This window comes from Gouania willdenowi, chromosome 3 (assembly GCF_900634775.1).
Source record: "Gouania willdenowi chromosome 3, fGouWil2.1, whole genome shotgun sequence".
NCBI lineage: Eukaryota > Metazoa > Chordata > Actinopteri > Blenniiformes > Gobiesocidae > Gouania > Gouania willdenowi.
Window position 1 is genome coordinate 41,733,229 of NC_041046.1, and position 243,793 is coordinate 41,977,021.

The 243,793-nt window shown below is 38.7% G+C and overlaps 7 protein-coding genes and 1 long non-coding RNA gene across 20 annotated transcripts; 4 read left to right on the forward strand and 4 right to left on the reverse strand.

The window, feature by feature from the left end:
* Window positions 1-4,728: 4,728 nt before the first annotated feature.
* On the reverse strand, window positions 4,729-9,545 carry psma4 (proteasome 20S subunit alpha 4). Of its 2 annotated transcripts, none has more exons than XM_028442892.1 (9): window positions 9,493-9,545; window positions 9,107-9,132; window positions 8,970-9,012; window positions 7,449-7,611; window positions 7,205-7,282; window positions 6,968-7,056; window positions 6,235-6,365; window positions 5,067-5,190; window positions 4,729-4,964 (listed from the first exon to the last, which is right to left on the reverse strand). In XM_028442892.1, exons 2-9 carry the CDS (start codon window positions 9,107-9,109, stop codon window positions 4,810-4,812), a joined length of 786 nt encoding a protein of 261 aa, XP_028298693.1. In that variant the 5' UTR covers window positions 9,110-9,132; window positions 9,493-9,545; the 3' UTR covers window positions 4,729-4,809. The 2 variants fall into 2 exon arrangements, with proteins under 2 accessions (XP_028298693.1, XP_028298688.1); XM_028442887.1 differs by having other exon boundaries at window positions 9,443-9,539.
* An 828-nt stretch (window positions 9,546-10,373) lies between these two features.
* LOC114460948 (solute carrier family 25 member 44-like) lies at window positions 10,374-15,827 on the forward strand. Its single transcript, XM_028442846.1, has 4 exons — window positions 10,374-10,720; window positions 12,387-13,041; window positions 13,687-13,814; window positions 14,872-15,827. Exons 1-4 carry the CDS (start codon window positions 10,712-10,714, stop codon window positions 15,061-15,063), a joined length of 984 nt encoding a protein of 327 aa, XP_028298647.1. The 5' UTR covers window positions 10,374-10,711; the 3' UTR covers window positions 15,064-15,827.
* Window positions 15,828-21,211: 5,384 nt separating this feature from the next.
* LOC114461002 (cellular retinoic acid-binding protein 1) lies at window positions 21,212-29,610 on the forward strand. Its single transcript, XM_028442902.1, has 4 exons — window positions 21,212-21,352; window positions 22,823-23,001; window positions 24,608-24,721; window positions 28,517-29,610. Exons 1-4 carry the CDS (start codon window positions 21,283-21,285, stop codon window positions 28,565-28,567), a joined length of 414 nt encoding a protein of 137 aa, XP_028298703.1. The 5' UTR covers window positions 21,212-21,282; the 3' UTR covers window positions 28,568-29,610.
* Window positions 29,611-31,099: 1,489 nt separating this feature from the next.
* Window positions 31,100-56,737, reverse strand: LOC114460685 (paired amphipathic helix protein Sin3a-like). The gene is made up of 21 exons (XM_028442609.1): window positions 56,526-56,737; window positions 53,727-53,943; window positions 52,766-52,945; window positions 52,550-52,656; window positions 49,916-50,312; window positions 49,577-49,828; window positions 48,537-48,689; window positions 48,288-48,443; window positions 47,270-47,356; window positions 47,036-47,154; window positions 46,729-46,954; window positions 46,522-46,638; window positions 44,476-44,714; window positions 44,217-44,400; window positions 41,853-42,468; window positions 40,360-40,529; window positions 39,201-39,374; window positions 39,040-39,132; window positions 36,318-36,412; window positions 33,002-33,191; window positions 31,100-31,318 (listed from the first exon to the last, which is right to left on the reverse strand). Exons 2-21 carry the CDS (start codon window positions 53,919-53,921, stop codon window positions 31,100-31,102), a joined length of 3,969 nt encoding a protein of 1,322 aa, XP_028298410.1. The 5' UTR covers window positions 53,922-53,943; window positions 56,526-56,737.
* Window positions 56,738-57,998: 1,261 nt separating this feature from the next.
* On the forward strand, window positions 57,999-78,751 carry LOC114460919 (USP6 N-terminal-like protein). 2 transcript variants are annotated; one of them, XM_028442796.1, is made up of 14 exons: window positions 57,999-58,189; window positions 63,759-63,832; window positions 66,522-66,607; window positions 67,626-67,665; window positions 67,735-67,815; window positions 68,619-68,726; window positions 68,902-69,011; window positions 70,990-71,038; window positions 71,136-71,256; window positions 72,458-72,552; window positions 72,633-72,698; window positions 74,210-74,309; window positions 74,606-74,758; window positions 77,204-78,751. In XM_028442796.1, exons 2-14 carry the CDS (start codon window positions 63,767-63,769, stop codon window positions 77,773-77,775), a joined length of 1,647 nt encoding a protein of 548 aa, XP_028298597.1. In that variant the 5' UTR covers window positions 57,999-58,189; window positions 63,759-63,766; the 3' UTR covers window positions 77,776-78,751. The 2 variants fall into 2 exon arrangements, with proteins under 2 accessions (XP_028298597.1, XP_028298606.1); XM_028442805.1 differs by lacking the exon at window positions 63,759-63,832.
* Window positions 78,752-83,596: 4,845 nt separating this feature from the next.
* On the forward strand, window positions 83,597-100,897 carry LOC114460777 (ankyrin repeat and BTB/POZ domain-containing protein 2-like). The gene is made up of 17 exons (XM_028442669.1): window positions 83,597-84,522; window positions 90,545-90,685; window positions 90,998-91,205; window positions 91,273-91,425; window positions 91,500-91,665; window positions 92,838-92,927; window positions 93,007-93,108; window positions 94,230-94,326; window positions 94,409-94,544; window positions 95,695-95,924; window positions 96,003-96,181; window positions 96,839-96,944; window positions 97,019-97,121; window positions 97,185-97,254; window positions 97,330-97,398; window positions 98,692-98,805; window positions 100,640-100,897. Exons 1-17 carry the CDS (start codon window positions 83,676-83,678, stop codon window positions 100,895-100,897), a joined length of 3,069 nt encoding a protein of 1,022 aa, XP_028298470.1. The 5' UTR covers window positions 83,597-83,675.
* LOC114461070 (uncharacterized) lies at window positions 85,156-89,310 on the reverse strand. Its single transcript, XR_003673792.1, has 3 exons — window positions 89,264-89,310; window positions 88,543-88,601; window positions 85,156-85,338 (listed from the first exon to the last, which is right to left on the reverse strand). It is a non-coding gene; the product is annotated as an uncharacterized LOC114461070 (long non-coding RNA).
* A 5,125-nt stretch (window positions 100,898-106,022) lies between the features above and the next one.
* LOC114460786 (serine/threonine-protein kinase BRSK2-like) lies at window positions 106,023-243,591 on the reverse strand. Of its 11 annotated transcripts, none has more exons than XM_028442712.1 (21): window positions 243,196-243,591; window positions 166,880-166,974; window positions 145,695-145,780; window positions 141,414-141,554; window positions 141,211-141,327; window positions 138,104-138,137; window positions 137,013-137,081; window positions 133,488-133,634; window positions 131,597-131,628; window positions 131,277-131,441; window positions 130,989-131,086; window positions 130,466-130,616; window positions 128,822-128,881; window positions 124,277-124,337; window positions 117,238-117,445; window positions 116,046-116,094; window positions 115,166-115,289; window positions 114,790-114,970; window positions 112,946-113,038; window positions 110,695-110,736; window positions 106,023-107,978 (listed from the first exon to the last, which is right to left on the reverse strand). In XM_028442712.1, the coding sequence occupies exons 1-21, from the start codon at window positions 243,287-243,289 to the stop codon at window positions 107,746-107,748; spliced, it is 2,280 nt and encodes a 759-aa protein (XP_028298513.1). In that variant the 5' UTR covers window positions 243,290-243,591; the 3' UTR covers window positions 106,023-107,745. The 11 variants fall into 11 exon arrangements, with proteins under 11 accessions (XP_028298513.1, XP_028298482.1, XP_028298508.1 ...); XM_028442681.1 differs by having other exon boundaries at window positions 117,238-117,895; XM_028442707.1 differs by having other exon boundaries at window positions 130,466-130,619.
* Between the last annotated feature and the right edge of the window lie 202 nt (window positions 243,592-243,793).

Here is a 243,793-nt window from a genome sequence, read left to right on the forward strand (position 1 = left end):
CTGAGGTGTTAGCCAACAGCAAAGGCCCCGCCCCTGATGGACCTGCTGCCAGAGGAAGACGTGGCTGAAAGTCTTCAGATCAGTGACGGATGTGAGATCAAGGGGTTTCAAAATGGCAGAAAGGCTGGCGTTATGTTTAGCTTTGTAAGCTAACGCAAGTGTTTCCCTCTGGGAGGCCGAGAGACGGGAAGATAACTTCATGGTGGGGGTGAGGAAGGGGGGGACACGTCCTCCTCCTCCTCCTCCTCCTTCTTCATCCTGTCCACTTGAGCTGCTTAAACTCGTCTCCTTTAGCTCCTCCCCCTCCACGGCGAGGAGGATAAAATACTGCCGTCACCTTGTTTGGATAAGTTAATGCTGCGATGTCAGCCCTCGATCCTGATGTATACCACCTGCCTTGGCCTCCAGCTGACCTCGCACTCCGGCTCCCACTGCAGAGACATTCCAGTGCTTTTCTGGTGCTGTGTTTACACTCCAACAGATTGCCCTGCTCTCCCTATCAGCCTATAATCACAGCCTGACTGTTGCTGGCCATGCCATATCATTCTGAAACACTACATAGAAGAAAAGCCTGAAGAGGGATGACGTTCGCAAAAGCTCAGAGCGAGAAGCCAAGCCTCTTTTCCGCCGTAGTTATTTTTATTAGATTTAGTGAAACATGGAAGTGGAGATCAGTAGATATCTCTGTTTTCAGGCTCAGGAGAGAAGCCTGTGAGGCCAAGATCCTCCCACTCAACACTGTACGAGCTCATGTGAACACCATGACCTCACTACGTCCACTCTTTAAATGAAATGATGTTCTTAAGACCATATAAGACTGAAAATGAAGGACTGATAAAGTCATTTTGAAAACTGGCCAAGAGTTACATAAACCAAATATGTCAGTTTAAAGTGGGCTGATCTCATGGTAAAACAGCAGTTTATGTTATTCAGTCTTTAAACAGCTGAATTATTGTTTATTCCTTTCCCAAATATTCTTGTGTTCATTGGGTTTGATTAACAATGTATGGAAGACTTATTTGTTACGTCATACGATTTATGTCACTAGCTGGGTTTCATTACAGATTTTCGCAAAATAAAAGTCATATTTCTAAATGGCGACAAAATGTAATTGCGCTTTGAACGTTGTTTTGGGGAGGAGACTCGCAACTCCCGTGAAATCTCATCCCGCGAGAGTTTGCTGCTGAAAGATGGAAGCTCCAAACCTCGTTATAACACTCCGTATTCGTTTGTTATTTCACGTCTAATGTGACAGTAATAATCTTTAAGTACAACGCTAAAAAATGTCTGAGTCTCCTCTTCTGTTTAGACGTACCGTATCATGTTTGCTTGAAGAGAAGTGGTCATGTGACCAGGTACGTCACGTTCTGTGACGTGCATGTTTTTCCATGGCGCTTTTGCGACACATTTCAATATTGAAACGTCTGAAATTCCTCCTCATGGAAACATAAAACTTTTTAGCGATATTTCAGTGTTTTTTCAAAATTCAGGTGTTTCCGTTACGTTTTTATTACGATATTTAGATTTTGCGCATTTTCAAGGGTAATGGAAACACAGCTACTGACCGTGACGCAGAGATGTTTGCTTCACCTGCAGAGCTTTGTCAATAAAGTTTTTTCTGTGTGCGCGCCACCGACTGTAAAAAACATGGACGGGACAAGCCATCGTGGAAGTGAAGCTGTTATTTTTAGAGCTCCCCCTGCTGACTGGCTGCAGTATAGGTCATAAACCCCGCCTCCTCAATGTTAACGGATGGGATGTGGGTCAAACTGTAAAGTTAAAGTACTCGTCACATATTTTTTTCCAGACCTAAACTCTGCTGTGATCATTAGTCATTATCACCCTACATTGTGTTCAAGTGCTCATTTTTAACTGAAGTTTGTTTTAAATAAGTTATTTGAGGTTAAAATACGGGATTTGACGTCATATATTACAATGATTGACAGCCGATGATTGCGCTGTACGCTAAATGGGCAGGGCGTGTAACCAGGGCTCCTCCTGCAGGACCCTACTGCGCAGACTCTGGCTCCAAATGACGTCAAAGATGGCAGCGCCCATAAGCGCCGTATTTTGGCTTCAAGAACGTTGAGTGGGAACAGCTACAGTGCACACCCACTGGTGCGTGCACAAGTGTTTGTGTACGAGTGTTTGTGTGTGCGCGCACACGCAAGGGTGTAGGTTTGATTTTGACACTGGTGGGGATATATAATCCCAATATACACTCCTATCAGACCTTCAATCCAATTAGCCCAACATCTACTGCCTTGCTCTTATGCAGACAGGCACCATCATATTTTTAAAGTTTTTAATTACACACTTTATATGTTGTGTAAAAACAAATTTACATTTGAATTACGGCACATCACAGTTGTTATCAGTGTTGGGAAAGTTACTTTCAAAATGTAATCTGTTACAGATTACATGCCCAAAAATGTAATCTGTAACGCAATCCCTTACATGACTTAATCTGAGTAACATATTCTGATTACTTGGATTACTTCCACATTACATTGAATTGTTAAAGTGTGGAAATGCAGCCGTCATCGAGAAGAATAAAGAAAACTATTATAAATACATCCTCTATAGGTGCTGATGGTGATATTACACTTCACAGTAATAACTCATACACATAATAATCATCTGTTTAAATGTAATGTGTTAAGTCTACAAAGTCAAAGTACTGTCTTTAATAAAACTGTGTGTATGTGTTGATTATGTATCTGAAAACATCCTCTGTATAACTAGTTATTATTAGTTTAAATACTAGTGAGATGTTCACTCTGTGAGAGACGAGCAGCTGATCTCTGCTGAACATCAAAGTATCTCCTCAGGATTAATCAAAAGAAGAAAATCACAATGAAAACAAACCAATGAGCTCTGGAATCAATGTGTGGCATTTTCAAGCATCGCTCTATAAAAGCAAGGAATCTCTGTGTGTGTGTGTGTGTGTGTGTGCTTCTCAATCATCTCTGTGGCTCAGGATCAGACTGAGCTGAGAGTTTCAACGCGGCTGCTGCTTGGTTCAAGGGTGTGTGACGTCGATTTCATTTGGACTGCAATGATAGCATTAATAAACTATTTCATAAATGTTGCATTGTCTACCGGAGCCACCGTAGCCACATGTGCCCCGGAGCCAATCACTGGTTTTAACATATTTTTTGTTTGGTTTTTGATTGTCAATGTTTTTTTTAATTAACAATTAAAAACAGTCACGTATTTAAATGTGTACTATTAAAATATTTAACAGACATCGTGAGGTCGGTTTACATTCAAATATCACGTCCTAGCAGCTCTGTCGGAAGGATTGCGAGTGAAGGAAATGAAGAAAGATCTGAAAAGATTAAATCCGTGAAAAGATTAGGTAGTGACAATCCGTCCCCTCTGGACCACCAGCTTGTTAGACAAAAGCTTTGGTCCAATAAAAGTAATGTGATCTACCAAAAGCAGGAAGAAGAAGAGAACACGGTTCTGGGAGATTTGACGACATCACAGGAACATCTTTTATTTTCTGCTTAACCTTGTCGTGTTTCGCGTGCTGAAGAACAGCTGGTTCCAGTCCAGTGGTGACCACCTACATCGTGTGTGTGTGTGACTAACCATTACTGAGCATTAGAATCACATAAATCAGCTGTCATGTTTATGTTTTTCTGTTCAGATTTAAGCACAAACTCCTACATTTTTATGTTAAGGTTTCATTTATTCAGACAACTTTTACCCTTTGATTGTGTCCATTGCTTTTTGTGTTATTTTGTGCACTTTTGTGATTTTTTTTTAAGCATTTTGGAGTCATTTTGTGTATTTTTGTATGTTTTTCGATTCGTTTTAAGCATTTTATATGTTTCTTATTTGTATTTTTGTGTGTTTACTTTTTGTGGAGATTCACACAAAATTAGATCAAGGTTTGTTGGTCTGCTCTTTAGACACAGGATGGAGTTTAGGGGAACCAAGAACAAATAATGGGGCACAAGTGATAAGATAAAGGTGTAGATCCTTGATCACAATTCATGAGAATTGAACACTATGGATGACCACACAATATGACATATTTTGGGATGTGATTACCAAACAAGCTTTGTGAGTCTTTTAGATAAAATATAAAAATAAATTATGTCAAATTAGATTAAAATAAAAGAACAAGTCTAATAATTTGTTGAATACACGTGTAACTAATAATTGAACTTAAGGCTCTGAAGTGTAAAACCAAGAAATGAAAAATAAAAAAACAAATCTCTGTCGCCATCATGTGGGCAAAGGACCACATTGCAACATCTGGAGGAGGGAGGAGACAACAACCTGAGATCACTTTAGTTTTGTCCACTAAATATTTTCATCATAGTTTTTAAGTGGCTAACAAGACTGACTAATTTAAAAATATACATGTTATAAACTATATTAAAATATAGTAATATTTTCGTCAGCTGATGAAAAAAGAAACTTTAATTTCATCAAATGGGACAAAAACCAATGAATAATTAATTGTAACATTAATAACATCCAATAACGGGTTGATTAATTGGATTTGAATCTTTAAAAAAATGTGTATTTCAGTCGACTATATCTGTAGCATATTTAGTCAACTAAAACCTTTGTGTCATTTAGTTGGTTAAAATTAGACTAACTGATGATTAAAACAGAAATACATTTACACACACAGTGAGACACCAGAACTTTCCTCTGGATTAAATTGAAACATTTCATTTCACCATAAAAATCAAACTCAGTCGTGTGTCATTGGGCTCCAAATATTTTAATGTAAAAGACAAGACAAAGTATAGTGGATACAGGTGGAAAACGCAGCGATTCTTGTGTTTATTTGTCCTTCTCCTTCTGCTCCTTCTCCTTCTTCTCTTTCTCTGCTTTGGCCTCCTCAGCCTCATGACGTTTGATCAGCTCCTCCACCTCCTTCTGCTTCAGAACTTTGATTTTAGTCTTCCCGTCTTCTCGTGTCAGAGTGGCAATTTCCACTAAAGCAAAAAAAAAAAAAAAACCAGGAGTTAGTGTTGAGTGAAAAATTCTACGACAGTTCTATCCATGACATGAACCCCTCAGATAAAAACAATAACTACCTTTCTCTGCTGACAGTTTGCTCACATCCATAGTTTTGTTGAGGACTTTAACAGCCAGAGCCAGAGCAGAGGACAGAGTCATCTCTCCCTCTTTGTAGTCCTGCTTCAGCATGGACACTGCAGCCTGAGGACAACACGTCAACACGTCCACGTTAGGGTTGGCCATGGAGCGGACCCGGGACTCACTTTACCATTCTCCCAGAATTGTTCACATTTTCAAATTTCGATTCCTAATTTGGATACCCAGTCCACCGAAACACCAACGAAGAAGAATCCACCTGAAGCTTTTTAGTTACCACGTAACTCTGCTGCCCGCGCCCACCCCCTCTGCACCAATGGGTCAAGGGCCAACCCTGCTCCCTTCTGGTGAGTCCGGGTCTCACCCTCTTCCTCCTGCAGACGGCTGCTCCGTGGAGCAGTCAGCCTCCCCGTCAAGCAACACATCTGGCGGCCCACTCCAAGGGTCACGACGGTCTTGCAGCGGGCGTGCTTGTAAATTATGTGCCAGGCTCGGTTTGTCGTCGGTCGCTGGGAACCGAAACCTCACTCTGTGCCCGCAGTCTCAGAATTTTCAAGACTGGAAAATAAGTTTTTTCAGATTCCATAACTTTTCCAGGAACTTCATGACTACGTGGACCCTGATTATTATGATTATTATTAATAACCATAACTGTTTCTGATATTATACTCTACCTGCTGCTAATCAGGACTGGGTTGTACAAGTTGTTCCTTATCATATGTTTGATATTTTGCATCAGGGAAACTAAGGAACCGGTTTAAATACCTGCAGCTTCACACACTCACGATGTGGAAATGTGTTTCCATGAGGTTTTCAAAAAGTATAGTAAAAATATAATTTTTACAATAAAAAAAAATTATATTCAATTTCATAGATCTAATATTTATATACTAGTTGAAAACACCATCCAGAAATACCTGTGGTTAGCAGCTCATTTAAAACAATGTAAAACTTTTGTGACCATGCCTCTTTAAAGAATCAGAATCAAGAGTCGCTCAAATTCAAACGATTCCCAACCCTACGCAGGATTACCAAAAACGCAGAATGTGTTCCCACTGGAAATGATTAAAAACAGAACACAGGCAGCCTTTTGATGTAAACATGTTGATGGAAAACGTCCAATCACAGCTAACGACGGGTTAAACTCACAGCGCTGTTGTTTCCGATGCAGGTCGCCTTCCAGCCTCCGTAGTTGCCGCTGGGGTCGCTCTGATACAACTGGAAGCCGTAGTGTTTGTCCCAGCCCATGTAGAGCAGAGACACACCAAACGGCCTCTTCCCTACACACAGCAACACAAGCAACAGTTAAACGAAGCACACATTTAGAACTAAAGCAGTTTTTGAGCCATTTTGTGTGTTTTTGAAGTCATTTTATGTCAGATTGTGTATTTCTCCTGTAGTTTTATGTATTTTTCTTGTTGTTTTGTGTGTTTGTGAAGTCATTTAGTGTATTTTTCTGTGAGCTTGTGTCTTTTTCCTATAGTTTTATGTATTTTTCTTGTTGTTTTGTGTGTTTTTGAAGTCATTTTGTGTATTTTTCTGTGAGCTTGTGTCTTTTTCCTATAGTTTTATGTATTTTTCCTGTTGTTTTGTGTGTTTTTGAAGTCATTTTGTGTATTTTTCTGTGAGCTTGTGTCTTTTTTCTATAGTTTTATGTAATTTTGCTGTTGTTTTGTGTGTTTTTGAAGTCATTTTGTGTAATTCTCTGTCATTTTGTGTATTTTTCTGTCAAATTAAACCATGCGTGTGTTGTCTGATCTAATGCGTGTTGACTAGTAGATATGCAGTAAAAACATCACCAAACTCTTCCACTGTTCCAAACTCTCAGCTGCAGCTGATATTAAAATGTTTACATGTGAGAGGTGACATGAGTGTCTCTTACCTCCAAACTGTGTGTAGGCCTGCTTAATGTCACACAGAGCTGTGACCAGCTGCTCACAGGGAATGGGCTCCTGGTACTGCAGTAAAAACCTGAGGACCAATCCCACACAAATCAAAATAACATCAGGAAATGTTGTTACAAATGTTTATAAATCAAAACTTTGTGTAACATCTGAATAAGAAGCTGTTGGAGCAAATATAAATAACTAATAATAAATATTCAGTGTGTGAAGCTCACCTCTGTGCAATTAGACGCAGTTCATTGGTGAGAACATTAGCATCTGATGTGATACCTGCTACACTGCACGCCATGTCCCTGAAATACATCAACACACAATATTAGACACACAATAATAGACACATATGACAAAATGATTCCACAAATCAATGGAATGCACGTCTGTGGCCCCCACTGTGATCAACACCTGCTTTTATCCCAGGTCTAACCCGGGTACAGGGGATGGATGGGTTTGCGCACTCACTCATTAAGTTTGTAGATTTTCTCGGAGAAGAAAACCTCGTCGAGCAGTTTGTGGATGTTGCGTCTTTCTGCTGCTAGGAGTACGCCGTCATTGGCCAAGATTCCCAAACACGTTCCAGCGTGACCGATTGCCTCCATGGCGTATTCCACCTGATAGAGACGTCCTGTAATCAATAGGAAAATCCATCTTTAGCCTAAAACGGGGGTGTCAAACTCATCTACTTTGGTTAGTTGCAGATTTTAAGTGCGAAAACAGGGAATTTCAACATTAATGTTCCCTAGTTTGCACTTCCACATATAAATCACATTTAAATTATCCAAGCAATAAGTGACATTTCATTATCAGTCCATGCTGGCAAAATGTATGTAGTTTGATTGAATGTGGATTTTTGAAAGGCTGAGATATTTATAATTATTACAATTTACACAATGGTTCATGTTTCAAGTTATTTTTTGTATTTTAAATAATCTTTCATCATGATTTTAAAAGCATTGATGCTTCTTTTTTGTGTGTTTTAAATAACTTATGTTACGTGATTCCCTTTGACTGCTTTGTTTGCCTAAAATGTGCTACATATTGTTGCCAATAAAAAAATAAAGTGTCTATAGTTCCGGAACCGGACCTCAGGCAAACCTGACTGTAGTTCCGGCACTTCCTGTGTGCATGCGAAGTTCCGTCATGAACCGAGTGGCTTAAGGCACGAGACTCAAGGATTTTTCCTTCTGCTCATGTGGTTCCGAATCCCACTTCTGACTTATTTTTTCTCCCTTCATTTTAACATATTTAACACAGTAAATTTCACCTTTAAAAATACATGTACCAAGAAAAAACAACAGCAACATTTTAGGGTATTTCCTGGGTTCGGGTTAGGGCTAAAATAAAACTGACGGAACTAAAGCTAGAAAAACACGAGTCCGGCAGTGACGGAGCTACTGGTTCTGGCTTACTGTGGACACATGCACACAGGAATTGCCTGAACTGTAGTCAGGTATGTCTGAGATCCGGATCCGGACCAATAGCAACAACCATAAAAAATTTGAAAAGACATCCACGTTTTAGAGATAATCCGTTGTGTCTGAAACTCTCTAAAGAGGCAGAATGTAATTTTCAACTCAGAAATTCTGACTTCCAAGTTGTCTGGAACACGGTATCATATTCACAATTACCAGGTGATATAAAAACTGATTTATTAAGCTTGCAAAGTCTCAAATAAATGATGATGTTATATGACATATTTAATTGCCGTTTTATTTACTATTATTAAAGCAAAAGTGTATAAGATTTAGATTACTTATAATATCTAATTTATTATCCATACCATGTCATTTTTATTGAATATATTTTAAGTTTTAATTTTGTATTATCATTATTATTATCATCTGCATTTTTTTTTTTTTTTTTAACCTCCTTGGTTTACTGAGCTTTTATTAATTTGTTTTGTTTTATCCAACAACTTTTAAAATGAGTTTTTATTGAGCTCGGTCCTTTGTGTGGAGCTAGAATTGAAGTGAAACAACTTGCCTTCAGGGGAGAATATGGTCGTTCTTGAATCATATCTTCGAGACTGAAATAAACAGTTAAAAGATTTTAAACAAAACAAACAGGAAACAAATAAGCACATGTATGTATATTCCATTTAAAGTTAAATCGTTACTAACCATATTGACGGGACGCTGGAAATACCCTAAAAAAACAAGTTATCAATGTTAAAAAGCAGCAGAACAACAGTATAAAAAACAGCTCAAAGTGAACTGTTAAACTAAAGCACTAATGCAGAATAATAACATTATTTATAATGAGTAAGACTGTAAAGCTACTCGATAATTCTCCAGCTAACAGCTAACGCTGAGGCAGAATGAATCAGCATGCTAGCTATAGCTAGTTCATAATAAACAATGAGTACCAACTGGACCAAAACCAACTGGAGCTGTAATTTATGAACGTGTTAAAAAAAAAACACAGCATAGAATTTTAAAGATAGTGTAAATAATTACCGGGATAACAAGTGTAGAAGTTAGCACACTTTAGCCGAGCAGAGACTCACTTTCTGTTTGACGTTGATTCAGTGTAAAGAGAAACTGGAGCAATACTCAGTGGTGCCACCTAACGGTAGGAGGACAAAACTACCAAACATTCTAATTAAAAATGTATCTAAAAGATGCAAAAACATCACCTTAAATTAATAGTATACAATAAAAATATTTAAAAAAAATTTTTTTAAACACAAAACATGAAATACAAAATACAAAACATAAAGCATAAAACACAAAATAGAAAAACTAAAATAGAAAACAGCAATATCACAACTACGAGATAACCTGTTTTGCAAAACAAGAACAAAAAAATAAAATTAAAAGTAAAGTCAAAATAAAATGGGAGCGTCATACTCCTTGCAGAGGGTACATATAGCCCTGTTTATGCTCACATGGTCAATAATCTCAGGAACCAACAAGGATTTCTTCTTGAAAAAACTATTTCATATTTTAAAGGAAAGTTTTCTCTAAAAAATATCTACAAAAATAATAGTGGATTCTAGTTCATATCAAAATTCTTTTCACACGTTTTCCTCTTTGCAAAATCATTCTGCTGTGTCGAAAACATTACAATGCTGGACCAGTTTGATGATAAGATGTTTTCGTTTTGCTAACTTAATTTTTTTCCAGGCTAAACAAGGTCCTATATCTGATTGGTTTTGTTCCAAATTGTATTTATTTTACTTCCAATGAAAACGGTATTACATTTTTGACGCATATCATATAACAAAATTTGCCGAACGCTGCCATAACGCTCTCTTCTGTGATATTTCTAATTAGTATTCGTTTTAAATGGTGATCTACTTCCGGTTGTTTTGCCGGAAGCAACTGTGGAGGTTAGATAATGGTAAAAAAAAAAAAAAAAAAAAAAAAACTTCGCTGTTTTATTTAGCAAAAAATAATTTTTAGAGTTACTTTAAAATGATCACTTTATTACTTTCACTTGTTCTGACATTATTTGATTTCTAGAGTTTGAACATTAGGTCAGAGCTGGTCACAACATTTAAAGAGTAAAAGAAGAAAAACTAAGCGGTGATTGGCTGTTTTGGCAGCATGTCGTTTGAATGGGAACAGGAAGTGAATTAGCAGCTAGCTGACTAGCTTAGAGCGGGCAAACTCCATATTTATGGCTCTTAATGTCATTTAACTCAGTGTGCTATACTAATTATTTTAACCAACTGGGGTGGAATCATAAGAAGACACAGATAATGGTGTTAAAATAAACTTCTAATGGATAAGGTGAGTGATTTAAATTCGTTGTTGACATCAGAAGCTAACAAAGTCGTGCTAACAACACTGGTCCAGCTGTTGTAACCCTGGTCAAACCCAAGCATTGGACACGGTTTAATAGTCTCTGTTTTCTACAACATTATTTCAGTGTTCACACTACATCGATCCCAGTCAACAGTCCGACTGTAATTGAAATATTTAGCATTTAAAGCGGTTTTAAAACAATGTCCTCTTTATCAGGGGTCACACATGTTGGATGGAGCTCGGCTTGTGCTTACGTCACCAGATTATTTGAGCATTGTCACATTGTTTGGAAATCAGAAGTTGTAGAGATAAATTATTTATGTACTTTATTCGCTGCTGTTGTACAGTAAGCGATTACCAAAGAAATTCAAAGTGGATCTGTAGTTTCTGAAATATTATCAGCAGGTGTTTACAAAGAAACCTTTGTTCTTTTATCACATGTACAGTCCGAGCAAAAGCAGGTCATCGAGTAACTGCTTGTTACAAAACACCATGAAAAGTGTACTTTATAATAAGATGGCCAGTAAATATGTGGAGGTTGTGATAGGAGTCTTTATTTTTTGCAATGAAAAAATAAATAGTTTTCAATTAAACTTCACTTCATTCATTAAAAAAAAAAAAAAAAAAAAATACTTAAATCAAAAACATGTTTTCAATCAAGTAATAACTCACTTAACAAAAAAACAAATAAACTTTTCAACTAGAAAAAAAAATGTTTTCAAATTGAAGCTGCAACAATGAATCGATGAAATCAAATTTAAAAAAACTCAACTGTTAAAAGCACTGGCAATGAATTTTATCATCGATTTGTTGCGTTGTGCGATTTTTGTGTCACTGGCTGTGTTTGTGTATGCGCACAGTGTCTTTGTGGGCCTATACTACAAAGCTAGATTTCCTCTTATCTTATCTTCCAGGATTTAATCAGTGTGTGCTGGACTATGAAGCTGGCTATCGTCTTACGGAGCTAAATCACCATGGTAACTACGGGTGTCCCGCTCCGATATTGATATCGGATATTGGTTTCATATCAGCCAGAAAACGAATATCTGAATCTATCGGACTGCATCTACAATCTCCGATATATATTATATTGCTATTATTAAACTGTAGAATACTGTAGATCTTTTGTTGAAAATTAAAATGTATGTAACCAATTGGTTAATAATAAATGGGTCAGTTTTTCCTCAAACCTACTGTTGCCTACTATTGTTCTGTTTGAGTAACATCACTTGATCAAGATGATTCGTGCTGATATGGTATTGATATCTGCCAACACTCAAGGCTGCAATATCGGTATTGTTTCAGAATGAAAAAGTTGTATCGGGACATCCCTAATGGTAACTTAAGCTGAACGACTAAACTGGTCGGAACCAGGTTTTGTTCTGAGCTTCTTTCTGCACAACATCCTGGTGGTAGATGAGACAACCTTGACGGCTGGCTTTAGGAGCTAAATCAGACAGATCTGATTTTTTTAAATGTGACTGTTATGCCCCCTCTAGGATGTTACATCAAAAGTCTTAAGGGCCGCAACATAAAAGACGGCAAACATCAAAGTATTTATTTACAAAAACTGTTCTTAAATGTAGCAACATAATCAAAAATAACTCAATGAAACAAAGTGATTTTCTGTCATATTTCTTTTTTCGTGCAGAATGCAGAGTCATCCACAGCTGACAAAATGCAGCAGAAACGAAACATCCAGATCATCGAGTGGGAGGACCTGGACAAGAGGAAGTTCTACTCCTTCGGGGTGTTTATGACCATGAGCATCCGAGCCACCGTCTATCCGGCCACGCTGATCCGCACACGGCTGCAGGTGCAGAAAGGGAAGTCGCTCTACGGCGGCACCTTCGACGCCTTCTTTAAGATCCTGCGTGCGGAAGGCGTGCGAGGCCTGTACCGTGGCTTTATGGTCAACACCTTCACCCTGATCTCAGGCCAGGCGTACATCACTACATACGAGCTGGTGAGGAAGTACGTGTCGCAGTATTCAGACGACAACAGTGTGAAGTCGTTGGTGGCGGGCGGCTCCGCCTCTTTGGTCGCTCAGAGCATCACCGTTCCCATCGACGTGGTGTCACAGCAGCTGATGATGCAGGGGGCGGGGCAGCACCTTACGCGCTTCCGCCTCGACGTCCAATCAGAGAGCGGGAAGCAGAAGAAGGTGTTCGGCCAAACCAGGAACATTATGGCTCAGATATTTGCTGCTGATGGCTTCAGAGGATTCTACAGAGGATACATAGCGTCTTTACTCACCTACATCCCAAACAGCGCCGTCTGGTGGCCTTTTTACCACTTTTATGCAGGTAGGTGCTGAAAAAACCTGAACTGAATAATAGTTAACGACACACAAGTATAACTGTATAATATCGATCAACCATAAAACCTTTTTTCCTGCAAAGAAACAAAACTTTAGTTATTTCTTTAGTATTTTTCTCAAACAAAGAACATAAATCAACCAATAAAATGAACAAATTACACAGTTGTATCAAGTGAATTAAAAAAAAGATGCAGATTTTCAGAAAAAAGAACATCATTTGAAACACTATTAATTCTGCCAACAGATGGCAGCGCAGTGACATGTTTAAAAAAATCCCTGAAATCTATTAAATGACCAAAACCAAACCAAGTTTCTTTGCAAATTTTGCCTAAAATGTTAAAGCTTCTGGTGATGACAATTATTTTATCAGATAAATCTATATTGTAGGCCTCGTAGATCAATAATAAATCAAAGATCATTTGCTAAAAACAGATGTTAAAGGTTGAAATTGCTGCATGAAAGTTAGTTATTAACTCTACTGTAAACACAGTTTAACATTGTCAGAAGAGTTTCGTGCAATGCATTGTGGGATATGGAGTCTTTAAAATGGGTGCATGGAGATTAAAGATGTATCAAGATTTCATAAGCAGTAAGTTAGATTGAACTAAATGTTCCATGTGGTTGTTTACAGAGCAGCTCTCTAACCTGGCCCCCAGTGACTGTCCTCATCTACTCCTACAAGCCATGGCTGGACCTCTGGCCGCTGCCACGGCCTCTACGGTCACCAACCCTATGGATGTCGTCAGAGCCCGAGTGCAGGTAACCATCGTCTACTGCAGTGGTTCTCAACCTTTTCAGCCCACAACATTTTTCCAGAGATCGGGGACCCCCACTGTAGCTGAAGGTGGTTGAACACAGACATCAACATTGAAGAACAGTCATGTGGAGACAGGACCATCTATAAGGGGGAATAAAGGGGGGAGATTTTTGGGGTTAATCCATAAAGTCAGTAAAATGATGGTCCATTGTTCTATGAATCTGTGATAACCACATTTATTTATTCATCTGAATAATATCCACTGTTATCCAGGAAGTTTATTATTATTTGCACCATAGTATATAGTCATCTTAAAGATGTAAATCCTTGTTTTAATCAGAAATAAAATGGGTTAAAACTGACCAAAAATGGTTGAGAAGGTAAATTAAAGTTCAATTTAGAGTGGGCAAAAACAGACAGAAAAGGGTTCAAAGTGTAAATATTTGAACAATTAGTTTAAACTGGCAATACTGGGCGTGAGAAATTGTGAATGTGGTTAAATTGGCCAAAATAAGCATGAAATATGGTGAAAAGAGGTTAAAAGTGACAATATTGGGGCAACATATGTAACGTTAGGTGGTGGAAAGGGTTTATAAGTGCCAAAAATATTTTGAAAGTGGAAAAATGTGCAGAAAAGGCCTTGAAATTTGATGAAGTAATATAAATCGGAGTAATGTAGCAAAAATACATTAAAATGAGCATAAATGATGAAAAAAAGGAAAGTTTCGTGTAGTTTCAAAAAAAGTGTAAAAAAAAAACAAAAAACAAAAATTGGCTCAAATTGTTCAAAATTATTTAATTTAGTTTGTTAAGGTATCTAGAGACCCCCTCCCAGTTTCTCGTGACTCCAAATGGGGTCCCAACCCCAAGGCTGAGAACCCCATGTCTTCTGTACATCTTATATTTACTGTAAAAATGAAGCAAACTGTGTTTTTTTCAAACTGCAAACAAATATTTTATGCCTCAAGCTTTGAATCAAATAATAAATAATGTGAGATTATTTATGATTTTAAATTTGTTCAAACAGTCTCATTGTTTATTCTGTTTGTTTTTCTTCAGGTGGAGGGAAAGACCTCAGTGACGGAGACGTTCAGGCAGCTGATCAGAGAGGAGGGCGTGTGGGGACTGACCAAAGGACTGTCTGCACGCATTATCTCGTCCACGCCCACCGCCATCGTCATGGTGGTGGGCTACGAGTCGCTAAAGAAGCTGAGCCTCAGACCGGAGCTGGTGGACTCGAGGCATTGGTAGAAAACCATCTCTGGACCACGTTTGTGTAAACAAACACCAAACAACACCACGCTGGATGAAATAAAACCAACCTGCTGGGAGGGAACACAACAGAACAACGTCGGTTACTTGAAGTAAAGACACGACACGATTGAAACTCCTGAGAAGAGTTAAAAACACGTCGGTGGGTGACTGAAGGGTCTGTGCTCTAATGACGCCCAATAGGTTTTCAACCTAGGGTCAGGTGACATAAAGAGTCCATCCCATGGTTTTATCTTTCCAGGCCAAACCTTTTGATGCAGTATAAACGTCACCTGTGGAAACGTGTGTATTTAAAAACTGATTAACGACGAGTGTCCAGTGAATCCTGTGAAAAAGCAGAAATAAACACTTTAATGAGTTGTAATGTTTGAGTGCAATATTGTAAAGAATTCAAACTGTGAGTGGACACTATTTTTAGGGGAGTTCATTTGATCTAATTTATTGTTCAGTGTTGAAGGTTTTTGGGGATTTAATGGGATTTAAACTGCTGATTAATCTACAATCAAATCATATTTTACGAAGTCCCAACATGAAATTTTATGTTTTATTTTTGAATATTGCTGATTTTAATTTAATATGAATAAGAGATGGAACTAACTGCCTATTCAGGATGGATCAACACTAAAAACAACATCTCCGGGTCCATCAATGCTCCTTTGTTGTAATTCTGAACCTGTTTATCGTCTTGTGCTGCTGTGTTTCAGCTTTTCTGCTCAATTAAAACCTCACAAGTGCTCAACAAATCCTGTGGTTTGTTTTTCCCCGTTTGGATTTTGTCTTTAAACTGAAAAATATGTTAAGGTTTCATTTATTCACACAAATGTTTCTCAGGAAATTTACTTTGATCTTGTTCTTTTATTTTGAAGGAAATGTATTAACACAGGAAACTGCTGTTTTTCCCCACACAGCTATCAGTTAAAATACTTTTAATTAGGTTAAATTTGACCTGATTTGATTTAATTAATTCAAACAGAATTGCCCATGTTTCTACACCATGTGTGTGGTTGGATCATCTCCACTACACAAACAGGAAATCATCATGAAAATCACACCTGTGTCAGGGGCCATATTACATCTGGATTACACATTTCTCACAATTTTTGTCACAAAAAATGTGGGTGTCAAGACATTGTGACTTACTGTTTGTTATTAATGGGGATGGTCATACTATTCAAGCCTTTAAAGGAATCCTCTACTGTTTTTACAAGTTTGGTCTAAAATATTTTAAACATACTTAGCCGAACTTAAGCAAGCAATCCTTAACCTTTCCTGATTATTTAGAGCATATGTGTTAAACTCAAATCCAGCGTTTTTGTATCATCCAATCAGCCCGCAAGAGAAAGCCAATTTATATTTTTTGTCAGTTTGGCTAAATGAAACTCAACATTTGCAGGGGCTCACAGATTTCCCGGTGCTTATATCACGTGTTACTTGTATTTTTACTGAAAAAACATTTTTTTTTAACAATATCCTTTAATTTGTCTCATTATTACTTAACATTTCCTTGTTGAAAATGTTTAAAGGAAGCAGCTTGGCAGCCATTTTATTACTGCCCTGATGAAGGCCTGTTAGGCTGGAACATGTTGACATGTTATTTTAAGATTAAATAGCCCTAATGGAATAAAAGCTTTTTAACAACAGTCCCTCTGAGACCCTGTTGCGACTGTCATTTATTTATAACTTATTGTCTGGATATTGTCGGTATAAGTGCAAACAATGGCACAATTTTGCTAAAATTAGTTTTCCTGCATAAAATCTGTGGCCCACTTGAAATCAAACTGCTCCGTATTCGGCCCCTGAAGTTTGAAACCCCTGATTTAGAGCAACCAAAAGCAGCGCAGGTTGTCATTGTGAACTAAAAAGCTGCTAAATGATCTAAAAAGCAGGCTGAATGTTTCACTCCAATAGAAAACAATGGGATGTTTACAGGCAGTGGGGCCGTGTGACATCATCAATCATGTGATTTCAAGATGGAGGAACACAGGCTCTAAAACTGTAAAGTAGTCCCATTTTTAAATGGCATAAATCTTCTATTGGTACATTTCAAAGATTTTAGGCCACATTTGTAAACGTGGAGTGAATGATCATCACTGATCCAGATGACTGATAATATCTGGAAAAGAGGAGAGTCGTAGCTTGGCGGAGGGTTTTTTTTTTTTTCCTCTCGTTAACATTAGTTTAAATTTATTATTTAGAGAACAATCCAGTAAATATTGCACATTCCTCCGCTGCCCTCGGGGAGTTCACTCCATTTGAGGGAAAGCTGTGATTGTGTTGCCGGGGGCGTAAATGTGCTTCCTTGATGTGTTGGTAACCACGGGGCGTCCATAGATCTCAACAAAGGTGACGGCGTGACATCAGAGGTCATATCTCAGCCAGTCTGTTGCGTAACGCGGTGGCGGTGTGTACAGAGAGGAAAGATCCATTTTTCTAAAAGGTCATCAGTGTGTTGTTACAGTGAGCTTTTCTTCCAGCTTCAAGAAGGAAAAAGTGTTTTTTGGTCTCATTGTGTCTGAAAAAGTGGCGTTAAATAACGTCTGTTCTGTTTAAAGCAAAGTGATGGTGGCTGTATACGCACTACTTTCACATCCTCTAACCCAGGGGTTCTCAACTGTGGGGTCGCAAGACACTGGTAGGGGGTCGTCAGATGCCTTCAACAAAATAAGAATACTTTTTGGAACATTTTGAGCTCATTTTTGCTTATTTTTACTCTTTTTCTGCAACTCCACCAAACTTGCCATATTTTAACTTATTTTCATCACTTTTTCTTGCCATATTTGTTACATTACTCCTATTTCTGACACTTAAATGCCTTTTCTGCACAATTTTTCTACTTTCAAGACATTTTCAGCACTTATAAAAACTTTCCACCACTTTTACCACCTAATATCACATATGTTGACCCACGACTTTTAACATCTTTTCACCATATTTCATGCTTATTTATTTTTTTTACCAATTTAAAGGTGCAGTTCGCGAATTTCAGATCCCCCTCCCTCCACGCTGCTCTCTTGTCCTGCCTCCAAACTTTCCAAAGTCCCTCCCTCAGAGGAGCTATAAGCTAACGTTAGCCCGACAGCGACAACACAGTAATATCACATGCACTGCTAAAAGCATATTACTGCAGCGCATCTCTCTCAATGTGCACACACCTCAGCAGCAACAACACAGTGTCACTTACAGCAGCTTATACTGAGGCTGCTGCGCGCACATGAACACATACACCACAGAGTTCTAGTGTAACCATTACAAATCAAACATAATGTAAATCAAGCAGCAGTAATTACCTTTCAAGCAGAAAAGTCACCAATTCTATCTTCTACTCCTCCAGACCATACACTGTAAAAAAGATGGCGCTCTAGCTCCGGGGAAGGGGCGGGGCCTGTGAGCAACAGCTGTCAGACAGCCCATCACACAACCCAGGCTCTGATTGGTTCTTTTTGCTCGGTGCATTCTGGCAATCTGCCAAAAGCTCCAGGAGCAGCAGGGGGCGGGGCTCAATGAGCCTGTTTTTTTCCCACAAACTACTAGTTTGATGTAAAGCTGTCCTTATATAGTGACAGCTTTAGCAAATATGACAAAATATTACTTTTATAAGAGTTGCAGACTGCACCTTTAACCACATTCAGGATTTGTCAAGCCCATTTTTTTTATCATTTTAAACTAATTGTTCCTACTTTTTTCTGCCACTTTTAAGCCAATATTGACACTTTGAACACTTTTTACCACTTTTTCTGTTTTTTTGCCCACCGTAATTTGCAACTTTTAACCATTTTCTGTGGTTTTCAAAATCCCATTTCACCATTTTTTGGTCACTTTTAACCTATTTTATTCCTGATTAAAACAAGGATTTCCATCTTTTAGATGACTATATACTATGGAGCAAATAATACTCAGAGTTGGAAGGAAGTGGAACCCACCCGTGGTGCACCACACAGACACAGCGAGCAGTGAAAGAAACGTGGGGCCTTGTTGGATGTGACGCTTCCTGCTGTGATGACAGAGTGCTCCCTGCTCTGCTCCGTACATTAATTATCAAGCTGTATCTGGGAGGCACTTTGTCAAAGAGATGGATGAGGGGCTGTCAGGGGGGGGACAAATGGGCCACAGCCGGGGTGAGGTGGGGGGGTCCCCTCATTCTTAAGGGATGTAACGCTGGTAACTGTGTGTGAGAGTGTGTTGAAAGATGGAAGAGATCATCACGGGAATCACACAAGCCCATGGTGTTCAATGAGGTTTCTCAGCATTAGCATTAGCATTAGCAGCCCATTCAAGATCAAGATACATTATCACAAACACCGCATTAGACACCACTTTAATCCATGCTAAAGCTAGCGCAACCCACTTAGAATCAGACAATACAATGTACTTGACAAATAGTTTACCTCAGACATTAACTGGCAGCCTGGGGGCCACATGATGCGGCCCTCGGACTAATTATAATGTGTGGCCACTAAAGTAAACACACAAATCTACTCTCAAAAACACACAAAATGACCACAAAAACATGCAAAATGATATAAGAATACTAAAAAAAACCCCACAAGAACAGGACCAATTTTGTGTGGCCACCAAAGTAAATGCACAAATTGACACCAAAAAATACACAAAATTACAGAAAAATACACAAAATGGCAAAAAACAACAAAATACAGGTCGACAAAAGCACACAGAATGACTCCAAAAACGACTTAAAAAAACAACCGCAAAAACACACAAAACCACATAAAACACACTCAAAATGACAGAAAAATAGTCAAAAACACACAAAATGATCATAAAAACAAGCCCTGTTGTTAACACTTTAAGTTTTATACATAAGGCTGACATTACACTGTCATCATCATGAATAAGGTGTCATGAAGGCTGTCATTAAGTGTCGCTCGCTAAACTGTGACACCTTTTGAGCTATGTTGGCATTTTTTGGGTTAGGTGGAGGGATCTAGTGGAGTTATGAGGTAGGATTAGAGTTAAGGTTAGGGGTTAGGGTAACAAAAGACACCTTATTTATGGTAATGGAAGATAATGAAAACGTAATGTCAGCATAATGTATAAAACTTCAAGTAAAGTGTTACCCCACTTTGTAACAACAGTAATTTATCCATAACTTCATCCATTCGTTCATAATCAAGGTTGTGATACTTGAGTAAACAACCACCAGTGTCATAGACTAGTTAGACTCACCAAGCAAATGAATAACTTAGCAACTAACCATCTACAAACCATCAAACCATCCAACCAACCAACCAACCATTTGTAAACCAAGACACAAACTAACCAACAGAAACCAGGAAACTAAACAAACAAGTTAGCACTTTGTCACCTAACTGTAGTTTAATCTCCTCTACCAGTGAAGGTCAACACTAACTAAGCCAGGGTTCTCAACCTTGGGGTCAGGACCCCAATTGGGGTCGCAAGACACAGTGAAGGGGTCACCAGATGCCTTCAACAAACTAAGAATAACTATATATATATATATTAATACATTTTTGTTACATTACTCCCATTTCTGATACTTTTCCATCACATTTTAATGCCTTTTCTGCACATTTTTTCCACTTTCAAGACATTTCCAGCACTTAAAAACCCTTTCCACCACTTTTCCACCTAATGTCACATATGTCGACCCATTATTGTAAATTTTAACCTCTTTTCACCATATGCTTAGTTTTGCCAATTTAACCACATTCACCATTTGAGTTTAAATTCATTTCTGTCCATCTTTGCCCACTCTAATTTCCAACTTTTAACCAATTTCTGTAGTTTTTAAAATCCCATTTCATCACATTTTCCATCATCTTTGTTCAGTTTTTACCCATTTCATGTCTGTGTTGTTCAACCACCTTCAGGTACAGTGGGGGTCCCAGGTCTATGGCACCTGTATTATGGGGGTCGTGGGCTGAAAAAGTTGAGAACCTCTGAACTAAGCTAAACAAAGCTACGATGCTGAAGATCTTCAGTGATGACCTAACAGTCATTAACAACATGTGTGAGGGTGTGTGTGAGTGTGTGTTGATGGGTAAATATGTGTGTGTGCTTGGAGGCAGAGGTCGAAGGGGGTTTGGTCTTCAGTGTGGGATCATTACACACTGGGAGGAGACGAGGGGGGGTCAGGGATGGAGGGAGAGTGAGTCTGAGAGAGGAGACAGACGACAGGAGGCGTCGGCCGACTCACACTCAAACATCTAAAGGCGCAAAATGACAACTTTTTCAGGAACCTGGAAAATGAAAAGCAGCGAGAATTTTGACGAGCTGCTCAAAGCTTTGGGTGAGACTTTTTTAAAAATCATTTTCCATAAAATGGGATTTTAACACATGAGCAGTAGATTCATCATTACACATAAATCCAGCTTTTTATTTGGAATGCATGCAAACAAAAACAAGAAAAAAACTGAAATCCAGCAGAGACAAAAAAATCTGCAAACAATTTGTTTTCTTCCTTTTTTTCTTTCTTGTTTTTTCCTCCTTTCTTTTTTATTTCCCATCTCAGCATTTGATTGGTTACTTTAATTAAAAACAGGGTCTGGGTTCCCGGCATTTGTCTTAAAGATTAATGTGAAACTGGTTTTTATTATCAGCATTAGAGAATAGTTTAGGGATGAAGAGAAAAGCAATGGTAGGAAACTCTGCCTTCAGTCACGGGATAACATTGTTGGTTTGGTTCTCTAGGAGTTTTTAAATAATTATCATTTTCACCAAGGTAGTCATATTTTCATCGGCGTTTATTGATTTGTTTGTCTTTTAGACAGATTATGTCAAGTACTAAATCACATCTGGATTGCAAATTTCATTGTGATTTCTCTAAAAAATGGTGCATGGTGTCCATACATTTGGACCTATAGGTCCAAGTCTTTAAAGCAGGGGTTTCCAACCTTTTTTGGATCGTGACCTTATTTTGATAAAGAATTTCTGGGAATCCTAAAGACATTTTTTCTTCTTTTAGAAGTAGTTTTTGATCATGTTTGTTATACTGTATTACCAACACAGAGTTGCCAATATTAGTTAAAAGTTGTGCCAGTTCAGACATTTTAATACTGCATTTTATTATCATTATTATTATTAATAAGTAGATTTATATTTGACAAAGTGAAAGTATAGAATCCAGTTGGTTAAGATTGTGTTTTACTGTAAAAGATTAATCATTTAAAAATGTTACAAAATACATTTTTGATCAGTAATTTTTTTCATCATTTATGTATTAATAGACATTTCAAGTGACCCCCTTTAACCTGCAGACGACCCCACATGGGGTCCCGACCCCTTGGTTGAAAAACACTGCTTTAAAGTGATGATATTAGCGTGATGACTGATCCAGATAACTGACAATATCTGTAAAAGATGAGATTTGGCGTTTGGTGGAGATTTGCACGCTCTTAATTTTTAATTTATTTCATATTTCATCCTATTTCATTTTTGTTTTAGATTACCTCATAGATGTTGCACAGATAAATATAATTCCCTCTGTTGAAATGCATCAATAAAATTGAAGAAAACTTCTGACTGATAAATGTCACTGCATGCGATCACTAATGGCATCGTAGAATGTAAGCACGCATCCAAAATCATCCCAACATTCCACGCTCTCATCACCTCCACTGCTCCCTCCATAACTGGAACATCTGCTGATAACCATCTCACTCATAGCTGCTGGGGGTGGGGGGTCTGCAGTCGTGACACTATTAATGAACTTAAAAAGCAGCACATGTTTCTCCAATGAAGACACGTGTTTGATTCCTAGGGGTGAACGCCATGTTGAGGAAGGTGGCGGGGGCAGCTGCGTCCAAACCGCACGTTGAGATCAGACAGAACGGAGAACATTTCTACATAAAGACGTCCACCACGGTCCGAACCACTGAGATCAACTTCTGCATCGGAGAAGAGTTCAACGAGGAGACGGTGGACGGGAGGAAGTGTAAGGTAACGCTAGAACACCCGCCATAACAATATGTTCAATATTAGCTTCTGTTGCTATAAGATAGACGTCCAACTTAAGTAAGAGCCGAACGGGTCTAATCTGATCTGATTTGTTTAGGTCGGTTCTTAAATTGGAACTTTTTGAAGTTGGCTTCAGCATCGATTTTTGACCTTTTTTCCAAACACCCAGACATGGGTGTCGGACTGAAGGGGAGGGGGTAAAGAGTATTGACTCCACAGGGCCCAAGGCAGGGGCGTGGCTCAGAAGTCTGTTTTATATATACGTGTACGAAAATGCATTTACATTTCATTTTATGTTACAGTATCTATATTGGAGTATAAATGGCCCTGCAGTAAAGCTGGTTGTTACAAACAATTCTTCATGCTGCATCAGGGCCCTAGCTAGCTACCACCCCTTTTAAAACAGTGCAAATGGTACTAAGATCCTCATGTGCTTCTGCTGCAGCAGCTAGTCTTGAACTGTGGATGTGAGCGGGGGATAGACAGCAGCAGGAAACCATGTCTTTCCTTCAGAAGAGGAAAACCAAGTTGCAAAGAAAGAGAGAAAGAAAGAGAGAGAGAGAGAGAGAGAGAGAGAGAGAGAGAGAGAGAAAGAAAGAAAGAAAGAGAGAGAAAGAAAGAAAGAGAGAAAGAGAGAGAGAGAGAGAGAGAAAGAAAGAGAAAGAAAGAGAGAGAGAGAGAGAAAGAGAGAGAGAGAGAGAAAGAAAGAGGGAAAGAAAGAGAGAGAGAAAGAAAGAAAAAGAGAGAGAGAAAGAAAGAAAGAGAGAGAGAGAGAGAGAGAAAGAAAGAAAGAAAGGCGTTCATATAGGCTCCGCCCCTTCCCTCACAGTGTGCCACTACGAGCCAGCTGGTGGTGCTCGGGCCTAGTAATAATAATAAATAAAATGAAAAATGAATCCAACTAATGTGATGGAGCAATTACAAAATACTGATAAGAACTGAAAAGAACATTAATTACAAAAAGTGGGCGTGTCGATACCTTGCAATGCGACTTCTGTCTGAACTGCCAGCTTGGACATACAAAATAATATTTCTTAAAAAAAATCCTAAATATTTCCTAATGCCTTTAATCTGATCATGTCTCCTGCAGTGGAAAACACATGTATCCCACCTTTGTGATGCTCATACCATTGATGATAGCTCTTGTTATAAAATCAATACATATCGTTGCACAAGCAGAATTAACATGATATTTACGTCATTTAATATATCTTTCTCTGCTCATTTGATGTACCCCATACTCCAGGATGAGAAAAGTGACGTTTTATTCCGTCTAGTCTGAACCACAGTGTCGTCCTTGCCAAACATACCCAAACCATTATGAGTTTCCATTTGGTTTGGTTGCTTCTAAAGCATGCTAGACCATGTGAGTGTCGGATAAAACAAAGATCAGTAGTGCTGGTGTTACTGCCAATGGTCATAATATTGTCAGATTGATAGTTGGAGCTGGAAAAAAAGCCGATTGGTAAAGTATGGAGAGACGGTGATGATTTAAAGGTGGTTAACCTGTTAAAAAGCCTGTAACACTCAGAGATAAACTGTGCTCACATCCATCAAACTGAAGATCTGCTCTTTTTTTTTTTTTTAGAGTTTGGCCACCTGGGAAACAGACACCAAGATTTACTGCAAACAGACTCTTCTGAACGGGAACGGACCCAAAACCTTCTGGAGCCGAGAACTCAGAGGGGATGAGCTCATATTGGTGAGAATATCTTTATTACCCAATAAAGCTGACGCGCGGCGGAGTTTGCATGTTCTCACATGCATGTGGCGGTTTTCTGTGCCTTCTATAGAATTCAGTTCTATAGAAATCAAGTTCTCTGTATAAATAACAGAGTGAGCAGGGATTTGTGTGTACAAGTCCCCAGTTTGTATTCATTTATTTTTCATTGAATTAATTTTCTCTCGTGTAATGTGTTTTTGTCATTTTTGTGCATTTTGCTTCAGTTTTGTGTGTGTTTGTTTTTATTTTCTGCTAGTGTCTATTTCTTTTTGGAACTCATTTATTTCATTTTGAAAGAGATTTAAACTGAACCGCGACACACCTGAAATATACTTGAAAATATCTGGACCACGTTGGTCAGGACGAATGGGAAGAGTTCATGAAATCCATGGCTGCTTAAACTCAAATCTATTATTTTATCAATTTAATAACAGTTTGATATTAAACTCTGAGCAGGAAAGGAAGCAGATGGTCAAAGTGATACGGACACTAGTGAAAATATCAAATGAATTGTGTGTACAGACGGGAATCCATCTGTGAGTGATCACATTAGATCACAAAGAAAAGTGATCCATTAGGTGTTTGTATGAGAATAACAAGAGAAATTTATTTTCCATTTCACTGAATATCTGGATTTTATCCATCAAAGGAGAACATTAACACTCCACATTACGTGATGGTGCATCCATCAAACACTTTCTGGCCTCCAGAATGTTTCAAGACTCAGTCAAACAAAGCGTTTGTTCACCCCAGTTAACATCTGTGCTGGAGCGGTGGCCAGATGGGCCAGGAAGTATGAATACGGTTAAATATTGACGGAGAAAACGAGTCATTCCTGCAGAGCCGAGTCATCGGCGGGGGGAGAAGAACCACCCAGAGAGGCTGAAGGAGGCTTTGAACAGACAAAATGTGGTTTGAGTCAGGACGAGGGTGTGCGTTTTTCTTCCCACTGATAAAAACGTAACGTGAGAGGTATGAGGGGAACACGTCACCGGACAAATATGTGACGACTTTTCAAAGAAAGTTTGAATCTGATGGCGGTGAGCGGCGCGGGGTCAGACGGGCTCACCAATATCCTTCTACATATTAGAGATTAAAGGTCACACTGACATAGACCACTGAAGGTCACCTCAGGGGTCAGAGGTCAGAGATGTACAGACTGGAATAGGTTTTAATGCACAGGACTGAGTTTGTGTAGGATCATTAGGGGATCAGGCCTCGCATCGAGCCACTTGCTGCACGCCATGTTCTCCCGTGTCTAAATTAATATAATTATTATTAATCATCTTCCACCAAAACTTTGGTGCGTAACTTGATATCATTTCCACACATTAAAACTATCCTTTTCTATTTATTATGGATTTCTGATGGCGTTGTTCAATGGTTACTATCTGATAGGACTGGAGCAGGTGGCACTGTGTGTGTGTGTGCGCGTGCGTGTGTGTGTGTGTGTGTGTCCTGTGGTCTGTAATGGGCCTCATTGATCCCACTATGTGGGGTGGACCCTGGTACCAGATGGACTCGTCCTGGCTTCATTTATCACAGCTCAGCGCCATCGCCCCACATAATGATGATGATGATGTGTGGAGGTGATTGTGACACCCCAGGGACTGTATGCTGGGCCACGCCCACTTTTAACCTGAGGCACCGCGTGCATGTGTGTGTGTGTGTAGCATCAGTTTACATCGGGTGTGTTTTTCAGCCAATAATAAACAACCAGGAGTGAATTATAACAGCAAAGCATCAAATGTAGTGAAATTATAAAAATACAGATGTTATTGTACAAGCAGATGTTAGACACTCATAAAGGACTAATTACCTCCACCAAGGAGGTTATAATAAGTGGTTGTTATCGGATTTTGACAACATTTTAACTAAAGAGAGACCTTATACGATGGAAGACTTCATTACATTTTGCAGGGGATCCAGATCAATAAATTGATTCCGGATCAGTTTTTTAATTTTTTTTTTAAATCTTTTTCTGCCATTTTTGGCAAGATTTCCTGAAGTTTCGGTCATGATTGGACATTTAATCATGATTTTTTTAAGATAAAATGAAGGTGTCCATACATATGGACTATACGTACGGTTAGTCATTGGGATATATATTTCTTCCAAGCCTTTAAATTGTTATTGATCATGATACCATGATCAGGATCAATGATCCAGATAACTGGCAATATCTGGAAAAAAGGAGGTTTGGCTCATGTTTTATTAGTAAAATGCACGTAAAAAGTTTGGTTTTCAAACTAAGATTTCCATCTGGGCTATTATTGCATTAATTTAGGTTATTTTTCAGATGTATTTTATTAAGTTCATGAATATCCTTTTGTTAAGATTAAAATTTGATGTAAACCACCGGTTAATATGAAAAAGGTATTGTTCTCTGAGTAATATCACTTTATCAAGCCTTTTCTAATATCCCACACTATAAAATAAGTAATAAAAGTATGTACAGTATGTATAGTGCTGACATGGGATTGGATCAATATCGGTTTTGTATCAGAAGGGAAAAAGTTTGATCGTGACACCTCTAATTGTAAAGTGAGATAAAGAGCAGTTTGAATGTATTACAGTATAAAATAATGTATTAAAAAAGACAACATAAACATGGTGTTTAGTGTATTTTGGTGCTGAGAGTAGGTTTTTTTATTTTAATAATGCTGTAATATTATCTCAGTGTAAATGTGGCAGACCAATTGTTTAATATTTGTAATTTTAGTAAGGGGCAGGCAAGATATTAAGTTCTCTTCTCCCTGCTCATTTCTGGACATGGAACGTAACGAAGTTCAACTTTCATTATGAAAATAAATTGTGATCCTGACCATGACAGAATGAAAATAAAATGAGGCAAGACCAGTATTCACAAGGTGAATACGTATTTGGCAAAAATTACAACCTGTATCTGGATTTGTTGACAAGTTTGTTCTTTTTATTAATTAAATTCAAAGTAATAACGCAGGAAAAAACAGAAAACTGACCTTGACCTTGAGTGAAGGTCAATGGTACCAGTCTGAGCACTGTATCTCAATTTGTGGCCAAGTTTTGTTCACTTTTCTGAGGAGTTATTGACCTTCAATATGACCTTGGACAGAAGGTCAAGGTCATACATTGAAAGGAAATGTCGGTAAATGGTACCAGTGGCCAAGTTATTGGGGAAAAACCTTTTTTTTTGTGATGTAATGAACTTTGACCCCTGCCAATCTTGTTACTGGTAGGTCGTACAGCTTCAGTCCAATCTAATTAAATATTCCACTTGAGATGAGCTTTTCATAAATGTAAGCATCAAACTTGTACGATAAATATTAGCAGAGATATGGAACATTTTGTTTTCGGACACTTGATACGACCTTGATCGACTGCACATTCTTGTCATTGACCATATGAGATGACATACGTGTCATTAGTGCTGCATTAATAGTCTAGGAGGAGTTCCACGACAAAGGAGTTGCAGAAGAAAAATAATAAGAACTCTTATGAGAACATTGTATTTGGCCATTTTCAAATGCCAAATACAATAAATGAAATTAAATATGTTACTATAACCATAATTATGAATTGCAAGTTTGCTTTTGTCTCTTTTTCTTTCACCTTAGGCACGAAATAACAATATAATTGAAATAATTTCAGGATTCCTAAATGCCACAACACTGTTAATACAAATGTAATTGTAATTGAAAATCGTAATTGACTGATGTAAGCACACTACACACACAAAATATCCTTTCATAAAAGCTTTTGTTGTACTCACTTTTCTTCTTCTTCTCATTTCAGATCTTTGGCGCCGATGACGTGCTGTGCACACGAGTCTACCTCCGAGGATAGCACAAGATCCTGTTTGCTCTCTGGAACGCCACTTCCACTCGTGCTTTAGCGTTACAAACATTTCATTAGATCTTCAATCATCGTCTCTCTGGAAAAACCCATTTCATCTGATTTCTCTTCATATTTATCCAGGCAGACGTACGATAAACTTACTAAAATCTGTTGCACGCCGTACATTTTAGGACATCCTCACGTCTCAGGTATTAGGAAAACCTCTGTCATTTATTATTAGACCAAAAACAAAGTCATGACTCAGCAAAACCTCCGTCAGATGGAAAGATCTCACTCAAACCAAACCCAGACAAATGAAACAGCCTCAGGCTTCACAATAAAAGTCAGATTCAACGTCCTCATGCCGTAAAACACAACATTAAGTATATTAACGTATTGTTTGTTTAATAAATGCATAGGTATGAAACGACATAGTTTAACTCGTCTCTGAAGCGGGACACATATTGATGACGTCATGTGTATTTATGGTTTCTTTAAAATACAACATCGTGTTTTACAGCCTGAGTCCATAGTGTCTGATGACTTTTATTTCGAAGCCTGAGACCTTTTCATTTGACGGCGTTTGGTTTGGCTGAGGTTTTGCTGAGTCATGAGTCAGTTTGGTTTGACAAAAGACAGAAGTTTTTCTGATACCTCACTATGAGACCTGATGAGGTCCGAAAATGTAGACCGTACAATTGGCTGACACCAATCTCTCCATCTTTTATAACAAAACAAATCCACCATAAAATAAAAGTGACGGAGCGAGTGTGTGACTAATCCAAGGTTTTAATGTCAAACACCAAACTAACACTAATCATGTACAACATCATAAAAGCCAAGAGGAGACACGTTAAAGGGGAAGTTACAAACTCATGTCCTTATGTACAATGTTTATATTCAACACAGCAGGAGCCACTGAATTCATCTCACCTGAAAAACTCATCAAATGAAAAAGGTCAGGCCCACGTTTAGCAACTTCACACATAAAAACAGCCGTTAGGAGGTGATTGGTTTACATCCCTCTGCTAAAAAAAAAAAAAAAGGTAAGACAAACACAAAGAAATATTTAAACTATTCGTTAAGGTTTCATTTATTCAGAAACTTTTTTCAGGAAATTTACTTTGATCTATAGACATGTTTCGACTGCCAACTGTCAGTCTTCCTCAGAGGCGTCCACTGATTGCTTTGATGTGTCACTATGAGTTCTTTCTGGGCATGGCCAACCTCAGGGTTTGTATATTTTTCACAATTTTGTGTCTTGTATCTTTAAATATTATGTGCAGTTGTGTGTTTGTGTATTTTTGTAGTACATTTGTGTATTATCCTGTTGTTTTGTACATATTTGGCATAATTATGTTGTTGACTTTTGTTCTGTGCATTTTCAGAGTCATTTTGTTAATTTTTGTGGTGTTTTTGTGTATCGTGGTTATTTTTTATTGTATTTTATCAATTATCTCTTGTTTTATCATTTTTGTGTTTTTTGCATCTTTGTTATTTTATGCATGTTTTTTTACTATTCATTTTGAGTATTTTTGTCATGATTTGATGCACTAGTCATTACTGTGCATTTTTCTGTAGTTTTAAGCGTCTTTGTTGTTATTTTATGTATTTTGTGCAAGTGTCTCTACCATCACGTCCAGAGAGAACTCATAGGGACACATCAAAGCAATCAGTAGATGCCTGTGAGGAAGACTGACCATGTCAAGAGACCAAATACATTTCCTGAACAAATGAAACCTTAACATATTTTTAAAAAGACGACAAAAATGAATTTGATGGAATTAAATATTTAAACTGAGGCTAAAAACTCTTGCTTCGTTTCAGAAATTACTGCTTGGCTACATTTAAACCAAGAGGGACGAGTGGGGAAAACTTCAAAATAAAATACGAGCGACATTTTAACTACATACAGACTTTTTAAGGAGGACACTTTCAAACAAAAATGTCTGTTTAACATAATTTGGTTAACTTTAAACTTTCGCATCTGCTGAATAAAATTCCCTGCAACGTCTGATTAAAGATGGATGATTGTGTGTGTGTGTGTGTGTGTGTGTGAATATATAATACACATCTAATCAATCTAAACACAGAGCACGTCGTATTTACACAAACTGTCCAGGGGAAAATCATATATTATTGTAACGGAATAAGATGCTGGAAACCTCTGATGGCCACTGGAGATTTTTTTTCAAACATCCTGAGAACATTCCTGCATTTTACGATCAGAAAACATTCATCGGTCACACCTCTAGTTTACAGCAGGAGGAAAAGGGGCGGGGCTCAGTCAAAGGCTCGACTTTATCTACACATAAAACAAGAGTTCTTGCTTTGTTTTCTTCAATTTTCGGAAAATCCTCTTTTGCTAAAAAAAAAAAAAACCAAACAAACACGGAACACGGAGCTTTGTATTCACAGCATGTGGAGAGATGTTTTAGTTTTAAGGGGAAAAGTTCCTAAATATTTCCTAAAATATGGAAGAAATCCTCCCTCGTCGTGCAAAAATGTACCAACGAGTCCAGAACGCCACAGGTCCCCACCCTACACTGTCCTGTACTTCACCCTGTACTTGTTGACGTTCAGGTAGTGGAGGACCTCGGGGCTCCGGGTGGTGGTGCAGGGCAGGAGGCCCTCGGCCCTGTCTCCCATCAGCCACCTGGTGCTGTCGGCGGCCATGCTGCTGGTCACGTGCTCCTCGGCCCAGGAGTCCACGAAGGCCTGGAAGCGTTTGTGCAGGCGTTGGTTCACCTGCTGGTGGGACTGGAGGACACACAAAAAGCTCCAGTCACTAAAGAAACACACACTTAAAAAAAGAAATGAAAATGGAAAGCAGAATCTGCCGGGGTAGAAGTTAAGACTGCAGAGAACTTAGATGAACCTGCTGATGATTAAAACACATGTAGAATATCTACAGTACTTAATTAAAAACAAAGTAACAGTTTGCACTCATTCTGCTGGAGTAAATATTTATTTCATATTTATATGAGTTTCTGTTTTTGTGACGTATAAAAAGGTCAAGATTAACACAGAACTGTTGTGCGTTACCAAAAGGTAAAATACACAAAAGACAACAAAAATAATCAAAATTGATCCAAAAATACACAAGATAACTACAAAAATATACAAAACAGCAACAACACACCCACCCCCAATCTCCTCTTTTCCACATATTGTCAGTTATTTGGTGGCTGTGGATCCGTAGGGGGATCCGTGGTGCGCCACTTGGACACAGGCTGGGGTCTGATGATTAAATACCCGAAACACCTTATGACCCCGGGTTCATCACTGATGACGTGTCCAAATATCATCGTGAGGTGTATTTGAGTTCGATCAGTGATCCTGATCATGGTTCCATGATTATTGACACTTTAAATGCTTGGAACTAATGTTACCCCATTAATAATCATATACGGGGTCCAAACGTATGGACACGATGGAATGCTCAAACCCATTCGGATGAAAGTGGGTGGAGTTATTTAGGAACCAACAGGACACGACTGGTCAATAACAACAGAAATAACTTCGTTTTTTTATTTCGTCAATGATGACGGACAGGGATCAATTTTATTTTCAAACTGATCCAGAATCAGTATATTGATCCAGATCCCATCCAAAATGTATCGGAATCTTTCATGGTGTAAGGCAGTGTTTTTCAACCTTGGGGTTGTGACCCCATGTGGGGTCCCCCAAAATGTCTAGTAATAGGTAAAAAACTAAATTACTGATTAAAATTACTTTTTTAATTAAAAAAAAAATTATCACACAGTAACGAACAACTTTAACTCTTTACCTAAACTTTCTCCAATATGAATCTACTTCAAATTAAATGCATATCTGAGGACGCGCATTATAAAATAATGCTAAAACACTAAAAGCGCCGTCCATCTGTGTGTGTTTAATTCAGAATTAAATTTGCATCAGGAATTAAGTGTTTACAAGGTCAGTTTAAAGAGGATTTAACTTTTATTCTGAATTAAAGAGGAAGTAAAGCTACTTAACCTCCCACTTTTCTATAAACACATACTTTCTACGGGCACTGCACAAATTATTCTTAATGCTCTCTTTTGTGATTTGTTTAATGGATCTATATATGTTTTACATGTATCATTCTAATCAATAAAACTTCAGGTTTTTATACTAAAGAAGTAAAATACATCCACAGTTATTAGAAAGATTAAATTAAACAATGAATATACTACAAATGGTACACAAAGTGAAAACAGAAAAACACAAAATAACATTACATTATGAAAAACAGCAACACAAACATACACAAAAATGACTTGAAAAATACACAAAAACACACACAAACAAAAAGAATATACAAAACAAAAAAGCCCTAAAGACAATTAAAAAGCAGATTTTGAGTCTAAATGTCAAAGGATTCATTTAAAAACCCAACTTCAGGTTAGATTAGAATAGAAACGTTAATGTTCTACTCACACGGTGAGCTCTGGTGAGCGCTGTGTGTCTGTACATGTAATCCTCAGACTTGCACACATAAACCATCTTGTAGGAGTTCAGTTTGAACCTGCACTGCATCTTCAGCTCACTGCTGCCCTCTGGAGGCTTCTCCGAGTCCTGCTGCAGCTTCTCCCAGCCACGCTGGCACTTCCCAATCTTTCTCAGATTCCTGAAAACCAGAGAAAGATGGAGAGCCATGAATCACAGCGAGTGGCTCTCACACACACATTAATAACACTGTTGCACATTTAAAAAAAATAAATAAAAATAAAAATCATACAAGCTTGTAATTACATTTCAGTAAATTTATCAAGTGTTGGAAAGTGTAAGCTCTGCTGAGTGAGCAAATCTGAGGAGAGTTTGATCAGATTTGAGAGGCCTGTCCCTTTAAAAAGTTGATATTATTATAAACCCATGCATTGAAACTCACCGAGGAACAGGGGTTAAATGGTGATTTGGGAGGAAAAGTGGCTCTAAAAAGAGCAGCAGAAACAAATTGTGTTCAGTGTGCGTCTTTTCTTCCATTTCACAGCCACAACATTCACATATTAAATGTCTGGCAGAAAAAATAAATAATAAAACCATTGGATCCCGACTTTGTGCAGGTAATTAAAATAAAAGCATTAAGCCCACAGGAAGAGAAGGTTTTAAATGTGTACTTACCACAGAGGGAACGGGGAGAGCGAGGACTGAAGCCATGAAGCATTTTTTTTTTTTTTTTGCATTCAGGCTCCACTTTAAAGACATGACAGTGAGGCCAATTAGAGGCGAGAACTGTTAGAGACAAACACTAGAAAGTAGCCGCCCAATCAGAGCCCACGATACTTCGATGTGCACACACACACATAACCAACCAGTGTTCTGATCATGGGATGAGAACCCAGCATGGATTTACTGCTGATTACAACGTTTAATGAGCTCTAGCAGGGTTGGGGGCAATTAGAATTGGAATTCATCATTAATTACAATTATGACACATTTAACCTCCATCACGTTTGACCGATTTCGACATTTAAGAACTAAAAACTTCTGGCTTCAACTTGTAACTTCAGCTGTTCAATCATTTAACCTTTAAAATATTCATATTTTATTCAGAGGCTTCATTGGCTAGGCTAATATTAGGTTAGTGCTAATGCTGGGCAAATGCTAAGCTATTGCTAGGATAATGCTATTGCTAGGCTAATATTAAGCTAGTGCTAATTCTGGGTCAATGCTAAGCTATTGCTAGGTTAATGCTACTGCTAGGCTATTATTAAGCTAGTGCTAATGCTGGGGAAATGCTAAGCTATTGCTAGGTTAATGGTATTGCTAGGCTAATATTAAGATAGTGTTAATGCTGGGCAAATGCTAAGCTATTGCTAGGTTAATGATATTGCTAGGCTAATATTGAGCAAGTGCTAAGCTAATACTGAGCAAATGCTGAGCTATTGCTAGGTTAATACTTAGTTAATGCTAGGCCAATGCTATCTAATGCTAATACCAAGTTAATGCTAGCAAATGCTAATACTAATGCCAGGCTAATGTTAATGCAATCAAATGCTAATATAGAATGTTAGACTAATTTTAAGTGAGTTAATGCTAGCTAGTGCTAATGTTAGGCTAATGCAGAAAAAGAAACTAAAGAAAAAAAAGGAATAAAATGAATTGGAAAATAAATAAATAATAATATAAAAAATAGGGATGGTACAATTTTACAGAGTAACACCTGTGAATGTAACTTACTGGTGTTTTGTACAAAGAGTTTATAGATACATTTCAACTCTTGTCCCGAGTTGGGTTTGACAGAAAAAAGGCTTGGATTCCCACACCAAAAATATTAAAATCTATATTTTCCTGAATAAGGAAGGCTTACAAGTTAACCAAGACATGAAAAAATAATTAAGAGAAAATTTTTTTGTGTATTTTCTTCATTTTGATTTAAGACATGGGTCAAAACTGACCCGTTTATCATAAGAGATGCTAACAGAAAGCTAACACAAGAGGAAGGTTACGTTTTTGTAATTCAGAACGTAATTGTAATTGACTTTCAGGGGATTAAAAATAATCATAAGTTAATTTTAATATGGGAAAAATGCCATTTACTGAACATGAATAATTGAAAACATAATTGTAACTGAAAAATGTAATTGACCCCAACCCTGAGGTCTAGTGTGGCAGATCGTTGTTGATGAGGGCGGGAAAATAAGAATAATAGATGTGTGATCTCACTGATGATTATTAATTATTAATAAATCAGGAGCGTGGAAGATGAGCAAAGACAAGCAAAAGGTTTTTGGATCGTGGAACGCGGTGAGGAAATAAAAACTGAACATGTCCACACAGAGCGACAGACAGGCCTCTAAGCTCTCATTAAAAAGAAATACACTAACATGTGAGCACACACACATTTTATTTACACATTTCTCTGTACAACTGTTAGGATAATATTGTTCAAAAGGAGAAAAAAACTTTTGTGCACCGATCTATCAAACCCGAGGAGACGTGAACAGAAAGGCGCCGCTGAGGCGTTCACAAACACAACACTGAGCAGAAGAACAGACATTTGGAACATTTACAGTAGCAAACAGTGATTAAGTCACATATAGGATCTTAATATTGAATACAAGCACAAACAATGATAAGCTTAGGAAAGAAAAAAAAAAAGTAGGATTTTCTCTATTTCATCTATTAAAGATCCTGTGTAGAAGCTGCTAAACTCAGACATAAAAACCTAAAACAGAAGAGAATTTTTCTGTCTGTACATTTGACCGTTAAACGATTTTTTATTTTTTTTCCCCACAATCCTGTTGTAAATACCATGTAAAGAGAAAAAAAAATCCAATGGATGATTTTAAGTCTTTGTCCAAGTTGTAAAATGCAAAAATCTCACAATCGAGCTGAAGGCATCTTAAAAAAAAAAAAAAAAAGGAGAAAATGATTTCATAAATAAAATTTCCATTTAAAAAAAATAAAAGGTTGGTTAAAAAGATGAGCAAGTAAAGTGCCACGTTTGAGGTCAACAACTGAAAAAGGTAGATAGTCGACAGCCAATGAGCTTTGTTAACAGACGGGAGCCTTCAGGCGCCGCGTCGTGTGCTTCGCTCTCGTCTCCTATTCGTCACCGACCACAAGGCACGGAGGCCCCGCCCACAAGTGTTAACGGAAGCTTTCTATAAAAGTCAGGCTCTGGAAGTGAGTCGTGCTTGTCGGCAGCAGTGAAGCAGAGTGAAGCTGCTCCTCTGACTGAAGCCTAAAGTGTTCACACGTGGGATGGTGGGGGGAGGGGGGGTGTTTAAGGACACGGCTGGAGCCTCACCTGGGGAGGAACACGGGCTTCTGGGTCAGGTGCTCACGCAGCTCTGGAGAGGTGGAGTCCGAGTTCAGGTACCTGCCCATGTAGTCAGACCACCGCTGTGGAGGAAAACAGAAAAAACGCTGAGTCACACACTCTAGCTACTGTACCAATGTCTCACAAATGCATAACAAAATTATTCATTTTTTTCAGACGAACAAAATAATAACGATTTAAAAACAAACAACTGAATTCAACGGGGTGTGCCATTACATAATGGCCACGGTGACATGATGTTTTTTAATTCGGAATGAGTTATTCTGAATTAAATCCTAAATGTGTTCTGCTTCGTGTTTACATGGAAATAGTAATTCCCGAATTGAGGTTTACATGGAAAACCGGTTTATTCGGCTTTATCCAATTCCGCTTTTTGTCTGAGGGTTGAAGCCGTTCCGTTTGCTGATCTCCATGTGAGTAATAAGTCCGTGTGTGTCCGTGTGAAAGTCTGCATGTTTATGCTTCTGTCCATCCGTTCATTATATTCATGTCTTTTAAGGCTCCTATTAAATAGTGTCGGCTCTAGTCCGTCTAGTCGTCACCAGCGCGTCATCGCCACAAGTCACGCAAGCATAGAACGACCACAATTAACTTAAAGCGGAATTAAGTAAGTTAAGTGTTTACAAGAAAGAGGAATTATTTAATTCAGAATTAAAATCGGAATAAACCAGCCACCTAATTCGGAATTAAGTTTAAATCGGAATTAAATTAGCATTAGGAATCAAGTGTTTACAAGAACAGCCTTTAAGCAACACTTGGCTCTCCTCCTCTGAATCAAAACCATTCAAGAATTGAAATCTTCTAAATAAATTTGCTTAAGATGTTTGAAATTTTAAATTGTCATCTGATCAAACTTTCTCTGTGGTCATTTAAAAATTCTATCAAAAACCTTCTTCCAAACAATTGTTGCTTTTTGTTTTTTGCTCGACTTATGGGCCTGTAGCACAAATCTGGATAACATTATCCTGATATCTCTCCGTTAGTCAAGCTTATTTATATAGTTCCTTGCATATAGAAGAGCTTTACACAATACAAACATAGTAGCACGAGCACACTATAAAATTAGATTTAAAAAATGAGGAAGAATCAAAACAATATCAATCAATAAAACAGGATAATATCAGATTAAATAGTGTGAGTATTTAATTAAACAAAGTGTAGAATAAAAATGTCTTTAACCTTAATTTAAAAGTGCTTGGTTAGCTTCACCTAACCAAACACACTGTCAGAGATCAGCTGTACAATGAAGCTGGATATGAACACATTCTCTTAACCCAAGTGATTTCAGCCAGGCTACGTGAGCGCTCACATGACAGGGGTGGAGATTGCAGCGTCTGACCAATCACAAACAGGTCACAATTGAGGAATAACTATTTAAAAATATGAAGAATAAAAATCCCTAATTCAGACCAAAAACAACACTGTTGCTGCAGAAAGAGCAGGAAGGAAAAATGCGGGAATTGAGTGTTAATGCTTAAATTAATGCTTTAATGAATCGTTTTTATTTAGTGTTTAGTAACAGCCTCTGGTCTATAAAAAGAAACTTCAAACTCAAACATGAAGCTGCTTAATAATGATTTCTAAATGGTTTCTGGACATCTACAAGACTGATGTGAAATGTAGTGAAGCGGAAAATAGTAAACATTTAAATGAAAAAACCCTTATTAAAACTTTTATGTATTAAAGAAATTCCCTTTGGCATTAATAAAGTAACTATTCATTTAAATTTTGTCCATCACTGCTAAGCTTTAATAAAAGTGACCTTTTATTAACTCATTGAGTGCCATTGACATCTATAGACGTCGAGCTGAAACGTCTATAGACACCAATTGTGTTTTTTGGCTGGGGTTGCTAGGAGACAGTGTGACGAAGCTCTCCGGTGAATATCAAACTTGAACAATGATGTAGTGACCAACTGGTGACATGTAGGTGGCAGCAACGCACCTTTGGATGAGAGATCACCCGTGATGGACAGAGCTCAGAGTGAGAAAAAAGGAGTTTATGAGACAGAAAATGGCACTACAGGAGTTGATGCTGAAGTTTCCATCAGCTCACACTCGACCAGAGCATGTGTGGAACCTGAGTGGAATATTGAGAGTGTGGCGATGGTGAGATAAAACGATCAAAAAAACGGGACATGCGGTGACACTCGGCATGTCTGGGAGGAAGAGGAAGTTGCGTGTGTGGAGAATGACGGAGGAGAGACTTGGACGAATGCCAAAATACAGTAAGAAAACCATTCAACTCTGATCCAGATAGCAAAATAATAATAATTTTGCCATCAAAAGCCTGGACTCAGTGTTGTTTTTGCAGTTTTATAGAAGGAAACCAATGTTGAGGTGTCCTTAAAGCAAAAAAATTGCTTCAAAGTCACTAAGATTTTTTCAGAAAAAGCCATTTTTCTCAGCTTTTTGTCACAAACTGGCGATTTGTGTGAAACTTGCCTCTATTCAAGGGCAAATTACAGAAAAACGAAACAAGCTAGAAACAAAATGTTTTTTTTAATGAAATTAGAGACTTTAATCTTTCAAAATGTGGCGTCAGAATTCAGAAGGTCATAGTACAAAATATTCTGTGGGTCTTTAAAATGGCTAGTACTGAATGAGTTAAAGGAATCCCTCAAATCTGTTCTTCAATGTGTGTAGACCTATTTACTATTAAGAGTTACATGTGTAACCTGGTGACTTACATCTGCGTCCGCTGGCTCATCAGAGTTCTCTTCTTCTGTGTCCAACAGCTCCATAGTCAGACTGACAGATCCTTGATTCTTTAGAAACATCAACTGAAAGAAAAAGCAGGAGAAACCATGTGAGCCATGCGCATCAGTGACTTTTAGTGAGTGTTTGGTACCTTAAAGCAGTTCTCATCAGGCAGTTGCTGCTCCGCTTTACGCTGATAGGCTCCCTCTGCGGTGGACCTGGATGACTGTGTGGACAGAGCCCCCCCTGTGGCTTTATTGGCACATTCACTGAGGTACGTGTCGGTCACACGGACGCACACTTCATCTGAGACCAGGTACTGGAGCTGAGCCATAAAGAACGTGTTAATTATCATGATTCAGTCACATTTAAAGGGTACCTGTAGTGAATCAAAACATGGTGTATAGTAAATTAGTGTTAGCAGATAAACTACACTTACAAGGTAAACAGACGTATTACGCCTCTACCTCCCACAATGCAACATTTTTTTTAAAGCGACAGGTCGTGCCGATCAACGAACATGCGTCATATCCTGACCAAAATGGCACCTCTCCCTATTTTATCCCCCAAGGTATAAAATAATTCTAAAAAGTCCATTTAATTTGTTTTTTTAGTGGCGGGACTCAATAAAAAAAAAATTAATTAATCTCAATTAATCTAAATGAATCAAACCATTTTTCCAATTTAAATGGATTTTGGTATATGACTGAATCAATGAAAACAATGAATGAGCTTAAACAACAAAATAGTGTTTATTATTTCCAACATAACGTGCAATATGAATATAGAATATTATGATTGCATTTGTTTACAAAGCACAAACTTAAATATAACTAAGCTCTATTCATGCTTTTCAGGATTTTTGGTAAATTTTCTAAAACAAAAAAAACAACAGCACTTAGTCCAGAACATTCCCAAGAAGTGGAAACTGAACAGTGTAAAATAGTTAGACTATAGAATTTAGTTTGAAATAGTCTTTCTACATAGCAGTTGATAAGTTGGGTAAGACGATACTATCTGTAGCAGCGCTTCTAGCCCCGCCCACATCCTCTACCACTGAGAGTAGTCAACAGTCCACTAAAATTATTTATTAAAAAATGAAAGAAAAATAAATATTCTGCATTTTTTTTTGTAATTAATTAATCGTAATTAACGCATTAAAATCTCCGCCCTAGTTTTTTTCTATTTTTTATTAAGTGCACATATTTAGTTGACTGGTAATACATTAAGCACATTTGTTCTATACATTTCCACTACAGGTTCCCTTTAAAGACAAGCACAGCTAGGAACATAGTCACCGACATACAGACCTGGCGGACGATGCTTTGAATGAGTTTGTCCATGGAGAAGGCAACGTAGGCGTGGATAGTAAACATCTCTCTCAGAGAGTCCTCGTAATGAACCGGCTCCATGTTCCCGTCTAGAAGGTTACGAACCATCTCCAGAAACACGGAGTAGTAGTCCTCCACATCCACGTCCACTGCAGACAAGTCACACAGCATGAGTCACGTTGTTTTTCAAATATGTCACAATAAATGTTAACAGGGCTGTAACGATTCCTTTTAGCGACGATTTGATTCGAATCATGATTGGTTGTTGTTACCGATTCAATTCAAGGATGATATGAAATAATTCAGTACGATTCAATCCGAAAAGACTCAGTGACTAGAAATCGATTCAGTAATTTTTATATATTATTTTATTTAAAAATAATAATTCAACTAGTGTGAGTGAAATAAAACCCTGGATACTGGACAGTGCAGGTGAGGATAAACATTTCATGGCAAATGTATTCTGAAACTGAATCTCCCCTCAGGGACAAATAAAGTTCACATTTTATTTGAATTAAGTCCAACCAACACTACAATTTAAATTAACAGAATGTTAACTTTTTGCTCTCATTTCAACATAAAATAATATAATATTAATAACAAAAATGAAGTGCAATCAAGATCTGCAGGGTTCTCGCAAGCGCTGTTGAGCGTAGGGGTCCCCGACGTTGTACATTTGCTCCTCGACGGAGCGATTGCATCCACTACGTTCAGGAAGGATTTTTGTTTTTTTTCTTTTTTTAATTGGTAAAGTCGTAATAATTGTTGCATTTTCGTCGAGTTGAAACGTGTTCGGGCTTAAAGAGACATCGAGTTCATTCTGATCGGATGGGTTCAGGCCACGTTCTCTAGTGCTGGGTCTTTTTTCGGCCAGATTACTGTGAGTGTGTGTGTGTGTTTGTGTGTGTCCATGCACCACGTGATCCACCTATGCTGTGACGAATTGCTGGTGAGAACCCTGATCTCTTCAGGTAAAATGAGCAGTGGTTAAACCTGATATTTTTAACTTGATGGTAAACTTGAGGCTTCTTTATAGCTAATCCTAACAAGCTAACGCTACATGTGCTGCTGCTGCAGTGAATGCTTCCACATGGTGGACAGAGTGAGCGGCTCGTTTAGAATATCTCGGTCTGTGTTAAAGCCCAGGTGTTTGCACATACTGGACCCAAAGGTGGTTCCATCAATTTCTTGCTCACTGGCTTCTCTGTTTTGTTTGTTGTCTGCTGGCGTGTGGCGATGGTTATTAAAAGTGATTTTAAAACACATTCATATCAAGTCTGTTGTGCTTAAATCCAATGCGTTATTTCCTTGTATCAATACAATTATTTGATCACCTTTTAAAACGATTAGTGTCATCCAAAAAAACAACTTGCCGATGTAGCTGGATCGTAGGAATATAAATCAATTCATTGATTGAATGGATGAGTTGTTACAACTTTAAGTGCGACAGATGGTAAAGCATCTTTACTTACTCGGTTCTCTCATCTTCAGCTGAATGGCAGGATTTTCACTTTTCTCCTTCTTAAGTCCCAACACTTCTCTCTCCCAGTCTCGCTCTCGTCCGTCCTCCTCGATCTGTTTCTCAGCCTGGCCGTAGATGCACAGCAGTCGGGAGCAGAGGATGTAGTGGAGGCGGAAGAACACGTACCAGTTATTGTTGACGTAGAACAGGTTGTAGGCGTCGTCCATGCTGCGCAGCTTCTGAGCCCCCGTGCTGCTGAACATCAGCTTGGACTTGGTGGGACTGGTGCTGCTGCCGCCCCCCGGCAGACCGTTGTGCTTCTTGGGATCGTCTCGTTTCATCGCCAACTCTTCATCCTCCTCCTCCTCCTCTTCTTCTTCTTCATCGTCGTCTTCCTCCACGTCGGAGAGCTCCCCTCGCCGTGAGAACAGCAAGTCAGGGACGAAGTGGTGGATGATCTGTTTGATCTTGTTCTTCTCTTCTTTCTGAATGCCCACCTGCCTTTTCACGTGGTGGATGATGAGAGCGGCGGCGTCCTCCAGGATTTGGTTGTCGTTGTACACGAGGGTCATGTGAGGGCCTTTGGTGGGCGGAGCCACAGTTTCATCCGATACTCGCTCCTGGCGCTGCAGGACGGAAAGCAACACATGACATTTATTTTGAAAGCATAAAAATAACTCCAAATATATTCAAATTCCAATGAAACATCTGTGATAGTTTTAGTCGCATTTTAATTAGTGAGGAGGACAAGTGAGTACAATGGCATCCTCACTATTGTTTTCCTTTTTTATCTTCCTCCAATTGCTCTAACTTGTCCCACAGATTTTAACCAATTTGGCAGTGATCAAAATGTGCGAAAAGTTCATTCTATAATGCTTTCGACTTTTCAAAATTATTCCACATTTTTCCATCCACTTCAGCTGAGTTTGTGATGTCACACATTGTAACGGTTACCCTGGCAGTGGTAACCAACTTAATGTAATAAAGGATTCTCAAATTAAACTATATATTAATTATAAAATGAGCAATACAAACAATAATACAATTAATGCATGAGTTTAATAAATAATGACAGCTTAAACAATCCAAGCTGGTGCCTTTTCACAACATTTGCTCTCTCTAGAAAATAAACTTTTCCACATTTAATGGAGTTTAACAATAGCAATATATATAATATCAGGTGCTTTTTTCTTTATTACTTTTGCACAACAGTAAAAGAATGTGTTCAAGGAAAGGTTCATTTAACTTTAATTTTCTTCTGCCTGAAAAATGTACTTTTATTAACTTTACCATTTCGTCAAACTGACGTTCGGTAAGGAGAGGCTAGCTGCTAGGCTAACAGTGTCTAACACATTTCATTTTCACCTGTACCTAACCCAACATTCTGTACTGAAACTGTTCATTATGAATACCTGTACAGTCCTTAGAGCCCACAGGTCCAGCTACAGTTTGTGACTAAATACAAACATACAAAAAAATAAATAAATAATAAAAAAATAAAAAATCGCGATATAATCGATTTTTTTTTTCACACCCCTACTAAACACTATTGATCTTGTTGTGCTCCTGCTTGTCTAAATGGTATGTGACACGATCACTTGATTGGTTTGTAATTTGCACACATCGTCAATAAACCGACGACGAAACAAAAAATCCTACATTTTAATCCTGTCTTTTCAACAAAAACAAATCTACCTGTCATTATGTTTTTATAATTAATTTATTTTCAGCTCGTCTTAGTCACAAAAAAAGACATTAACATATAATGTCGTTATTTTTGTTGAAAATATCAACACTGGAGTCGATAGAACATTGTATCCAATAAAAACAAAGGAGAACCTAAAGACTCCTACATCAATCTAAAAACTAAGATCTTTATCTGCGCTACCATTTTAATGTTGTTCTTGGTAATATTAGAAAATATACAATATCCATGTATAAAACTTTGCATGGTTTTGAAAACATGAATAGCATTAATTCGACTAACTTCAAACAAGAACATGTTAGAAACTCAGGGTGCACCATTCATTGCAATTGCGAAAATCTTCACAATATTACAAAAATGTAATTTTCTAACAACAAAGGCTGGGAATTGACTGATCACATGACCTGCGAGTGAGTGGACTCTCGCTGACACTGAAGAACAGTAAAGAACCTTCTAAAAAACATTTGTTTGATTCTGATTTATTGCTTGTGTTCGTTGAAAAGTACATAAGGACCTTAAAAAAAAAAAATATAATCGCAATATTGAAGGAAAAAAAAAAAAAAAATCACAAATCGATTACTTTCCCAAATCGTTCAGCCTTAGTAGTTTTCCTTCGTTTCACATTTTTAAAACATTTGTAAATGTTTGCTGAATAAAATATTCACTCACGTCATCGTACAGCATCTCAATTTCGTTGACCAGCGTTTTTGAACGCAACACTTTGGTGTCATTCTGTTTGAAGTTTACGCCTTGGTGGTCGAGAGACTTCAGGTAATATTTCTCGTTCTGCTCTCTCCAGATCTTGTTGAATCCTCTCTGGGCTTCTCTCCACTCTTCATCCTTTGTTTTCAATCTGAAAACAACACAGCGTTTATCGTACTCAATCCTACTAGGAACAAACAAAAGAGCGTAAAGACCACAATGCTACCTTTTCAGGACGATGGGGATGCACACGGCTGGGTTCTTCTTCAAACCATCAATGATGTCGTTAGCTTTGTCCCCGTATATCCTCTGCAGGGCTTTTCTATGGATGACCTCCGAGGAGCCGCCCAACGTGTTGTCCAGTTTGAAGCGAAGCTGCTCCTCGGCCGACAGACGAGAAATCCTGCGCTGAACCGTCTCCAGCGCTCGTATCGTGGCCAGGTTTGCCTCCAGCACAACATCCAGCTGAGAACAGCAACAGTCAGTGAAGAAGGTACTGAGTCTGACCAATTCTTATTGTTTCCCACTTTTTTTTTTTTTTTTTTAAATCAGATAAAGGCAGTATAGATGATAAATAAACCAAAGATCAATTACTGTAGTTGGAAAAAGATGTCAAAAGTTGAAATTGCTGCTTGAAAGTTTGTTTTCATCTCCACAGTAACACCTTCTTACTGACATTGTCAGGGCAGTTTTTGGGTGTTGCATTGTGGGATGTGGAGTCCCGTCGGAAGATGCACAGAAGCGTGATTTCATGTGTTTTTTGACACATATTTTGTTCCCAGTAGGGTTGTCACCAAATTTTCAACTTGACACTTGGTCAGGAAATTATTCAGTACTCGATACCGTCCTCCTCTCACAGCCCTCGGTGAGAAGGTGGAAATGTGCAGCGCTGTGGGGGTGGAGCTGCTGTGAGTGGGTGGGTCTTAGCTACTTTAGGAGGAACGCCCTCGTGGCACTCGACAAAAACCTGCGGTTGTATGTAACCCGCATTCAGAGGTGGCAAAAGTACTATTCTTCAGTACTCAAGTAAAAGTATAGATACTTCAATGAAAAAAGTATTGAAGTTCCTCCCTTAAATGTACTTAAGTAAAAATAAGTAAAAAGTATAGCAACTGTTCCTTCAATAATAAGACATGGTTTTTTAAGAACTTGTAGAAAACTGGTAAATTGAAATAAATTAAATCCGTTACCCTTTACGAACACCTGGAGAATTTAGCACTGATAACAGATCAAATGTGTAATTAAATGTCTCAAAAAAAGAAAATGCAAACGCTTAATTAAACCCAGAGCAGCTTTGTGTTTAACATTTTTAAAAACTTGAAAATGTTAACCATAAAACTAAAGGATCTTTTTCATTTAGCCTCAAGAGAATCATGTTCTCCAGGTTTCTGGAATGGAGACGTGCCGTTTTTGGTCTGAAAATAAGTCGTGCTGAGCTGAAAAGCCTTTCACAAGCAGCTTCGTGGTTGTTGTTTTGCGTCTTTTTTACGTTGTGACGTCATCTTCAAAGGTCTTAAAAGTAACAAGCTCATTTTAAAAATGTATGGCATAGAAAGTACAGATATTTGTTTAAAAAATAATGAGGAAAAAGTAAAAAGTCACCAAAAAAAAAATATACTCAGGTAGTTTTTTTTCTGGTATCTGTACTTTACTTAAGTACAGCAACAAAGTAACTGTACTTCGTTACCTCTGCCTGCATTAGTACAGGTGCATTATTTTGGCGGGTCCACTTCCTGTCTGTATTTACCATTTCCTTTAAAGTCATGTAATTGACATCTTCACCCGTCTCTGCTGTAGCTGTAGCGTGTTGTTGACCAACAAAACACTTTTGGACCATCATATTTTGCTTCCATACACGTTTACCATCGGGCACTTTAACTCACAATAATAATAATAACAATAATAATAATAACAATAGTAATAATAATAATAATAATAATAATAAACTCTTGTGCAAAAACAAATTATGATAAAAGTTTCTGGTAATCCGAGATAAGTTTGAGAAATGTATGTTTTTGGAAACAAACAATAAATCACAGTAAGAATAGTGTATTTACAGCAAAGACCCAAACAATATTTTGAGCAGTGATTTCAATCCTTACATTATTTTTTTTCCAAGCAATTGATCTACGAGCCCTACACACCGTCTGTATCTGATTAAAAAAAAATCTCCAGCAACTATAAGATTTTCTGTTAATAACACATTTTTTGGGATTACTCTGGTAATAAACAATAACACCAATTATTAAAGAGTCTTTTCTTTTTTCTTTACCTCAAAGCGCTCGTCCTCACATCTGTAAATGTGCTCCTCATACAAAGTCTTCTTTGAGGTGACAAACGTGGAATCTTCAGACCACGATGGAAACGAAACCCATGTGTCGTTTAAAACCTGCAAATAAACAAGTCAGGTCACATTAATTATCAGCAGATCATTTCTACTGCTCATACGTAATAACACATTAAAAAGCCGATATCTCACCTCTCTGCACAGCGGCGTTCTTCCTGAGCACTTGGGCTGCTGGTAGCTCTTAGGAAGCGCTCTGTAGCTGGAGCCGAGCCTTTTGCAGGAGGAGTAGTCGATCTCCATAGCGATGCCTTCTGTGGCGCGCTCCTTGGGCAGTCGCTCTGCGTGGATGAACTCCCCGTGGCTGGACTCACGGTAGCCTAGGAAGTTTTTAAACCAGGTAAAAAGTTCTGGAAATTTCCTGTGACCAAGAAAGACGGAATTAATGTTAGACAAGGGGGGTTAAAAACCACAAACCAAGTTAATTCTGATCTAATCTTACCCAAGGAATGGGATGACCAACTGGACCAGCTCAGTGCGTGAAATGATCTCCTGGTTGTAAACGTGCATACATCGCAGGAAGTTCTCATAGGCCTCAGAGCTACGAAGAGCTTTCCTCACCTGCTCATGGATTCAGAGATTTCAGACAAAAAACATGATTGAATAATCCAAACGTTACAATCTCTGATCAAAGAGTGAGCACGGACTCTGAAGACCAGAGACAGAAGACACCGACCTTCTCAAAGAACATGGTTTCAGTGCTGGTGCTGTGTTTGCTCATCTCACTCATGCCGTGCTCCTTCCCCAACATTTTTGGCTTCTTCTAAAACAACAACAAAAATAAGAGAGACACGTATAATATGTAGGATTGATGAGTTGTAAAAAATTCAAAGACACATTGCAAATTAAATCAACAACATAATCTTATCTCATAAAAACACCTGGAAAAAGTTCTATAGTTGTTCTTGTAGCATCTTGTTCAATAATGTTTTAGGTTATACAAGTCAATGTATATTTATCTATCTTTTAGTATATTTTTCTGTCGTTTTGTATATTTTTCTGCCATTTTGTAATTATTTTTGTATATCCCCATTAGTCAATACCAAAAGGAAATAACTACTTTACTTTTCCTGGGGTTATAAGAGGTTCTAAGACAAAACACACATAAAAATCAAACATTAAACAATGATTCAAAAAAAATGAAACCTACCAATAGCAAACAGTATTTACAGAATGGTGAATAATGATAAGTCCACTAAAACCACAAACATTTCCCATTAATGATCTGGTTGTTCTGTAACATAGTCTACTATTTTACTTGTAATGACTGGTGACAAAATGTTCCATATTTTTACTACATAACAATGCATTGTTTTGCATTAGTTTCAGAGGTAGGAAGATAAAAATGATCATGTGATGCATTCCTGCTGTTAAAGTCATGTCTATCCAACTGTAATTTATATAATTATTTGATGTGTTTAAAGACACTATTGGACAGTAATCCATGTGAGCAATAACTAATGTTTGAACAATTTTAGAGATGCTTTGTTGTGGTAAAAACTTCTAATAACTGTCATTGAGTAATATTAGACATAAAATATTAATCTTCTAAACAGTATAAACCAAAATGAAGCCTTTCTGTGCTCGCTACTGCCATCATTGGTTAGGAAAGATTATCTAATTTCTCTGTTACATTAATGAAAGAAACCTCAACATGAAAAAATGAAATTAAAATAAAAGATTGAAGCGTGTACCTTGACAGGTGCCGTCCCTCCCATTCCAGCAGGTCTCTTCAGGGGGAGCCCGTTCTGGTTCAGTCTCTGTTTGTTGTTCAGTAACGGTCTCTTCACAGTGCCGCCGTGGTCGTTACGCACAGAGTCGGCTCGATCGGGCGGAGTCTTACACAGCAACTAAACAACACATTCATAACAGTTATTTTAATTTTATTATTTACAGGATGCAGAGAAGATACTGAGAGCAGAGAATAGATCACACAGACTCACCATGGAGCTGTTAGCATCAGGCAAAAACTGTCCAAACTCTGACAGCAGGTCCTCCTGGTTCTTGAAGAGCCTCGCCACCTGAGTGTAAACCTCCTGTTCAGTCAGTGATGGGGTGTAGTTACCTCCAGCCTCTTTAGCATTTCTTTGTTCCTTCTGGGAACAAAAACAACAAATAAAATAGCGCTTACTAGTAGGAATGTCACAAAGTTTCATGTCACAAAATTTCACGACATTAAAAAAGGCAAAATAAAATTCAAAGGTGCACAAACAAAATCAAGTAAAAAAAAAAAGTTTCAGGAACACAAAGGGGCACGATGACATTTGACCATCTTGCTTGCCGTAGCAGCTTACTCACTACAGTGTTTACCAGGTGGAGAACAACGGAAAACAATGCTGTGGTACTGAAAGAATGTTAGAGCCCGAAATGTAACAAGACCCACATTTTTTATGTATTAACTGGTCAATAATGGAACAAAAGCCCTTTAATCCATAAATAATTGACTCACTCTATGATGTAATAAAATTATTACACTATTTGGGGAAAAATATTTTGTCTGCCCCACAACGTAATAACAAATGCAAAAAGGCTCAGCACTTTTTTTACATTATTGACCAGTTGTTACATTTTGAGTTTTATTACATTTTTATAACAATTTGGGTCATTGTTACATATCGGGCACTAACAAGTAAGCTAAGGCAGACCCCAAGACTAAAGCTTTCAAAACTTACGTTTGAGAAATTAGATGTAATAATTAAAAAAAAATAGTTAAATTGGTAAATTTGTCCCCAACTTTCGTACTCAAATTGTTTTTCATCAAAGTTTTGTTACACATTTGTTACTGCTCATTGGGATTTTCCCCCATTTTTCTATATTGTATCTTGAGTATTTTGTATCGTTAGCCCGATATCATATTGTTAAGTGACTATTTCGTTACACCCCTACTCCACCTGCCTGATGTTCTCTTTATTAATACATTTAAAAAAACCCAACGATAAATTCTACAAATGCTGAAACCATTTAACAGTTGGTTTCTTCTCACCTGGTATGTGTGAAGGATCTCCAAGAAGGACTTGTAGATGTCTGGCTGTCCCTGGAAGCGGTTCTTGATCTTGTTGACGTAGTTTATTGCGTGGTTGAACTCCACCGGTTGGTTGCTCTGCACGGGGGGTCCGCTAGACGGCATGCTGCTGACGGGCGTGTGTGACTGAGCCGAGGGAGAGCGTGGGGAGGCGTAGGAAGGGATGGAGGGGTTGGGCTGGCTGGTCGGCGTGTGGGCCGGAGACTGAACCGGCTGTTGAGAATTACATCAGGGACACAACTTAATTACATGTCATTACATGAATGTAGTTTCTACAAATACAAAGAATGTGAACGTTACCTTGCTGGCTTTATTTGGAGCAGGTTGTGAAGGGGTAAGGGGGCTGGAGGTGGTGGCGGAGGCTGCTGTTGCTGCTGATATGGTGGTGGCTGATGCAGCAGCAACAGCGTTGGTAGTGGTGGGGGTGGGGGTGGTGTTTGTGGCAGGCTGTGGTAAAGTCGGATGCTGGCTCAGGCTCACAGGCTGGCTGGGGGGTCCAGTGATGGGGAGGTTCTGGACTGAAATACCATGAGGAGTGATGTAGTGGATCTGACCTGGTGTGGTCACGTTAACCAAGTCGTCGGTTTGGACCTCGATCTTATATCCTGGAGGCAGGAAGGTGTTGAAGCCCATGATGAGGTCGGGGTGGCCTTTGAACAGCTGCGACACACGGTTGATCACCCCTGGGGTGTCTATGCTGTAGGAATGGAAGGAAAAACTGATTCTTAGCACAAGATCACTTATCTGTCATTAATAATTAGTAGTAAAAATCTATAAATCAAAGTTACTGCATTACTCCTCTTTATAGCTCACTGTGCTCTTTATACTGCCCCCTTGTGGGCGAAGGTTTAATAAGGCTAGCTTACTTAAAGGTACAGTCTGCAACTATTATAAAAGTTACTTTTTGTCATCTTTGCTAAAGCTGTCACTAAGTAAGGACAGCTTTACATCAAACTAGTAGTTTGTGTGAAAAAACAGACTCATTGAGCCCCGTCCCCTGCTGATCCTGCTGCCTTTGGCAGATTGCCAGAATGCACAGCGACCGAGCAAAAAGAACCAATCAGAGCCAGGATTGTGTTTGATGGGATGTCTGACAGCTGTTGCTCACAGTCCCCACCCCTTTCCCAGAGCTAGAGTGCAGAAAGGGATCTGAAAGTCGCGGACTGCACCTTTAAAGAGTAACTAAACCTGCTGAATACATACGTATTTGGGTATTAAGTAGTGCTGTTGATGAATCCTTGTTCCACTCTTCAAATTTGAGTAAAGGTATTTTAATTTTGCAACGGAATAAATGCATTGTCACAGCCCACTCAAACATCTATTACCAGCGCTATCAGGCGGGTTTAGCAGTTTCTACATACCAACGGGCTGCGTGCTCCTGACGACGGTCCAAAGTACTATGGTCAAAGTAACTAGTGCAGCGCCCGTAGTCCCACAGTTAGACGTTAATGTAAGGATGCTCAATTAATCAAAAATTTGATTACGATTTTGATTACTATACTCAACGCTTACAAAAATATCATAATCGAGAAAAAACGACAATAAAAACAAAACAAAAACTTTTTTTTTACATGTTTTATTCGCTAAAAAAAAACAAATCCACTATTTCGGACATCTACAAATAATAAAGTTTGGAACACATTGTCAGTACTAACTTAGTTGTTTAATCCACGCACATGCATGCTCCTCCCCTCCACCCAGCCCCTCTCAAAGCCAAAGCTAGCCTGCAGGCCAACATGAGAAAAGTTGTTGCTAGTGGTCATGAAACATGGCAGGAAAAACGCAGCAAAAACGCTTGGTAAAAAGTGGCAAGTCAAATTCTCTTATATGGGAACATTTTGGGTAATAATTTGCAGTTTGGCCCTGAGTAGTGTCTGCTTCACATCATCTTTGTGTGTGCCTGTGGTTGTAGTGGCACAAATCAGCTTATGAACTCACAGCGCTATGGGCTGCCTGAGTGGGTGTGTCTTACTGCTACGGCAGTAACGCCCATAATCAAGACATTTTTTGAATTTCTCTCCTAGTGGCAGGTCAGCAGTAAGCAGGGGTTTAGTTACTCTTTAAGCTCCAAGTTGCCTATAACGACTGCATGAGGATACTGTTTAAAAAGCCTTGTTGAACCTGTGCAAGAGACTTACTTTGTAATGCAAGTGTGAACACTTTTCATTCAGGATCTTATTAGAAACTTGATGTATAATTATATCTGTCGATTGAGGAATTCTCAGAATTCCATCATCCAGCTGTTGACCAACCCATGTCTAAACTCTGTTACCAGTCATCATTGTGGAGACACTGGTATAGTTTGTCTTTTATAATATCCATTTTATACGTATGCTTTTATCCTATGAATACTAATTGTGTCTATGTTTTTAAAATGAACTTCTGAGTCTTAAATAACAATATTTCAAAAAAAGATCAAACACTCCCATTATATCCAATTGTACAATACTCGACTTGCTTCAAACTCCGACTATTTACAAATGTCTGTCTTTTTTTAGAGCTTTCCACTTATGGAACAAATTGCCTAGGGACCTGAAAGACATATTTAAAAATGCTTTAAAAATCATATCTTTACCAATCTTAATGTATATATCATGTATTTCTGTAAATGTATTTGTTGGTGTAATGAAAATGTGTCCTGACACACCTTTTTATGTAATGTTTCGGTATCTTTTTAACTGTCTTAATTTTTTTCTGTTCTTGCATGTACGAGAATCTTTTTTTTTTTTATGAAGTTAGTAACCTTAATAAGCTAATGGAGATCCAATGAACAAATAAACAACTACCGACAGGTTCAGTAGAAAAACACTGATCACCCCTTTAACATTGCACTTGTAATTAGACACAGGTGCTCATAATGTTACAGGTGTGTGGTGCCGTGTAGCTGTAACCATGTGGAGGAAAGTGGAATAGAAAAAAAAAAAATCAACGTACCTCTGTGATTTAAACTCTTTCATAATATCAAGGAAATCATTGTAAACTTGGGGTTGGTTTCCAAACTGAAGCTTCACTTGATCCAGGTAGGACAGGGCATCTTCAACCTATGGTGTCAGAAACAAATCAATAGAAGCTCAGAAATACAAACTCAAAAGTAGTAGCAGTGGTTGAATGCGTGTGCTTTAGACATCATCAGAGGAAGTTTTTTTTTACCTTGAGACGTTGAAACTGTTGCTGTCCTTGGGTTGATGTCAGCGGAGTGGCTGGATGAACGTGACCCTGGACGACTGCAGGTCCTGGGGCCTGGACTGTCAGGTTATGCACATGGGGACCAACGTGAGGTGCTGTGTTGTTGTGTCCGTGTCCACCTGAGCTCTGTGGCATCGTGGAAACCTTAAGGGAAAAAAATCAACTTCATTTTACAGAAAAGGACAATGGGAAGAGGACGTCACGTTCAAAGGACTTCCGATTTTCCATTTTAAATTACCTTCAAGTGTTTACATATTTCTGCATCACTTTTTGCTTTTCTGTTTAGTTTCATCATCTTTCTGTTTAGATGACTTTACTGTCTCTTAGATTCAACTACTGATATTAGTTTTACACTTTTACATATGTACTTCAGAGAACTAACATAAATGAGATTGCTACGCCAAGTAAAATACCATGGAATTAAGCCTAGGAAATATATTGAGATTTAAGATATATCGAGTTTTCTATTTAGGCGATCTATTTTTATTTCATAGCTTATTTTGAATTAAAATACTTATCTTATGAGTTGCTGCTTTCACTACTTCTCAGAACAGCATGAAAAGCACAGTTAGATGGATTGCAGAGTGCATCCTAACTACAGATCTCACTCATAGGTGCCGTCCCTTATTAAAGACAAAAAAACAAAAGTGGCAATAAATGTGCCTGTGTGGCATTCTCATCAGCAAATTTAACATAAAGTTGTCTTTGTAGTTAGAATTTAAAATATATGGATTTTTTATTGTACATTGCCATTTTGAAAACTAAGCAAATAAGTGTGTATTCTGATTCTTCCTCACGTTTTTACATGATCACAGAAAATCAGAGGCCCTGCATTAAGCGTTAGAATCCTTTTAGAATGATTGGTTAAGAGTGAGTTCCAGGATCACATGTAGGAAAGAGTCAATCTCCATATAACGAGTCATACCTGGTAGCCCTGGGGCAGAGAATACTGGATTCCAGTTGAAGGCTGCATGTTGTCTGTGGCTGCCTTTATCACAGTGGGGGCCGGGGCCAGAGCCCGCTGCTGAAAACTTTCTGCGATGCTCTGAACCAGAGGAAGCCGTGTCTGCTGTGGCTGAAGCGTTAATATTGGTTCCTGGTCCTCCGCACGTCTCTTCATTATACCCACATACTCAAACAGGCTGGAGGACAGAAAACAAAGATGAACAAAAGTGGGAGTTAAGTTAAAGTTTCAAGCAAATTTCAAAGATGTACAACCTTTTTTAGAAACAACAACAAAAAAAAAAAGAGTGTACTTTGCCTGTTTTTTTCACCAAATATTTTTAAAGCTGCTATCCCTGATGATCTTATTTCATAAAACAATTGTGCAGCCTCGTACAGCAATGAATCGAACACAATTTATTCAAAAAACAAAGGAAAAAGGTTGAAATTACAGCTTGATAATTCGTTTTCAACTCCACTGTAAACACTTTGTTCATTGAAATTTTCCTGCACTGCATTCTGGGATGTGGAGTTGCAGAGAGGGGTGCATAGAGCCCCTCTTTTTGTAGTATATGATGTATTGATCTATGAGGCATAAACTATGATTTTTATTTAATAAAAAAATATGGTGGTTAGCAGCTTTAAAAAGTCAAATCCCATCGTCAATAAAACAAAGAAGAGAAAATAAATTCACAAGTGTTATTTCACGCGTGCAGTGGCCCCGGTAGTTTGCAGACGGTCCCTTACTCATTCACTGTCCTCCACCTCCAGCACCGACAGCTCTTCTGAAACCATCTCTGTTTGCACTCTCGGGGTCTTTTTTAAATACATTTTGCACCAAAAGACAAACGAGAACGCCCGTTTTTGTCGAGTTGGGTCGCAAAAAACCTTTACATGTTAACCAGATGAGGTTTAGAGTGCAGCTATAGACGCCTGGGGAAGGGAAGCCCTGCCTCGTACCCTCCCCCTCTCTCCGCTCAGCCCACCACTGACCGCTTCCATTAGCCCGGTTGCCATCTTCCACTCGGTGCTTAGGCTGTAGAGGGGTGAGCCCTAACCTTCAGCTTGTGTCACCGTAAACGCTCACTATTAAAGCATCATCTCGGGTGTTTAACGGCCTCACACCGACTAAATCAGGTTTAAATTTGAATCTTTGCGGTGGTTAGCTTATCCTCGGTGTCGGTTTTTGGCTTCAGCGCTGCTTAAAAAGCACATCAGCTTGCTAACGGGAAATGCTAGCGCTGCATTCAAGTTGATCAACTAAGTAACATTTACGACTCACAATCCTATTGTAGTATCACTAGTCATGTGTCTAGTGTATTTTTATTTTACACGTACGGGACATGTTAAAACAGTAAATATATCCGGTTAGCCCGCGTTAGCACTAGCCTCTGTCAAATCGGGTGTTCTTTTCTGGACGCACTGAAGTGCGCCTCTCAATCGTCATTTGAACTACAGCTGACACACACATAGCATAGCTCACAAGTGACTTACATTTAACAAGGCAAGGTTGATTTATCATATTTATTAACAAAGTTATTCACCTTGAGTTGAAAGGAAAGGAAAATCGCATAGACAGAACCTGCTGTCATATGTTGAGGGCAATATTAAATTCCAGCATTCATTTATTGAGGTTATTTATTTTATTTGCAGCAGAAAATTGGAGCTAATATACAAAATGTAAAAACTACATTAACAATACAAAAACATTGGCATAAAAAAATGCTAAATTACAATATTTATTTAAACCACTTTTAAAAACATCTGTGACAAAAGCGAGTCATAATGGAAAGACTTCAATATTGTTGTAGCTCTAGAATTTGGGGTCAGTGCTGGGGGGCTGTATGGGTCCACACGGGTATAAGCAGTCTTATAATTCTCAAAATGTGGAATACGAGTGTTAAATATAAACATTTACGTTCAATTTATTTTATTTCGACATAAACGGTGAAAAATGATGTGGACGGGTGTATATGTAATCAATTTCTTGCTTTGTTTTGCTTGTATTAAAAAAAGTTTGCAAATATATCTATGTTGGTGTGGATATATATATCGTTCTTAATATTCGTATCGCTAATAAAGTTACGCCAGAATACGGCCATGGTTCTTGGGTAGAGTCACGTGTTGGTTCCATGTTCCGGTTCACCCTCACTAACCAGGGACCAACTTCCGGCTGCTTCGACGTCTTTCACCATTAACGGTGGCCGTGGTTAAACTATCGCCGCAGTTCAACATCCTCGAAATAAAGCCTTCACGTACATTTTCAATTTATTTTGGGTCTTTTGACGAAATGCGTGTATTTTATGCCCCATTATACAACTGTAGTTAGTTAAAGTCGGGACCAGTACATCACATACTAATAGTAAACCGTATCTGAATGGACTGGAAGACGATAACACATTATGAATGATTTCACGATAAACTCATCGTGCTCAACTTCAGACGGTAGAATATATCCTGGTATCTGTTGAAATGGTCATCAGGTGAAGAAAATTTGAAGCTACAAATGAGAGACTGACTTTAGCGTCTTTGAGGGAGCTAACAACTAGCATCAGCCACCAATCCAAATGCACATTACCGCGATCGCATTAGCTCAACAGATAGAGATATACGAGAGAAATCCGTTAAAGTCACAATAGAACACACTAGCACTGTGAGCATCGTGCGTGATCCGCTGAGCAAGGTTAAACTGCGGCTAAATGACTGCTAAGTTAGCACAACAACCAACCCCCATCGTTTACTGCGTCTCTCATGCTAGCCGGCTAACGCCAGTGTAACTTACCTCCGGTAGCGGTCTCCAGCTACAGCTGGACTCACGGACGAAGGACCTCCACCGGCTCACCGATACTCGTCTATGCGCCTGGCGACGACGGAGAACAAACGTAGGGAAGGCAGTGAAGTGTGGCGATGTAAAATACGGGTTAACCGCGGCGGATACGTCGCTAATAACAGTGTCTGTATGGAGCGGTCCTTCTGAGCAAAGGGGCGTGGCTATCAAGGAAACGGAACATTCTCCACCCACCGCGAGCGCTGATTGGCCATCGCCTTCACAATGAAAACACCGCTCCTTGGTTCTAGAGCAGAGAAGTGTAAATACATCATCAACAACATTTGACCAGTAATGATACATAAAAATAACTATGGGTTTTACTGGAGTCACTTTGTTTATTTTTCTTTCATTATGTCTATTATTCTTTCTTTTTGTGATTTTGGAGTCATTTGTATATCTTTCTCTTATTTGGGGTATTTTTGTTGTAGTTTTGTGTTTTTGGAGTACTTTTGTGGATTTGGCTTGTGATTTTGTTTGATGTGAGACTGTCAATTTGCATGTTTTTGTGTGTGTATGTTCTGAGTGTGTGTACCCTTTGTGTGTGTACTGTATGTGTGTACGTGTACTGTGTATGTGTGTAGTGTGTGTGCTGACTGTACTGTGTATAGTGTGTGCTGTGTGTGTACTGACTGTACCAGGTGTGTGTGTGTACTGACTGTACTGTGTGTAGTGTGTACTGTGTGTGTACTGACTGTACCAGGTGTGTGTGTGTACTGACTGTACTGTGTGTGTGTGTGTGTGTGTACTGTGTGTGTACTGACTGTACCAGGTGTGTGTGTGTGTACTGACTGTACTGTGTGTGTGTGTGTACTGACTTTACTGTGTGTGTACTGTGTGTACTGTGTGTGTACTGACTGTACTGTGTGTGTGTGTGTGTACTGACTGTACTGTGTGTGTGTGTGTACTGACTTTACTGTGTGTGTACTGTGTGTGTGTGTGTGTACTGACTGTACTGTGTGTGTGTGTGTACTGACTGTACTGTGTGTGTGTGTGTGTGTACTGACTGTACTGTGTGTGTGTGTGTACTGACTGTACTGTGTGTGTGTGTGTGTGTGTGTGTGTGTACTGACTGTACTGTGTGTGTGTGTGTGTGTGTGTGTGTGTGTACTGACTGTACTGTGTGTGTGTACTGACTGTACTGTGTGTGTGTGTGTACTGACTGTACTGTGTGTGTGTGTACTGACTGTACTGTGTGTGTGTGTGTGTGTGTGTGTGTGTGTGTGTGTGTGTACTGACTGTACTGTGTGTGTGTGTGTGTATCTCATATATCCAGCAGAGGGCAGTCCTGTTCGGGTCGGGGCTTCTCATTGGTCCAGGTCCCGTTGGTACCGGAGCTTCTGTATCTTTAAGTCCAGGCTTGTGACGCTCGTGCTGGGACTGAGCGCTGCCACGCTGCTGCGCATGCTCAGTGCGGTGGACCCTGACCGGAGCGCCTCTGTCCCACTGTGTGTTTGCGCGTGCGCGTGTGTATGTGCGTGCGTGTGTGCGCTGACGGCAGCCGATGGAGTGAAGCGCAGACCATTGTTACCATCCCGGTGGTGTTTGTTCTGTTACCGGAGGATGAACCGGGGCCGTGTTAGAGCACGGCCAGCACAGCGATACACCGGAGAACCACGGTAAGCACCATATGTACAACATTTATATTTATTTTATGTTTTTAAAAAAAAAAAAAAAAAAAAAATCTCTTTATAATAAACATGATGTCGCGTGAAGCCTGGGCGCTCTGTCCAATCAGGGCTCAGTCTGCCGGAGGCTGCGGGGATGTTTACACTCGATGTATCACCGTGTAACGATCGATGGATCGGACCCGCACCGTCAGTGCGTAAATGTGTAGGATAGGTTATTTTCTAGCACTGGTGTGGCCTGCAGTGGGACCACAGCATCCAGTCACTGGGATGTAAAAAACAGTGAAAACACGGAGGAATAAAAGCATCTCTGTGTCCTGTAGCTTTAAAAACAGAGTGAAATCCCTCAATAAAAGCCTTAGCTTTGGAAAACACAACACACGTGACATTTATTATTTAACCCTAAAGTAAGTCATGTTATGTAGGTCTAATTTCATGCTAGAGCAGCTCTGAGTGAGGAGCCATGGACTGCACGAGAGCACTAATGGTGTGCTGGGGTATCTGCAACGACACATTTTGGTGATGTGGTCCAAAGAGTTAAAGCAGGGGGTACTCAAACAGGATTTGGGGCAACGAGACACTGGGAATGGGTCGCCCGATGTCATAAAAAAAACCTTTTTGAACACCACACTTGCCATATTTGAACCTATTTACCTTTTAATGCATTATTCCTACATTACTCCCATTTCTGGCACTTCTCCATCAAATTCCAAAGCCTTTTCTGCACATTTTTTTCCCACTTTCAAGACATTTTCAGCACTTATAAACCCTTTACACCACTTTTTCCACCTATTGTCACATATGTTGACCCATTATTGTCATTTTTAACCTCTTTTCATCATATTCATGCTTTTTTCATGCTTTTTTTTTTTTTTCCAATTTAACCATATTCACGATTTGTCATGTACTGTAACTGTTCCAATATTGACATTTTGAACCCTTTTTACCACTTTTTCTTTCCACTCTAATTTGCAACTTTTAACCACATCTGTGGTTCTATGTCACTTTTAACCCATTTTATTTCTGATTAAAACAAGGATTTCCATCTTTAAGATGACTCTATACTATGGCACACATAAAAATAATAAACTTCATGGATAACAGTGGATATTATTCAGATGAATAAATAAATGTGGTTATCACAGATTCATAGAACAATGGATCATCATTTTTCTGACTTTATGGATGGACCCCAAAAATCTCTCCCCTTTATTCCCCCTTATAGATGACCATGTCTCCACATGACTGTTCTAGAATGTTCATGTTTGTGTTCAACCACCTTCAATGCTCTGCAGTCAGTTCAAACTAAAGGCGATTACCCGATTATGACAGAACTCTCTTTAGCAAATAGAAAGGAGGTGAAAACGCTCTTTAAGACGACATTTTGTCAAATAATTTGATCATTTTAATGTAGATCTGAGACAAGATGTTAAACAACAAGCTAATCTGAAGTAATCATTTGTGGGAAATTAAGCTTGTGGGCTTGGTTCTTATTCTTATGATGAAATCAAATTAAAACATAATCCATTTTTGTTTCGGGGATTTAAACTAAGACTGAATCCAAATCTGCTGTCATTTACTCTCCCAGTTTGGGCCTCCACCCTTTATACTGGGACACCAGCCAGAAGTGGTGTGTTATTTAGTGCGCTGACCACACGCCGCCACAGCCCGTGTGTGCTTCAGCAGCTCATTTTTAAAGCTTCTGTAAAGCATCAACGTAAACTGCAACGAACCGCTGTGATTGTCGTTTCAACTGTTTCCAATCGTTTCCACTGAGCACCAAACAGTCCCTGTCATGACTGGGAGTTTTTTAGAGCTGTTTAGAGCTTTTTAGAGCTTTTTAGAGCTTTTTAAAGCTTTTTTAGAGCTTTTTAGAGCTTTTTAAGAGCTTTTTAGGGCTGTTTAGAGCTTTTTTAGAGCTGTTCAGCACTCCAGCTCAAGCTAAAAGTGTCATTAGATGATTGCATTGAGTTTAAAGGAAACTGGAGGCAGTCATAAAGGAGGAGGAGGTGTCGTTTTAAGGTCAGGCTGAGTTCAGATTCAGCTACGGGACGTGAACCCATCTGTTAATGTAAATTATTTAAAATAAAAAAAAAACTATTTTAAATCCTCACCAACAGACATTTGTTCTTTTCTTTTAAAATTAGCGACTGTTTCTCTTCTGCATCTGCAGCATTAGGCCTTTTATAAATATCTGTATATTTAAGTTTAGAATGTCTAATAAACTGCCACAGATCATAGAAATGTCTGGAAAACTAAAACTTTCCAAGCAGTTTTCATTCAATTGTCATTCTTTACGTAATTTGATTAATTTTGGACATTTTTCTGGGTTTTTTTTGGTAATGTTTTTGTGTATTTTCTTTTCTTTTTGGATATTTTCCTGTATTTTTGGAGTTATTTTGTGTGTTTTTGTTGTGATTTTGTTGTCAATATATAATATATATATATAAGTGTTTTCTTATCATTTCTTATCATTTCGGAGTCATTTTGCATATTTTTGTATTGATTTTGTGTGTTTTTAGAGTGAATTTTTCTTTCCTTTTGTGCTTTTGGAATAATTTAAATATTAACTATTTTTTGTATTTTTATTGTGGTTTTGTTTGTTTTTAAAGTCATTTTGTACGTTTTGTTGTCATTCTATATGTAATTGGATTACTTTTGTTTATTTTTCTGAGGTTTTTTGGAGGATTTTTGTTGAGTTTTTTTGCATTTTCCTTTATTTTTGTATATTTTCCTGTATTTCTTGAGTCATTTTGTGTATTTTTCTCCTGATTTTGTTTACTTTTAGAGTAATTGAGTGTATTTCTCTCTCATTTTGAATGTTTTTCGAGTCACTATGTATATTTTGTTGTGGTTTTGTGCATTTTCGGAATCATTTTGTGTAATTTTTATTCTTTGATTTTGTGCTTTTGAAGTCATTTGTATATCTTTCCCTCATTTTATGAATATTTTGTGCATTTTTGTTGTGGTTTGGGGTGAATATGTTAATTTTTTCTATCGTTTTGGGAGTTTTTTGAGTCATTTTGTTAATTAATTAATAATAAAGCAACAGCATCTTTGTGTCTGTGCTTCCTTTGTTCGTGCTTTAGGAATAACACACTTTCCCTGCTTAATCCGCCTTTGTAGATATTTCTAATCCAGAAGGTTTGCATGTCGTGTATGTATGTTGTCCAGATTAGCTCTGGGGGGGTTGGGTGGGGGGGTGGGTGTCATTGGTACAGATCTGCACTGAGGAGGCCGATTAAGCAGCTGCTTTGTTTGGGCTCGATTTGGCTGCAGGGTTGAAGTCTCCAGCTGGGACTGAGGCTCGGTTTTATAAAAGACACCAAACTGGCTCAGATACATGTTATAATATTATTCCCCCCCCCCCCCTCCCCCAATGCAATTCTATAATGTTCATGTCAACCGTGCACGATTAGGCTTTTATCTAAAGTTAGGTGGAATCTATAGAAGCTGTGTGATGAGCAAGCGACCTGTGCATGATCTGCATCACACAAGGGCAACATGTCCACATAGCTAACTAATCCCTGGGTCTAGTTTTGTTAAGCCCCCAAATGTAAACAAACAAAATGACAGATAAAAACACACAAAAAACTGTAAAAATGGAAGAAAAAAAAATCCAGATTTACAGAAAAACCCACATAAGAACAATAAATAAAATACACAAAACCACAACAAAAATGCACAAAACAACACAAATATATGAAATGAATCATAAAAAAATAAATAAATAAATGGGATGAAAATATACAAATAAATCAACAAAAATACATAAAAGGTCAACAAAATAACATTAATTGACAAAATTGAAGTTCATCAAATGAATCATAAAATGCACACAAACAACAACAAAAACACAATAAATGGGGCGGAAATATACAAAGAAAGCAACAAAAATACAATAAAAGTCAACATAAATACATACAGATAATCCAAAAGCAACCACAAAAAACACAATAAATGGAATGAAAATATTGAAAAAACTCAACAGAAATACATAAAATGTCAACAAAACAACATACATATACAAAATTGACTCTTTAAACACACAAAACAACTGAAAAAAAAATCACACACAAATAAATAAAAATACAACATAAATACGTAACATTAATCCATAAACAATCACAAAAAACAACAATAACACAATAAATGGGATAAGATATACAAAAAAAACAACAAAAATACATTAAAAGTCAACATAAATACACACATTTGAATCCAAAAACACATAAAATACAAAAAATACACAAAACCGTTATATAAACACACAAAAATGGCACTAAAAATCCACAAAACCTTTTCTGTTCTTTCCTGTATTAATGCTCAGATTGGTCATTATTATATTATGAATGTTGATAATGTGACCCTCGGCTCAGATAAAATCACCTCTGATCTACTTTATTTGTGCTCTATGTGACCCTGCTCTATAATAGAATGAATGGAGTGCTCAATAATGTAGCAGTGGAGCACAACACTTGTGTTCTGATGCTTTATCTAACAAAGCAGGAATGAAGTCACTCATTAGGTCCATTCCACCCCCTCTGTTACTAAAACAGTGTCTCCTGTGTTTGCATAGAGGAACAGATTTTCATCAGAATATAATCAAAGTTACTGATGTAATAACTCAGATATGATGTGTTACAGTTTATCACAGTCAACCATCTTCTAAAGCATCGGTTGGTTAATGTTATGACACCAAGAAACTGATCCTATCTGACGTTTTCAACATAATAGAAAAATAGAAGATAAGAATAGAATACACCTTTATTGAAAACAATAAAGGGAAGAACAAATGTTTTGTGAGTTTTTCTGGTCATTTTGTGTATTTTTCTCTCATTTTGTGTCATTTAGTTGTTATCTTTTTGTCTTTTGTGTGTATTTTTTGTCTAATTTTGTGTAATTGAGTGTATTTCTGTTGTCGTGTTGTATTTTTGGAGTCATTGTTGGTGGATATTTGTTGTAATTTAGTAATTTTGAAGACATTTTTTAGTGTATTTGCGTTTTTATGTCATAATTTTGTAAATTTCTCATTTTCTAATTTTCTTTCACTTTGTGTTTTTTGTCATTGTGTAGTGTATTTTTCTTTAATTTCGAATGTATTTTCATATCAGCATTTAGAATAATGACCAATGTGAGCATTTATATAGAGTGATGATTTGTTTTTGTTGTATTTCGTACGATTTTTTTTTATTGTCATTTTGTGTTTTTGGAGTCGTTTTTGTGTCATTTGGTGATTTTGGATATATTTTTTCTGTATATTTGTTGTGATTTTTGTGTGTTTATGTTGTCATTTTGTAATTTTCTTGTTTTTTGAGTCATTATGTGGTATTTTCGGTGTTTTTGGAGTCTTGTGTATTTTTCTGTAATTCTGTATGTATTTTGAAGTCATTTTTGCGTTTTCTTTCTGGAGCGAGGGCCACATGTGGCCCCTGGTTTGTTCTATTCTATACCTTCCTATCTGATTCAGGCTGACTGGAGATTTTTCCCACACTGTGCTGCCCAGTGACCAGCAGAGCTCCCAGTAACTGACAAGTGTCCTTATCTTTGTTGTCTGCAGATTTTGACATGAAGAAGGACATTGAGACTCTGATAGCAGAGGAACGGGCTGATATACTGTTGAAATATGCTACGGTAGGTGTTAGTTTTCCCTTTAATTCAAATTATCTAAGGATCTACTACTTTTCTTTAGATGTAAATATAATAATAAAGTTATAACAGCGTTTTCAGTGTTATAAATATAAATAATTCTATATAATACTGCCTGTTCTATACTATCTGTGTGTCGGATAAACCATCTGTTTGTTACAAAGTGTTGTTTTATAAATCGGAGGAGGACGAGAGTGTGGCTACGCTTGTGTGTGTGTGTGTGTGAAACGTGGGTGGATGTGTGTGCGCTGCCAAAGAGCCGTAACAACAACATGTTGTGTAACGATAAATTTGTGGCCTCTTTCTGAGGCAACTGGACAGTGATGATGATCATAATTCACGTCAGAAATGTCTTTGGACCCATTTATGTCAACTTATAGCCTCAAACACATGTGGGCGTCGCCATTTTGGAGATTTCAGTCAATCAGCATTCACCTGTCATGTTCTCGTCACATCAGGACGTGTTTCCACTCCCATAGAGAGTCTATGACACGTGTCCAATTCAAGGCATTCAATTCAAAACATGAATCATTGTGTAAACGACAAAATCATTCAGTTGTAGAAATCTCGCTCGTCCAAATCTACAAATTCATTGAAACCAAAGTATTTGTCAGAGCTCACAGTTCTCACTGTGTTTATATCACATGATGGCAGTCATTTTCCATCTCAAATTCTTTAAATAACTCAAATTATTTTCCAAAATCCTGCAATTTTCCTCAAATTACTCCACAAATGTCTCTAAATATAATATGGATTGGTAAATAAATAAAACATTTTGTGATTTTCTTGTTTTATATATATTTATTTTCTATTTACTGGTATTTGTTATCAGTGTATTTTTGTTTTTGTTTTGTGTATTTTTCTGTCATTTTGTGTATTTTTGCTGTCGTTTTGTATCTTTTTCTGTCATTTTGTGTATTTTTGTTGTCGTTTTGTATCTTTTTCTGTCATTTTGTGTATTTTTGTTGTCGTTTTGTGTATTTTTGTTCTTGTTTTGTATATTTTTCTATGGTTTTCTGTATTTTTCCTGTCATTTTGTGTATTTTAATTCTCGTTTTGTATGTTTTTCTGTCATCTTCCATATTTTATGTCACTTTGTGTATTTTTGGAGGCGTCCTGTCTTTATTTGGCATCATTTCGCACATTTACACTACGCTAAAAAAAAACTGGGGGCAGCATGTGGCCCATGTCTGGGGGGTTTTGCACAAAACCAGGATAGGGGATAAAGCCTGGAAAAATCAGCTATCTTGGATAAACTTAACCTTAAGTCGGTTGAAAGCCGGCCAAGTTCATCCAGGACAAGTAACCATGGTGATTTAGCCTCTACAGCTAACCTGTAATCATGGTGATTTAGCCTCTACAGCTAACTTTGTTCTTTCCTATGTTAATGCTCAGGTTGTTCAATATTCTGAACGTTAACATGAATGTTGATAAAGTGAACTTCAGATCAGCTGCTGTCACGTGTTTGCATGTGAAACCAATGAAAGTCCAGTTTGATGCACTGGTTTCCTGAATGCTGTGTTGCAATGGAACCAAAGGAGAGCGTGTGGTGAATTCAGGTTAAATTAACTCAGGTTTGGACATCTCTGCTGGAACACTGTGTGTCCTGGAAACTATTTTTAGTCTTCTCACTTTCATGAGGGTGACGTCGCTCCCGGCTCTACAAACCATGAAACTGTGCACGTTTACCCCCCCTCTCCTCCTCCAGCCCAGGATGCTGATTGGTTGCTTCCCAGACCTGCAGCCAACCAGACAGCAGTGATGGTATTGACAGAGAGCTCTGTGATTGGCTGTGGGAGGATTAGTTCTCCCTCTATGTTATGTCAACATTGTTAGAAAGCTACTGGAATGGAATTTCCATGATGTAAAGTGAAGGATTTTTACTGTTTCTACAGCATTTTACACATAAATACACCTGCCTTCATTTACATCAGACATGGGCAACTGGTGGCCCGCAGGCTGCATTTGGCCCTCAACCTATTTTTTACGGCCCCAAGACGAACACACAAATCGACTTCAACAACACGCAAAGTAACCGAAAAATATACATAAGTGCAGAAAAATCTGAGCAAATGTCTCCAAAATGATACAAAACAACAACTAAAACAAACACAATTAGAGAAAAATATACATAATGACTCCAAAATCAGACAAAACAACCAAAACACATAAAATGACTCGAAAAATGCACAAAATTATTCCAAAACTGGACAAAAATACTCAAAACGACAGAAAAATCAGACAAAACAATGACAAAAACACATTAGATAACAGCAAAATACACAAAATGATTCCAAAAACATACAAAACAACAACTAAAACAAACAAATGGTGGAAATATATACTCTATGATTCCAAAAACACACAAACTAACAACTAAAACACACAAAATGATGGAAAAATATACAAACTGATTCCAAAAAGGCACTAAACAACACCCAAAACAAGCAAAATGACAGACAAATGTGCAAAATTAATAAGAAAGAAACACAACATGACAACAAAAACAGATACAATAACACAATACACAAAATGCTAAGATTGGTCTTTATTCTAAATTCTTATTCTACATGAATGTTGATCATGTGACCCTCGGATCAGTCGATCACAGTTTTGTGGCCCCCGTGATGACACTGTGTTGATTTGTCTAACGTTGTGTTTTTTCTGTGTGCAGGGCAGACAGGGTGGAGTGGAGATCAACCCCTGGGAGGATGGAGAATACAGCCTCTACAAAGTCATCGACCGCTTCGGCTTCCTGCAGTAAGTCTGTCCCACGCCTCGGAAATTAAAACAAATACTGGAAATGATTACGAATATTTGCCTTCTTCATTAGAGAGAAACTCAGGTCTGTACTAAATGATTACACTCTAGATTACGGACACTCATAGTGTGTGGATGAGTCATGAATCACTATAGAGATGAAAGCATGGGCAACTTTTATCACTGGATCATAGTTTGTGATTAGTGATTATCAAAATAAATGTCAGCATTTTGAAAAATTACCAATCTGAACATCAATAAGAACAAAGGTTTCTTTTTTCTCATTTTTATTTTGACATTTTATCAGTTTTTGTTGTAATTTTGTGTGTGTGTGTGTGTGTGTTTTTTTTAAAGTCATTCTATGTATTATTTTAGTGCTTTTGGATATATTTTGTGTGTTTTTGTTGTTTCGTGTGATTTTGAAATCATTTTTGAAAGTTTCTGATGTAGTTTTATGATTTTGGGAGTCATTCTGTGTATCTTGTAGTTATTTTACACATTTTTGGATACATTTTGTACATTTTTTGTATATTTTAGTTGGGTGTGACTTTAAAACTCATTTTGTGTGTTTTTTGGAGTCTTTCTGTATGTTTTTATTGGATACATTTTGTGTATTTGGTTAGTGTGATTTGAAGATGATTTTGCCTGTTTCTGTTGTCGTTTTGTGATTTTTTGAGTCATTCTGTGTATCTTTTTAGTTGTTTTGTGCATTGTATTGTTTTTTTTTGTATTTTTTTGTCATTTTGTGTGTTTCAAATGTGATTTTGTATGTTTCAGAAATCATTTTTTGTGTTTTTGTTCTCCTTCTGCCCATTTTTCGAAGCCTTTTGTCTAATTTTGATGTACTTTTGTGTATTTTTCTCTGATTTTTGTGTTTTTTCTTGGAGTCATTTTCTGTATTTGTTATTGGAGCCACACAATATTAGCCGCACGCTGTCGTCTGACGTCTCTGATAAAAACGCTTTAATAAAAGCAGCTAATTTCTGTTCCAAATGTGTTTCTCCGTGTCTTTGCTCAGTGAGGTGGAGCTGCCAGCACCGACTGTGCACGAGGAAAAGGTAAAGCTGGTCACTCATTTCTAAACTGAAGCCTGTGTGTTTATTTATCAAGTGCGTTCACTTCCACAGCGGAAGCAGCTGGAGATCGAGCGAGTTGAGAAGTGGCTGAAGATGGTGAAGAAGTGGGAAAAATACAAGAACAGTGACCGGGTGGGTGACACCAACCAGTTTAGAGTTTAGATAAAAATGGATTAAGTTTAAATGTCCCACATCATGCTATTTTTGACCCACCTCTATTTGTTCTAAGAACTCTAAAAACATAGTATTTGAGGTTTATTTTCCTAAACTCATCTGTTTTCCAGAGTTTTAGCCTCTGAAAACTCACTTTCTGACCAACTCTACACAAACAGGCTGATTTGTGGCCTACTTATGCATATTCATGAGTGGGCGTGTCTATAGACAGGACAATGACTTCCTCCTCCCCACACAGTGACGTAGGGCCAGAGGACGGCCCACCCTACCACCCACCCACTCCGTAGCTGTGCTCATGCTGCTTTATAAACACGAGACAGAGCGTGGGGGCGGGGCGTTCACCGGTACATACGTAGACTGTAGAAAATACATACATAGCACTGAGCGAAGGACGCTGAAATGCTCACCTTTGTGGGCGTGTCTATTTACAAGTCAATAACGGCAGAGAGCTTCCTGGAGGCGTGGCTTCTCCAGCTCAGTGCTGCGTCAAATTCGTCATCAAAGTGGGAACGCGTCATCAAATTGTAGCGAGGTGTTTGGGTTCACCCTGTAGTAAGAAAGGAGCAAATCACCCTCTAACTAACGATTGAGGGAATCAATGAAAAAAACACTTTGGGCCTGTGTATGAAGCCCTAATAGCACTTTATCATGTTTAAAGCACAGAAAAGTCCATTTAGCGTAACATGGGCCCTTTATGAGTGCTGCTTTCTCTCCCTTTGCTGCAGTCTATGGTACACGTATCTATGTTTTTTCACCCTCAGATGGTGAAACGGGTGTATAAAGGAATCCCTCTGCAGCTCAGAGGAAGAGCCTGGGCTCTCATGCTGGATGTGGAGAGGATGAAGAAGGAGAATCAGGGCAAATACGAGGTGATTATATGACCCAGGTCTTCTATTATTGACAAATAAACCTTATAATTCATTTACTTCCCCTTCATTTGACAAGTAAAAAAGGAAAAATAGAAAAGATTCACATTTCCTTTGTCATCTATAGATAATGTTCTAGGGCAACCATTAATTCTCGTCTTCCCTTTTTTTTCCTCAGAAAATGAAAGATCAGGCCAAACTGTGTTCATCGGAGATCAAACAGATCGACCTGGACATCAACAGGACGTTTAGAAAACACATCATGTTCATGGATCGCTTTGGAGTGAAGTGGGTTTCTCCGTCACATAACTTCACAAACACAAAAATACACAAAATGATTCCAAAACCGCACAAAACAACAACTAAAACAATCAGTTACCTCACAAACACACAAAATGACAGAAAAATATACAAAATAATTCCCAAAACACACAAAACAATAACTAAAACAATCAAAAACTATTCCAAAACCACACAAAATATACAAAATAATTCCAAAAACACACAAAACAATAACTAAAACAATCAAAATTACCTTACGAACACACAAAATGACAGAAAAAATATACAAAATGATTCCAAAACCACACAAAACAATTAAAATATACAAAATGACTATGTTTTCTTAAATCCAGAGGGTGGACAGAAAATGTGATATATGCCTATCTTCATAGAAACCCACAGTTTAGACAGTGTCAAAAGTAACACTAACAAGGGGCTCAATAAAGAACAAAATAAGTCATTTAGAAGCTGCAGATGCAATAAAAAAAGCACTTTAAACGCACACTTGTGGAGGTTTGATGAGGTTAAAGACATCCAATGGTTGCCATGGTAACGTAAACTTCCCGTTTCAACTGGATGACTCGTAACTAAGCACTTAAACGTCACCTTGAAATGACATTTCCCCATAGACTCTCTGTGGGAGCGAGGGTGAGTATACCTTATGCGTAAAAGCTGATTGGCTGAAATCTCCAAAATGGTGACGCCCACATTTAAAGGGTTATTACGTGTCAGTGCCTGACTTGAGCCTGAACTCTGAGCTGGACGGGCTATGGCGTTGCTATGGAAACCTGATTCCTCAGCAGTGATGTCACTGACTGTTTGACAGACCACATGTGGGACAGAGCAGCAGTGGAAAGTCAGCGCTCTACAGAAATGAAGCAATGACCACGACGAGTGTTCTTTCTCCATGGTTACGCTCCGTTGGGATTTAAAGGGACATTCCCACCGTGTATTGACTGTGTTGCAAATATTTCAAAAAAGCAGAGTGACAGGTTTCCTGTAACTTTGGTTCATTTATGACAACAACAGTTTACAAAGTGTGCCTAAAGTAGTGCTTCTCAAGGTGCGGGGCGCGCCCCCCTGGTGGGGAATGGAGACATGACAGGTGTGGCGCGACAAACAGGAGGACATTTTTATTTTCCTGCCAATCTCCTGAAAAACCTTTCTTCATTAACAATAAAGATTGTTAACACTGAATAAAACACCGACACACAAAGAAAGTGATAATGAGAAGCTTAAAAATGAAAAGAGCATTAAATATGAATCTGCATTAGAACTAAGTGTAACGTGGAACTAAAGTGCAAACATTTTGCAGAATTTCCTGTTTTGTTTTCTGAAACTTTTTGGCACCGATTGCAAACAATGTTTCATGATTTCCTGTATTTTTTTGACTGCTGCACTTTTACATTTTGTTTTTTTAATGCAGTTTATTTTAGCTTTTGATTTAATTATGAAACATGTAACTTGCGTTATGAAACATGATGTTACTGGTTCCCTCTTCGTTCATTTCATTCTTGCACCAAATGTTCTTTTTAGTTTTCTACTACACTTTTAAATGTGTGTTTTTTTTAATTAGTTTAATTTAGTTTTTGATTTATTATGAAATATGATGTTACTTGTTCCCTGTTAGTTCCATAAATTTGAAAAAGTGTTTATTATGGCCAAGAGCATGCTCAGTAACTCTAAATGACACTGCAGTGATAGATGATGTGTTAGCAGCAGGAATAATAATGGAAATGTGTTTTTTTTTTCTGCTTTTGTTTTGTCTCTTTTCTCATTTCCTGTGCTTTTCAATAACTTCCCCTCGTGATTATTTTCCCTGTCTGTCACATTTATCCTCTGGTCCTCTCTTCATTTATTCCTTCTTTTTTCACTTGTTTGATTTTTTGTGGACTTTACATTTTCTTCTCCTTTTCTCCTCATCCTGTTTTGTCTTTATAACATAACATCTTCCTCATCTACTCTTTGTCTTTCCTCTCCTCAGACAACAGTCCCTGTTTAACGTCCTCTCTGCGTATTCAGTCTACAACACGGTAAGGGTCCCATCGCTATAAAAGACCACGTTAGTTAACTATGTTTAAATTGTGATGATTCAGCACCATGAATGGGTTGAATCTGAACTGTGTGCAGGAGGTGAGCTACTGTCAGGGCATGAGTCAGCTGGCTGCTCTGCTGCTGATGTACATGAACGAGGAGGACGCGTTCTGGGCCCTGTCTCAGCTGCTGACCAATCAGAAGCACGGCATGCACGGTGAGACGTGACCCACGGCTCAGAGACGGGCAGCGTTTATCACAGGAAACTGGGATTATCTGATCCAGGGGCCACATTATCAATATTTACTGATCTGAGTGTTAATACAGGAAGGAACGTTTGTTGTTGATTAGTAGAGTCATTATGTTCTAGTGTTCTCTTTGTGTCTTTTGTTGTGGAATTGTGCGTTTTTGAAGTTATTTTCTGTGTAACGTGGAACTAAAGTGCAAGAATTTCCTGTTTTGTTTTCTGAAGCTTTTTGCCACATATTGCAAACAAAGTTTCATGATTTCCTGTATTTTTTGACTGCCGCACTTTTACATTTGTTTTTTTTTTTTTTAAATTCAGGTGATTAGTTTATTTTAGCTTTTGTTTTATTTATGAAACATGTAACTTGCGTTATGAAACATGATGTTACTGGTTCCCTCTTCATTCATTTCATTCTTGCACCAAATGTTCTTAGTTTTCTACTACACTTTTAAATATGTTCTTTTGTTGTTGTTGCAGTAATTAGTTTAATTTAGTTTTTGATTTATTATGAAATATGATGTTACTTGTTCCCATTTTGTATATTTTTCAGTCGTTTTTTAAACGTTTGTTGTTGATTATGAGAGTCATTATGTTCTCGGGTTCTTTTGTTGTCGAATTGTGTGTTTTTGAAGTCATTTTCTGTATTTCTGTTTTGTTTTGTATATTTTTCTGTTATCTCTTATTTGTGTTGTTGTTTTGTCTCTCAGTTGTCATTGCGTGCATTTTTCTGGTATTCCAGGAATTTTTGTTGTCATTTTTTTCGAGTCATTGTGTGTTTTTGTTTTTGTTATCATGTTGTGTGTTCTTGTCATTTTCCATTTCTGTCGTTTACTACATTTTTGTTGTCGATTAGTTATTAGTTAGTTAGTTTTATTTTGTGTGTTTTCTTTTTGAAGTCATTTTCTGTATTTTTGTTATGGACATTTGTTGGCATTTTAAGTCATATTATGTAACTTTGTTGGCATTTTGTGTGTTTTTAGGAGTCCTTTTGTGTATTTTCTTTTATATTTTTTGTATCTTAGTTGTTACTTTGCTGTTGTTTGGTTTTTTAAAAAAAAAAGTTTTGAATGAGTTTGTTTTGGGTGCTGCCAGTTGCTCACGTCAGCGCAAAGTGTTTAAAGAACTCAATCACAGGCTGGTGGGAATTAAACAGGATTCTCTCTTTTTTAAGGCTTTTTTGTTCCTGGCTTTCCTAAACTTCAGCGCTTCCAGACGCATCACGACCAGATCATTTCCAAACTCATACCTAAGCTAAAGAAACATCTGGTGAGTTTTTGTTCACACAGCTGCAGCTGAACGGGATGCTGAATGGATTATTTCCTGATTGTCTCTTTGTTTCCTTACAGGACAGAGAGCAGATGTCTGCAGGCATCTACAGCACCAAGTGGTTCCTCCAGTGTTTCATTGACAGGGTGAGGACTCATCATCATTCCTCTCCTTCCACCTAATTCAGACATAGGCAACTGGTGGCACAGGGACCACGAGTGGCCCTTGGTCTAATTTTGCACTGCACCAAAATGAAATGCAAAAAATTACTAATAATCCATGATATGAAAGAAAATAGACAACGTTTACTCCAAAGACACACAAGACGACAACAAAAATACAGAAAATTACTGGAACAAAAAATGACAAATACACAAAATACTTGAAAAAACATTTAAATCACAAAGAAACAACAATAATTGACTCTAAAAACACACAAACAAACAACAAAAAAACACTAAATGACTACAATAATCCTTGATTTGACAGAAAATAGACAACGTTTACTCAAGACGACTACAAAAATACAGAAAATTATACAAAACAACAATAAAGCTCTCAAAAATGTCTCCAAAAACTACAAAATCATAAAGAAACAACAATAATTCACTCTAAAAACACACAAAATGAGAAAAATATATAAACAACAAAGAAAAAACCCACAAAAGGACTCCAACGTTACAATTAAATTACACAAATTCACTCCAAAAACACACACGACTACAGGAATACACAATAATAACAAAACTATACAAAACAACCCTTTCTTCTTTCCTGTAATAATGTTGGTCATTATTCTACTCTGATAACACTTTCCATCTCTGTCCTATATCTTGATGTTTCCCATTGAGCATGAGCTGAATTTAACAAACAACTAAATATGAAGAAATAACAAGAAATTTGGATGAAATCTGATCAACAATTTCTCCTGATTAAAAACATTCTCCAGAAAACAAAAAACTGCCCTCATGTGAACGTGATCCCTTCCCACAGCGCCCAGGCAGCGTGCCCGTCACGTCTGACCAACAGGAAGTTTGTTTTTTGTTCTCGCCACCACCAGACTTCCTAAAGTTTGAACAGAAACAAGCGCTTAAGAAGATGAATGAACGAGAATAAAAACCGCAACACTTTTTTATTCATTTTGATCTAGATTTTAACTACAACTGCTTTACTGTAGAAGAAGAGAGTAGAAAATCATTTTCAAGAATGAATCTTGAACTTTTTGACAGTTTAAGCTGGTTTGCTGTCACATATGCAAGACAAAACCTCCTGTACGATGAAGCTTTTTATTTGCAAAGCCGTGAAATCATGAACAAACATAAATGAAATATAAGTAAACTCAGAGTTCCTAAACGGGATGGCTGCAGCACACGTCTTGGTGATTTGCAGAGGTTTGAGACATTGCATTAGTAGCTGTCTTGCTAAGCTGTTATTAGCCTCCTTCGTTCCATGCCCACAATCCTGTGGTGTTGGTCTGGCAGTGAGGGGCCGCTGTCAGCACTTCTCCATCCTGCTGAGCTGAGCTGAGGGGCCGGGGGCCTCTGAGGTCTGGGACTCCACCAAACAAACCTCCCCGACTCCAGCAGGATGGAGAGTGTGCAGATACGTCAATGCGCTGACATCCACAATCTGACCGTTTATGTTTCCCCCCGTGTAGACGCCGTTCACCTTGACCCTTCGCTTGTGGGACATCTTCATCCTGGAGGGGGACAAACTCCTCACGGCCATGGCCTACACCGTGTTGAAGATGCACAAGAGTAAGAAATGACTCCATAGACACTCCACTTTTACTCCAGCATCTAGTAATAAGGGGTTTTCCATGCCAAAGCAGAATTGTGGGAAAGTTGAAAACTTGTGGTTTCAATCCATCAAGTAAGAAAATGTGGTCGCAGAACATTTGTAAGCAAGAATTCTATAGTAGAAGAAGAACGTCCCATTAGGACAGACAGAAGTAGACAATGGTTATCAGAAGAAACACGGCATGTGATACACATTGTGTCTTTGTGTGTGTGTGTGTGTGTGTGTGTGTGTGTGTGTGTGTGCCGTCTCGCAGAGCGGATGCTGAAGATGTCCCTGGAGGAGTTGCGTGAGTTCCTGCAGGAGCGCATCGCTCAGACCTTCTCCTGCAGTGATGACCTGGTCGTGGAGCAGTTGCAGGCCAACATGGCCGAGCTGAGGAAGATGAAGCTGGACCTTCCTCCACCAGGTACGGTAATGCCACGTGTTAAAAAGTCAAGGAAAAGTTCATTAATCCTGAGACAAGCTGAAGGACGGATGAAAAGACAAGTGTTTCGGTCCTGGAGAGCTACTGTCCTGTGTGTCTTAGATGTCTTTCTAGCTCCACAGAAAGCTTGATAATGAGCTACTTTTTACAATCAGCTGTGGTGGAACAGGGGAGCATCTAAAACGTGCAGGATCCCTGATAAATAGTTTGGGATGTTTAAAGGTTTGTTGGTGAAAAATGGCAGAAATGCTTCTGTCAAACTTTGCCTAAAGCAGCTGTGGCTACAGCAGAATGACTGGTGTTCGTTTCGAATCCAAATCACAACCCCCAATTAGAAAAGTGGACAAAATCCTGGTAAATTTTTTCCTGTTTATTAAATGTCAACATGTATGAAATACTGTTTGTGTTATTATTAGGGGCCAGAGATCCTAATCTGCTGCTGCTTCTTCTGAGGAAATCCTATTCCCCATGCGCGACAATCACCACATTTAGCACAAAAGTCCACTTTCATCCCAGATTGCATCATCTGCAAAATCAGGCCAATAATCCTAAAGGTGGCGCTACAGCAAGCCTCTAAAAATCAAAATTTTGAAAATTCACAACAAATCAACCACATGTGCTACAGATTTGCAACTTTCGCCAAAATGTAGCTCCACTACTGAAGTAACTTTTTTTTTTTGTACATTTAAACCTTTTGCAAATTATCAAGTCCATCACTCTGTTTTTATCAAAAAATTTAAATTTATCAAACCTCCCACAATTATTGCTCGATTGATATCAAACTTGCTACGTCACATCCTCAGGCTGTCCTACACAAACCATCCACACAGATTTTAGATTAATTAAAAACTGAGCCTACAGTGGATCAAAAATGTTTGTCTATTAATGGTAAACATATACTTGCAAATTCTTGCTATAAATACTTTGATTGTTCATTAAAAAAAACACTTTGGTGTCATCGTAGATGATGTTTGAAAAACATCAGGATTTTATCTAAAAAATGTAATTTTTCTCAGCATTTTGAATTTTGCTTCCATGCGAATGATTGGAATCATTTCTAAACATTGGTTTTCCACTTATCGAGCCAATAAATCATTGTTAGAAACAAATTACCAACATTTCCAAGCTGTTTAGGCGCAATGTGTGTATTTTTGTCCTAATAACTTTAAACGCTGCTGTCACATTTCGCCTAAAATAACCTAAAATTTTACAGATGAAGCTGGAATTTTGTCCATTTCTTTCATGAAGGTGTTTTGGTATTTTGTCCTGTTACTTATTGGTCTGTCAGTTAAACCAGTATCTGCCTCAGGATACAGGATCCTTCTTTCCTAAGTCTCCCAGTTTCCCTCACACTCTATAACATCAGGAACGTGTTGTTCCGTCAGTCCTTGGTTTCCTTTCTGCTCGTCCTCAGTCGATCCTTCTGAACTTGATAGTTCCAGTGAGTGGTGGGAGTTAAAAAGCAGATACCGATCTGTGCGTGTGTTGGTTTCCTGTAAACCTCAACGCCTCATATCTCCATCTCCAGTCCAAAAAGAACACACTGTTTCCACTGATTTTGACTTGATATATCCGTATGGTTTATCCCTCCAAGTAATCTGTTTTGTTGGAGGTGCATTATAATAAATCTCAGGGATACAGTGAGGAATAAACCTCGGACTGGTCACCAGTTCATCACATCACTCTGACTGTCAGAGGCAGCCTCACTAGTCAAAGAGCCACCCAAAGTCTTAATCTTATCATTTATTATATATTTATCATTTTGAAAGCCTGAGGCTTACAGATTTTCAGACTTCATTAACTGAAATAATTAAAAATGTATTTCAGTAAAACTAAACTAAAAAATAAAAACAATTCTGAGGAACATTTTGAAGCTAAACACTGAGATTCAAACTGACTGCTAAAGTTCACACTGATTCAATGCAGAAAAAGTCTTAACATGTATGTGGGTGTCTTATTTTGAAAATCTACCAAGCAGCTGCCCACACACGTGCACACACGTCTGTATATGATCTACTGTATATGTATATGTAAATGTTTATTGCTTATTTTTATTCTTTTCTCATTTATTGTTTTTAAATGACTGAATTTGTCCTTTTAATTATTAAATTCTTGTCTTACCTTGTCTTGTCTCGTCTTGTCTCTCTGTATCTTGCCATGTCTTGTTGTATCATGTCTTGTCTTGTTTCATCTCGTCTTGTGGGGTGGGGCCTTGTCATTTCTTTTTGTGTGGTGTTGTGTCTTATCTTGTCGCGCCTCGCCTCGTATTGTCGCGCATTGCCGTGACTTGTCTTGTCGTGTGGTGTCTTGTCTTGTCTTGCCTCCCTGCCTCGTCTTGTATTGTCTCGCTTTGTCCTGTCTTGTCTTGCCTTGCCGTGTGGTGTCTTGTCTTTTCGTGTGGTGTCTTGTCGTGTCCTTCTGTTTCAGGAAAGCCTGATGAGTTTCCTCGTAAGCCACTCGGCCAGGAGCTGCCGGTCCTCCTGAGTCCTGTCCCGCCCTCCAGTAGAAAGCCTTCCTCTGCCAGCGGGTTGCCCCGAGCGTCCATAAACCTTAACATCATGTCCAATCAGTCGGACGTCATCTCCCCTGACCAAAGCCCTTCCAAGGATTCCAAGTACCTGGATGCTGCAGACGAAGCCCCTCTGCCTTCTCCGGACCCTGTTATCATCCACAGCCAGGCACTGCTGACCCCTGACGGCTCACCACTGATGGGGCCACCTCCGTATCGGTCCCCAGAGACGGAGCATTCGTCTGCGGACCTGACGGACACGGGTACTGAAGACACTTGGGATCAACCCTCCCATCAGCTGGTGCGGACTTTATCAGCACCCATAGCTCAGGTGGCTGCACCGGTGTCGGGTGTGACCCAGTCTGAGAGCCTGTTGGCGGTGGAGGCGACCGAGGACCGGAACGTGTCTCGACTGCTGGAGCAGGCAGACGCTCTGTCGTCCAACACCAGCAAGAAACCAAGCTCTGCTCAGGCTGCCACAGATTCATGATTGACACAAGCTCAACGCAAGTCAAGGCCAAAGGTTTGAGGAGAACTCTTCCAAAGTGGATCAGTCCGATTGAAAGTGTCGAGCAATAATTGCTTCTAAGTCTCTAAAATCACCTTGGATTCATCATATTTCAACTTCAGTAGAAGCCAATGGAAGGCATTCCTCCTGGGCAAGAGGAGAATATGGAAACCTACCACAGTAATGCAGAGAACTTGATTTAGTCCTGATCATCGAGTCCTGCAAATGAAAGAAAACAGTCAAAGGTTGGAGAAAAAGTTCAGTTTTTCATATACTTCATTAAAGACTGACACATTTTTCGTATTCCGTGCAAAAAGCCTGTTTATACTAGGCTTTACACCGATCTGATGGCTACAGTATATTGGATCGGCCGATTATTTCCATCATGCAGTTATTGTGATTGGCTGTAATGTCTTAATTCCGATCAATGACGTCATTGTCGCGATTAAGCTTTCTGTAGATGCTCCCATTGCATTGTTTTATCCGCCTCACCGGCCCACATCACCGAGATGTTGGCTCTACGTGACACAGCTCTACAGTATTTCACTCATATCTGGCAGTCAGAGCGATGAGCCAGGTGTTAAAGATTAAGTGGTGGCCATTTTAACTGACGACCGACTTCCGTTTGCATTAGCTGCAGCAACTAGCTACGCTAACGGAAGTCGGTACGGAATTGCTGCAGCTACCTCCGCTATGCACCCGTGAAGAGGAAAATTGCCTACTCTTCCTTTCCCTCACAGTCCCAAGGATGCATCTATAGCAGGGGTCACCAGCCTTTCTGAAACAGTGAGCTACTTCATAGGTACTGCATAGTCCGGAGTAATGCCAGTTAGAAAAGCACTTTTTAAATACTACCTTTTCACAGTTTCACCTTAATTAGAGGGTAAGATAGCAGTAGTAAATAATTCCAGCAAGTGCTTTTTGACTTCTTTTTGAATATTGTTAAGGTTTCTTTTATTTAGACGACTGTTTTTCAGGAAATGTACTTTGATCTCCTGACATGTTTCGACTGTCAACTGCCAGTCTTCTTCAGAGGCGTCTGCTGATCGCTCTGATGTTTCCATGACTTCTGCATAATAATTCCAGCAAGTTCTTTTTGTCTTCTTTTTTAATAACATGTTAAGGTTTCATTTATTGACTTCTGTTTTTCACATCAAAGTGAATAGCAGATGCCTCTGAAGAAGACTGGCAGTTGAAAGTCAAAATATGTCAGGAGATCAAAGTAAATTTCCTGGAAAAACAGTTGTCTGAATACATGAAACCATAACATATAAAAGGTAGGAAATGTTGAGGTTTCAACATGAAACACTTTATTTCTCCTAATTTATGCAATGTTTAATTTTCATTAAATTTTTACAGAAAATCCACCTAACATTTTTTAGAAATATATTTTAATATTATATATAACATAACACTGACCATACATTAGATCTGCAACAGCTAAAAACATTTGTCACAATGTTTCAGTGAAAATAAAAATGTAAAGATGGTTAATTTAATACTACAACTTTATCAGCCGTATTTAACTCTACTAAATACTAACTACATCTCTTCTGTATTTATCTTTGTGAATTTGAATCCTGGAAAGTAAATCAGATTTATTTGGATCTCATTGGTGACTAGAGCTCCTGAGGGGCCCTCACGTGGTCCATGCGGGCTACCTGGTGCCCGCGAGCACCGTGTTGTGACCCCTGATCTATAGGTACCAAAACATGGTACTGTTTCATTTTACGTAAATTGGTACAGGTAGTACGAAGGAATTAGATTGATACCTAAAAAAGTACTAAATTTGGTACCTATCCCTGCTCATATGATCTGATTGCTTATCTAAATTTTTTAAAGTCACTGATCGTTATCGGCCAAAAAATCCTGATGGTGTAAAGCCTAGTTTGTACAGTGAGTTTGTTGACCTGCTACTCCAACACGTGTTAAGGCGGGGATACACTGTGCGATTTTTTTTAATCGTTGTACTCAGCTCCAGCTCAAACTGTGCGACTCATGTGCAGAGCCCGAATGTGCGCAGCTCACGATTCATGTTCTCACACTGTACGGACCGACACTCTGACACAATCTGACTGCTCACACTGTACGTTCATACACGACACGTCAGCGTCTTGTTTACGGAAATGCAACGTACAAATTAGAAGAAGAAGAAGAACTCTGAAGCGCCGCCATTAAAACACATGAAGAAGAAGAACTTGGAAGTATAGAGACACTTGCAAATCTCAGCAAAAAGAGCTTTAAAAAAAAAAAGAGACAGCGATGTGATGAACCAGGAACTGATTGGACAGATGTGAGCAGTACAGTCCGTCTATTCTACAGGTGTTCATGCATGTGCAGTGTAAGGGTTTGTGGCACTGCTTCAACAGTGATACCCTCACGAGGAACGACTGGATTTCAAATATGTTTGATTTCCTTACAACCATACGATTGCTGATCGGGAGCTGGTCGTGAGGTGTTAATGGCTTCTCGTGACCCCATGTATACTGCATGATGCACGACACACGATTTAGCAGAGACCTGGCCCGATCCAAAAAACAGACGCACGGGTCAAAACTCGGCTCAAAATGGGCCAAAAATCACACAGTGTATGTCTGCCTTTAGAGGGAATCACCTTGAATGTCCGTTAGGGCAGAGGATGTGTCGCCCTTTACAAAAAACCACAACAAACACAAACCAAGACTTTTTTTGTCGTTCTTTTAATAATCAGGAATCGTCTGCACAGCCTTTTGTAAAGTGTTTGCCAGCAGCGTTACAGCTGTGTATTTTTTTCTATGGATTGTCTCGATGCCTTATCAGAGGGACTTCATCTCCTCTGCTCGGGCTGAACCTGAACCTGCCAAGTGGGACTGAACAGACTGTTAACGTGGTGAGCGGGCTCACTCTTATGATTGTACCTGTTCAAACCTCTCGGGTGTTTTCTTTTCGTCGCTCAGTTATTTATTGTTCTGAAAAAGCCATCTTTTCTACCCAGCTCCTGCAAATAAGTTTAAAAAAAGACTGTTTTATTCTTGCATACACAGGAGTGAAGTGAAGACATTATGAGTGTGTGTGTGTGTGTGTGTTAGACTGTACAGCTTTGTAGAGCCAGTATCAGGAACAAAGAGGTAGAAGTTTAGACTCTCTGTACGTAGAGATGATGAAACACTGACATCTGGTGGTCAGATTAGGTAAGACAGTCTCGAAGCTCTACATTAGCCAAGACTAGGAAAGTTCTAGAGAATTTTATTTAAAATTTTTTAAAAAAATCAAGTTTTCTCACATCTTGCAAATCAGCACTCATTTATTTTTCAGTATTATTGTGTTTGAATTACATTTCAAAGCTGTTTCCTCCTCTTTCTGTTGTCAGGTGAGCTCTGCTTGTTGTGGAACGCTTACTGGGAATTAAAATAATACAAGTTTTTATCTTTAATGACTGTCTGTCTATTGTTGTTGATCGATTATGAAATTAATTTGTTACAGCAGTAACAGAATAAAAAAATAAATAAGAAAAAGCAAAGATACACGTTACGAAAAAGAAAAATATACACTGAGTACCAAGTAAATATACGTATATACATAGATAAATATGTGGCGAGTGAAGGTCTTGCATAAAATAATAGATGTAAAATTATTTCTTCAAAAATAAATATTTTCCTGCCTGCCAAAGGATCCAATTTGGACTGCAGAATTAAAATTTACATTAAAAACATTATTGTCGAGGCGAACTCATTTTTAACTCAGATGCAACATTCAACAACGTCAAATTGACCAAACCTAATTAATCCAAGCATTTAAAAAAAAAAAAAGAAATAAGAATTTTATCACAATTGTGCCTTTGTTAACTTTAATCAATGTAAATGACTTCCTAAATATAAAATAATATTCTCTACTTGAAAACAAAACAGTGATGCACAAACATCTAAAACATTACTATACAGGGTGTTACTTCATAATTCCTGTTTTCCCAGTATGTTCTCTTTCAAACAAGTTCGAATGAACTACGGCCGGACCCGTGGAACGTCTCCGCGCCAAAAAGCACGTACCACGTTCCCGAGAATTCAGTCAAATTACTCGGTTCTACCGAGTAAAAAAAAATGGGGCCCCCTGGCAACCCCCTGGCACATATGGAGTAATGGGCCCCATTCATATATTGGTATGTGTCAATGATAAACAAGAAAATGACTTTCATGGAAATTGCTGAAAAAAGCGGGGTGGGCCTCCTGGCCCCTAATCAAATTGTGTGAGGCATAATCGTAAGATACGTTGAAATACCTTTGAAGCGTTATATCACACGACTATGTTTCCATAAATTTGGAAATTACCGAAAATGGGGACTCCAAAAAAAGGACTCCGAGCATCTCATCATATTCATTCATAGAGTATTCATCCCAAACTGCATTCTGATCTAACGAGAACTAACAGAAGAGTAGTCATTTGAAAAATGGGGCCCCCGGGCACCCCCGTGACACGTATGGGGTAATGGGCCCCATTTATATATTGGTATTTACCACCAACCATCGTAATATTTGACTGGCAAATAAATGACAAATCGACTTTCGTGTTTTTTTTCTTTGGAAAATCTAATCGAAAATCGGGCTCCGAACGTTGATGCGTACACATCCATAAATTATACCTACTAGATTTCAGCCTGATCCGTTCATGAATAACAGAAGAGTAGCGATTTTAACTAGTGTACACAACAACAACAACAACAAGAACAAAGTGAGTTGTGTTTTGAGTCCAGTAGTGCGGCCTGAATAGCAACCTTAGATGCCTTAGATTGAGTCACAAATGGTCCGCAGGCCTCAACTGACACACACGTGCATTAGTTAATGGTAAACTAGCACATAGCTCAGCTCTAAATCAGGCTTATATAATTAGAGATGCACCAAAATGAAAATTCTTGGCAGAAACTGACAATGAGGAAACCAGGGCCAAAAAACAATGAGTACTAACCTCACTAAAAGTAAAACATTGTAATTGTATAGATTATTATTTAATGCTATAAAAAATAAATCAATTAGAAATGTGAAAATATTTATTTAGCACTGACATTCCAACAATGCACAATATAAAATAAATATAATGAAATGTTTAACTGTTAATCCAATGCTTGTCTATTGAACTGCTTCTGACACAAAATCTCCACTTTCTAATTTATCTTCTTCCAGGGCCAAAGCACAATAATCCAGTGGAGGACCAAACCTGCCAAAATTAAAATTGAATGAATAAATAAATAAACGTGAAAAATGAAAAGAAAAAGTAAATTTTAGATTGAAATACAAATAAATAAACATAAGTGGGGTAAAAATACAAAAGTTAAATTATAAACACATCATTAAATATTAAATAAATAAATGCAAAAATTTAAAATGAAATATTGAATTGAATATTGGAAAAAAATAAATAATTATATATATATATATATATATATACTTTTCTTCACATAATCATTTATTTTATACGTGCAAAAATATTTTTACATTTGTTTTATTTTTTACTTTTATTCTTCATATTATTTATATTTAATCTTGGCAGGTTTGGTCTTCTGTATAATTCAACTATTTTGTTTAGAACAAATATAGTTTAAGCAATATTGTTCCCTGGTTAATCATTAATAGAAGTTCATTACTACATACAGTTCAGTTCACAGATAATCATCATATGAGGGGAAGCCAAACCTACTGGTACTTTGTGTCCATGCGGGGGCGCTGATTGGTTGTCTGAGCTCTTGCTGTGATTGGTCCACTGTGCGTAAAAACCTGCTCGTCTCCAAAGTGCGCTCAGTGTGTCTGAGGCTCACAGCCAAACATCAGCAGTAGTTTGGTTTTGAATGGACTTCAGCACCAGCGGGTTTTTGTAGTGCGTAAAAGTGACTTTAAAACCATCTCATCCTCAACATGTCGAGCCGTTCTTTGGTCAACGCTCTGGAGGACCTGAGTCTGGACTCTGGGTACATGGCCGGACACCCCCGCCGGTCCCTCAGCCTGTCCTCCTCCAGCAGGTCCGGGCACTCTCTGACCCAGACCAGCACTCCGTACCGGGGACCCGGGTCCCTGTGCAGCAGGAACGGGAGCTGGGACACGGTGAGCGCACCGCAGGAGGAGATCCTGTCCAAGTGTCCGTGTCTCCCGGAGCTGGAGGACTACCCGTGGACCGAGCACGAGCTGCTGGAGGTCGTTCGTAAAGTCACGGGCTCGGACGCGTCGCTGACCCCGGACGCCATCCAGCAGCTGTCGGTCCTGCTGAGGCGCGCTCTGGTGCGCATCTCCCGGGAGGCGCAGCGGCTGAGCGCTCTCCACAGGCGGTGCACGCGCCTAGAGGTGCAGAGCGCCGTCAGGCTCGTGCTGAGCTGGAGTCTGTCCGAGCGGTGCGTGTCCTCCGCGGTGAGGGCGGTGTCCCTGCACTGCATGAGCTCCGGGGACAGCGTGCGGCAACGGGCCAAGTCCGAGCTGTGCGCGCTCACGCTCTCCGTGGGCCGCTTCTTCAGGTGGATGGTGGACGCACGGGTTTCGGTGCGCGTCCACGAGTACGCAGCGGTGTGTCTGGCCGCGTGCATGGAGAGTTTAGCGGAGGAGGTGATCGGTCGGGGGCTGCAGGCGGAGGGGGACGGAGAGGGGAGGCCGGGCTGGGACTCCTGTCCCCCGGTGACCGCGGAACGGCTGCAGGGAGCCGTGAACAGTGACCCGGAGCTCTGGGGTCTCCTGCAGGTCTACGAGCATCTCATCTGTGGCAAAAACGCCAACGGTAAGTCCATCATCCGACACTTTTATCAGTAGAAAAAACTTTTTATGTTGGACTAAAACAATCAGGGCCTTTCACCCATGGTGCACTCAGAGTGTCCTGTGTCTGAATAATCCAGCATTCCTCTATTTTTTTCTCCATCATTTATGGATTTAGGTTATTATTTAAAGAAAAACTGCAGAAAATGTGAGTTTTTGCCTCTGTATGAGGGCTTTCACCTACGTCACGTTCTGGGCAGTAACCCGGATGCGCGGCCATATTGGAGGCACTCAGAGGTAAACACTCCAACAGTATCCATCTGCAACCCCGGAGCGGAAGCCCCTGATGGGACACAAGCCTCTGGCTGGGTGGATGTGCCCCTCACGTGACAGCGGAAGCTATTTTTTAATGCGACAAACCTCAAATTTAGCCAGGAAGTGGAGGAGGTAGAGGTTAGGAAAAAAAGAAAGGCAAAGTTGCCAGAACAGTGGATAGGGTTACTGGTATTCTGTCACATCCGCCCAGCCAGAGGCTTGTGTCCCGTCAGGGGCTGCAGCTGGATACTACTCAAACACTGCAATGGATAAATGTCCGAAACCACAGAAAAGCTCCTCAAAATGCGTTCTAGATGCACAGGCATACAGGGAAGGACTCGGTCACGGTATTTGGAAAAGTTAGGGTTTATTGGTGGTGCAGATCCATACGAGTCGACTCTCTCATCTGGGATCAATGACGACCCGTATAGTCTTCCGTCTATTGCGTATCCTGATATGGTCAGCCACCTGGTTTTAACCCTAACCCAATCTGGGTCATCCTTTAGATAAAGGTCAGAACTTTTACCTGGAAAACAATGAGAAATACAGCACATTTTATCTCCACATTTTAACAACTGTGTTGCTACTGCAGCAGGCTATTAAATGCGATATTAAGTCAATAATACCACATGCTTTATATGCTTGATATCAATTATATTATTAACGACACACTAGAAAATTAGTTAAAAGCCGCTGCTATTACGACTTCCGGTTTGATGACGCGTCGTGAAAACCCTCTATTAGTTTATTCAATGTGTGTTTCCCTGGATTGTTATTTTATGGACAAATCCTAATTATGTTCTATATTACAGACATACTAGACTGTAATAGCAATCTAGCAGCATATTATAGGATAGTATAGATTGCAGCCCCTAAAACCAATACAATAAATGAAACTGATACACACAAAATTCAGGAAAAAAACACACATTTCAACAGAAACACATAAAAATGAAAGAAAACCCCACAAAATGTGTCCAAAAACACAAAACAACCAGAAAAACCCACAAAATTAAAGAAAAACACACAAAACAACAGCAAAGATGCACAAAATGTCAAACAGAAACAAAAAGAATGACAGAAAACATACAAAACGACAACATAAACACACAAAATAAAAGAAAATTTCAAGGTTTCAGCTCCTGTTAATGAACTGGGTGATGTGGGTGGATACGTGTTGTTACCCTCTGATCTGCTCGTGAACACAAAGGAACTCTCACACATGCTTGATGAGGCCCAAAGGACCCAACGACCACGCAGCGACAGTCACACACTATAGAGTATTAGGGATGTCCCGATACAACTTTTTCACTTCCGATATGAAACCGATATTGCAGCCTTGAGTGTTGGCCGATACCGATATTCATTTGATATCAGCACGAATCATACATACTTTTATGACTTATTTTGTAGTGTGGAATGTTAGAAAAGGTTTGATCATGTGATGTTACTCAGAGAACAATAGTCAGCAACAGTAGGGATGAGAAAAACTGACCCTTTCATTATTAACCAATTGGTTACATACATTTTAACCTTCAACATAATATCTACAGTATTCTATAATTGAATACATATAATATAATATAATATACAGTATATCGGAGATTTTAGATGCAGTCCGATAAAATCCGATATTTGTTTTCTGGATGATATCGGACCGATATCCGATATCAATATCGGTTCGGGACACCCCTACAAATAAGAAACATACCTATCAAACAAATACAGCAAGTTTTACACATACAAAGAAACATTTAATGAATTACAAAAAATATCCTCTGAGTTATTTATCCTCTATCTATCTTTTATTTATCCCTAATCGTTTATACTTATCATTATTATTATTATTATGGTTTCTGGCTTGTTTCTTTCTTTTTTTTTCCGCACACCAACTACCAAGTCAAATTCCTTGTGCTGTCTTAAAACTGTACTTGGCAAATAAAACATTTCTGATGTCTGAAACATTCCATGAATTACAAAAGATATCCTTTGAGTACAAAAAAATGTAATTCGACAACAAAAAACTGTCACGTGACTTTTGACACAAATTTTGCCGAATCACACATAGATGTCAGAAAACGTTTTCAGAAATGTCTCGTTTCGTACTCGAAAGTTATTTTTTTTCTAATTGAAGACATTCCGTTTCTTTGCATGTGTAAAACATGCCGTATTTGTTTGATGGATGCGTTTCTTTTTTGCAAAACCACATAATTAAAAAAAAAATTCAGAGAAAGTGTGTGGTTCGCAAATACAAAACATCATTAAAAAACGAATGCATTTGGTTTTGCAAATAAAAAATCGACCTATCAAACAAATACAGCATGTTTTAAACATACAAGGAAACATTCCGTGAATTACAAAATATATCCTTTGACTACAGAGGAAATAAAATTCTACAACAAAAAACTGTCATCTGACTTTTGACACAAATTTTGCAGAATCACACACATGTCAGAAAACTTTCTAAGAAATGTCTTGTTTTATACTCGAAGGCTTTTTTTTCTAAATAATTGAACACATTACATTTCTTTGTATATTTAAAACATGCTGTATTTGTTTGATAGGTGCGTTTCTTATTTGCAAAACCACATGATTTGACCAAAAAAATCAGAGAAAGCCCAGAGAAAATAAATATTGCAGAATGGATTATTTCTTACACTCTCAGTATCTAATTAGCACATTGCAGGTATGAGTGCTTTAATTATCAGCACAAAAAGGATTAAAAGCTGGTTAAAATGTGATCAAATGTGAACACGAGGTGTTTTTCTGCACCTTCAGGCTGGGTTCTGACTCCCCTGAGGTGACCCTGCTGCACACATTTGGCCCTCAGTGCTCCTGTTGTCCCCTCTAAACACACGCAGCATTATGCAGCGCTGCAGAAAAGCCCTGTTGTGCCCCACACACACACACACACACACACACACAGTGGAGCCTCTCTCTGAGGGGACGCAGGGGGTTGTTGAGCCTTGTTTTCACTCAGCCACAGGTACAGGTCACAGGAAATGATTTAATCACTCATCATCATCCTGTTCGTAAGCAGCTCACTGTTGAAGGTGTGTGTGTGTGTGTGTGTCCCTTACACAGGTAAGGGATTAGAAACACAGTGGTTTGTGCTTTGTTCAACTCAGACTGGTCTCCTGTTGTAAAACCATGAATAGTTGCCTGTGCTCCTTATTCATAAACACTGCAGGGAAATCACTACAAATTATCAGCCACGGCTCCTAAAAGCAAGACGTCTTTATTCCACTGCCAGAGAACGACTTTCCACATGTTTCAGCTCCATAATCAGCCTTTTGTTGACCTCCAATCCATCAAACATTCAGCCAAATTTAGGTGAATATAATTTTTTTTCTCACATGAATGTTTAATTGTTAATCATTGACAACCATTGTAAACTAATAATTAATTAATGTTGTAATGTAGACGTTTCATCACTCAACCTTTTTAATCCAATCAGTCCTTTAAACATTCATGAATAATCCAACAATCGTGTGATGGCAGTGATTTAATCAAGCAGCGTAAAAAGCATGATTAATGTAGAAGTCGGTCTGATTAAAAAGGTGAAGCAGGAAACAACGGACAGTGAAGGAATGAAAAGGGTTGGAATTATTTTTGAAATTCAGGAGGTAAATTAAAAGCTTCGTTAACATCAAGATTTGGATTTCGAGTAAAAACAGTAACATTAAAAACATTTATTACTTATATTCTGGGATTTTAATGGACAAAGTACCTTTAAAAATAGGTATAATATACCAACCATGTTGTACCTCATGTTTACCACTATGCAACCTGCAACAATATCAAAATGTCACGGTACAATTACATCACAGTAGTAAGGCCACAGTACGTTAGTATTATTATGGTAATGTCAAAAAACAAAACAAAAGATGACTCAGGAAAAATGCCACAATATAAGGATAAACACACATGCTCAAATGAAAAAAAAGCCTGATTTTGTTGCAGTTTTTACAAAAAACATGCAGTAAAAGTTGTGCCATTATTCATATTATTAGGTGACTTTATTGTGTGCCATTGTTTTGGATAAACTGGTCAATTTGAAGAAGAAAAAAACTATTTGCCTTTGATTTATTTCATAACAATAAAGTTAAGGGCACGGATTCACAACAATTTTACAAGATATCATTCATTTCCCTCATCTTTAAAGGTTTACGTATTTTAAACAAAAAAAAAAAAATCCTAAAATGAATAAAAGGTTCTTTTGCACTGATTTGTAAGTGTGTGTGTGTGTGTGTGTGTGTGCGTGGAGCTACCACCAGGGGGCGCAAGCACCAATGCTACTGATATTAGCCACTGCTACCGTTTTGAACCGTACCTGTCGTGAACTTTAGTTACAAACTCTATCAAAGATCATATATATTAGTCGAGGTTTATTCATCTTATTTTATTTAAAAGTCTTTCTAGAGCAGCAGGAGATCACAACATAGACTGACCTAGTAGAAGGTTTCTGCTGGGCTCCCCCTCCGTGCTTCCTGACAACACTTCCTGTACTGCGCGCAAGGGGTTCTGGGAAATGTAGTTTGGTTCTCAGATCGGCTCACTCTACAGCGCCAGAAAAAAAACTACACAGGTGGGAGTACTCGGAGTTCCTGTTTGATACAGTCACAGGAAATAGATATCATATATAAAGACCTTTATTATGATATCTATGGTCACATGCACCAGCATTTTGAAACTAACAAACCGCGGTGTTTACAATACCGTTACATTCTTAAATACCTAAACTGAAAAAAAAAAATATTTATTGATAAATAATTAGAGGTGGAAAGAGTCACAAAAATGTATTTAAAAAAAAAAGGATGAAAGAAGAAAACGTGTCAATTAAAAATACTCAAACTCAATGTTTCAATGTAGAATATACAACTTGGACAGATAAGGACAGAACAACAACAACACAACAAATATCTATAATATGTACAGTGAGTGTGCAGATATGAATATCAAAATAAATATATATATATATATATATAAAATATAATTACTGTAACGTTGCTTAAAATGAACTCAATTACAAGAAAAAGGACTGTTAAATAATACTTTAGTCAAACTACTGTTTAATTTTGGATCTCTTAATGCATCAACATTAGGATACATACACACATCCTCTGTTTAAAATATCTTCACACATATACACTGAAATACAGAATTAATAGACACTTTCATATTGTTTTGTGAGATTCTATAATGTGCTTCCTTCACAGTTTGGCACAAAACCAGTTGAGGTGTCACAGCTTAAGTGAGCGGTTTAGAATGGAGTGTGTGTGCTTTTGTGTGAATGACAGCACGGAGGTTTCTTTGTGTTGCAGACCATCCGTTTCCATTATGTAAAGCTCACAGTCAGCAAATGTCTGCCTGCAATGGACATAATGGTTGGTGGATCCCAACATGAGCCTGCTTTCACAGGCCAGCTGATGACTGCCAGTGATTTCAAATGTAACAATATTAAAAACACAGAAAATTACTTCAAAAATACACAAAATGACAACAACGATGCACAAAACAACAGAAACGCACAAAATGACATAAAAAAACAACAAAATGACAGAAAAACGCTCCAGTCTGTTGTTCTTTCCTGTATTAAGACTGTGATATTAATCAGACAATAACATTTTTATGGCCCCCCACTGTGATAAAAGTTGCATACTTTCCTGTTCCAACAGAAATCAAACCTTACTGTGTTTGTTAATATTGTGTGTGTGTGTTTTGTGTGGTAGGTGAGCTCTCACTGCCGGCCAGCATCAGTCCGTACACGGGGAAGCAGACGGAGAGCAGGGAGGACTCGTACATTCAGCTGGAGCTGAGGACGCTGGAGCAGGCGCTGCTCGCCACCTCAGTGGGCAGCATCACAGAGCTCAGTGAGTGTGTGTGTGTGCTTTCATAAATAAAATACAGCACAAGTGTCAAAGTAAAGGTCAGGGGGCCCACATGTGACCCATTAGAGCATCAATGCACAAACTGACAACAGAAACACACAAAAAATACACAAATTAACAACAAAAACACACAAATGACACAAATACACAAAATTATAGCAAAAATAAAAACACACAAAAATGCACTAAATGATAAAAAAAATACACAAATTGACTCAAAAACACACAAAACACAGTAAATGACAGAAAAAAGAGTTACATGTCGTTCTATTACTAGTTGTTCTATGTGTGCAGGTGATCTTGTTTCCCGTGCAATGCACCACATGCAGCGTCTGTGTAGCTCCGCCTCCTCTCCGAGCCGCGTCCTCCCAGCCAATCAGCAGTCCGTATCCTGGGCGCCGGATGCCCTCCGCACCCTCTACTACTTCCTGTCCAGCCCACAGATGGAGTCCATGGAGGACCCCAGCCTGGAGCCCCCCACTATAACTCTGAGTAGAGAGAGGTAATTGCATGTTCTCCTGCTGGAATCTTCCCTCCTGTCCTTTGGTCCCACTCTGACGTTCTTCCAGGCCCTTCCTCCTCCTTCCTCCCCTCATGGAGTGGATCCGCGTCGCAGTGATTCACGCCCAACACCGCCGCAGCTTATTGGTGGACACTGATGATGTCAGACAGGCGGCCCGGCAGCTCCTCCCTGGACTGGACTGTGAGCCCAGGCAACTGAGGTGAGGTTTCACCCACAGGATGCCAAGGAGATGTGGAGGTTGTGGTTCTTCTCATCATGTTCTTCTCCTTAAAGGTGGGAGAGATGCTCCCAGTCCATCAGGGGTCTGGATGCCCACTCTGCAGTGGCCAAGTTCCAGTTGGATCTGGGCTTCAGGATGCTGTGGAGTGGACGGGCTGACCTCGTCCATCAGGCCACGGATCTACTGGGACCTGAAGGAGTGAACACCATGGATGACCAGGTACCAGTAACACTCTGACCCAGTCATTACAAGAAACTGGTTTTGGATCATTTCATGTCATTTTAACACATTTTTAGGACATCCCACGTACTTTGATCTAAAAAAGAATTCTGACTTTTTTTTTACCTATTGTTCCTCAATAATTCAGCAGACACACTGTAAAGTTTTTGTTTGATTGGATGGTGTATGTGTAGATTTTCCTACGTCCTTGTTTTTCTTCCATTTTCAGCTTCCAATATCTCAGGAACTCTATCATATAGGAAACTGAAATGTGGTGTAGTAATACAGCTCCACCTACTCTCTCAGAATATACACAAATATCTGCTATACTTTCTATCTGGTGGACATAACAACCCCCCAAAATTGGAAAAGAGTTTGTCGGGGTTTGGGTCTGAAACATGTTTGGGCCTTCAGTAAACAACTCATCTCCCAGTAATTTGATCAGCTTTGAGCTATGAACATAGACTATTCACATCACTAATGATTAGTCACATATATGCATTGGTTGTTGGGTGATAAATACTTTTTTACTATATTAATTGGCCCATAACTGCATGTGAGAATATAAGAAAAAAAATCTGATCTGTTTTAATTTATAGATGACTCTTTATTGGGTTATAAAACTATTTTCATTAGTGATGTCAACAGTCTATGTACATAGCTCTCAGCTGATCATATTATAGGGAGCTGAGGTACTGTATAATGATAAGTTCTTTACTCCAAACATGTTCCAGACCCAAAACCTGATAAACTTTTTTCCAGTTTTGAGGAGCTGTCATGTATAGCAGATATAAAGTATAGCAGATGTTTTTTTTGCATGTTCTGAGAGAGTAGGTGGAGCTGTATTACTATACAAAATTTTAGTTTCCTATGTGGCGTAGTTCCTGAGATATTGGAAGCTGAAGATGGAAGAAAAATAAGGACGCACGAAAATCGACACCTAACCCCCTCTCACTAAAGTGTCCATATCTCAAAAAGTTTCATCCAATTGATCTAAAAATTTACAGCGTGTCTATTAAATAATAGTGGAACAATTGGTAAAAAAATCTGAATTATTTGAGACTGAAGTGTATGGACCATTTGTGAAATTACATGGAATGACCCCTTTGAAAAACTACATCTACATCTACTAATGTCTAGATTTTAACCATTATTTGGCCGACACTCTTTAGGGAATGACAGCTCTGATGTACGCGTCAGCAGCAGGAGATGAAGCACTGGTGCAGATGCTGGTTGAAGCTGGAGCTCAGCTGAACCTGCAGGTAAAACCAGTAAACCATTACCCACAATCCCTCCTGGTATATCACATCAGAGCTGATGGTGTTCCGTGTTTGTTTCCAGGTTCCAGGTTCCTCCCTCAGACACCCGTCTGTACACCCAGGCAGCAGGCGCTGGGTGGCCCTCACCTTTGCAGTGCTGCACAGTCACCTGTCTGTGGCTCAGGTGAGCCCCCCCCCCCCCCCCCCCTCCACTAAACATCTTTATTTATTAGCACTACTATGGGTGATCAGGCTCTGGGCCAGACATAGACAGCTCGGCCTGAGGGCCACATGTGGCACTCTGTGTGATATTGTTCAGCCCCTAAATGACTGAAAAAAAAATACGTAGACAAAAGGACAATGGAAATAAAATAAATAAATACACAAAATGACAAGGAAAATATAAGAAATAACAGAGAAATTTCAAAATTATGCACAAACACCAAAGAGGACAACAAAAATAAACTAACAACAGAAATACACAAAATTAACCAAAAGTTGCACAAGATGACTAAAAATACACAACAATCACAAAAACAAATGACAAACAAAATGACAAGGAAAATACTAAAAATACACAGAAATAACAGAGGAATTTACAAAATGACAACAAAAATGTATAAAATGACAACAGAAGTACACAAAATGACTAAAAAACATACAGATGTACACACAAAAACACCCAGAAGGACAACACAAACAACACAAAATATATAAAATGGCAAAAAAAAATACACAAAATAAACCAAAAGTTGTACAAAATGACAAAAAAAAATTCCCCCAAAAAAACACACAAGCCGACAACAGAAATAACAGAAAAGTAAATAAAATACAAAAATGACTCAAAAATATAGAAGAACACCTTAGAGGACAACACAAACAACACAAAATTATATTAAATGGCAACAGAAATACACAAAATAAACCAAACGTTGCACAAGACGAATAAAAATACGCAAAATGATGATGAAAATGCACAAATTTTCCCCTAAAAAAACACACAAGCTGACAACAGATAGAAAAGAAAAGTAAATAAAACACAAAAATGACTCAAAAACATACAAAACAACAACAAAGACACACAAACTTTTTGTTGTTTCCTGTGTTAATGCTCACATTGATCATGTCTGACATGAATGTTGATAATGTGGCCCTCAGATCAAATACAGTCACATTTATGTGGCCCCCACTGTGATCTCTGGTATGAACTGATGGTACAAGAGTTTCAAAAGCACTAAAAAATACAGTATGTGTTGGGAGAACATGCACACTCCACACAGCCTGTGTGTGTTTACATGTTGACAGTTGCTTCTGGAGGCTGGAGCAGACGTGGAGGGTGGGGCGTTACTGGGGGGTCAGGAGAGCTCAGCGGAGACACCTCTACAGCTAGCGGCAGCAGCAGGTATGCTAACGCTAAGTGGCTAACCACAAACACTCCTCTGATAAAAGGAGAAGATGATTAATCGTGTGAGGGTCTGATTCAGGTCACTACGACATGGTGTGCCTGCTGCTGGCTCACGGAGCAGACCCTCTGCTCAGAGTGCATCATGGGAGTTCTCTGACATCACCTCTGTATGAAGACATGAACTGTTTCAGCTACGCAGCAGCACACGGACACAGGTGACTCCTGATTGGCTCATTTCACACCTTGTCCCGCCCCTTCACACTAATTTAACATTTCTGGAAAGTAGAGACTGGTTAGAGAAACTGATCCACAACCATTGTCGAGGGCTGGGATTCTCAACCTTGGGGTCAGGACCCCATTTGGGGTCACGAGACACTGGGAGAGTGTCACCTTCAAGAAACTAAGAATGTTTTGAACAATTTGAGACAATTTTTGCTTATTTTTACCCGTTTTTCTGCAACTACACCAAACTTGCCACATTTTAACCTATTTTCATCACTTTTTCTTGCCATATTTTTGCTCCTTTTAATGCATTTTTGCTACATTACTCCCATTTCTGCTACTTCTTCATCAAATTCCAATGCCTTTTCTGCACATTTTTTCCACTTTAAAGACATTTTCAGCACTTATAAACCCTTTCCACCACTTTTCCACCTAATGTCACATATGTTGACCCATTATTGTCACTTTTAACCTCTTTTCACCATATTTTATGTTTATTTTTTGCCAATTTAACCACATTCACAATTTGTCATGCACATTATTTGCCAGTTTAAACTAACTGTTAATTACATTACCCAAAATCAACTCCCCCTCCCTCCATTTCTGGAGGGAGGGGGAGTTGATTTTGGCCACTCTATTCTTTGGTTTTTAAAATCCAATTTCACCACCTTTTCCATTCTTTTTGGTCACATTTAATCAACAGGTTTAGAACAACTGCATTAAATGATCTAAAGTAACCTTTTTTTTATCCCATGTACCCTTTAGTTAATGTTATACATTGTTTATTTGTGTCAACAGGTTAATCTGAACCTTTTTTCTATGTCTGGTCCAATATTAACCTCAAATTTATTTATAAAAAAAAATCTATTTTGGACGTTTTGGCCATTTTACATTTTGAAGTTAATTTTTTAATGTATTTTAAAGAGACGTGCCACATTTTATTATTGATGCATGGGGAAAAGTCTGTGTGCATGTAATCATTTGTCCAGTAATGTTAGAAATCAATTGACAAAGGTTAATAAAAGTACCCCTGGTTGGAACCCACTGCTTTAAAGGGTTAAAAAAGTGGATTTCAATCAAAATTGTTCCAACAAACAAACAAACAAACAAACAGGTTGTAATTGATTCCCTTGATTTGTGCAGGAATGTGCTGAGGAGACTTCTACTGCAGCCTCAGCACAGGACGGAGGACATCCTCTCTCTGGAGGAGATCCTCGCTGAGGGAGTGGAAGAAGTCCGAGCCCCTCCACCCTCAGACCCCCAAAGCTCCGCCCCCAGGCTGTGTAAAGCCAGGATGAAGGCTCTGCAGCAGGCGGCGTACTACAGCGCTGAACACGGGTACCTGGACGTCACCATGGAGCTGAGGGACATGGGTGAGGGAACATCACGATGTCCTACATCGCTGCTCTGAGCTCATGTCTGACCACGTCTGTCCCTCTCCTCTGGTCCAGGTGTTCCCTGGAGGCTGCACATCTGGATGGAGTCTCTCCGTAGAGCCAAACGGCTGTGCAGGGATGACATCATCGTCTCCCTCCTGGAGGAGTTCAGCTCCATCAGGACAGAAGACTACAGTCCAGACCTGCTCTCCTCAGGCGTTCCACTCATGTTCAGCATGTTGGAGAGCAGCAAGGTGCAGCTCACTCACGTCATCCATCAATTAGCAACTAATACAACAAATTATTGATCAACATTGGTTGAGCTGTGACCCAAACATAAGAAAAACCTTCAAATCCTTCTTAGATTCACATTATGAGAAAGTGAAGCCAAATCAAACAGAAGTTTAGCTTCAAAGCAAAATATAACGATTATGGAGAGAGAAGTGTTTGTTTACCTTTGGAGAATATGAAAAGTTCATCTTAACACAAAAACACACTCCAAACTTCAAAATTGGATTAAACAGTGACAAAAATACAAGAAAAGAGGAAAAAAAAAATACACAACATAACTTCAAAAATGGCCCAAAAAAAAACAAGAAACACAAAAATACCAAAAAATTATCTAAAAAATTCACAAAACAACAACAAAAACAGACAAAAGACAAAAACACACAAAGCGTCATCGAATAATTTGCAAAATAGCGACAAAACTGGTTCAAAACATTTACTCAATTACTTCAGAAAAACTGAAAAAAAAGACAAAAACACAATACTCTAAACAAACAAAACACACAAAAACAACTAGAATATAGATTAAAGAACAAAAGGTGTGTTTCATCTTAGGAACCAGAGTTGGTTCACAGATGATGATGATGATGATGAGTCCTGTGTCTCATGTTGTGTCTCTACAGGACTACGTGGTGCTGAAGCGTCTGGCGTCCCTGTTCTCCCACTGTTACGGGGGCTCTCCTGTCCCTCCCGTCCCCCCCCTGGACGTCTCTCTGTCAAAGCATCTCGGTGAGAACGTCCTCCATCTTCATCATTTACTGTTTCACTCAGACACAGCATCACGTGACCTTTCCTCTGTGCAGATGTTCACTTCCTGAACAACCAGGTGATGTCTGACGTGACCTTCGTGGTGGAGGGGCGACAGTTCTACGCTCACCGGGTGCTGCTGATGTCGGCGTCTGAGAGGTACCACCTCAGTTTACTTCATTAATGTGTAAAAGGACCTGATGGTGATTTTAATCCCTGCAGGTTTCGACACATGCTCACTGACTCTAACGACGTCATCCACATCAGTCACATGACCTACAGCACCTTCCAGGTAGGAAACAGAACACATCACAGTACAGCTCTCTGATTGGCTCTCAGATGATGATGAAGGCTTTCCTTGCTGCAGGTGATGATGAAGTCTCTGTACTGTGGAGGAACCCAAGGCTTGAACGTCTCCTACTCTGAGGCTGTGAAGGTAAACTGGCTCCTCTAGATCAGTGGTTCTCAACCTTTTCAACCCCCAAAATAAAGGTCCCATAGAGCGGGGACCCCCACTGTAGCTGAAGGTGGTTGAACACAGACATGAACATTGAAGAACAGTCATATGGAGACAGGACCATCTATAAGGGGGAATAAAGGGGAGAGATTTTCGGGGTCCATCCATAAAGTCAGTAAAATGATGGTCCATTGTTCTATGAATCTGTGAAAACCACATTTATTTATTCATCTGAATAATATCCACTGTTATCCAGGAAGTTTAGTATTATTATTTGTGCCATAGTATATTTTCATCTTAAAGATGTAAATCCTAGTTTTAATCAGAAATAAAATAGGTTAAAGATTTTAAAAACCACAGAAATTGGTTAAAAGTTGCAAATTAGAGATGGACAGACAATGTGGTAAAAAGGTTTCAATGTGTCTATATATATATATATATATATATATATATATATATATATATGAATGTGGTGAAATTGGCAAAAAAATAAGCAGGACATATTGTTAAAGAAGTTGAAAGTGGTTAAAATGTTTTTATTTGTTTTACTTTGTCTCCACATGCTGTCGAAGGTCAACATCTTTTTAAGACAGAAATGCATGTTTTGTTATTGCAATTACATAAATGAATTTATTTTATTGCATAATTGTGACCATCACCAGCCCTCTACACTTTAATAAAGTGTAAGAAACACTTTATTAAAGGGAGAATATAAAAAGAGAGGGCAGTGTTACACCTAGGCAAGGGGGAAGGGAACAGGGAAGAGGGAGTCAGGGTAGGAAATGGAAGGGGTGGAGAAGAGTTAACTGTTTGCAGGTGAGAGTGAAATGTGATGTTATAGTTGTGCATATTGTACTTATTGTTGCTCTGTAATCAGTTCAGCCAGTTTGGTGACAAGTGTGGAGAAATTGAAAGTGACAATAATGGGTCAACATATGTGACATTAGGTGGAAAAGTGGTGGAAAGGGTTTATAATGTCTTTAAAGTGGAAAAATGTGCAAAAAAGCCATTGAAATTTAATGGAAAAGTTGCAGAAATAATGTAACAAAAATGCATTAAAAGGAACAAAAATATGACAAGAGAAAGTGATGAAAACAGGTTAAAATGTGGCAAGTTTGGTGTCGTAAAAATAAGCAAAAATGGGCTGAAATTGTTTCTTGAAGGCATCTGGCGACCAATTCCCTGTGTCTCGTGACCTCATAGGTTGAGAACCACTGCTGTAACGGATTTGTTCTGTGCATTCACGCGTCGTCTCTGTCTTGTGTTTGGTAGCTTCTTCCTGCTGCAGCGTTCTTCCAGCTCAGAGGCCTACAGAGAAGCTGTGAGGTGACGCTATCCCAGAACCTGAACCTGGACAACGCAGTCAGCCTCTACCAGACCTCCACGGTACCATTCATTCACTTCATTCACTCATCAGATGAGGCCAAGGCTACGTTCACACCCTTCAGTCCTGGAGTGTTTGGGTCGGAGTGAACACAGATAAAGTCTAGAGTGAAGAGTTTCATATCATGAATGAAACGTCTGTCGATGACTTATTAACGTTAATATTGTGGGATGAAAATAAGAGCACAAAGGAGGCAGTTGGTGAGGGAAGAGGGTAACAGTGTAAATATTTTAGTGCTGTCAAGACATTAAAAAATTGTGTGATTAATTAATCATGCTCTGTAAATAATTAATCTAATTAATCTCTTTTTAATCACACCTCAAAATTGCATTACATTATTGTGGCTTTATAAAGTCATTTATTGTTTGGTTTTAACAGATGCAGGCGTAGCAGTTTACATAATAATATATTAGAAATATAATAGAAAATACAGATGAAATAAAACGTCACATGTAGTGCTATAAGTTAGCACATCAGAAACCGTAAAAACACTTTTCTGACACTGAACTTGTTGCTTTTTCTGTCATTCAGATAATAATATTTATCCAGTGAGTTCCTTCATTTGTCAGTCACAGCGTGCAGCACGAGTGTCTATGCTAGCTGTCCGTGTTAGCGGTCCATGCTAGCTGCTACATGTTTAGCATTGAGGTGTTACTGAAGGCTGCAAAGCTCCGGTGTTTTCACACAACTTGGCTTTAGTTTTCTATCCAGTGTTTTTAAAAGCCAAAATTAACGCAAACGAAGCTGAGCAGCTCGGCAGTCTGTGCATCAGTATTATGGGTATACCGGGAACTCTTGAAATAAAAGGTTCCGCGCAATTTGGAGTGCTAAAAAAAAGCGAATAACGCGTTAAAGTGACAGCCCTAAAATATTTACAGCAAATTTTGACTTGGGATCACAGTCCTCAGCCTCCTCAGTAACGTCTATTCAGGAACAATGCAGTTTTTGTCCTGCAGGACTGTGGACCAGCTCTACACCCTCAGCAGGTTCTTGAGGGTTCATGGGAGTTTGCCCAACCAGTCCACATGTGCTTTGTGGACTAGGAGAAGGCATTCGACCGTGTCACTATGGGACTCCTGTGGGGGGTTCTCAGGGAGTTTAGGATATCGGACCCCCTGATACGAGCCGTCCGTTCCCTGTACGACCGGTCTCAGAGCTTGGTCTAGATGGCCACCAGTAAGTCAAACTCATTTCCAGTGAGGGTTGGACTCCGCCAGGGATGCCCTTTGTCACAGATTCTGTTCAGAACTTTTCTGGACAGAATTTCTAGGCATAGCCTGGGCGTTGTGGGGGTCCGGTACCCTCAGGATTGGGTCATTGTGTTTTGCAGATGATGTGGTCCTGTTGGCTCCCTCACAATGTGACCTTCCGCTCTCACTGGATCGGTTCTCAGCTGAGTGTGAAGCTGCTACATGTTTAGCTTTGAGGTGGTAGCGGAGGCTGGAATAGCTCCATTGATCATCAAGATCTTTCTTGTACAATTTTCACTCATCTGGGCTTTTGTTTTCCATTCTGTGTTTTTATTTAAACTAAAATTAACGCCCACGACGCACAACTCTCGGGTTCTCCTGTTTCTTGTGTTGTGGTCTGTGCATCAGTATTATGGGTACACCGGGAACTCGTAAAATGAGAATGGTTCATCGCTGTTTGGAGTGAGAGAAATAATGATTAACTTTATTTATTTTTTGTGCGTTATTTGTCTGTCATTAATTAATCGCAATTAATGCATTAAAGTCCCAGCACTAAAATATAGATATTGTGACATTTTTGTCAAACATTTAATTTATTTCAGTTTCCTTCTCCTGAATTTCTCTCTGTGTGTGTTTTTCGGTGTAGGAGCACAAAGCAGCAGAACTTTGTCGGTTCTGTGAAGGCTTCTTCCTACAGAACATGGATCGTCTCCTGGACAGGGACGACTTTCACCGACTGCTGCTGGGAGGAGCCTCTCAGGAGCTGCTCTGCTCCCCGTCTGACACCCGCTCAGAACTGGAGCTGGACCTGGACCACGTCCAGGACGCTCCGGTCCTTCTGAGGGACCTGGAGGTGGCTCTGATCCATAGACTCTACAGACTTCACTCTGCATGTTGGGGATAGAAACCCCCGAGTCACTGCCTGTGTAGGAGCCAGAGCCACACTTTACATGTTAAGTTTTTATATTTATTCAGTTTTTCTAACTCTGATCAATTGTGTCTTATCTGGTCATTTCTACATGATTGTTACAGTTTCCCACAAATTCCTTTTATTATGTAAACGTCTAAGGCAACATTACAGGTTATACTTACAAGGATTTATTTATATGTACTTTTATACCAGATTATAAATAAAACAATAAACATAAATGAAACCAATCGTTCCTCAACATGTGAAGTATGTGCAGCTGAAAGTCAAATATGTGATGGTAGAATTAAACAGGTTTAGATTTCAAAGAGTCAATGATGTCAAAATTGTGCTTTTTAAAGAAAAGAATGATCTCACCTGAAGGTTTTACATAAAATATTGACATATTTGAATAAATTCAGATCCAATCTACATTAGTGACCCACATTCTACCAACACTGGAAGGCCAGGATAAAAAAGCAAAGGTTTCCAACATATGGCATGCTGACTCGGCAGGTGAAGCAGTTAAATAAAAATAATAAAATAAAATCCTCTAATAGGGATTTAATCCTAAATGTCGAAGACAAAATTTGCAGAAGAGGAAAGGAGGCGCTTGTGGCTAGCAAAGCTAAACCAGGATCTACGAGGCAAAATCTGGACAACATCCTAATATTACAACAACACATCATCAGTAGAATAAAAACTACTGTAGCCTGCAGTGGTGAGTAGTGCAAAAAGATGAAGTAAACATAAGATTATCTTTTAACGAGTGTGCGTAGATGTACATTTAAATTAAATAACATACGTACATGTACATTCACAGTTACTATTTAGTTCCAGGTTTATTTCACAGCAACAGGTCTGACACTGTTTGACTGTTTAGTGTTCATTAGAGCGATAGCCTGGGGTAAGAAACTGTTCTTATGATGGGTTGTTTTGGCGTTAATATGAATTATATTATTATCATCTCACTAGAAAATTAGCTAAGAGCTACTGCAAACAACAATTTTGACAAAAAATTGGCCGAACAAATTCGGATGTTGTCGAAATTTTTGCCTCGTAGATCCTGGTTTAGCTTTGCTAGCCACAAGCGCCTCCTTTCCTCTGATAACTTGTGAGATTGTTCTCCCTGATTTGTTATGATTTTTGGCAGTCTATAAAAATCCAAATGTGTCTGACTGTTTGACCGATTGGTGCAGCCAAAAACACTGTCTGTGTGCTGTTTGTAGACCTCTACTGCTTTATCTCCAAAATGGCGACTTCCGGGTTGATGGCAATGGATGACATGAAAACCCTCCATATGGTGGCGCAACAAGGCAAACGAGGGTCCTAGTACCTAGCTTGTGCCCTCCTGTTGCCCTGCGCGCTACCATTGATTCGCTGATCGGTATGTGTGCGATTTGCCTCATTCTTAATGTTTTTTTTACTTTTTCTTGGCCTTAACGACAGACCCATAATGATTCCCCGTTTTAGTATCGCTCTATACTGACAAATGGTGGTGATTGTCAGCCTCCTAAACCTGAGCCCCCACTGCAGCTGGTAGACAGATACTACGACTAATATGCATGCTAACGTTAGCTTAGTGGTAGCACAGGACGGAGGCTCCGTTAGCGGGGGAAGACGGAAGACCGCCAGCCCCTGAGACAGTAACGGTTAAGACCCGAGGTTTAGACTTTGTTACGGTAGCTTTGGCTTCCTTCACCGAAGCCGGCACTCGGCTCCCACTCGGCCGCCACCCCGTGACCATCGGCTTCGGCTCTTGGTGACGTCATCGACTAGCATGCACATAAAGTCGACTTTTAAAATTATGAAATCGTTCAACCCCCAGTAGCAAGCAACTCAATTACAGTAACGTTCCTTTCACTCTGGGAATAAAAAGAGGAAAAATAGCAGTACACTGTTCCAAAAAAATGACAAACAAGCACTCCAAAGTCAACAGCTTTATTTCCTTTTATCACTGAAGTTGTTCACAGTAACATCACAAGGGAATACATTGTCAGTGGTAATCCTGCTCAGTGGTCCATTCTGTGTGCTCTGGATTCCCGCAAATAAAGAAGAAGAGAGGAAGGCGAAGGATGAAAGGTATTGCTTTTAGTTTTTCCCTCTGATAACTGGACAGCCAATGGCGCTCATAACCATCGACATCATCCCTCTCTGAGAGAACGAGTGAGGAGGATGCATTGCAACGGTTACTGTGTGCTGCACAGTAAAGGAGGAAGAGGACGGCAAAGGGGGGAAAAAAATGACATCAGAAAACGAACAAAAACCTCCGAGGCAAACGAAAGCAAAAGCACGGAAAGAACTTAGAAAAAAGTGGAGAGAAAAAGGGAACGAGGAGAACAATTTCAACGACGACATGCAAAGAAAAGACAAATGTTGAACATGCAAACAACTGTACGAGGTCAAAGCTAAGAGGAGGAATCCATTTTGTTTTGTTTTTTTTTTTCATTTTTGTGTGTGTATGTTTTTTTAAATAGAAGCTTGTCAGTAAACTTGAGTTTATTTACACGATGGATGTTTGGTGAGGGAAAGGAGGCGGAGTCATCAAAAGACTCTCAAAGAGGCTACGTCTACATTCTGAAATCACGGCAAAGTCATTTCTCCAGAAATTCTACTTAACAAGGTTTTCCGTCATCATCATCAAAAAAAATGGAGGAATCAAACGACTCATTTCTCAGTGATCAAATAACTTAGGCATGATAAAAATACTCTTAAATAATCTGACATTTAAGAAACATTCGGCATTTTCCCATATAAATAAGAGAATAAGTTAAAAAACAAAAAAGTACAAAAATATTCACAGCAGTTCAAGTTTGTCTGAAATGTACAGATGATTTTAAAGCAAAAAAACTGAAAATTACAACAAAAAAATACCATGTGAAAATGAACCCAGAGGTTTTGGTCACAAGTGCAGAATGAGAAAAACAAGCATTAGCTCGGTCACACCAGAAGCTCAAACTATCATCATTAACATTATACAAACCAGGTCGTTAAGCGTGGATCATGTTCAACCTTGGGGTCGTGACCCCATGAGGGTTCGCATGAATTGATCAAAATAAATACTGATTAATTATTGAATTCTTATTACCATTAAACTAATGAAATGCACTATAAAAATAACTGAGCTGGTGCGATTTGTCACTAATACTGGTTACTACCTGGCTACTCTGTATTTGTAACACAGTAGAAGAACAATTATGATCAAAAACCAACTCTAGAAAAACAAGAATATTGTGATATAACGAAATGGGGGTCACGATCCAGAAAAAGGCTTGGATGAACAGATTCCCCCCTTTATCATTCAAACCCATTCTTTGTGCTTTTTAATGTTGCTACAGTATAATAAACTCTATACACAATAGCTGGAGGATAGTGAATGGTGAGGTTAAACAGTAACTAGATCCTCAAGGTTTTGGCTTGATTATGGGCGTGGCTCCTTGAGCAGTTAAGACACGCCCAGTCTATACTATAAAGTCTCCAAAAAAACAATCAATGCTATGCTAACGTGCTACTCAATACTCACTTTACCTTTCTTGCCACAGATCGCAGAGTCCACAGGTGGTAGCTTTAATAGGAAGGGCGGAGCCAATAGTGCTGGTTTGTGACATATTAAGCCACCCAAACGTCACAAACCACCATTATCAGCCAATAGCAAAATTTGACAGTAATGGCTGAGTTTCAACCCATAGAGGGCAGTTAAAATGAAATACTTGAACTGGAATCAATCAATAACATGACTTCATACCAAATAATTTTGTTTTCAGCAGAAAAAAGTGGTTTAGGGTTTAGTTACTCTTTAATGACCTCTTTTGACAGAGAGTCATTGTGTGGAATTGTGTTCTGTTGCATGTCAGTGAAATTAAATCTTTCAAATGTTTTTATAAGGACACTCCACTGTTATTACAAATGTGGCCTAAAACTTTTGAAATGTTCTTATTAGACGATCTATGCCGAAAAAAAAAAAAAGAGACATTATTTTGCACCATATTGGTTTTATTACCTTTTAAAAATGGGACTAGTTTACCATTTGAGAGCCTGTGCGCCGCCATGTTGAAATGATGTCACTGATGACACAAATTGCCCTTTTAGTCCATTGAGTTCTATAGGAGTAAAGCATTCACTTATTGTTTACCGAAATTTTATAAACAAAATCCGTGAGCTGAAAAAATCTGACCACAGGGGGCGACAGTTCCAACTCTGCAGTCTCATAGACGGCATGAAGAAGAGAAGAAGAGCAATAAATCTGGACTTAAACCATTAAACCAAACCTTCAACCATTTCTGACAAGAACACTGGTTCTTTGCAGCAGACAGATTTTACTTGGGTCAGCATTAATGAGCAGCAGTGGTTGTCTGTATTTACATGTAGGAGCTCTTCTTCGCCCCCTATGGTCACAGATTTTTTTGGGTCATGGATTTAGTTTATCAAATTTTGGTAAACAAGAGACTTTTTAACTGTTACTGATTTTTAGAGCAACCCAAAGCAGCACAAGTTGTTATTCTGACTGAAAAAGCTGCTAAATGATCCTAAATGCTTCACCTTTGCGTCATCAATGACATCATTTCAACATGGCGGCGCACAGGCTGTCAAACGGTAAACGAAAATGGTGCAAAATAATGTCTTTTTTTTCAGCATAGATTTTCTAATAAGGACATTTCAAAGGTTTTAGGCCACATTTGTAAAAAAAGTGGAGAATCCCTTTGAAGAATTCAATATTTTTGTTTATTTGCCCATTGAAATAACTAAGGATGATATTATTAGTGATGCAAATACAGATGACGTGATTAAGTCAATAAAACGTAATTTTGCTCATATTTTTCTTTTATTTAACTATTATTGTCAAACAGACATTGTTATTTTACAACCCAACTGCCACACATTGATCAATCAAATCCAAATATTTGAGGCTACAATTGTATGTTTGCAGTTTGGGGGCGTGTTTTAATATAATTTTATATACTTTATTGATCTGAGAAATTCACTAACCATCCCTGGGGAACAGTTGGCAGCCATTTTGTGGGAGCTGTTCGGGGTTAAGGGACAGTGATGTGGCCCAGGAACCCTCTGATTACATGGCCAGCATCCTTAACCACTAGGCCACCACTCTATCAGTATTGTTGTGTGACCATTGAGTATAAACCCTGTTCTCCCTTATTTGTTAAGATGAACTGTTAAAAAAAGGCACGACAAAAATCATACAACCAGAAACTTCCATCCATCCATTTTCAGACCCACGGACCATCGGTTTTTTTATTTCTTCAAATAATGATGCTAAACACCTACTTTCCTAATGTGATAGTCAGATATTATTATTTTAAAAGTTAAATAATAAACCCCTGCGCCCCGTGACTCTAAAAAGAGCCAGTAGGTTGGGAAATTAATGGATTAATAAAATAATTAACATAACTTTTCTACGCAACTCTTGACTAAAACCCCATGATTGCGCAACCTTGCTGCAGTTGTATTCATTTTAATATTCTTGCTAATATTATTGGCAGCAATTTTACCCAACTCCCTTATGTCAGATGTGATAATCATTGGTGTAAATGTGATCATTTGCAATCAATGGGGATTTGAAATAATAAATCACAGGGTAAAAGATCTGACTTTTCCTTCTACGGACAATACAGAGCAGGGGTCCCCAATCCTGGTCCTCAAGGGCCACTATCCAGCATGTTTTAGATGTTTCGCTCTTCTAACACACCTGATTCAAATGATTGACTCATCATCAAGCTCTGCAGAAGGCTAATAACGATCCTGGTCATTTCTAGAGTTTCCAATTACCACATGAAAAGGAACCAAGTCTTCACCACCAGGGTTTGAACCCAGTCTTGCTGATGTGAATCCAGAAAATGGGAAGAAAATATCATTACCATACGCTTCTGTAAAACTGTGGGAAACGAATGGGGCTAGGGTCGTGAACCACGTTGAGCTGCTGGTGTGAGCGGCACATGCACAGGAAACACAAAACCCCAAAACATGGTGACATGTGCCAACAAAATGTCCACAACTACACGTTTTTGTACACACAAAGGGCGTTATTCAGTCTGTACAACAGAATAGATTCATTCATTAATAAAGTAATCACCACCTTCCTCATCTCCGCCCTTTCATTCTCCTTCCTTTTGTTGTACTTTCAACCACAACTCAAAGGAAAAACCATCCAACCTTCATTCGTCTGTTGGTTTATCTGCTTTCTTCCATCGCGTCGTTACATCCCGCAGACGTCGAGGAGCGTGTGTGTGTTTTTAATTAATCGTGGAGAGATGGAAGAAAAAGGAAGAAGGAGGGGATACATGTGTGCGTGGATTGACAGACATCACTGTCTTAAGGCGTTTTTCTTTTTTTTTTTCTCTTGTTACATCCTGTCCTCGATGTCTCGTGTGTTTCTGTCAGTTATTTGGCAACTACTGAACTCTACTGATGCTCTAGATGGGAATCGAAGTGGAAGGACGTGAGGAAGGGGATAAAAGAAGAATGGAGACGAGGGTCGTCAGTCTCTGTAGGCCAGCGATGGATGAGACGTGGCGGTCGGTTCTCAGAGGTACCGCCGAGGTTAATAGTTATTATGGATGATTCCTGGTGGCAGAGACAAGTCAAGCCGTCACACACAGATTCACCGACAGATCCCCCGAGGACACAGCGAGGGACTCGTGCCGCGGCCTGGACCACAAAAGCTACATTTGCTACTTGCAGTAAAAAATACTGAGGGTTTAAACTGAGAGAGCCTTAACGGTGACACAGTGTGAGATGTGGAGGCAAAGAGTTAATCTGTCCTAACTCGTCTGGCCTTTAAACACCTGAATACTGCTTTTTGTTTCTACTCATGCAAAAGCTACCGCTCCTTAAGGTGTTTCTTGTGTCCTGTTGCCGGCGGCCGTCTTTGTTTTGTCTTTGCCGGGGGGACATTTGGAGTCATTGGGGTGGACGGGCTGGTGGGGCTTGGTGCCGGGGGCATGCTTGGTGGGGGAGCTAGGCGTGGCGGGGGCACCGGTCGAGGGGTGGTGGGATGCTTGGAGGTTCTTGTCGTCTGAAAAAAGCTGTTTAATTACGTCAAAGAAGTTACTCAACGGGCTGCCTACACAGACGGGAAGAAAAGAAACACAGAGAGAAAGAGAACAGACAACAGATGAGCAATGGCCTGGAGAGGAACAGACAGGAAGTGATGGAGGGATGAGCGGAGGGGCGGAGCTAGAGAAAAGGAGACTCATCATTGGTGCGTCAGAGTCTCACTTTCTCCTGCAAGATGGAGGTTCAACGGGAAGCTCTGGAAGACATCTCAGGTCCTACTTGGATGGAAATTAGCTTTTAGCTAAATCTGGTGTATTTATAACTTGAACTGTACATTAATACCCACTGTCCCACACAAAATAATAAATAAATAAAGAAACCTTCAGCCAGATTCAGACCTATTTGAAGCAAAAACTAAATCCCCAATTTATTTGTATTCTGGATTGGTTTTCTGTCCAAGACCTAAAGAGCCTTTGATTTTTCGTGATCGCGAAAAACTGATGGAGATTACAGAATTCACTTCCTGAAAAGTAATTGAAAATATTGATATTATAAATATTTTCCTGTGGTGGGAAAATAATATATTCACCGACATTTATGTATTTAGGTACACAGGATTATGTCAAAAGTACTTAACGATTTCACCAAAGATAGACCGAAAGCCATTCCATTTGGAGGGCATTCAGATCAATAAACTGATTCCATACGGTATCTCTTGTCATTGACAAAATTTTAAAAATGTATATCTTGATTGGCAATTGGCCGATCTTTAAGACTCAATTTTGCTGGGTTGGTTCCTAAATTACCCAACAGAGTTTAATCTGGATTGGATCCGGATTGTGCTGAAAAATCAAGTGTGCCCGTTCATTTGGATCTATTGTACTGAATATAGCCTCACATGAATGTTTTGGAAAAATAATCCACATTCACATAGAATTTATTTTGGTAAACGAGTGGTCAGAGAGACAGAAATGTCATTTCTCGTGCAAAATATGGAGCAATATGACAGAGTTCACCTTTTGAAACGGAAAAAAGCCATTGACTAAACCCTCACTGACATGTTTTTGGACAATATCACATATTTACACCATGTTTTTCTCCTAAAACAGGTGCTCTAATGTCTAGCACGCGCAAGTGTAGCAAACGGCTGAACATTAAATATGGCGCAAAATCTTGCGTACCTTTTTCAACGCATACTTAACTCCTGTATTATCATGTTTAAGCCTGTAAAGAAATAAATAATAGACTGTAATAACATCTAATGGAAACACTTGACTTCAAACAACGTAGAAATTGTTAAACTCCAAAACATAATTGGGAAAACTGTGAAACGAAAAATCGGAGGCTCTAATTATCTTGATTTGCTTCTTCCAAAGTTTCCGTTCCGTCTCCATCGCATCGACATCCATCACAACAGCATCCATTGGTTAAGACATTGGTCAATGCATTAATAGCAATCAACACTGAGTTAAACATGCAACAGTACATACATTATTACAGTAACCTGTCGCTGGCCATGGGCTAGTTTTCAAACAGTGAAACCTTTAGTGGGGGGGGGGACGGGGGACAGAGGTGTGGTGTTGTGCTTGTTAAATATCTGAGGACTTACCATCGCTTCTCACAGGTGTGTTTTAGTGCGGGAATGTGTAGTTTCAACAAGATTAAAATATGGAAAGCTTCAGACAAGGAAAGGATCATTAATCAGGGTTGAACACCACCATGCTAATGGAGTCACATGACGGAAATCCACCTTAAAAAGCCATTTTATATTCAAAAAGACTCACAAAACGCAACAGAACTCAGATCCTGCTACGTTTCAAATATTTGATCTATTACTTATAAGAACAAGGTACGGCAGTGTATTGCTTTCACTTTGAAAAAAAAAATAATTTTTTTCTGAATAATACATTTTTTTGGTTTTTAGTCTGGGACACTCTGATGGTCTATCCTTCTATCCTATCCTGTTTGTCCTTCTGTTCACTAAGTTTTATCTTCCAACTGTCGCTAAATGCTTCTTCATGTGGATCTTGTTGGGTTTTTTCTTTCTTTCTATTGACTTCATATTTTGTTCAGTGCTTTGAGATGACTTTGTTGTATTTTGCGCTGTATAAATAAAGATGAATTGAATTGAAAATTGAATTTTCTGACATTTTTTCCTGTTTTTCTGAGTAATTTTCTCTGTTTTTCAGAGAACTATCTCCAAGTGTCTTAAAAGTAATTTTAAAAAATTTGATTAAACTCTCAATAAAGAAATACATGTCTCTGTTGTTTTAAATGACCTCTAAGCTCGGAAAAAAAAGAGTCCAATAAACAGAAAAAAATTAGCATAAAAACAGAAAAAAAATTGACAAAAAAGCAGAAGAAAAAGAAAATTAGTCCAAGAGACATGAAACGATTTGCTTCATGTTTCTTGGACGAAAAGCAAAAACAAAATATAAAAAAAAAATACTGTGTATTTTGCAAAACACTTCCGTAACAAGGAGATTCAAAAAATATTTCTAATTATTTACATTTTAACTTTACACTAAACATGTTATCATTTAATTTTCAGGCTAATTTAGAATTTTCCCCCTTCTTTTACATTTGAATGACTTTTTAAGACAAATGTGTGTGACGCACACACACGCACGCACGCACGCACGCGCACACACACACGTGTTAGTGCAGCTGGGGTGTGTTGGAGGTGACAGTTTTCAACCATGTGTGTGAGCCAGTGTGTGTTAAAAGCCACAGTTACAGTGTGTGTGTGTGTTCACTTTAGTCCTGGTGGCTCTGGGTCTTACCACGTTTGGACGGTTTAAAAGAGGCAGCGTGCAGAGAACCATCTGAGAGCAGAGGACAGTGGAAGAAAAACACACCCGTTCTACGCAAAAGCCAAAATACACACTCACTGTAGTCACATGGACGTGATGCTGCCTTTACGTTATTTAAATATTGTTTATTTTTTGTATTAAAAAAAAAAAAAATCATTAGTCAAGCATTGAATAAGCCTATTTTTCTTTCCTTTTCTATATTTTAAAAGATATTTCATTTGATTCTGTTAAAAAATATTCATCTGAGATACTTGTGTTTTGCTCCAAAAACTAAATCAATTAATTTTAAAATGACCTTTGTATGTTTGTTAATATTGCGGTTGCCATTGTTTGCTATGGGAACATTGTTATGCTTGTGTTGTTAAAAAAAAAAAAAAAAAAAAATGGAATAGATGAATAAATATATTCATGTCACCTTTAGGTACTACATACATTTTCAGATAATTTTTATCATTTTACTTCATATATTTTTTTCTAATTCATTTCCTACCTCCTGTGTGGGATCTGAAAACAAGTTCATACCAGATGAATAATAAATTATAAAGTCTATAATCTTCCACAGCCTTAATGAACCTCAATAATCAACCATTTATTTCAGTTAAACTATAAAAAATAGAAAGAATTCTGATGAACAAAACACTGAAACTAAAATTGGTAAAGTTAACCCTGAAAATGAAAATATATGCGGGTCTCTTATTTTGAAAATCTTCCTGTTAGCTGCTTATGGACACACAAACGCACACTTACGCATTGATACACGTCTGTGCAGCAGTTTGAAGTTTCAGAATCTTACACACAAACACACGCACACGCGCACACACACACATACACAGTTTGGTGTCACAGTGCATGCTTTCTCACACAGAACCATCAACACACACAGGTCACAACATCCAATGAAAAACTGTGTGTGTGTGTGTGTGTGTGTGTGTGTGTGTGTGTGTGTGTGTGTGTGTGTGTTTCATTCAGCATGCAGGACATTCAGTCCAGAGGCGTCAGAGTGAAGCTGTGAATGAGAGGCAGGGTGGTGTCATGGAGAGGCAGAGACAGAGCAGCATGACAGAGATGTGTGTCAGCGCCACATCTGCACCGTGCACATCTGCACGTGCTGCTGCAGGACGTGGTGGTGGGCAAACGGTGCCTGATAACACTTCCCATCTGTGGCAGTGCTCGCTTTACGGTTCGTTTAGATTTTAATACGAAGGTAGATTTCTTTCTTTATTATTTTTAAAAAAAAAAGTTGCTTCAATTAAAACATATTTTTAATACAAATAAAAAAACACAAAAACTGTTTTAATAAAAAAAAAACATTTCCAATAAAAAAACATCAAATGAAAAACGTTTACAATGAAAAATAGTTGAAATAAAAAATAATAATTTGATTGAAAAAATATTTTTAGTCAAAAAAAAAAACGGTTTCAATCAAAAATGTTTTCAATTAAAAAACTTTATTTAAATCAAAAACCTTTTTTATTTAGAAGAAATTACTTCAATAAAAAAACACAGTGAAACTCATGATTAAAAATGTGCTTTCTAAGGAAAATATTTTTTTAATGAAGCAACTCATTCTGATTGAATAATAAAGCCACAGATCTACCTCCATACTTTAACAACAGCTGTGAGGTTGTGTAGTTTCTGGGCTCCGCCACCAGAGGGAACTGTTATCAAGGATAAAAACAGCATCAACACTAAGAAACAAAACAGAGGAGAACAGCTTGGAGAACACAGTCACTCTCTGGTTTCTTCCATATTTTTCCTACATAGATATAGGCAGCCCTTAAATATCCAATCAGGTCGGAGAAGACGAGGGAATTATGGGATGTTGTGTTTCTCTCTGAAACCTTGAAAGCTTCGTAGCCCTGAGGGATGTTTCTGCTTCTGCTGGTGAACATGTGTACGGTGGTGCAGACAGCCATTAGGACCAGTGTGTGTGTGTGTGTGTGTGTGTGTGTGTGTGTGTGTGTGTGTGTGTGTGTGTGTGTGTGTGTGTGTGTGTGTGTGTGTGTGTGTGTGTGTGTGTGTGTGTGTGAGACATGCACGTGGAGATGCTGCTGTGAGCTGAAAGCAGTGAACTGAGCCGAGCTGAGCCGAGCGGGTCCGAGCCGAGGTGGGTCGCGTCTGTGCCGAGAAGCCGGACGGGGAGCAGGGGAGGCTGTGAGGACGTGGGCGAGGAAGAGGAAGAGGAAGAGGAAGTGGACTGGGTGGCGATGGACTGACTTACCAGAAATCTGCGGCTGGATGCCAGGTTGGTCGTTGGAGCTCAGCAACTGGGCCTGAATGGTTTCCACCACACGCTTAAAACGCCGACTGGGACCTGATGGAGAAGCAGCAGAGTGGGACTATAGCTGTGTTTTCATCACCCTTGGAAATGCGTAAAATCTAAATAGCGTAATAAAAACTGGTAATGGAAACACCTGAATTTAAAAAAAACACTCAAATATCGCAAAAAAAGTGTTTACGCTTCCATGAGGAGATTTTTCAGACATTTCGATATTGAAATGTGTCACAAAAGCTCAATGGAAACACTTTTTCCACAAATACACAACACAGAACGTGACGTACCTGGTCACATGACCACTTTTCTCTGAGATAACATGACGTGGTACGTGTGGACAGAAGAGGAGACCCAGACATTTCTTAGTGTTACACTTAAAAATTATTACTGCCACATTAGACGTGAAACAACAAATGAATACAATCCAATTTATTTATAAAGCACTATTAAAACAACTCAGTTGACCAAAGTCCTGTACAACAGGCCAATAAAAATACAATTATAAATACAACAGTACAGTGACGTCACAGAGTACTAATGAAACAGTAAAAGTCACCTTAAATACTGGTTAAACACCAAAGAGAACATGTGTGTCTTAAGGTATGATTTAAAAACAGGAAGTGAGTGAGCCTGTCTAATGTACAGAGGAAGATCCTTCCACAGTTTGGGACCAACGACAGAAAACATGATCATGTTTTTGTGAGTCCGTTAGAAGACGCGCTGCAGCGTTCTGAACCAGCTGCAGGCGCGTGAGCGAGGACTGACTGATGCCGGTGTACAGAGCGTTACAATAGTCCAGCCATGTCAAAAGCATGGATCAGTAGTTCAAAATTATGCTTTGAAAGTGAGGACTTTTTCTTTGCCAGTTGCTTCAGATGGAGAAAACTCATCTTCACCACAGAACTGATTTTTTTGTCAAATACATTTCATTTTTTTTTTATCCATTTTCATTTTAAGGTTTGAAACAGTGGGCTTGATAAAATGTGACAACGATTCTAGGTTGTACCAGAATTACTCGGTCCAACTAGGAGGATTTCCGTCTTTTTATCATTGAAGTGCAAAACGTTCAAAGTGCAATTATACTTTGCTGACATTTAGAAATGTCGCTTTTTTTGCAAAAATCTGTAAATGGAAACATTTGGTGTCTGTGGAGGAGACCCCAGAGAGGCTGCGCGCCTGCGCCCCCCAGCAGCTGGATATCCCATCCCCCTCTCCTCCCTGATTCTGATACAGCCTCCCAGGTACCTCTATGCAAACAGCTTTTAATTTGAAATTAAGGCTTTAAATCTGAAAAGGCAGCTTTTAATTTGAAATGATAGTGTTTAATTTAAAATAAAGGCTTTTATTACCTCAGCCAAGTGCGAAGCGCAGAGCAGAAGGTTATGTTTTACCCTGCATTTATATGTCTGTTTGTTAGACAACTTGAAAAGTTATGAATGGATTTGGATGATATTTTCAGGACATGTTGATAAGGAACAGGTGATAACATTTTGATGATGTTTTGGATGACCAAAAATGAGAAAATAACTAAAAGATAGGAAAATAGGAGCTGTGCCTGAGCCTGCTCCTTTAAGAGTGGTGGCTTATGGGTAATGTAGTAGTGGAAGGGAAGTGCACTGTGTGTATGTCCCACTGAGTGCTCTAGTTTTGAAATGGCAACTTTAAATTTAAAATAAAGGCTTTTAATTTGAAAAGGTAGCTTTTTATTTGAATAGGCAGCTTTTAATTTGAAATAAAGGCTTTTGATTTTAGGTTAAAGTTCCAGGCTTTAATGTGTTGCCTGTGCCTACCTGAGAGCAGGGTGAAGGTGACGGAGTAGATTCCGTTCTCCTTGGTGGCGCTGGTGCTTTCAGTGTAGGTGATGTCTACCTGGAACTTGACGGGCTTCTGGAAAACCGTGGGTCCAGCTGTAGACTTGTACTCAGCTCGAAAACTGGTCTGAGAGATGACGCTGTGGCTCAAACTGGGAATCTGTGGGGATGCGGGTAGAGGTTTAGAGGTGAGAGTGGGAAACATTTGGTCTGTGAGGAGACAAAACAACAATCAACTGCTTCAAATATAGCTGAGCACATTTACTGTATTATAATAAAGAAAAACCAATAAATGTGTTTTTTTTTTCCTCTAACTGGACGACGACAACGACATGACGGAGGAGGTGACACTCACGGAGAGGAAGGCGTGGACGATGTCGGCCTTTATGGAGCTGAGTGGTTTGTCTCTGATCACGATGAAGATCTGCTCCTCCTTCTCCAGGTTGATGAAGTTTCCAAACCAGGACTTTTTAGCCAATCTGTGGAGACGCAGAAACCAACCAGTTAGTGATATTTCATTATATAATTCTCTCTTGGTCAGTTCTGGTCAGATTACCCTAAGCAGGTAACGGTTCTGGTAATGAAAACTGTCTTCATTACAGTTTTCCCAAAAGTATTCGAAAATATACAATTCTTAATATAATGTACATAATATACAACAATTTTAAGTGTCATAAAACACAGTGACTGTAAGTAATTGCGTTTCAGTCATGTGACCCAGTGGCTTAGTGGTTAGCACGTTCGCCTCACAGCAGGGTCCTGGGTCCAGGCCCCGGGGTGGACAATTGGGTCTGTCCTATGAGAAGTTTGCATGTTCTCCCCGTGCCTGTGTGGGTTTCCTTCGGGTACTCTCTAACTTACCCATAGGAGTGAATGTGTGTGTGAGTGGTTGTGTGTCTGTGTGCTGCAATGCGATGGACTGGTGCCCCATCCAGGGTGTACCCCCACCTAGCGCCCAGTGTGAGCCGGAAATAGGCACCGGCAGACCCCCGTGACCCCGAAATAGGACAAAGCGGGTCTGAAAATGGTTGGATGGATGGAGTCATGTCCAACCATTGTCTTCCAGCCTTTAGGTTGGTTCTTCTTCTGTTGTGAAATTCTTCTTTACAATGTCAATGGTGAAGCAACGCTGCGATTTTTAGATTTTTTAGGATAAAACTCATGAAAGAGTCGTGAAAAGAACTGTAAGTGACGACTAAAGTGACTATTGTGGGTTGTGTTGTAGTGTTACTCACTCTGGAGACGAGTCAGGGGTGAGACTCGACATGTCCTCCTGCGTGGGAACTGTGGACAGAAGCAGGCGTCAAAGGTTCAAAGAGTAAATCAATGCTCATTAAAATGCACAGATGAGTTCATTTTTTTCTTCTGTAAATTGAGTGAGGTTCGGTTAAGTCCTCAGGGATTTAAAATGCAGCATTAAGAAAATGATCATGGCTAAAAATAGGATGAATCGGTCACTTTCCCTCCTGCTGTAATGAGGTAGTTATCTTTTATAAGATGCTCAGGATAAGAAGCTAAACACAGTCATTACGGCTCACGGGTGATTTGCATGTTTTCCCCTGAGCTGCAGCAGTTCAACACATAAACAGTCTGTGCTGAATCGATTACCATGCAGATTATTATAGATCTCATAAATCTGATCTGACTCACTCACAGAGGTGTAAAGAGTACTGATGTATCCTACTCAAGTAGAAGTACTGTTACTTAATTGAAATTGTACTCAAGTACAAGTACACGTAAATCAAACATAAAATACTCTAGCAGATACTTTAACCCTCCACGTTTATTTTTGGTAATAAATCTTGCCACGTTCCCTTGCATACAGTAAACATCTCATGTATAACCAGAGAGGAAAGTAATGGATTACAAGTACTCACGTTACTGTAATTGAGTTGATTTATGGATACTTGTCAGTAATTTTACTTGTACTTAAGTATGTTTTAAAAGAAGTAAAGAAATTCGATACATTTCTACACCCAACCATTACTGAGTAAACTATTACTATTATTATTTTTTAAATGTTCAACAGACATTGTGAAACTACAAAAAAATGAAATAACAATTCTTTTTTAAATGAATAAACACCAATTATTTCAATTCAAAATAAAAATAAATTGATCTGGCTCTAAGTATAGATACATTTATGAACTCTAAAACTGAGAAAATATTTATAATCTGTTTTCCAGGATTATTTTATTTTATTTATTTATTTTTTTATTTCTCTCTGAGTTTTGTTGTGAGAAAGATGAACACAGGCGTCTATTTACTTTATTATTGTATCTGTAAATGATGTTGTACCATATGCCACCCTTTGTAAACTTTGTGTGATTGTTCAAACAAAAACATGGAAAAATAAAGAATAAAAAAACTCATTTACAGTAACGTGAAAACTTGTAATCCATTACTTTCACCTCTGCAGGCTCGTACCTTGCATTTTCCGGCGGTGGAAGCGCGGCGAGCCCAGGAAGCTGTTCTTGATGGAGTTGAGGCGCGTCCTCCAGGGCATGCCCCCGATGGAGGGGCTGGGGGGCGGCGTCGGGCTGGGAGTGCCGGCTGGACTGTGCTTGGGCGTGTGCACCGGGGTGCCTTTGGGGGTGGGGAGAGGGCTCCCCCTGGGGGAAGGGTGGGGGGTCACCTGCGTAATGGGGACACATTTGCCATTGTGATCAGGGTGGAGGTGGTGGCGGCGGAGGGGCGACATGGGGGGCACCGGGGAGAGGGGGATGGACAGTTTGAGGGGCACAGTGAGGGGTGGGTGACGCCTGACCCGCGGGCTGTTGGGGAGGCACGGGGCCAGGGGCTGGCAGGGCGTGGACGGCTCAGATTTGGGGGCACTGGGGGTCTGGGCCATGTTGGGGAGGGGGTTGGACCTGGTGCTCTGGAGGGGCTTCTCAGACACTCTGGGCTTAGCGGGGAGGGTCTGAGTGCGGGGGTGCATGAGGGGGGACCCCATCTTTGGATGGTAGGAGTTAGGAGTCCTGGGCCCCACCCCATTAAGACGGACCTCCAGGGAGTGGGTGGGGCTACAGTTGGGGGACTGACACAGGTCTGGGGATTGGGGCGGGATGAAAAAGCGCCGAACCGGCTGTAACCGGTCATGCACCGTTTACGTGACGGCAGCCAATGAGAAAGCCAGAATAACAGCATGTCCCAATAAAAGTTCATTCAAGTTTAAAAAAAAAGTCAGCAACAAAAACCCACAGCAGGAAACAAAAGAGCGGAGCGTGGCAGATGGGTGGTGGGGGGTGTGGGGGGTGGAGCAGGCAGGCAGAGGAAGAAGAACAGAACATGCCATTAGCAGAGTGATCAGCCAATCAGGACGCAGCAGTGGAGCGTTCATCACACGTCAACAGGGATGCACCGAGATACACTCGTCTCTCCCTCTAACGCACGGGTGTCAAACTCATTTTAGTTCAGGGGCCAAATACGGACCAGTTTAATCTCAAGTGGGACACAGATTTCACACAGGAAAACCAGTAATTTCAACATAATGTACCTTAGTTTGCACTTCCACGTTTAATTGATATAGAAAGTATGTAAGGAACCTACAATATTCAAGCAATAAACACAATTTCTTGATTTTGTGCCAATTTTTTTATTCAATCTGGGTAAATTTTGTGGAATAATTTAAAGGAAATTGAAAGATGTAGAGTTCTTTTAACAATTTAGGATGAAAAATAACTGCCATCATGTGATTAATTTACCTATTTCCTTGCTAAAGTATGAGGGAATGTTTTTAAAAAATAAATAAATAAATCATTAGTGTTGAGTTACAATTGTTCACAATGTTTAAAGGGCTGTAAACTGTTTTAGCTGCTAAACATTGGCTGTGATAAATAGAAATGCTAATTTACATGAATTTTAAACCAAAAAAAAAATGATTTGAATTTGACAGCAGGTTCCATTTGTCCTTTTGACATTAAAAGCCATTCCTCGGATAGGATTCTTCATAATAAACATCCCATACATCGGTGCATCCCTCATTCCCAGCGTGTGTGTGTGTGTGTGTGTGTGAGACAGAGCTTGAAAGCTAACAGGTTTAGCTTCACCCTCCACCCTGGAGAGCAGCCGACTCAGCGTGCATGCCCAGTGCAGACGCATGATGCTGTGGGATGAATGAGCAGATCGGTGAGGGGGGGTGGGGTGGGGGTTCAGGTTGAAGCAGTGAGAGACCACAGCTGAACCAACTGTTCTGGTGTCACACACTTAAAACAGGGACCAAACCAGCAGCACTGGAATCTGCCCATTACAAACCATTAGAATGTCACACTGACCATGTTTCTCACTAGAACTTGTCCCCCAGGGCTCTGTGTTTGGTCCTCTCCTCTTCACCATCTACCTCCTCCCCCTCGGTCAAATCATTCGTGGTCATGGTCTCCATTTTCACTGTTACGCCGACGACGTCCAATTATACATCTCCACCAAGTCTATCACCCATGAAACCCACTCCACACTTTCAAACTGTCTTTCTGATATCAAAACACGGCTCCAAGAAAACTTCCTGATCTTAAACAGTAACAAATCAGACATACTCCTCATTGGTCCAAACTCCCTCACCCAAACAGCCTCTGACTTTCACCTCACCATTGATAACTCTACCCTGTGTCCCGCCTCTCAGTGCCGTAACCTTGGTATCATTTTTGATAATAACCTTTCCTTCGACCAACACATCAAACAAATCATGAAAACCGCTTTTTTTCACCTCAAACACATTTCTCGTCTCCGTCCTTCACTTTCCTTCCCCTCCGCTGAAACTCTAATTCACGCCTTTATCACATCCCGCCTTGACTACTGCAATAGCATCCTCTTTGGTACAACCTCCACACTGCTAAATAAACTCCAATACATCCAAAACACAGCTGCCCGCCTCCTCACCCACACCCGCTCCCCTGACCACATACATCCAAACCAGTGGCGGCTGCTGGTCTTTCATGCAGGGGAAGCTTATTTTCTGCCTACTTCAGAAAATGTATCTGTTTATTTAAATGTGAATTCTAGTAGAATTCACATTTTGTTGTCAACAACTATTTGTAGATTATCACACACGCACACGCGCACACGCACGCACGCGCGTAGCTGCTGCGCGCTGGAGTGTGAGTGTTTGGTCAAAAGTCTCACAACACAAGCAGTAACAGTCTCCACAAACACCAAAAACAGACACTAGGTTTGTCAGAAGTTAATTCGCTATGAGAGGATCAGCAAAGTCTCCGTGTCAACACAGAGCAACGGACTGAAATATTTGAAAAACCCGCCTGTGTGCTTACAACGTCATACTCTCTGATTGGCTCATTTCGCTGTCAATCAAAATTGAATTAGCCTGAGACAGATCATCCAATCATCATCCATTATTCCAGCGTCCGGAACAGACAGATCCAGCCCACTGCTCCATAGACCTCCTGTGAAGCCCGGCGTCCGATGGGCGGGACTAAGTGCATCATAACCGGGCATTTATCCAATGAGCGTCTAGTTTGACTGCAGTGGATCAACCCCTAAATCTTCTCCCATTGAAGTCAATTGAAGCTGAACTTCACCACTGTTTATTAACACTGTGACGCTGCGGTAATGAATGAAGAACGTCACGCTGTCACTGTCAGTTTCCTGTTATAAGAAGCTGATTCTGAACTAAACATACATGTGTTCTGTCATATATTTAGTCAATGAAATGTACACACAACACTACATATTTGACCACTGATTTTAGGGGAAGCTGAGGTTCCCTTGTAGTCTTAAAGCATCCGCCACTGATCCAAACCCTAACCCTCCAAAACCTCCACTGGCTCCCCGTTCCTCAGAATTCACACTCCTCCTTCTCACGTATAAAGCCCTTAATAATCAGGCCCCTCCTACCTCACAGATCTGCTCCACCCCTACACTCCCTCCCACAGCCTCCGCTCCTCAGAGAGATGAAAACCTCCTCACTGTCCCCAGGACCAAGCACAGAACCTGGGGGGACAGAGCTTTCTCTGTAGCTGCCCCCACCCTATGGAATTCCTGACCAAGCCACATCCGCAACTGCACTGACCTCCATCCTTCAAATCACTTCTCAAAACTCACCTGTTTTATTCAGCTTTTAATGTTTAAACCACCCACTCACTTCTTTTCTCTGTCATATTCTCTTCTATCAATGCTCTTGTTTTTTTATGCTGTAAAGTGTCTTTGAGTGTCTCAAAAAGTGCTTTTAAATAAAACATATTATTATTATTATTATTATTAATCGACTGACAGACTTTCAAAGGCTAAATGCTACTTTGTCACTGACCTGCAGTGTTTTATACCTCAGGCTGTAAATATCATACTAACGTACTACACACTACAAACTCAATAAGTATATACTGTCTACTATATACTATAAGTATGGTTAGGATGATGAGCGTTAGCACTGATGTATCCTTCCAAGTTTCCAAAGATGCATTTGGAATCTACACCAACAAAAACCTGAATCACACTGAGGCTAAATATCCATTGTGCTACTGACTAAACTTCCTGTTAACTTCAAAATAAGAGCCCTATTTACAAAAGCATTAAAAAAACTAATGGAAGACAAGAAGAGATGCTTTTGTTTTGAAAAGCGAATGTTTGATTTTTAGCTTGAAGCTGGTCTCAGGACCATTTTACATCCCAGTCCTAATGCATCATTGGACGGTTGCGTATGATTCATCATCCTAATCATACTTATAGTATATAGTAGACAGTATCTAATCATTTTGTTTGTAGTGTGACATTTCAAACACAGCCTAAGTTTGTTGTTTGTTTCATTTGGACTGTAGATTTATATTCCTGCGTTTGGCAGATTATGAGAGTGTAGATTGCAACATTTTAAACATAGATCTGAATACTAAAACATTCTGACAAAAATATGCTCGTTACATTTGTTTTTTTTGTTGTTTGGGTCACATTTATGACAAAAAATACACACCTAGTCCAAACACTAAAAACAAGGCATTTTAAAACTAAAACAATGAATGTTTTTAAATTTGCATCGAGTGGGAAGTTTCATAAAATTAGAAAAAAAAAATAGAAATAATATTAATTTTGAAGAAAACACCTGTGAATTTTGCTTTATCTTCAATGAAAAGTCTGACTTGAAAGAAGTTTTTTCTGCGTTGGTCACATAACGCGACATTTGTCCTACTTTAGTTCAGTTTGGTCAGATTTCTTCGTCCATTTTTGTTCCACTTTTAATAAATACTTCAAATTCTAGTTTCTTTCTCTCCTCTACTATCCAGCCTTTGTAATAAAGTCGTGGGGGGGCTGTAACAAGCATGGAGAGCAGAAGGTAATGAGCTGTAAAGAAGAAGGAAACATTGCCTTTCATACTTATTATTATAATAAAAGAGCTTCATTGTTGTCTTACTTTGCAAAACTGTTTGGTGTGCAGTAAAGCTTTGCTAAGGGTTGTAAATGTGTCTGACTGCAGACAGTGATGCAGCACACCATGCTTCGCCTCGCAACTAAATCTCCGCAGCAGCAGTTTGTATTTTTTCCACTGAGAGGAACGGATTGATCCGTTCGCTGAATTTGCAGCTGCATGAGAATCTGTTAAAGATGCACATTATTCATCTGAGTGCTTGTCCAGCGATGGATCCGGTCTCTCTTCATCTACGACTAACCATAATGCAGTTCACAGCGAGGTCCAAACCGTGACCTTAATGGGAGGATGAGCAGCACCTTGTGATTCAGCATGAAAGGCTCAGACTGTAGAAGTGTGTGGAACAGTAGGGAAGAGCTTAGAACCATTGTTTTACACTAATGAGGTGTGGAGTGCAGTGGATAATCTGAACTAATGGGTGTTGACTTCTACTGATGGAGACAGAAGGTTAGCAGCGTGATACAACCTCAGACCACAGCCCTTAGTTTCTCCACCAAAAAGCCCTCAAACATCTTTCAAAGAGTGATAAAACACAGGCGTCTACGCTGGAGATTCCAAAAAATGCCTTGATTGTGGGCGGGGCTCTTGGAGCATTTAAGACACGCCTAGTCTATACGATAAAATCTCCAAAGAACAATCTATGCTATGCTAACTACCTCAATATTCCTCTCTATTAACAATTCTCTCAGTCCAACCAACTTGTCCACATGTGCTAGTTTTTATAAGAGGGGGCGGGGCTAACAGTGATGAAAGCTGCCACCAAAACAAACATTTTTGTGGACATACCAGCCTGTCATTGCCCGATCCCATTAGATCTCTGAAGCTAAGCAGGTCTGGGTCTGGTTAGTAGATGGATGGAGACCACTGAGAATTCCAGGTGCCACAGTGGGGGGTAGTAACCCCAGTGGTATCTGTCATTGTGTCCTTGGGCAAGGCACTTCACCCACATTGCCTAGTATGAATGTAGTGTGTGAGTGAGCGTTGGGTCAACACCGAACGCAACTTCAGTGACTATAGTTGCTTAAATTCCCCGTGATGAGTCCTTTTGCTCGCTTCGTCTACCCCAGTGACGTGGGATTGACGTGGAGAGAAACTCATTGCATGCCGCGACACAGCGTCACTCCAAGTTGCTTAAAAAGTTTAACATTTTCAACTTTGAGTCACTGGAATCGCACAAGGTCGTATGACGCTGCGTCATTTACATTGATTTTGAATGTAATCTAGTCACGTCTGGTGTAAAGGCTCCTTTTATCTCAACCCATAGAAACATTTGATTGTAATAGCTGCGTTTCAAGCCATAGAGGGCAGTCACCAAATTGAAATACTTGGACTGTAATGTCAAGACTTGGACTAGGATCAATTACCAACATGACTTCATACCAAATACATTAGTTTTAGTGATTTTGGACTTTATATACTCTGTTTTTTAGAGACGAGGACCACTTGTCTGGGTCTCGGTGGGGGTGAGGATACGGGACCACGTCCCAACACTGACTCATGGAGAATTGTTGGGTTTTTTTTTCAGTAAAACTTGTTATATTTGAAGCTTTATAAACAAAGGAAAATCGAATTGAATTTACCAACGTAACAGATTAAATCAGAATGTTTGACAATAAAAGTATTTTTTTTTTTTTTTTTAAGTAAAAGGTCCTTAAAGCGTACAGTTCAAAGTCCAAACACATCAGGCGGTTTACCAGATAAATCACATTATAGAAGAAATTTAAATCAATATATTCAGGTGCTTTTTAAAGAAAGTAACCTTGGTCTGACTGTGACACAACCTGACACGTTAACACATCCGTGCAGCCAGGTAAACACACGTCCTAGAGATAGTCCCACACGTCAAAATTCACAGGCTCCTGTCATTAATTTGGTCTCATTTAAAACGTTCAGGCTAATAATAACTTTACTGTGACAGATGGAGTGATGGTTTTTCCATCAGCTCATCTGTTCATCACACAGTCTGTGATGAAGCAGCTGATGAAGATCTGAAGGGAATGGATCCCTGTGTGCGTGTTAAAGCATACCAGCAAAGCCAGCCAGCCAGCCACCAAGGTGCATTGTGGGTAGTGAGAGCAGAAAGGTGACAGAACTTACCCTGGGACTGCTGAGGGGGCTGGTGGACAGACCGGACGACGCTCCGCTAATGGACCGAGATCTAAAAACAAAACGAGTTCCAGTTATAAAGGCTGTGAGACACATGATTAAAAAGTAGCCAATCACACGGAAGCGCACAGTCATGAAGAATGCCCTTCATTTGTTTGAGAATTAACTCTTTGTTGCTTTAATTCAACAAAAACATTTATTAGAGCATAAATTAAAGCATTTTTAAAATTAACACGAGTCTCTTATTTTGAAAATCTGCCTGTAGCTGCTTGCACATGCACACACAAACACACACAGATGTGCGTTGGTAGAATCTACAGCTGTTTGTAGTTTAGTCTATGCCTGTAAAGCAGTGGTTCTCAACCTTTTTCTTGTCGTGACCCCATTTTTATTTCACAAATTTCTGGTGACCTCAGAGACTTTTTCTTCCTCTAAATTCAATTTTCATACTGATTTTTATTTGAACTAGATTTATATTTGAGAAAGTGAAAGTATAGAAAACAGTTGTTAGAGAATGTATACGTGGTGTTTTATTTGGAAAAAGCTTTTTCTGCCTCTTCCTACTCTGTGTATCTATTTCTATGATATTATCACTATTGATTTTTGTATTATTGTGTATATATCCTATTCAAATTACTGGTGTTTTTCTATTTTTATTTGTTTTTCTTTTATTCTATTTTTTTAGGGGCTTAGCGGGAAACTTGGGGACGTTATTTTGTTATGTACACGTTCAGGCACATAATGACAAATAAAAATCCTTAAATTATTGAATTATGTATTGTTTTTTTTATCTGTGCAAAACAAAACAAAAAAAACATTAAAAAAATTGAATTTTAATCAGTCATTTTTAATATTTTATTTTTACTAGACATTCCACAATCCCAAGGTTGAAAAACCTGATGTAGAGTCTCACACACACACACACGCACACACGCGCGGCGAGTCAAACATTAACTGCAAAATTCATTAGCGCTGCTTCTCTTTTCTTCTCTTCACCAGCTTTTTCATTTTTCATTTACGTGTCATTAACTTTTCATATCTTCCTCTTCTTCTTCTTTCCCGTTTTTGCCCAAAAGTCATTAAGTATGCAAACACACGCACACGCACACTTACGCACGCACACTTTTTTTTCCACAGCAGTACTTGTGAAGCTTCTCATGCAGATTCTTTGACCTGATGGTATTCGTTTTGTGGGGGAAAAAAAAAATATTAATCATTAAAATAATATAGACACTGTTATGACGTCTCACTCCTAATCTTTGAGAAGAAATGTGTGAGGTCAGGCACCGATGTTGGATAAAAAGGTTTTTAAACGATCGCCACATCCAACTCACTCATAAAGAACTGTATCGACTTTCTTTTGTGTTTTTTCCCACAAATTTGTGAGCATGAAATTGTCTAAAAAGGACTAAATAACATTGTTCTTCACACAGGTAATTATTAACTGCATCAAGTCCTCATTAACTCAAGAAAACCTATTTGCATTCTTATGGCTGAGAATATTGGACCCCACTAAACGAGTAAAAACAAGGCACGCACACACACACACACACACACACACACACACACACACACACACACACACACACACACACACACACACACACACACACACACACACACACACACACACACACACACACACACACACACACACACACACACACACACACACACACACACACAGAATAGACCCATTTGCCTTTGACTCTGCGATGGTGGAGAACTGATGGAATCTTTGAGGACTTTGGGGCTTAATTGCCTGTAGACAATTTGACTTTGTTGGAATGGAAAATTGAAAACAGTAAATCATAGTTAAACGCGTGTGAAGAGCACGCACACGCACATTTTCAGCGTGCACGTTAAATGACGATGTGTCCCAGCGGTGTTGTCTTCACACGGGACAGTGAGTTTACATCTAATGTTCCTTTGGGTGAAAATGCTGCCGTTATTTTCTATACCTACAGTAATCGTTACCTGTGAAACTGTAGTGTCCCTACTGTTTTTCTGTATTTCTATTATACAGTCATTTGATGTACTTTTGTAAATATTTTACAGTCATTTTGTATATTTTTTATGTCATTTTGTTTTTTAACTTGGGTGGAATTGTTAGGGATTTTTGCGGTAAAAATGCTGTGTTTTTTCTTGTAGTTTTGTATGTTCTCGCCGTCATTTTGTGCATTTTGGTAAAAATGATGCCATTATTTTCTATCCCTACAGTAACTGTCACCTGCTGGTTGATTTTGCTGTTTTTTTTGGAGTTTTTTTTATAGATTTTGTTTTGCTGTATGTTGTGTATTTTTCTTGTAGTTTTCTATGTTTTTGCAATCATTTTGTGCATTTTTCTCTCAATTTATGTTTTTTGAAACGGTTGGAATTGTTGGGAGTGTTTTTTGGGTGAAAATGTTGCCGTTATTTTCCATCCCTATACAGTAACCGTCACCTGCTGCTGTTGGAAAAGGGAAACTGTAGCTTCACTGAATGTACAGTGATTATGAAATGTCCAGCCAGGGAACAAGTTTTTTGGGTATTATTACTGTCATTTTGCATATTTCTGCAGTTTTTTTGTGCATTTCTATTGATAATTTGAGTAATTTGTTTTGTGTATTTTTCTGCTTTTGTGGACTTTTATAGGTATTTTAGTCATTTTGTGTATATTTGCTGTTTTTTTCTGTAGTTTTGTTTATATTTTGGAGTAATTTTGTGTATTTTTGCTGTTTTTTTTTTTAATAGATATTTTAGTCATTTTGTGTATATTTGCTGTTTTTTCTGTAGTTTTGTAGTTATTTTGTGTATTTTTGCTGTTTTTTGTGTACTTTCACAGATATTTTAGTGATTTTGTGTATTTTTGCTTTAATTTTATGTTTTTTTTGACTCTGGTGAAATTGTTTTTTTTGCCAATATTTTCAGTCCCTGCAGTCACCATCACCTGCTACTGTACGTACACTGAATGTACAGTAATAATGAAACATATAATTTTACGTACGTTTGTGAATGGCGTGAGAACGCTCAGCCAGAAAACAAGTTTTTTTGTAACGAAAGCCCAACAAAACATGTTCCATCGTCAGACAAATCCTCAATTAGCTTTTCAGTGTGCCCCTCGTTTCCATCTTCTGTTTGTGCTCCATCTGCATAGCCGCTTATTAAATTATGCTAATCTCTGTACATGCTGTAATTCCCAAGAGTCTTCCTCTCCTCTCTCAGCCACACACGGGGAGGCAGGAAATCATACACGAGTGCGAACACACCCCAAAACCTTTAACGCACGCAGTGAAACGTGACGTGTCGGCTTCACACGTGAGACGATCTAAAAACAAACTTAAGTGGGAGAAAGAAGAACGCGCTCCGACTGCTTCTCACAGACAGACGAGGACAAGTTCTCACGCCCTGGGCGTCCTGAGAGTGGCTGTTGGTGCTGATAATTGATGCTCACTGGGACACATTGATGGGATGCTGCACATGGGGCAGGAACATGGAACGTTCTACATTTAAGGCGGGTCTCGTCTCTCTGGGCTCTGACAACCTGCTACGAACCATTCAGATGCATACAACAGAAGTACTGAATAAATAAACTGAGTACATAAATAAACTACAAAGATTGAAGCAGAAAAAGTCATTTTTCCAAGAATAAAGAATGGGTTGAATGTGTTCATGTGTTTATTGTTGTTCCTCTGCTGCTGTAAAGTAGATCTAAAGCAGACACTGGAAACTGTTATCACATGATCAGAGTTCATTTGAGCCTTTAGAATATTGACCAATCAGAGCTATAATCCAGGAAAGGACAAAGAGTTTTATCTGTTTTTGTTTTGTGTCATTTTCAGTATCATTGTTGTCATTTTGTGAATTTTTCGTTGTCCATTTGTATGTTCTTGCACTCATTTTGTCTATGTTTTGGTCATTTTGTGTATTTTTCTTATAGTTTTGTATATTTCTGGAGTCATTTAATGTGTTTTGTTTCTGTAGCTAGTTGGAGTCATTTTTTGTATTTTCGTTGTTGAGTCATTTTGTGTACCTTTCTGTAAGATCTTGTATTGTTTCATGTCATTTTGTATCTTCTTTGAGTCATTTTGTGCATTTTTTTGGTCACTTTGTTAATTTTTGCTCTTTTGTGTGGATTTTTGTAGAAATTTTGAGTGTTTTTGGAGTCATTTTGTGTATTCTCTGTCATTTTTTGTTGTTAATTATTTTTTTTTATCAATTTGTGTAATTTTCTGTCATAGTGTGCATGTTTTTTGGGAAAACTGCACAAAATTAGACTCAATATTTCCCCCATTGGGATGAAAAAACCCATATCAGGCTTTGGAATGTGAGGATAAAATTGTAATTCTTCAACTGCATGTTCTTCTGTACCTGCTTATCCTGTACAGGGTTTCAGGGATGCTCAAGCCTCTAAATATTTATCCAATAATGTTTAGTTAAAATCCTCAGTGATGAATGAGTGAGCTCACAGAACATGACAATGACAGTAGAAATGGAGACGAATGGTCAGAATTGAACAAAGTGACACACGGTTATCATTTATGGAGCGATCAATACCTTTCCTCCTTGCTGCAGTTAGCGTTTGTGATATCCAAGCTTTTACTGAACACAGATTTGCTAAAAAAAAGGGCAGAAAAGAACAAAAAAAAAAACAAACAGAAATACAGTCACGTAAGGAAGAATCCAATGTATGCATGCAACAACAACGACAACAGGACAACTCAAACACTGTCAAATTAAAATAAAAACAACAACAACAAAGTCACCATGGCAACCAGAGGAACAAACATGCGTAGGACAAAAACTAAGAAAAGGTCCTTATCGTGTGTTTTTCATCTTTAGTCGACCTGAATATTTGACTCATTTGATCGTTATTAAATGTAATTTGTCTATTTTTGCTGTTATTACAGTCATTAAATCAGCTCCAGGAGGATAAAAACGATGCTTAAATGACCATGTTCACTATTAGTGTGTGTTTACCCTCTTTTAGTTTCTAATGGTTTGGTTTTTACTGCAGTGAAAGTAGGAGGACGGAGTGACAGAAAAAATAATTAATGGATCTGGATTTTCATTTTTTCTTTTAATAATTTGTTTCAGAAATGTTAAAGCTATTGCATTTAACACAATAGAAACACACAGAAGGGAAAGAAGGCAAAAAGTAACGAATGGTAAATGGAAAAAATTAATAAAATCCTTTTATTGTCTATATAAAAATTACCCTTTATTAATAAATCAATGTAAAAAAAAAACATCTATTTTTTTTCTATATATACATTCATATAAATATAACCAATGTAGTGAGTCACTCAACACATCTAGTTCAATATTTATATTTTATTAATTAAATACACATTTCATTTTTATTAGTCTTATTATTACAATTATTGTATTTTTTTATTTTAATCAGATCAAATAAAACAATATAGCAATCGATTTTTTAAACATACATTAATAGAATAAATTAAAATTCAATTCGTAGGTCCCTTAACAAATCCAGTTCAATACTTAAATTGTAATAATAAATTATGTATTAACTATGTATTTAATTTTCATTATTATTATTATTATTATTATTATTATTATTATTATTATTATTGCCATTGTATCTTATTTTATTTTAATCAGATCAAATAAATCTACATAAATAATTACATAATTTTTTTATATCCATAATTTCTATACATAGATTAAATAAAAATATAATTATAATATATTATAATATAATATGTAGTAAGTCACTCACTTACTCGATGCAGTTCAATACACTTTATTATTATTACTGTTTTTATTTTAATCATTGATTCTGTCGGTGAATCAGATTAAATAATAAATTACTGAGCACAAAACCATCCAGATAAATATCAATGATTCATGATTCAGTTCTAATATCGTTCATTAACCAACCAGCTCTAGTTTTAAATGTTAAATAAACCACATGAAATGTAACTACAGTGAGAAGTTCTGAGGACATCTGAGAAAGTGAAGCCCACAAACATACAGTATACTGTATTTAGGCACAGTTCAAAGTAGCAAACGAGCATTAAAGGGATGGGGTTCTTTAGGAGGTGATGAAGAGGAGCATTAAAGGGATGGGGTTCTTTAGGAGGTGATGAAGAGGAGCAGCTCACTAAACTATATGATTAAACATCAGTGATAATCCATGGGGACCTGCACATGACCCCCCCCCTCGTGGTCTCTTACCTCTGACCATGGCCGGCCATGTCCAGGGCTCGTCTCACAGGTACGGGCGACCCCCCCTCAGTCACACTCAGCACCTCCATGGACTTCCTCTCAGGCCTCCGCTTACAGTGACGACTCAGCATGGGGGAGTCCACGCGCTTCCTGGGGGGGTCTGCTGACAGCATGACAGGAGGAGAAGAAGAAGGTTTTCATCTGACAGCTTTGTCAAGATAAAGGATGAAATGAAATGTCGCTATGGAAACAATAAATGTGATATCGACTATACATCAAACAAAATCACAGAAAAATACACATATTTACTATAAAAACCCACAAGGTAACCAACTACAAATATACACAAAAAACCCTGAAAAATTTACTATATCACACAAACTGACCATTAAGATACACATAAATAACTCCAGAAACACAAAATGACAACAAATATATACAAAGTAATTCTAAAAACACACAAAACAGCAACAAAAACAAACAAGCTTTCTCTTTATTACCGTTTATATTATGATTATGGTTTTTAATGTACCAATCTCTTTGCGTGGGGGCAGGTTCTGGTCCTCCTGACTCGGGTAACGTTCCTTACGGTCCAGCAGCAGGAAGTAGATCATCTTTTCCTGGTTATCGCTGGAATGAGAAGAAAAGCTAACGCTGTGAGCTGCGTGTGTGTCCACTGTTTAAGAGGCGGACAGAAGTACGTTTAATCGACACAGGGACACATTAAATAGAAGAATTCATCAAAGTGACAATATTCTTCTGCTCTCGTCCTCTTTCAATCTGCTTCCTCTGCAGCTTTTTATCATGGCTTCTCACTTACTCGTCAGACAGCAGGTCTTTGGTGAGCTTGTCCTTGTCTCTGAAGCAGCCCAGGGAGTGCATGCTCTCCAGGACGTCAGGGTCGATGTCCTCCACCACTCCCAGTAGTCTGATGGAAACCTTCCTGGGAACGGGCTGCTCAGGTTCAGGCTCGTTCTTTCCAGCTCTGAAACACCCAACACAGGCTCCGTCAGAGACTCTGATGAAAACTAACTGTGTCATTGTCATTTGAGCAGAAACTAATAAATAATTAATATTTAAAGAACCTTTCAGTGGTTATTCAGAGACCATACTGTATGGAATAAGGTCAAAAGTACTTACAAATACCACGTGTGCTTCTGGATCTGCTCCAACTGCAACGACAAGAACAACAGGTTTATATGACAAAGGAAATCCTCTTTAAAAGTCCACTTTTGACTTTAAGATCAAAAATAAAAATAAAAATAAATAAATCATTCCTGTGGCCAAATGTACTAATACGTATGCACAACAAGAGGCATACGTCCTTTTTAGGTCCAGATTCCAGATGTTTCAAAAGGAAAATGTTTCACACCATTTTCAGAGATATTGATGCATTTGGCTCCTCTTAGTGGTGATGCTGGGAAACTGATATCTATCTATCTATTCATCTATCCATCTATCCATCTATCTATTCATCTATCTATCTATCTATTCATCTATCCATCTATCTATTCATCTATCTATCTATCCATCTATCTATCTATCTATCTATTCATCTATCTATTTATTCATCTATTCATCTATCTATCTATCTATCTATCTATCTATCCATCTATCTATCTATCTATCTATCTATCTATCCATCTATCTATCTATCCATCTATCTATCTATCCATCTATCTATCTATTCATCTATCTATCTATCCATCTATCTATCTATCCATCTATTTATCCATCTATCTATCCATCTATCTATCTATCTATCTATCTATCTATCTATCTATCTATCCATCCATCTATCTATCTATCCATCTATCTATCCATCTATCTATCTATCCATCTATTTATCCATCTATCTATCCATCTATCTATTCATCTATCTATCCATCTATCTATCCATCTATTCATCTATCTATTCATCTCTCTATCTATTCATCTCTCTATCTATTCATCTATCTATTTATTCATCTATCTATCTATCTATTCATCTCTCTATCTATTTATTCATCTATCTATCCATCTATCTATCTATCTATCTATCCATCTATTCATCTATCTATTTATTCATCTATCTATTCATCTATCTATCTATCTATCTATCCATCTATTCATCTATCTATTCATCTATCTATCTATCTATTCATCTATCTATTTATTCATCTATCCATCTATCTATTCATCTATCTATCTATCCATCCATCTCTTTTAATACTGAAAATACACAACAACAACTTTAGTAAATTGAATCTAAAAACCCATACGACAACTAGAAATGTACAGAAAATTACTAAAAATAGACAAAAAAACAATTAAAATACACATAATTGACTCCAGAAATAAAAAATAACAACAAAAATACAAAAATGTACTTTAAAAACCCACAAGACAACAAGATATATACAGAAAAACACCTGAATAAAATACAGAACCACACGGAAAATGCACAGAACGTCAATTAGAACACACGTAAACAACTCTTTGTTGTTTTCTGTGTTAATGCTCAGATCAGTCATTATTCTAAATGCTGACATGAATGTTAATAATGTAACTATTACATTTTTATAATAGATCTGCGATAGAGGAAGATTATGACTCATTATTTTGAGGTTTGCTGAGTCAGCATTAAACCACGGTTTCAAACTAAATGAAATAAAAGAATAACGTGGAGTAAATGAAGTCACTTCTTATAATCAGACATGTTGACACGCTCCTTTTTAAAATGTGGTCATTCGTCAACGTATGGATAAGAATGGAGGCGGGGTTTATTAGCAGGTGTAACTTGATCATTCAACAGACAGAACAAGCAGCAGGAAGTAGACATGAGCTCATCCATCCTCAAATCTCTCTATTTCCAGCTGAAGCACGTCTCAGGCCTGAGATGAAACTAACGTGTGCAGAGCAGAGTAGCTGGAGGGCCAATCACGGAGCAAACAGGCTAAATTTAGCCGTCCCTCAGGGCATGAGGCAGCTAAATGCAGAACGAGGAGGTGTGTGTGTGTGATGATGATGATGCTGGAGGAGTCTGACCCACCGTCAGACGTTTTCCGGCGTCCACCTCAATCATTCCTTTCAGGAGGTTCTGACAGTCGGGCGGGATGAAATGAGGCATGTGGAAAACTCCCAGCTTCACCTTCTCCAGGAGGTTCCTCAGGTTGTCGTCGTCAAAAGGCAGAGCGCCCTGAGGGACGACACGGGAAATATGTGCACAAATCAGCAACAAAAAAACTATTTATCATCGACCCAACGACGTCTACGTAACAGAACAGATTCTAATACCAACAGAAAGAAAAAGCTTTTAGAATCACTGGAAAATGGTTGAGTAAAATACCAACAAACTGAATTATAGATAACTTAGTCCGTCCAAAATATACACATTCAATGAAACTCAGTTTTCCCATATTTATATCACACGTTGGCAGCCATGTTTAATCTCAAATTGTGGAAATAACTTTTAATTCTTCAAAAAAACTGCAGCTTTTCACAAATTATTCCACAAAATAATTAAAAATTTGTCAAAAAAATCAAGGAAATACAAGTGAAGACTGATATTTGTCACTTGTTCCATACATTACATCATCATTTACATGTGGAAGTGCAAACAAGGACACAAATTAGAGCAAATAAATGTTTTCCTTTTCTGGTTCAGAAACAACAAGTAATCACAGTAAGAATGAAAATAAAAACACTTTTTAAAGCAACTTTTTCATTCTTTTCACTCTTCTATGGGACTCAAAGTCCCACAATGCAATGCAAAAACTTTTCTAATAATGTCAATACCAATTTTAACCATTTACATCTTTTTTTTGAGCAAATGATCTTTAATTTATTGATCGATGTGGCCTACACTGTGATAAAAACAAGTATCTTCCTGAGTGACTTTAATATTTCTAATATTTTTATCCTACAATTTATTTTATACGTGTTTGCTGCGTCATTCGACTGCTGATTGGTCGGAGTCAGCCAGATAAGTTTGGTTGTATTCTTTTGTACAGTGACAATTTATATGAAATGTGCTTCTTTCATTAAATCGAAATAAAAACAATTTGTTATTTCTAGGGCTGGGAATTTAATGGGTTAATTGCAATAATTCAAATACAAAAAAAAAAAATAAATAAATAACAGGCAAAAAAAAAAAAAAAATGCAGTTAAATCACACGGAACCTTTCTCATTTCACAAGTTCCCAGTATACCCATAATACTGATGCACAGACTACAAGAGGGCGAACCCGAGGAGAAGTATGGTGGGCGTTAATTTAAAAAAAAAAAAAAAAAAACACTGGATGAAAAACAAAATCCCAGTTGTGTGAAAATTGTGTAAGAAACAGTTTGCTGATCTTACAATTCTTTATTCATATTACACATTATGTCAGCACTCAGTGATGAAAATAATAAACACCATTTTGTTGTTTAAGCTCATTTATTTTCATTGATTCAGTCAAATACCAAAATCCATTTCAATTGGAAAAACATTGCTTCTTGTGTGAAATATTGTTAAATGATTAATTGAGATTAATCGAGATTATTAATTACAAAGTTTCTAATTCATTAGATACATTTCTTTAATCCCACCACTTTATTTCATGACACAGACTTGGTTTCATGGGGAAATGTGAATCTCAGCTCAGATTGTTCATTTTAACACATGATAAAAATATGAATTATCTGTATTTATAGACCAGTCTGAGATTGGTGGAAAATAAAACAGACCAAAGCTGTTGATCACCGACACACAACCTGTGATGATGACATTAGTAACGAGAGTCAGCGATAATGGAGCGCTAGCATCCATCCATCCATCATCCATCCATCATCCATCCAGCTGGGCCGTGACGCATTGACTGATACCACAGAAGAAGAGCAGGACGAGGCCAGATGGCCACTGACATCAGGAGAGTAATCAACTCAGCCTGAGAGCAAAGATTAATGTGTGTGTGACGACCAGACAGTTTAGGATTTATCGAGAAAAAACAAAAAAAAACACAAGTTGATTCATAAACTGTCACAGCCTGACACGGTCACATTATTACTGTATACACCACCTGCTTAGAAGCAGGGGTGTGAAAAAAAATAGATTTAACAATTTTTTGGGTGCCAATTTTAAATCGATTTTTTTATTTAAAAAATATATTTTTCTAATTCTTTTTTTTTTTTTTTTAATTTAAAAAATGTTTTTTTTTTTAATTTCAAATGTTTTTTTTTTAATTTCAAATGTTTTTTTTAAATTAAAATGTATTTTTTTTTAAATTTTAATTTTTTTTTTTTTTAATTTAAAGGTAGGGTTGGGGATTTTCGAAAGCTGGCATGGTTTTGAATGTAGCTTTCCGGTTGGCTCCGCCTTCATCCTCCTCCCCCCTCCCCTCTGTGCTCCAGCCTTCACTCACCCTCATCGTTTGTATTGTGTAGGAACTGTGTCGTCACGTCTCATTCAGCAGTAAGTAAACACTAAACTTTCTCATTATATATAAAATGTGACTAAAAACTCTGCTTTTAGTGTGGGCTTGTGCACGCGAGGTTTTGAGAACGAGCAGGGAGACAGAGAGACGTGATTGGGTAAAAAAACGGTTTGTTTTTTTCCATTGGTTGAAGTTATTACATATTTACAGCTGCTACACATGATGGATTTTCTTAGTAGCACATAAGATCTTAATTCCTGTCAGGACATTAAGACAATTTCAACCAAAAACGCAAAAAGTGTATCTGGAGAAAATCGCCTACCCTAGCTCTAAATTATTATTATTTTTTTAGATTTAATCAATATTTTTGTGTATTTGTGCAATATTTCAGTGGTGGTTCCAATGCTTTCAATGTGTTGCAATGATTATTTAATGCACTTGATTTTATGATGGTAGTGTGTAATACCTGCAATATTTATGTATGCACAGACATTTTATTTTCATATAATCTGTTCATATCAGTGTTTAAACTGATACAATAGGATAAATTATATATTTTTCTTATTTTTGTACATAATAAGTAACTCAGGGTGATTTATCCTTAATGTTCTCACTTACAGTTGTTACAATGCCATCATTATGTTGTCATGGTTACTTTGAGACTTCTACACAGTAGTTTCAGTGAAAAGAAACTTTGTTGCAGTTTATTTTATGATGGCAGTGTGTAACACTTCATTTTCTGTTTTTTTTCAGTGAAAATGTGCAAAAACACTAATAATAGATAATAAATAGGATGTTTTGAAGCAAATGGTTTTGACTCAATTTGTCCTCTGAATGATCAGCAACTTGATTTTTCATCTCTACGTTTAATTTTGATATTAACTGGGTAGAATATTACGATATATCGCGATAGTACCGTATCGTGACCCAAGTATTGCGATACGTGTCGTATTGCAACATCCTTGCCAATACTCACCCCTACTTAGAAAGAAGTGACATAAAAAAGTGAAATATTCACATTGAGTGGAGTGGGACGCAGTGATGCTTTTAAGTCAAGAGTGAAGTGAGTGAAGTGTGTGTGTGTGTGTGTGTGTGTGTGTGTGTGTGTGTGTGTGTGTGTGCGTGTGCGTGTGTTTTTGTCTTGGTACGCCGGCCTCACTCACCACTAAAAGTGCAAACAGGATGACTCCGCAGCTCCAGGCGTCGGCTTTCCTCCCGTCATATTTCTCGCCCTGACACACACACGCACGCACACACACACACACACACACGCACGCACACACACACACAGTAAATCACAGTGACTGTTGACAACAACTCTCTCCCAAAAATGTCTCATTAAAACACTGGAAGCCTTTTAATTGCCAAAAATGTGCCTTTATTTACTGAAACATGTGTATTAGTCAACAATTCCCAAATTGTCATTTTAAATATTAGTTTTTTAATGACTTCACCAAATCTCCACAAAATCTTGTTTGCATAAAAATGCCTAAAACATGATGTGATTGATGTGTGTGCAGCTGCAGAACTGAACACAGGAAAATATAAATAACTTAAAAAAAAACATAGATAATTCCATAATAAAACAGACAACTCAACTCAAATTTTCCTGAAAACAATGATACATAAAATAATGGAAAAAGTGCAGTTTTTATATCCATTTTATTTACATGCACAAAGCTCTTCCTCTCTTCTTCATGCCGTCTACAAAACAGCAGAGGTTTACATCAACTTTTTAAACTTTTTTACTGATTTTTAGAGCAACCCAAAGCAGCACAGGTTGTTATTTTGACTGAAAAAGCTGCTAAATGATCCTGAATGCTTCACTTTCTATAGAAGTCATTGGATTAAAAGGGTTGAGTTACATCATCAATGACATCATTTCAACATGGCGGCGCACAAGCTCTTAAACGGTAAAGTAGTCTCATTTTTAAAAGTTAATAAAATGAATATGGTGTTTTGTTAGGCATAGATCTACTAATAAGGACATTTCAAAGGTTTTAGGCCATATTTGTAAAGAAAAAAAAAAAAAGTGAAGGATCCCTTTAAAGAACTGGATTTGGCTTTTCCTTTAAAAATATGTTTAGTTGAATGAAAAGTGAAGCTGGGGGAGGTTTTGTGTCTTTTTAAAAGCTGTGGAATAACTTCTGCTTCAGATCAGAGCACAGTAATAACAACAGAAAGGCATGATTACGGAGATAGTGTGTGTGTGTGCGTGTGGTGTCACTGTGAATGGACGTGGTCCAGCACTTACCCTGATCACCTCTGGGCAGGCGTAGTGTGGAGATCTGCAGAGGAAGTAAAGTAGAGCTTTAAACGCACGCACGCACGCGCGTGCGCCCACACGCGCCCACACACACACGCGCCCACACACACACACACACCACACACACACACACACACACACACACACACACACACACACACACACACACACACACACACACACACACACACACACACACACACACACACACACACACACACACACACCCACACACCCACACACAAACACACACAGCCTGATGGGTAGAATGAGAAACAACATCAAATGGCCTCGATCCAAGCTCATCTGGTTGGATAACATCCGACAGCATCCGACGCTGCTCCACAGATTAATGAATGAATATAGGACAGTGTGTAGTGATGTACCCAATAACACACTATGTGAGACCAGAATGAACTGTGCACGAGTAAATGAAAAGTAATTTAGTTATATTATAGTCCTGTATAGGATTTTAAAGTGTTTCTATTTTTAATTGCATCATAATAATCATGCAAACCGATGCCCGATGAAGCCCATTTTATGAATTATCATGTGGTGAAATCCTGATAATTCAAAATAAAAACAGTCACACTGCTAAAACAGTAGCAGCAATTTACAACAAAACAATAATCCAAATTTGAAATTTATTACTCAAAAAGGCCGTTATAAAAATATTCAGAAGTATATATATATATATATTTAAAAAAATCTAATTTAGATATCATTAGTTTGTAAATTGTTTTTTGCTTGCGACCCACTGAAAATCGGTCTATGACCCAATTTTGGGTCCCAAGCCACAAGCTGAGAAAACTCTGTTTGCACAAAAAGTATTAAAAGTGTTTTATTTATTACCCAGCAGCAATATTTCAGCAAATAAGTCATTTATGCTGTTTATTATTCCCTATTATTAAAAACTGGCTGAGATATCTTACATTTTAAACATTATGGTATTTTTAACACACTCTTCCTACTGTAAATGCATACGTCCGCAACGCTTTCTGCTCCAGAAACTTCAATTTATTACCAATATTTGCCTTTTATTATTATTTTAAGCTCCCTCTACTCAGACACTGTCCTGCATATGGACCATGATGCATCTTTCCTCTTATTAAATGTGAGTTCTTTGACTTTCCCCACATTATTCAAAGCTGGTTTTTGAACGTTCAGTTCATCGTGATGTTCAGTGGCTGCTTCAGTTCATTCATTTTGCTGTAGGGGGGGCTGTCAGTCATATTCTACCCCCTGACACCCACTTTCACTGGACACACGTGTGCGACTGACTGAAAAATCCACGCATAAAGCGTAACTCGGGAAAAAAATAGCGTCCTATATGCCGCAAAATACAGTATATGTAACACTTTTAGCACAACCAAAATAGTTGATTGCTTACTTTCTCTATTTCTTTTCTACTTCTTTTTCTGACCCTTCCTTAGGGCGGGCTGGTGACGGTCACAATTACGCAATGAAATAATTGTATTTATTTCATTGTAATAGTAAAACAAAAACAAAAAACAGGCTCATGTGCAGCTCTGATGACATTTTCTACACATTTTATTGCAGTAAACGCACAAAATGACAGAGAAATACACAAAATAACAGCAAAAATACACAAAATGACTCAGTAGTCACCACCCTTTGGTTGATCCCTGTATGTTTTCCAACCTAAGCCATAAAAAGTAGCCACAGAAATGTAAAAGCATCTCAAAGTGCAGCAAAGTTAGAGTTGTGATTCCTTTCTCTCTCTCTCTCTCTCTCTCTATATATATATATATATATATATCTCTCTCTCTCTCTCTCTATATATCTCTCTATCTCCGTCTTCTGATTGATCGACTGATTGCACAAATGCAAAGATTGAAGATTCATCAGAGGAAATGAAGCAAAGACCGCAACTCATCCAAACTCCCAGAGTAAACACTCTCTCCGTCTTCTCCTGCGACGCACTTCATTATGCTAATGTATGTGAAACCGAGCGTTGTGAACTAGTCAAACACAGCCGTGTCAAAACACACTAAGTGCAATCTAATTACAGCAGAGCCAGCACTGGGTTTTTTCCATGCTCGGGGCGGCATGTGCGATTAACGATTTCCATTACGGGAGGATGATAGGATGCTTCGACTTACAGCACGTGAGCCACGTTTAGAGGATCCTTGAAAGGAAACTCGAGCATGAAGGAGTTGCAGTGATCAGAGGGACAGATCCCTGCAGGTTGCTGTTCAATGTTAGCTTCATCAATGACTCACTGGGCATGCGTTATACTGAGTTTACACCAACTTTGTGCATTAAAAACGTCTAACGCATGCAGGTATGATTAGTGCAGAACCACATGTGAAAAGAAAATGAAAATATGTTATTTTTGGGTTTTGTTTGACTTTAAAGACACATCTGATCTCTATGCAACATGTGGACACACTTTCTTTAAACCACACGTGCCAAATATAGTATATAGTGATCTTAAAGATGTCAAACCTAGTTTTAACCAGGAATAAAATGGGTTAAAAGTGACCAAAAATGGTAGAAAGGTGGTGAAATGGGATTTTAAAAACTGCAGAAAAAGTAGTAAAAAAGGTTCAAAGTGTCAATATTGGCTTAAAAGTGGCAGGATAAAGTAGGAACAATTTGTTTAAACGCGCAAATAATGGCAATAACAAGTTTTGAATGTGGTTAAAAAAATAAGGATGGAATATGGTGAAAAGAGGTGAAAGTGACAATAATGGGTCAGCATATGCAACATTAGGTGGAAAAGTGGTAGAAAGGGTTTATTAAGTGCTGAACATGTCTTGAAAGTGAAAAAAAAATGTTGAAATTTGATGGAGAAGTGTCAGAAAGGGGCGTAATGTAGCAAAAATGCATTGAAAGGAGCAAAAATATGGCAAGAAAAAGTTAAAATTTGGCACTTTTTGCAAAATTGTACCCACAAATATAGCCCTTTATAACACTAAAGAGTACAGAGTATGTACACCTCTTTGTACAACACATACTCATTTGGCCATAATTGAGAACTCTACTTAAGCTCCTCCCACTATATGAATACATAGTTCCGACGGGCACTGTACCAGTCACTGTAAAAGCTCCAGGACGATAAAGTCACTCACCCACAGCTGGTTTCCAGCAGGCTGTCCCCGACCTGCAGAGACGCCATCCCAAAGTCTGCTATCCTGATGTTGTTCTTCTCGTCTAACAATAAGTTCTCAGGCTTCAGATCTCTGTGGCTGCAGAACGAGAGGCAAACAAAGACAGAATCAGAACAGGAACCAGACTCTAAACTGTGTCTGTTATAGAGGACCAGGCTTCAAACCATATGGAGTGACTATGGCAGAAGTCCAGAGCTGAGATAATCTGTCTGAAGAACTTTCTGGCCTCTTTGGGCGTTAGTCGGCCTTTTTTCACCAGGTAGTCAAACAGCTCTCCACCGGACACGTGTTCTAACACCAGGTACCTGCACAGGAGAAAACGTCAGCGTCAGCAAAGCACCAGTGATACAGTCGTCCTGTTCAGTGCCTGTTGAATATTTAACCTTGTCTATAAATAAGGCATGACACATTTACAGTATTTGTACAGTGCATTTCATACACAAGGCCATTCAATGTGCTTTACATGATTAAAAAGTGCAAGAGAGTTTTGTAATTCACAATAAAAACAAAAACATTAAACAGAAATGATGCAATAAATATTCGGCCACCGACAATGGCCTCAAAGTGCATTTTAGTTTTTCGGCCAAAACTCTTTTATCACCGAAACAACGCAGCCAAAAACAGAATGTTGTGATGAAAGCATTTCATTTTTCCATCTTTCAGTCAGTTAAAAGCCTGTTAATGTACACATGAAATATTTAGTATTTTATTTGGTTTTATACTGTGCATTGTTGGAATGTCAGTATAAATAATTACATTTTTTAATTGATTTTTTCTTTTCTTGCTATTGCAATGTTTTAATTTTAGTGAGGTTAGTACATAATTATAGCCGTAAATGAAATGGTACTAATAATTGACATGATTAATTTCAGTTTTCGTCCTATGTTTCCCCATTTTTGGTTTTAGGTTTCGGCCAAGAATTCTCATTTCGGTGAATCCAGTTGTAAATCTAGTGCATGTCAACTTCAGCATGTTATAGTCAGCTTTAATCATATTAAAAATAATTATCTATCAACAATATCAACTAAAAGCAATAATACAAACATTAAATCGACAATAAAATTATTAAAAACCGCCCTCTGAGTCAAAAGCAGAAGACAAAGTAGTGCCTTTAAAGGTCCTATATCATGCTAAATCAACTTTTTTGATCTTTTAACCTTGTTAAAATGTTAATTTCTGATCAAAAACACCCCCAAAGTATTATTGGACTTCCTTTCTGCATCTCTGATCAATCCTCACTACTCCTGCTCTCTGAGCTACTGCTCTGCCCTCTTCTGAAAAACGAGCGGTCAGACTTTTGTGACATCACTACAGTCTGAACCGCCCCCTACAGGAAGTGCCTGCTGCCGGTGTAAGTACCAAATGCATGTGTATCCAACTGCAGCCATGAGTATAGTACAAGCAACGCCCTCTACAAACCACGCCCACGCAAGCAATTTTTCAATGCGCTGAGCCGTTCCATTTTTAGTATCCGCCTCGTATCTCCTTTGACTTGATCTGACGTGTTTGTGACACAATGTGATAAAACGGTTGGACAAAACAAATGATTATCACCTTAAATGCACTATTTCTGTAGTTAATAGAGATGAGGAGGAGAAGAAAGTCACTTAGCAGCTTAACACTGGTGTTTGAAGTAGTAGCAGCAGCAGCTGAAGCACTCACATAGCATGAAGCACTGAGACAGACTCACAATCACAATAGCCGCTTAAATAGCCATGTGTTTTACTGTAATGTGCAGTTTTTGGCTGAAAACAATAACAATAGTGTGTGGATAGCACAAAGAAAATCGCCTTGGTGAACACTGATCTTCCTCGCAATAGCGAGGCATGAAGTCAGCGTTGACAGACACGCCCACTCATGAATATGCATAAGTAGGCCCCCAAACAGCCTGTTTTTAGAACTGCTCAGAAAATCACTTTTCAGAGGCTAAAACTCTGCACAACAGGTGAGTTTGGGAAAATAAACCTCAAATACTATGTTGTTGGGGTTCTGAGAACAAATGGAGATGGGTGAAAAATAGCATAATATAGAACCTTTAATTAAGATTTATAGATGTTAACATTGACAGTTTGCTCCACTTCTTTGCAGCATAACAACTAAAAGCTTCCATGCTTCCTCAGCTCTTTTAGCGATGATAAAAAGATGAGTTACAGTTAGTGTGCGTGGAGGGACTGATTGAATAGCTGGGCCTGTGAATGCTCACTGATTAAACAGATTCATCACAGCGCTGCCACGTTTCCAAACTAAAAGAGACATTGATGGAAACACTAAAGTCATGACTTTAACAGGATCTCAGTGTGAGGCGTTGAAGTAGTGACTGATGGGGGTGTGTGTGACCCACAGAAAAAACCCCGGTCCATGTGGGTTTGGGGTGTTCCAGGCCCGTGTTACGTTCATTTGTCTCGTGAGCGTGTTTGATCCCGTTTGTCGAGCTCCGTTCTCGCCCCCGCGCCGTGATTTATGAGCAGATTAAAGCACCCGCTCGAGCGTTTACCTGTCGCAGCCTTTCTAAATTAGAAACCCGTTCTGCTGGTGATTTGTGAGCGTCAGGAACGTCCACGACAAAACTGTTTTGCATCCACGACGATGGCGCGTCCATCCGTTCCCGTCCGACGACTTTAGGGAAACAAATTCCAGCTGCTCAGTTTGACGGAGGAGCCTTGATCAATTATTGAGAGTGCATTAAGCCGTTGCCACTGGAGCACAGCATGGCCCACACAGGAGATTAATGGGAACAATAAAACAGGGATATACACGAGAGCAGCAGTGGTCACACGGGGCAGGAGGGAAGTGACAGCTTTAGGACCATCCTCGAGATCAAAGTCAACGTGGTTGTTTAACAGCAGAAAGGAACTCAGGTCAATAGATATTGACCTGTTTCAATGTTATCCTCCGTCTTTATTCACACAGAGGTGGTAGAGTCCGTCCCAGCCCACGCAAAGTCAAAGACAACTCAAGTCCTTTCATTTGGATTAACACAGTTTATTTTTTACTGCTTAATATCTATCTACAATCATGGAAAATCAACCAAAATCATAGAATTTATCTCCTAAAATAAGCAAGCCATTAAACACTGACTATAGTATATTTTTACCAATTGTTCTGTGATTATTCAATATACATACGGCCAATTTTGAGTTTGTTCGGCTGAATACTTTTTGAGATTTGGACTATTTAGTGACGGGCAATTTTGTGTCAATTTTTGCTTGTCCTTGTTTTTCTTCCATTTACAGCTTCCAATATCTCAGTAAATACATCACATAGGAAACTGAGAGTTGGTAAAGTAATTAAGCTCCACCTACTCTCTCAGAATATATAAAAATATCTGCTATACATCATATCTGGTGGACATGCCAACTCATTAAATGTGGAAAAAAGTGTGTTTAGGTTTCGGGCTGGAACACGTTTCTGCCTACAGTAAACTTTTTTTTCACCTCTCTTTTGGCTCCACCCCCTCCTCCTTCCCAGCAGATTGTGGCAAGAAGCGAGCCGTGAGGGCAGCGCCATCCTGTGGCTGACCTGCGAACTACCCATCCTAAGACCCATCCCGTATGCTAACGTGCTGTTGTATTGAATGTTGAATGTTGTTTGTTGGTTTTCGTTGCAATGTTTGCTGAAGAGTTTTTTCATGATCCCAAACTCCGCCCCTCTCTACAAGGGCCCAGTTTGGTTTTTGCCTTTTTTACCTCTTCTTCTTACCCATTGTTTCATATTTCTCATCTAAGAAATGCTGCTCTTGTGGCAGCTCCCCAGTACTCCCGTACCTGTCCCCCATGTTATATGTTATTGTCTTTCATGTTTCTTGGTCGAGATGTAACTGAAACTGAATTGCCCCTCGGGAACAAATAAAGTTTTCTGAATCTGAATCTGGCTCCTTGTCCAGGGTGTACCCCCGCCTGGATGTATGGATGATAAAAAAGTGCTTTGTAGTGGAGGCAGGTGATATTTTTATCCAGCTATCTTGTCGACTCTCGTTGACAGATTTACTAAAAACTAAACAAAACTAAAACAAACACTAAAACTAAATTAAAACTCATCATTTTGGGGAAAACATTTTGTAACTAATAAAAAACCACCAAATCTGCTCTAAAAACTAACTAACTTAAAAAAATACAATGTCACAACTAAATAAGACCTAAAACTAATGGAAAAATTCAAAACTATTACAGTATAACCCTGCACTGGTAGAGAGAAAGGACTACAGTCATAGGTTGTATTTTTTCCCACTAATGTGGGATCTATTCAGACATAATACAAATACTGGAACTAGTGACCACGGGGCCCCACATGTGACCTTCTGCACCTTTTTACCACCTTTATTTTTTAGCGGAGAAAAAAGAAAACCTGGATTTTTATTTTTTTTTATAAAATATAAGTAATATATCTACTTTAATGTTGTTTTTGACAGTTTTCAGAGTAATGTGAGAGCAGAAGGTTAGACTTACAGGTATTTCTTATTTTCGTAGACGTCGTGCAGCTTTAAAACGTGGGGATGCTCTATGAGTTTCAAAATGGCTATCTCCCTCTCCACCTGCAGGACAAACAGAGAAAACACACGATCAGTCACAACATTTATCCTTGGTCTCATACTGACACAAAACCTACAAACTGTGCACAATGGTAGGACACAAACCTCTAACTGTGAGGCTGCAGTGAGACCCAGCAGTTTGATGTTAATCTCATTTTAATGTAACATCAGGACCAGAGATGCAGCCTGGGCAGCAAACAGCATGTACTGTAGGTGTTGAACTGTATTAATCTCAACGAGTAGCCCCTGCAGTGCTCTCTGCTGTGTGTCATACAAACATTAACACGCTTAACCTCTGTTACGCCAACATACCCATAGTTTCAACACAAATAAGATGTGGCATCCAGCGTCACATCTGGATATGGGAAATATGAAAGAAATCAAGCTCCTGCAGTGAAGACCAATAGGAACAGTTTGTTCTGTCATGAACTTACTGGACAAGAAAAAAAGTCAAATAAAATCATTTCTGACCCAAAAAAGCACCCAATCATTCTATTTCTGTGCATGCTAACATGATTTCTGCATTATTATTGTGCTGCGAGACACGATTATCTTACAAACTGTTATGATTGGAAGTTATTTAATGCAATTACATCTTATTTGAATGTTTCATTCAGGTTTAGGGTTAAGCTGATGAATCCCATTGACATACTTAGGTTTGCAACTCGTTCCTAGCAGCTCAGCACTAATTGTGCCGTGCAGCACAAAAATAAATAGCACGATTATGTTTTGTGCCAAGTACGTGAAAAATACTCGTTCCCAACCAGGGGTACGCATACCCCGAGGGGTACGTGAGCACATTGCAGGGGGTACATGGAAAAATTAGGAATTTATTTCCAAGATAATAAAAAACATTCTCAGTCCTTCAATAAAATGGTACGTGTGCACTATGACTTATTTTTTAAAGTAAAAATGCCTGTTTAAAGGGGACATATTCAAAGAAGCTCATACAGTATTAATAATACAAATGTTTACAATAATATTATTTCTTATATTTGGCATTTTTATCGCCTTGAAGGCAACATCATTTTATGTTTAATTTGAGTTAAATAAGAAGATAATGCCTGAATATTAATTGTTCAATTTAAGAAGATGAAATAAAATGACTTGTGTTAAATATTCAGTTGTTATGTTCTACTTTTGGAGAATAGTGACCACATATGATTGAGGGGGTACTCATGGTATGACAAAAAGGCTCAAGGGGTACACAAGACAAGAAAGGTTGGGAACCACTGCTCTAGAGTATGAAAAATATGAGGAAATTGTGTTACCTTATCTTTCTTTCATTTCTAGCTTCCAATATCTCAGGAACTACATCACATAGGAAACTGAGATTAGGTATAGTAATACAGCTCCACCTACTCTCTCAGAATATATATATTATAAATAAATATCTGCTACTGGTTTGTTTTGTGCCTTCAGTAAACTTTTTTCCAATTTTGAGGAGCTGACATGTCCACCAGATAGTATGTATAGCAGATATTTTTGTATATTCTGAGAGAGTAGGTGGAGCTGTATTAATATACCAAATTTCACTTTTTAATGTAATGTAATGATTGACATATTGGAAGCTGAAAATGAAAGAAAAATAAGGAATCGACACATACCCCCCCCTCACTAAATTGTCCATATCTCAAAAAGTATTCATGCGATAAAACTAAAAGTTCTCAGTGTAACTATAAAATTATTAAGAAATAATTGGTCTAAATCACAGAATTTTTTGACATGTAGGTAGAATAAAAGATTCCATGTTTGGATGTGTGATGATGGATAGTGCTTCTCATTTGAAGGACAGTATTATTATCTCACAGCGTTTAATGTGTAGGGGAATCCTTGTGTATGGTGGAATATCCCTGACTTAATGCTGCTGGCGGCAGCTCTCAGACGACGCGTGGACGGTTGTTTTACTTAATCTGCCTCACGATGTGACAGCGAGCAGCAGGACGACTGCTTCCTAGCAGCTGTCTCCACTCAGACATGAGGCTTACGCTCACTGTGCATGTCACAGTCCAAACCGGATTACACAACAAAAGCACGGGAGAATGCGTGGCGCGTCATCCAAGTGTCTGCAGGAAGGGATTTAAACAGGCCGGAGAACAACAAGTTAAAGTCATACATAATGTATAGGCTGACGTGGAACGAGCAGAGGACGGGGATTTCAACAAACCAGGACATTCAAGTGTTTGGGGATGTCGTGGTGGTGTGTTTCCTGGTTCTTCTTAGTCAGCAGAGATTATGTAGAGTTTACCTATTCCTGTGTCCGTTTATTCTTTTCCATTTGCTTTCCGTTTCATCGGATTTCCCAAATTAGACGTCATTGCTAGGTTTTAAAATCACCCAAATTCTTAATATGATCATTTGCATTAACTATTGTCATTAATTTCATATTTCTCTGCTGTATTTGCACCAAATGCATGCACTTTACGTGTCATATTTTGCATGAAGATTGATATTTTGTTCATTTTTCCCACTAGTTTACAGTGAAAAGTTGCATGAAATGAAAACGCATTATATTGTCCAAAACATGCACACATGGGGGTATATTCCCTATTATATGGCAATTCTTCTTGATTTTGTAAAAATACTTTAAAAAAGCAAAATTAACAATACGACTGTCTGCTTCAGTAAATGAATTTTGTTCATTTCCGTCCATTTGAGCCCCTAACAGATAATAAGACATACTTATTGGTGGATTCCACACTTCAAAGCACTTATTCACAGTATATATACAGAATACTATCTAGTAGGCATGTGGAGAGAGTTTTATTTCAAATCTGGTAAGTGTGGCTTTAAATACTAAAATTGAAAAGTCATTTAACAGATTTTTGTTGGCTTTCTGGATGAAATTTTGAGTCATTTTTGTAATTTTTGCTCTAATTTTGTGTCTTTTTGGTGGTGTTTTCTATATTTTCTATTTAATTTTTTGAAACATTTGAAGTCGTCTTGTGTGTTTTTGGAGCACAAATGACACGTCTGAGTTCAGACCTTTGTACTGTTTGTGCAGAGAAACTAAAAGTCAGAATAAACATCTTACATTTCTATCCCTCTGCAGGTGATTACTAAGTGTTTCTGGCTCTCAGAGACTCTATGCCTGTTGAATCGACATTAGTTTGTGATCAATGTTGCATTGGTGTTATGTTTGTTTACTGGATCGATGAGTAAAGCACTGATGGAGTCCGTGGGAACCTGCGCCACATGGTAGGTCCTATTGATTTCAGATTGTCCTCCTGCTGTTTTAACCATCGCTGTTGTTGGTTGCATGTTGATCATCACTCTCCATTTATTTGTCTGATGTCACGTCACAGATTGCGGAAACGAGAGTTACATTATTTATTTGTTTTGTCTCAATCAAAATGTTCACCCGTCACAGATGGACGCTGGAAGAGAATCGATCATTTCTTGTTGCTCCGATTCCACGTTTCACATTTCTTAGAGATGGATCCAATCAAGGATCACAGTTAGGAAGAAAGAAACAAACCCTGAACATATCGACCTGCTCTGCCATTAGGAGCCACATTCGGATTGGACGAACCATCTTAGTCACAGAACTAGCAGGTATTTTAGAAAGCAGTTTTATATCCTGTTTGTGACGGTCAGATAATACAAACGCTACAACCATAAAACTCTGGACATTTGTGAGTGATGATTATTCTAAATATAAACAACTTTATTTTAATCTAAGTCTACGTTTTTGTGTGGAAGCTAGAGAACCTGGAGAAAAACCACAAAACATCACGCAAAGAAACTCAACACAACGGCTATTAGCTTAGGATACGCTTTAGTGCTAAATAAAGAACCCACGACTGTGATGTGGAGGTGTTTCACGCTGTAAACCATGTGGTCCCCAATCATTTCAACTGGACCGTATAAAAAACAAAAATAATAGTTTTAATTTTATTTCTTCCGGTCATTTTATTTTGAAATACTGTCATTTCCATTTTCACGTTCACATCTCCTTTACTGGACTACGGAGCCTCAAACATGACATGGTAAAAAAAAAAAAAAAAGTGATCGTGGCCCCGACATACTAATAATAACATATTAATAGCGTTCCCTATGGGTTAGCATGGCTAGTTGCTATAGCAACGGAAGATGCAGTCAAGAGGACCAGGGTGCTGAGCTACTGTTGTGTTGCCTTTATCTATGTTGTGCAACCGTTAGGTGTTAAATGTGAGTGTGTGTGTTTGTGTGTGTAGATCTGTGTGTACAGATGCATCACATGCATACATCGGACTTTTCGGTGGCAAACTTGACTCACCGCAAGCTGTTGTAAACAGGAAGCTACGCATTTTTGTTTTTTATAATTTACAATCTGTCTCGTTAAAAAAAAGAGAAATAACCACTGAATTAACCAATACGCCAATGGGGCAGTTGTAGAAATATGTCAATTATAAGATACAATAAAAGCAGATTTGATAACAGGCAAAAACACGTGACTCATGTTTACAACAGTCTGAGATGTGATGAGTTTACTTAAAAACTACTAATTTGTGGCCACAAACTCAAAGCACAACGATTAGTCGACATTGTCGATGAATCAATAACAGATTAGTCACCGACATATGTAATTGTCGACAATTATCGGTTGCGTCATCATCGTCTTTTTCGAGCTGTGGACGAAGCTGAACATAGATTTTCATGAGGAGTGGCTCATCTAACCTTCAATATATCTGTGCTCAGAGCTATATGCACATTACGGACGTGACTGGTAAGAGATATACTGTATCATCATAAAACATTCCCACTGGTAAGAATATGTCATCCCACGGTGGAAATGATAAATTCCCATGCCGGAAATTAGCGAGGGCCACTTTATATTAAACAGTAAAAACATTATTGGAGTTATTTTTGCTTTCCATGTGTTTTTTTTTTTATTTAATTTTTTTTTATTTTTAGAAAATAATTTCATTATAAATGAGGAAATAAATGAATTGCATACACTAACACTAATAGAGTGACACACATATATTTTATAAAATATCAGCCCATGAAGAATATTTTTTTAATGTGTAAATGTTATTATTGAAGCAGATTTTAGTGATAATGTATTTAATTTTATTATTTTGTGTTTGTAACCAAACTGTTCACACTTTACATTGGGATTGTTTATTTATTTATTTATTTATTTATTATTGTTTTTATTTGACGTAAATTTGCTCCAAGCCAAATTTAAAAGATTGTGGCAACATAGAGCAAATCATTGTAGAATTTATCATCCGATTAGTCAATTAATCGTTTCAATAATTGATGACTAGTCAACTATTAAAATAGTCGTTAGTTGCAGCCCTAACAAACTAGTGTTTGGTGTCCAAGAATGATGTAATGTTTACTTTCCCTTTTAAAACCAACCAGTTTAATGTTGCCAAAAAGTCCAGGACAGAGATTTTAATACCTCATCATCACACCTACTGTATTCTAATATAAATACATGCAAAGAGATAAATGAGATACTTTTTATTTTTGTTTTCTAAATTGCTTCTAATGAGTGGAATAATACTCTACCATCTGCAGAGGACGTAAAAGCATCATTGATCATTGCACACATTAGCTTCATACACACTTTGTGCTCTACACGTCAACACACCCTCATCATAGAGATGGATGGATGCTCGACTCGTCATCCTGTTCCCATCCTATCAGATGGAATGGCGTGCGTTGTCTCCATGGTTCACACACGGTGGAGCGTGGCAGAGGCTAATTATACTCATGTACAAGGTAAACAGACGCTGACATTTATTAAGCTCCATTATGACCCATATGGTTTTTTAATGTGTGGTGATAAAGTGTGTAGGCATGCTGGGGGTGTGTGGGGGGGGATCTAGCCTGATTCCTGTCTTCTCCTCAACCACCAACATCTTCCCGCTCACCTCAATTATCTCTACCTCGTCCTCGCTGCTGGGGAGAATTAGCAGGAACGTCTCCAGCTTTGTTCGTCGTCATTAAAAAAGCATTAACTCGCAAGACTTGATCAACTCAGGTCACGCATTGTGCGGACTACAACAGACGAACAGTGTGCTCGTTGGATTACATTAGCCATTAATGCTAATCCTTTATTATTAAAATACATATTCATGCACTCAACCACATCTTTTTTTTTTTTTTTTTTTTTTAAATCTGGAGCGATAACAGACCGTGTTTGTTAGAAAGTGGAAATGTGTGTAAAGAGTTCACTTTTAATCAGTAACACATTATTTTCCATCTGACAGAGAGATTAACACTCAACAGCACTGGATTTGTTAAAGTTTCTGGATAAAAGCTTAAGACGTCTTGGTGAAAGTGTCTCAGTGCGATACAAATAGAGCAGTTTACACTTGCTTTGTAGACTCAAAAGAGTCAGCATGAATAGAAACAGTGTCAGTAACAGAGCAGCTTGTTTTAGATCAGGGGTGTCAAAACTCATTTTAGTTCAGGGGCCAAATATGGAGCAGTTTGATCTCAAGTGGGCCACAGATTTTATGCGGGAAAACAAATAATTTCCACATCATTGTTCCCTAGTTTACGCTTCTTCATTTACATGAAATACAAAATATGTAAGAAACGAACAATATCCAAGCAATAAGTGACAGATATCAACCCCAACAGGATCTTCAGTTTACATTTTCTACAGTTTGTGACCAATTTCTATTTCATTAAGGGATATTATGTCATAATTAAAGGAAAATTCAAGATTTTAATTTCGTTTTTTTCATTGATTCCCTCAATCGTTAGTTAGAGGGTGATTTGCTCCTTTCTTACAAACACCTCGCTACAATTTGATGACGCGTTCCCACTTTGATGACGAATTTGACGCGGCACTGAGCTGGAGAAGCCACGCCTCCAGGAAGCTCTCTGCCGTTATTGACATGTAAACAGACACGCCCACAAAGGTGAGCATTTCAGCATCCTTCGCTCAGTGCTATGTATGTATTTTCTACAGTCTACGTATGTACCGGTGAACGCCCCGCCCCCACGCTCTGTCTCGTTTTTATTAAGCAGCATGAGCTCAGCTACGGAGTGGGTGGGAGGAGGAAATCTGGCCCTACGTCACCGTGCAGGGAGGAGCAAAATCAGTGTCCCGTCTATAGACAACGCCCACTCATGAATATGCATAAGTAGGCCACAAATCAGCCTGTTTGTAGAGTTGGTTAGAAAGTGACTTTTCAGAAGCTAAAACTCTGGAAAACAGGCGAGTTTAGGAAATAAACCTCAATACAATGTTTTTAGAGTTCTTAGAACAAATGGAAATAGCATGATATGAGATATTTAACATTAAAAATGACTGTAATCGTACGATATAAGCACAGTGAAAACTGTGAGTCCCTACAAATATTGCTGAGTTTCATTTACACAATGATTCATGTTTTCTGTCATTTTTACTTTCTTCTAAAGCGCCTTTTGCCAACTACTAAATGGTCCAATAATATCACGTGAACACAAAACCAATATTAACCTAAATGTTTAATAAACAGCGTTAAATAAACAAGGATAATGGTCTATTAGGGAGAGGATCCATCTCTCACTCTAAGTGAGAGCCTGACATGTTTCAGCACCAAGGACAGCGCTAAGCCAACACTCATTTAGCCACTTTTATCACAAAGGTCACTAAACTTTCACGACACAAAATCCCTCAAATACAAAATATGTACAAACGTTTACACCCATAAATCCTCCAATGAATCAGCCGCACAGCAGAAAATGAAAATAAAACATGTGCTTATCTTTTTATTTGTCCAAAACAGCCAAAAAAAGCTTAGCGTCACCTATTGGCTGAAAGACGCTCTTTAAAGTCTGTTTTTAAGCCATTTTCTACCTTGTTCTGGAAGGATCCGTTCCAAATTAAGACCTGGTTTAATTGTATGTGTTTGTTGACAGTAAATAAATAATGTGAGTTCTCAGAGCTCGTAAAGCCATAGTCGTCTTCCCCCCGTCAAACATGTTCAAACCTGGTTATTCCATCCACACACACCTGGCCCTCCTCACTGCTCCATGTCTGCATATGAGCCACAACGCTGCCCTTCCATCATAATGGAAACAATGAGTGATAACACACATTTTAAAGAATATCATTTTGTGAATAAGTGAAATGAAACAATATTTAGTGAATCCTGAATAGATTTATTTCTATAGTCTATAATCATTTCCTGTCACTCCAACCTGGTGTGGGACCAACACTAATCCTTGTATTTTCAGTTCATGTTTTAATCATGATCATTTCTATCATTATTTTGTGTGTTTTTGGTATAATTTAAATTATTCTCTCTAAATGTGTGTTTTTTGGTTGTTTCTCTGTTATTTCTGAGTATTTTGTAGTGATTTTGTGTATTTTTCTCTCATTTAGTGTGTTTTTGTTGTAGTTTTTTTGTGTTTTTGGTGTCATTTTGTGTACTTTATTGTTGTTTGTCTGTTTTTATTAGTCTGTATATTTTCTCTTATTTTGTGTGTTTTTGTCATTTTGTGAGTTGCTGGTAATATTTAGTATGATTATCATTTTTAATTCAAATTAAACATTATAAAACCCTGTATTTGTTAATTTTCCTCTCTCTCTCTCTTACAAGTACCCCCTGTAGTGACATCACGTACCCCCATTTGAGAAACATTGCTACACACTACAAATTCAATGAGTATATACTGTCTACTATACAGGTAAACTATAAGTATGATTACTTCCCACTGAAGTATACTTCCGAGTTTCCCAAGATGCATTGGGAACCTACAAGGATAAAAACCTGAATCACACTGAGGCTAAAGATTCTCCATCTTTGAAAGTTCTGGAAACATTTGAAATGAGAAAATGACCAAGTAGAATATCAACATGTGCTCATTTGATCATAAAACTCACAGAAACACATTTCATGCTGATTTTCAGAGACCCTCCATTGTGCTACTGACAAAACTTCCTGTTAACGTCAAAATAAGAGCCCTATTCACAAAAAAAAAACTAATGGAAGACGAGAAGAGATGCTTTTGTTTTGAAAAGAGGATGTTTGATTTTTAGCTTAAAGCCGGACCCAGGACCATTTTACGTTCTGCTCGCAGTGCATCATGGGACGGTTGAGTATGACTAGTGTACTATACTATCTAATGTGAATGCACTACATACTCATTTTGATGTCAGACTTAGTGTGAGTAAACGTTAGAATCACATTTAGAACATAGTCCAAGTCTACCTTCACTGGTGGTTCATGACTGAGACAACTGGGACAGGACCCTCATGTCTCACCACTTAGAGGTTTAAACTAATTGAGTTCTTTAAAGAGCTTGGGGGTGTTGTGTTATAAGTTGACAATCTGAAGAAAGTGTGGAGGAAAGTCTGAAGTTCAGATTTATAAGTAAAGTGGAAACCAAGTGTGACGGGAGGCAGCGGGAGGAGATCGATGGCCACCTCTGAGCTGCCATAGGGATTGTGATTCAGACGTCAGTGACTCTATTTCATCACACGTCTTTGAAACACAGACAGACTGAGTGAGTGAGTGACTCACTCACTGCAGCAGGAAATAAACACACGCAAGCTGACAACCATCCTCTAATTTGTCATCCTGGGTCCGAGCTCGTGCAAACACAGCAGTCAACATTTTTACACATGCAGCTAAACCTGGAGATGCCCCATCACCATGACGATATGCAGCATATAGTGGTAGATAATGATGAGGTGACTCCATCTGACAACATGAAACTAAAGGGTGACACTTTCTCACATTACCAAGGGATGACAGCTGTCTGCACTGCACAGATGTGCGAAGTGGGCGGCTGATGTGCGCTATTTGTCACTTTCACTTGAATGAAAGGTCATAAATCACATGATATTAATTATTAAAACTAAGAAGAAATTAAAAACACTTTACATTAAGAATAACATAAGGTCCGATGTCCTGAACAAGGACACATACAGGCACATCTGACAACTTTTATCACAGCGGGAGCAACAATATTATTATCAACATTCACTATTTAGAATAATGACCAATCCGAGCGTTAATACTGTTTTTCTTCTCATTCCGTGTATTTTTTAGGGGGATTTGATTGAAGCGACGCACAAAAATAGGCCGACCTCCACATGTGGTTGACAGGCCAACAATTTCCCATGAGTGTCTTAGGCTATGTTCACACTGCATGTCAATTACCAGTTTTTTTTGTCCACATGTGACATGTGAACAGTACAATTCAGATTTTTTTCAAATACGACACAGGCCACTTTCATATGTGGATATAAAAGTGATACGTATCTGAGAGCCAGGTTACATTCTATTCAACTTTTACATCTAAATGTGATAACGTTATAAATCTTCTCCCAGATTTCATCATAAATTTTGTCACAGATTTACTCGCTGAGACAGTTTTTATCCTCTTTCAGTAAACAAGTCACTTACATCAACACCTTTAACTTTTCCTGATTATTTAGAGCAACAAATAGCAGCACAAATTGTCATTTTGACTGAAAACATATTAAATGATTAAAAATCAGGCTGAATGTTTCACTCTAATAGAAAACAATGGGATGTTTACAGAAAGTGGGGCCGTGTGACATCATCAATCACGTGATTTCAAGATGGAGGAACACAGGCTATAAAAAGGTAAAGTAGTATCATTTTAAAAAGGCAATTAAATGAGTATGGTGCATAATAATGCATTTTGTTAGGCATTGATCTTGTAAAATATTATATTTCAAAGATTTTAGGCCAAACTTGTAAAAACATTAGAGGATCCCTTTAAGACTTGCAGTGTGAACGTAGCCTTAAGATGTATTTACAGCGAACGCGACTTCAGCAACTCTGGCAACTAGATTACATTCAAAAACAATGTAAATGATGTGACGTCAAGCAACTTCCCTTCAAGTGATGCGACTCACGCGATTCCAGCGACTCAATCACGCAATCTGAGTCGCTGGAAGTCACTGAAAGTTGAACATTTTGAACTTTTCAAGTGAGTTTGAGTGACGCAGTATCGTGACATCCAATCAGCAATGACTTTCTCCCCACGTCACTTACGGAATAATTTGAGCAATGAAGCGAGCAAAAAAAAAAGCACAACTATGTTCAAGCGACTTAAAACGGGCGATTTAAACAACTGCAATCTCTGAAGTTGTGTTTGGAGTAAATGCACCTTCAGAATCAATCTGCCAACCTTAGCTGATGACCCCCATCTGTGCAGCAGATGTAATTGCAATTAATTACAAGTGCAATAATTGTAGAGGACAGGATAGGTCGCTCCGCTTTATAAGTCAATTCCTCAACTTAATATGAAGAATAAGACACAGCTCTACCTCTGGAAATGCTGTGGTTTTCACTGCAGTAACTTCTGGTTGCACATGAACATCTCAAAAGGACCTCAGTGGAGGAATTGTATTTGATTTACAACTTTAACAGCAATCACTGGCTACTGAAGCATCACAAACCCTGGCCTGGAGTAAAAGATTCCTCTGACTCCCTCTGTACTACCGTCTAATGTCAACACCACAGCACACTTTAGCTCCACCTAATGAAATACAGCAGCGTGGCAGCTCAGCGCCTCCACATCTCTGTTTAATTGAAACATGATACAGAGGCTGAGGGGCACGAGGACCGATAAATTGGAACAACCCCTCACTAATCAAACCGCCATCTGTTGCTAGGAAGTCTGTGAGATCCAGAGAGATTCATCTCGCCATCAAATCACAGGCGTCGCCTCAAGCCGCCGCGGTATGTTGTTTTGACAGAAGAGACAGAACATCAAGGCATTTTATGAAGCAACACAAATTCATTCAACATGAGTGCACGTCTGTGACAGAGTGATAAAAAGGGGGGGGGGATATGGAAGATAATGCAAGGAAAGGAAAAGAAAGCAGAAGTGGTCGGTTTCATGAGTGAGTAAAGGTGAAAATACAGATTGGAATATAGTTTGATTTGGTTCAGTTTGGTGTCAAACTGACAGGAGAACCCCGTCTATTACAGAGATGATTGTTTCTGATGTACAGTAACTCAGATGGTACAGCACTAAAAAGCAGAAGAACAGGGTGAAGGTGAAGCATGTCAGTGGCTCACTTCTCATCAGCACGTTGTTCCTGCAGACAGTGCTCAGGGAAAACTTTGCCTGAGCGCTCTTATTTTTTTAAATTGGCTTTTAAGGTTTTATGGTGTTTTTGTTTAACTAAACTTGAGCTGCAGCGCTTCAGCTGTCAGAGATGTGAATTCCATTACACTCGCTCTCCAAAACGTAAAAGTTTTGTTGCGTTTTGTCTCTCCGTTTACACGGCAAAGGCGTTTTGATGCTTGCAAACGGACTTGAGAGTGGATGTTTCTTTAAAACGCTTCTCTCTCCGTCTCCGTGTAAACAGGGAAACAACACTTTCTGTGTCACGAGCACGTGTTCACTGAGGCAGCAGAATGTGCATCACACAATTGAACTGAATTTCTGTTGATTTACTTCACCATCACTTGGATTAGTGCAGACGTACTCCTACTGGGAGCTTTAGATGTTTGTCTAAACCCGGGGTTGGGCTTAACTTTCTAAGTTTTTAACAGAGACTCTGGTCAGACTCGGCTCGGTCAATGAATGTTCAGGTGTTTTGATTAGTGTTAGAAAGATGCTGAAAAGGTGAATAGATGTTTGTCCTCTGGTACATGCATAAATTATGTAAAAAAATGCATAAATGACACATGAAGCTGCTTGTCATGATTAGAGCTGAATGCAGAACAAGTGTTTATTAAATAAAGCTGAGTTATTAAAGAAACTTGAGTCAGATCATTCGACGTGGATCACATGGATCTGAATAGTGTCGAGCAGCAATGGGTTCAGGCTTAAAGAGAGATCGGCTTTATTTGGGTTGGAACAGGTTCGGGTCTAACTTTGTAGATCTGTTTTAAGCTCTAATCTTACTTGTGTTCAGAGGAAGTGTCTCTGCACATGCCCTTATTTTGGTTCATTGCAAAATTACACCGCCACCTATTGGCCTGGCATGTATGCTACATCGTTTTTGATGCTTCCAACTAACGATCTCATGTAAACAGAATGCAGAACGTTTTGGAAACAAAAACAGGAAACAGAAGCAAAACGTGGCGTAAACAGAGCGAGAATCAGGCCAAAGCTAAAGTTCTAGAATTCCATTGCATGATCCACTCTTGACTTCCTTTCCGTGTTCACACAAAGCCCGAACGAGCCATTCAAACACTCTCGTATTCTCCAGTTTCAACTCTCATCGTCTCTCAGGTACTTTCCTTTCACAGCGGTGACATCACTGCCTCTTCACCCGACACAATACATTAATGGACCATGTGACGCAGGGTGGATTGAGGTCAGCGGTGAATCATGGGAAAAGGTCAAAGGTTCTCCTCTGCTGCAGATTGCAATCAGTGTCCTTTCACTCATGTGACGCTTGCTCTGCTACAGCTCCGTCAAACCAGAGGTGTGAACGCATCCAGAAATAGAAACCATACAGACAACTTACATGTTCATCTGCTTTTCTGTACCTGCCTATCCTGCTCTAGTGGAGCTTATCTAAGCTGATTCAGGGCACAGGGTACAGGTGACACCCTGAAGGGGTAACCAGTCCATCACAGCTGCACTAATTGCATCATTGACCTTGTTCCAATCTTATTTTACTGTAAAACATTGAACAATACCAGTGAAACAACACAAACGTGTTGTTTTAACTGCACATGAGGTAGTTATCGCAAATAAAAAAGTTTTGAGCATTGCTGTCCAAAATACTGAATTATATCACTTCCTTTAGATTTTCATTTTTCACATTTTAAAAACAAACACTTCAGACCTGTTTACAGCTCTTTGCCAAAAAGAAAGTGCACAGCAGTATTTTGGTTTTAAAAATAAAGAAAGGTTTGAGGAAGATGATAGAATAATAATCTACAGGACAAAATGTCTTAAACCATAAATAAAGTGTCCTGGGTTTTAATTTTCCTTTAAAACCCAGGACACTGGGTTTTAAAGGAAACCAGCTTTTTGGATATTTTAATCTACTTGTAACTTGTAACAGCTGACAGGATAAAAGCTTCTAAAAGTCAAACATTCAATAAAAAAATGAAGTGAAATGATTAATTCTGAATTAAAAAACATAATGTAACCATTGTCAGTTACAAAACAAGCTAATGGCTAACACTAATGGCGTAGCATTACTGACACGCACATTTGACTGAACATTTATTGTGATGACAATCGAAAACTCATTTATTTGTTCTTTTTATTCATAAACATGTTGTTTTTCCTCTTACGTGGCATCATCACTTTATGGATCCTTTATTGCCTCACTGCTTATATCACTAAATATTTATTTACATGATCATTATCTTTTATCGTGTTTGTTACTGTCTTTTTAATGCCCTGTTTTTTTTTATCCGAGCCTCATCTCCAGTCGTTTGTCGCCTAATTTTGACTTTTATTCTTTAACACTTCTTCTGCTGATCGCCATCATTCACACGCACACGCACACGCACACACACACACAAGGCTCAGATGTCCACACAAATGATATTAATACCAATATTTCCATGGATAAGGAAACCTAATAAGTTAACCAAGAGATGAGAAAGAAATTAAATGATGGATAATGTATTTCATGTATTTTACAGCTGATTTAAGAAATGGGTCCAAACTGACCAGTTATAAGTGGTGCTAACAGGAAGCTAACACATGTTTTATGGGCTTATTGATTAAAGGCTCAGTAATTGTAATTAATCAAAACATAACTTTGAGAATTAAATAGTAATTGACTTTCAGGAGGAAGATAATATTTGTAATTTTAATTGTAATTGGGAAAAAAATGCCAGTCACCGTAATCATATTTGAGTCATAATTGAACAAGGATAATTGAAGATGTAATTGTAATTGAAAAATGTAATTCTGAGATGAACCGTGAACGCTGTTTGAACCGTGGATGGATGGATGAATGGATGGATGCGTTCTAACAAGATAATGAACCTTTGAGATAAGAGAGTGATGAAGAGCTGCTATTTGTCAGGTGTTATCTGTGACAAACAGAAGACACACACGCACACGCACACACACACACACACACGCACACACACACACACACACACACACACACACACACACACACACACACACACACACACACACTATTGACACTATTAACACAGCCAGCCAAACGTTACAGGGATGAATTGAATCCGGTCAGGCATGAGGAGACCTCCTTGAAACACACGCACACGCACACACACACACGCACACGCGCACGCACACACACACACACACGCACACACACACTTCCATCTCACTGGGATTAAGTGTTTCTGACCCTGTTTCTGAGCTACACTCAGCTTAGCCGTTTGCCATGCGCCGTGAAGAGAAGAAGAAAGAAAATCCAAACACATTGATTAATATACTTCACAAACCCAGAAGTCTGGAGTTCTCACACAAAGCAGAATATAACTTTATCACGGCAGCTCCACGCACTGCACAGGCAGTTGAAAATAACAAAGATTATGTTTGACAAAGACTCTGGGTGAGAATCCTCCACCTACTGTATGTCCACATGTAGCCGTCTCTACAATAAGCCTTTACACACTCTAGAACTGCACATGCAAGAGGTATAAAAACATAAACAAGCTTGTTCACTGTTGATATTTCCAACCAAATAGCGTTTGTAATTTTATTCTATTAATATTACATATATTTAGACTCGAGGGGGGACCAGGGAGTTCCACTGACGCCACTTTTATCCGAGCACTTTTAAAAACCGATGGGAGCAGCTCAGCAGCAGTGTGGAAGTAAGGGCAGTCCCCTTGCTTCCACACAGGTGACCCCTGGTGCACGAAAACACCGACTACCTGGCTCTCCATCCAGTGGGTGGATTAGCATTCTACTCAGGAATGATGCACATATCTGAGCACTTCTGTAAAACTGATGAGAGAAAGCGACAGACCTCTGCTTCCACACTCCTTCTCCCAAGCTTTAACTTATTATTATGTTTTATTTTTTTCTGTATTTACATTTATTATTGTTGGTTTCTTTTTCTGACTCATGTAGTTGTTTTAACAACTGTAAAGTGTTTTTGACTTTTTGAAAAGCGTTTATAAATAAAAATGTATCATTATTATTGATGGGACAAGTGAGAGGTCCACCATTCATTAACCAGTACCATGATTATTTTTATTAAGCTATTTTTTTAACTAAATTTACAAATTTGAAGGAAGTGCACACAATGGACAGGCTGATACGTGAAACAGCAGTGTTTAGCTGATTGATCACGGTTTAAAAACACTCCTATGGTCAACTTAGTCCATACACAGGGTGAGTTGTGTCACAAGACCTTCTTTTTGGACACGCTATACTTTCCAAACACTCATTCTGTTTGTTTGGACGGATGCACAACATCCTGAAATATATGCAGATATATTAGTGACAAAACTATGATAACCTTGACCTAATGACCCTAAATATGAAACATAACGTGCCCACACTTGAAAACCCACGGCCTGACATTTAAAAAAAATCCACAAAATATTAACTGTCACGAAAATAATCTAAGCACTTCAGTGAATTTATAGTTGGAAATGGTTCATTTATTACATTTATAATAACGGTAGGCGAATAAAACATTATTAGATATGATTACTCACCTGTTTATGCATATCATTTTATTGCAAAATAGTTTCAGTGACAAACACAAAAATAAAAAATGTTGCCACTAATCAATCACCTTACAGCAAGTTATCAATGGTCTGCCTCCTTTCCTTCTTTAAAAACAATCCATGACAAAGATTTTCTCAAAATCCTCAAAAACGCTGTTTTTTCACCAAAAGAAATGTCTTCATTAACTAGAATCTCCATTTAGTACCAATGTTTTGATGCATGAATTGTTGCTGGGTTATGAATTCAGATTAGTCCATGATATCAGTCCCTGATAAAATTTTTTTTTTTTTTTAAATGCCATTTTTCCACCAAAAACGCAGCTTTTTCACCAAAAATTGATCCACTAGAATTTTCCCCCCCATTAGTACCAATGTTTTGGTGTGAGAATGGTTGGTGGGTGTGGCATTAAAAGACCTACGCCACTCTAGTCACACAAACAGACAACGAACAATGAACAATACCAACTGATCTTAGCCCACTCTCCTTTACTGGGTGAAATGGTGTTTCCATCCTGAGAGTAGTTTATAGTACATTATGTAGATAGAAAAAGGAATGAAAAGAATCCTGTAACAACTCTGGCCAATCCCTGCCTGGCATGTCCACCAGATAAGATGTGCAGCAGATATTTTAGTATATTCTGAGCTTTATTAAAATACCAAATTTCAGTTTCCTATGTGATGTAGTTCCTGAGATATTAGAAGCTGAAAATGGAAGAAAGATAAGGACGAGCGAAAATCGACAGATACCCCCCCACTAAATTGACCATTCCTCAAAAAGTATTAATCTGATCAAACTAAATATTTACAGTGTGTCTATTGAATTATTGAGAAACAACTGGTAAAAAATCCACATTTTTTTGACACCAAAGTGCGTGGGATGTCCTGAAAATGTGTTGAAACGACCCCAATGTCTGGGATAGTTATTGAAAGTTAAAATGTCTTTTCTCATCCACCTCTGCGTAAGCAAGAGTCTCTGAAAACAAGCAGAGAAAAAAGCACAGATTTTACGATTGACATGAGGCTGTCGGGCAGGGTGACAACGTGTCTCGAGTGAGGGGCTGAACTCTGAGGTGGCAGGAGAAATGTCAGTCTGCTTATCTGTAATCACACACACACACACGATGCTTGTAGCACCACAAACGAGGACGGACACTTGTTTGTGAAACGCTGTGCATGTCAGCACATTGACAAAGCCACTGACAGTTGGGTTAAGGGTGCGAAACCCAAGCAGGAAGAGACACGCAGCGGTCTGTGAATCCCCTACATTTCATCCTCTTCCTACATCAGGAGTGTATTAAGCACAATATTTGTATTCGTTTACTGAAAATGTTAATAGTACGTTCAAAGAAAATGTCATTTAATTGCAGGTATGAAGTGGAATTGTGCAAAAAAAAAAATGGCCACATAATCAACATACAGTACATGTCAGCATTTATTAATGATAAATCTGAGCATTAACACAGGAAAGAACAAAGGGTTTCTGTGTGTCTTTGTAATTAGGGCCCAAGCACAACTATGCATAGGACCCTATTGTATTTATTATTACTAGCACAGTGCTCGTCGGAGTTATAGATTCATATTGACATTAACAGGAGTTCCACAGTGAAGATGGGAAAATAAATAGGATATATATATACTGTGTATATATGTATATATATATATATATATTTTTTTTTTTTTCTTTTGGCAGCCAGAACTTCACCAAAATGTAATCAGCTGTTTCTCGTCCCATTATCAATATTTCCTGAAAATTTCATCAAAATCTGTTATCGTGTACAGTTAGCAGACAGTGTCACACTGCATTAGCTTAGCATTAGCATAGAATAGAACACTGATGAACTCACTGTTGATGACATCAGCAACATATTTTTCTCTCATTTTGTGCATTTTTGTTGTCGTGTCAACTTGTGTGTTTTGGGAGTAATTTTGTGCAAATTCTATATTTGGAGTCATTTTCTTAATGTATTTTTTGTCATTTTGTGTGTTTTTTTTTTTTTGGTCATTTCTTGCGTTTACCTTGGGGGGGGCTGCACAAAATACACTTAAGCTGGTCACAAAAGAGATATCTTGTGTTTGACGTCTTTTGTCGGGAAGGAGGAAAATCCTCTGGGGAATTAAGATATGATGGGATTATAGACATTGAAGCACATGTGTCAAACTCAAGGCCCAGGGGCCACATCTGGCCCTTTAGACCATCGACTTGGGCCCGCAGGAGAAAGTAAAAAAAAAAGACAGGAAAACACATTAATTATTGTGTAAATGACCAAATAATTCAGCTGTGGATATCTCAGCCCTTCTAAATACACACATTCAGTGAAACCCAACAATATTTGGAAGAACGCAATTTTCCCATGGATGACTGTAGTGATTTTAAATCTCAATTTGTTTCACATAATTACCCCCAAATTAAATGAATGGCCTTACATTAGTATCATTTACACGTCGAAGTGCCAACTCGGTGACATTATTGGTGAAATTTGCCATTTTCTCGCCAAAAAACTTGCGGCCCACTTAAAATGAAATGACTTTATATTTGGCTCCTGAACTAAAATGAATTTGACACCCCTGTATTAGAGAGATTGTGTCTCAGCTCCTTTTGAACCATGTGTTTTGATCAGTGGAGAAAAGAATAGGCAACAATTGTGTTATGGCTACGTGAACATTTGAGACAAAATAAATGTTAATCTAAAGAAAGATGTGGCCTGTGTGGATTTAGCTTCATCCAGTGGCACACGGCGTAGGAGGAGAGCAGAGCAGCAGCTGTGATAATAAGAGTGACAAAGAGCTGTAGCCCGTCCTCTGTGCGAGCACACACACACACACACACACACACACACACACACACACACACACACACCTGAGCCATGCTCAGGTGTGTGTGTGTGTGTGTGTGTGTGTGGGTGAAACAGTCGCTAACGGTGGTTCCTGCTTCACATTCAGCGCTCCTGTCTGCTGGTGAGTGGGAAGCAACACAAACACACCTGTCCGCAATCCTGCATTTTATTCCACCATAAGTCCAGTAGAGAATTAATACATTATGAATTGATTACATTCATGGTGAAATAACATTTCAATCTGACATTTTAATCCTTAGTTTGGTGTCATTCAAGGTCATTTGACTTTAAGGCATTATTCTAAAGAAGAACATTATGACTGATATATTTTCATATTGGACGTGTGTAAAGGGGAGGGGCTATAGAGGTAGTTCGCTACATTTTCAGCCCACGACCCCAAAAATAAAGGTTCCAGAGAGCAGGGACCCCCACTGTAGCCTAAGGTGATTGAACACAGACATGAACATTGAAGAACAGTCATGAGACGAGACCATCTATAAGTGGGAATAAAGGGGAGAGATTTTTGGGGTCAATCTGTAAAGTCAGTAAAATGATGGTCCATTGTTCTATGAATCTGTGATAACTACATTTATTTATTCATCTGAATAATATCCACTGTTATCCAGGAAGTTTAGTATTATTTGCGCCCTACTATATAGAAATCTTAAATATTTAAATACTTGTTTTAATAAGAAAGAAAAAATGGGATAAAAGTGACCAAAAATGGTTCAAATAGGATTTTAAAAACCACAGAATTTGGTTAAAAGTTCAGATTATAGTGGCCAAAAAACGGACAGAAAAAGAGGTAACAAGGGTTCAAAGTGTTAATATTGGAACAATTAGTTTAAACTGGCAAATAATGGCCATGACAAATGGTGAATGTGGTTAAATTAGCAAAAATAGGCATGAAATATGGTAAAAAGAGATTAAAAGTAATAATAATGGCTCAGCATATGTGACATTAGATGGAAAAGTGGTGGAAAGGGTTTATAAGTGCTGAAAATGTCTTGAAAGTGAAAAAAATGTGCAAGAAAGGCACTGATATTTGATGAAGAAGTGGCAGAATTGGGAGTAATGTAGCAAAAATACATTAAAAAGAGCAAAAAGATGGCAATAAAAAGTGATGAGAATAGGTTAAAATATGGCAAGTTTGGTGTAGTTGCAGAAAAATGGTAAAAATAAGTATAGATGGGCCTAACTTGTAAAAAAAAATAAATAAATAATAATAATAATCTTAGTTTCTTTAAGGCATCTGGCTCCCAGTGACTCCTGACCCCAAGGTTGAGAACTCCTGGGCTATAGGATGGAGAAAGTGGTAAAAATCTCACTGGATCATTATATTATCATACGTGCATTGTTAATGCTAACAGCCCGACTACAAACCACAATGCATCACATTTTCAATAGTAACTGGTTGATCAGCCACACACAGCTGCACAGTTTATGAGCCTGTCACACACACACACACACACAAACCATCACTGTCTGTCCTGCTGAACTAAATACTCACTAGAGCAACAAATGTGCATTAATCCACTGCCCAGTTCACCTTCTCTCCATCCATGGGAGATGTTTAAGAGGATCTACAGTAAAAATCTTTTACACAATCTCTGTTCCACCCATAAAATAATCATGAGCAGCATAATGTATGAATCTTCCTCTGATAACATGATAATGGTGCTCCAGTGTAGAGAAGATCGTGGTCTTACCTTCATGAGAACGGACTCGCTGAGCTTTTCCCTGTTGACAATCTTTACGGCGACTTTCTGACACGTGACACAGTGGACGCCCAGCTTCACCAGACCTGAAAGACACCAGAAGAAGAAAGAAAACACACTCAGAAGAAGTCACTCATTCTAAGCCTGAGTAGGAACTTTCCATCTGCTCTGATGGCACAAGAACAAAGGCTCTGATTCATGATGGAAATCAAAGACGAGGCTTGGAGCTGCAGTCACAGGCCGAGTGGGACTCCATATACACTATCTAATCCACCTTAACCAGTGGAGTGAGGGATGAAACTCCTTTTCAAAGGAGGACAGACAGACTTAACAAAGAGGAAATGAGACGCATGATGTCCTTTTGCTGTTGACCTTTGAAACTAAAATGTATTTTTAGCTTTTCCTCATTCCTACTGCAGTAAAAATAAGTGATTCCAATCTGAATATGTTTAATGAATATGATGATGTAACAGAAGGAATCTGACATCATGACGTTTTGTTCATAAATTTAGTTTAGGCAATACATCAGCTTTCACTCCTGTAAGATTCAGTCTTTTTCTGTGGTGTTTGCATGTTCTCCCTTGTTTTCTGCCATTACTCTGGCTTCTACTGGGTCCTTTCTACTGGTACTGGAAGAAAAAACAAAGTTTTTTCAAATGGTATGTATTTCATTTCCAGTTGTCTTATTTTGAAAAAAAACCCTTTTCTGTATTCAGACACATATTCAGAAATAAAATGGGTTAAAAGTGACTGAAAATAATGGAAAATGTAGTGAAATGGGATTTTAAAAACCACAGAAATAGTTAAAAACCAAATAGTCAAAAACGGATCTTGACACACCGTGAATGCGGATAAATTGGCAAAATAAGCATGAAATGTGGTGAAAAGACGTTCAAAGGGTTTCTAAGGGTCAAAAATGTCTTGCCAAAAAGGCATTGATATTTGATGGAGAAGTGGCAGAAATGGGAGTAATGTAGCAAAAATGCACTTAAGGAGCAAAAATATGGCAAGAAAAGGTGATGAAAATAGGTTAAAATATGGCAAGTTTGGTGTAGCTGCAGAATTTTTTTTTAAATAAGCAAAAATGGGTTCAAATTGCTCCAAAAAATATTTCTAGTTTCTTGAAGGCATCTGGCGACACCCTCGTAGTGTCTTGGGACACCAAATGAGGTCCTAACCCCGAGGTTGAGAACCCCTGTTCTACAGTATTGTTTGGTTTGTTGTGTGAGACGATAAAGGCCTAAAACCACAATTTTTCTGCCTGTATTCGACCTCCTACTTTCCCACACCAGAGTTTTCATGTGGATTGTAAAAGAGGTGAATATAGGAACTTCCCAGAGACAAAGATTTGCTGTTGACGTATAAAACACTCAGGGAGTCCCGCCTCTCTTCTTTCATTGTGTACCTTTCAGCGCAGAAAATGTCAACAAGCAAAGCTCCATCTTATTACTGCCAGGATGGCTTCATTCATCTCTATCAAGGCTCCGGCTCACAGGAGTGCATTTTACTTTGGAGCGAACACGCTGGAAATGCCACTGCGCATATGCACTTCTTCATTACCCCACGCTGCTCCTGCTGCTGCTGCTGTGTGTATATTTCACTGAAGATGAGCGTCTCGTTTTCTGAAAGGTGATTTCCCAGCGGGGGCGCGTGAGTAAACAAGCAACGCAATATGGTGAGGGGGTGTCGGGACCAATATGGCAGCCTGGGGGCTCTTTTATGTCACCAGTTAGAAGGGAAATGGCATCGGGATCGAAAAATGCCACCTAGTATTGATCTTGTTGTCAGAGAGTCTGGAGGACGATGTAACGGCGTCCAATAACTCAGAGCTGAGAGGCTCTGAGAAGGCAGCTGAGTTTGGACCTTACATGTTGTTGTGCAGGCATGTTAATGCTAACGCTAACATTTCCTAAGGTTTACCAAGCATTTAAAATACTTACATTTCTTTGAATTCTGCACAGGGACAAAATATTACTATTTTGTCATATGGTAAGATGCTGTATGGGAGGCAGTGGTGCATGTGTAGAGTACACGTTAGACCAGACAACGGGAACTGAAAGCCCAGCGGTCACAAATTTGCTCTAAATATGAAAATATATCAAATTATTTTGTTTTTTTCGCTTGGAAAAACTTTGAACACTGAAAACTTTGTCGATTTAACTTTTCTCTTTTGCTTCCGTTTCAACATCTGTCCCTGTTAAGATGACTTTAGTTGCCGTTAAACTTCCTGAAATCATACTGGATGGTGGATTAGTGGTTAGCACTGCGTCACAGCGAGAAGGTCCTGGGTTCAAGCCCTGGGGTGGACACTTGGGTCCTTTATGTGTGGAGTTTACATGTTCTCCCCGTTTCTTCCAGGCACAATCCAAAAACATGACTGTTAGGTTGACTGGAGTCTCTATAATCACCCATAGGACTGAATGTGGTGGTTGTCTTTGTGTCTGTGTGGAGCCTGCGATGGACCGGTGCTCTGTCCAGGGTGTACCCCCACCCTGCTCCCCTTCAGGGTGGTGGGGGTCTGCTGATGCTTATCTCTAGTTTTCTTTATGCTCTAGGTGGGGCTACAGCCTGGACAGGGTGGCAGTGGATCGTATTCAACATAAATATTGACCTTTTCTATGGTTGAATCACAATAATCTCCACAAAAGCGGAAGATCTACAGGACAGGATTAAGTGGATCTCCTCCTGTTCCTCTCCAAGGACACAAGAAGTTTTCTGCTTCTCTTTGTATTCACTGCAACTCACTTCATCGGGCGACTGTGCGTGAATTAGCGAGATCTCCTGAGCCCTTGCTGCAATAGATACGCATCACAGACGGAGGAGGCGGGGATTGAAGGAGCATATTCATGTTTTTCTTAACCACATCCCTCTCTCTGAGCTTTCTTCTGCTTCCTGCTCGTGTCCTGTTTTGTTCTCTTTATGATTCCATGACTAGTGCCATGATGAGATTAATTCAATTTGAATTCCTCTTTCTTAAACTGTCGGCGTTCATATTGTTATGGCTGAAAATAAACTCCTCTAACATGAATAAAAATAAGTTACAACATTACAAACGTTTCTGGATCCTCACGTCGTCTCGGGAGAGGAAAGTTTGGACTACAGCGTAAAATGAAGCCTGTGAGAAGGGTGATTTCTGCAAATGACACCAATGAGGCCACATTACACACAGATTACGGCGCAGTAATGTTTCTACACGCAGCTCCTCAGAGAGAACACAGAGGTGTTTAAATTGCGTGTTATGGCTCCATTGGTCCAGTGGGAGTCGTTTATATGACCGATGGCCAATGAAAACACATCTGTGCTCGTCTAATCTTCTGCTCACTTTTTGTCTTTCTCATAATCAGCCCTCTGACACTTCACTGAGATGTTGGCTGTCCCTTCTGACTGTTTGTGCTTTTGTTGGCATCCACAGTGAAAACCGTTAAAGCACTAATGACAGACTTTATTTTTTACCGTGTAACTCCATTATTACCAACAATAAAAAGCCTGAAATGAGTTTCTTTGTCACAGCCTGGGGTCGTTAGGCTGTTTTGTGCTGTTTTTCATGCTTAGGTTCTAACTTATTGGTCATCTATGTTTGAAACGGCACATTCCATACTATACACTACAAACTGAATGAGTACATACTGACTACGGTACTATATACAGTACCATTAGTATGATGACCAATGATTTTATTTTACTTATTTATTTATTTCGTTCGTGTAAATGACAACTTAAAATACAAATTAAATTAACACCAAGAAATAACAACGTAACAGTATCTTGCATCTTTAAATTATTACGCATCTTATTTTACATAAAAATAAGTAGTAATTAGTATAAACTTATCTCGTCCTACTCCTTAAGTTTTTTCTAGATTTCCTAACTAGAGCTTTAACAAACAAAAGTATAAAAAACAAAACATAATGTGAATAAACAATCAATGTAATGTAATACTCAGTTTTTTTTTTACATTAACCAAACCTTTACAAATAATGTACCATATACTGCAACTTTTTACTCTAAATGACAAGCGAGCACCTTGTGGTAATTATTTATGAACATACCTCTAAAGAATTATTTCTTTATGCTTCTTTTTAAACAGAATTATGCTCAGAATTATTTAAATTCAGTACTCAGTCTGTTCCACAGTTGAACTCCACAGATGGTGATAGATTTCTATTGTTGTACAAACACTTTTTTTATTTCATTTCCCTCTTAAATTATAATCTCCCTCTATTTCATGAAAAATTTCCTGAATATTTTAGTAACATATATAGTTCCTTGCTTTATATAACAACCAAGTCAAAAATTTTAGAATTTTGAATTTAAAAAAACAAACAACTCCAAAAGCAACATTATGAACAATTCTGATTGATCTTTTCTGCAGAATGAAAAGCGGTTGAAGTAAAGTTTTTTTGTTTTGTTCAGATTTAGTGATAATTTATTTATTTAATTTATTTTACTGACTTCCGATTCAACGACAACCAAAAGTTGCTGCAGATTTTCTCGAGAACAAAAAAAATTTTTGTATCATCAGCAAATTAAATACATTTAACTAAACTAGTAACTTTACAAATATCACTAACATACAACATAAATAAATTTGGAACCATGATGACGTTCCTACTGAAGTATACTTCCAAGTTTCCCAAAATGCATTTGGAACCTACGGCAAAAACATGAATCACACTGAAGCTAAATATCTGTTTAGTGAAAGTTCTGAAAACATTTTAAATGACAAAGTGACCAAGTAAAATATCAACATGTGCTCATTTCATCTATAAAACTCATGGAAACACATTTCATGCTGACCTTTCAGAGATTGTAGGAGACCCTCCACCATTGTGCTACTGGCAAAACTTCCGGTTAACTTCAAAACAAAAGCCCTATTTACAAAAGTGTTAAAAAACTAATGGAAGACAAGACGCAAGTCCCTCCTCCCATCTTTCATAAGAGGGGCGGGGCCAACAGTGCTAGCTTGTGATGGACGATGGTCCAAATGACGTTATAGAATCTCGTTCACAGCCAATAGCAAAATTAAATTTTAATAGCCGGCGTTCAACCCTTAGAGTGCAGTCACTGACTGACTTTACACAAAATACACCCACCAAATTCAAACACTTCGACTAAAATGTCAGGAGTTGGACCAGGATCAATCAACAACACTACTTTATACCCAAATACAAATGTATTCAGCAGAAAAAAAGTGGTTTAGGGGTTTAATTACTCTCAGTTTTTATATACCATTGAGTTGAAAAGGTCATATCCAGAGTAAGTATGTAACGTTCACGTTATGTTCTGAGGGTTAGCGATGATACTCGTAGCTCACATGTCACAGGAATGGATCAGGTGTCAGTCAATCTGTTGTGTTTTCACACAGTGCACAATAACAATAACATGTTGTTATTACATGTAACACATGGTGTGAGACTCTAATAAAATCTGTCAGACTCTAGTAACAGTTTGACACTGACAGCTTGTGTCAGACGCTGCCTTTGAAAGGAGACAAGTCTTCTGCCTTCGCTAAAGTGTGTGTGTGTGTGTGTGTGTGTGTGTGTGTGTGTAAAAATCATATTCTTCTCTACATCAAATGAAAAGAGTAAGGTGCAGCATGCGTTGAAGACCACAGGGCTTAGATTAAGTCAGCCTACATCATAATATTTGTGTTTTATAAAGCCTGGATTATTTTACAGGAGTGATGCTGCGTTCACAACGGATGCATCACGAAATGTCCGTAAATTCAGATTACATACAAAGTCAATAGATATATGCGTCCCAGATGCAAAATCTTTCCTGTGAGGCGGTGCGGTCCGATCCGCACGTCAAGTGCGTTGGCCGTACGAGTGTGCTCCGGATTTTCCGCATGTCCGCATATCCACACAAGTTGAAAATGTTGAACTCCTGCGACTGTTTCACATGACAAAAGCCAATCAGAGTCTTTGTTGACGATGGTAAATGGTAAATGGACTTGATTTTATATAGCGCTTTATCACCACACTGAAACAGTCTCAAAGCGCTTTACATACCAGCTCATTCACCCAATCACTCTCACATTCACACACCAGTGGGACAGGACTGCCACGCAAGGCGCTAGTCGACTACTGGGAGCAACTTAGGGTTCAGTGTCTTGCCCAAGGACACTTCGACACATAGTCAGGTACTGGGATCGAACCCCCAACCTCTCGATCAGAAGACGACCCACTACCACCTGAGCCACGGACGATGACGTCAGGCCGCCAACACGGACACCGGTCTGTTGACCCATTCGACCATAGAATAGAAGCTGTGTGTGACCACCTGGAACTGTATGACACAGCCTTTATAACCGGGGCCGGACTAGGAAGGATTTGGCGTGGAGGAGAATCACACCGGCTTTTTTCACTGGTGGTTTATGTTCATGAGAGGAGAAAAAGGAGCACAGCTCCTCGCTTCAGCAGGCAGTGAAACTCACAGAGTTGGATGTGTCGCTGGTGGGCGGGGCTTCGCTTCAGACGTGCATATGAAGCAAATGGGGACATTTTTTGATCCTGCGGACCCTGCGGCATTTTTCATGCTGCAGATGCGTCTGGTGCCAGAAGACACATAAGGCTCTTTGCATCACCACAGAACACATGAATGAATGAATGAATGAATTTATTTATTTTTGGATTTGAAAGCGACCGATACGCTAGGTATTATCAGCTGACTAATGTCTCTCCTGTCAGCGTCACATCAGATCCACACAGAAACGTGTTCACAGAATGATCCTGCTTTTATTGGACGGGTTGTTTTCCAAGAGAACTGAAAGGTCAGGAGGCGGGACTTTACTACTCACTCAGATTTGAACCACATCTTAACCTGGTCCTGACCAGGTGAGGTGTTCAGCCTAAGTTACCCACATTAACCCTGGTAAGAAGTTAACCAGTGTCGTAGTACAGCACACACCAAATAAATCCTGGAAGTTAGCGCGATAAGATAAGATAATCCAGCTTTGTAGTACAGGCCTTTAATGATAAGATGCATTTAAATAAAGAAACAAATGTTTTGGTTTTTTTTTTTAATAAAAAAGGCTTCGGTGGAGAGAAAATTCATAATTTTTTTTGATTGGCTGATATCTCCAAAAGGGCAAAACCAACATGCATATAAAATGATATAAAATCTTGTGTGTTTGAGGCTAAACGTTGATATTGAAAGACATTTTCACAAAAAGCAACAGCTAAACAAAGACAGAAAAGAGTCGCTCCAAACCAGTCGGGAAATTAAATCAATGTCCGAATGGTGGAAGCCACAACCGACCCAACAACTGACTCATTGATTTCCCTCAGCCCCCCACCCACCCTCAGCTGAAACAGATCAATAATCCCCACGTCTTCTGACCACAGCTGGGGCTGGTTTCTGCTCCTAATGGTTCATTCCCATCTAGCCTTCAATGGTTCCTCCCAAAGTCCCAATTAGAATTCCACCATGAATCTAATCTCACACCAAGTGTGAAGACTCACACGCCAAATCAAAAAAGAGGTGAATAATTGGTTTACACCGAAAGTCGACTTTAGATCCCAGAGGGTGCAGCTGGTGAGAATTATCCAATCAGAGAGCAGCAAATATTCTTCCACACGAGACCTCTGGGACGGGTCTAAAAACATGCATTGTTGGTAATAAAGCTGCTCTGTTGCTGTGTGTATTTCACATTGAGATGTAAAAATACTTGAATCAACTTGTCTAATCTTATCTGAGAACTTGTTTTAAAAATACTGTAAAAATGAAGTCACTGATTGGACGAGGAGGATCACATGGTTGTACACTGATGCAGTGCAACCTTGGGGTCGCGAGACACAGAGAAAAGGTTGTTATATTTAGACTTTTTCTGCAACTACACCAAACAGAATATTTCAACCTATTTTCATCACTTTTTTTTCATATTTTTGCTCCTTTTAATGCATTTTTACTACATTACTCCCATTTCTGCCACTTCATCAAATTTCAATGCCTTTTCTGCACATTATTTCTATTTTCAAGACATTTTTGGCACTCATAAACCCTTTCCACCACTTTTTAACCTAATGTCACATATGTTGAACCATTATTGTCATTTTTAACCTCTTTTCACCATATTTCATGCTTATTTTTACCAATTAATGATTTGTCATGCCCATTATTTGCCAGTTCAAACTAATTCTTCCTATATTGACACTTTTAAACCTTTATACCACTTTTTCTGTCCGTTTTTTGGCCACTCTAATTCATACCTGTCAAGTATCCCGTTTTGACCGCGAAACTCCCGTATTTCACCCCTCTTTCCCGCCATCTTCCCGTATTAGTATTTTCCCGTAAATATCCCGTATTTTAATGTAATAATGATTTAAAGGTGCCTTACTAAACTGAACGTTGTCAATAGCCTCGTGAGAACTTCCACCTGAAATGGCCTGAGTGTCAGCTCCTGTGAGATTAGTGCCGACAGCGGCAACAAACCCGAAAGCAACTCACAACAGAGATGATGAATGAAGATGTTCCGGCAAAAAAAACAAAGAACTGGTGTAAATACGTTGTAAAATGTGACAGAGAGTTTATCTTCCTAAAGAGCAGCAGGATGAGACACAGTGACACCTTCTGTTAGATTAATAACTGAGATTTTAACGTCGACCACAGCTGAAGGAACCACGTAAGTCAGTGATATATGGAGATTCAAGATGTATCAAGTTTTCTATTTTGGCGATATAGAAAACTATAATATTTCATATATCAATATATATATATATAAATAGCTTATGTATCAAAATATTAGTTTTAGGAGTCACTGCTTTTACTTCTCAGAACATCATGTAAAGCTCAGTTAAATGATTAATGAGTGACACATATTGATCAGCTGTTTGTTAATAAATGAGCCTGTGTAGCATTTAGCATCAACAAATTTAACCCAGGATTGTTTTTCTGGTCAGACTTTATTTAATAAAATTATCTAGATTTATATCGTATATCATCATTTTGAGATATGAGTTTTGGTCCATATCGTCCAGCCCTAGTAGGAATGTTCACAGCATTTCAATGTCAACAAAGACCAAAGACCTACCAGATTCTAATCACATAATTGTATTTAGTAAGTGGTTGACAAGTGGCTATTTTAGATTTCCTGTACACCTATATTAAAATATAAGGGATACTGGACCTTGGTTGGGCGGGTGGAATGGATCGTAGTGGGCGTTAGAAAATTTCCCTTATTTCAAACATGACAGGTATGATCTAATTTGCAACCAATTTCTGTGGATCACATTTCACAACCTTTTCCACCATTTTTGGTCACTTTTAACCGATTTTATTTCTGATTAAAACAAGGATTTACATCTTTAAGATGACTTATTTATATTATATATTTATATACTATGGCACAGATAAAAACAAACTTCCTGGATAACAGTGGACATAATTCAGATGAATAAATAAATAAATGTAGTTATCACAGATTCATAGAACAATGGACCATCATTTTACTGACTTTATGGATGAACCCCAAAAATCTCTCCCCTTTATTCCCCCTTATAGATGACCATGTCTCCACATGACTGTTCTTCATGTCTGTGTTCAACCTTCAGCTACAGTGGGGGTCCCTGGAGGGTCTTGGGCTAAAAAGGTTGAGAACCACTGCACGAAGGGTGTTTGTAATATTAATAATATTAAACATTAAAAACAAAGTTAATTACACAATTTCTTTGGACCTTGTCTAACTTCTTTGGACATTTTATTGTGTTATTGTAGCTTTATTGGGAGTAGCAGCCGGTAATTAAACTGACCACAGGCGCTGTCTGCGAGCATGGCTAAATGAATTAGCACGAGGCACTAATAGGGTCACATTATTGGCATTATTGATAAATGTGCACACTCTGGCTTTTATATTCATTAAACGCAGCCAAAAAAACGTCTGCGAGATAACGCTAATGAACTTATCACCTATTTTTAAATAGCCGAGTCACTTCTCATCCATTCTGGCTTTCCATGTTTAAACAGATCCATGGACTATCATGTTAAACAGGAAAGGCTGACAGCTCCCAGACTCCCTTTTGTTCTGCTTGAGCAAACTGAACATTGAACGATTATCTCCACAACCATCAGCTACAGCTACAGGTACAAATAAAAGACTTGTTGGTTTGTTTCTGCTGCAATTAATTTGTGAAAGCCCTAAAATAAACGTCCACCATTGTTTTTTCACAACTTTCTATCTCCACATCCCATAATGCAATGGAGGAAATAGCAATAAAATATGCGTTTACAGTAAAGATGATCAAAATTAACAAGCAAATTATCTCAGTGTCAACAAATTACAAAAGGTACAAGGAATGGATGATGAGTGTCAGATTTATGACCAATCACAATTCTGCTTAGACGACGTGTTGAGAACAAGAAACAAGGATAACTGACATTTGGTTCTCCCTATAATATAAGAGAACAGTGTTTACTGTTACTGTAAAAGCATGTGAAAGTCTTGATATGTTTCAAAATCAAAAGCTTGTGAGGAAACGTTAAACCACGACCTCTTCCTGTGGCCCAGTGACAACCTTTCCATGTCCTGGTAATGGTCTGCGGCTCAGTGGTTGGGACAGAATCAATGAACTGAAAATAACAGAGCGCAATTTATAAGAGTCACAGAGAGTTGTCTGGATCAAAACCTCATTCTTACGGTCCACGTTGTGATGAAGCCAAAACAAAGTCTAGTTTACAGATGTGGCTTTTTGTCCCTGTCAGAGTAATAACTGCCATGTAGGAAGTAGTCCCAATAGTCTCCCCTATCTTCTTTCCTAGCCACTTTTCCTTAACCCCCGGAAGTGTTAAAGTGTCGGTCATTATAAGGAGCATTCCAATTCTCTAAACACTAAGGTAAGGAAGCTCAATGCATCCTTTATGACCTCATTTAGCCTAGAAAACACTGATGCATCCTTTACCAATGGAAACCAGATAGTGCTGACCCACAATTCCTTGTGGTGACAAAATGTAAAGGGACTGAGCTCGTCCGAGCCTTCACAAAAACTCACAAAGACTGAAAAGGATGCAGATTATGTAAATTACCAATGCAATAATCAGTGTTGGGAGTTAACGCATTACAAAAGTAATGCAATTACAGAAATGTATTCCTTTTTGCTGTAACGCAGTAATGTAATGCATTACTAATAATATTACTACAGGTAACAACAGGTAATATTAAACCCATTACAAATCTCAGTAACGCGCATTACAACGCATTTTAACCTGTGAAACCATGTGAAAAACAGCACCAGTAACTTGAAGAAACACCTGGACTGGTTCCACACTGAAACTAAGTTGACAGAGAGAGAAAGAACGCAGAGGACTAAAGTGCGGAAAAGAGTCAGACAAATTAGCAGAAATGAAGTTTCTCTCGGTCTGCCGTGCTACTTGAACCAGGTACGGCTGAGACTGAGGCTCACACAGATCAAATTCCTGCTCTTAAATGTGCGGTGTCGAAGTTTTTGGTTTAGAAGTGCTTTTTGTAGAGACATTCACAGTAGAAATGCTGCTAACTGGCAGCTAAAAACAATAGCAGAGCTGGCCGGAGCCACCGCCGCCGTCATCAATTTGACTGGTGGTCATGTTATCTCGTGACTGGTTTGTATCGAATATAATTCAATATAACTGACATAAAACAGAGCACTCTGTATCAGAGACATTTTTATTCACATTATGTTTTACTCAACATAATTCATATTTGTGAGTGGAAGGTGAGTGTGAGCCTGGTAGCCTCTTTTCTTTGATTTACATTCAAATCTTGTGATTTTTGAGATTATATCAGCGAAGTGTTTAATTTTTTTAAATTTGTAGGTTTTTCACCACAGCAGACGTCACTATTCGTCGCGGCCATCGGATTATTATGTCACCTAGTGAAAGTGCGTCTCATTGCCAAAACAAATGTGATGGCCTTTCCCCTTACTCTCTTAGGAAGTCTCCTAACACCTTTCCTTAACCCTCTGATGTCATCCACAGGGTTAAGTTAAAGTGGATAGGAAAGGAGATAGGAGGGAATATTAGGACACAGCCTTAGCTTTAGAAAACCCTGAGACGCAGAGAAGATTGCAGGCAGGAAGTTTCCGGAATAGTTGCTGAAAAAGGCAGAAACTTCCTCCCGTGACAAGTGTCATGAGAAACACCAAAGACCTGTCAGTTTCTCCCTCTCTGTGTGAGATGAATGTGTGTGGACACTCAGATACCACCTGACTGTCAGCGTGGCTCCGTGAGTAAAATGTTAAATATGTTAGCTGTTGAATCCAAATGTCCCTGTAGTCACCCCGAGACAACAGAGCATCATAGATATTTCATCGAGAACAATACGCACTGAGACAAGCAATTATAGGATGCAAAATAGGAGCAGCAGATTCAGCAGTAAGTCAGTGAAACAGAAGAAAAGTATCTGCATTCAGACATATTTACGCTACCAGCCAAAGTTTGTAAGAGCCCACAACCCTCAAAATAAAAGTACCAGACTCTTTCCACCACTTTTCCCACCAATGTCACATATGTTGACCCATTATTGACACTTTGAACCCTTTTTACTAGGCTTTACAAGATCAGGATTACTGGACCGATCATATAAAGTCGGGTTGTTTGTTTGTTTGTTTGTTTGTTTTTTAAATAACGACCAAATTCCTTTTGTACTACCTGATACAGATTCAAGGAAAATCAAACGGTACCATGTTTCGGGACTTAAACACAGCCTTGTGACTGTGAAGGAGTGGAAGAGTTGACTATTTCCATGCAGGACCTGAACACAACATTGCACGCAAAAGAGTGTCATGGCTCCGCTTTTAAAATTGCAATGCAGACAGAGCACTTGCAGGTGTAAATGTGAGCTAAACCATTTCATTTAGTCCCTGAACAGCAGCTGTGTCGACTACAAGAGATCTGTAGAGGTAGACCACTGTGGAACTATATGAAGCCTGCATCAGCATTAGCATTAGCGGAGCAAACACATATTTCCTGACTGTGTCATCACAATACACACTGTTGCTTATAGTCCGTATTCACAGCGGAGGTGGGGCGCATACACATACAGTACGCTTATGTGTCCACCACCACCCTGACATGGACAGAAGTCTATGGTATGAAAATGAACGCATCACTCTGCTCTATAAACAAAACCAGCGGGCACCCACATACACACACACACACACATACAGACACTAACAGCAGACGCTGCCCCCACTTTCAGAGCCAGTAGACTGGTGCATACGTTTTCAGCTTTGGTCACAAATGTGACTGAAATAAAGCCGTGTCACGCAAAGCAAACAACTCTTCGGTGTAAATGAGATGATAAAACAATGTAATGGGAGCGTCTACAGAAAGCTTCATCACAACAATGACGTCATTGATCGGATCGGCGAAATAAGACATTACAGATGATCACATTAATTGCAAAATATCGGCCGATCAGATCGTTGTAAAGCCTACTTTTGACCACTTCTTCTGTCTGTTTTTGGCCACTATAATTGGTCACTTTTAACCAATTTCTGAGGTTTTTAAAATCAAATTTCACCAACTTTTCCACCACTTTTTTACCAATTTTATTTCTGATTAAAACAAGGAGTTACATCTTTAAAACGACTATACACGATGGCACAAATAATAATAGAGAGCCATGGACGACTTCTGTGTGTGTGTGTGTGTATTTTAATTGTGACTGTAACTAGAATAAACCACATTGAAATGATACTACTCTTGTCATCTTTCCTCAGAGATGTTCAATTAAAAGATCTGGGAAGAAGGTAAAAAAAAACCTTTAAAAAACTCAACCGCCGAGCAATGTTTGGCACTTTTTATACCAGAGATTTGCAGGATTCTATTCATGGAATAAGATGTGATCTCAAAGATGATGACTGCTGAGATCATATGAAAATGAATGTTATTTACATTCCTTCTCAGTGCTTTTAATGTTACGCTATTTCTCAGTGGTAACATCTGTGTGAACAACATTACACACGTGGTTGTACACACAGTATAAATGTGCTGCAGTGATGACACACAGCAGCTCTTTGCATAATTAAACCCAGCACAGAGTTTTGACTCAGACCATTGAGTCAGGTCAAAACAAACTGGGCTCGTGGAGCAGCAAACGCTGGGGGGTGTTTTCCTCTGTCTGTCAGTCTGACGCTTTGGCAGCAGAAGAAGTGTTTTCAGTTCTGGAGGCGCTGAGGGCTCTCAGACCTGCCGCCCACACACTGATCAGCTACTGGGAGAAAACCACTAAGTTTAGCTGGGAAACACATTTACACATCTACATGTCTGATGGGTGAGGAGGATGAGCTCATCCAAGCAGGTTTGGTGGAAATAGGCCTCAGTGAAAGACTGGACTCCATCCCTGTGGGTACTGTCAGTAAATGATAGATCAGAGATGGACAACTTCTATCTCACAATTATCAACATTCAAGTCAGCCTTTAGAATAATCATCAATCTGAGCATTAATGGAAGCTTGAAAACACACATTCTGTGTGTTTTTAAATTCATGTTGTAGATTTTCTTGACAATATGGCAAATTTTTGTGTGTTTTTCAAGTCATTATGTGTGGTTTGTTATATTTTTTTCCCGTTCTTGTTGTCATTTTTAAGTGCATTAAAAAAAATCGAAACTTAAATTTGTCAAAATCGCCCAGCCCAAAGCTGAGTCAGCTGCTTTAAACACTCACCAGAGCTGTTACGTCGTTTCTTGTCAAATTCTCCACTACTTATTACAGAAAATCGTCCATTTAAGGTGATAGTCCACTGATTTGTCCAACCACTGCATTGCATTGGGTCACAAACACGTCAGATCATGTCAAAGGAGATACGAGGTGATATAACGGGTACTAAAAATGGAACTGCTTCGGGTACTACACTATTGCTGCCCACTGCTCCTCAGGGATAAATGCAGTGTTTCTTTTACCTGTGAGGTAGTTTGAGAGGGAGGAGCTCACATTGTTATAAGGAAGGAGGAGCAAGTATTGTCAGGAGGAGGAGTTTCCACTGGGTGACGTCGAAATTCAACTCGCCTGTTAGGAGCTGAGTTTTTAGAAAATGTGGAATAACAAGGGAGGGAGGAAACACAACTTTTTCAACTTTGACTAACTAAATGAGGCTAAAGATTTGTATATCACTGTAGCAAAACCATTATAAAGTGAATTGGACGCTGGTTGGCCCAGTGTCCACTAGGGATGGGCGATATTGACAAAAAAAATGTATCCCGATAATTGCTAGTATTTATCACAATAACGATAAAAATCACGATGAATAAAAACTATAGATAAAAAAATAAATGAAAAAATTCACAACTTAGTGTAAACAGGTTCCTTACAAACACAAAAAAATGTTAATACACGAGACACATTTAAAAAGACTATAATAACTGCTGACTCAATGAGTTCATGAGCTGATATTTTATGGAATATATTTGTGCATGTGGATCACTAGTGTAATTCATTTATTTCCTCATTTGAAATAAATTTATTTTCTAAAAAAAAAAAAAAAGTTCATGAAAAGCACAAATAACTATTAGTGTTTTTACTGTTGCTGAATCTTATTTCATTTATCTGATAATGACTTACATAAAGATATGGTTAATAAATATTTCTCTGATTTCCTATAATTAAACCAGATCAAGCAGATGATTTAATCATTCAGTATATTTAGGTGTAATGTTTTAAACTCCACAAACACTTTTCTGTCAAAGAGAGAGAACCTGTCTAGAGCTGATATATGTAAACAATGACTGTGAGCCTGATGGTTGCTGTGATTTCTCCAGTTCTGCTGATCCCTTTGATTCCAGGTTCCTTTGATCTGACTGATAACGTGACTCAGAAGTCCTCATGGCTCTCTAACATTGATAAACTGCTGCTTCTCTTTGACCACTGAGCTGTTCTACCATTGTGCGAGCGCACACGCACACACGTCACAGGCTGCTGACTGAGTCTAATGAGATTACATAGACACAATGTGGCCAGGACATTGATTTCATGGCATGAATTAAGCATCGCTCACGGTTCAGTCGTCCACCAAGTGGTTCCAGACCAATGGAGAAATATTGAATTTGAACAGTGGTGGAAACGTGTCTTTATTAAAATGATGTTTGAGGTGAATAAGCAGAACCATGTACAGAACAATTTGGTCATTTCTGCACACGGTGACAGAAGCTAGTGGGTGAGTTGTTTCTTATGAAGTCAAATCTGTAAAACCTAGAAATATTTAGTGTCTAATCAAGCAACTTTTTTTAGATTTCTACTGATAAACAAACCTGTGGTGGTTTTAAACTTCCATTAGAGAAGAGACGCTTCTTTTATCACGGCGAGAGCCACAAAAATGTGATTGTATCTGATCATCACAATAGTTATGTTTACATGAGAGCTTTAATCCCCCTTTAATTCAGATTGAAAATTAAATCCTCTTTAAAAAGATTAAAAATCACCTTTTAAACACATAATTACGAATGAAAATGGCCATTCCGTGGTTGGTTTATTCTGATTTTAATTCTGTAAACCTCAATTTAGAATTACTAATTCTATGTAAATGGAAGCAGAATACGAATGATAATTCTGAATAATTACTTGTGAATTAAAAAACATCATGTAACCGTGGCCAATATGTCAAGATTCATATCAGCATTTAGAATAATGACCAATCTGATCATTAATACAGGAAAGAACAAAGGTTTCGTCTACTTTAGCCATTATTTTAAGCATGTTTTAATCATTCCATGTGTTTTTCTTTGTGGTTTTTTGTATTTTTTGGAGTCATTTTGTGTATTTCGTACTCACCATAACTCCATCTTTTTGTCCCTCACCATCTTCATTGAATGCTGTCTTTTATCTATTATCTTTTTATCCTACTTGTATTTTTCCTGTTTTTATCTTGTTCCGTACAGTCTCCCATGGGTGACCTGAAAGACGCTTTTAAACTGAATGTATTATTATTATTATTATTATTATTATTTTTGTTAACACTTTTTAGGACGCACTTCTTGTAACATTTATTTTGGCGGTCCCACAAAGCTTCTTTACACCCTGATTTCTATTCAGCAGCATTATAGGGCTGCACGATTATGGCCAAAATGATAATCACAATTATTTTGATTATCGTGACTATTATTTTGATCAATACTGTAATCACAATATTGATCACAATTAAAATCACAATTATTTATCATATTGGAGAAAAATCTGGTTGTATCGCACTACCTTTAAACAAACAATATGTACAGTTTACAGTGCAAAATTAAGTTATAATAAAAATAAATAAATAAATAAAAAACAATTACCCCAAGAATTTAAAATGTACCAAAGGTTAACTAAATAAATACATTATTACAGAGTGCAGAGCTTGTATTTTAAATGTAAATATTGCCCACGATTAGATCAGGTTAATTTAATCGTCATAACAGAAATCGTGATCACAATTAAATTTTGATTTAATTGCGCAGCACTACAGCATTACAACACAATAATACACACTATCACATGCACACACAGGAGCTCTTACCTGTTTTCAAGTCAGCGTTTTAAGGGCGGGGATCGGCCGTCCAATCATCATTGAGCGTGAGGAGAGAGAGAAAGCAGAGAAGAAGAGACCAGCTGTTAAAAAAAATGTAAAAAAAATCTACCAGGCAACAGATGATGGTGACGTCTAACAGCCAATCAGCTCGCTGCTGTGGATACATTCAGATAGTTTCTGCGTTTCAACCTAAAGTCACACACACGTCTACACACACTGAGTATTTAAATAATCTAAATACATCTGTGTCAAGGTTAGACTCCCCTCCTTCATCATCACTTCTTCTTCTGTGGTAATGAGGTGATTAGGAAGCTTGCACTTCTTCCTCGTTGAGCAGAAGAAGAGGGGGAGGAGAGGAAGACGAGGGAGGCTAAGAAAGCAGGTCAAGCCTCGAGAGGCAGAAGAAGAGACGGAGAGTCAAGTATGTCATGTAGTATTCAGACTCAAACGCAGGACGAGGCGACGATCGATCGTGTGTGTGTGAACATGTCTCACTACAACAGTTTGGCACAGACAGTTTATTAAGGATTATTCTGAGCTCCAAAAAGCAGGAAAACCTCTCAACACTTAAAGTATCTACAATAGAGCACACATCAAGCACTCAAGAAATGAGGTTTTGAAAAAAACTTACAAAACAACAACAAAATGAAACAAAAAAAACACACAAAACAACTTCAAAAATGAAAAACATTACCTCAAAGAGAAAAAAAAAAACAAATATACACAAAATGGCTCTGAAAACACAGTAAATAAGCACAAAATTACAGAAATGTCACTTTCAAAACACATAATACAACTTCAAAATGACACAAAATAACAGAAACAACAAAGTATAAATACAAATTGACTACCAAATACACAAAGTGACTTCACAATTATAAAACTTTATTTAAAAAGACACAAAACAACAAAAGAAAAACACAAAAAAACAATGATTATACACAAAATGACTAAAACACACAATAAACTGAAAATTACAGAAAATGAAAACAAAATACAGAAAAGAACAGGTATTTCTTAAAAAAAAAACAACAACAACAAATATACACAAAATAATTTCAAAAACATACAAATTGACATTGCTTCAGAAAGACATAAAACAACAAAAAATACTAAACAACAAATGTACAAAAATGTCTATATAAGAACACAAAACAACAGAAACAACAAATCATACATACAAATTGACAACAAATACACAACAAAACAACAAATGTATAAAAACATTATATATAACATTACTTTAAAAGTACACAAAACAAATAACTCCAAAAACTCACAAAAAAGGAGAGATAATTACCCAAAATGACAACATACACACTTACATGGTTTGATCCGAGTTAGGAAATCAAAACTACACTAAACTAAATTTGTCAACGCACAACAAAAATACAACAACTTTGTCAACATTATTGGCCAATTTTACATATTTACCCTCTTTACACTTGATTAAAATCACCAAATTAATCCCAAAATGCTCCAAATTGTATCTTGAATGTCTGATTTTGATATAAAAAAATAAAATCAAACACATACAAAACTCTTTGACAGTCAGTTATTGAATCACTATCAATAGTAGTATTTAAAAGATAATAAACATGATCCCATTGTCTTTTACTTTCAGTCTTTATCGTGGCTGCAGCCGTTTAGAGCTCAAGAACTTCCTTCAAAGAGTCAAACAGGTGCACTGCAAAGTCGTCAAAACGTCTCATTTCCTGGTTCAACAAGTGCAAATAGTGATGAACCCAGAGAGAGAGAGAACAAGGGAGACTTAAACCAATCTGAGAAGATGAGAAAAGAAAAGCTTCTCGTCCTCATTTGTCCACATGATGAAAGAAGAACAAAGAGGGAGCGGAGCCACTTCTGACTGCACACAAAACTAAGGCTGATGCAGAGAATCTTTCAATCCGATGACGAAATCCTCCCCCAGACCAAAGCCCGACCCACCTCGACCTAGCCAAACGCAGAGCGTGAAACGCTAGCATCCGCTGAATGTGAAAACGGATCAAAGAGACACGTCGCTAATGGTCTGACTGATCAAGGGTTCAAAGATCGACGCTTCTTAACATTCACGTCCAGTGTTAAAGCTTAAAGCCCTCGTTCACAGGTTACGCTGGAGCTCATCAAAATCAGGAATTTTAAATTCAATTCTCAGCAGTTCAAATGTTAACTCAACGTTAAGTCTTCACTGAAAATACAGAATAAAGTAATCGTTAGATGCAACATGCAGCCTTGTTGGACAAATACTGCACATTAAGTCAAAGGATGAATTACTGGACGGCAAAAAGTATGTTAACCTATTTTAAAATGCCTTAATTCTAAAAAATAAAAATTACTTTAATATCACATTCACACACAGCTCATCCTCCTGGGTGTGTTCATGGAAAAGGGATGAAAAAAGTTGAAATTGCCCTTTGAAAGTTTATTTCATCTCCACTAGGGATGCACCGAAATGAAAATTTGAGGCCGAAGCTGAATAAAACATAAACGCTTGCAGTCGTTAAGTTTTTCACTATTTTTTTAAATAGTGCATAAATAGCCTAGAATAAATTTTAAGACTTTTTTTTTTTAAAAAAGAAAGTAAATGTTTATTGAATATTCTGACATTTTTTAGTTATTCCAGTAGCCTTTGCTTTTGAAAAAAAGTTTTTCATTTATTTTAGGCCTCCAAATAAAACAAAACATGCATTCCAAAAAATGCATTAAACAGGGAGGAATGATGAAAAAATCACAGTCTAATGGTTTTTATACAGTGACATATATACTTTAGCCTCATTCAGAGGAATAAAGTGTAAAAAGTTCTGTTTCCTTCCTTGTTATTCCACATTTTGTAAAAAGTCAGCTTTAAACGGGACAGTTGGATTTTGCCCACGTTGGCAGGTGACGTCACCTAACACGCCTCCTAGAATGTGAGCTCCTCCCTTTCCAACTATCTAATAGCTAAAACAACACTACCAAATATGTAAATACAAACTACACAACTTTTTCTGCTGCCGATCGTGTTGGGAGTCACTGCTTGGAGCCACGGACCCATTGTTTACACACATCAGCTGTTAGCACTCCGTGCTCATGCTACACCAGCCTACGCAGCGAGATCCGGTGTAGTGTAAGGAGGAAACGATGGGGATGTTTACTGATTCATAGCTCACAGCGTTTCCAACATTTACGCGGTGACGGAGAGCGGTAAGGAGAGAGTCTGGCTGTGTTTGTGTGAGGAAAGGAGGATCCTTTAACTCACTAAACCGAAGGCCGAATGTGGCTTTTTTTGCAATATTCGGCCGAATATATTCGGTGGCCAAATATTCGGTGCATCTCTAAACTCCACCTTAAACACTGTTAGTTGACATTATTAGAAAAGTTTAGTGCACTGCATTGTGGGAAGTGGAGTCCTGTAAACACATCCATAGAAGTGTTCTTACTTCATTCTTGTGTTGCTTCGCCAAACAGGGATGACAGTGACTGGCTTGACATCATTTTTGTTCCATTTTGTACCCGGTATTCTCCATGACATCAGAATGAAGTAAAAACAATTCTATGCACCCGTCTCTGCAACTCCACAACCCACAATGCAGTGCGTGAAAATTTTACGACTATGTCAATAAACAATGGAACTAAAAATAAACTTTTGAGAAACAATTTCAACCTTTTACATTAGTAAAATCATACACAACAAATGATCCTCAATGTATTGATCTATGAGGCCGACACTAGCTGTGTTTCCACTACAGTTTCTTGCAAAATAAAAGCTATATTTTTAAAAATTTGACAAAGTATAATTGCGCTTTAAACGTGTTTCTATTGAAGGTTGTTTTGGAGTCTAGTAACTCTGGTGAAATCTCATCCCATGAGACTTCTCTGCAGGAAGATGGATGCTCAGAACCTCCTCATAAAACTCTGTGTTGTTTTCATAAAATTCCTTTGTTGTTTCACGTCTAATGTGGCAGTAATAATTTTTAAGTATAATGCTAAGAATTGTCTCTCTCTCTTCTTCTGTTTACACGGATTGCACCGTGTTTTCGCGAAGAGAAGTGGTCATGTGACCAGGTACGTCACGTCCTGTGACGTGTAATTGCGGAAATAGTGTTTCCATGGAGCTTTTGTGATACATTTCAAAATTGAAACAAAAATGTAAAATCCAGCAGGTTTTCCATGTCACTCTACTATAATATAACTCATAAAGGGGCTCTGATTTTCTGTGATGAGGGAAAAACTAAATTCACTTCCTTGAACGTAAGTGCTAAAATGGTTATTTTTCATAATTATTTTTATTATTTTAAAACAAAATCTAGTAAAAATGGCTTTCTTCCAAGCACATTTTTCCTGTAAAGGGGGAAAAGAAGCGGAAATGTCAAATATTGCGCAAAATATGAATTAGCTTACCTCATATGTTATAATAATAATAATAATGTGAATAGTTCAACTCTCGCCAACATGTTTTGGGACAATATCACACATTTATATACAAATTTTCCACAAATTAAACCGGAGGCGTAATGTGTAGCAACTTTAGCAAAAGAACAGATGTAAAAATCTTGCGCATATTCTCGAATGATTTCAAATATAGCAGAAAAATATGAAATTAATAACAATCTTTAACTCAATTAACTAATAATAATGAAACGAGTCTGGGACGATTTCGGGATGTTAAAAGCCAGTATCGACATCTGACGAGGAATTAAGGTGGAAACTGAAACAGAATTCAGGACATTTTTAAACGTAACATTTGAGTCTTTTACTCGTTGTTTTGGATTGGTTTCTACCACTGCCCACATTTACAGCGTCACTAACCAGAATGTGTGTGTAAACATTCATCCAAAGAGCATGTTTCCCGTCTCCTGCTTAGAACTCAACCAAGATAAATGAGTTTATGATTTCCACTTGAACCCCTTTGACCCCCCGTGGTGGTTTTTATTTGCTGATGTGACTCCCGCTGGTTTCCTCCTGTTTTTTTTAGGGGAGTGTTTGGAACGACTCCCTGTCCTGTAATTATTTCCACCAGTGTTTGACAGCCCATTACATTTCATGTGTTAGCTTTGCTGAGTCGGCAGCGCAGCCACTACTACACCCAAAAATTAAACATGCTGCCGTATTTTTCTCCGACACGCGGCTCCCAACATGTGTGAGCAAATTATATGAGGATGAATTATCGCAAAGGTAAAGAGAGGAAGAAGAAAGGGGGGGGGGGGGGGGGGGGGGGGGGGTGCAGCAAATTATAAAATACCACAGAGGGAGAAGATTAATTCATTCATTCAATGGACATAATTCACTTCCTGGAAAGTACATGGCACAATTATTTTTAATAATATTTCAAATTATTATTGTTTTTTAAACAAAATCAAGCAAAAATGAAATATGACACTAAATATTTGGGAGGGGAATTGAATATAAAGACCGTCTCTAGATTTGCGCCAACCAACCACGATGTGTGTAACATCTACAACTACAAAAGTACTCAGAGAGCGCAGTCCTCCACCAAGCAGCTCAAGCTCAGCTAACACGCTCCAACATTGAGCTGTGTTACCATGACTACCTATTAACATTGAGCTGCTGACTCTGAGATAACCTATGATGGGAAAATTAATGGGATATATATATACAGCAGCTAGCGTAGCAGAATGGCTAGCGTAGCAGAGCGGCTAGCATAGCAGAGCGGCTAGTATAGCAGAGCTGCAACGACTAATAAATCCATTGAATCTGAGGCTGTACATCCTCTAACAAAGGGGTTCTCAACCTTGGTCAAGAGACACTGGGATGGGGTCACCAGATGCCTTTATTTTTGCTTATTTTTACCCTTTTTCTGCAACTACACAAAACTCGCCATATTTAAACCTATTTTCATCACTTTTTCTTGCCACATTTTTGCTCCTTTTAATGCATTTTTTCTACATTACTCCCATTTCTGACACTTCTCCATCACATTTCAATGCCTTTTCTGCACATTTTGTCCACTTTCAAGACATGTTCAGCACTTATAAACCCTTTCCACCAATTTTTCCACCTAATGTTACTTATGTTGACCCATTATTGTCACTTTTAACCTCTTTTCACCATATTTCATGCTTTTTATTATCGCCAATTTAACCACATTAGCAAGTAAGTAAGTAAGTCATTTTTTATTTATAAAGTGCTTTTCGCAGATAAAAATCACAAAGTGCTGTACAGAACAGAGGATAAGTTAAAACAACAGGAGCAACATCATAAAAGGATAATAAAACAAAGGTGAATTTACAACAGGAGCAACATCATAAAAGGATAATAAAAGTTTTTAAAAAAATCCACTGAACCAAAATCTTTTCTGAAAAGCGAAGTCTTCAAGTAATTCTTAAAAGAGTGGGACTGGTGGAGGTCATTACAGAGTCTGGGGGCCACAGCCTGGAACGCCAGGTCTCCCCAGGTTTTAAAATGAGTTTTTGGGATCTTTAGCAGACCCTGGCCTTAAGACCAAAGGGTGCGCCCTGAAGTGTAGGGGCACAACAAGTCAGTGATGCATTGAGGGGCCTGAAAGTCAGGACTAAAATTTTAAACTTTGCAAAATTTGACCAGTAGCCAATGAAGACAAGATAGAATGGTGGTAATGTGGGATGTTCTGGGAGGACCAGTCAAAAGTCTGGCAGCAGCATTCTGTATGATCTGGAGTCTGTTTAAAACAGAATTTTTGATATTTTTCATGTGATAAAAACTGTTTTTGGTCATTTGACGACAGTGACCCTCCAAAGACATTGACTGATCAAACACAACCCCAAGGTTTCTGAGGCTGGGTTTCACAGATGAGCCCAGAGCACCAAGGGAGGTCCTGATCAGGGGAATCTTTTTATCGGGAGCAATGATCAGAGTTTCTGCTTTGTTAGAGTTTATCTGAAGATAATTGGACAACAACCAGTTTTTGAGCAAATATACACATTCCACGAACTCAGATAAAAAAATGAAACTTGGAGTCATTGAAGGAGCAATACAACTGAATATCATCTGCATAGAAATGATAAAACACATTTTCAAAACTACTGATCAAATGACCTAGAGGCATCAGGTAAATAAAAACAAAACTATGAAGGTAGATATGTTGCAAAATGTGAGCGCTTGTAGAATGTGATGTGAGCTTGTGTATAAAAAATCCACACATGTGAAATAAATTTAATATCACTTTACTCAGTTCACAACCGGTTACAACTTCTCCAATCTACCGCTACAGAAACACAAACTACTTTTCTCGTGTGAATCTGCGCTGCTTGAGTTTTGCAACACATTTTGCGAGACGTCTGGAGCAAAACTGATTCATGCTCGTAGAAATGGCCCCTCCCCTCCCTGCTCCCTATAGAACCTTTATTTTAGGGGCCGTGGGCTGAAAAGGTTGAGAACCACTGCTCTAATGATGCTAATGGGAAAATGATGATCTGTGTGTTCGACCCAAAAGTATAGTGAGAATAACTTCAAACACAAAGTCTGAGAGAAATATTCAACCCTGCAGTGAAAGCTCAGCGTCTCCACCTGGAGCTGCATAATTAGCCTCTGGGTGTGATGTCACCTTCCTCAGCTTTCGGCTTCGTCTGGCTCCAAGCCAACACACACACACACACACACAAAGCTCATCCTCATCACTTCCTGTGCAAACTAATTTCCAACCCGAATTCGACCTGACTCGACTCGCCTGTCAGACTTTGCACCCACTGACAAGCCCTGGACCACTTCCTCCTAGAAGCCTGGGAATAACTAATATAGAACACACACACACACACACATAGATGATGATAGTTAGCGCTAATGGGCACTCCGCTTCAGGCTCTGCTGGAGGCGGCTGCAGCCATCCACTAGTCTCCTCAGCTGTTTTATCCATGTACAACATGTATAGTGCAGCGGAAGCTCTTTGATCATCGTTGTCGTCACTGTTTCCATATTCAGACAGGAAAAGTGAGTCAGAAAACCTATGGCAGCGGAACGGGAAAGTCTATCAAGTTGCCAAAATATGTCATTAAAACAGGATTGTGTGCAAGTCATGGCTTCAGTGCTACTTGAGCGTATCTCTAATGCTGCGTTCACACCAGACGCGGCGCGATGTTTGCGCGGCTACATTATAAACAAAGTCAATGGGATAGATGGGGTAGAGCTGAATTCTTCTCCTGTTGGTCGTGCGGGTTGATTCGCCGCAAATTGACATTCGTCATTTGCTGAAGTTGAAAATATTGAACTCCAGCGAATGTTTCGTGTGACGCACAAGCGCGAAAGCCAATCACAGTCCTTGTTGTCAATAGCTGGATTTCCATTACAGATTTTTGCAAAATAAAAGTGATATTTCTAAATGTTAACAAAGTATAATTGCACTTTGAACGTGTTCCCATTGAAGGCTGTTTTGGGCAGGAGCCTCGCAACTCCCGTGAAATCTCATCCCGCTAGACTTTGCCGCAGGAAGCCAGACGCTCAAAACTTCCTTATAACATTCTGTATTCCTTTGTTGTTTCATGAAAAATGTGGCAGTAATAATTTTTAAGTATAACACTAAGAAATGTCCTGGTCTCTCATGTTTTCTCAGAGAGAAGTGGTCATGTGACCAGGTACGTCACTTTCTGTGACGTGTATTTGCGCTTTTATGACACATTTTAATATTGAAACATCTGAAAAAGCTCCTCATGAAAGCGCAAAACTTTTTAGCAATATTTGAGTGTTTTTTTTTTCGAAATTCAGGTGTTTCCATTACCGGTTATTATTGCACTATTTAGATTTTGCCTTCCATTCCAAGGGTTACACTAAATTTTCATTGATAGATTAATTATTAAGACAAAAACATCAAGTGTTGTAATTAAGAAAAGTCCATTTCTCGTCATTCTTCTTCTTTCCTCTAACAAGCCACACCCCCTCGCATCAGATTCCTTGTTTTCCGCTGATGTTTGACTATGTTGCATTGGCCTGGATCTACATAAGCTGCTCTGTATGTTTCCTTAGCTGAGTTGGCATCCTGCTGCTGTGACCCACATACAGGACTAGTGCCTGTGTGCCAGCTGCTGGGCTCTGATTGGCTGAGGGGCCACATGAAAGAGAGAGGAGGACAGTGAGGAAATGAAAAATGGGAATTTCTCGATCTATCATCGAGAGTTCTTTGGAAATGCTTCAGTACTTTGTCAAGCGTGTCCTCCACATTATATTTCATTTTACCAGTGAGTGAGGTTTTCTCTGTGGGTAAAACTGAGTTTCCATCAAACATACAGATTTTAAAGAATCTAAGAATGTGCGCACACACACAACACTCTTGTGCGTGCACACACAACACCCTTGTGTGTGCACATACAAACACTCTTGTGCGTGCACATACAAACACTCTTGTGCGTGCGCACACAAACACTCTTGTGCGTGCGCACACAAACACTCTTGTGCGTGCGCACACAAACACTCTTGTGCGCACGCACACAAACACTCTTGTGCGTGCACACAAACACTCTTGTGCGTGCACACAAACACTCTTGTGCGTGCACATACAAACACTCTTGTGCGCACGCACACAAACACTCTTGTGCGCACGCACACAAACACTCTTGTGCGCACACACAAACACTCTTGTGCGCACACGCACACAAACACTCGTGTGCAATCTTGCACAATTGGAACTTAATTTGTTTTCCACGAAAGCATCTCTATAAAATAAAAGGTTTGTCAGAATGTGTAATAATTTTATCAATAAAATAAAATAAAAAATAAAAAGATTATCAGGCTCTAAGTATAGCTACATTTATGAACTCCACAATTGAGAAAATACCCATCATTCAACGCTGTTTTGGCACCGTTTGCATTATATTTAATCTGATTGGTCGGCTATGATGTGATGCATTTGATTGTTGTCTGGATATTTCATTTTATGTAGTTTCACAATGTCTCTTGATCATTTTAAAACACTAAAATGTGAGTTACAGTATTGGTTGAGCAGCTTAATTAGTATTTCCAGGACAAGCCCCCATGTCTCCCACACCACAGTGGTCCATAACTGCTGACCATGTGCATCCATCTGTGAGTTCACAGTGAGTTCACAGAACAACAATAACCTCCATGGTCTCATGATCACCATCCCATAGATGGAGCAGCACCTTTGGGACGCGTCACAACAGGACATTCACATCACTGATGTGCATGTGCAGCCATCATGTCAATAAGGAACCAAATGGAATAAAAGCTCCATTTCCTTCATTCTTTTATTCTCAGTAAAGCAATCGGCACTTGCTTGTTTTGTTAAATAATAATAGAATTTTAAAAAACAAGCACCGTTTCCCTTAACATTTTCTCCACAACACCAGAGGCAACATTTCAGCCCCAATGTTCTTTGGACATTTTTATGCTTTTATTTTGAAGCCAAAACATGCCTCTGCATGGAGTTCCCGTCACTTTAATTAATACAACCACAAAAATGGCAAATGTCATGAGACATAGTGGCCTAATGGTTACGGATGTGTACTTGTTGTAAATGGAGGGTTGCTGGATTGAACACCGCCGTGGGTCATCACTCTGGGCCCTTGATCAATCTTTTTTTATTTTATTCTATTATTATTAGACATTTCAGGCAACCCCATTCTATTTCCAGGTGACCCCACATGGGGTCACGACCCCAAGGTTGAAAACCATGCTCTAACTGCTCGTTAGTGCTGCAGCATCAAAAAGGCAGAAGAAACGGGAAAAAAGGTGATAGTATCAAGTTAGAAAGGAGGAGTGTTTTCCTTTTAGGTTTTACAAATTCTTGATAACATTCAGTTAAGCTGGACTACAGTAATTAAAATAATTGATTTGAGAACAAAAACATTAATAAGTCAATGTCAAATAAATCAATTGTGTTATTCTGATTAATTAACTTAATTTCAAAGAACTTTACACATCTAAGTTTTACCAATTGAAACCATTCAATTATGTTGATCAACTATTTTCCTTTTTCAGTGTAAAAATAAACAGATTAAAGTCCCTATTAATGCTGTTTATTATGCTGTACCACGTGCACACATTTTGCTGCACTCAAACATCCAGCTGCATGTAAAAGCATAGAACCCATTCATTGGCTCTTGCACATGCTCAGTAGCGTCCTGGCCCTTCCTGCCGGAGGCTGCAGAGGTGTTTCCTCTTCTCTCTTTGTGATGCTGTCAGTGACTCGTCCCTATTTTTAGTCACATTCTCTCCTCCTCACACACTCACTAACTCCCACTGCTGTCGATTGTTAATGGAGCGAGAGTCTCATTTGGGTTTCTACTTAATGCAATTAAAGTCTCTCTAATCCAGAAAATAATGGAGACATTTCTTCATTTTCTAGCAAAGGATGAATGGCGTTATTTTTAGATCCTGAGCAAAGCTGCTTTAATATTGTTGGCTGCCAATTGGTGTTAATGAACATCGTGTGGTCATTAGTCTTTGAAATGAAGTTTAAAACAGACAATAAACACTGTAAATGTCATACTAACGTACAACTGAAATACGCGGATGTATAATACATGATGGTGTTGTGCTCAAGACCAGAATGCACCGAGACAAGACCAAGAGTTAAAAATAACATTCTATCTTTAGTTTATTTTAAAAGTGTCTGCAACTCTATCAAAGCAGAAAATACAAAACTAAACTACATAAAAAAAATTGGTGTAACTGAATTCTTGGAAAAAAAATCAACTTGTGTATTAAAACTACTGATAAATTCAAGGTAAAAACAACTCCTCTCTCTCCCACTTACGTGTAGTGGTATGTGCGTCACTCAGTCCCATTAGGAAGGATGCAGTCATTATACCGTCCCATGATGCATTGCGAGCAGAGAGTAGAATTGTCCTGAGACCAGCTTCAAGACATCTTATCCATTTACAAATCCTCCTACATTACACCTAATTACTATTGTAATTTCTATTACAATCCACGTGTAATATGTATGTTTGTATTTGCATGTGTATGTACTGTATATATGTATGTACATGTTTGTGTTTCTTTTTTATCTTCAATTCATATTTTATTCAATATTTTAATTTGTCTTTTGCTATTCATTTTGGTGAACTTTGTTTATATATTAGTTTTTCTCATATATCAAAGGTTAATTGTGCAATTTTTGTGTTTGTTTATTAGCCTTTATTTTAAATTGTTAGTGTTTATACAAGCCCTCTGGGTTTTGCTCCCTCGTTGCACCTTAAATGTTGCTTTTTTATGTGTGCTAAATAAATAAATAAACGAAGATAAAAAAAACCCATCCCTTTTTCAAAATAAAAGCATCTCTTCTTGTCTTCCATTTGTTTTTTCAACTAAACAGTAATAGTTTAAATAGTAAACAGGGCTCTTGTTTTGAAGCACAATGAAGGGTCTCTGAAAATCTTTGAAATGTTGGAATGAAATGTGTTTCTGTGAGTTCTATGAATGAAATGAGCACATGTTGATATTCTACTTGGTCACTTTCTCACTGAAAAATGTTTTCAGAACTTTTAAAGGTGGAGAATCAACAGAGATTTTTAGCCTCAGTGTGATTCAGGATTTTGTCGTAGATTCCAAATGCATCTTGGGAAACTTGGAAGTGTACTTCAGTGGGAACGCTCATCATCCTAATCATCCTAATAGTATAAATGTATAGTAGAGAGGGTCAAAGTGAACGACAAGTTCATCATGTTTCAGTCTATGTTCATGATCCATTATTATGGAATCTGAGTTGAATGGAAAATAGCATATCACACATTTACACACTATTTTTCCTTTTAAACGTGTGTGTTGAATGGTAAATATCTAACATGTGTAGCAAACCGATGGACAATCTCGTGAGATTTTAGCATAATATTACATTTTGCTTGTTTTAACCACACAAATACAAAATAAATAGCAACAGTTAACTCAATTAACCCTATTTAGCATGTTTGAAATTATTTTGGAAAGCCTGTAATGACTGCAAGGGAAAGCAAATGAATTGGAAATGAAACATAAAAGGAACTGGGTTTTATTTGGGTGTTAAACACGCAGCAAATAGCAAAACGCTGTAAATACAGGAACGCTCCGAAACTAAACCTTTAAGCCCCGTTTACAGACTGTCAAAAAGCAGATGTGAGGATTTCCTTTCTTTACTTTCCTTACCCTCAGTGGGCGGGGCCAGCCGTCAGATTTATCAACACCCGATCATATGTACGCTGGGATTGGTCAGATACAAAGTTTCATAAATCACGTGTGAGTCTTGTTGTCATACAAGCATATGTGAAGTCAAATTTACACCGGTTTTCAAGAAAGGTGGATAAATGAGGGCCAATGAAGGCAAAAGTGAACATAGGGAGTGAGTGTGTGCGTACAAGTGTGACAGAGTTATTGATATGTTCCAGACCAAAATGATTCTCAAACCATTGACACTGTAGACTGTTTGAATACAGGTCGCTTTGACTAAATATGGATGGATGGATGGTTGGATGATCTGTTAATTACAGACCAATGCCCTTCACGTCCAGAGGTCAGAGAACGCTTTGCTTTACGTAGCAAAGCTCAGTGCACAGAGCGAGGAAAACGAGCGCCATACAATCACTTCCTCTGTGCGATGAAGGCAGAGGAGAGAGAAAAAGAAAGTGGAGAGGACGGATGAGGACGGATGTGCACGGATGAGGAGGAGGACCTTTACTCACTCCTTCTCTCGTCTCTGGGAATGTCCGATCGATTGGAATCTAATTGGGGAGCTTTTCCCCACAGCGGAGGAAAGGAACGCTGTCACTTCAACTGAATCGGCCTCTATAACAGAGACAGATACACACACAGAGGGAGGGTTTCCAAAGGGAGGTGTGGGGACGCTAGAGAGGGACACGTGAAGGATCCTCATGGAAGGAGGAAAGAGAGAGAGAGGGCTCTGCAGGAGATATGAGTCATAGCGAGGAGGATTTAACCAGCGTCGTAACAAGGAAAGGAGCGGAGAGGTGTGGAGGAAGGGAGGAATGATTTATAGAGGAAAGAGAAAGGAAGAGGCAGAGCAAGGAAAAGAGGTAATATATGGGGCAACGCAGCAGGATAGAATGGATGTAAAAGCAAAAGAAAGGAGAGAAAACGAAAAAAGGACAAGTGGAGAAGAAATCAATCAGTGTAGAAAGAAAAGAAACAAGACATTTGATTTCTTCACAAAGTCACAAACATGTTGTATCAATCCACCCATTCATAAAGTCAGTAAAATGATGGTCCATTGTTCTATGAATCTGTAATAACCACATTTATTTATTCATCTGAATCATATCCACTGTTATCCAGGAAGTCTACTATTATTTGTGCCATAGTATATAGCCATCTTAAGTTAATCCTTGTTTTAATCACAAATAGTGACCAAAAATGGCTGAAAAGGCGATGAAAAGGGATTTTAAAAACCACAGAAATTGGTTAAAATTTGCAAATAAGAGTGGACAAAAACAGACAGAAAAAGTGGTAAAAATAGAGTTCAAAGCATCAATATTGAACAATTCTAAATTGGCAAAAAATAAGCATGAAATATGGTGAAAAGTAACAATAATGGGTGAACATATGTGACATTAGGTGGAGAAGTGGTGGAAAGGGTTTATAAGTGATGAAAGTGGAAAATGTTTGTGTCAGAAATGGGAGTAATGTAGTAAAAATGCATTAAAAGGAGCAAAAATATGGCGAGAAAAAGTGATGAAAATAGGTTAAAATATGGAAAGTTTGCTGTCGTTGCAGAAAAAGGGGAAAACTAAGCAAAAATCTCAAATTTAAAAAAAAAAAAGAAAAAAAAAAAAAATATATATATATATATATATATATATATATATATATTCTTAGTTTCTTGAAGGTATCTGGCTACCCCCTCCCATTGTCTCACAACCCTAAATAGGGTCCTGACGCCAAGGTTGAGAACCCCTGGTATAGAGACCTGTTTTAGTGAAGCACTAAATCTCATCACTGATGCTTCTGAACTAATATTAGAGTTAAATTCATCTTATGCTTCCTGTCTTTCATGTTTAATGTGACAAATGAAAGCTCGTCTCCTCAGACGAACAAAGCATCAGACAATGATGTCCAGCAGCCAACGCGCCTCCTGTTGGGCGTGTGGTGTGCTAAACACTGGCAACGGGCATGTTTGGGGGGGAGGGGGTGGGGGTTCTGGGGATGAGCTCATAGCTGGAGCAGCACTGATGTCTGATTGGATGCTTTGTTCATCTCCTGGTGTCTCTTTAAAGACAAACAAGGAACAAGTTGCTGCTGAAATGTCACACCTCAGCGTGGAAAACACAACAAAGACCTGTGACACGCTGACGGCCTGGAGCACACACACACACACACACACACGGGCCACTTCTATCACAGCGAGGGCTGTGAAAATGTGATGAGAGCCACATTATTAACATTCATGTTAGCATTAGAATAATGACCAATCAGAGCATTAATACATATGTAACTGTTTGTGTGTTTTTGTTGTAGTTTGGTGCATTTTTATTGTTGGTTTAGTGTATTTTTGTTCCTTTTTTTGTATTTTGTTGCAGTTTGGAGTCATTTTATATTTTTTGTTTTGTGTATTTTTGTTTTTGTTTTTTGTCTCTTTGGATTCTTTTCTTGTGTTTTCATGGTTACTTTGTGCATTTTGGTTAAGATTGTGTAAAATTTTGTGTGTTTTGTTCTTCTGTGTGTATTTGGAGTGATTTTGTGTTTAGTTTTAATTTTGTGTATTTTTGTTGTTTCGCGTGTTTTTTGTTGTTTTGTCTATTTTTAGAATCATTTAGTATATCTTTGGATTCTTTTTGTGTATTATTTCATTGTTTTGTGGGTTTTCAGTCCTTTTGTGTGTTTTGTTGTCATCTTGTGTATTTTTAGAATCATGTAGTACAGTATATATGTCTTAGAAACCTTTTGTGTCACTTTGTATGTTTTTTCTGGTCATTTTGTGTGTTTTTGTTGTTTTATGTGACGTTTTGTGTATTTTTAGAATATTGTAGTATATTTTTCAGTTATTATGACTATTTTTGAAACTTTTTGTTGTTACTTTGTTCATATTTCTTGACATTTTGTGTGTGGTTTTTTTTTGACAATTTGTGTGTTTTCTGGGTTATTTTTTCTGTATTGTGTTGGGTTTTATATTACTTTCAATTTCTCTGAATTACAATTTTTGGAGAAAATTGCACAAAATGGGACGGAGGGGCCTCATGTGACCCACCTGCAGCTATAAGCTGCTGAAGTTTCATGAATGCATGGAAAGAACAACAATAGATCATCATCATCATCATCGTCGTGACATTTACCACCAGCTCTTTCTCTGAGAACAGGACTCCAGTGTGTGTGTTATGAGTGTATGAAAGTCAATGTGTGTGTTCTACAGGTTGTGCAGTGTACAGTATCATCCAGGTAACACAAAGCTGGATCCTATTAAAGCTAATCCCATGGAATCACCATCACTGACCGCTTGTCTGACACGTTGTCATAAATCTCCTGATTAGGACTTTTCTTTGAGAGACTTTCACTTCCTGGAGTGTTTAATCCAGCTTCCTCTGTGTCGTTAATCACAGCGTTTCTCCTCCCAGAGTTTGTTCCGTGTCAGCGGATCAGCTCCATTCAGAGTGGATGATCTGTGTGACTCATCAGGATTTATCACCCTCAGCGTTTGTCTGAGAATTAATAAAAGGAATGACTTAGCAGAGCAAGTCTTCCTCTATCTCTACATTAGTCCCTCCCTCTGAGTACATACAGTAGAGGTAATGAAAGATGGAACATGATTGTTGTTAGATTAGATTTAAAAAGATGTTAAAAGTGTGAAGAAAAACTACTTTTTTCCCCTTGTTTTCCTTCTTCAAAAGAAAATAAGTGTGTCCCGTTTATTAGCAGCGTCCATTAGATTATAACGTAACATTAATATCAACATTATCACTGACAGCTTATTTTTGTGCAGGTCCCATTTCCTGGTGGTCCCCAACCACTGGGCCGTGGCTCGGTATTTTGTACCGGGCTGCAAAGAAGGAGCACATTTTTAAACCATTTCAATGAGAGGCTCAGAATTCCGCAAAATAATAAATGTATTATTTTACTTGTTGTGCAAGAATAAAACATTGCATGAAATGTAACGTATGCAGACACGGTGAGAAAGTGTGTTTTCAGAGTCATTTTGTGGAGTCACTTTATGTGTTTTGTTATAGCTTTGTGTATTTGCGTTGTTTATTGTGTCATGGTCGTCCCTTTGTCTATTTTTAGACACATTTATTATATTTTTCAGTTATTCTGATTGTTTTTGAAACTTTTTGTAAAAATCCGGGTGTTTTATTTTGACAAATTCCACCTTTTTCCTACTTAAGTGCTCATAATTCTTGCCCTTTAGATGAAAAAAATACACAAAGAAAATGAATTAAGGAGGATTAAAAGATGTTTGATTCCATGTACAACTTTATAGGTCTAATAGATTTACTGTATTGATGAGTCAGAGGATATTTCAATATCTAAACATCATAACACTGCGACTGATTGGTTTGTATTTCACATTTGGTATGAATTTTGATGTCCTTTGTGAGTCGTATCAGCTTCTAAAAATCTATAGGTCAAAGAGCAAAGGCTAGACTCATTCTTATTCCGTCTGTGTGTGACACTCATGATAACCACCATAAAAAAAAAAAAAAAAACGCAGAGCAGCTCAGCGATGAAATGACATTTAAAGAAATCAAGTTACCAGATAAGCAACGCTACATATTAGATTACGTGTGTGTTTGTCCAGTAAAACCACTTCTGTGGAGCTTTCCAAAGGTCAGGGAGCTATTTTTTCATGCCTGTTAAATGTCTAAACCAAATGTAATGTGTAGACAGTGCAGAGAGGCTGACATTTAAAGCCAGGAACCACCTGAACGCCACAGGACTGTCCACAGTGGATGTTTGTCTGCTGATTAACAGACTGAGGGAGCTGACAAGTCGGTGCGTTTAAGGGATAAAAACAACCTCACATTGAACCATCAGAAAAGTAAAACCTGTCCTCTTAAGATTAAACATGGCTCCAACAATGTAGAGTGTAATATATGAGTGTTTTTAGCCTTTCTGCAGCGTTTAGTGATGAACTAGTAATTATTCAGGGATTTACATCAACAAGCACTTTTAATGCTAATTAAACCTGCAACCCTGTTGGTTTTCTGCTAATTATTCAAAGCCGGATTCTCTGCACATAAAAGAGCTACATGCTAGCATAACGGAATATTCACCTGGAACGTATTGAGTGCCTTGTTAGAGCCCAATATGTCACAATGACCTGAAATGTAACAATTGTTATGTAACAAGATGTTGAGCCCAACACCTTTTGATTATTACATTATAATGCAGTCAAAACATTTTTAACATTTTATTAGATGAAAAAGTGAGTCAATGATTTATGGATTTAAAGGTGCAGTCCGCAACTCTCAGATCCCTCTGTCCCCCTCCCTCCCCGCTGCTCTCTTGTCCTGCCTCCAAACTTCCCAAAGTCCCTCCCTCAGAGGAGCTAGCAAGCTAATGTTAGTCTGACAGCAACATCACAGTAATATAACATGCTCTGTTAAAAGCATATTACTGTAGCGGTTCTCTCTCTCTATGTGCACACACCTCAGCTGCAGCTGCAGCAGCAGCAACACAGTGTCACTTACAGCAGCCCAAACAGAGGCTGTTGCGTGCACATGAACAACACATGCACTACAGAGTTCTAGTGTAATAATTACAAATCAAACATAATGCAAATCAAGCAGCAGTAATTAGCTTTCAAGCAGAAAAGTTGCTAATTCCATCTTCTACTCCTCCAGACCATACACTGTAAAAAAGATGGCGCTCTAGCCCAGGAAAAGGGCGGGGCCTGTGAGCAACAGCTGTCAGAGGGTCCATCAAACACAATCCTGGCTCTGATTGGTTCTTTTTGTTCGGTTGTGGTGCATTCTGGCAATCTGCCAAAGACTATTTAAATCTTGTTAGTACTTTTATTTTTCTACTTTTCCATTCTGTGTGGAACAAAAAAGTACGCTGAAATCTGATAAAATTTGGTGCAATCGACTGACAAAACAGTTTCGCAAGGTCTGGTGAAGTGAGACTTTAAGTGAAATATCTCAACGGATTTAAAATAAATATGGTGAGACGATAGACAATGTCAAAAAGAAGAATGGGTTTGACTTTGGAGATGATCCAGCAGGTTTAGAACAACATAATGTTGGCTGTTTCTACAGCACTATCTTCTGGTATCTTTGCACCATTAACTTGTATGGTTTTTTTTTTCTTTCTTTTTTTAAAATTCCTATTGAATTAAAAAGGTTATACTGAGTAAGAATGCAAGTCTGCCCAAAGTTAGAATGAAATAAAAGCATTGCTTTCTTTTCCAACTGATATTCTTCTGTCGTATCGTTGTCGTGAGCCCATGATCATCTCTCATATCGTTATTGAACTCTAGTTCAGGGGTTCTCAACCTGGGACCCATATTTTGCCATGTTCATTAAATCGCGACCCATTTTTTTTTTTTTTAGAATTCAACCAACCAATATTTAGTTTTTCAAAAACACACATATAATCTTTTTTTTTAAATATACATCTATATATTTTCCTGTGCAACAATAATGTTAAAAGAAATGCTTCCTTCAAAATAAAAGACAAGTCCAACATGAAAGACATTAAGTATTTATTTTTGACCAGCTGTCCGCGACCCACCCAGTACAGGTACGCGAGCCACTTTTGGGTCCCGACCCACCAGTTGAGAATATCTGCTCTAGTTTACAGAGAAAAACATTGGTTCACACGTCACTGTGTGGTGATTCATTGAGGCCAGTTTGGGAAAAAGGCAAAGGAAACACACGCTGACACGAGCACAACACAACACGGCCTGAGAGCACCTCCATAACATTCATCTCAATCTACTTTCCACCAATGATCCACAAAAAACACTCAGCAGTCTCCAAACAAGCGGACGACACAAGACAAATTAGAGCCCTGGAGCTAGAGTGTCACGTATGTGCACGTGTGTGTGTGTGTTGCCCTGAGACCAGGCTGATGTGGAGCCCAATGCTCGCGGGACTCATTGTAGATCAAAGCCGTCCTGGCAGCTGGGAATGTTTCATGGAGCCATTAAATGCAGATGATCTGAGTCGTCATTTCAAGTCGCAGAAACGACGTCACAAATCACTGGCAGCGTTTCAATCACCCGAGGAACACGCGTCTACCAGGAGGTGAAGATGGAAAAAAAACCCCAGAAAGGTCCACGTACTGTAGTCTGGGTTGGGGTCAGTTATACTTGTAATTTTAAAAATCTGTTGCTGTCATAATTGTTATTAAATTGTAATTAAGTTCAGATAATTGTATTTGGCCATTGAAAAATGCCAAATACATTGTAATTGTAGGAGTTTTTTCTTATTTTTCTTCCGCAACTCCTTTGTCCTAGAACTCCTCCTCGGCTATTAATGCAGCACTAGTGACACATATGTCATCTCATAAGGACAATGTCAAGAATGTGCAGTCAACCTATTTTGGAGCCAAAATTTCAAGGTCAAGATCAAGGTCGCGTCAAGTACCAAAAACCAATATTTTCCATTATTCTATGAATATTTATTGTACAAGTTTGATGCTTACATTTATGAAAAGCTCATCTCAAGTGGAATATTTCATTTAGTTGGATCAAAGCTGTACGACCTAACAGTAAAAAGAATGGTAGAGGTCAAAGTTCATGATGTCATAAAAACAAATGTTTTCCCTATAACTTGGCCACAAATCGAGATACAGTGGTCAGACTGGTACCATTGAACAACATTTCCTTTAAATGTGTGACCTTGACCTTTGCTCAAGGTCATATTCAAGGTCAAGGTCAGTCTCCTGTTTTTCCTGCATTATATAACGTGTCAACAAATCCAAATAGATGTTGTCATTTTTACCAATTTTCAATTGGTGACTACAGGTCTTGCCTCGTTGACTTTGTAATTGCAATTGCCATGAAAATACTTTTAAAAATTTCAATTATGATTCAACGCTAAACTGGAGAACCATGTTACAGTTCTACACACATGTAGTTAATTATCAAAAAAAAAAGTTTTATATCAAGCTTTCCCACATTTTACCATTTAAAATAAACATAAATCTAGTGGTATACTGACACAAAAAAGCCTCACACGCCCACACCAAAAATATGAAAACCTATGTTTTCATTGATTAGAAAACTTAACAAGGAAACCAATAGATAGGAAAGATATTAGATGATAGATATTTGTTTTTAGTGTATTTTAGAACCCATTATCATTAGCGTTAACACAAGAGGTTTTTTATTTCAGACTCTGTATTTCTGATTAATTGTAATTGAACTTTAGTAATTGAGAGCGTAATTGTAATTGACTTTCTGAGGATAAAAAAATCATTGTAATTTAATTGTAATTAGAAAAAATGCTGGTAACTGTAATCGTAATTGAAATGGAATTGGTGCATGGGTAACTGAAAACGTAATTGTAAAAATGTAATTGACCAAACTGCAGACACACACTCCAACATTTTGCAGGTGCACAGCTCCACAAAACCTGCTAATATTTAAGTTTAGAAGCTGTTTTTAATCTTTCTACCCAGTCTTTAGCGTCTCGTGTGTGTTCTCTGAGCAGCTGAACCTCGGCACTGCAATGATCTGCCATCAAAAACCTCTGCAACGCTGTCATGGACACTGCTATGCGTCACTGAGTGGGTTTTCCTGCAGTCAAGGCTTCTCCTGACACAACAATGATTCATGTTAAGATTGTTAGAGAAAGCAGAGCCACTCTGCTGAGCTCATGCAACACCAGACGACACCTTTTTAGTGTCAACAGTATGGGACGAACATGCTTCCAAAACACACGTGTTTTGTCCCTTTTTTTATTATTTTCTAATTTGCCACATGCCATGACACTCCCATTATCCTCAGCTAAAACAGCTTGGGCTCAAATTAACCCCAGAGGAACATTAACATGCAATATGTGTTGAGCACATTGAAAAAATATCATCATAATACTTTTATGCTTAATCAATCGTACTCATCGAATCGGGAAAAAGTCATGAAATATGAAGCTAAATAAATAAATAAAGTTAAATATTATTTTATGAATGATAAACATTGAATGGGGTCAAATTGATCCCAATGATAATAGGAGGCTTAAGGCCTTACAACGTTTATGATTATGGAAAAAGGACGAAAATTTGAATTTTGGGACAATATCGCACATTTACACATTACAGGCTAATTAAGTGTGCAAAATCTTACAATATGACGCACTTAGCTTCCTGAAATATACCTACATGACCTAACTCTGGGTTTAAATCGATATTCCTTTCGCCCGATATCATGAAATCATTCATTTAATACAGTATGTAATGCAGTGCAGTGGGTTCAATTCTTAAAGTTAATATTGATTTTTTTAATACTGCAACAAGTTTGGGTTTGTTTTTATCTGTTTTTACTATTTACAGCATTACTTCTTTGAGAATCTTTTTCATATTGAAGGGAAATAACCGTTAACCGAATCGAAAATCAAATGAAATAGCGACTCACATTGAATCAGGCCCTTGTGAATCTAGGCCTCAGACTGTCTATGACTGTGTAAAAGAAATGAAAATTAAGAAATTCTTGTTCTGAAAAAGGGAAATAGTGAATGTTTTAAACAATCACACATTCTCACCATTTTGCGCAAAACCTCATGTTATGAAAACTCACTGCAAATCTTTGGCGGCTAAATATTAAACTAACAACAATAGTTAAAGGTACAGAGGAGGATTTTCCCAAAGTTTAGAAAAGAAACGGCCTCTCCACTTTTTTGAAAAATGTGCAACACTCAACCTGCTCCCAAGAGGAAACGCCTAATAAACGTGTGCGAGAGAGCGTGCGTGACTTGTGCTAGGGCTCGCATCGCTAATCATAGCTTACATTAAGATAAACTTCTCTGCTGATAACTACTAGGTCGATTATTGCCAAATCTGAATCAAACGCATACCACTACGATCTTCTTCCAAGTTTGTTTCCAGTTAGTGATTCATCCTCTTTTAAACACTTGAAAGTGCGCATGCGCTGCAAGTGAAAACTATCCTGGGACGAGCACGTATGACGGCCTTACGTCAAAATGATTGACAATTAGGAGGACCAATAGTTTTGATTATCCACCCAAAAAAACATCCTCCACAATACCTTTAACTTAATTAACCCTACTAAGCATGTTTGGCACAATAAGTTTAATAGCCAGTAATGACATGTTATATGGAAAAGGAGATGAAATGGAAACTACGTGAGTATGTGTAACCTGTCAAATGGAATTAAGGAAATGGAAAAATTGGCGACTCTACATGTTTCATATATGAGTAGACAAAGGGACTCCCCACAGTCTGATCCTGAATGATGGAAAGTAGAGCAGCAGTTGATTCACAGACTGACGGATGGGGGGGGGGGGGATTTTACATCCATCCAACCACCTCTGGACCACCGCTACAGAAAAGGATGAGGGGAAAGTAAGTAGGATGTGGGTTTGACCCTCTCCAATCCAGCAAAAAGCAAAGCAAATCCCCACGGAAACAAAAGACACTCCAGATGTACCCCCAATATCTCCAGTCCTCACCCCAACAACAGCCCCCTCACACCCTCCACCAGCACAGAGGCAGTAATCCCAAGAAAGCTGGAAAAAAAATGACTAGAGTCAGACTGATCCACGTCTGAGACTCTTTTATCCCATGCTTTGTATAAGAAACACTTTTTCATGTCAACGTTTAGTAAAAAAAAAGAAAACTCCAAAGAGTTAACATATTTTAATCCAAGTTTTCTCCACTGCTTTCAAAAAAATTGAGAATTTTAATTGTATTGTTATTTTTTCAATGTGTGTCTGGTAGGCCCTGAAATTCTGTTGCTTTGGTTTGAACACAGTGTTTTTACATGACCTCAAGGTCACAGACAGCAAGGATAGGTAGGCTGCCCTGTAATATATGGTTAGATCATATGTCCTGTGTACGGTGCAAAGAGGGGGTCCAGCTCAGAAGATAACTGTTGCTCCTTTTTTACTTTTGATCAGACACAGATAAAACAGACAGACTTTTTTCTGAATCCAACCTGCTAAAACTTTAAAGGGGACATATTATAACCATTTTTCACCTTTTAAAACAGTTCCCTGTGATCTAAATGACATGTTTGCTGGGGTTTGGTCAAAACATAACATGAATCCAGCAACAGGGGAGGTTTATGACCCTGTATCAACCAGCTCTTTCAGAGCGCTTCGTTTTGGGTGACGGGGAGAGAGAGGGCTGATCACTTCTTCTCCAGCCAAATGTTTACAGCACTTCTACTGTTTACGGTCAGAATGTAGGCTTATTCAACAAGTTAACTGCTTTCTTTGTAGCAGGAGGGAGGGGCTGCTGCCTCGGCTCTACAGAAAGTGAAGAACGGGGGAGTTGTCGCTTGAAGTAGCTTGAAAAGTTCAAAATGTTTTTAACTTTGAGCGACTAGGTCAGAATCACGCAAGTCGGGTTGCTTGAAGTCGCGTCGTTTACATTGATTTTGAATGTAATCGAGTCACTTCAGTCGCGTTCGTTATGAACGCACCTCGCTCCTTCGCTAGCGAGAAAAACAATGGCGGACTTTGGCAAAAGTTTTCATCAGGTTGGGGGTGTAGTCCGTGGGTGGAGTTAACAGCAGAGGGGAGGATATTTTCTTTCCCGATTCAACTTGTGACGTAACAAACTTAGAAAATTTGAAATGGAGCACTTTTCTCTGTATTGTAAAACTTACACAGACCACAAACAAAGAACTGGATAGTTTTGGTGGACACTGTGTTAAAAAATACAGCAAAAGTTGATTTTTCATAATATGTCCCCTTGAATTGTGACTGTAACTAGAATAAACCACATTGAAATAGTATTACTCATCTATAAGAAGGTAGAGGAAAACCTTACAAATGTCTTTTCACTTTTAAACCACACCTTTGAATCATCTGCTTTATCCCTCAGGTCTATACCAACTCAACAAATAAGCCAAAACCCCACATGCTCACATCATTGCCCCGCCCCCAAAAAATCCCCAAAGCATCTAAAAACGGAACAACAACAATAACAGCAACAAAGATTAAAGCACACCAGCTGAAATATACATCAGAGCTGGTGCTTCTGCTTTAATCTCAGGGGGGAGATGTTGGAGGGGTGAGCTCTAGCTGGGGTCGTCGTCTCCTCCTCCTCACACCCAATGCATGAGAACCCTCTCCTGCTGTGAGAGCCAACAGCCTCCAACCATGCATTCGACTGACAGCCCCCCGCAGCGATCTACACGAGGACATGCTCAGCTCCAGCTGTTTAGACCCAACACCATCCTGTCAGGTTGGAGCGTGTGACCCCCCCCCTACCCTGTGTGGGCTCATTGGTAGGCACGCCGCACCTCCAAAGTGCACATAATGCACAGCTCATTCTCTATATATGACTTTTTCCTCATCTGAGGAATATCTCCACAGCAGCCTGGAGCCCCTGCGTCCCACTGAGCATCAATGGCGTTCAGCGAGGCCACGGGCCAGCACGACCTCGGTGGATATATGTGGGCCAGATGAAATTGAAACACTATATCTGCACTGCATGGGGATTAAAGATTAAGAGCCCAGTAAACAGGAAAGTGGGGTAAACTGTCTGTGCAGCAGCAGCAGGAGCGCTTTAATGTGACGCCCATGCAGCAGCAGCAGCAGCAGCTCTGGGGAGCAGCGCTTCCAGAGAATATGTTTATCATTTATTCATTACAGATGTGTGACTGCAGGACGGCTGCTTGGCCCAGAGGGCAGCTATGATAATGATAAAGCGTGGAGTGTGAAACTGATAGAAAAGAAACAGACAAAGGATTCTCAGCAAGAAGAAAAGGTGTAAAAAATGGGTGGAATCAGGCGAAATGATCGATAAAAAAAACCAACCATCCTGCGTGTTGTCAGTGATAGAATGAGTACAATATGTAAAGTGATAGTTAAACGTGTCCTGCTGTTAAACATCAGCCTCCGCCCGCCTGTTCCCAGGCATTGTGCCAGATGTTTAACCTGACTGCAGGGATTTCCTTTCACTCAAGCTGCAGGAACAACACAGAGGTCAAATATCAGTGTTAGGTGAAACAATCCCGACACATTGTACGTGTTCATGTTCATCCCAGAGGTGTTGGCTGGGCTTCAGGTCAAAGATGAACGTAGAATGTTCCAGTCAAGACATGAAATGGGAATAAATGAGCCCACTTCATGCAAAGATAGACACACATTCACTCCTATGGTTAGTTTAAAGACTTCACAGCACAAAAAAATGCTAAATGACATCAGGTTGAAAACAGATTCAGAAATAGTCTGTTCTCATTCTATTGGATCTAAGTGCTGCATTTGACACTGAGGACCAGAACATTTTGTTGCACAGATTGCAAACATGGGTTGGACTAAATGAAAAAGTGCTGCAATGGTTTAAGTCTGAATTTGAAAAGTTATTTTGAAAAACATTGGAAACTTTGAATCTGACAGATTACCAATGTCCTGTGGGGTTCCTCAGGGCTCTGTTCTTGGACCCCTTCTGTTTACCCTTTATATGCTTCCTTTAGGACAAATTTTACAGAACTGTAAGGTTGATTATCAGAGCTACGCAGATAACACACAACTATATCACTGAACCCAGATGACTATGGTCCTATAGAGGTGTTGTGTGACTATTTAGAAAAAGTAAACTACTGGATGAGTGAAAACTTCCTTCAACTAAATCATGACAAGATGGAGGTGATTGTCTTTGGTAACAAAGAAAAGAGGACTGCTGTCAGCAAGTATCTTGAGTCTCGATCTTTAAAAGCTAAAGACCAAGTCAAAAACCTTGGTGTTCTGATTGACTCAGATCTTACATTCAGCAGTCAGATCAAATCTATCACAAAAACAGCTTCTACCACCTAAAGAACATCTCCAGAGTGAAAGGTTTAATGGCTCAGAAAGATCAGGAGAAACTGGTCCATGTCTTTATCTCCAGCAGACTGGACTATTGTAATGGTCTTCTGACAGGAATCCCCCTAAAGATCATCAAACATCTACAGCTGGTTCAGAACGCTGCAGCTCGGGTCTGAACCAGAACAAAGAGGTCAGAGCACATTAGTCCAGTTTTAAAGTCTTTACACTGGCTCCCAGTCAGCCTCAGAATAGACTTTAAAGTTCTGCTGCTGGTGTATAAATCTGTGAATGGGTTTGGTCCAGAATACATCAGTGAGATGTTAGTCAGGTATGAACCCAGCAGGTCTCTCAGATCTATCTCTCAGATAGTGGAGCCCAGAGCTCACAGTAAACATGGTGATGCTGCTTTTAGTTGTTATGCTGCAAAGAAGTGGAAGAAACTGCAGCAGAGCTGAAGTCAGCATCACATGTGAAAATTTTTAAATCAAAGTTTAAAGCACTTTTTTTCTCGACTGTGAATGATTGAGAGATATTTTTAATCATGTTATTGTTGACTTAATTTTTATTATGATTTTAATGTTTTTACTGCTGATTTTAAGGTTTTTATTGATTTTTAAACTATTGAATGTTTTCTGTTGTGTTGTGTATGAATTGCGCTATACAAATACATTTGCCTTGCCTTCATGAGCCTCTATTACATGGTTTTAGACTCTATTCAGTGAGAACATGCAATTTATATCGTGCTACTAAGGCCAACAGTAAGTAAAAAGCAGAGCAAACTGTGGTGAATTTGTCAACCCATCATGTCATTCTATAACAAATCATTCTCTTGTTCCTGGTCCATCTCTTATCAACCAACAGGACGAGCATGGAGCCACTCCCTGTTATGATCAGGTCTGCAGTAGAGGATGAAACTTCATCAAACCGACCTTCCACACATGCTCTGAAGGATGTCCAGTTGGGAGAAGATGAATTAAGTCTCAAAGGAGTGAAACTCATCTATCCAGACGCCTGCAGGCACCAAACCAGCCAGTTAGCCTCTTCCCCCACCGTAGCCCCAATTTACTGTCAATGGAAACGTCTCTGAATGGAGACAACCTTCACTAACACACTTTGATACGACCTTCACAGCTTAGTTTCACAGAACGGAGATCCCACAACAACCAGGCTGCACATCAAATGTGGCAAAAAGGGTAAGAAAGAAAACAGAACATAGATATTCAGTTATAGTATTGTGTGTGTGTGTGTGTGTGTGTGTGTGTGTGTAGGGACTTGTTTTTTGACATTCTCTTCAGAGTAAACCCATTCCGTTTTCTTTCAGCTTCATAGTCTTTCCCAGTTTTCGATGACTTTAGTACGGTGGCTGGGAAGTGTCAGGTGAATGCATTTACAGAAACGAACACAAATGCAAACAGGTCACAACACGAATGCAAACCGGCCACAACGGAAGTGTTTCCGACAGACCGGTATTACAGTCGGACAGTCGGACGGGTATTATGATATGATAGCCTGATATGAAAAATATAAGAGTATCCTAATCGACCGTGGCTCAGGTGGTAGTGGGTCGTCTTCTGATCGAGAGGTTGGGGGTTCGATCCCAGTACCTGACTATGTGTCGAAGTGTCCTTGGGCAAGACACTGAACCCTAAGTTGCTCCCAGTGGTCGACTAGTGCCTTGCATGGCAGTCCTGTCCCACTGGTGTGTGAATGTGAGAGTGATTGGGTGAATGACCTGATATGTAAAGCGCTTTGAGACTGTTTCAGTGTGGTGATAAAGCGCTATATAAAACAAAGTCCAGTCCATTTATAATCAACTTTCACTTACTTTCATACGCGTTTCGATGTCTTCTTCTTGTTCTTCTCTGTTCTGGTGGGTTAAAAACATCCGCCAGAAACGTGTCCGTCTGTAAATGCATTCACCTGACACTTCCCAGCCACCGTACTTTAGGGTGTGTAAGAAAAAACTGATTCAGCGATGTATCGCAATATTTTACAGCGCAATTAAAGTATCGATCCAAAAAAAATGTCCAAATCGATTTTTTTTTTTTAATCATGTTTTTTAAAGAGAAAAAAAAATCATTTATTTGCACTATAACGTATGTATAACGCATAAACACCTGGCCACTAGGTGTCAGTGAACCACATCAGACTGCCTCACTCATCAACGCATTTTAGCTGGAAGTTGATGTTAATTTTCATAAAACAAACTGGGCACTTTTATAGATGTATGAGGTTACTTCTTTTTTTTTTTTTTAAAGAATTTAAGAACAGAATTAAAATCAAAATGTAAACTTTTTTGAAAAATGTAATTTGATAATGTTTGATAAACATACCACTTATATTGGTTCTTGAACTACAGTTAGTTACCATGTACTTGTTCTTACAAGTAAAAACAAAAATGAAATAAAGATGAAATTTGTTATTATTGATATCACGATATATCACAATGTATTGTTTAGTATCAGGACATATTGTATGGTGACATTCAAATCGTGAATCGTATCATAACGTCAGATTCATGGCAATGCACACCCCTACAAAACAGGGTTACCTATGATACTATTACCTTTTTTATGTACGTATATGCTTCAGCTGAAATCACGCGAGATTAGGTTGCAAGAAACTTTATGTTCGTCCTCTAAACTTGCTATGTAGATACGCAGCCACTGGTTTTTATTGGAAAAATAACATGGAAATGCATGATGTGGTCCCAAAATATGTAAGAGAGGGATTAGTTTGTGTCATATAGCTATATCCATTTCATTTTGCATGAAGTGTGATTAAGTAGCATGAGATTCTGAACAGGATTCAGAGCAAAATTTTACATTTTTGCTTTTTTTTTTTTACACTCGCTAGATGTCCAGTCACCTGTTTTTTGGAGAAAACTAGCATTTAATTCTGTGATATTGTCCCAACACATGCATGTGAGATATTTCTGTCCATTTAAACAGAAAAAAAAATGTGAATTCTCCGTTTTCTGAAATTATGTTTAATCTGAGTCCCTACATGGGCCAATGTTTCTCCTAGAAAGGTGTGTTCTCAGCCTGACTCTATTAAGGTGTGATCTAAATGAACTCTTTGTGCAAATGAGTATAAATGAGTCCAAAATGCATGGTCGCTCTAGGCCCAGCTTTTTCACTTCATTCACTTCACGGGTGAAGAATGCAGAAAACTTGCTCTGTTACAGGACGATGGTGTAGATATCCAGGCGTTTACAGTTGCTTCCAGGGTCTGTGCGCTGATCGATGGTTCAATGAAACTTTTATCACTCCACCGTGGCGATGGATTAACGCCGCTTGGCCCCTAATGGCTGCTCCTAAATCACCGGCATCAGAGGGGACGGCCGTGTCACTGCACATTGTGGCCCCAGGCAGACACACACACACACACACACACAATGTGGTGAGCCTGTTGTACACAGAATATTCTCACACAGGGGACAGTAGGAAATAATGCTGCATGCAAACATTTTCAGGACTTTTTCGTTACATCTGAGTCTTAAAAACATGAGTAGTTTAGTTTTTTATTATGAGGTTTGAAGAATCTCGAGGGTCTACATTTTTTCTGTGATGGAAAATTAACTTTCTGAAATGGAACTAGCTGTATGACACGGATTATACCTACATAATATATATAACTACATGTTTTGTTAGAATATCACATATTTGGATGAAATAATCCCACGGATTAGTGAAATGTCACAAAATCTTTCAAGATTTGGCAAGATTTACTGTTGCAACTTGTGAAGCATATATATATATATATATTTTTTTATTACAAGACTTAACTTCATTAAACTCTATTATGCATTTGAAACAGTACTGTATTACAAAATGTTCCGTATGTCAGTAATTACATGAAATTCGGAAAACTCGATAAAATAGAAATGTAAATGTTATTATCTAAAATGGAAATTGAGAAAATTTGAAACAGATAATTAGCGATCCAATATCTGAAACCTAGGACAGAGGATTAGGGCCGCTGAAAAAAAAGAGCAACTAGTGAAAAAAAATAAAAACAAAATTCACTATTTTAGAGCACTTTTTTTAATCATAAGATTACCTTTTCCTTTTTTTTGGTCTGTATTTTTTTTTTATCTGTGCTTTCTTTTTACAGTCTCAATATTTTATTTATTTATTTTTTATTAACTTTTTTTTTCAGTCCTGATTGAAAAAAAAAACAGACTAAAAAAATAAATGTTACAACTAATAAATAAATAAATGCAAACCAAAAAAAGAAAAAGAAAAGATCATCATATAATTTTTAAAAAATGTTCTACAGATGTGATTTGTTTTTCTTCTACTAGTGGCTTTGTTGGTTTTTATTAAATTCTTCTGACTTCAAATTTATTTCTGTCTTTTTAAGACTTCCTTATTTACTCAATTTCAAATATTCCTCTTCTGCTTCTGAGTTTTACATTCATTTAGTTATTCATTCATTAATATATGTATTTAATTAATACAAAATTGCATGTACAATTAATTTTAGTGATGTTTTTTCCTATCCTCAGTATAGTTGGACTTGTTTAGTTTTGTTTGTTGTTGTAGTTTTTTTGGTGCACTATTCATGTGAACATCCCCCCCCCAAAAAAAAAACAAAAACAAAAAAAAGAGATGGTCCATCTGTGTAAACATGGACATCAGTTTGGATGCAGAACTTAAATGTTAAATAAAGTTCATTTGTCAGGTTGTGAGAACGTTTTGGTCCAAACTCGTCCATCACTTGTAAAAATGTATTAATCTGACAGAATCTGGTGGATGAGACAGAGGCAAACGGCTCTGACAACAACATGGGATTATAAAGCTGTTACACACACACACACACACGCACACGCACGCACACACGCACACACACACAAACGATGTAGGCTAAGTGTAAACAACAGGACATAAATTCATCTGCTCAGCCTTGAATGTCAACAAGGCTGAAAAATGTGAATCGGCTTAAAGAGACAGAGACGGTGGGAGGCCTGAGTGAGACACACAAATCCTATTATACAGTGTGTGTGTGTGTGTGTGTGTGTGTGTGTGTGTGTGTGTTATCTTTATAAATCTACATCCTCTATGTTAACAGTGTAAAAACCCATTCACAAAGACAAGGACCACAAACAACAAGAGCAACAACAGAAAGTAAACAAACATCCAGCCCGATGGTGTTTACGTGTGCTTGTAGTGGTATTTTTTTTGTTATTGCAATTTTATGTAACACAATACTATACAATGTCACATTATTTTCAACCTTGGGGTCACCTGAAATTTAAATGGGGTCACCTGAAATGTCAATTAATAAAAAAATAAAAAAAATTACTGATTAAAATGTATTTAAATGTTTTTTTAATGATAATTTTTTATATTAAAACAACACAGAATCTAAAACAACTGTATTCTATGCTTTCAGTATCTCACATATAAATGTATTTCAATAAAATGCAGTACAAATAGGGATGTAACGATTAATCGTAAGGCAGTTAAAATCGATTCATAGGTATCACGATTGACATCGATACTTTGAAAATTGAATCGCAGTACTTTTTTAAACAGCAGAGGGCGCTATATATTTTTCCCTTCTCTTGTCCACCAGTGTACGCGGCGGGCAAAATCTGCTACTTATTTCTTTCTGTCCGCCATCTACTCTTAAACATGTTCATAAATGATTCCTTACCCCTTTAGCACCGAAAGAATATCTGTAATATTACGTGAATATCTGTAAAAGTCACTTTTTTCTATTAGCTCTGTCTGCTAGCATAGCATCTCTTCTTCACTGCAAGAATTTCTGCATGCCAACCGACCACTGGGTTACCAGCGCCCTCTGCTGGTCCAAACAAATCTGATGTAAATACAGTGCAATGACTGTTTCTTTTTTTGTTTTTTTTTTTAAGTCCAATTGTTAAGGCGCAAAATACATTTTCAGTTGCACTTTTAAAAAGAAAAAGAACTATTATGCAGTTTTTCATTGTTTACTATAGAACCAGAATTGAAATTAATAGGCTTCTTCTTCATTTGTATTATTCCTTTATTTATTTCATTCAAGATTTATTTTTAGTTAAATTTCATTGTTTTGAATAGTTTATCAAGGGATTCTTTTGACAATGAAAAATAAAAGGAAAATAGTACAGTATTTTCTATTTTTTTCCCAAAAAAAATAATGGAATATTTTTCAATCATCATTTGCCTACAGTCCCATTTTGTAAAATAAATCGTGAGAGAATCGTATCGTGAACCCAGTATTGTGAATCGAATCGTATCGGGAGTTGAGTGAATCGTTACATCCCTAAGTATAAATTAAAAAAAATAATAAACTACAGTATGAAATGATCTGAGCTGGTACGTTTTGCCACTTTGTGCACTAATCCTGGCAACTCTGTATTTGTAACACAGTGTAACAAACATGATCAAAAAAATATTGTAGAAAAATATTGAGGTAACCAGAAATTTGGGATATCAAAATAGGGTCACGATCCAAATAAGGTTGGAAACCACTGCACACGTCATCACGTTTCTAGAAAATTCAGACTCTTGTTAATCTGTGAAAACATGGCACACACTTTAAGTCATTGGTGTTTTTTTTTTTAATCCATTTTAAGAATAATCGGCACAGATTAACCATCGAAGAGACGTGCTTTAGCTAAACTCCTCCAAGGCTTCACTTAATACCAGAATAATCTAAACTTTATTAGTTGAGTTTCCAATGTGTTTGTGGGAACTTTGGGTGGATCTGAACTGTTGGATGGTTGTCTGGTCTGAACCAAGTAGTGGTCCATGATCTATCGCAGCACGGCAGCTACAGGTAGCCATGACGAGCACCAACGTCTGTGTGTGTGTGTGAGGGGCGGTGGTGGCGGTGCACACCGCGGAGGCTCAGTGAACACTACTTGGGGCAATTATGGCCTGTGGAACAAGGTTTTTAGGGGCATTCTTGGCTTAATTGAGAGACAAATGGCCTGTGGCCCTCGCTAATTACCGACATGAGAATTTATCGTTTCTACCGTGGGATGACATATTCTTACCTTCTTATATCGTCAACGATAAGATAGCGCACATTCTTAGCGTCACGTTTCCTATCAACAGATTTATGAACTGAATGTCACTGAGAGTTGAAATCATTTGTCAAACAGAGATGGTGAATGATGGTGCAATCACGATGCCTCTGAGTTAAAGAATCGGAGGCGGTCGAAGGGCAGCGACAAATGATCCTAGTGTCCAAAAGAACTCCAACACGCAGTCATCCGCGTCTAATCTGATCCTGAGGGGCTCCAGGCCATGACTCTCGCATGACCAAGTGCAGCTAAGTTACCTCCCAAATGATCCTGTCCTCAATATTTTCAACACGCTGACACGTCTGTGGGGTGTGATGGGCTCATGACCACACCGCTCCCCGTCTGACTGAATCCTTCATCAGGTTTGACAGACGAGGCCGGCTGCTCTCATCCTTCACTCACTGCTTCATCCTCACATCCATCCTTCCCTCTCGTCTCCATCATGGAGAAAATATGAGGTTGTCCTCCGTCCTTAACCCTCTGAATCAATCCTGTCTCTGTCTCTGTGTGTGTGTGTGTGTGTGTGTGTGTGTGTGTGTGTGTGTGTGTGTGTGTGTGTGTGTGTGTGTGTGTGTGAGTTTACTGTCTCTTTCACATCTATCCACAGCCTTCGCTTTATTCACCAAGCTCACCATGTTTACATCACTAATGCTGATGTCTACACATCAGGGTCAGACTAGGTGCTTTGGACCTGTGTGATGAATCGTTCTGCACAACAACAAGAATCAATTCTCAAACCTGTCAAATATCTCACAAATCTCCAGTGAGACGACTCGGTCCAAAATTATTTCACAAGATTTGCTGTTAATAATATTTACAAGATTTAACCTAATTAATCCTCTCTCAAACACTCCCTCTATGTCTGCTTCTTCCCTTGTGTGTTTGCTCCTGTACTCCTTCTGGCTTTTGTCTTGCAGGTCCATGGGATCCTTAGTGTGGAGTTACAGAGTCTCAACAACTCCGTCTCCACCCTTTCCTCTGCACACACCCAACACAGCATAACGTGGATGGCTGTTCATCATAGGAATGGGATCCACACAAGGTTCCTGCTGCTTAACAGAAGGTTTTCCTTGCCACCATGATGAATTCATGTTGGGTGTGGGATACATATGTATGTGTATATACGTATATATGCATATGTGTGTATCCATAAAATGAAGAGTCCGTCCTTAAGACTGCTCTACTGTAAAGTGTCATGAGATACCATTGGTTATGATTTGGCGCTATACAAATAAAAAATTGATTGATTGATTAATCCTTATGAAGCATTTTTGGTATAGTTTTCACACATTTAGTTTGTCTGTAATTTGAGCAGTAATTCCATCCCGGATGACAACCTTCCCAGACACGTTGGCCCTCATTTATCAGCCTTGCGTGAAAACAAGTGTAAATCTGAGTGCATATGTGGTCATACGACAGGACCGACGTGTGATTTATGAAATATTCTTATCTGACCAATCCCAGCGTACAAACGATCGGGTGTTGATAAATGCGGTGGCTGAATTTGACTGTCATTAACATGTTATATGCTCCTGTTTTGGAGGCCCCGCCCACTGAGGTCAAACAAGAAAATAAACATTTACAAGATGAAAAACATTCTTGCATCTGAGGTGCAGTAAAACAAAGATTTGAATTTAAATCCTGAAGAAGAGAACCAGCTACCGAGCAGGTGACGTCTGCCCCCCTGTGTGCGCTGCGAGCAATTTCACAACAGAAATCCTGGAGAGATCCTGGATATGACGTTTATATTCGCCTCAGTCCACAATAAATATCACATTCAAAGAAATAAATGATTGAAATCTTTAAAAAAATGAATTAAAATGACTAAATGTTGTCCCTTGGTTGTATACTGTAATACTGTAGCACATTTGTAAAAGTTTAAGGTACACTTCACATTTTAAAAGTACGAACAAGGTCATATTTCCTCCGTGGAAAAACTTATCAGGCTAAAAATAATGCCACACACTTTCTCTGGGGTACACAGCAGCATTCCACCGGTCCAAGACAGAAGCACTACTTCAAGTGTGTGTGTCTGCAGTGGGTGAACCTATGCACTGCATCTCAGTAGCAGAGTTTATTAGTTGGGTTATACGGTAATCCATGAAAGGAAAATCAAAAAAGCGCTTTCTGTAATAAAGTGTTTATATTTTTTTAATAATCCATTTGAATGTGTTCTGAGTGTGTCTGCTTAGGCTTATATGACAACTGAGGTTTGTTTAATACTTTATTTTCAGTCTCTTTATTTCACGTTTTGCTGCTGAACCACAGATCCACTTACTTGCATTTACTCACATTTGCGTATACAAGGTCAGACCTGATGAAGATTTCTTTCGGATGTATTTCAGATTAATGTTGAACCGGGCGCCACAACTGCAATATTTGGTATTGTACCTCAATTTTCTAAATTTAATCAAAAGCAAAAAGATGATTGCGTTTACTACACTTATTGCCCGAAGGCTTATACTGCTTAAATGGAAAGACAAATGCCCTCCATTGTTTAGAATGTGGTTTGTTGATCTTTTGCCTCATCTAACTCTGGAGAAGATACGATACTCTATAAGAGGTTGTGCCAGTAAGTTTTTCACTCTCTGGTAACCCATCTTGGATCAAATTAAACAGGTGGATCCCTCACTTATTCTGTCAGAATGATGTTGTATTCATATTTCTTTTCTATTGATAATTTTTGTTAAGGTGCAACAGGGTGGGAGCGCTCTGTGGGAGGGGGGAGGGGGGTTATAAGCCAAAAAAAATCATGTCTACAATAAAAACACTTTGAACAAAAAAAAAGACCTGATGTGAGATCTGACCGTAGCGTATCATGTCAGAATTGATAAATATTGAAGCTTGCGTGAATATGGTCGTACGCACGTCGTATGCTCAGATCTGAACGTACGAAAGGTTAATAAATGAGGGTGAATGCGTGTGTCATAATTCACAAAATACAGTTGGTTGAATCTATTCTGTATTCCAAATAAAGACAGAGTCAATTTAAGTGGTTGACCAAAAGCTTTTCATTATTCATAATGAAAGTGTGCGCTTGTGGATTTATTTAGAAATGTAACATTTGATCCAGTCGTCTTCCCTGTTTCTTTTGTTTCGTTGTTGGAAATTGATGAGAATAAACAAAAGGAAGCAGTGAACGGCAGCTCCTCCAAGTCATTGAGAGCTTTGGAGAGTCTTCCTTTGTTTGGCTTTAAAATCACACACTGAGCCACAACTTAATGACAGCTTTCGCTTTCAAAGGCCCTCATTGTGGGGACGGAGAGGACTCGAGCCAATTAGGCCTGACCTCGCACCGAGGAGCGTCGATAGGCCACAAGGAGCCGACTCTTCTGGATGCCAGTAATTGTGGCTGTGTGCAGACGGCAGCTGGCAGAGAGAGAGAGACAGACAGATGGACCTCACCCGCTGCACAGTTAGAATGATCCAGGATCTGTGCAGCACGTACAGCCCCCTCTCAAAAGCTCTAGCCTACCGTCTAAACGAGTCTTTGATCCAAATGTCTAAACGAATCTTTGACCCAAATGTCTTTGATCCTAATGTCTAAACGAGTCTTTGATCCAAATGTCTTTGATCCTAATGTCTAAACGAGTCTTTGATCCAAAATGTCTCAACGGGTCTTTGATTCAAATGTCTAAACGAGTCTTTCATCCAAATGTCTAAACGAGTCTTTGATTCAAATGTTTAAATTAGTCTTTGATCCAAATGTTTAAACAAGTGTTTGATCCAAATGACTAAATGAGTCTTTGATCCAAATGACTAAACGAGTCTTTGATCCAAATGTCTAAACTAGTCTTTGATCCAAATGTCTAAACGAGTCTTTCATCCAAATGTCTAAACGAGTCTTTGATTCAAATGTTTAAATTAGTCTTTGATCCAAATGTTTAAACAAGTCTTTGATCCAAATGACTAAATGAGTCTTTGATCCAAATGACTAAACGAGTCTTTGATCCAAATGTCTAAACTAGTCTTTGATCCAAATGTCTAAACGAGTCTTTGATCCAAATGTCTAAATGAGTCTTTGATCCAAATGACTAAACGAGTCTTTGATCCAAATGTCTAAACTAGTCTTTGATCCAAATGTCTAAACGAGCCTTTGATCCAAATGTTTAAACAAGTCTTTGATCCAAATGTCTAAACGAGTCTTTGATCCAAATGTCTAAACGAGTCTTTGATCCAAATGTCTAAATGAGTCTTTGATCCAAATGTCTAAATGAGTCTTTGATCCAAATGTCTAAACCAGTCTTTCATCCAAATGTCGAAACGAGTCTTTGATCCAAATGACTAAACGAGTCTTTGATCTAAATGACTAAACGAGTCTTTGATCTAAATGACTAAACGAGTCTTTGATCTAAATGACTAAACGAGTCTTTGATCCAAATGTCGAAAGGAGTCTTTGATCCAAATGTCGAAAGGAGTCTTTGATCCAACTCTTGTCCGTTCGGCTGCACATGACTCATTTAAGAAAATCAAATTTTATCTAATTTAAGAAGTTGTTAGATGACATAAGTTAAATGTGGGAAAAAAAATTTCAGTTTAAGATGATATATTGCAATATTTTTAATGTCGATATTAAAAATAAATAATCTTTTGTGTGAACACTTTTTCTTTGATTGAAAAGTCATCATTTTAGTATTTGGGCCATATGGGTAGTACATTTTTATTATTATTATTATTATTATTATTATTATTATTATTATTATTTATTAACATTTCAATAAAAAAATCTTTGATTAAAGTAAACTTTATTTTTGATTGAATTTTTTTCATTTTTTTTATTGAATAAAAAAGACACAAATCTACCTCTGTACACTTTCATGATGTGCATTGTTTTTTGGAACTGTGACTTGTGTATCATCTCTACAAATGTTAGATTCAACTTCTGTTTCATGGATAAGAAAAATAAGGAAATTAAAATACAGATAATTGTTACTATTGAATCGCAACAAATCAGAATTGCAATATCCATTAAATCGGCACCCGAGAATCGGGTAGGCCTGGGCAATATATTGAGATTCAAAATATATCGAGTGTTCTAATTTGGCAACATAGAAAATTACTAGGGGTGTAATGAAATAGTTGACTCACAATACGATACAAAACACTCAAGATACGATATTAAAAAACGTAATTAACAAATGTGTAGCAAATCTTTGTAGATGAAAAACAATTTGATTTTGTGCCACAAAAAATCATTACATTCCTAAAAATTACAGTATTGCCAATTAGATATATTTAAATTTCATATAAAAGTTGCTGCTTTTGCTACTTCTCAGAACAGCATCAAAAACACAGTTAGATGGATTTCTGAGTGCGTCCTAACTCAGACCTTCCCCTAAACAAGCCACACTACAGAACTCACTCACACATGCTGTCCCTTATGGGAGAAAGAGCCAAAAGTGGCAGATATTGTGCAGCTGTTTGTTCACAAATGTGCCTGTGTGGCTTTTTGCATCAGCAAATTTAACCCAGAAATGTCTTTCTGATGAGACTTTCAGTCAAAATATAGATTCATATCATATATCACCATGAATAGGAACCTTGGTCCATATCGTCCCAGCTCTAATATGAGTTTTGATGTACTGGAACGTTTGAAGATGCAAAGTGATTTCCATTGTGTTGAAAAAGAGCAACAAAGGAAACCAAAGATCAATCATTTATATGGAGGGCAAAACTCAATATTTGCTCCCCTAATCGTGAAAATCAGAGTTTTTGATATCAAGCTTAAAAGATGAAATCTTTTGAATTTTTTTCTTCATATGGTGTTCTTTCTCTGAGCTGTCTATCCATGTCAGGCCGCACACACTCGGCCGTGGTTATAAAAAGTAACCCGCAGTGACACACACTGGGCCACACAGCTGGCCTCATGTGATTGGCTAGTGATGTGCGTGTAATGCTTTTTATCTACGTTTGCAGCCGAGAGGAGGAAAAAATAAAAAAGTCTTTCTCTGACACACTCCATGGATGACATACAGCAGGGAGCCGTTGTCACATCCCGCTGTCTAATTGGCTGTGCCACATTGCCAATCATGCTTTAATGAGCCATTTCAACCAATTACAAATGATTACATCATCGCCTGGACGGCTGCCAAAGGTATCATCATCATCATCATCGTGGGCTTTTTATTCACTGGGTTACATTTTTACTTTCTTCATTCATCAACTTTTAATCATCATCCCTTCTTCTTCTTCGCTTTATTCACTCGTTACTGCTTTTATTCTCTTTTCTGCAAAGCTCTGGATTTTATTATTACACCCTCCTCCCTCCTGCTGCTGCTCATACCCCCCCCTACCGGTGGGCTTTTATTCACTCTCCACCATGCGTGCCTCCCCACGCTTCCGTCACTCTCTGCTCCACTCACGTCGTCCCTCCGTCCCCTCCCACCTGCCTCCTTACTTTCAGTTTTTTGCTTGCAGCGTTTGTCTTTGTCTCAGCCCTGCCTGCACGTGTGTGTGTGTGTGTGTGTGTGTGTGTGTGTGTGTGTGTGTGTGTGTGTGTGTGTGTGTGTGTGTGTGTGTGTGTGTGTGTGTGTGTGTGTGTGTGTGTGTGTGATGAGCTCTCTTGGCTCACATCCAAAGAAGAAGAAGAAGTACGAGTGTCTAGAGATGGTATTTTTAGCTCGGACTCCGGCCCCCCCTCCCACAACCCCCCTCTGTGAGTCCGGGATGAGATGACCTCCTGCTACAGCCTCCCCCACAGAAAGGATCTCTTCTCTCTATCTGCATCTCTCCATCACCAGCACAGCCAGTCTGTCTTTGTGCAACTCATCATCACTCCTTTAATCATATGTTGAAACAGAAATTGTCTTAGAGGACCACAATCCTGCAGGTTTTCCATGTCTCTCCCTGTTCGAACACCACTAAAGCACATGTAGTGATCCACTGTTGAACGCCGAAATTGACAGAATGCGAATGAAATGGCGTCATTGTGAGCAGAAGGACGTTTGTTCTAGGGTAATGTTTCCGTGGACCACTCCTTCAGTGCACCGCCCACCTCCCATCCTGGCCGCTTCAACACGTGGAAGCGTCCACTTGAAACACCATCTAAACTGCCAAAAAACTACGCAACTCACCACTCACTCCAAAATACAGAGCTGGCCATTTTCCGCTTAACTGTGTCTGTGACCTTATCCACACGTAGCCAGGTATTTGCTAAAATGAATATATTTTTCTACTCCAACCAAAGTGAAGATTTGGGAAAACTCCAGTTTTGCATTTGTGGACATAGATAACCAGAGTTTTCAGTTTCCAAACGTCACAGGGACTGTGCTGGCGGCATTGATGTGGGGTAGCAGTGCACGGTTGGGGTTGCTTGGGTAAGCCTGCTTGTTGGTCTGTGGATGGCGGGGTGGCCCTGATTGGACGGTTAATGGCGTCATCTCTCGTCGGGGGGGGTGGGGCCACCTCCCTGTGGACGGTATTGTATCGTAGGGCCGTTTGGGTCTGTGCTGGTCCTGGTGCAGGCGCGGGTTTCTCTGCTGTGCGGTCTGAACCAATGATGTTCCTGCTGTAAGGCAGACATGTTATCAACTACACCATCATGTTCATTTTGGCTTTTAATTGACCTTGTGAGGCCTTGTTTTCCTTGTCTTTGTCTTTTAAATCCAAGTTAAAGGAACTCTTTTTCTCTACTGCGTATGACTGAGGGACATTTTTAATCATATTGTTGATTTAATGTTTTTACTGCTGATTATAAATGTTTTACTGTTGATTTTAATGTTCTTATTGATTTTTAAACTTTTAAATGTTTTCGTTTGCACTTTTTAATCATGTAAAGCACATTGAATTGCCTTGTGTATGAAATGCGCTCTAAAAATTTGCCTTGCCTTTGTAACTTCTATATGTGCATGTGTTTTTTTTTATTCATAAATGAACTGACTTGACAGGACTAATCATTTATTTTAGTGTTGGGACATTTTTCTCTGCATTTTGAGATGGTTTTGGATAGTTTATTAGCCGCTAAGAGGAAAGAGGCAGCGGTGTGATAGCGTTATTCCCTTAGAGGTGTTTGAATTCAGTCATGCTTAAAAAAAAACAGAGCTACCGCTACAGTTTTTCATCTGGTTTTCCTGCACCAGGGATCACAGGGACGGAGAATACGGTGCTTGCAGCAGACTGCCAGTATCTGCCAGACACCCACAGCCCTGCAGTCAGCATCTTTTTCAACACCAGCAGCTTTGACGGGGTGTTTGTTAGAAGTCTGTGGGGGGTTTAGCCTGGAGGATGAAGGCTCTGCATCAGCAGGGTCAGGCATGGGGACTTGACTTGGTTTACCCCCCACTTCATATCACTCCCTGCACTACTGTCCCCAAGGAAAATACAGCCGAGCAAAAAGATGCCTGACAAACTGGAATCAGCGAGGCTGACATGTGTAACGAGGTTAATAATAATTCCAATGTGTGAATAATAAACTGATAATTGATTGATGTAACAATAGTTGAAGATCGTTGGATGTAATGTCAACAATAGATTAATGTACTGTGTCAATATTTAACTGTAGGAAATCCTTATTTCTCACATACTTTCAATGTGTGACTTCTAGTGTATCGCCATGGTAACAGCCAGGGTTGGGGTCAATTAAAATTTTCAGGTACAATTACGTTTTCAATTACCCATGTTGAATTACAATTCAATTAAGAATACAGTGACAAGCATTTTTTTCCAATGACATCGTCTTTATCCTCAGAAAAGCAATTACAAAGGTTCAATTACAATTAATCCCAATTACTGAGCTTGAAATAAATAACCTAAGAAAAGTTAACCTTCCTCTTAGTTTGATTGACAATTTTTATAGCATTTTCATGGAAATTACAAAAACAAAGTCAATTATCTAAACTCAATTACAATTTAATTATGATTACGACAATAACAGATTTTAAAAATTACAATTATAATTATAATCACGCCATATTTGTAATTCATTATCAATTACGCAATTACAATTATAATTGAGCCCAACCCTGGTAACAGCCAAATCTGGTAAATAAGCTTTGAGTAAATTTTTGCGTTAGTTTAACCGTTTCTCTTTTATCGTCTTTTCCTTTTCAAGACATTACTGGATATTAAACTCACCAAAATCACACCAAACACATTAATAGAGTCAACAACTGTTACTAATTTTAATTTTGTATGCTTCTGATTCTGAAAGTAGATATGTTGCAAAATGGGAGAGCTTGTAGAATGTGTATATAAATCCACACATGTAAAATGTATGTCATGTCACAGCGGGTGGGAAAAAATGTGAACCTGTAGAGTTCAAATTTAAACCCAAAGACAACATTCACACATGTGAAGTCACATATGTGTTGACTGATATTTACACAATCAAAATGACAGCTGCTTAGTTGTAATCCAACATTTACTCACATGTTTTTTTTTTTAATTACTTGTGTTGTGTCAATTATTTGTTTACTGCAGGTACAAAGGTGTTCTGCAACACGTCTCGCAAAATGTGTTGCAAAAGTCAAGCAGCGCGAATTCACGCGAGAAAAGTGGTTTATGCATCTGCAGAGGCAGATTGGAGAAGTTGTAACTAGGGCTGCACGATTATGGCCAAAATGATAATCACGATTATTTGGATCAATATTTAATCACAATTATTAATCACTATTATTTATCCTGTTAGGAAAAAAAATCTGTATTTTTATTGAACTACTTTTAAACAAACAATATGTGAACAGCTTAGAGTGCAAAAGAAAAGCTTTAAACAAGAATAATGATAAATAATAATATTTACCCAATAATTTAAAATCTACTGAGGGCTAACTATATAAATACAGTTTACCGACTTGAGTGTCCGCTGGACACGAACAGGAATTTTGTGAAGCAACGTTAGCTTAATGGTGCGTTCACACCGGATGCGTCACAAAATGTAAATATCGTGAGAACTGCTCTGTCTCGTGACGTCACAGTCGTTCAACTGGAGTGCACCGCGGCGCACCAGACGGTGGACAGCGGTGAAAAACCGGATCAGTGCCGTGGCGCAGCGGAGACGTATCCAGTGGAAACCCTGGGTAAGTTGTGGTTGTAAACTCCCAATACAAACTTATTCACTGGAGACCAAATTAAAGCCTCAATCAAGCTGGTGTAATCAAATAGGAAGAGGTTATGTTTCCAGATAAGTGCCTCTCTGCTCCTGCAGCTACTTTCATTCCTGCAGCCAGAAAGCTTAATGAAACCGAACATAAATCCCTCCTCTCTCTCTCTCTCTCTCTCTCTCCTTTTCTCCAAATCTCTCTTTCATCCTTCACCAAAAGCAATCGGAACTTTCCCCTGAGTCAGCACTCTGAGCTTCCTGGATGGGAGCGAGGGAAATTAACATGTGAAGAGCTGCTTTAGCTCCCTCCTACTGATCCCGGATCGTGACCACGCTCGACCCTCACCTCATTTAGCCAGAAAATTGAGTTTCCAGCATCTTATTTGAGATAAATAAACTCTTCTCGACTGGTGCATGATGGGATGGCCATAGTGTTCGTGAAGCAGAGGGAATTTACAACAAAGACGACACGGTCATGGAAGGAGCGTCCAGTTAGACACAAACTCCTTTTTTTTATTACTTTGCTTATAAGCATTACCCATAAGCCCCATGGGCAGAGTCTCCGACATTTGCTGTGTTTCGTGTCTATTTTGATGTCATGCTGCAGTGAACACAGAACATGTGATGGGAGACCTTAAACCCTGGAGCCAATCAGGTGGACACACAGAGGTAGTAGTAGTGGTTACAGGTAGTGTTGGTGTGTTTCTGTGTGTGTGTGTTTCCAGGCAGGGTTGTGTTACATTCTGTGAGCATGGCCCCACTGTAATGCTGCATTACAGCACAGAAATGCTGCAGCTTCACTGCAGTAAACTAGAGCTGCAGTAAATTATTCTCTCAGTAATCAATTCATATATATATATATATATATATATATATATATATAAAATTTTTTTAAATTGATTAACCTCTTAAGCCCCAGCCACTTTTCTCTGAAAATCACATACCCATAACAAATAATGTTGTTCTAAGCTTCCACATGACCTACATAGCTAATTTTTGTTCATATAGTGGTAGGACCCTTCGTGATTACAGATGATGTGAAATTTTGGAAATATATGATACTGAGTGACAATAAATCATGTTTTAAATAAAGAAATCTGTAGTCCGCCCAAGAAAATGAGAGATTTACATTATATATAAAGCCAATTATCATTAGGGAAGGCTATAAAAGCACAAATAATTGAACTAATGTCAATCACAGCAAGTTTGGTGACAATAATACACATTAAGTTTTCCACAAGTTTGGAAACAAGTGTTTAACTGTAATATGTCAGTCACATTGTTTCCAATCATTATTAGTCTTAGGTTTATGTTTATGATGTCACTAGGTGTTGCAATTTGGCTTGAAATATACACATTTTTATTCAGGTTTCTGCTGTGTCATGCGTAATGCTATTTTTCGTTCCACTCTTTGATGGCTGTTATTGAGCAATGCTTTGACCAATCAGAATGCTTGACACGGCGTTGTAAAGCCCAGAACCTGTAGAAATTGATGATATAAAACACTATGCGAGCGGGCGTTACCACTGGCCAATCAGAGATAGGTAAAGGAGGAACTTTGTGGTGTTTTGGTAACATGCCCGACCTTATATCAATGGATTCAGATCGAACACGTGGGCTTTTGTGAAAAAATTGCGGAATTGTGGATTTTTCCCTCTTTGAACATAATGGCTTAGTGTGTGTGTGTGTGTGTGTGTGTGTGTGTGTGTGTGTGTGTGTTGTGGTCCTTTGTTTTGACTCTAGGTTGGCTACAGTTTTAGCTGAGTTTCTTAGGATTATAGGGAGGTAAAATAAACATTTGACATTTAACTTTTAATTTGACCTTATTTGGCTGTTTCAGGTCTTGTCCAATCACAAATTTACAATAATGAATTCAGCTTAATTCAAACATTAAGCAAAAATAACAGTACATTAAATTATTTTGAGATATCTAAGCAATAAAGTTTCTATTTTTACGTAACTTTTTTGTGGTTTTCATACGTCAACGTGTAAAACATGATGTTTTGAAACGTGTTTATGATGTGAGCTGTGTCAGTGACAGCCTCAGTGTAGTGTTGTTTTGAACAAACAAAAGGAGGATTGTGGGTAAAGGGTTCAGAATGACCATCATCATCATCACTGTTGGCCCTAATCTGACACTAATCCGGTCATCCACGGTGCTAAAAAGTCTATTTTCTACAAACAAAACAACTATCACAAAGACATCGTTCACTGAACATCAAATAAATACACGATGAACGTGTGAGTTATGTCGTTTCTATCTCTCCTTCGCTCACCACATGTTGAAAACCATCGCACGCAAAGCTGCTGATGCTTTTCTTCATTTCTTTGTCAGGATTATTCACTCATCATTTTTGTAGAAATGTAAACCAAGTGATGGAGGGGGGATGGAAGGTGTGTGTGTGTGTGTGTGTGTGTGTGTGTGTGCGCGCGTGCGTGCGTGCGACAGGAGGTCACGACCCTCGTTACACCACCTGCCAGATGGTCTAACACTACGCTGTGCGTGAATGAGTTATTACGGATGAACACAGACGTAAACACAAGTGCAAACGAAGCGATGACACCGTTTGAGGCGCCGAGACGGGAACGAGCTTTACAACTCACACGTGGTTTTAACAATGAATGTTGATTGTTCTGCTTTGTGGACATTGAATCCAATCACGCATACAGCATAAGGATTTAAAACAGTTGGTTCGTCTACTGCAGGGGCGTCAAACACATTTTAGATCAGGGGCCAAATACGAAGCAGTTCATTGTAAGTGGATTTTAATAATAATCTAATTCTTATTGTGCTCTAGTTTGCACTTCCACGTATATAAATGAATGATAAAACATGTGCAGCACTGATAATACCAAAGCAATAAGTGACACCTATGCAGGATCTGCACTTCTAATTTATTTGTTTTTGTGACCCATTTTTATGTAATTTGAAGAAATTGTATGATCAATTGAAGAAAAATTAGGTTTTTTTAATATTTTGAGATTTTAAATGACAGTTTTCATGTTATATAAGCATGGTGAAAATGTGAGCTAATATTGTGGAGTTTCATTAAATTTGTGTATTATTTTGGAGATAAAAGACTAAATGATTCCGGATTTCTCTGACTTTTTTGCTTTCTGCCACTTAAACACTAGTGTGCCCACACACACAAACACTCGTGTGCGCACACAAACACACACTCCTGCGCGAATACACACACAAACAAACACTCGGGCACGCACAAACACAAACACTCATGCACCCACACACAAAAACAGTTGGCCGCGCACACGCAAACAAAAATGGGCGCAAATGCTTGTGCGTGCACACACCAAATACTCGTGTGCGCACACAAACACACACTCCTGCGCGCATACACACAAACAAACACTCGTGCACCCACACACACAAACAGTTGGCCGTGCACACGCAAACAAAAATGGGCGCAAATGCTCGTGCGTGCACACAAACACTCGTGGGCGCGCACACACCAAACACTCGTGGGCGCACGCACACCAAACACTCGTGGGCGCACGCACACCAAACACTCGTGGGCGCACGCACACAAACACTCGTGCAATTCAATTTCATTTAATTCCTTCCGATCATGGCAATATTCAAAATCTTCCATGAAGAAAAACAAAACACGAAAACAACAACAACAAATCAAAATTAACTATTAACTGAAACATATTCCATAATAAATGACTTCCACATTTGTTTGGGAGTCAATTCTCGTATTTTGGAAAAAAGTATCTTCAATGCAGTGTTTATGATACCTATGCTGTCTTTTATTAAAAAAAAAGTTAGTGATTGTCCTCAGCGGCTTTAACTGTGATGTTGAAAGTCCTTTAATAAATATAATCTTTATTAATCCATCTTCTACACCCACATTCTGGACGCTGGTCAGCCAACCAATCAGCTGAAGGGAGGGTTCGAAGCAGGGTACACACCCCGTACTGACCAGAAGACCTCATCACACATTCACTCCTTCAATAAATACAGACTCTAATGAGTTCATTATGCATGTTTTCAGAAAGTCTAAGCAAACCTGAGGAGAGTACGCGAAGCCAAAAAACACTTCCAACCCAATCAGGCAGAGATGTTTCCCATTGTGCAGCAGCTGCTTCATAAACTGACTTTGATGGAGGAATAATTTAATATGTGAGATGCTTTAATCTCTGTCAGCTGGTGCTGAATCTCTCCTCCATCCTAACAGGTGTTACAGTCACACCTAAATGTCCATGATTGGGTCTGATGCAGCCTGGAGGACACAGCAGGCTGTCCCAACTTCATTTCCCTCACACACATTTCACCACACACACACACTCAGTGGGCTACTCTGAAATCAGGTGGAGGCAACGCAGCAGGAGGGAGCAGAGATGGATACAACGGACCAACAGACGGACCATCAGCAGCACACAGAGGACAGTACGAACATAAACCTCTAACGTCCACGACAAAGAGACAGAGTCAGGACAGGAATGTGTCCAGCACAGAAAACACAACCAGGTATTCTTTAAATCTACTGGAAGAAGACTAGATATAAAGTGTTTAACTGGGAGAAAGTGTTGAGTGTCGAAAATTCATTTTTTGTTTGATGTATTTTACAGGAAAATCAACTGATGTACAACAAAACATCCTCAAAGAACCAGTGAGACTGCTGCTAAATGCTAAATGCTAAACCTACTGTTTAGCCAGTGGCATCAAACTTAATAAAATACATTCAGTTTGATTTCATCAAGTCGGCCAGACCAGAATAATTCAAGCATTTATGTAAATAATAAGTACACAACGTACCAATATTTTGCACCATTTAAATATGAATCACAGATAATCTGATCAGTTTTCCATGTCATTTTTCCAATGCTATGACAGAGTGAACACAGCCTTGAGTTTGTCACGTTGAATTTAAGCTTTGCCTTTAGTCTGACCAATTATTACAAATATGAATCATAAAACACTGTTACTAATTCTACCTTTAGCTGGAAATTCACATAGGCTGTGATGGAAAAGTCTCACTAACGTACTATACGCTATAAACTCAATGACGATATAATGTCTACTATATACTAGTATGAGTAGGATGATGAGCGTTCCCATTGAAGTATACTTCCAAGTTTCCCAAGATGCATTTGGAAGCTACAATAAAAACCTGAATCACACTGAGGCTAAATATCTCTGTTGATTCTCCAGAAAGTGGCCAACATGTGCTCATTTGATCCATAAAACTCATGTTAACACATTAAATGCCAACGTTTCGTAGGTTTTCGGTGACCTGCCTGTCACGGGGCTACCCTGTGCCTTCTAAACTGTTTGTAAGGTTTTAATGTAAAAACAAATGCATTATCAGTAGTATAAGTGTTTCTCACCCATTGCTCCATGTGCTGTGTTTGTTAAACCAGGAAGTGGCAAACAGAAGAGAAGCCTGTGGTTGGTTTATATAGTGGCGTGCTTCTTGGAAGGTACCACATGTAATAGAGTTGGAGGGGTGTTTCTTAGAAAATACAAATAACTATTTTTCAAGTATATGTCAAAATTTGCTCACCTCTTAACATTGGTAAAGTTAATATACAATTGTTTGGTAAATGTTAAATGCATTTTTGGTCATTAATTTGTCTGAGATGAGTTAATTGATTTCCCCTCAGATCATGTGCTTTGGTACCTCCCCCTCAGTACTATATAAGAGGAGGCTGGAGGTGTTTGGAGTCAGAGCTGTCAGGTGGTATAACAAAGTTTGTGTAGAGCTCAATCTTTATTTGTTTCCACTTTTTCCCCTCTTTTTGCAAGTTGGATGTCTTCTATTTTTTTTTTCAGGCCTGCACTGTAAATAAATACACTTTGACTGCATTTTTGGGAACCTTGGACTACTTTTTGAGCCTACCCACTAGGCCATTCTTACACCGCCGTTGTGACACTGACAAAACTGATTCATTTCAAAATAAGAGCCCTATTTACAAAAGTGTTTAAAAACTAATGGAAGACAAGAAGAGATGCTTTTATTTTGAAAAGGGGATGTTTGATTTTTAGCTTGAAGCCAGTCCCAGGACCATTTTACATTCCACTCACAATGCATCATGGGATGGTTGAGTGTAACGCGTGTGTCCACCGTGCACATATATTATACATCCGGGTATTTCTTACGTACTCAATTTTTTCATACTATCTAATGTGAACACACTACATACTCACTTTGACGTCAGACTTCGTATGAGTCGTATGCTAGTATGACATTTACAGTAGTATGACATTTACAGCACAGCCTCCTCTGGCACCAACGATACGATGATTCTCTCACTGGAACCATATTTATTTTTTAATAAAATCAAAAACTCTTCTCTCTGAGAAACTGAGGAGGATGAAACGGGGGTTGAAGTGAGGCTTTCTCTGCAGGAGGGAGGGGCTTAGTGTGGCGGGGGGCTGTGGGGGTTGGGATCATCAAAATTATGGCTTACATGGAACTCCCCCCCTACTCTCCCTCCCCCACGTTCTTTCTATACAGTATATCCCTTTGGCTCTCCCGCTCACTCTCCCTCCAAGCTGAGGCTGTGGTTACCGTGACAACGGGAGGAATGCTGGGTTGGCGGTATCCTCCTCCTTATGCCCCTCTCCGTCATTACACCACGTCCCCCCTTTCCTCCCCCCTGCCTGTGAGGAGGGGCTAGACCTTTAGATACTAGATACTGTAGCTGCTTCACTAACAAGTCAGTGAGATGAGACGGATTATTTATCTCTCTCAGGACTCGTCGCCCTCATGCAGCTCCACATCAGGGCGATGATTACAGCGTGTTTTAATTTAAATAAAAGGGATCGTTCCTCCTACAAAGGCCTGTACAGTATATTCAATAAATGTTCTCACTTTCCCTTAAGGGTTCCTTTGATTTTCTCTGTAATTGATTCCTTAAAATGAAGCCCCACATGTGCTTTGTTGACTGGGAGGATTGACTAGCATACAGTCCCAGTTGCATCTTTTTTCTTCTTCTTCTTCATCAACACAGCCTCAGCGCGCTGCACAGTTTGTTTGAAGGCTGTAGAACCAAAGGCGGAGCTACATCAGTGCCGGCGAGTGAAGCAGTCGCATAAGAAAACCTATTTGTGAACGCACTCCAAACAGCTTCTGCGTTTGCTGAGCGAGGTAATGATGCATCACGCAGGAGGAAAAACTCATCGCACGACAAACTGGCAGAGTCACCACGATGAAATGTAGAAATGAAATGTGTAAACGGGAGTTTAACAGATCAAATGAACACATATTCTACTTGGTCACTTTCTCATTTCAAATGTTTTCAGAACTTTCAAAGATGGAGAATCAACAGATATTTAACCTCAGTGTGATTCAGGTTTTTATCGTTGTAGGTTCCAAATGAAGTATACTTCAGTGAAAAGTAATCAGTATATCTGTATAGTAGACAGTATATAATCATTGAATTTGTAGTATGTAGCAGTGTTTCTCATGCGATGGCACTACAGGGGGTACTTGAGAAAAAGAGAAAGAGAAAGTGAGGAAAATTAACAAATGAAAGCATTAAAAATATAGGGTTTGAAAATTCTAATCATACTAAATATTGCCAGCAACTCACAAAATGAGAACATCATCCTAATCATACTAATAGTATATATACTGTACTATACACTACAAACTCAATGAGTATCGTACAGAGTGTGACATTACGAACACAGACGATAAAAAGACTATTTGCATTTCAGGTGAATTCTTTCATATTCTGTCAGACTTGTTCCTTTGTTCAGAATTATGTGTAAATAAACAAGCATGTGACATTATATTCTGTGTCGGATCTGCTTCATTTTTATTTTTTAATAAAAAAATGTTCATACTTAAACAGAAGATTATTGGCATTTCTGTGTCAGGAAGTAATCTGCCATTCCAGAAACGAGGAGGTCGTACTGTATGTGAGCTTTTCATAGGCTAGTAGAGCACTGTGTTGGAGGGTTGCTTCAATAAACTACAAACAGTATCAAAAACATTCCTTCGCAACAGTCTACGATTTTAAACGACGTTCATATCATGCAATAACGTCAGTCTGTACGTTTCCACGACACGACTGGGATTAAATTCTGTGTCGAGTTTCTTTTGTTAACACAAAAATGAGCCGCCATTAATTCTTTGGTGGATTGTTCTACATTTAATGAAGTCAAGCCAGCAAGTCCAATAAAACAAACAACCAACCCCCTTCCCCCACACACACACACACACACACACACACACAAAGGTGTGTATCCATATGAATACATATGGCGTGAGAGCAGAGGGAGTGAAACCACCTGCAACCTGCTGATAATGAAGCTGTATTTCAGCCACCTAAAGGCAGCCATCTGTGCAGGGGATCCACACACACACGGTCATCTGCATAGGGCCCAGAGACCCCACTCTTTAGAACGTTTCATATTGACGACGTGACACGTTGATTATAACCCAACTGGGACACTTGCATGAACATTCCTGTCTGCGATTATAGACACGTACAGATGAACGTCTGCAGCAACAGGCTCAGAGGATCCTGCAGCTTTATGTTCACCATGTTGGTCATATTAGTAAATAAGGCACATGATAAATGTGCTTTAAAAACCGTGTAAAGCAAATTCAGCCATTATGAATAAATAAATAAATAAAAAAATGTATTCCTTAAAACATGCAAAAAAGCCATTCAAACATTTATAACTTAATAGTGGAGCTAGGTTTCACAAACTGTGTTTCAAATTTCTGCATTCAGGATTTAATGGGCGGGTCAGAAATCATAGCTGCGTTACGTAACGGAGCCATCATTAGCATAAACCCGACCCTGCAGCTGAAGCACACCAAACTCCTGCAGCCTGTAACGGGTGCAATTCAGCTCCTAAAAACAAACCACGTTTAGTTGGAATAAAACGCGTCCGCTGGTGCCACGTTTTCCATGAAATGAGCACTTTTTTTTTGCACCGTGTGTTTTGCCTCTAGCGGGTGATGTTCTGACTTTACCCGGGAGCGATGCACATATTCGGACTCGGGCAGAGCAGACCTTTCCACTGACACCTCGGTAATGGGTTTGTATGATCTAAATATCTGGCGTTTTGTATATAGCGTATTTCTCTCTTTTGAAGTCTAACCATTGAGTGGAAATTTTTTTTGTAATTATTTCCCCAAACTTCTATAGTTCCAAACTATACGTAATACCTGTTGGCAGGAATCAGACACCACAAAGGTTTAACGTCTGTGTTTCCAGTGAGAAGTCAGGACACTTCCTGTTTGAATGTGTCCAGTCTTCACTATCAATGTCTCCACACTCAACAGCTTCAAGAGAAAAACTTCCAGCTTCTCCGTTTCACACAAAAACAGTCAAAAGGCAAATCAAACCGGGATCAGAGAGTTGTTGGTTGACGGATTGAAGGAGGGGGAAACACCGCCAAGGACAAGAGCCTCCATTGTGACGACGGGAGGAGACGAAACCATGACGACGGCCCAAAGTGTTGGCCAACATTTGGAAAAATGAGCGCCGCATGGAGCCTGGGAAAGGAGTGGAAAAGGAGGGGTGGTTTAACCCCTGGAGACTCACACACACACACACACACACACACACACAGAACAGACTAATTATTGTGTGCCCGTGCAGCCTCTGGCCCATTGAGCCGTGTCCATGAGGCCATTGTTCCAGCTGCAGGCTGGTAACGGAGAACCTTTCATCACCCAGGGAGGGTGTCGGAGGGAGACTCTGGTCACGCCTGATAATAACAACCAATCCACACGCAGCAGCGGCCGCAGCAGCAGCGGCAGCAGCAGCTTCTGCTTTTAACCAGGAGTGACGCTGAAAGTCCAATATTTGATGAATCAATAATTACAGTCATTATGAGATCTGATTAAAGTGTGTAGTGTTTGGTGATCTCAGAGATTATTAAAATAATCAAAGGAAAATTCATTCCACAGTCAGATTGTTTGATTGCTGAAACGATATCATCTGGAAAAAAACAGCAACTCTTAAACATGTGCAACGCATTGTGCAGCTTGTTCTTCCTCCGCTAACATGACGGTGCTGCAGCCTGTAACACGCCAACACACACATGATCTCCGTCCACTCAGACGTCGGTTGTACAGTGTGTCATGATGAACCGAAAAAAACAACTGGGATCAAACAGCGATCGAAAAAACACTGCGGTCAGCGCTCGCTAGTGCTGGGCGATATGGAAAAAATGAATATCACAATTTTTTTTCTTTGTAAAATCACAATTTTATCGCAATTTTTATCATTCAGATCCTTTAGACTATTTTAAAGTTATTTCCTAATAAAATAAACCAATTCACCTACTTATAATCATCGCTCTAAATGGAAAAATAAAAGGGAATAAAAGTTCATTTAAGTCAGGGTAATTTTCAAACATTTTTCAAAATATATGTAAGCAATTTATCAAACTGGTTCCAAGTGCAACAATTAACATCAAACAAAAAGACCGACATGTTCTTTTAGTAACAGTCTTTTTACGTTGTTTAACAAAAGTGGTGTAGCATTAGCAACACTTGCTACATAACAAGGCAGCATATCAGTTGAGGTAATACAATCATTTTAATAAAATCATACCTTAAGTAGTTTTTTCAACCCTTCATTCTACAAAATGGCCATAGACGATATCAACTGAATTTATTTTCATTTTTTTCAATACAGTTTTACAAGAAAAACAATCATGGATCGTGGAGAAAAATGCCACAAGCTGATATCTGGAGTTTCTGAGAAATCGATGTTTATTTATAATTCTTTTGAAATGCAAAAAAATACCTGACTAGTCTTTTACTATGGTCTACTGCCGATGGTCATTCATATACTGTACATTAATGTATATAAGTCCCTCCTTCGTCCTATAGACAACTATATAAAAATGATCACCGAGCGCGTCCAGCCAATAGGCTTCGACTTCCTGTTTTTGAGTCTGTCAATCAAAGTGAATGTGGAACTGTGCACGGAAACAAGGCCGCGCGTCACAAACAGCTAAATATGATTTTTGCTCTTACCTGACCCATAGACCTAGATCAACGTGACCCGATGCAACCTTGTTATGTTCCGCGATGCACGAGCAGAAAAGTAGAGGCGTGGCTTCTGGTAGATTGGGAGTGGCAGTAGGAGGAAGTAGAGCTGTTTAGGGCGGGACATCGAGATGTTTCTTAGAAACTCCGGATAGCAGCTTTAATACGGTCAATGGACTCAACCATTGTTATAGATTTCATATTTCAATGCTGTGTTTGGACTAAACGCACACATCATGCAAATCTCAACTGAAACAAAAGATAAACACAAAAGTTAAAGGAAAATGACATCAAATATTTTCAAAATTACCAAAAAAAAACCCAACAAATGACATAAAACCACAGCAAAAACCTCACAAACCCGTCCTTTTTTCATACATTGGTCATTATTCTAAACACTGACATGTATGAACCTTGGATCAGATTAAATCACATTTTTGTGTCTCCAGCTGTGATGACAGCTGCACTAAATGTATTATCAAACCCACTATTGAAGACTTTATGAAGCAGGAGGAGCAAACGTGTGAAAAACCTCCACATCAGCCTCTGCAGCACATCTGGAGGAACGTGCACAGAAAGCCACAGCTGATGCAGTGAGATCATTCTCAGAATCCTGATGGTAACAAACACTCACTGTGTACTGTGAGGACTGCTGATGGCTACCATGGTAATGTAATGGTTCCCAGTTGTAGATAAGGAAAGCCACACATCCACTCTCATTTTCCTTCTCTGATCAACAAATAAATGACCTGTGTCTCTGAAACTCCAACAGCTGAACGTTACAACTGTGATTAATGCAGCGCTAACACCAGCCATTACAATCAAAGAGCAGCGAGCAGATAATGGGCAGTTGATGAATTATTCACCCAGTCATTGAGCAGAGGAACCTTGATCTGAACTGACTGCACTGAGGCGTCCCAGACCAGGAACCGAGTCCTGTGCTGCCATTTTTGCATTTTTTGGAGTAATGTTTGTGTATTTCTGTTGTTGTTTTGCTTGTTTGTTAGTACTGTGGGTTTGCGGAGTCATTTTTTGCGTTTTTCTTGTCTTTTTGTGTACTTTTGTTGTCATTTTCTGTAATTTTGTACGTTTTTCTGAGTAATTTTGTTTATTACTGTTGTTTTTTGTTCATTTTTGTAGTAGTTTTGTGTGTTTTTGGAGTATTTTCTGTTTTTCTCTTGTATTTTCCTGCAATGTTGTAATTCTTTGTATTTTTTCAATATAACCTTGCACTTGTTTTGTGTATTTTTCTGTTATTTTGTACATTTACTTTGGGGGCCGCATGAAATTAGACCAAGGGCCGCATGTGGCCCCCGGGCCACCAGTTGCCTATGTCTGCTGTAAACTAGTACAAGCCTATTTTATATATTTATATATTATTTGGGGAAATGCATATATCAAAGCAACCTCAATCATGCAGAAATGGCCATTCGACTCATTAATAAAGCTAGTTTTAGAGACTACACAAATATTATTATTATTTTAAAACTACAAAATTCAGTTCAAAACTTTTCAAAGCCAAAAACAACTTACTTCCATATAACATATAATATAATTTCAGAGGGTTTGGTTAAAACTATATTGAAAAACATGTGTGTATCAACCTCAGGCGTTACATTATGGAATAGTTTACCAGATGAAATAAAAGACAGTAAAAACATAAGCAACTTAAAAATATATACTGTATATAAATACAAATAACTGATTTTAAACAAATACAAAGCTGAGGAGCAGCATGTTGACCCAGGACAGTAATGTCAGTATAGGTAAGGTCTCCAGCTTTATTGATATAATGTATTATTGTGTTCATTAGTATATACGTAGCTTATATTATAATTATGAAATCAATATTAGCTTACAAGTGGGAAAAAGACACCACATCAGGGAGATACTCCACAAACACACACACACACACACGCAGACGTTCCTTGTATTTATAGATAGATTAATTCAATAATGGAATAAAAGTGGCAAAAATGTAGGAAACATTTTTAAACTGGCAAATAATGGGCATGACAAATTGTGAATGTGGTTAAATTGGCAAAAACAAGCATGAAATATGGTGAAAAGAGGTTAAAAGTGACAATAATGGGTCAACATATGCAACATTAGGTGGAAAAGTAGTGGAGAGGGTTTATAAAAAATGGGAAAAAAAGGTGCAGAAAAAGGTATTGAAATGTAATGTAGTGTAAGTGACAGAAATTGGAGTAATGGAGCAAAAATGCATTAAAATGAGCAAAAAATATGGCAAGAAAAAGTGATGAGAATAGGTTAAAATATGGTAAGTTTGGTGTAGTTGTAGAAAAATGGTTAAAAATGGGTTTTAACTGTTCAGAAAATATTCAGTTTCTTGAAGGCATCTGGCGACCCCCTCCCAATGTCTCGCGACCCCAAATGGGGTTCTGACCCCAAGGTTGAGAACCACTGGTATAGACCAAACACACACTAGAAGTCACATCATAAGAGTTCCAGCATGTGAATAATCTGTTATAGATCTTTAGATTCTGCCCAGGGCAACACTTTTTTGTATTCAATTTGGAGACAATTTACTGTATATCTTCAAGTCATCTCCAATACATACTGCAGCGTTTCAGACGGTGTTTCCCTATAACTGCATATTGAATTTCTGATGCACTTTTAATGGAGCTTTCTAATTCAGAAACAGAAAAGGCTCAGGAAAGCTGACTCTGCAGGTTTATCCACACAAGCATCAGTTCCGTCATCCTCACCCTGGCCTGGAGCTGGAGCTGGAGGCTACATCAGGTCACATGTAGCTGCTGTTGTTGCCTTATTTTAGGATTAAAAACACTTCAAAATGTCCCAGTAACAGCATCGACACACACACACACACACACTGCTGCACTATCACATCACCACCACATTGGTTTGTTTCCTCTGCAGGGTTTCAAACTGCAAACACCTCTGCATTAAAAATAAAACTTTGTGTATTCACCCAGTGCACACATGTGACACACTAAAACATGTGTCAAACAGCAGGTCCAGGGGCCAAATCCGGCCATATTGAGCATCCAATTTGCAGAAAGTAAAAATGACAGAGAGAACATGAATCATATTGCTGGTGCTTATATCACATGATTTCAGTCATTTTTAAGGATAAACAGTTAAAAAAAAAAAAAACACTTAAAATTCTTAATAAATCCTTAATTTCCCCTCAAATTATGACATATTTCCCTTAATTAATTAAAAAATGGTCACAAAATCAACAAAATTCAAAGAGAACATCCTGCTGGGACTGATATCTGTCACTTATCACTTATATATGGTCGGTTTCTTACATATTTAGTATTTTATGTATATGTAGATGTGTCAACTAGTGCACAATGATGTTGAAATGACTCAGTCTGTGGCCCACTAGAGATCAAACTGCTCTGCTTTAGATTTGGCCCATGAAACTAAAATGAGTTTGACACCCCTGCACTAAAACATCATCCATCGGATTACCCATCATGCACGCTCACACTAGTGTGACATGCACAGCACAGCACAGCACAGCACAGTGCAGCAGCAGCAGCAGCAGCAGCAGCAGCAGCACAGCCTGCGTCATCACATCATGCACTGACAGAACAGAAGCCTCCAAAATATGTAGGGAGCACACTGCAGCACTGTGTGTGTGTGTGTGTGTGTGTGTGTGTGTGTGTGTGTGTGTGTGTGTGTGTGTGTGTGTGTGTGTGTGTGTGTGTGTGTGTGTGTTAGGGGATCGGACAGTGCAGCAGCAGCATCTCTGCAGAGTGTGACAAACGGTGGCTTTCAGCGCACGCTCTGCCTGACAACAAGGATTAAAGCACCAGCATCATCATCATCATCATCACCACCACCACCACCATCATCATCACCAGCATCAGCATCACCACCATCATCACTACCAGCATCACCATCAGCATCACCACTGTAACAACCATCAGAATCAGAAACGTCCCCCGGTTGGAACTAGTCACACCCCCGCTCACGCACGCCCGTCCCGCACTAACCTGTCTGTCCTTTGCCCAGCGTCTTCTCCAGCCGGTACGGTCCCACATAGTTGGCGTAGTGGCCGCTGTTGGCCTCCTTTCCCGACGATGACATGTCGGTTCTCAGGCAGGGACTGAGAGCTGCGGAGAGTCCGAGCAGGACGCGTCACTGCGGGGGTGAGGAGCGACACTTTCTCCGTCCGTCCGTCCGTCCGTCCGTGCGGTGGCTGCTGCTGCTGCTGTAACCGCGTCCCAATGAAGCGTGTGCGTGTGTGTTAAAGTCTGCGTGCGTGTGTGTGTGCGGCTCAGGCTGCGGCTCTGAGCCGGGCTGTCATGGTGCTGGTGCCGGTGTAGGGTGCGCTGCAGCCCCGCTGGGTGTGAACTGATGATGGGACAGCTGGGAGAGCGGCTCCGGCATCACAGTCACACTGCACAGAGTGAGGACGACTGTTTCCGGTGATGACTTTCAAAATAAACCCTGCATTTAGTTACGCCTCAGTCCAAAACACGGGGTGGGAAAATAGTTCTGTCAGAAGAAACATATGTTGATTCTATGGGTCGCAGGTTGTAAAGGTGTGCATGCGAAAATAGACTTTTATTTTTTATTTTTTTTTGCAAC

Bases quoted from the DNA above. Each gene is read 5' to 3' on its own strand.
- psma4 (XM_028442892.1), bottom strand. The intron at 7,057-7,204 runs GTGAGCTTCACA...ATTGGTCCTCAG, and splicing joins CTGCGTCTAATTGCACAGAG to GTTTTTACTGCAGTACCAGG. The intron at 4,965-5,066 runs GTAGTTATTGTT...TTTTTGCTTTAG, and splicing joins CAAACTGTCAGCAGAGAAAG to TGGAAATTGCCACTCTGACA.
- LOC114460948 (XM_028442846.1), top strand. The intron at 13,042-13,686 runs GTAGGTGCTGAA...GGTTGTTTACAG, and splicing joins TTTTTACCACTTTTATGCAG to AGCAGCTCTCTAACCTGGCC. The intron at 13,815-14,871 runs GTAACCATCGTC...GTTTTTCTTCAG, and splicing joins TCGTCAGAGCCCGAGTGCAG to GTGGAGGGAAAGACCTCAGT.
- LOC114461002 (XM_028442902.1), top strand. From the start codon at position 21,283: ATGACAACTTTTTCAGGAACCTGGAAAATGAAAAGCAGCGAGAATTTT. The intron at 21,353-22,822 runs GTGAGACTTTTT...TTTGATTCCTAG, and splicing joins CGAGCTGCTCAAAGCTTTGG to GGGTGAACGCCATGTTGAGG. The intron at 24,722-28,516 runs GTGAGAATATCT...TTCTCATTTCAG, and splicing joins GAGGGGATGAGCTCATATTG to ATCTTTGGCGCCGATGACGT.
- LOC114460685 (XM_028442609.1), bottom strand. From the start codon at position 53,921: ATGAAGAGACGTGCGGAGGACCAGGAACCAATATTAACGCTTCAGCCA. The intron at 46,955-47,035 runs GTAAGATTAGAT...TCTTGGTCACAG, and splicing joins TTGGTCATCCCATTCCTTGG to GAAATTTCCAGAACTTTTTA. The intron at 40,530-41,852 runs GTAAGTAAAGAT...ACTTGTCTGCAG, and splicing joins GCTGAAGATGAGAGAACCGA to TGGACGTGGATGTGGAGGAC.
- LOC114460919 (XM_028442796.1), top strand. From the start codon at position 63,767: ATGAAGAAGGACATTGAGACTCTGATAGCAGAGGAACGGGCTGATATA. The intron at 63,833-66,521 runs GTAGGTGTTAGT...TTCTGTGTGCAG, and splicing joins TACTGTTGAAATATGCTACG to GGCAGACAGGGTGGAGTGGA. The intron at 66,608-67,625 runs GTAAGTCTGTCC...GTCTTTGCTCAG, and splicing joins GACCGCTTCGGCTTCCTGCA to TGAGGTGGAGCTGCCAGCAC.
- LOC114460777 (XM_028442669.1), top strand. From the start codon at position 83,676: ATGTCGAGCCGTTCTTTGGTCAACGCTCTGGAGGACCTGAGTCTGGAC. The intron at 90,686-90,997 runs GTGAGTGTGTGT...CTATGTGTGCAG, and splicing joins GGGCAGCATCACAGAGCTCA to GTGATCTTGTTTCCCGTGCA. The intron at 95,925-96,002 runs GTGAGGGAACAT...CCTCTGGTCCAG, and splicing joins CATGGAGCTGAGGGACATGG to GTGTTCCCTGGAGGCTGCAC.
- LOC114460786 (XM_028442675.1), bottom strand. From the start codon at position 243,289: ATGTCATCGTCGGGAAAGGAGGCCAACAGCGGCCACTACGCCAACTAT. The intron at 137,082-138,103 runs GTAAGTGCTGGA...TGTGTGTGTCAG, and splicing joins CCTGCCCAGAGGTGATCAGG to GGCGAGAAATATGACGGGAG. The intron at 115,290-116,045 runs GTGAGTAACACT...GCGTCTCCACAG, and splicing joins ACCCCTGACTCGTCTCCAGA to ATTGGCTAAAAAGTCCTGGT.